Source organism: Pteropus medius, unplaced genomic scaffold (genome assembly GCF_902729225.1).
Source record: "Pteropus medius unplaced genomic scaffold, Ma_sr-lr_union100, whole genome shotgun sequence".
Classification (NCBI taxonomy): domain Eukaryota; kingdom Metazoa; phylum Chordata; class Mammalia; order Chiroptera; family Pteropodidae; genus Pteropus; species Pteropus medius.
The window spans coordinates 19,087,351-19,341,864 of record NW_024356249.1 but is presented as its reverse complement, the minus strand read 5'-3'; the positions used below and the strand labels follow the sequence as shown (position 1 = coordinate 19,341,864).

At 36.0% G+C, this 254,514-nt stretch overlaps 2 protein-coding genes, 4 long non-coding RNA genes and 1 pseudogene across 16 annotated transcripts; 5 read left to right on the top strand and 2 right to left on the bottom strand.

Annotated features, from left to right (window-relative positions):
- The first annotated feature begins 59,260 nt into the window (after window positions 1–59,260).
- On the top strand, window positions 59,261–108,926 carry LOC120601230 (uncharacterized). 2 transcript variants are annotated; one of them, XR_005652403.1, is made up of 4 exons: window positions 59,261–59,455; window positions 59,550–59,695; window positions 68,837–68,972; window positions 105,581–108,926. It is a non-coding gene; the product is annotated as an uncharacterized LOC120601230 (long non-coding RNA). The 2 variants fall into 2 exon arrangements; XR_005652402.1 differs by lacking the exon at window positions 105,581–108,926 and adding an exon at window positions 70,540–72,622 and having other exon boundaries at window positions 59,264–59,455.
- On the bottom strand, window positions 95,311–177,349 carry LOC120601229 (uncharacterized). 5 transcript variants are annotated; one of them, XR_005652399.1, is made up of 5 exons: window positions 176,703–177,349; window positions 166,956–167,058; window positions 161,958–162,023; window positions 160,711–160,766; window positions 156,017–156,240 (listed from the first exon to the last, which is right to left on the bottom strand). It is a non-coding gene; the product is annotated as an uncharacterized LOC120601229 (long non-coding RNA). The 5 variants fall into 5 exon arrangements; XR_005652397.1 differs by lacking the exons at window positions 156,017–156,240; window positions 160,711–160,766; window positions 161,958–162,023; window positions 166,956–167,058 and adding exons at window positions 95,311–96,899; window positions 98,348–98,503; window positions 131,589–131,669; XR_005652400.1 differs by lacking the exon at window positions 161,958–162,023.
- Window positions 177,350–177,454: 105 nt separating this feature from the next.
- Window positions 177,455–189,772, top strand: CAV2 (caveolin 2). 3 transcript variants are annotated; one of them, XM_039861010.1, is made up of 4 exons: window positions 177,455–177,700; window positions 177,967–178,154; window positions 182,484–182,649; window positions 188,694–189,772. In XM_039861010.1, the coding sequence occupies exons 1-3, from the start codon at window positions 177,551–177,553 to the stop codon at window positions 182,632–182,634; spliced, it is 489 nt and encodes a 162-aa protein (XP_039716944.1). In that variant the 5' UTR covers window positions 177,455–177,550; the 3' UTR covers window positions 182,635–182,649; window positions 188,694–189,772. The 3 variants fall into 3 exon arrangements, with proteins under 3 accessions (XP_039716944.1, XP_039716945.1, XP_039716946.1); XM_039861011.1 differs by having other exon boundaries at window positions 188,668–189,772; XM_039861012.1 differs by lacking the exon at window positions 188,694–189,772 and adding an exon at window positions 185,486–185,830.
- An 816-nt stretch (window positions 189,773–190,588) lies between these two features.
- Window positions 190,589–199,132, bottom strand: LOC120601231 (uncharacterized). Its single transcript, XR_005652404.1, has 2 exons — window positions 197,665–199,132; window positions 190,589–191,897 (listed from the first exon to the last, which is right to left on the bottom strand). It is a non-coding gene; the product is annotated as an uncharacterized LOC120601231 (long non-coding RNA).
- LOC120601285 (uncharacterized) lies at window positions 195,270–195,387 on the top strand (annotated as a pseudogene).
- A 132-nt stretch (window positions 199,133–199,264) lies between the features above and the next one.
- On the top strand, window positions 199,265–230,992 carry CAV1 (caveolin 1). Of its 4 annotated transcripts, XM_039861008.1 has the most exons (4): window positions 199,460–199,584; window positions 200,958–201,122; window positions 202,542–202,627; window positions 228,770–228,999. In XM_039861008.1, exons 1-4 carry the CDS (start codon window positions 199,555–199,557, stop codon window positions 228,786–228,788), a joined length of 300 nt encoding a protein of 99 aa, XP_039716942.1. In that variant the 5' UTR covers window positions 199,460–199,554; the 3' UTR covers window positions 228,789–228,999. The 4 variants fall into 4 exon arrangements, with proteins under 4 accessions (XP_039716939.1, XP_039716942.1, XP_039716940.1 ...); XM_039861005.1 differs by lacking the exon at window positions 202,542–202,627 and having other exon boundaries at window positions 199,265–199,584; window positions 228,770–230,992; XM_039861006.1 differs by lacking the exons at window positions 199,460–199,584; window positions 202,542–202,627 and adding an exon at window positions 200,190–200,281 and having other exon boundaries at window positions 228,770–230,992.
- LOC120601228 (uncharacterized) lies at window positions 209,852–217,210 on the top strand. The gene is made up of 2 exons (XR_005652396.1): window positions 209,852–215,015; window positions 216,919–217,210. It is a non-coding gene; the product is annotated as an uncharacterized LOC120601228 (long non-coding RNA).
- Window positions 230,993–254,514: the final 23,522 nt, after the last annotated feature.

Here is a 254,514-nt window from a genome sequence, read left to right as displayed (position 1 = left end):
TCTCTCTTCATTCAAACAAATGTAGTTGAATCAGACCAAAATTATAACTTTAGCTTAGGCTTAATCTTTAATTTCTAAATATAACATATAAAATTTTGCCACCTTTTGGCTAGACACTCTGCAAAACGATACCGATATAAATGACTGACAATTAAGTTAGAAGAAAAATTCAGGTATATTATATTAAATAATTGATACTCAGGTGGTATTAGGGATCAATAGGCACAACCTAGCTTCTTCGACGGTAATGGCAATGAAGTGTATTTTGTATATGTTCCCAAAAATTGATTGAAAATTATAGTATATTAGTTGAGATTTTAAGATTCCTCAAGAATACCAGTCAGTTATATGTTTTAACCTTCCTAAACTTCACGATCTACAGAGTTTGCATTTGTGTTCCATGGGCAACTTGAATTTCTGGTTTGGTTAAATTAATCATTACAGTGGAAACAATATTTGCTTTAAAAAGTACTTCTCCTTAACCTAAAACTCTAATTTCATTAGAAAACAGAGAACATTAATGCTAAAATACATTACACTAGCTAAGCTAAGAAAATGTCGAGTTTTTCAAACTTTGGAATAAAAAAATATACAGGCTCAAAATATTCTGCTGAAATAAATATTATCTTAATCTTGTGTATACAAGCAGTTTCAGCTTTTCCAATACAAATGCAAGATATTTTTGCATGAGCCTTGCCAGTTGTAAAATGCCAGAGATATCCTCCCATCATGCTGTGACACCACTCACACTAACTTGGAAAGACCTCAAGCACAATTTCTTTCCATTTCTTGGCACAATTGTTTGAATAATCAGAGTCATTCTTCCACTCTACTTAATTTAAATGCTAATTGAATTATATCAGAATGTAGAGCCACACTGCCTGGGTGTGATTCTGACTTCCCCCTTAAGGTTAACTATGACCTTGGACAAGGTGTTGAATCTTTGTCCCTTGTTTTCCCATCTATAAAATGGAACAATGACAGTACTTAGAGTTTTCGTCTCAATATGTGCAATATCAGTTAGCCAAAGTTATTCACTTGCCTAGATGAAAAGAGGGTCCAGCTTCCTTTGGGTTTCATTCCTAGTATCACCAAGAAGCTTGCAGAAGTGATTACTTTTATCCAAAGGGTAAATCCTACTAGTTCTTAACTACAGTTCCGACAGTATTTCTTATGAGAGGACTCTACCAGCACTCTTCATAAGCTAGTAATTTCAGAAATGAACGCCCTCTTGTGCTTGCTGTGACCACTGTCATTTATCATCACCCCAGGAAACTTCTAGAAGTGACTGTGACAGCTGCTCATGCTCTGTCTGTATTTGTTTAACAGTATAATGCCATGTCTTAGAAGAAGGGAATTCACTTTTAGCTTTACCCCTTTTCCTCAAGAACTGTGAAATATATAAGCTCATCAGTTCGGTTCAACAAATCCAAAAGCTAAGCATGCACTAATTTTAAATTATCAATAAACCATCTTGGGAAAATATCTTTATCCCAATACCATGTTCAGGAAAGTTGGCACAAAAGCAGTTAGAAGATGCAGAGGGAGTGTCACCTGAGGAGAAGCACATAGTGGGCCAGACAGAAGGTCGGTGCAAAAAAATTGCAAGAAGAAAACTGTGACCTAACATGGGTTGAGGAAAATTTCTCAAATCTTTTGTTTCCCCTCAAGAAGTAATGTGTCAGAGAGTTAATAAAAAATGAAGCTCAAGTAGACTAATACATGAATTCTGGATAATTCTAAACTCAAATATAGAAGGCAGTGAAGTGTTTCTACCACCATCTACCACTTCTTCAGGTCTTTTGTATCATGCTTAAAAAATGCATTAATGAAAATCAAAATAAAAGTTGGAAATATTTTCTGGTGGGTGATTTTCCTGGTATTGATGCACCATGAAACTATACTTTTTCTTCCAAAACTATGGATATTTTTTTATAGAAAATAATTTGTCTTTCTACCACAAATTGTCGGGAACCCTAGTGAGGAGAAATCACATCACAGTTAGAGAATGAGTTAAATGCTAATAACAGTCCTATGTGTGGCCACCCCCAGGACAATGTGTCAAGAGACGCTCAATGGATATGTTACAATATCCTGTCTGCTTTATCCCTAGGGCAGCTGTCAAGGCCAGTGGTGGCAGAGCCTCACTGAGGCTCATCAGAGAACAGCCCGAGGCCTGCTGTGGTCCACGCAGGCAAGGAGCCCACTGCCACTCTGCATGGACAGGATGCAGCAGCCAGTGAATCCCATTCACTTCCACAGCCAGTTCCCAAGTGCCCACTGCCCATTGTGAGCAAGGCCCAGTATTATTTTCCTGTGGCTGCTGTACAAATTATCACAGACTTGGCAGTTTAAAATAATGAATATTATTCTCTCGTGGTTCTGGAGGCCAGAGTCTGAAATCAAGGTGTCAGGACATAAATTACACACGAAAATATTTTCCAGCTCTCTAGACAATAACGATTGGTGATCAAAAAAGAATCCAAACCTACAAACATTGTTAATGTTTCCTTTAAAAATCTAATAGTGTGGCTATATTCACACAGTGGAATACAGTAGCAATAAGAAGAAATAACCTAACAACATAACATAACCTAATAGTATAACATAATAACATAAAACTCAACATATTACTGAGTGAAAAAAGCATAGCACAAAAGAATATATACTGTATGCTTCCATTTATGTAAATTACAAATTCATGTGTGGTGTTGGAAGGCAGGATAGTGGTGACCATGAGGAGGTTACAGACTAGAATGGGGTTCTGAGTTGCTGGTAATGTTTTATGTCTTGATCTGAGGGCTGATGACCCAGGTATAATCGGTTTGTGAAAATTCATTGAAACTTTACAGTAATATATCTGCTTTTCTATATGTATATTTTCTTCAATTGAATTTAATCAAAGCAGAATAAATTATAAAATAAATACCTCTCCTACTTTTCTTTCTGTTGTTTCCTACTAATTTTGTTGAAAATATTATGTGTTGGAACAGAATACCATACCAATGCTCTCAAGTAAAATAAAAACAATAAACTAACAGTTATATGCTTTTCTGTAAAAAGTGTCTATTTAAAAGTTAGGTGTTGTACATAATTTAAATTGATTGGGAATATGGAGAAGTAGAGCATGCTTTTTTGATCAAAAATGAAAAGTGCTGTCTCCTGAGTTTGGGGTAGATTGGAACACAGATTTTCTGGACTCTAAGACATTCATTTTCAACTACCCCATGTGTGACAGAGGCTTTTGGTATTCTCTCCATCCTCCAGCATCCCTTAGAGTTAACGTAGGGTCACATGACCAGTTATAATCAATGGATTAGGAGTGCGAATTGCACATGTCACTTTGAGGCCAAGCTGACTCTTCTACCTCCTTCCTAACACATGTTAGGAAACAAGATTTTATGTAAGAGTAACTAAGAACAGGGTGGAAGTAAATTTAAGGAAATCATCACATCATTTACATCAAACTTTAAGTGGAAAGTTTAGTACAAACAAGAGAATCATTGCTATATAATTATATGATTTAAAAAAAATTGTTTTTCAGTATCTTTTGCTACTTTCTTCAAAGTCCACAGCTTTGATCTTGCTAATATTTCTTGATTTTTTAAAAAAAAAATTTGTAAAATAATATAAAATAACATTCATCTGAAATCTCTTTGTCTAGGTCTCTTTCTATCTCTGTTTCTGTTTCTCACGCACACAAACACTTACACACACATACTCATCCTTTTTCTACATTTATTGTAATATGACAAAAAAAGGTATTATACCATCATGAGAAAATCTGACCAAAAAATCAAAATAAAATTTAGAACCAAATATTACTTATGGATTTTTAACTGATAACAACCAGCATCAGTATGATTCAATGATTAAAACTGCACTTTTGTTAGAATGGTTAAAAGAAATGTAACAGTGGGGAGAGAGAAGAAGGAAAAGGGAGGAAGGAAAGGGGGTGACCTGGGTTTAAGAAAGGCAGGAGTGTTAAAAATTTGAAAGTACAAGTGGTTAGGGAAAAAGAATATTTTTGAAGAAAGTTTTGTGACAGAAAAGAGCCCATTATGGAAGCACTGGGTTTGCAATTTAATGTCTATCCTTCAGTATACTTATTTATTAATTCAATTTATTTATCTAGCTTACAAAACTGCATGACTCTCTTCAGGCAAATGGCTAAAGCACAGGCAGAAAGCTAACTAAGAAACAGTCCAAGACTTTATACTGCCTGTTACCTTCTTGTACCAATTCTTTTTTAATAGAAGTGTGTAGGCCAGTAGTTTATTCAGAGGAAAACAGTCTTCACATTCCAGAAGCTCATGGGGAGGTCGTTGAAAAGAACAAGCCGTGCACACAGAAACACGCCCAGAAGACCCAGTCATTCCCTGGACTGGAACGTAAGATTTGCTTTGAAATAGCTGAGGTGATGTTGATCCCCCTGGAAAAAAAGTGAGAGTAAAACCCAACAAGGCCATTTATCTTGGCACCTAGGATAAGAGTAGGTTTGGTCAATAAGTTCATGGCCATAATTTTATCCAATGTAGTTGGCTCCTCCGAGGCTGGGATTTAAGACTCTACATCTAAGGAATCAGCAGATGAAGAAACCAATTGAAGAAGAAGAAAGAAAGAAAAGAAAAATTTTGAATATTAGAGGCAAACAGAAGACTCGGTTGCGTGCAAACAGAATGCCAGCAGTTGGCATGATATGTCGTAGTGAAAGTTAACCAGACTTGGAGATCAGAATCCTGGACTCTAGTTTGCACGTAGTGCAAGTCACTTTTATATCTAATCCTCATTTTTTTTTGATGAGGATTATCAAAATCTCATTGATTTTGAGCATATTTTTAAGAAATGAGCTATGAGACTTACTATTATCTAAGTCTATTATGTAACAGCAACTGAGAACAAGGTGGAAGTAAATTTAAGAAAATCGTCATTTATCATTCACATCAAATGCAATTTAAAAGGTTAGTACAAACAAAAGAATCATTGTTATATAATTATGTGATTTAAAATTTTTTTCTGGTATCTTTTGCTACTTTCTTCAGACTCCACTTAAGTGGTTGAGCTTTCCTAATATCTCTGTATAATGAATCTCCAGGTTTATTGCCTTATTGTCAGAGTTTATGGTCCTTACAATAATGTTTTAAAAGTTCTATGATTTGAGAGGTGGGATATTTATTCTCTATCTATAGGATACAGAATTTGATTAGTCTTTTAAACAAACATAATTCTCTTATTCGGACCGCATATAATATTATGTAATACCTCTTAATGTCTCTGTTTCAGTTGAAGCCCTAAAGGCTAAGAAAAATAGATTAGATGCTGAGTCCTTGCATCCTAAGGCAAGGAGCTTATGATATATGCAAGAGATAATAAAACTATTTCTTCCAGCATTAGTAGGTCTCTGGATTTACTGCAAAATAACATGCACAAAGTCTTTTCTCAGACAATGAATAATGTCCATTAAAAGGGTATTTAATTGCTGTACCCTGAAATCTTACAGCTCATATGTGAAAGGAACTTTATAGTGGTTTCCCCAAATTTTGCAAGAATTCTAAAAATTTACATGGCAGATCCAATAAGAAGGTATAAAGGTAGAAGGAACTTTTAAACTAATTTTAAAAAATTTTAATGAATCGTACCAGAGGAAAACTTGAAATACCTTCCTAAGATATCTGTTGAAAATGGTATTTCTAAATCGTTGGCATATGAAGAGGAGATGGAAGAATATGCAACCAAAATTTATAGGGAAATAGGTATGTCAGACAGTTAATAAAAATATTGTTATTTTTTAGTTTTGTGAGGTTTAGGGTGCTTATAAGCTTTTAAAATATTTTAATGATTTCTAATTTAAAATATTTTAATGATTTCTAATTTCTTTTAATCTTCTTAGTAAATATTCATGTTCACTTAATTCTGCATTTGTCCTTTAATATTTTTTTTTATTAACATCCCCACAGAACTGCATCAACTTTGGGTCCCACAAAAAGTGGATGATTCCCTGGTGATAACATACTTTTAGTGACTGAAGAGTGAAGTGTTGAAGAATTTAAAGAGAAGATTCATTTGTATCCCCTCACCCCAAGCCAAACAATCACAAGTTTGATGGAAAAAGAAGCTGGAGAAGTTGTTAAATAATTGTGTGTCCTCAAAATTGTCCCCAACCTTGCTTGCCCATCACCTCAGTCAGGTGATAAGGGTTCTGCATCTTCTCAAGGTGTTAGTTAACATGTCCTGTGGAGGAAATGGTGTCCGAGGCTTCCTTGGAAATTTCTAATGGCTGGAATTTTTGTCGTTGTTGTTGTTAGTAATGGGAAATTGGAGCATTGAGCACAAGCTATACTTTCCAAGGAAGGAGCAGGGCAAGGTGCCTGACAGGAGTCAAGTAGTTCCCTAGGAGAGTATATACTTGGGAAATTTTAAAAGGGTCCCCTAGTCAAGAGAACTGTCTGGAGATGCAAAGGGACTCCAACGGGGAGGCTGTGTGGGATGAACTCCCTGTCTGAAATGAAATTTAGAGTTCTGATTACTGTGTTAGACTGGCATTTAAAAGATTGAATTGTAAGTGTCCTTGTGACTGAGTGACCCACCTGAGATATCATTCAACAGTAGGGAAAGACTTAATTGAGCTTGCGCTTAAAGGACTATGGAAAAAGAATGAAGTTGCTTTGTATTTCACCATAAGTCCAACTTATTCAAGAAAATTTATATCTATTTAACTTTAACTTTCTTAACCAAGGACTTGGAAATTCATGTAACAGTCTACCTAGTTTTCTTTTCTTTAAAACTTGTTTTCCATTTTTAACAAAGTTTTAAAATTCTTTTCCCCCAGCTATACTGAAATATGATAGACTATTAGTTGCTCATATTTACATTATATGATTAATGACTTTTTTTCTCAGTTATAGTTGGCATACAATAATATATTAGTTTTGGTTGTACAGCATAGTGATTAGAGCTCAGGTGATCATCCCACTAAATTTATATCTCCATGACTATTTTGTAACTATCCATTTGTACTTCTTAATCCTTGGACCCTTTTTCACCATCCCCTCAACCCTCCTCCTATCTAGCAGGCCTCAAAATATTCTCTATCTATAAGCTTGTTTCCATTTTTGTTGTCGTTGTTGTTTCTTTTGTTCTTTAAATTTCACATGTATGTGAAATCATGTGGTATTTGTCTTTATCTAACTTCATTCAGTGCAATACCCTCTAGGACCAACAAAACAATATGTTTTTTCATCCCCTTCTTTTTAGTCTGAGTGTGTGTCTTTTAATCTGAAGTGAGTCAGATTAGGGAGCATATGTAAGAATTTTGTTTTCTTATTGAGCTACTCTATCCTTTGGTTGGAGCACTTAATTCTTTTCCATTCGAGGACTCATTGATAGATATGTAGTTATTACCAGTTTTTACTCGTGATCTTGATACATGTTTTTTCTTCTTAAAGAAGTCCTTCTAACATTTCCTATAATAGTGGCTTGATGATGATGAATTCCTTTAGCTCATTTTTGTCTGGGAAGCTCTTTATCTGTCATTCAACTCTAAATGATAATTTTCTGGATAAACTATTCTTGGTTATAGATCTTGGGTTTTCATCACTTTGAATATTTTGTGCCAAGCCCTTCTGTCCTGCAAAGTTTCTTTTGAGAAATTAGCTTCTGCCTTATGAGTGCTCCTTTGTAGGTAACTAACTGCTTTTCTCTTGCTGCTTTTAAGATTCTCTCTTCGTATTTAACCTTTGGCACTTTAATTACTATGTGTCTTGGTGTGGGCTTCTTTGGGTTCCTGGTTTTGGGGACTCTCTGAGCTTCCTGGGGTTTTATGTCTATTTTCTTCACCAAATTAGGGAAGTTTTCCATCATTATTTCTTCAAATAGCTCTTCAACTTCTTGTTTCCTTCAGGTACCCCTATAACATGAATATTTTTACATTTAATTGTGTACCAGAGGCTCCTTATTATTACTAGTCTTGGCTTCTTTTTTCTTGCCATTCTGATTGAGTGTCCTTGGCTTCCCCATCCTCTATATTGGTAGTTTGACCCTCTTCTTTACCCACTCTGTTGATTCTCTCTAATATACTCTTCATCTCGCATAATGTATTCTTCATTTCTGATTAGTTGTCTTTTATTATTTCTATTTCCATTTTTGTTTTTTTTATATCATTGTTAAAGTTCTCACTGAATTCATCAACACTTTCCCTAAGTTCCTTGAGCATCTTTAAAACCAGAGTTTGGAACTCTGCATCTGTTAGATTGCTTGACTCCATTTTTCTTGCATCTCTGTTCTGTCCTTTTATATGGTTTCTGCTTCTATGTCTTCCCATTTTGGCTGCCTTTCTGTATCTGTGTCTATGTACTAAGCAAAGCTCTAAAGTCTCCTGGTCCTATTAGTGTGGTTTTGTGTAGTAGGTGTCCAGTGGCACAGTCCTGAGAGGGGTTCGGCAACAGGCCAAGTGTAGCCCCAACCTGTGTCCCTCCAGGGCCACCTGTTAAGATTCAACAAGCAATCTACAGATGCTATACTTATAGTTCCTTCAGGCAGCCATGCCAGAAACTGAGGCCAGCTGCCAGTGTGGATCTTGGAGCTTGCTCAGCAAGTTGCACAGGACTTGCCAAGGACACACTCGGATGCGGCAAGTTGGGGGGAGGCAGAGTTTCAGGGAATCCTCTAGGCGGAGCAACCTCTGTTAATCAGTTTGATGACATCTCAGCTATGGCAGTGCCTGCATCCACACACTGTGAGAGGGGAGAGCTCAACAGAGGAACAATGTTTATCACCAGCACTTCTGCCTGGGAGAAAGCCTTGCTTTTGGCTCTCATTCTAACAAGTCAGCATTCCCCTCTAAGTCCCTGGTATCCAACATCCCCACCCCACCGGACCCCAGCAGCCAACCAGGTGGTCAGAGCAAGTGAATACATCACCACCAAAGTTTGGTCATAGATAGGGTCCTTTTAAGGAATGTCTATACCTGCCAGCTGCAGCTGCTGTAGCCTCTATCTCACTGGGCAACCTTGTGTCTTCACCCTCTCTTACTTTCCACCAGTGCAGGGTGATTTCTTATTTCTTTTCCTAGTTGTAGTGCTTCTGTTCATCTAGACCCCAGGCAATTCTGCTTGCTGTTTGCTCCATGTTTCTGTCACAATTTTGATGTGGTCACAAGAACAGATGAACAAAGCCACTATTACTTATGCTATTTTGTCCAAAACACCTCAATACATTTTTTAAAAATGTATTTCAAAACTATATTAAATAGCGTATAAAGTTTTGTTATCTTTTAGCAAATATGTCAATATAATAGCATCCCCTCTTTTATTTTTTTAAAGCATTTACCTAACTAAATTTAGCTTTCAAAAGAGAAGATATAGCCCCTTTAGGAATTTTTGAATTTTCTTTTTACCCTAAAAATGATTGTTAGGTATTTTTATAAACATTCCATGGTGTTTGAAAGAAATCTATATCCTCTGTTTAAAGAAAGTAAGTTTTCCATACATCTGTATTATTCATATCTATAACCAATAATAAAGGATTTTTCCAAAAAAAAGTACACATCAGGAAAGAGAAAGTACTCTCTTTATATTTGAAACCCATAGCAAATGCCAAGAAGAGTAGAATGAACCATGTGAAATCCTTTATGTTTAGCAGTGGAAGCAGTGCATCTGACTTTTTCCAGGTTTTATGAGTTCACCTGTGTACAAAAAAGGCAGAATTGTTCAGTATATGACTATAGATGCCTTCCCCAGAGCCCTTGCAACATCTTGGAACTTCACTCAGCCTACAATGTACTAGAAATGTTGGTCAGCAAGGCAGTCAAAGATTTGGGGGGAAGATCAGACATTGTTTCAGATATACTAGATAACTAGAAGTGAGAGTACAAAAAATGGCATTCTCAAGTTGGCAGGATTTATGTAAATTGAAAATATTTATACCCTTTAGGCCAGCAGTCACACTTACAAATCTATGAGAAAAACAGTTGTGTATGAGTATTAAAAAATATGGTATTGTGCACCTCAAATTTATTAAGTGGGTAGATCTCATGTTAAATGTTCTTACAAACAACAATCCCCCCAAAAACGACACAAGGAAATTCTGGAGGGTGTTGCAGATGTCTATTACCTTGATTGTGGTGATTGTATCACTGGTATTTGTATGTGTTTAAAGCCATCAAATTGTACACATTAAATATATGCAGTTCTTTGTATATCAATTATACCTCAATAAAACTGTTACAATTATTTTTTTAACCATTTAGGTCTAAATCCCTTTTTTGAGACTTCTGATACTTAAAAATTGAATTAATACCAGGTTGCAAAAAAAAAAAAAATCATGAATAGGAAGTTTTATAAAACATTGTTTTAAGAGAAAAAAATAGGCAATTATTCAAATATTAATTAATTGAGGCTTAATTAAATTATGATATATCTATACTGTGAAATACTATGCAATAATTATAAGTAAAATTTATGTGTTGACATGTGAGATTTATAATATACTAATTTTTTTAATGAAGGTGCAAAACAATATAAAAAGTCTGATCCCATTTGTAAAAATGTGTGTCATTTTGCATAAATGCCTAGAAAAGGCTTTGGATGGATATACCACAAACTGTTAATAATATTCTTTGGGAAGGCAAGTAGAGCTGGAAAGGGATGTTGAAAGAATGCTGAAGATATACTTCTCTACTGGTTAAGCTTTAGAATGAGAATATTTTTATGTATTAATTATATAAAAGATTATAATAAAAATATGGAGATCTTCCTTAATACAACTTGGAAGTTTGGGTTTTTATAACCCACAGAGCCAAAAAGTAAAATTGAAAGCAACATAGATTATAAAACTTTAAAATTTGCATTTTCATTTTATTAGTATCAAAAAATTATTCTTTCATTGCCACTAAAATTTTTTTTATTATTATTTATGCCTACAGCACCTGGTCTTCCTAGGTAGTCTCCCATCCAAATATTAACCAGGCCCAACCTTGCTTAGCTTCTGAGATCAGACATCGGGCTTATTCAGGGTGGCATAGCCGTAGACCGTGGACCATGGCTCCACTGGGGTGTGAACCCAGGACCTTCTGTGTGTAAACCAGATGTGCTAACCACTACATTATAGAACCACGTCCGCCACTAAAAATTTTACAGTAAAATCTCTTTATCGTTAATGAAGTTGCCAGATTATAAGTTTTATTGGCAAATGAAAAAGTCATCGGATTGACTTCCATAAATCAGCAAACATTTATTAAATATGGGCTGTACATCCATATTATATTAGTCACCAATATCGCCAAACATCTTAGAATTTCAAAATGTAGAATGAGGTGATGTCCTATCTGGGCTACTCATAGAGATTATAACAAATTAATCCATATAACTTTCAGTTACTCAGAGTGTGTTCTTTAATTGACTGCTTGAATAATAGCAGTTAACTGCTGTGGTATTTTCTAGTCTTTAGATTAATAATAAAATTACAATATTTATAAAAATATCACATCGAATAGACAATATTGTCACTGTTTCAAACATAAAGGACTGAGGGTACGAGACTTTAAGTATCGAAGACCATATTGTAAGTAAGTGTCGGAATCAGGATTTGATTCTGGGCCAAGTGGGACTGCATATTTCATCTCTTTCCACTCTATCACAGTACTCCCACCCCATTTATATGGCAATTTAGAAAGGCTTGCATGAAAATATAAGGAAGTACCCCCTGTTCATTTTTTAAGTTTAGAACTGAAATAGCAGGTCTCAGAAACTATTCAATTTACTTGTCCAAAACATTGCATTGCTCGTAAATGTTACAAATACAACATTACTATAAAATGGTCCATTACATGTATTTCAACTCATTTTTAAAGCAGTTTAGATTCAGTCTTTTTGGATCTTCTCCTGTTTCTTTAAAATATTTCAGAAATAGTTTATTCTTTCCTTAAACTTTCTGAAGTTTTTCCAGTTTAAGGTTTAGTTAACAAGTATTATTTTTAAGAGGCTAATCCTCCTGAGTATTTTAGATATTCTAGCTTTAATGTAAATTACTTTAACTAGATTGCTCCTACCGAGACTCAGTTCTCAAACAATGTACTGTGGATGGAGAGTAAAATTGGTGGGTAGGAATGAAGGAACGTGAAATGATGAACAGAGGTAATTTTAGAGTACAGACACTGTGGGAGAGAGCTGACACAGGAGTCCATCATCAGCTGTAGGTGGCTGGGGGACAGGGTATGTCAGGAGATAGGAAAGGAGTGGTGGTGGAAGTGGACTTACTTATAAATGTGGGGTTGATAATAACCATTGTTGATCATGCTGTTAGCAATAATGACCAGCATTTCTAGGGTGCTTAACCAAGAGCCAGGCTGTCATAAGCCCTTTATATATATTATCTCATTTACAGGTTATCTCATTTAATCCTCACAAAAACCTAATTATACAGATAATGTTTTTTATCTCCATTCTGCAAATGAGAAATTGGAGGCTCAAACGGACTGAGCAATTTGCCCAGTTTACACATTAGTAAGTAAACAGAGCCAGCTGGGATAAACAGAGCCAGCTGGAGTAAGTTTTAATACTTCTAAAATCAGATTTCATATACATTGGGGAAATTCTCCAAGTTAATTCTATGAAATATGTATTCATTTCAGTGTTAAAAAATATAAATAGAAACCTATAGTTAGAGTTCCATGGTTTAAATTTTATTTTCTCCAAAAACTCAGAGCACAAATGATCTGTGAAGGTCAGGGAAAATCTGACAATTGAAACCACATGATTCCTACTCAAATGCCTTCCTATTTCCTTATATTTCATATGAAAGCCTCTCTCTCTCTCTCTTTCTCTCTCTCTCTCTCTCTCTCTCTCTCTCTCTCTCCCCACTGTCTGTAGATTCTCCATTATGGTGTTATCATGACTCTTCTGCTTCCCTTGCTATTTTAGTTTTTATATTTACTTTCTGCTCAGTATGGCTTTGATTCCAGTCTGGACTCTTCAAGACCTTGCTATGAGCTCTTCACTCTTACCTGACACAGATGTGTCTCAATATCAAATGCTAAAATTGGATATTATGACTGGCTCAGTTTGAGTTCAGTTTTCTTATGCAGGTACAATTAGTTATTGTCATGGTCCATGTGATAATGGAGCTGCACGCTTTGGGAGATTGTAACTGAGGAGACTTTTTTTCCTAAGAAAATAATATGATTGAGGAAATAATTGACGTTTTTAGCACTATGCTTTGAAGCAGAAGATAGAAAAGACAAACTTTATTGGAGTTAGAGGTAGCCTTAAGAAAGTAGGAGCCACAACCTGTGAGAATAAGCCAAAAGAGCAAGGGACTATGGGTGTTAGGCAAGATACTGGAAAGAGAGAGAATATACCACAAGGTCACTTAAATATAGAATAAAACTCAAAGGAGGAATGCTTGGAGGCAAAAGAGTATGATGCTTTTCTTATTCTGGGACCAGAGCAAGAGCCATAGATAATGAAAATATAACATTACTTAGGGCCAGGTGGGAAATCTATACCAAGTGATAAATCTAGTCTGGTTTGGGGCAAAACTGAGAATTCTACAGGTTCTTAAAAGTTATTGACCCAAAATGGAACATTTTGTCTTTTTAAAGTCCCAGACCAACTCAGAAACATTCATGTGAGACTGGTGATGCCATTTCATCTTATTTGTTATTTTTTGGATGTGTCATTTGCTTTTTCTTTGTTTACTTCAGTTCATTGCTATAACTATCATTTTGAGCCTTCTAGATATTAAGGAATTTGTTAAGAAAAAAGAATAGGTCACTGTTTGCACACCACTAGACTGTCGGTAACTTGAGAGCGGGGGAATGTTATTTAACTCCATGTCCTTAGCAACCAGCACAAGGTTTGGCTTCTTGCAGTTGCTCAATAAATATTTGCTGAATGATTCAGACCTGGAGCAGACCACCCAGGACAGCCAGGTGTCTTGTTAGCAGTAGTAGACCAGATCAAGCACACAGGTGATTGGGCAATCAGAGAAAACAGTGAGAAAGTATTTCAGGATAAAATTCAACTGCAAATATGACTTCAGTATTTCTGAACATATAACAACAAGGCCCAAACTAGGACTAAATAGACAGACTACCATGCTAATAGAGTAAAATTGTTTACCCAAATACTACCAACAATAGCTCAAAACTCATTGGGCTTTGTGGTGCTTTAAACCTTTTTAGAAGTCTGGAAGTAGGACTGATGATGACACAGTGCATTCTTTCCTTTCAAGCAATTGACTCACGCACCCTCTATTATTCCCACTACTGAGCATCTAATAAGACTCCTTTAATGAGTGATAAATAATGGACTATTTTTCTGACACTCTTGCCAAGTAACAGAACCTTAGTATACTAAAGATATTGCATGGACCAACTAGAGACAAATGATGTTCTTGAATCCAATAAAATATACTATTTTGTAGAAAGCTTTTCCTCTAATTCATAGCAAGCATGAGACAAATATTGCCCTTTGATTTGTGCAAAAGCCAAAATGAATGGTAAAGCTAGATTTTTACTAGCTAACTAATCTCGTTGAAAATACATGAAAAGAATGTGGGCCAGGGAAGCAAGGAAAGCATGGCTAAGTCACTCAGTCTCAGTTCCCACATATTTTACTTTAACTTAAATTTATCTAATAGTTTCCTTAACATTAATTTAATAACCACCATTTCTCTCCATCTCTATGCTGACAAAAAAAATTGTCCACAAAAATATGAGAAGTGAGTACATATATTTTTTAAGCCTGATATTCATATGTACTTAATTTAAGCATAAAATTTAATTGAAATTCAAAGGTGTCTACTACCTGCATGTCTACTTGGAGATGTTGATTAAAGTCTTACTAGTAAGAGCACAGGTTTGGGAATATCTCTATAATGGTGATCTCTCATTACATGGAGTCAGTGATTTCAATTTACCAAAGTGCCAATTCTCATTCTGACAATGAATGTGACTTCTTGGGCATTTCACAATTATTCCTTTAAAAAGCCTCCATTTTTTCTAAATTACTTATATGACTCCTGTGTTATTCTTATCTCTTCTATGTCAGAGTTTGACCCTAACACGACTATCACAGCTGGACCAATGCCTGCCTCTGCCTGGTACGAACCGGTGGAATTTTGAATTCACGCTTTAGGAAAATTTTATTTTCTCCTCATATTAATTATGATGTCAGATTCAAAATATTTCCCAGCTCCAGGGTGAGATGTTTTATTTTTCCTACATTCCCTCTTCCTACTTGACTACTATGGAATTAAAATTACAAATGTTGTTAAATTCCTTGATATATGTTGGTTTAACATATCAGCATAAATCCTATCAAACTAACATTAACATGTAGTATCTACCAACATACTTGGATGATTTTAAAAATAATAATATACATAATTCTCACTAAATCTCTACTAGCTCTAAAGCAATAAATGTTATAAAGGATACATATAAAGCAGAATTTACTCTCATATTAATTTTTTTATAAGTTGATTAAATTTCAAAAATTGATAAAATTTAGCATCCTTTCCTCCTAGCTCATATCTATCTTTTGGTTTATAAAGATCTCAGTTTGAGACCACACTCTCGAATCTAAACCAGTATGTTTGATGAGAAAGTAAAAGAGTATATCTCTATTTTTTGCCTTAAAGTGATGTTTTTAATTCACCTAGTTACATCTATGATGCACCTGATTGAATCACGTGCCTAAATCTTAAATGCAAAGGAGACAGGAAAATAAAATTATGACTTCATAAAGTATAAAAAGGGCATTCAAAAACTATAGGTCAGCCACAAATATGAGGCATGTCCATTAACTATCCTTTGCTACCCAAGGTCAACACTTACCGCTCTTTATTTAAACTTCTAGAACACTACTTTCTTATCCATCATTACGCCACTATCATGTGAATAAAACACTCTCATTCTAGGTTAAATGAAGCAATTTAAATCTCATGAGTTACTGCATTTGATTCTAAGCTAAGATTCCTCAGAAATATTCATTTCCTCTCCAGTTTCATCATGATCCTGTCTTGATATTTTGTAAGCTATAGACTAAATGCTAAGGTTAGCTACTACCTATCCCCCACCCCCATATAAATTAGTAGGAAAATGGGAGTGTAGGTGGGGAAAATAGGGTAGTATGACAGGATGAGAAATCTGTATTGGAAACCCAAATATTATAATGCAGGCTTAATTTTTCTAGATTTCTATTTGTATTTCTTTATTCTATTTAGTATAATTTATTTTGAAAATATCAGCCTGTCTTAGTTTTTCTAAGTGGGAGTGATTGAAAGGGCTTTTGTGTGCTGGAACCAGAGTGGTAAAAAGTTGAGAGGTAATAGTGGTAGCAGCAATCAATGTACCAGGCTCCCAAGAGGGAGGAAAACCTAGGCAGAGAGTAAAAGGTTTACATTTGGATCCCTTTTGGAACCATTTTCTTTTCAAATCTTGGAAGGAATTGCTTTGTTTTAATTATGAAAGCCAACACCTATAAAAGGAGATAAATTTGATAAATGTTTGTCATAAATGATTCAGATATGTACAAAAGGTAAACTCAAAAGTCACCATGGAGCAATATGCATTAAAAAAGCACAAGATAAACTTTTAGTTGGGTTAGCATTATGTTCAAATTGGCTTTAACATGAAGATTTATTGATGTTTAAAACTTTACTGAAATAAAACCTGAATAAAAGAAAGGACATATATAATAAATGAACAACTCAACAGATTTTTGCAAAATGAACACAGATGAAACTAGCAACCTCTTACTCTATCCTCTTCGGAATTCATCCCACATATATATCCCAGATTTTTGCCAACACAAATTAATAAAGTACTTTTAAAATTATTTTTTATTGTTTCATTACATTGACATTCAATATTATATTAGTTTCAGGTGTACAGCATAGTGGTTAGACATGTATATAACTTAAGAAGTTATCACCCCTATAAGTCTAGTAGCCACCTGGCACCATACATAGTTGTTACAATATTATCCACTATATTCTTATGCTGTATTTTATATCCTGTAACTATTTTGTAACTGCTAATTTGTACTTAATTCCTTCACCTTTTTTCCCCAGCTCCCCAACACCCCTCCCATCTGGCAATTACTCAAATGTTCTCCTATCTCTGAGTTTGTTTCTATTTTGTTTATGTTTTTTTTTAGATTTAACATATAAGTGAAATCATATGGTATCTGTCTTTGTCTGACTTACCATAATATTCTCTAGATCCATACATGTTGTCATAAATAGTAAGATTTCATTATTTTTATAGCTGAGTAATATTCCATTGTATATATGTACCTCCTCTTCTTTTTCCGATGTCTATTGATGGATACTTAGGATGCTTCCAATCTTGGCTATTACTGCAATGAACATAGAGATATATATGTTCTTTTTTCAAATTAGTGTTTTGGATTTCTTGAATAAATACTTGGAATAATATTGCAATAATACTGCAATGAACATAGAGATATATATGTTCTTTTTTCAAATTAGTGTTTTGGATTTCTTGAATAAATACTTGGAAGTGAAATTTCTGAGTCATAGAATATTTCTATTTTTAATTTTTTGATGAACAACCAAACTGTTTTTTATAGTGGTTTCATCAATTTGCAATGTCACCAACAGTGCACAAGGTTACCTTTTCTTCGCATCCCTTGTCAACACTTGTCGTTTGTTGATTTATTGATGATAGTCATTCTGATAGGTATGAAGTGATATCTCACTATGATTTTAATCTGCAGTTTTCTGATTATTAGTGACACTGAGCATCTTCTCATATGTCTATTGGCCATTTGTATGTTCTTTTTGGAGAAATGTCTATTCAGGTCCTCTGCCTATTTTTTAATCAGATGTGTGTGTGGTTTTTATTTTTTTGGTGTTAAGTTGTATGAGTTCTTTATGTATTTTTGGATGTAACCTCTTATCAAATGTATCATTGTCGAATATCTTTTCCAATCCAGTGGGTCATCTTTTCATTTCATTAATGTTTTTGCTGTGCAAAACTTTTTAGTTTGATGTATTCCCATCTGGTTATTTTTCTTTTGTTTCCTTTGCTTGAAGAAATAAATCAGAAAAAAATATTACTAAGAGCAACGACAGAGAGTTTGCTGCCTATGTTTTCTTCTAGGAGTTCTATGGTTTAGGGACTTACATTTAAGTCTTTAATTCATTTTGAGTTTATTCTTGTATATGGTGTAAGGAAATGGTCTAGCTTCATTTCATTGCATATATTTATTCAATTTTTCCAACACCAATTATTGAAGAGATTGTCTTTACCCCATTGTATATTCTTGACTTCTTCATCATAGATTAATTGATCATGTAGGTATGGGTTCATTTCTGGCCTCTGTAATCTGTTTCATTGATTCATATGTATATTTTTATGCCAGCACCATTCTGTTTTGGTTACTTACAGCCTTATAGTATAGTTTGATATGGGGAATCATGATACCTCCAACTTTGTTCTTCTTTTCCAAGATTACTTTGGCTACTTGGGGTCTTTTATGGTTCCATGTAAATTTTAGGATTATTGGTTCTAGTTCCATGAAACATATCATCGGTATTTAGACAGGGATTGCATTGAATCTATAGATTGCTTTGGGTAGTATGGACATTTTAAGGATGTCAGTTCTTCCTATCCATGAGCACAGTATATGCTTCCATTATTTGTATCTTTTTCAATATCTTTCTTCAAGGTCTTATAATTTTTGACTACAAGTATTTCACCTTCTTAGTTAAATTTATTCTTAGGTATTTTTTGATGTGTTTATAAATGGGATTGTTTTCTTAATTTCTATTACTGATAATATGTTATTGGTACATAAAAATGTAACTAGTTTCTGAATATTAATTTTATATCTTGCTACTTTACTAAATTTATTTACCAGTTCTAACAGATTTTTTTGGTGGAATCTTTAGGGTTCTCTATACATAATATCATCTCATCTGTAAATTATGACAGTTCTATTTCTTCCTTTTCAATTTGCATGACTTTTCTTTCTTTTTCTTGTCTGATTACTGTGGCTAGGACTTCCAATTCATGTTGAATAGAAATGGTGAAAGTGGACATTGATATCTTGTTCCTGATCATAAGGAAAATATTTTTAGTCTTTCACCATTGAATGTGATGTTAGCTGTGAGTTTGTCCTATATGGCCTTTGTTCCCTCTATTCCCACTTTGCTGGGAGTTTTTATCATAAGTAGGTGCTGGATTTTGTCCCATGTTCATATGATTTTTATCCTTCATTTGTTTATGTGGTGTATAAGGTTAATTGATTTGCAGATATTGAACCAAACTTGCATCCCAGGAATAAATTCAATTTGATCATGGTATATAATCTTTTTAATGTGTTACTGAATTCTGTTCACTAATATTTTGTTGAGAATTTTTGCATGTATATTCACCAGTGATACCAGCCTATAAATTTTTTTTTTGTAATTTCTTTGTCTGGTTTTGAAATCAGAGTAATGGTGGCCTCATAAAATGAGTTGGGACCCTTCCCACCTCTTGAATTTTTTGGAATAGTTTGAGAAGAAGAGGAGTTAACTTTTCTCTGACTATTTGGTAAAATTTATTCATGAAGCCATCTGATCCTGGAATTTTATTTTTTGAGAATTTTTTAATCATTCAATTCAATTTCATTAATAGTTATTGGTCTGCTCAGATTTTCTGTTTCTTATTGAGTCTTGGAAGATTGTATGTTTCTAAGAATTTATTCATTTCTTCCAGGTTATTCAATTGGTTGGCATATAATTGTTCATAGTATTTTCTTGTAATCCTTTGTATTTCTGTGGTGTCAGTTGTCATTTCTCCTTTTTCATTTCTGGTTTATTTATTTGGGTCCTCCCTCTTTTTAATCAATCAATTTATTTATTTATTTATTTATGGATGATCTGGTTAAAGGTTAATCAATTTTTGTTTATCTTTTTACAGAACAAGTTCTTGGTTTTATCAATCTTTTGTACTTTTTTTTTTAACTCTAGCTTATTTTTGCTCTGATTTTTGTTATTTTCTCCCTTCTACTTACACTGGGTTTTGTTTTTCCATTTTTTTTTATGTGTATGGTTACATTGTTTATTTGAGATTTTTCTTATTTCTTGAGATAGGCCTGTATTGCTATAAATTTTCCTCTTAGAACTGCTTTCACTGAGTCCTATTAAATTTGGATCATTGTGTTTTCATTTTAATTTGTCTCAAGATATCTTTTAATTTGTCTCAAGATATCTTCTTGATTTCACTGTTGACTCATTCATTGTTTAGCAGCATTTTACTCAACCTCTATATGTTTGTGTATTTTTTAGTTTTTTTCTTCTAATTGATTTCTATTTTAACACTATTGTAGTCAGAGAAGATGATTGATATGGTTTCAGTCTCTTAAATTTATTGAGACTTGTTTTGTGGCCTAATGTGGTCTATCCAGAAAAAAATTTTATGTTCACTTGAATAGAATGTATATTCTGTTGCTTTAAGGTAAAATATTCTAAAAATATCCATTAAATACATCTGATTTTATGTGTCATTTAAGACTGTTGATTTTCTATCTGAGTGATCTACCCACTGATATTAATAAAGTGTTAAACTCCTCTATTATTATTGTACTACTATTGATTACTCCTTTCATGTACATCAACATTTGCTTTATACATTTAGGTGCTCCAACATTGAGTGTGCAAATGTTTATAATAGTTGTACCTTCTTTTTGGATTGATCTCTTTATCATATGAAATATCCTTCTTTTGTCTCTTGTTGTAGCCTTTGTTTTAAAGTCTATTTTGTCTGATATAAGTATTGCTACCCCAGCTTTTTTTTTTTTAGTTTCGATTTTCATGAAATATCTTTTTCCATTTCTTCATTTTCAGGCTCTGTGTGTCTTTCAATCTGAAATCAGTTTCTTATTGGCAACATATTTAAGAGTCTTGTTTTCTTTTCCATTTAGCCACCCTATATCTTTTGACTGGTATATTTAATCTATTTACATTTAAAGTAATTGTTGATCAGTATGTAGTTATTGCCATTTCATTATTAATATTTTTATCATTGTTTTTCTTCTTCCTCTTAAAGAATTCTCATTAAAGATTGTTGTAATATTGATTTGGTAGTGATATATTCCTTTAATTTTTTCTCGTATAGGAAGCTCCTTTTCTGCCCTTTGAATCTAAATGATGGTCTTGCTGGGTAGAATAATCTTGGTTGTAGGTTCTTGCTTTTCATCACTTTGAATATTTCGCGTAAATCTCTCCTGCCCTACAAAGTTTCTATTTAGAAATCAGCTGACAGTCGTATGAGAGCTCCCTTATAGATAACTAACTGCTTTTCTCTTGCTTCTTTTAGGATTCTCTTTTTGTCTTTAACCCTTAACATTTTAATTATGATGTATTCTTTTGTGAGTTCCTCTTTATGTTTCTCTTATTTGGAACTCTCTGCACTTCTTGGACTTGTATGTCTATTTCGTTCAGCAAATTAGGATAGATTTTTGTCATTATTTCTTCAAATAGGTTTTCTATTTCTTGCTCTCTCTCTTCTTCTGATATCTTTTTGATACAAATGTTGGTACACTTGATATTGTCCCAGAGGTCCTTCAACTATCCTCATTTTTCAGATTCTTTCTCTTTTTGCTGTTTGGATTGGATGCTTTCCAGTACCTTGTCTTCCAAATTACTGATTCAGTCCTCTGCTTCATCTAATCTGCTGTTGCTTCTATCTAATGTATTCTTCATTTCATTTACTGTATTCTTTATTTCTGACTAGTTATTTTTATGATTTCTATTTCTTTTGTAATTTCTCACTGAGTTCATCTTTTCTTCTCCTAAGTTCATCGAGCATCCTTATAACCAGTGTTTTGAACTCTGTATCTGGTAGATAGCTTGCTTCCACTTTTTTTTTAGTTTTTTTTTTCTTGAATTTTCTCCTCTTCTTTCATTTGGGACATGTTTCTTTGTCTCCTCATTTTGGATGCCTCCTCGTTTTTGTTTCTATGTGTTATGTATTAGATGTCCTGTGAGACTCACTGGTACGGTCTCCTTGTTTACCTAAGCCAGGTGCTCCAGGTAAGTCCTTGGTGTGGTTTGTGTTTTTCCTCCTCTTATAATTGAGCCTTGACTGTTGTTGGCACAACAGGGGGTGGGAGTGACCGTTAAGTTGTGATATCTGGCTGTGACTACTGCAGATGAGCTCTTGTGTGGGGGCTGACCTCATGGCTCAGGATTTGCTTTAGAGGGACTCTGGTGCCTGACAAGTCCATCCTTCATATGTGTCATTTGTGGAATAATTGGATGTTTCTCTGGTATGATCTGAAGCCAGCTACCAGGTATGTTGGATCTGGGGCCTTTTGTGTAGGTCTCTAGTGCAGGCCAAGTTCAGCAGCTTCCTGTGCCTGGCCTGGGGTCATTTGGTAGGAGGTACAAAGTGATCTGTAGTTCATAGCTTCCTGTGCTGGGCTTGAAGACACCTGGAGAGGCTATGCTGTGAACCAACACCTGCTGCCACTAATGTTTTGCTTGGGGCTGCTTTTCAAAAGGTACTGGACACACTGAGCCAACTGTAGGTTTTTTGGAGTTTGTGGATTTGGGGAAGATTTTAGAAAATTTTGCATTGTGGCAGAGTCTGGCCAATTATGAAGAAGAGCTTCTGAAAGAGGTTTGGACCTGTGCATGAGTTGGGTGGGGCAGAGTCTCAGGGAATCACCAGGATGGGGTGACGGTGTTAGCCAGGTCAATGGAGACTCAGAGCTGGTGCCCATTCATGCCTGCAATCTGGGTGGGGGGAAGCTGAACAAAGGGACAATGGCATCTGCCAGCACTTCTCTCCTAGAGAGAACTGCCCCTCCAGCCCTCTCCCTGAATCCAAACAATTCAGTTCTTTTCTATTTAGCCCTGGAGCTTTTCAAGCCACTGTCCCTTCACTGGAGCTTAAGAAGAGTGTTTGTGAGCAAGTTAGTCTGCGTCTGTGCCCTTTAAGAAGACACCTGCCTCTACAGCAGAACTTTGTCTTATTCTGGGTGGAATTCTCGCTGATTTTCACTGCCAGATATTGTGGGATCTCCTCTTCCTGCCACCAATGTTCTGGGCTGGGGAGTATGGTGTGGAGCTTGGATCCCTCCCTCCTCAGGGGGGAACTCCATAGCTAAGATATTCCTCCTGATTTTTAACTGCCCACATGGGTGTGAGATAAGCCCATTTTGCATCTTCACCCCTCCCATAAGTCTTCACATAGCTTCTATATCTTTAGTTATAGGACTTCTGTTCAGCTAATCTTCAGGTGGTGCTCAAGGTTGGTTTCCTGTAATTTAGTTGTAATTTTGATATGGTTGTAGGAGGAGGTGAGCACAGCATTTTCCTATTCCGCCATCTTGACCAGAAGTCTAATAAAGTATTTCTAATTATCTAGTATATAAAATTTTCCTCCCTGTTTTGTTTAAAAGTCGCCCCCTGGAACATACTGATATTTGACTGTAGTAATACTGACTAGAGTGGTATAGGCAGGCATGAGGAAAAGCAGTTTCTCTTTGCAAAGCTACTATCTTAGGCAAGATTGTTACAAATCTTCAAGCAAGCCAGGGAAAAGCTCATGACAGAGGTAAGAATTAAAATGGCTGCTTCTGCTTACAGAGGAGATTCTGTGGAACTTTGAGATTTATATACTCTCATAATCTGATTCTTCCCATTTAGCCCTATTTTAATCCATAAGTTTCCATCTTGCCCAAAGGATGCCCCAACTTTTACATGTGAACGGACTACACATTAAACTGAGTTTGTAATTTGGTGACTCTCAGGATAAAAATTGGAATATTATTTTCCAATATAATTATTCCATTACTGAAAGTGTTTAAAGATTGTTTTGTATGATTATAGAAATTATCTACTCTTGAATACATCGAGACAATTTTGGATGATGAACATGTTTAATTTCTATGAGTTCTCCAGTGCACTTAGAAACAACCAGTCTAAGCCACAGTTCTTGCATTTCTCATGCATATCTGACAATTTCAAAGTCTGCCATTCGAGGTAATCACTGGTGAAGAATTAAATTAACTGTTTTGCCACTGCTTGCCATAGATGGCAGAGCCCCATTATCTGGTGACAGTTTTATTCTGAGGGCCTTCTGACATAAGCAGGTCATATGATCTTGGATTTTCATTTTCTTTGGGATCTGGATGCCTGTGCCTTTTGGTCAGAGTACTAACTTGTGAATAGCAGAATCAACTTGGGCTACTTTAAATAATAAAGGAGTATATAAAAGGATATTGGGTCCTCATAGGATCTGTGAGAGTCAGAGACCCAGTTTAAGAAGCCACCAAATCTGGAATAATGTCTAAACATGCCACTTTGCCACATCTTGATTGCAACACTGTATACTTCACAAACACTGCAACTTTCCACAATGATGTTAGAGATTAAATGAGAGAACCTCACCATTGTTGCACATACACTATCAGAACCACCACTGCCATGCTCTTCAAGAAGGCGCTCCCTTGAGAACACCTAATCATTCACGTTTCAGGTCAAAGTCTCATGCAGCTGAATGAGTGGAAACCTTGTCATATACACGTGTCCTAGCTACAAGGAAGGCTAGAAGGCAACTATTTCACCACTATATCACCAACAAATCTGTGTAAAAGGGGTCAAATATGTAGTGACAGAAAGAAATCTAACTATGAGAAGTGAACACACAATGCAATATATATATATATATATATGCCTTACTGTTAAATTGTACAACTGAAACTTACTGAATTTCATTAACCAATATCATCAAAATAAACAAAAAAACAAATAATTTTTTTTTTTTTAAAAAGGCTGGAAAATGGCTTCTGACTCTGACACTTTATATTTTGATGAGAAATTCACCAACTATAAAAAGGTTATTTAATTAACAAATGCTGGGTGGTGTTTTGATCACTTCCTATTCCTCCTTTTGGTGAGGGAAGGATTTCTGCTCTATAGTTATGGGAATGCCTGAACACATACTACCTGACAGTGGACAGATGAGATCAACAGCAGTTTATTAATCACATATACTCACAACCTGAGGTCAAAGGACACTACATGCCATGCAAGGCCACAGGAGTTTGCACTCAGAAACAGAGTGAACAAGCCAGGACCATGGGAGGCAAGCTTTGTAGAATCAAGAAGGTGAGATTATCCTTCATTCTGACAGGAAGATGTGATTCAGTTGTTTAAATAACTCCATAGGCTAGCAAAGAACTGAAGCCTGCTACTCAAGTATAAGCAGGAAATGTGTCTGGCCCATGTGATAAGGAAGATGGATCTTATCTGTGAGAGCAGAGTGAGAAAGAGAACTTATAGTTAGGCCATTCAAGATCCTCCCTATTCTACCAGATGTCAAGATGACACATAATATTGAACCTTAATTTCAAGTCACATACTATAAGTGGCCATATATGTGACAAATGCCTACCACAATATATTAATTTCAAAATTGAACAAAATGTTGTTTAAAACAAATGTAGGGTTTTCAATGAGATTTGTTCAATTTATGTTAAAAAGGCTAAAGGAATTGTCATTTTCCTTCTTAGCCCAAGTGAAAATAGTACTCCGTTGAGATCTGCCTTGCAGTTGCTTTTCCTCCCTTTGGTCAAGCCATTTCCCACTCCTCTTATTTGTCTTGCCCTTCCCTCTGGCTTCTAGCTTTCTTGTAACTATTCTTTTAGTTCTTCCTCCTCTTTCTTGAAGGGTATCTATCTCCTTCCACTAGAGAACACTCCCACCTCTGTCCCCTAGGCAGCTTTTCATGCCTAGCCTCATGGTATTTCATGTGCCCTATTGTGACTGATCTTTAGTTAAATCCTAAAATTGATTACCCTTAGTCTAGAATCTGACTTTACTGCATGGCTTTACAGTGTCTATGGCCACGCTGACCTCTCAAATATTTACAATTACTTTTCTTTTGGAAGGGACAGCAAGGAGCAAAGTTCATAATGCTTTTTTGATGTTCCAGTTCTTCTCTGGTCAATTAATACTTATCCAAGTGGAGCCTATGTATTTTCGGTGCTGGTTCTCTCTCATACATCTGCTTATTTGATGTCATACATTAGTATAAACAAATAAATATCAAGGTATTTGACTTGTATTTAGTTTTGCTTTTCTCAGAAAAATAAATTCTATTTAATTTTCCTGACTGATACTTAGATATATCTCTTGCAACTCACATAATTTTGTTTTTTAAATCAACTGTTAGAGCTTTATCAAGATCTAAAAATGACTCTTCCCTTTCCTACCTGAATTCAGAACTAATTGAGGTATAGAGGTGGAGTCAGATCAGTGGCCCCATAAAAGATGTGTTCAAGAACTTGGCTTTAGTTTTGTAGCCATAATTGGCCTCCAACATATAGCCCCTGAATGAGAAAACTGGGCCCAGTGAGTCCAAGAAAGATCTGGAGAATTGTAGATCTTCCCCAGACCATCTCCCACAGGGCCAGAGCCTATCCTAAGTTGCTCATCCTTTGGGTAGTGTGACCAGAGCTGGGACTGACATGTTCAAAGACGTTTCTCTATATAAAAAACAGGAGAACCGGAAAAAAAGAGATTCCTCCATATTGGGATATGGAAAGAAACCTGATTTATGTTTATCTCTTTTTATAACACTAACTCCTATTCTCTTCATATTGGCCTTTGTGTTTCATTTTCATATAGAGGATGGTCTTTAAGTAACCACTGAAGTAATACTCTCCAACTTAATTGTTTAAAACATTTGTTGCCTCAAATTTCTCAAATTGAGGCTTCTTATTCTCTTCTTAAAGAAATATATTTTTTTTATTGTACCTGTTATCCAGTAAAAATAATTGGTATTTGTACAGCATGGCCATTAATAATGCCCATATTTTCATATTTATAGAGTATATCTTCCTAAACTGATATTATTAGTGACTTTGCTTCCAAAATAATTTCCTTTTAGGAAGATATCAGAACAGCACACATAATTGTCACTAAATTGTATTTGAAATAAGATCACTTGGGTACATAAGTAAAAAAAAAAATATATATATATATATATATATATATATATATATATATATATATATAACCAGCATAATTCTGCTAATGAAATAAGTTTCCCCAGGCAAGCAAAAGAACACTATAGATTGTTTAAAGATATCAAGACATAGGGCATAGATTTTAAGGATGCCAAACATAGGGCAGGAAGGAGTCCACTAGAATGTTTTGCTGCATTATAGTTTGTACCCCTATCTGGCCTTCTGAGGAACTCTCTCATACCTCTAATGAGAGAGAGAAAGACAGAGACAATCTTGTGACTAGTCTAATAGGTGTCCTTAAAGCAAACATGTGGACTTCTTCCAGCTAGTATCTTTTTAAACACCCATTGATTAACAGGCAAATAAGATGAGTGAATACATTATGAGAAGTAAATTCTTTTCTTCCACAAGATTCTTTAAGATTCATTGTCATCAGAACTGTCATTTCATTCAGAATTTTTGGGCTCGCCTCTCTCACTCATCTTTGAAATGGTTCCAACACCTCTTCTGTGTGGTTCAATGGCCTCATCTAAATTTGCCTTAAGCTGATTCGTTCATTCCCCAGCAGGAATATTTGATGTGCTGTTCTCCAAATAGCATCCATGGTGTGAAGCCATCTCCTACTGGCTCTTATCACACTAGGATTCAGAATGCTCATTTTGGAAAGACTGAAGGTCTTAATAAATGATAGAGAATTCAATAAAATGCACACAGAGAGTTTAAGAATTGTTTTTGTAAGTCCTAAAATCCATTTTGCTTATATTAAAATAGTTTTCTGCAGAGGGTAAAGAACCCTGCCAGAAACCAGAAGATTGTGTGACATTCAAGTCTGACCAGAGTAAGCAGCCAAATGGAGCACTCTCTGGTCCACAGATTTGCATTGTTCTGCTAACTTTCCTATGCCAAAAACATTCAGTTGCTCCCTTTCACCAGCCTCTAAGGTCATAAGACAGACAGTTCTTTCTTGATTACTCAAACAAATACACATCTGATTCAGAGGGGGAAAGGGAGCTGCCAATGGTCGTGGCTTAGGAAGGGCAAGGCTGCTTTCTCTTTATAAGCCAACCTGATGAATCACCACATCCATGACTAATTGTGGTGTAAAAATGTGCCCGATAATATAGGCTGTTTTTCAGAAAGGAAAATGCTAAAGGAGACACATAGAAATATGAAAGAAAACTAAGCACTTTTACATAAATATATAGACGGCCTAATAATCGTAATTGGCTTAATAAATATCTATATATAGTCTTTCAATCAAGTCCTAGAAAAATGTGGAGTTGGCATTGCTCTCAACATGACTTTCCTCATAAGAATTAACTTCATGACTCAAAAAATTTTCCAAAAGTTTTCTAAATCTTATAAGGCTAAGCATGGGCAGTGACTTCAATAAATTATAATGCTGAAGATTTTTATTCTATGGAAATGATAAAAACAGACTGACATATATATATATATATATATATATATATGTATATACATACATATATGATATAAATATACGTATAAACAAATATATGCACATATATATACGAATTATATACATGTAATATAGGTACATATATGTATGTAAATCCCCTGTTTTCTTTGTATAGGTACCAATGACATAGTAATAAAAAGAGGCATAGTTGTCCTCAATTGTATGGTCTGTTGGGAAAGAATTACATAAACAGAAAATTCTAATATAGTGAGAAAAGATTGATAATAGTTATGTGTGGGTTATTATGGAAACAAAAGAGGAAGTCTTGAGGGGTGGGGAGCTTATAGAGGAAAGTGAGAAATGGAGCTAATCTTAAAAGAACTTATAACAGTTAATCTTGTAAAGATGGAAAGAGGAATAGGCAATGAACAGAGGGAATTCCAGGTAGAGAAGATAGCATAAAACAAAAAAAGGCAACTAGGAAAGAAACAGCATGAGATGTATTAGGAATAAAACAGAATGACTCATGTAGAATAGAGGGAGGCAAACTAAGTTCCGAGGGCCAAGTTCAGTCTGCTTTTATATGTACCATGAGCTAAGAATGCTTTTTGCATTATTAATTTTAAAATCAAAACAAGAATATTATTTTATATATTTTGCTTGAAATAATGTGAAATTCAAATTTCATTACCCATAAATAATTTTTTATTAGAACAAAGTGATATCATTTAGGTAGTGTCTATAGCTGCATTTACTGTACAATGCAGAAATGAGTAGTTGTGACAGAGACTGAATGTGGTACTCTCCTTGCTTTGCAGTGCTATTTGGTGCACTATACATCGCAATGAAGCAGTTACAACTTGACAGTGTTTTGAATGCCATGCATATCACCATACTGCGACTTGTTACTTTATAGTTCTTATTACTAGTGCATACCTATCATGTTAAAAAAGAATAGAAAAGTGGACTTCAAATATGAGACCATACGTTTAAGGCACAGTGGAGTAAAGATTATTATGTTTTTGAGTTTGATGGCAAAGCATTGTGTTTTCTAATGCAACGACACTATAGCTGTGCTAATAGACTACAATATTTGTTGATGTTCTCATACTATGAAGTTGTCACAATATTCTCAATTCACAGGAATGTAACAGTCAGGACAATTATAAAATTTAGAATATTTTACCATAGCAGAAATTTTACACAAACAACATTTTAAAAATCAAGAATGAAACAGCAACCGAATTAAGCTTCTAAGTCATTCATTTGTTAGCAAAGCAAGGAAAGTCATTTCCAATGGTGAGTTAATCAAAACACATTTGATTACAGCAATTGAAAATCGTGTTCAGATAAAACAAACTTCTCTAAAACCATTAACCTTTCCACAAGAACAGCTGCTCAAAGAGTTGAAGACATCAGGGGTAACATCAATAGTCAATTGAAAGATCAAGCAAATAATTTCAAGTGGTTTTCCTTGGCTTAGATGACTCAAGAGTTAATAGTGAATTTAAGTGACTAAATAAGTAGCTTGTATGGACAGTCTGTATTGGAGCAAATACAGAGTGGAACATTTTCAAAGAAGTTGAGAAAACCCTAATTCAAAACAAACTGAAGCAGAACCTGCTAAGATGTGTTAAAACTGATAGTAACAAAAATATGTGTGAAGCAGAAACAGGCTTATTTGGACACAGCTATTAAATTTGTAAAACTATAAGGTGTTTATTCTTTGTAATATTCATCAGAAAGTACTTTTCAGAAAATAGTTAAATCTATCATGTGTCATCGATCCAATAGAATCAAGGATGAATAGCATTCACTTTCATGGACTTAATCATTATTTCTGTGAATTTTTTGTCAGAAATAGAAGCTGAAAAATCTGACTTGCCTTACCATATAGAAGTTCAATGGCTTAGCAATGGTAAAATTTTATTCAAATTTTTGGAGCTCAGGGTCAAGACTAGAATTTTATGAATGAAAAAGAACCACTCTCAGCCACTATTATTAAACAATGAATAGTTCTGGAAATTAGCTTTTGCTGCAGACTTGAATATGTGTCATAATTAATTAAATCTTAAATTACAAGGCAAATCAGTGCTTATATATAAAACTTACACTTCAGTAAAGTAATCTAAATAACAACTGTTATTTGAATTACAAGAAATCTCAAAATGCAGTCAAATTAAAAAAAAGAAATGAAATATCCAGTCATATGCAAATTTACAACAAATATATATTCTGACCTCAAACTATAGTTCTAGCAGTGTTTTTCAGACCTTAATGCAAATGAGAAGGAAATGTCATATTCCAAAATCTATTTAGCTATGCAATTAAATAGTTTCCATCTACTCTTCAGTTGGAAATGATTAATCTGTAAAGTAATGATATATTAGAAAAACAAATATGGAGAAGAATCTAACAGAATTCTATAAATGCTTTCAAAAAAATAACTATGTTTAATTAAAATTTTGTGGTCTCGCATACATATAAGTATTTGGCTTATATAACTATCTATATAAAAAGACATTTTCAAAGTGAAATACACAAAGTCTCATTACAGATCAATATTAACAGATGTACATTTGTGATGTTTTGATGATAAAGAACACTAACTTTGAACCATAATTTAAAATGTTTTATTTGCAGGGGCCCCCAACACCCAGGCCTTGGACCGGTACCAGTCCGTGTCCTGTTAGGAACTGGGCCGCACAGCAGGATGTGAGCGGCGGACAAGCAAGCAAATCTTCATCTGTTTTGCAATACTAGCATCACCACCTCAGCTCCACCTCAGATCATCAGGCATTAGATTCTCATAGGATCACCAGTCCTTGGTGCCATAAATGTTGGGGACCACTGATAGAAGAAAAAGAATGTCATTATTCTCATTAATGGACAGAGTATAAAATGCACTCAATTATTATCACTATATTTTAAATTTTGTCAATAAAAATGCTATGAAAATTTGTTTTCTCCCTTGTTACATATTTACCTATGTAATATCCTCGATATTGCCTGTTGGCCTACTAAACCTAAAATATTTTCTATCTTGCCTCTTTCAGAAATTTTTTGCTGATCATCTACGAAAAATTTTTTATTTACATAGAAAATAACCAAGAGATGGTAAAATTTTAAAGAAGGTGGCATATGAATAAGTGAACAGTTGCAGAATTCAAATGCATATCTGTCTGAACACATAGCTAATGCTTTATGTAATTTAAGCTTCATTGATTTACAGAAGAAAATATAGGCAATCATAACAATTAAAAATAAATTCATCTTATCCATGCCCCATACCACTTATTGGTATTAAGATTTTCAGCAATTCCTTTAATTTTTTTCTTTTCTATGCATAATCACACACTAATTCACTTCTACATTTTATAAATTTTCATACTAATGTATATATCTTTTACATAATAGATTTTAACATTATGCCTTAAATATTTTGTCATTAAATATTATTAAGTATTATATATAATTGTTGCATAGTAGTTTATCATATAAATATTCATAGGTATTTAACCAGTGCCAATGCTAATCATTTAGTATGTTTCTACTTTTTCCTATTATAAATATTATTTTGATTACTTAGTGCATAATTGTTTTTTGCTGATCTGGAATCCTAAAAGAATAATTACAGGACGACTTATCTGAATTTTTTAAGTCCTTTTTACTCATTACCAACTAACCCTTAGGAAAATTTGTGTTAGTTTAAAATTTTACTACCAGTATTTAACCACTTCCTCATTAGTAATAAGTGAACAATTGCAGAATTCAAATACATATCTATCGGACTTTTTATAAAAGTCTTGCTTAACTTGAGAGGCAAAAAACTTGGATTTTACTATTTTGATTTTTATTTCTTATATTCCTAATATTGTTAAGAAATTATTTTAACCATGTATTTTTTTTTTCTAAATTGACAATGAATGCCACTCACCATTGGGTTACTTATTTCTAAAGCTATAATTCTTGATATGTATTTTTAAATTTTTTTAGTTTAAAATTTAAAAAAATTTTATTAGTGTACTTTTGACCTTAAAACTTTTTAAAATTTCATGCATTTAAAGTTTTTGGCCTTTTCCTTCATGTATTTTCCCTGCTTATATCAAATATTTAAGAAAGAAATAATATCAATTCTATGCAAAGTTTTCCAGAAATTTTAAGAAAAGGGAACACTTCTCAACTCATCTGGGAGTCCTGCATTACACTAATCCAAACTACAGATAGTATAGAAAAGTTAAGTATATATCAATATTATACATAAACATAGATGCAAAAATCTTATAAAAATTTTAGCAAATCAAATTCAGTATGTAAAAAGCATAACGCTTCATAAATAAATGAGGTTTCTCACAGGAGTACAAGGCAGGTTTAACATTTGAAAATCAATCAATGAAATTTAGCATATGAAAAAACAAAACAATTATAAAATCATCTCAGTAGGTACAGAAAAAACAATTGACAAACAAAATTCACTGCTCATTAATCTAGGAAATAGAAAGGAAGTTCCTTAACCTAATAAGGTCATCTATTTAAAGAAAAACATAATTAACATTATACTTAGTGATGGAAGACTAAATCTTTTCCCCTAAGGTCAGAAACAAAGCAAAATGTCTACTCTTATCACTCTTGTTCAACACCATACTCAAATTTCTAGATTATTTACATAAAAAAAAAAATCCCCAAAGATCTATAAAGTGGCTATGAGAACTAATAAATGAATTAAGCAAGCTGGCAGAATATAAGGTCAATGTTCAAATGTATCAATCATATTTTTGTATTCTATTGATGAAAAATTAGAGATTAAAATTATAAAACAGCACTGTTTACACTTAAAACACTAAATATTGTGAAATTCTTAGACAAAACTAACAAAATATGTACAAAATCTATAGGATAAAAACTATAAAACACTGATGAAAGAAATAAAAGAAGATCAAAATAACTGGAGAAATATAATGTTTTCATAGATCAGAAGACTCAATATTATTAAGATGTTATCCCTGTGAGTTCTGGCCTGACTGGTCCTAGGTCTAGCTGTGATCCAGGCTCATGGCTAGAAATAGGACCCCAGATTTAGAATGTTACGTTAATGTAGTAGGGCGTTTCCGCCTAACTCATGTAAGCATGATTCAGCTTATTATATCACATACATGTGGCTGAATGCCACTATTGTACTCTGATATATGTAGAGCTCATGTGGTCCCCTAGAGCAGAAGCATATTCTCCGCAATAGAAGTGTGCTCCCCGCAATAGAAGTGTGCTCCCCACAATAGAAGTGTGCTCCCCGCAATAAGAGAGCACGCTCCCCACCATAAAGTTGGTGCCTGCCGTTTCATTCTCATGTCGGCCCCTTGTGCATTCTTCCAATTGAGTGTCACCACCGAAATTTTTCTTTCTTGATCAGCTTGGCGCTAACATTCCTCAAACTGAGGTTCAATGTAATTCTAATCAATATCCAGGCAGGGTTTTTTTAATTCTAAAATTATATGGAAGGGCAAAGGAACTAGAAAAGTCAAACAATTTTGAAAAAGAAGAACAAAGTCGGAGGACTTATATTTTCTAATTTCAAGATATATATATATATAACACAAGACAATGTGGTATTGGTGAGACGATAGATTTATAGGTCAATAGAACAGAATCAGAGTCCAGAATTAAACCTACACATATATGTTCAATTGATTTTCAAAAAAGATGCAAGAGCAATTCAATGCAGAAACAATTGGTGCTGAAACAATTTGATATTTATATGCAGAGAGTGCACATGGAGAGCAAGAGTGATAGCAAGAGAGAGGAAGAAAACAATAAAAAAGAAAGACAGAAAGAAAAAAGGAAGGAGAAGCCACACCTCACATACAAAAATAAACTCAAAATGGATCAATACCTAATGTGAAATCTAAAACTATAAAATTTCTAGAGATAAGCACAGGAGAAATTCTGTGTGACTTTGAGCTAGGCAAAAATTTCTTACCTATGACATCAAAACCATAACTTATAAAAGAAAAATTGATAATTTGGACTTCAATAAATTAAATTCTTCTACTTTTTGAAAGACAAACACCAAAGTGAGAGAAAGTGCTTATAAATCACATATCTGATAAGAACTTATACCAAGTATATATAAAGGACTCTCAAAACCTAATAATAAAAAAAAACTACCCAATACAAAATGGAAAATATTTTTGAATTGACACTTCACCAAAGAAGATATTCATATGGCAAATCATTGCATGAAAAGAGGCTAAACATCATCAGTTACAAGGAAAATGCAAATTAAACCATAATGCGATATTACTATATGCCTAGTATAATGGCTAAAATCAAAAGAACTGACAATTCCAAATACTGATGATCATATAGAGCAACCAAACTTTCATTCATTGCTGATGGGAATGCAGAACGATATGGCCACTTTGCAAAACAGTCTGATAGTTTCTTAGAAAGTTAAGTAAGCATTCACTTACAATACAATCTAGCAATTCCAATTCAAGGATAAAAGTTTTATTTACATAAAAATATGAATACAAAGGTTTATAACAGCTTTATTTGTAATTTCTCAAAACTGGAATAATACAAATGTCCTTCAACTGGTGACTGGGTAAACAAAGTGTGGTACATCCATACAATGGGATACTATTCAGGAGTTAAAAGGAATTAACTACTGATAAACCACACAGAGTCTCAGATACATTTTGCTTCATGACAAAAAGCCAGACTAAAAGGCTGCATACCGAATGATCCAATTTATATAATATTCTGAAAAAAGTAAAAGTATAGAGACATAAAACAAATCAGTAGTTGACATGAGCTGGATGTAGAGAAAGGCGTTGTCTCCAAAGAGACATGAGGAATATTGAGGATGATGGAGCTGTTATATATCTTTATTATGGTGATGGTTGCACAAAAAAAATATAAAACTGTAAAAATCCACAGTACTAAATACTAAAATGAGCAGATTTTATATTATGTAAAGTGTATCTTAATAAAAAATGGAGAATTTAAATAGCATCAATAAATAATAAAATAAATAATTATTTAATATATATGAATAATCTTATAATTACATCATAAAATTTAGTAGATTAAAATTTTATTATTTTGCATTTTAATTTGTTATAATATAACAAGCTATCTGGATCACCCTCTACTGAAATCAGCTAATAATCCTTAAAATATATATATTCTCAAAATTCATTAATGAATTGACAAGGTAAAAAGCACTGAGTGAAAGTAGGCATCCAGATGGGTAAGTAGAATCCTACAGCCTTTTTTCATTTTGACAGCAGTTGGTAATTAGGTTGAATTTGATTTAAAATGCTTCAGCTTCCTAGGGTGAAAGAAACAAAAACGAAAAGCCTAGAGCTGTTTATAAAAGCCACATTTGAAACCTAAAGATTCAGAAAATTTAGAAATAAAATGATTTTAAAAAATAATATACACTAAAAATCTAAGCAAAAGGAAGGTGGTAAGGTACTAGCATCACTCTAGATAGATTTAATAGCAAAAGCATGAAGCGATATTAAAACAGTCGCTAGATAATGTTAATAGATTCAACAACTCAAGAGAATATAACAGTTTTAAACCTATTTACACCTACCAATATAACATCAAAATATAGCAATTAAAACTTGAGAGAAAAATAGGAAAAAATAAAGCACAATAATAATGGAGGAGTTCAATACATTCTTCTCATAAATAAAGGAACAGCTGATGAAATAAAAATAATAATGATTTAAAAACATAATTAACAAAGGTTAATTGATTAACATATATAAGACACTACATCCAACAACTACAAATTATAAAAGCTTTTGAAACATACATAAAACATGTTGTAAAACTGACCATATTCTGGTCCAAACGTAGTCTCAACAAAGTTCAAGGAACTGAGGCATCCAAGGCATGCTCTCTGTCTAAAATAAAATTTTGCTAAAAATCAAAACAAAAAGATAACTATGCTTGGAAAAAAATCACCTTTCAATTACTCATGGGTCAAAGATAATATCATAAATAATATTTAGAACTAAAAGATAATGAAATACTACTCATTAACACTTATGCGACAAGATTAAATTAGCACATAAGTCTCAATTTCTATATTAAAAAAGAACAAAAGCTCATAATGAATGCTAAGCAACCATCTAAAAAGAAAGAAACTAAAATAAAACATAGAAAACAGCATAAATTATTTTTAAAGAATAGAGATAGATATATATAAGAATCAAAAGAGCCAAGTTATGATTCTTTGTGAAGATTAATAATATTGATAAACCTTTGATGAAGTTAATAAAGAAAAAAGGTAAAAGTAGTCAATATTAGAAATGAAAAAGGAAATGTGCAGATACTAAAAAGACAATAAGATATTAAGAACAACTTAATTGCAATAAATATGAAAATTTAAATAAAATTGACAAAGTTTTTAGACAAAGTATCTTAAAACTAACTGAAAAAGAAGTTTTCTAATATGTTTAGAAATATCTAATATGTTAACCTGAATTTTTCTGGAAGAGTTAAAGAAATTGCATCATTTTGCAAAATGTCTCCCAAAATGAAAACACCAAACAAAGATAGCTTCTCCACTGAATTCTAAACCAAACATTGAGGAAACAAATATTTGCAATGCTGCATAAATTTTTCAAAGAACATTAAAACAAGAAACATTCTAACTCTCTAACACCCTCTAACTTGAATCTAAGGACAACATGGGAAAGAAAATGATAGGCTAACTTACCCATGAACCTACACAAGAAAATCCTAAACCAAATATTAATCAAATGAATCCTGCAGTGTATTAAGGTTATTACATCATGACCAAATTGGTTTATCCCAACTGTGCAAAGTTAATTTATATCTGAGTATTAGTTTATTTAATTCACATCAACAGATTAACCATATAATTGTCTCAAATGCAGAAAATTCATTTGATAAAATTCATTTGATAAAATTCATCATGCATCATTATTAAACAAAACCTTTTAACAAAGGTTATTGGATGAAAAATCAATATAAAAAATTAACTGCATTTTTATATACTAGTACCAAACAGAAAACAAATTTAAAACAAATCACTGAAAATATAGAAAAGAAAATACCAAGGGATAAATCTAACAAAAGATTTACATAAAACTTTTTTTCATAGAAATTGCAAAAAACATAAAATAAAGAGATATGCCATATATATCATCTTAACAATATGGAAGACGACCTGTTAGAAGAGATTTTAAAAAGATGATTCATATTTCTTCAGTCTTATTTGGTTTGCTTTTTCAGAATTTGTTGCATAATGATATTTGAATTAGGTAGTTTAAGGTTTTTTTAAAAAAAATGTCAAACACACTTTTCCACAGGGTTCCATTTTTATGTTTACTTATCTCAACAAATTAACATATCTAAAAAAATGCTTAAGCCCCCCATGAGCCATAAGTATGCATTTATTCAAAGACTTCAAGGGTCAAATTTGCTATTATACTGTTTAACAACCAATTCTATTTTTGGAATTAAAAAATTAATTTTAATGTCCACATTAGATACTAAATTGTTTAGACAGGCTATCTACACCTCCTATATTCAACAGATAATGACCTCAGTATACCCTATACTTGGTCATATATTGATATTTTATAATTCTTACTTACATAAGATTTATGTTTTATTAAGAAGGAACAGAGTATTAGTTTTAGAAAAATATGTTATAGTTAACAAAATCCAAGAAAGGGAAGAATAATAATAATAGGGGAGAAAATCGCTAACAGCAATGGAGAGCATTTGACATGCAGGGCACTATGCTGTGAACTCTAGGTTCACTATCTCATTTACCCTCACAGCAATTGTATCTGGTGGTTGCCACTGTGTTCCTATTTTACAGACCAGTAAGTGGAATCCTTACAGAGAGTAACTTGCTGAAGGTTACTCAGCTGGTTAAACTTGGAATGTGAGATCATACTTTCAACATTGCACAGGACCTCTCAAGTTAGCATATGGATAGAGTTAAAAGACTGTACGCATATCTTCACATATGCAAAGAGGAGTTATGCTGAGTGTATTAGAAATCATAGGGCGAGTAATTAATTTATATTTCACCACTTTAAAAATTAAAGATTAAGAGATTAAATATTTCGGTGTAGCAAATTGCCCCTTATTGAAAGAATTGGGGGAAAGTTTGCTATTTAAGGAATAGAAATATATTATTTCTCTAAAGCTTGATTTTGGAGTCAGAATATACATTCTCTGTGCATTTGGAAAGAGGAGGCTAGAAACTCAAAAGTTTAAATACAACTTTATGAGGCAGACAGGATTCCTTTGGGACTTCATATTAAGCTATTTTCAGTAAGGAGTACAAATATTTTGTTCAAAATGCTAAGAAACGCTGTTAAAACATATCCTAATAGGGTCATGAATGGTCTGTTGAAACAAACAGAAACCAATTTGCCCCTCTGCCTATATTATTATTACATGAGTAATCAATATTTACTATTATTATTTTTTTCTTACTAAATAATAGCCTACTTTGGGTCAATAAAGGTAGATGTTGTGAAAAAATAATTTTGATAAAGAGTACATTTTTAATTTGGTGCAAAAATACTTTTTTGGTCTTAATTCATTAGGATGACAATTTGTTCTACGATTAGGTTTTCCTTACTGTTATTTAAAACTGGCTATTATCTTTTGTACTTCTTTACATTTCTTATAGTATATAATTCAGTGTTAAACTTAAATATTTGTGATTGATTGCCCTTTTTTATCTAATGAAAAAATTCCAGCGTTTGTAAAGTGAAATAATATTGCACTCTAACTACTTATGGGTAATCTCCTATACTGTGGGTTACTTAACTATCGAGTCTAAAGTTGGAGAGTGACATTTCTGCCTGTAGGAGGCATAGGACTAGACAGGCCAACTCTAAAACAAACAGTAGTTCTCTCCTTCCTCTCTTTTCTGTGGCTGCCCTTCCCCTGAGAGGTGGCCCTCCTCAGACCTTCAGGGGTATCTAATATTAGCTATCACAATTTGCTCAATAAATAGGCTCTAATATCAGTCATTTTTACCTTAATGAAAATTAAAACTCCTGTATACTATCTCCTTAAAGAATTTTTATTTTAAGCCCTGTTTATAACTTGACATAAGAAGTTATGTCAAGTTTGAACAACAGAGATATTAGTGGAGATAGAGGAGTAGCCTTGAAAAGTATATTATGCTTCCTAAATAACACAAATCTGTGCAGAGCTAGTCCCAAAATAAACTATAATACATTGTAAGGAATAATAAATGAATATAAGGTGCTTGAATAATAGAATCTTAGAACTAGGTGACACCTAAGAATTCATTGTTTTCTCTCCCACCCAAGGCAGTAATTTTCTCTATAAGAACACTAACAGATGGTCAACAATTTATATCACTATTTTGGCTTCTCTTAGAACAGCTAGATTTCAGAAACTTCTTGGCAAGCTGCTATTTAATTGCAGAAATGCATCTACTTAGAAACTCCAAAATAAACACATTTCCCAATGGAATCAGGTATGTCTTATAAAATCCTGGCTCATTCATAGAATGTGGTAGTATGAATTTCATGGCAAGTTAATTCTACCATGATGGCAGTGAGGTCCTTTGTGCCAGATTAAGAGGTACTGAATACAGTCAGAGATGGTTCAAAATAAGGACAGAGAACTATGGACTAAGAGATGTGTGTTCTAATTGTGGATATATCTTGGTGTCAAATTTCAGATAGTTAAGAAATAATGTTTCATAAGTCATTTTTGTTTCATAATTTTAAGTTATTGTACTCATTATACAAATAATCTGCCATTATACTTAGACACAATATCTAACAAGTGAAACTGGACCAAATGTATCTTTTAACTGAGAGACAATTGGGTGGAAAACCACTTCTTGAGTTTCAGGCACATTGGCAATATTAAGTACTGCTAAGATGCTAAAATTCAGCCAAAACGTTAGAAAAACAAAGTTAATGAGCACAAATTATTAGCGTGTGTGCATTTATGTGTGGTATAATGCACTTGTAATGTTTCTTAAAATGTAACAATTCTATAAACTTTTATTTTTTTACATACAGTAATTAGTAGATGATATTATTATTGAACACATAATGGAATTTGATAAAAGATCTTTCATTCATTTTGACAGATTGATAGATAACCTTAGTAATCTCTGTCTTGCTTAATACTTCTTGCTCTCTCTACTTTTGGATATTCTCATGACTCATTTAATGGAGAAAAGGTTACATTAATATTCAATAATGAACAACCAAGTATTTAAAATAATTTCTACTCTAATCTGAAAAGAAAACAGAAGACATTTTGAAATCTAATAGAAATGCCATATTTATGAAAATATGTGGTACTACCTGTAGGCAGAGATTAATTTCAAAAAAATGAGGCAATTATACTGCACCACACTCTATCAATACACACAGCATAGATTTCATGTTTTAAGATTTAATTTGCTTTGTGAATTTACTACATCAGGGAAATTTCCTCACGATCCTATTTCTAACTCAAAATACTTTTTTCTAGCCTTTCTTTTTCACTATGCCCCTAACTCCCTCTTCCCGACACCACCAGCAAAAACAAACAAACAAACAAAAAACAAAAAAACAAATTTAAAAAATGTTTTCTTTCACAAAGGTTTTTGTATTTCAAATGGTTTTTACAAAACTTTTGGAAAATTCAAGTACAAATTAATCAGAAACACATGGGAACGAATTTCCTTTGAGATGTACAATCAGGATAAAGGACTTGGCAAAGTATGATAGTTTAACAACAAAAAATAATCAAGAATATTCACTCTCACATGTCTTTAAATTTCTTCCCAATTTATTTATGTTTAAAAAGGAAGCATGTGCTAGAGGCTTGAGTTAGGAAAACTACCTAATGATCTGATCTAGCGTTATCATGCACTAGCATCTCATTCCCCACCGCCAGCTTAAAATTACTGTCTCAAACGAGATGATTTTGAGTGAAAAAGAGAGCCTGAAGTGAGACGTATGATTATTCTGCTTATATCCCACATCTATTCTGAGTCTCTGTTGGGCTCTGAAAACTCTTATAGTAGGAAAATGGTTTATTATACTTCCTCTCGTAACTTAAAGCAAAAAAAATTATCAGGCTTTTACTTTTATGATCTCAATTTTCAATCAGAAGTGTTGTAATCTGCGTGCTTATTATTTCTGAGAGACATGTTTACTACACATCAGACATGCTGTTGTGGACAAAACAGCCACCTTTCTTTCTCTCCCAGAGCTTGCACTCCAGTGGACGTTTCATGGGAATGGTATCTGTAGAAAGTGTTTGGGGAAGTATAACTTTGGAAGGAATAATGTGCTACCATGGCATAGGATAAGGACTTGGTGAATGCCCAAGGAAGGAAAAGATTTGCAGTGGTCTAGGTAGGAAGAAATGAGGATATACACCAGAAAAATGGAAGAAGAAATGGAGGACTAGAATCATACACGAGGTGGTTTAAATATAAAATCAGCAGGATTTGGTTGCTGCCTGACTGGAAATCAAAGATAAATTTCATGGGAGCAATAGTTTAGCTGATTAAAAGAAAATACAAGGGGGTTGGAAAAGAGAGTGAAGAGTTTAGGTTTGTATATTTGTTTTATATGCTGTGTAATAAATTCTTATGAACTTAGCAGTTTAAAAGCCTTTATTATCACACAGTTTCCATGGATCAGCAGTTTGAGCATGGCTTAGCTGTAAACTGCTCAGGAGCTCACGCACTGCAATAAAGGGGTCGACTGCGCTGCATTCTCATCTGGAGGCCTGACTGGGAAGATCCTCTTTTCTAAGCTCTTTCAATGTTTTGGGGAGAATGCATTTCTTTGTGGCTGAATGACTGAGGGTCCCAGTTTCTTACTGCTTGTTGGCCAGATGTTGCCTTCAGGTCTTAGAGTTCACATTATGGCCGTTTGCTTCTTCAAGGTCAATGGAAGAAGCTCTAGCTGCAGTCTTGCACAACATAATCTAATCAAAACAGTGCCACCGCATCACCTTTGCCATGTAATATAACCTAATCAGCGGAGTGAAATCCCATTGCTTTTGCCATATTTTATTAGTTAGGAGCAACCCCAGGTTCTACTGACATTTAAAAAGAGGATTATAGGAAAACAGAACTCATTGGGAGCTCCCTTACAGCATGTCTGCCACAGTTTGGATACGTTATATTTGAAGTATTAGAGGAAACTTCTGGGGAAAAGTCATCAGCAGTTATAAACTGGACAGTGTACATCTAGAAAGTTTTGTCTTTAGTAAACTTTTGATAGCAATTTGAATTAAACTACTACATCTTCATAGTACTCATTTATCCAGCTCGTGCTGGATAAATCTATAAAATCAAGAGGAGTAAACTGTACTATGACAATAAAAAATTGAAATATTTGTCAGATGGTGATGAAAATAACAGAGAGATATGTATAATGGCATCACTCAATGTTAGAAAGCATGGAGATGGATGTTTATTCCTTAAAGCCAAAGATAAAATAATTTAATTTTCTTATCTGAAAAGCTTCATAGCACATAAATTGGCAGCCTCTCAGCCAAATATCTCTTGGAAAAAGAATACCTCCCACTACACTCTAGCTTCCGAGCCAATTTTCATCTAACACACAGAAGTTAATTCTGGTCTGCTCTTAACAAAATCTTGACCTTTGAATAGTATTGGAAAATGAAGAGAGATTTAGAAACAGAGACAATATGCTAAAAATTAGTGTGGCATTACTGGCTACTCTTATCTCTAAGTGACCATATAATATGAGCATAGATCAACTATAGCTAGGGTTTATATGACCAAATCTGTCAACAAATGAATAACATCACTGTGCATAAAATTACAGCCTTACTCTCCCTGTATTTCACTCCTGGTGGCTTTGGCCAACAGCCATTCCATTTCCTAAAGGCAGAAAGTAGAACAAAAGATTATCATATGCCATATAGAAAAAAAAAAAACTCTGTAAAGAAGAATTTCCTTCTGCCCAAATTTTGAATTAGTTGCATTCCATAATCATGGTTATAAAAGAGCCACTTTATAACTGCATTTTAAAAACTGGGGTATAAAACCTCAAAAGTCACACTGTAACTTGAGGATATATTTGGGACATATATGAAAAAAGATTTTTATCTTTTATAACTGAAGAATCTTTAAAATGAGTAAAATAAGGTGAACACAATAACAATGAGAGATTAAGTAAAAGACATGAAGAAACACAATGGTTAATATGCTTATGAAAAAAATGCTCAAACTTATTTGGAATTAAAGACATATACATTAAAGCAATGAACTATTTTAATGTATCTAATAAAAAAATTAATATACCCAGGTGAGAGCACAAAAAATTAGTACTTTTAATTAGCTGAAGGTGGTATAAATTGGCAAAATTTTCTGGAAGACAATTTCAATATATATTGAAATTTCTAAAATGTAATAATTCTTTGTACCAGCAATTGCATTCCTAGGAATTAATCTTAAGAAGGAAAAATGGGACTTATCTTCAAGGATTTTTTATCACAGTTTTCTTATAATAGGAGAAATAGGGGAGGAAGGAATATTCAATAATAGGGGTTAGAAAAATGTTATGGTATAGTCACACCTTAAAATAACTTTAACCTGCATTAGACAATTTTAGCCCATTTTTCCACTCTGTGCCCCATTCTCTCATTGCAGAGTCACTTCCAGCTTCAAATCACTTACAGGTAAATGTGTGCCATATAACCCTTTGCACCAATCCGTTCCCCTGTATGCATTACTAATAAGATGTGAATGCATAAAGCTAGTCCAATCAAATTTGCTGTCTTAGAAGTTTACAACTAGAATTTAAAGCTCCTACTAAATCTGCACTTACTTAAATACAAGACCTGTGAACTCAAGTGCTGCGGAGAGGCTATTTACACAGAGAAGGAGAGCAAGCAGCCTCCAGAGAAGAATGAATTAGAGAAGCAGAGAAAATAGAAGGAAGAGGCATTGTGGGGTGGGAGCTAGGGACAAGGCCAAGATTCAAACCCCAGAGATCATGTATCCTTGACAGAACTACAGAGAGGGAGCTCATTTTTGGAGACCCTATCTTCTGTTTCTTAGGACTTCCTCCTCACCTTTTCCATGTTTTCATTTAGGTGTTGTGTATATTTGTTATGTAGGGTGTCCAGAGAATGACTTCCTCATAGCACTCTAATTTCCTTTTCTGAGGTTGACCAGCCTCCAGAATCCACCACAAACATTTGTTGTGTTGGTGACAGGTAATTCAGGTGCATGCAACTCACTATGGAAGCTGAAGGTGACAGATGTCACCTCTCCCCACCGCTGGTAAAAGCAGAGGGCAGATTCCCATCTAAGCTCAGCTCTGCCTGCCCTTTGAATCTTAAATAGTGGCATCCTATCCACACTGTCATGGTTTCCACATCTTGGTACTTTGCATCAGCCTAGGTTCCTGCTTACTCCTATACTGTCCTATACTGTCCCTCAGCCTCCCACTGGCTTTCTGGGATGCCCATAGCCTTCCAATATGTTTCCTTTGATTAAGTCAGCTAGACCCAGTTTTGTGGGTATATTTTAAAGTATATTCATATGTGCTTTTCTTTCACACATTTCCTTGTATATGATGCCCTCCCTACTTCAGCTAGTAAAACTTTGACAATTATCTTAGGAAGACTTAGAATTAAAATAGGAATGCAAGTGGAAAATGTGTCATGTTCAGCTTTTTATTCCAAAAATTAGATTTTTAAAAATTCCCAGGTATTCTTGAAACCGATGCTTTGTTTAAAGGGAGAAGGTTTTTCTAAATCTTCTAAACTCCAATTCCCATATAAGGATATAGGCCTAATGGACTTTGGTCCTAGGGTTTTATTAGCACTCCAGAGAGATGACACAGGAAGAAGAAGAAAGTCTTTTGCCATGAAAGGACAACACACATTTCAGAGGGAATGCAGTTAAGCTGATGAGATGCCTGGTTCCCTTGTCAGAACTAGAATGGCCACACTGCCGCCCCTGTGCCTCAGTCAAAGGGAGAGGGTAAGAAACTCAAAATGCCCATAGAGAGCTGCGATAGGTTAAATGAGAGGTCGATGCTCTTTTTCTCTGTCAACAAGCCAAATAGCTGTACGGCAGGGATTGCAGAGGGAAGCACTCAAGCATGTGGCCAAGAGGGTGTTCCAGTCCTCCCTCAGCCTATGCGTGGCATGCCAGAGACTCAGGAGCTCCTGTGTGGCCAGTGGAGAATGTAGAGATGCCACAAGGACCTAGAAGAGACTCTGGATTTGGAAAAGGAGAGCACATGTATTCTGATACAGGAGAAGAACACAAAATGAATCTAGAGTTCAATATTTAAAGAGAGAAAAAAAAAGTATCAGTGCCAATATGCCTCATGTCCTCAACTATCTTAAGTCATATGATCAAAGAGAAGAAAAGTTTAAGGAAAGTATCAAAATGTTTGTTAAGTTTATTGTGTAGCATATTCTGCAGAATGAAGAAAATGGGAATAAAAAGAGGGTAAAAATAAAAATTTGTAGTAAGCTAAATCACCATAGTTGCTGAAACTGACATGGGGACACTGGTAGAGATAACATAAACTCTAGGTAATGTGTCAGAGAAATGGTGATGCAAGGGAAACAGAGGGTGTATATAAAAATTATCTGCTGAAGGCGTGAAGCCGGTGGTTACTAGTGTTTGGCGACAATTCTCCATGAGTTTCTCAAATTTCTACATGTCTTGTGAGCATTGGCACTGACTGATTATTTTTTCAGGAATGTTTGTGTAGCGAACAGCCTTGGTAGATGGAGACAGATCTTCTGTTGGGTCACAGGGCACCTTTGTTTATTGTCTATTGTAATAAAGATCGTATCTAAGCTCCAGAGCAAAAGTCAGGCAGGTTCGCTTACTTCTCATTAAAAGATTCAAGTTTGCTAAGTCTGGAGTTTTTTAGTTGTGACAGAAAACCACTGCATGTGCAGCATCCACCTGGGCCTCTCCATATCACACCCATGGGAATTTCAGGCCAGGGAGAACCAATGTAAACATGAAGCTCATGGTGATTGCTGTGCCATAATAATATCCTTTATCTCTGAATCAGGAGTCTTGTGTCTTCTGCTAACATCATGGAACTGTGACAGGCTAACTTATTAACATGCCAGTAAATCCTCAGAGCCTTTACGGTTCCTGATAAACAGCTTTCTAGGTGAAAGGCACGTGCATTTCATTGTGAAAGAACTTGATCTGTAGCTATTCTACCAAGTAGGAGGTTTCATGCATCATCTGAGTAATACATATTGCTGAGAAAATAGCTACTATGAGAAGAAGAAAATAATAATACATTTCCCTAACCGCTCTTACCTTTTTAAAACAATGAATATAAAGGTCTATATTATTGATTATAAAAAAACTTGAACTCTCTGTTATCAACCTGATAAATAAACTATATTGCCTGGAATATCAGCCAAAGTTTTAGTTATACTAATTAAATTAGTTAAGGTAAATCTGTTGATGGGAAAAGTTTGATTTAGGACCCTGGGCCTAGCTCTTTTCAAAGGCTGTGTTTCATAGAATTCTATTAATAGGTAAACATATAGACCACCTCAACAGGACTTCAGTGTGATTTTATATGTTTGTTCTCTTGACACAGATGTGAAAACAATGTAATCCTAAGAATTTCTGATGATGGTGAGATATGCTATTTAATCAGACTTATTCTTCTAAGTTTGTAAAAGAATGTCATGTTTACATGTGACAAAGATAAAACAACATAATAAATAGAGTTAACAAGAATAAAACACTAGGAACTAGGCAATCTGACATTTTTCACAGTGTTTAAAAATAAATATAACTAAAACTTTGGAAATTAATGCCATTTTGATTTGCTTTAATTAAAAAAAACCCTGTTGTTACAATAATGATTTAATTTCTTCAAATATTTGTAAGTATAAAAAGTTTTCTGTAATTAATATAACAGAAAATATTGAGATTAGCAAGATTTCTTTTAATAAGTTATTTAAAAAGAGCTTATGAAAAATGGGCAAAATAATAGAATATCATTAACTATTGAAATAATTAAACCCCAGTATTTAAGTGGCTTAATACAATGGCATTTCATTTCTTGTTCATGTAACAGTCCAGTACATGTGTTCACAGTCTGATATTGGGGCCAGTTATACAGAGACCTGTTGATGACAGTACTGTCCTCTCCAACATAAGGCTTTAAAGATTACCATCACAATCCAATTAATAAAATAGAAAAGAGAGAAAATGAAGAACCTCACTGGCTGTTGAATTACAGATGTCTCTTCTTTTCACATTCTGTAGTGAAAATTAGTCACATGGCCTCTCCTAGTTGCCATGAAGTATGGGAGAGTTGGTTTTGGCTGAGCAGTCACAAGATAAAACTACTGCTGAAGGGGTAGCATTAATTCTGGTGCTATTAGCCATCTCTGCCATAAACATATACCCACCAGTAGAACTTTTATCTTTCTAAAAAATGATACTTGGAGATATAAATCAGGACAGAAGTAGACTGGAGACACCATATGAGTTATGTATGAGTTTGACTATTTGAAACCCACATTTTAAAATTATACCAATTCAGGAATAAAAAATAATCTGAAAGACTGTGGCATTCATACTGACATATTTAATATAGAAAATATTGGGTGATTTTTTTCTCCCCTTTCTTTATATTTTATACTCATCTGTCCTTTAATAAAAACACTTTCAGATTTCTCAAAATGATATTATTAATAGCACTCTAGACTTTTGAAAATAATAGGGAATCATGATGTTCTATTACAGCAACTATTGATTGCTCATTTTTTCGAAGACACTGAAATCGATGGATGAGCCTTATTATTTTCACTTGTATTTGATAAATGTGGATGCAATGAAAGCTATGTAATTCTTGATTATACATATCTCATCATGCCTATTAAACACCAGTGATATAAATTGCTTCTTGATTCAAACATTCATTTATGTCATTGAAATTAAAATAGTCAGTGAAGGCTGTAAGCTAAATCACATCTGAATTGTTTATGGCTAAAGGTACCCATGTAAGAAACATTTTACATTGTCTGAAATGCTAATTGTCAAGAAAAAGAGTGTACTTCAGTAACAATTTGACTAAGCATCCCCAATCCAAAGTAATTCCAAGATTCATTGCCAACACTCAAACAAGCAAATATATCTTTGAAAGTTTCCTAGATTGTTTCTCATGGGTGAGGGTTTTATGATTGGGGGTGAGTTGGCAGTATGGGGGGTGGGGAGGAAAAAGTACTGCCTTACTACAAACTGATAACAAGGTTGTTAAAATCACTCTTATCGATGACCTTTGCGCTTAATTTGTTTAGAAAAAAAAGAAAAACCATTTCTGTGAGTCACTGCATTTTGTGCTTTCTAGCTTGGCAGATCACCTTGTTCTAGCGGATAGAAACTGAGTCAATATGGAAAAAGCCAGAATTTGGAAAAGGCTCATCAAACGTTCATACTAATGCCAGATGAGCCAGAAAAAAATGACTATCTTGCAACTAGAGTTGCTAAAAAACTTTATGTTCAATTGAAGTCAAAGGTTCTGTGCTGTGAAATCAGAGCTTTATATCTCTAATAGAAAAACAAAAACAGAATACTACTTAAAACTCCTGATGAGATTTATGGTCTTCTAATAAGATTTTAATTTTAAGAGAATCAGGCAGTTTTATGGAAAAGTACCCGTGAGTGGCCTGGACTTTCCTACCTATGGCGTAATCACTTCTCTCCATAATGCATATATTAAACAAATTCAAATAGTATAAAAAGATAACTTACATTTCCTATTTTACACTCTCCTACCTTTCCCACTCCTTCCACCCCTCAGTCCCATCCCTATATTTGCATAGATATTAAGCATAGGTAGAAAAAGCTAATGCATGTGTGGGATGGGAGTACGGAGATTAATCATATACTGTTTTTAAAAACTCCATTACAAGCAATTTTTAATTTTAAGTCACAAGATGCTTCACAAGACATAGAGAAATACTCAGATTGGCACAGAAATTAAATGAAATGGTAGATTTTAAGGAACGCTCTTTTCTTTTTTTTCCTGTGATTTATTTCTCTTTACTTTCACAGTGTCCTTCAACAACTTTTTCTGCAGGACATGTTTTTAACTACTGTATTGTTCAATTGGAAAAAGAGTTCAGGGTGAGGAAAATTATGGCTGAGGCATTCACAAGGATTTCCTGTTTTTAGTGGCTTTTTTTTTTTTTCTCCTTGGTAATGTGTTTTTGACATTTTAAAAAGCTGCCAGTGTGTCTTAATGTTATTCAGTCTTCTCTGCCCCTTAAGAAACCATGTGGGGTGGAGGAAGGGAGACAGTTCCAGTGCTGGCTCTTTCCTTTTCTCAGTGACCTAAGACAAGCTTCTCAACCTTGTTCAGCTTTATCAGTAAATTGGTGATAGCAATGCCGGCCCTGAATTGTCACTGAAGAGTGGTGAGGCTCAAATAAAATGTAAGTTTTATATTTAAGGAATCAATATGTAATTAAGATCTTGAACGTTAAGTAGTAAATTATAGTTGATAGATAAATTCACCAATATCCAAAGGGAAAATAGAGAGCTCTCAACTCCATGGGAAATACGATCCACTGATAATTTGCTGACAAAATTATAATATAAAATAGCACTGTAAGCTTCAACTTCTTCAAGGTCAAAAAAAAAAAAAAGCATGAGGCATAGTAATCGTGAAGTGATTTGAGATCTGTTTGATTTTTGTGTGATTTGTATATGCTCCTCTGCAAATTTAGGAGGCAACTAAGTACAATGATGAGGTGTAAAATAAAAAAACAGAATGATCTACTATTACTACTATATTATTGTTATCATTACAAAACAATACATTGTTCAAGATAAACAGATGCATATTAAACATTTTAAGAGTTTATTTGAGCAAAATTGATTACAGTCAGAAAGCACCAAACTGGAAATGGTTCGGAGTAACCTGCAATAGAAGCCAGGGAATGACTTATATGAAGAAAGTGCGGAAACGAAAGGAATTATCGATAGGCTATAGCAGAAAGCCTAGTTGGCTGTTTGTGACTAGTTGTCTTTAGTGTTTTCATTTTGTCACCTCGAAGCATTTACAGGTTTGTATTTTGTTTGCTTATGTAGCCCACCTTGGCATTAGAGCCACCTCAGTCTAATGGCCTTCCTATTTAATTCATTTTACAACATACATATATAGAAGAGATTCATATTCAACTGGTATTAAAATGTACATTTCCCGTCCTAGCCTTGCAACTCATCTCATTTCCCAGAGTTTGCTTTCAGTTCTGATGTTTTCCTCTTTGTTCCCGGCTCTGACTGATATGTTCATACTTTCATTTTCTGATTATCAAGTTTAGGTAATATCTTGGCACTCTCGGCAGAAGGTATTTAGCATTGCTCCCCACTTCTTTCTCTTGAGTTTTGTTATACACATACACACACACGATCTTTTAACTCTCCCATAGTTTACTTCAATAACCGTTAAATAACATACTAAACTCTATTTCTTGTTTCAAATTTAAGTCCTGAATATTGTCTCAACACTACTCCCACCTTCATGTCTCCATCCCCTGCCCCTCTGTAGCATTCTCACTTTCATCAGCAAAGTTTTTAATAATCAGGACAGCTGCTTTGTTGCCTCCTTTAAGAATGGTGCTTCCTAGAGTTGGGCAGTGCACATCCATGTAGATAAATGAAGGAGCCTCGATCATATTTACATTTTTTTGTTATATGTCTATAATCAGTCTTTAAAGCCTTGTCTCTAGATGATTTATTGAAGCTGAAAAACAATAAGCAGCATTTACAATGTTATGATTCTAGCACTACCATTCACTAAAGATGTAAATAGTGGCTCTTTCTCTCCATATCCTTTTGAAGTCTTTAAATTTCTGCAATTTCACTATGATGAGTCCAGGTGGGTTTTTCTTTCTCATTCATTCAATTTAGAACTGTGGACTTTTTCAAATTGCAGATGTGGGTGCTAAAAAAAATTAATATTATATCTCCCATCTTCTAAGCTCTTCTAGCTGGGCTAATACTCAAATGAATAGAGATAGGTTAACAGGAGAAATCACCTTTTTAATACATGTACATAGAGAATTCACATAAGCATGAAAATTCCAAAGACAGTGAGGCAACATTGAGTATATATGACATTTTTGGACAAAAGCGAAAGGGAGAGAATTGGGTATTAGATTTCAGAAGTGAAAATGAGCAATTTACAGGTAGTGAGGGAGAGCAAAACATATATGTCAAGAAAATTCTTGATTCTGGGAAAACATGGCAGAGTGAGAGATGTCCTCAGATCTCTCCCCTTGAAACAACAATAAGCTGAACATCTAAAACTGAACAAAAAACACCCAAACTGCACACCAGCACATCTGAGCATGAGATCTGTGCATAAGAGCTACCATAGGTCAGAACCCCAGGTGTCAGGTGGTAAATTGAGACAAATAAAGAAGATGCCTTTCGCAGCCACTGGAGCTCCCTGCAGGAGGAGGGGGAGGGGTGAAAGTGCGGCGACTTCCCTGATCAGCCTTGCCTGGAAGTGCCGGGAGTTTTCTATGCAGCTGGCAGCAGAGCATAGTTATCAGGGCATAAAGCAGAGAAGCGGGTTGGGTCATCAGAGAAACAATAGTTGATTTTTACCGGCCCCAGTTGCAAAACTGAGGCTGGGCTGCAGCCTCCAATCCCCAACCCAGAGGCCCCTTCTTCCCATACTCTCCGAGACCCATCACCACGGAGCCCCAAGGGAATTTGACCAAAAGCTGCAGAGACTGAAGCTACCTCTCTCAGCCTCTGGAGTTTCCTGCAGGAAGAGGGGTAGGGAAGAAGGTGCAGCAACTTCCCTGAACAGCTCTGCCTGAAAGTGCCAGGACTGCTATGCAGCCAGCAACAGGGCCCAGTCATCAGGCAGAAAGCAGAGAAGCAGAATGGGATGGCAGAGAAACAATAGTTGATTTTTACCAGGCCCAGGTGCAAAACCAAGGCTGAGCCGCAGTCCCCAACCCCCAACCCAGAGGGCCCCTCCCCCCATACCCTCCGAGACCAATCACCACAAAGCCCCAGGGGAATCTAGGCAAACGCTACTGAAACTGTTGCTAATACTGACAGGGACTGAAACTGAGAGCAGCAAATGTGATTAAATATCTACAAGAAAATGAAGAAGACATTTAGGCTTTATATAAAGCAAGGATCGAAGAGGCTAAGATACCACTTACTGGAAAGCAAAAGAAAAGTGTCTTCTTTGCAGTAGGCTAAAGAGAGACCTTTATATAAGAAATCTTTCTGGAAAAACAACAGAATACACTTCCATTAATGCCCAAATGGAGAAATAGTCCATTAAACACCATGGACAACCAAGATGACAAGGCATCTCAGAAAGAAAGAGGAAAATCTCCAGGAAATAAGCTTACAGACATAGAAATATGCGACTTAAGTGACAGAGAATTCAGGATGGTACTTCTGAAAAAACTCAGTGAGTTCTGAAACGAGTCATATCAACAATTTCAGAAATTGCAAAAACAGCTAGAGCAGAACAAGGAGATTGAAACCCTCAAAAAGAACCAAATAGAACTTATGTAGATAAAAAACACACTGTAAAAGCTGAAAAATGAAATAGCAAATAGAGTGATCTGTGATATTGAAGACAGAAATCTAGAAATAAATCAGAAGAAAGAAGAGAGAAACTGAAGAATGAAAAATAATGAAAGAGAAATACAAGAACTAGCTCATACCATCAGGCGAGAAAACATAAGAACAATGCGCATTACTGAAGGCAAGGAAAAGCAGTAGAGATTAGAAAGCATTTTCAGACAAATAGCGAGATTTTCCCCAATCTAAGGAACGAGCTGGAACTTGGAATACAAGAAGTCAACAGAACACCCAATTATCTCAACCCAAAAAGGCCTTCACCAAGATGCATTGTATTAAAGTTATCAAAAATCAATGACAAAGAGAATTCTCAGGGCAGTCAGAGAGAAGCAAACAGTAACGTATAAAGGAAAACCCATTAGATTATCATCAGACTTCTCAGTGCAGACCTCACAAGCCAGAAAGGAATGGAATCAAATATTTAAACTATTAAGTGAAAGGAACTACCAGCCTAAATAATGTATCCAGCTAAGCTCTCCTTTAGATATGAAGAAAGACCTTTTCATATGTACAAAAATTGAGGGAATTCTCCACTACAAGACCTGCAATACAGAAAATTCTGAAAGGGGTCAGCTCATCTAAAACAAAATAACAACAATAAAAAAATGCATAATTAGGAGTAAAGTGAATATCAGGCAAATAGAAGCAGAGGAGTGCAATCCTTATGAAGAACAGGACATTATGAGCTTAAATAATAAGAAGAGAATTGCTATAGCAAGATAGTAATGAACGTTCAGCATAAATAGAAACAAATTGAGATAACAATGACTGAAAAGGGGATGATTCAAAGATCCAAATTTGCAAAGGGGAAAGGAAATAAAGCACACGCAGAAGAAAATGGATGATAGTATATATATATATATACATATACATAACTATGTTTTTCACATTTGTAATGGTAATCACATACCATACTTCAGAACTGAAGTATATAACATAGAACAAGAGCCAGAGGAAAAACTCACAAAAGCCAACCAAAAAAAAAAAAAAAAAACAGAAACGAGGAAGCAATGGAAACACTGAGCTACCAGAAAGCAAAAGATAAAATGGCTAAAAGAAGACCTCATATTTCAATAATCATCCTAAATGTAAATGGACTGAACTCACCAATAAAAAGGCACACAGTTGCAGGATGGATCAAAAAACAAAATCCAACAATATGGTGCCTCCAGGAGAAAGAAAGATACTGAGGGACATTTCATAATGATAAAGGGAATCATGCACCAGGAAGACATAACACTTATTAATATCTATGCTCCCAATCAGGGAGCCCCGAAATATGTAAAGCAATTACTAATAGAACTAAAGAGAGAAAAAGTCCAAAACACTATCGTACTTCGGGACCTAAATACCCCACTGTCAGATATGGACAGATCATCCAAATAGAAAATCAAAAAGGAAGTAACATCCTTAAATGACACATTAGAACAACTAGACATAATTGACATTTACAGAGCCTTTCATCCCAAAACAGCTGCTTATACATTTTTCTCTAGTGCACATGGAACATTCTCAAGAATTGACCACATACTGGGACACAGAAATAGCCTCAACAAATATAAGAGAGATAAAATTATATCAACCATATTCTCTGATCATAATGCTTTGAAACTAGAGATCAAATGCAAAAAGAAACCAGGAAGAACTACAAATACATGGAAATTAAACAACATGCTACTGAAAAATAACTGGGTTAGAGAAGAAATAAAAAGAGAGATCAAGAGATACATAGAAATGAATGATAATGATAGTACAACATTCCAAAACTTTTGGGACATGGCAAAAGAGATCATAAGAGAAAGTTCATATCATTACAGGCTTACCTCCAAAAACAAGAACAAGCCTAAATAAACAACCTAACTTTTCATCTTAAAAAACTAGAAAAGGAAGAACAAATGAAACCTAAAGTCAACAGAAGGAAATAAATAATCAAAATTAGAGCAAAAATAAATGAAATTGAAAACAAAAAAATAAATAAATAAGTAAAACCTACAAAGAGCTGGTTCTTTTAGAAGATTAATGAAATTGACAAACCCCTGGCTAGACTCTCTAAAGAAAAAAGAGAAAGGACACAAATAAACAAAATCAGGGATGAAAGAGGGGAAATTACGAGTGATATCGCAGAAATACAAAGAATCATACAAGAATACTGTGAAAAAGTATATAACACCAAATTTAAAAACCTAGAAGAAATGGACCAGTATTTAGAAAGATACAATCTTCCTAGACTGAATCAAGAAGAACTAGAAAATCTAAATAGACCGATCAGAAGCATAGAAATTGAAACAATCATCAAAAACCTACCAAAAAGTAAAAGTCTAGGACCAGATGGATTCACCAGTGAATTCTACCAAACATTCAAAGAAGATTTAATATCTATTCTTCTCAAACCCTTTCAAAAAATCAAAGAGGAGGCAATACTTCTCAACACATTTTATGAGGCCATTATTATTCTGATACCAAAACCTGGTAAAGATAACACAAAAAAATAAAACTACAGATCAATATCTCTCATGAACACAGATGCAAAAGTCCTAAATAAGATACTAGTGAACTGAATACAGCAACATATTAACAAGATTATACACCATGATCAAGTGGGCTTCATCGCAGAGGCACAGGGATGGTTCTACATACGCAAATCAATTAATGCAGTACACCATATAAACAAATTAAAAAATAAGAATCATATAATTATATCAATAGATGCAGAAAAAGCCTTCGACAAGATACACCATTATGATCAAAACACTTAACAAAATCGGTGTAGAAGAAAATTACCTTAACATAATAAAGGCCATCTGTGACAAACCCTCAGCCAACATTATACTTAATGGTGAAAACTAAAAACCTTCCCCCTAAGATCAGGAACAAGGCCAGGCTGTCCAGTATCGCCACTAAAATTCAATATAACATTGGAGGTCCTAGAGAGTGCAATCAGGTAAGAGAAAGATATGAAAGGCGTCCAAAAAGGAAACGAAGAAGTCAAACTGTCACTATTTGCGGATGACATGATTCTCTATATAGAAAACCCTAAAGACTCCACAAGAAACAATAAGCAAATACAGTAAAGTCTCTGGATACAAAATCAACGTTCAAAACTCCATAGTGTTCCTAAACTCTAATAATGAAGTATCAGAAAAAGAAGTGGAAAAAATAATTCCTTTTGCAATTGCAACAAAAAGAATAAAATACCTTGGAATAAATTTAACAAAAAACATGTGAAGGATCTATATTATGAAAACCACAAGACCCTATTAAAAGAAATCAAAGAAGATACAAAGAAATGGAAAGATATTTTGTGTTCTTGGATTGGAAGAATCATTATAGTTATAATGATCTTATTACCTGAAGCATGGTACAGATTTAATGCAATCCCCATCAAAATCTCATCAGCATTTTTTAAAGAAATTGAACAAAAAGTCATCAGATTTGCATGGAAGCACACAAGACCCCGAATTGCCAAAGCCATCCTGAGAAAAAAGAACGAGGCTGGAGGTATCACTCTGCCTGACTTCAAATTATAGTATAAAGTGACAATAATCAAAACAGTATGGTATTAGCAGCAAAATAGACACACGAACCAGTGGAACAGAATCAAGAGCCCAGAAGTAAACTCATACTTATATGGGCAAATAATTTTTGACAAAAAAGCCAAAAACATACAGTAGAGAAAGGAAAGCCTCTTTTATAAATGGTGCTGGCAAAATTGGAAGGTCACCTGCAAAAGAATGAATTTAGACTGTTGTCTATCAACATACATCAAAATTAACTCAAAATGGATTAAGGATCTGAATATAAGACCTGAAACAGTAAAATGCAGAGAAGAAAACATAGGAATGAAACTCAAGGACCTTGGATTTAATGAGGTTTTTATCAATTTGACCTCAAAGGCAAGGGAAGTAAAAGCAAAAATAAATGAATGGGACTACATCAAACTAAATAGCTTCTGCTCAGCAAACGAAATCGTCGACAAGGTAAAGACACAACCATCTGAATGGGAAAATATATTTGTAAGCAACACCTCCGATAAGGGCCTAATATCCAAAATATACAAAGAACTCAATAACAACAAAAATCAAATAATCCATTCACAAAATGGACAGAGGACTTGAACAGACACTTAGCCCTAGAGGACATACAAATGGCCAACAAATATATGAAAAGGTGCTCAACATCGCTAACTATTAGGGAAATGCAAATCAAAACCACAATGAGATATCATCTCACACCTGTTAGAATAGCTATAATCAACAGGACAAGTAATGACAAATGTTGGAGATGCAGAGAAAAACGAACCCTCATACACTGCTGGTGGGACTGCAAATTGGTACAGCCACTATGGAAAACAGTATGGAGGTTCCTCAAAAAACTAAAAATTGATCTAACATATGATCCAGCAATCACCACTACTGGGTTTTACCCCAAAGATTTGAAAACCCATATCCAAAAAGATATTTACACACCGATGTTCATAGCAGCATTATTCACGGTGACCAGGACATGGAAGCAACCAAAGTGTCCTATGGTAGATGACTGGATAAAGAAGTTGTGGTATATATATATATATATATATAAATAATATTCCATTATATATATATATAAATAAAATGGAATATTACTCAGCCATAAGAAGAGATGAAATACTGCTATTTGGTACATGGATGGACCTCGAGATAATCATGCTAAGCGAAATAAGGCAGACTGAAAAAGTAGAAAATCACATGATATCATTTATATGTGGGATATAAACCTAAAAGCAACAAATGAACAGGACAAACAGAGACTCAGGGACATGGACAATGGACTAGTGGTTACCAGAGGGTAGGGGGTGGGAGAGGAGTCAAGAGGTCAACAAGGTAAAGAGGGTCAATTATAGGGGGCAGGGGGAAGGTGAAGTGGGTAAAGGGGATCAAATATATGGTAGCTGAAGGAAACTGGACTTTAGGTGGTAATCACACAATAGAATATATAGATGTCAAATTATAATGTATACCTGAATATTATATGATTGTATTAACCAATGTTATCGCAATAAACTTAATAATAAAAAAAAAAAAACTTCTTGCTAGGCAACTCAGAAACAATGGACACAGAAGGTATCTAGCTAATAGTCTTGGAATCTTCCTAACTAATCCTAGGGTGAAGATTCTTAAGGTGTTTAAGACAAGGTTCACTTTCTAAGGCGGGTTTTTCTGTCCGAATATCTTGGGAAGGAAATAAGGGAGGGTTGAAGGTTCTTTCTGAGTCTTTCGTTTCTTAATGAACAGTTTAAAAACAATATCCCAAAAAGCAGCTTCAAGGTGACAAAATTTTGGTCCATTCAGACTTGTGTCTTTATTCAACTCTAGATAATTTTCTTATAATATATCTTTGATCATTTTTTTCTTCCATTTTCTCTATTCACTCTAGAGCTTCTAATAGGTGCTCACTATCCTAAACTGATTCTCATTATTTAACTTATATATCTTTTTTGCTCTATATTCTGAGATATTTAATTGACTTTATCTTCTACTATTTCCTTTTACTTTTTAAATTTCAGCAACTTTTTAAAATTTCCAAGAACTCTTGTTTGTTCCCTAAGTGCTCATCTTCTCTAGCAGCCTAAGATTATTTTATGGTTGCAACTTTTAGTCATATTTTTCTGTAGATACTAATTAATTTTTTTATTTACGTTTTCTGTTTCCTTTGAAATCATTTATTCTGTTTGTTCTTTGATTATCCTTTTTTTTTGCATTATTGATTTTCCTTAATGAGCATTGGTCTGTTGGCCATTCATATTGGCCAATAAAAGACTAACTTGATAAATCTATGTAGCTGGTATGTATTTATTCAGGAATTCTGTTTCTCCATGGTGTATATTAGTCTTCATTTTATGAAGGAATGAGGGAGAATGTGATGCAAGTTGTTTTCTCTATAACTCCACATTTTTGTCCTGTAGTGCCAAAACCCATATTAGAAGTTGTAAGACAGATTATTTCGTTTCTTTGAAGATCAGTTCTCAAATTTAGATAAAGTCTGAAGAAGGTGGGTTAAAAGCTTCAATTCATCTCACATCTGGTAAGACTTGCACTCAATTAGCTGTTCCATGGATAGTCCTTCAATTAATTACTCTCTTCCTAATTCTGTCGGGTAAAACAGCTGCTGAGAGATGATGGAAGCTCCAAAGAGAATTGTCAGAAGGGAAACAGCCCAAGGCCACCTTCTCTTTCCAATTTGTGGGCTGCTGCCAGCTTCATTCCAGTTTATCTAACAGAAAGTATTTAGCTGCTTCTGCTTTGGAATGTGTTCAAGCTTCCGAGTCTGTTCATAAGCACCCTTCCTTCTCAAATGATTTTCTCTTCTGGTTAATGGAACGGGAAACAGGGGAGAAGAGAGGTAAATGTACTTTCTCATAGATTCCATTTTAAACATTTTATCCCACTCTCTTTCTGTTAAAATTAAACGTATTATCTTTTTTTTTTCCCTCCAGAGTGACATAAAAGGATGACTATGATTTATCATCCAAAACAGGACACTTTGAGATTGACAGCAGGTTCTATTAATAATGATGTCTGGCTAACAGGAATGCTCCAGGACTGGTCTGGCTAAACCAGGATGCATGTTCACCCTTTATAGGTAAGCCTAACTAGGTGTAAGATCAGTTGCAAAAAGACTTATCTAAAGAGAAGAAAAGAAAATGAGACAAGAGAAGTGTGCCATTCTATGAAAAGACATAAAATGCTCACCTGTTTACTTTGGGTCTGGTGCAACCAGGGTATCTTACAGTTAAAGGAGTTACAATCATATAGAACAGCTTAGGCAATAAGTATCTTTTTTTTTTTTCTATCTCAATCGACAGCAGAAAATTTCTGGAATATTATGTTTCAAGACCAATAATAGCGTGTTAATTCAATGGGTTGGGGTTATTATTAGGGCAATAACTTTAAACTGGGGTTAATTTGCCTCCCCTTTACCTCTCTATGTCTCCCCGACACACACACACACACACACACACACAAGATATTTGTCAATGTCGAAGACATTTTTGGTTTTTGTTTGAAGATGTTGGTGGCAACTATGTGTAGAGGCCAGGGATATCACTACACATCCTAGAATGCATAAGATAGCCCCTAAAATACAAAGAGATTTTCAGGCCAAAATATTAATAGTGCTGAAGTCAAAAACCCTAGATTAGGGTTAGGAAACCTCTTGGACAGAGCTTACGGAAGAAGGCATTGAGCATGTCACTTGGGAATAACCAGTAACTAACTGTAGTATGTACTTGTTAGCTTTCTTTTCTCTGACATAGCTTCTTTCTGATATAGTGACACAGTGGTTAAGCCTCCAAATATGGAAACTGATGACAACTTCCTGGACTGACTGACCAGTGAAGAGATTTTTCCCAGACTTTTAAATGAGAACTCACACCAATAAAGCATGATACCCATATAAATTAATCACAATCCCTTCTGCTCCAGGCATTTTCAACACAAGGGTCACACATACAAACATTCATTCCATAATAATTAAATAATTTCTGAAAATATATGTACAACTTTGAGTCTTTAGTTTCTATAGAATTATGATTTCTGAGTAAACTGGTATATTAACTTTAATTTAAAATCCAACCACAAAATCTATAGTTAAAATGTCTGCTACAAAAGTGGAGTGATTTATGAGAATTTGGGGGAGGGTGTTTTTAAATAAAGAATTCATTCTTTTTAATTAGAATGAAGTGTTATCCATTCAAGCAGTTAGTTTTACCAAGTTATTGATAATTATTATAATATTTTAAATTTAGGATTCTTGATTTTCTATAAGTATTTTAATATTCTATGCAAAAGTTGTAAATGTTTGAGTATTTTTTTGTTTGTTCTTCATTTTTTGGCCTTTGTGGCAACTATTCATTCTGTACTGATTAAATATTTTAAAAGATTGAAAACTAGTTATAAAAGGAAGAACAATTATGAATTCTTTTACCATTTTGAACCATTTGGAAACTGAGTAGTGTCTTAGTCCAGTTAGAATACTACAGCAAAATACCACAGACTAGGTAGCTTATAAACTACAGAAATTTATTTCTTACCATTCTGGAAGCTGGAAGTCCAAGATAATGGTGCCAGTATAGTCAGGTGAGGGCCCTCTTCAGGGTTGCAGAATTCTCATTGTGTCCTCACATAGTGAAAGAGGCTAGAGATGTCTCTGGAGCTTCTTTTTGATAAGGCACTAATCTCATTTATGAGGGCCCAACCTTCATGATTTAAGCACTTCCCAAAGGCCCCACATTCACTACCATCATCTTTGGGGGTTAAGATTCCAATGTGTGAATTTAGGGGGGATACAAACATTTAAACCATAGCAATTAGGTTCTCAACTACCAACACAGAAGCAAAGAAAGGGTACAGAGTATTGATGTGTACAAATGGCAGGAAAACAAGGTGCGGGTTTCAGATGAGAGCAGAAGTAAGGAGGTAATTAGAAAGCGAGAAGGGCAGTTCTGAGAGTGCTCATGAAAGAGAGACACTCATTTCCACGGTTTCTGCAAGGTTTAATGGCAGAAACCATAGAAGAAGGAAATATGTATTATGTTACTAATTATTTAAGTAATAAAAACCTTCAAATTTCTAAGTTCTGTTTATTTTAATAAATTTTGATGGTGATCTTCCTATGCTTCAAATAAAAACGCGTTATAATTTAACCTTCCTTGATAACAGTGGTCCATAATTTTATCTATCTTCTCTTGTGCTATGCTATAACGCAGAGCACAATTCTGTACTTACTTTCCATTTTTAGGCCTTTCCCTCACTATCAAGTTGTCAGTTCTCAAATCTGTCTGCTGCTGCCAAAATTCTTGCCTCCAGATTTGCTTCTAATCTTTTTTGGGCTTAGAAAACAGATAACTGAGCTGGCTAAGAGTTATATGTAAGATACATTAGATTTAAGGCAGCAAATTTTAGAACAAGGGCCTAGACTTAGCTTCTAAGCTTCCCAGCAGCCATTCTGCTGTGTGGCAGCCTCTCCTCTCTTACACCCATGCTCAGGGCTACACTGAAGTTGTGCAAATTCTGACTCTTCAATAAATGAGTGAGAAGCCATAGTCCTCCTCAGGTTCATTGTTTCATTTCTCTAGACAGCTACAACTTGGATTTCTTTTTTTTCCTTTTGAAGATGGGAAGGTGGGGATAAGTCACTTCCACCATTCACTCTAAACAAGAGAAGACTTGCAATTGACTTAGCTTCTCCCCAGACAGTCCTGTGACCAATCACCATTTTTCTTGCCTTCCTTCCCCACCACATGTAAACATCTACTCTTACAGAATAGGAAGAAAATAAATAACTAAAGATAACAGCAATTTAGAAATTGAAATAATATTTTAGTTTTTATTTTAATTAGTTTAATTGATCAGAAAATAAAAGAGGAAGTTCTGCGAGTAGGTCAAATTATGCTGGCTGCCATGACTTATTAGGCAAGTGTCTTTGTTATAGAAATAATTGTTAAAAGGCATAGTTTGTGATACAGTTTGAAAAAGGACAAATTACTTATAGAAGAAAAAGTATATAAAAGTTACCTTTTTCCTAGCTCTATGTTAGACAGATATATTGTGATATTTCTAATAGAGGGCACATGATATGTGTATAATGGGGTTATGAGTTCAATAGTCATATTATTTAAAGTTGTTCAGTTTGAATTCCTCTGGTTGGATCTCCAGTGACTTTGGATGTGTTTTCTTTCTCACCAAATCTATTTAAGCACAAGTCCTGTCAACTGTTCCTTTTCAAATTCTCTCAATCTATCCCTTCTTCTTCACTGCACTGTGATTAACTTGGATCAAACCCTCATCGTTTCTCACTTGGACTATGAAAATATATATCACCAGAATGACCTGGGTAACAGGAATATCTGATCATTAAAATTCTTTAATGTGTCCACACTTTAAGAAAATTCCAAATTTTTAACAAAAATGTAATGCTATTTCTGATTTAGTCTCTGCCAGCCTCACCAGAGTCACTTTTTGTCCTCCACCCCTCTACCCCATGTACCATACATTCCTGTAACACAGAACTATTAGCCACTTCTTCATTGCCCCCACACTCTCTTGCCTTTATACCCATTGTTTGTCTTCCCCTTTTCTCCACCCAATCTTGAAACAGTATATCTTCCACTTGTCCAAAGAGACTCAAAGTTGCCTCCCCCAGGACACCTTTCCTAACACTATATCTTCTCATCCCAGACTGCCACACTCCATCTAGGATGGCTTAGGTGTTCAACTGCATTTTCCCATAACACCTTGGATAGAGTTCTTACCAGATAGTGTGCTTTTCTTGTTTACTTCTCCATTCTCCCAAGAAGAAAGCTTTCCGAGGGTCAGGATTATATATTAATATAATCATAAAGAGATGAAGAAAAAGCCTTCGACAAGATACAGCATTCATTTATGATCAAAACATTTAACAAAATTGGTATAGAAGGAAAGTACCTTAACGTAATAAAAGCCATATATGACAAACTCTCAGCCAACATTATCCTTAATGGTGGAAAACTAAAAACCTTCCCTCTAAGATCAGGAACAAGGCAAGGCTGTCCAATATTACCACTGCTATTCAATATAACGTTGGAGGTCCTAGCAAGTGCAATAAGGCAAGAGTAAGATATAAAAAGCATCCTTCTAAGAGAAATGAAGAAGTCAAACTGTCACTATTTGTAGATGACATGATTCTCTATATAGAAAACTCTAAAGACTCCACAAAAACACTACTAGAAACAATAAGCAAATACAGTAAAGTTTCTAGACACAAAATCAATGTTCAAAAATTCATAGCGTGCTATACTCTAATAATGAAGTATCAAAAAAAGAAGTGGAAAAAATAATTTCTTTTGCAATTGCAACAAAAAGAATAAAATACCTAGGAATAAATCTAACAAAACATGTGAAGGACCTATATAATGAAAACTATAAGATTCTATTAAAAGAAATAGAAGGAGATACAAAGAAATGGAAAGATATTCCATGTTCTTGGATTGAAAGAATCAACATAGTTATAATGATCTTATTACCTGAAGCATGGTACAGATTTAATGCAATCCCCATCAAAATCTCATCAGCATTTTTAAAAGAAATTGAACAAAAAAATCATCAGATTTGCATGGAAGCACAAAAGACCCCAAATTGCCAAAGCCATCCTGAGAAAAAAGAATGAGGCTGCAGGTATCACTCTGTCTGACTTCAAATTATACTACAAAGCTACAATAATCAAAATGCCATGGTGTTGGCAAGAAAAAAATGTAGACCAGCGGAACAAAATTGAGAGTCCAGAAGTAAATCCATGTTTATATGAGCAAATAATTTTTGACTAAAAAGCCAAAAACACACAGTGGAGAAAGGAAAGCCTCTTCAATAAATGATGCCGGGAAAACTGAAAGGCCACCTGCAGAAGAATGAAATTAGACTGTTTTCTATAAACACACACCAAAATTAACTCAAAATGGATTAAGACCTGAAACAATAAAATGCATAGAAGAAAACATAGGAATGAAACTCAAGGACCTTGGACTTAATGAAGATTTTATGAATTTGACCTCAAAGGTAAGGGAAGTAAAAGCAAAATAAATGAATGGGACTACATCAAACTAAAAAGCTCCTGCTCAGCAAAAGACATCGTCAACAAGGTAAAGACACAACCATCTGAATGGGAAAATATATTTGCAAGCTATGCCTCCGATAAGGGCCTAATATCCAAAATATACAAAGAACTCATACAACTCAATAATAAAAAAAAAAGAATCCAATTAAAAAATTGGCAGAGAACCTGAACAGACCCTTCTCCCAAGAAGACATACAAATGGCCAACAAATATATGAAAAGGTGCTCAACATCGCTAACTATTAGGGAAATGCAAATCAAAACCACAATGAGATACCATCTCACACCTGTTAAAATAGCTGTTATCAACAGGACAAGTAATAACAAATGCTGGAGAGGATGCGGAGAAAAAGGAACTCTCATACACTGCTGGTGGGACTGCAAATTGGTACAGCCACTATGGAAAACGGTATGAGGGTTCCTCAAAAAACTAAGAATTGATCTATCTTATAATCCAGCAATCTCTCTACTGGGTTTTACCCCAAATACTTGAAAACTCATATCTGAAAAGATATTTGCGCACCAATGTTCACAGCAGCATTATTCACGGTGGCCAGGACATGGAAGCAACCAAAGTGTCCTACAATAGATGACTGGATAAAGAAGCTGTGGTACATATATACAATGGATATTACTCAGCCATAAGAAGAGATGAAATACTGCCATTTGGGACAACATGGATGGACCTCGAGATAATTATGCTAAGTGAAATAAATCAGACAGAAAAAGTTGGAAATCACATGATATCACTTATACGTGGGATATAAACCTAAAAGCAACAAACGAACAGTATGAACAGAGACTCATGGACATGGACAATAGATTAGTGGTTACTAAAGGGTAGGGTTTAGGAAGGAGGGAGGTAGATAAGATAAAAGGGATCTAATATTTGGTGACAGAAATATATCTATGGGAGGTGAACACACAATGGTATATATATATATACACACACACACACACACACACACACGTATATATATGTATATATATGTAATATATATATATATATATATATATAAGGCATATATATATATATATATGCCTTACTGTTAAATTGTACACCTGAAACTTACTGGATTTCGTTAACCAAATTCACCACAAAAATAAATTAAAATTAATTAATTAATTAATTAAATTAAAAATAATAATATAGTCATAAAGACTTTTCAGTTAGTCATGAACCACGTATATCATAGTGGTCACATAAGATTAAAATGAAGCTGAAAAAGTCCTATCACCTAGTGACAGCTACCGTTGGTAATGTCGTAGTGCAGTGCTAACATGTTTGTGATGCTGCTGGTGTAAACAAACCTACCAGTTGTATAAAAGTATAGCACATAGAATTGTGTACATTACATAATATTTGATAATGATAATAAATGACTATGACACTGGTTTATGTATATTTACTGTTTAGATATGTTTAGATACACAAATACCGTTGAGTTACAATTGCCTACAGTATTCAGAACAGTAATGTACTTACAAATTTTTAGCCTAGGAGCAATAGGCTATACCTATAGCCTATGTGTGTAGTAGGCTATACCATCTAGGTTTGTGTGAGTACACTATGATGTTCACACAATGATGAAATTGCCTAACAATGCATTTTTTAAAATGTATCCCCATTGTTAAGTGACACTTGACTATACTTGTATCTTTAGTAGCAGCTCATTGTAAAGTATATAACTAAAAAAATGTTGTTGAAAGAAAAAAGAATAAGGGAGGGAGAGAAGGAAGAAAGAGAAGATGGGAGGGACAGAGGAAGGAAAGGAAAAAGAAAATAATGAGAAGCTCTTTTTCAAAATTAAGCTGGACAACAAGAAATTCTGGGGGAAAAAAAAAATACTGAGTAAAACCTCCACCTTAATGCCCTGAATTTAAAATGCTGTTCAGGGGCCACGCTGAAAGTTTTCTGCTCAGAAGTTTGCTCCCTGGGAATCACATGATGACAAGAATTCATATCTTGAGGCAGTAAATTCAAAAATTCTTAAAAGAAAAGCCATATTATTCTCCTGAAAGTTGGGGAAGCCCACAATAGATCTTACATTCAACAATTATGATTCTGCTTCACAAGCATACGTGACAGTTTCATTGGATAATAGATGTATACATCTCATCAGTGATGGTCAAATTTTTGTAATTTATATTTTCAGTACTAAACTAGCAAAATATAATGCTGAATTGTACCATCTATGTACTGTATAACTTAAGGGACTACTTTAATGACGTGTAGCAGAATAGTGTTATAGAAGGAGTTCACAGTGAAATCTTTAATGAGTTCTCTTTGGGCCATTTGATTTGGGATTAAATCTGACACATTCAAAGTTCCTAGACAAGATTATAGAGTTTATAGTAAGGACACAGCTTTTTAAGTGCTGTGCCTGTCGATCCAGCATGGCTATCTTGCCAAAATGGTCACTAGGGTCTGCTGCGCAGGAAAGTGTACTCCACAGTAGGTACGGATACACCAACCACTGTGCAGTCTGCAAGGGTGGCATCTCTGCTCCTTGTCAGGCAGAGCTGATATCTTGCTAGAAGAAGAGTAAGCCATTTGCATCACCCTTAGAGGAAGCTTAAGAACTAGCTTCACAATTCCTAATTCTCACCATTGGACACATGACGGCTGTTTTAAGAAGGGATCCTCACATCCAGAGGGGCCCAGACAAGATGCTCTAGGATAATAAAGTGTCAGTGCTACACTGGTCTGTGCTGTAAAACAAAAAGGAAATTGAGTCTGGTTATGTTGGATCAAAAATTGGTAAAGATGTCTTCTACAATATTACTTCTCTAGACCCTTCGCCAAACAGGTCAACATTACTAGGCCTTCCTAGGTTAACTGGGAAGAATAGTTTCTTCTCAGAGAAGGCAATTAGGGTAGGAAATGTGAAAGCACAAGAATCTCTTCACGTTCTATACAAAAATCAATGCCTAGTGTGTTCACAAGATTAGAGTGGCTTGACTTTCGGATGTTGTTAGCAAATGTCTGAAGGTAGTCTCGGAGGCACTGTCAGGAAAGACATTGTCTTTCCCTTAAGAATCAATAATTGAGCGAATTTACTTGAACGTTTGAAATAACCCCTTGGTTTCACTGTCATATTGAAGAACTCCAGAAGCTACTCCCAAGAAATTGTCCAAATAGTCATCACAACTGGTGGTTCTAAACCCTACGGCAAACCTTGGCAACTACAAGGATGCTACAAAGAGTACTCTGAAAGAGCATCTCTTCATACTGCCTGCCATAAGTCAGCTCCTCCTTGCTGTTCTGGAGGCAAACTTGACTCAGGCCAAGTTATTAACCTTGTAATTGAATGCTGATTTCAGAGTTACCAATGAAAAAACTGAAACAATTATCCAAGTGGCACTCTGAATTGTCATTGATTCAGAATTTACTATTCAATTTTTAATTTTCCTTGTTATTCGAGACCTTGTTTTCAAAGTATCTAAGAATAGGGCTGCATTTTGAAGATATATTAATTATGGGATCAAAAATATTGCAGAAAAAAGCATTGACTCCCATATTTAATGAAATCAGTTGCAGGAATGGGGAAAAATTAAAAATGTAAAATAAAAAATTTTAATGTCTCTTTCTAAAGTTACCGATATTACTAGTATTCACCCCACCTAAGACAACATGAGTATAATCTTCAGTTCCTTTATGACTAAGGCCAAGCAAGAATTTTAAGCTATTTAACAGCTTTTGAATTTCCACCATGTTTTCAGTTATGAGGTTAATAACTTTTCCACCTATAAGATTAACGTTTTCTGTGGCCCTGACCTCAGGAAGAATAAGTCTGGCATCGAGAAAGCACAGCAGCCCGTGATGCCTGGTGTCTGGGTCATACCCCCAACCAATGAAATCAGAAATCTCTGGTGGTGGCCAGGGAGAGGTGCGGCCACTGAAATGTCTCTAAAAGTTTCCCAGGTGGTTCTAGTGTGCAGCCAGGGTTGTGAGTCACCGTGGTAGATGAACAGCTCTGTGATAAACACAGCGATGGAAGGAAACAACGCATAATCTATTCCTTGCACTTAAAGAATTTGCCTGAGGGGACTAATACAACTCTGTAGGTAGTGGATATCTTTTGGATGGCCTACCTACTCGTTTCCACCTTCCCTGAAACTTCTCTTTCTACAGGCTGCCATCGGAGTGGACTTAGGCAGCTGTTTGTACCAAATCCCTGCTCCTGACAACCACACTGATTAAATGGAGGACCGGACATGCAGCACAAGATGAGATGACCAAATCTCTGGAAGTTTGGAATTAAGACCCTGTAAGTCTAATTTGGTTATTTGGGGGGTAGTTGAGCTGAAAGAAAGCAGAAATGATAAAGCAGAGAAATTTGGCAGAAGAAAATGAGAAGAATGAGAAAGCAACTATTCCTAGAAAAGGGACAAAGGGATCCTATATGGCCCTGAGAGTTGAAGAGAGAGCTGACCAGGCTTCTGACAGGTTCTAGCTCATACCCCATGAGGCCCATTTCCTGGACTATGTAGGTTTACAATACATTCTCCTTATTTTGACCTAGTTAAGTAGGTCTCTGATCCTTACAATAAAAAAATGTTCCTTTCTCCTCTTCGAATTCTGGATCTTAGTTCAAGTCCCACGGGGTTTGTGAACTCTCACCTATCCTTACCTTGTTTCATGGAAACAGTAAGGGCAATAAGAGCTCAGATAAATGGGAAACCAAAGGGTGCCAGAGTTGTCTGGGAGGCCTCACAGATCAGCCGGAAGCAAACGGAACCTAGAAGATGGAGACAAGGGAACTCTCTCCAGATGAGGGAAAGAGCAATCACAAGGCACACATGCAGGAGTGTAACTAAAGGAGACTGGTGTCGATGTGGAAGAACAGGAATTACTGGAAAATTAATTTATCTTAGTTGGGATGAATCAGATTGAAGGCCCACAATATTAATTCAATGGTCTTCTACTCCTCGGTTTCCCCTGCAGGAAATAAGTCTTAATTTTCAGTGCATTTAATAAATGCTTTTAAAACTCTTAAATACATTTCATTCTGCCTCACTACTCTAAGTGAAAATGCACTAATAATAACAAACAAAATAAAAGCAATGCATTGACAGAAACAGACAATTGCTTGCCAGTTTCTGTCAAAATAGTTTGTTTTGTATACAACAATGGAAGTGTATGGTCTGTTGCATACTTTGGCAGAAATTGGTAATTTCAAGGATGCTTAACTTCTATTATCAAAGTAGTTCTTTTCTTTTTTTAATATGTTTAACTTAGTTGCATCTTTACATATATGACTAGTATAATGGTCATACTTTATGACCATTATTGGTGACAGGAAAAAGAATATTAATTCTAGTATTAACTAGAATTAAAAACCATTTTGGATAATATGTATTAAATGCTGTGAATTTTGCAGTGGTATTTAACATCAACTGGAAGTAATGAGAATAGGGTTTTAAGTATTAAGAAGTCTTTTCAATTCAAGTACTTTCCCATCAGTTATATAGACCTGGAGTCAAAGTGTGAAGCTACACGCACAGCCAGCAATCAGCCAACATGCACCAGAGCACCAGCCCTGGCCTAAGCTGTGCCAAAGTCCCCGAGAGTGACTCTGCCCCACTCAGTTCCAGTGACTTCACTGCAGTATTTACATTCAGTATCTTCTACATACACAAACCCAGTCCTTAAGTTAGAGATAGCCCGAATCGGATTGGCTCTTGGAGGTCAGGCAACATTTTGCTAATGAGGAAACTCAGGAGGCAATTTATTGGGATTAAGAGGAATGCTCAATTTCCTTAACATTTTTTTTCCAGTTAATATCTCCGTTGTGTAACTGAAATGACTAAAAATCTGACGTTCTTTTCCTTTAGAACGCAGGCAAAAGCTGCATGTGCAAAACCAGCCTGCTCCATACGTCAAGCAGTGTTTGTATATATCTCAGTGTATCCAAGCAAGGCCTTTTAAACTTTCCGTCCTGTGGACGGAGCTGTACTTTCCTGAATGGCAGCCAGGAAAAAACTTGGAGATTTGGCAGGAAGACTGTGGGAAGCCCGGTGCAACACCAGGCTGAGATGTGGAGCAGAGGCTCTCTACAAAGGCAGAAGAGCACAACACCCCCCTTTGTTTAGCTCTGCATAGAGTACAAATGGAGACCCCAGATTGCAATCAGGCCCTATTGTGTAAACTTGGGGTTTCCATGCCATACTGCATTTTTGGCACCAAGTGCCTTATTATTTTTTAGCTGGAAAACTAATTAGCATTCTTTTTATATCTGGGTGTTAATAGTTAGGACTCAGAGCGATTTTTTGGCCACAAGCCCACATGGCTGTAGTCTCTTGGGCAATGCCTGACAAATTAAGATAAAACCATTACTTCATGTTTTCCTACAAAAAGAAAACAAAAACTGTTTCCTGCTCTTATTAATTGGATGAAGTCAATTTCCACATGTAACAAATAAAAAGGTAAGCATAATCAGGGTTTCAACCCAGGGCTCTTATCTCTCCACAAGCTGGTTCCTCTGCAGGAATGTGCGGGGGCAAGGACTGTGATGTTCTGACTAAGCTTTCCTTCTCTTGGGAAATATCCTTACGGTCAACAGAGGCCTCTGTCCACTGGATGGGCTTTGACCACCACAACGTCACACTTTGGCCTCGGTGGCATTTTTGCTTTACAAGTTTGAGCAATGTGATTTACCTGGAGAAGAGAATTGTCAGGGGGATTCCAGTCCTGACAAGCGAATTAGTCATAACAATCAAGAGGGCACTGCCCAGTTGGAAAGAAATAAACAGAGCCAAATATTTCTCTATCCTGAAAGCAGAGTAAAGTGAAGTTCACACTCTAGGAATGTAGTTTGCGATGAGAGGAAGCCATATCTGGGCTACTGTCTCAGAATCTCTGAGTGTGTAGAGAAGAAGAGGCAAGGAGGCTGAAACTGTTGTGGGAGGTGCCCATTCTATAAAGCACTCCCTCATGAAAACAAGCCTTGCCATGGAGACCAAACTTAATGCCACAAGTCAGAGGAATGTGGCCCCAGCAAGCAGATCACAGCTTGGGAAAATCCCCAGTATGATGCAAAATATTTAGAAGGGAAGTGGTAAAACAAACAGAAAGGAAACACAGCAATCCAACAGCAGTTTAAAGACAAAAATATGTTGGCACAAAAAATAGTTTGGGTGTAGTTACCACAGCGTTCTTGTGTTGCTGGTACCGAATGTACATCTCGTTGCTAGAAATGGCCTAAGGGGTCTGCTGCTCTCCTTCAAGACTTTCTTTGTAAATAGTGGGTGGTGGCATTATTTTAAAAACCTCCATTCAAAAGGCTCCTTTAAAGAATTTGTACAGAACATTTTCTTTGCAACAAAATCTATTCTGGAGCTATATTATTTAACAAAGGTCTGTGTTCTGAGTCATACGGAAATTTATTATCCAATATTTTTCTTATTGCTACATTTGCTATCAAAAGCAGAAAATGATCATCTGTAATAATGTAAAGGAGTGCCTAGAAAATGCTTAGTCTTGCACAGGAAAAGGGGTATGAAAATTAAGGCACTAGATACCACAAGTCACCCATTTCCCTACATACATAATTTGACAGAACAGGTTCAGTTTTCTCCAATTGTCCAGGTTTATTACTAATAGGGCACCTTTCATTCACAGAAGTGATTTGGATAATAAATAATTTAGTGACCCTCCTCCTGCACAGAGACCAAGGGTCTTTTGCTTATTCCCATGTCCTCCCATGGGACACCAGGCTGATACTTGCCAAGCTCAGAACCTGAAAGCAATATTAAAAAGGGAGAGAACAGAAGAGTTTGCTGCCATCTTACATAGCATACTCAAAAATATGGCTTCACCTAAATGAAGCTAGAGAGACAATGAACAAAATCAACTCACTAGTGCTAAGGAGAGGAGAGCAACAGTCCATCCCTAGAGATGCCCGGAGGCAGCCTCAGGAGTACCACTAGATTATATACCAAAGTCTAAACAAGTGTTTCTTTGTCAAATCCTGGAAGGCAGGTGTTCGTTTTAAAAGTAGACGTGCATGCTGGATCTTTTTGTACCTTGAAGCCTAGAATACATTTGCTTAGGTGTTCCGAATCAGAAAGTGTGCAGCCATTTCATAGCAACACCAGCTACATCGCAGGGCTGTAGCTATTTGAATCAAAATGGAAATGCTTTCATCTCTCTTACATCTAAGTTTAACTATGGCCTGAGCCCAAAAGGTGGACTAATTTTGGCAACTTCCCCTGTACACTTTTATCTAAAGATAAAAGGAACACTTGGAAGCATAAACAGAAGGTGTATTTTTGTAGGCCCAACAGCCACCACATTAAACAAACAAGAATACAGAAGCTTGTGCTGAATATTAGGTGTGATTTCATCAGCTCTACTCTGTTCCCTCATTCACTGGCAGCCTGTAGGATGATTTCCTTTCATTCTAAACATATAAAGATAATATAACATAAAATAAATTAAAAAGGAAAAAACAGTTCCAGAACAGTGACTTTCATTATCATGTGAAACTTAAAAAATTGAAAACTGTTTTTAACTTATGAAGTTATTACACTATCCTTGAATGCAGGAGTCCATGGTTCTTGTGCATGCTCAGCAAATATCTGGATGACAGGAGATGTTGGAGCAGTCGTCCTAATCTCCTGTGTCTCAGGGAGCTGGGATTTTAATCAGGAATTTATGGCTTGCTAAACTCAGTTAGGATGTAACACAGGTCCCCATGGGAAGCCAGCTTGGCGTTCCCAAAAGGAATCATGGCTTGCCAATGACCTTTGCACTATGCAAATTCTTTAGTGAGGACCAAATAAAAGCAACTCAAGAGTTCAGAGGGGTTTAACGTAGATTGTTTGAACTCATAGTCAGAGCTACAGTCCTTTCCAGTATAGGCCAACGGACAGTGGCATTCCAAAAGTGTAGAGGTGATCCTTTTACAGAGACACACATCTGAGGACTCAGAGACAGTTTAGCTGCATACAAATCTGATATGCTCTGAACACAGGTATGGAAAGCATTATTGCTAAAGCAGTGTACCCTATAAGAACAAAAATCACCAAATTGGAAGGAGAGATTTCTGGCCTTTCCTCGCCAATATCTAAGTAAACAAGTGAGATTCTTGAAGGGCTCTTAAGACATACAAGACCTGACTAATAGAATATGACATGGCTTAAACATATCACCTTGGCTGACTATCCCCTTGTAGTGATTTGACCAATGGAGATAAACCAACCAGTCCAGTGCTAGGCAGAGTTGATGGAATGTAATACAGAAGAATTTATGAATTAAAAAGCCCTAATGTAGAAACACATTTGTGGGTCATCAGATGGCATCACAGTATTCTTTTGTTTGCTGAAAAATACTTATTAATTTTTATTCTTTGAATGAAATTATCTTTTTTGTTTTGTTTTGTTTTGTTTTTACATTGGTGGCTTAGTTGGGGAAGTTGTATCACCTTATTTGGATTTTCGGTGGTAAAGTGTTTGCAGGGTTTTGGATGAAGGGATGTGACTCAAGCATGAGAAACATGAAATTTCCATTGACATTTCCTGGCCATCTCAGAAATCAGGATTCCACATAAAGCTTGGGAGGTGCATTAGATCATATCTAAAACCCATTCCAACAATGCAATTTTGCATAACAAGGACCTAAACATTTTTAAAGAATTTCCTCTTATGTCCATACAACGCCCGCAAGGAAAAAAAGTTGGGAGCAAAGCCCGAAATCAAGAGAAAATGTAAGTACAGAGAGGTCCAAACTACGTTAGTGATAGACATGTGACTTTTACACCATCCTCGAAGCAGTTTTCTGTTATGTGAAGAAGAGCTTGAGCCACCTTGCCTGGCCTTCCCTGAATACTCTTCTCTTTGATTTTTTTAAAAAAACTTTTGGTTAAACAAGAAACACACGAATATGATCACACAATAAAATAGTTAATCCACAAAAATATGTAATAAAAATATAGACAAAATTTTTATTACATATATGCATCATATTTACTTTTTTACATATGATTCTACTATGCTATGACAACATTTTTTTGCTTGGGTCTTAAAGAACTTTCTAAAATAATATATACAGATCTTTTTCTTTCTTTATAATAATGAATGTTCTCTAAATTTATTTATTCTTCTCTTTGTTGATGATATTCAGTTTATTTTTGTTATTTGCTATTATAAAAGAGAATATTCTTTTTAATGTGTTTTACTGGCTACGAGTGAGTATTTCTGTGGGACAGAGTCCTAGAAGTAGATTACAAAGTCAAAGATTAGGCTTCCTTTAAATTTTTAGTAAATATTGCCAATTTTGTATGTGTTGTTCTTATGTATTTTCTGGATACCCTTTGTCCACCTTCTATTTAATTCCCTGTGTTTTGCTTATTCAAATGTAGGCGCTCTTGTCTATTGTGAATCTTTTAAATATGTTGTAAATATTTCCTCTAGTCTGTAGCTTATAATTTAAATTTGTTTTTATTGTTGTCTCACAGAAGGTTTTTCTTTATGTCATCAAATTTATAAATATCTTCTTCTATGATTTATGAGTTTTGTGTATTGCTTAGGAAAGTTTTGCCCATCACAGGGTTATACTTTTTTAAATCATTTTCTTCAAATACTTCCATAATTTGTTTTAACATTTATTCTCTTTACTGTCTCCAAAATGCATTTTTGCTCATCATATGAATTTAGAAGTTTAATTTTTTCCCCTAAAGGATAACCAATTGTTATAGTGCGATTTACTGAGACACCTTGACCACTTTTACTGATTGGAGATGACATTCTTACTATAACTGCATTCCTGAATATTTGTGGGTATTCATTCTATTTTTCTTATTAATATATTTGCCTGTTCCTGTACCAAAATACACTATTTAAATTGCTTTATATTATGTTCTGCTTATTAGTAGGTCAAATCCCATCATTATTTTTTTTTAAAAAATTAACATGCTAAGAATTACTGTTCTTTCTTCCTGTGAATTTGAGAACAAGCTAGTCAGCATCTTTCCAACATTGAGTCTTCCCACTGAGAAATATAGAATAGTGCTTTATTTATGTAGATTTTAAAATACCTCTTTAAAAAAAGTCTTGCACATCTCTTATTTATTCTGTTATTATAAATGAGATCCTTTTTATCATTATATTTTCTGATTATTGCTAATGTTAAAAAGTTATTAATTTTTGTATATTGACTTTTATATCATCACTTTTCTATACTCGTAAAGTACTCTCTTAAATTCTAACAGTTTTTTCTAATGATCATCTGATTTTCTTAGTAGAAAACCTTTCTATATATTTCTCAAATTAGTTGTTGGGATTTTAATAAAACTTCAAACTCAAGTTTGTTTTTTCTGCTTAAATATTTTTCCCCAGCTTTATTGAAGTATAATGGACAATTAGTTGCTTGTATTTACATTATACAATTCAATGAGTTTTAAAAATTTTAGTTGGCATACAATAATATATCAGTTTCAGTTGTACAGCATAGTGATTAGAGACCTATATAACTCACAAAGTGATCATCCCACTAAATCTAGTATCCCTCTTCCCCCTTACATATTTATTACAACGTTGTTAACTATTTTCCTTCTGCTACACTTTATATCTCCATGTCTATTTTGTAACTATCTATTTTTACTCTTAATCCCATTGCCCTTTTTTGCCGTTCCCCCAACCCACCTCCCATCTAGTATTCTCTGTGTCTATGAGTTTATTTCTGTTGTTGTTTATTTTGTTCCACATGTACATGAAATCATATGATATTTGTCTTTCTCTATCTGACTTATTTCCTTCAGCTTAATACCCTTTAGGTCCATCAAGGCAATATCTTTTTCCATCCCCTTCCTTTTAGTCTGTGTGTGTTTTTTAATCTGAAGTGAGTTTCTTGTAGGCAGCACATGTAGGAGTCTTCTTTTCTTATCCATTCAGCCATCCTATCCTTTGGTTGGAGCACTTAATTCTTTTCCATTTGAGGTACTTGTTGATAGAAATGTAGTTATTACCATTTTTTATTCACGTTTTTGATATGTTTTATTTTTTTCCTTTTCTTTTCTTAAAGAAATCCCTCCAACATTCCCTGTAATACTGGCTTGGTGTTGATAAGTTCCTTCAGCTTATTTTTGTCTGGGAAGCTATTTATCTGATAATAGCTTTCCTAGATAAAGTATTCTTGTTTGTAGATCCTGGATTTTCATCACTTTGAATATTTTGTGCCAAGCCCTTTTGTCTTGCATAGTTTCTTTTGAGAAATCAGCTGCCAGTCTTATGGGTGCTTCTTTGTAGGTAACTAACTGCTTTTCTCTTGCTGCTTTTAGGATTCTCTCTTTGTATTTAATCTTTGGCATTTTAATTATGATGTGTCTTGGTGTGGGCCTCTTTGGGTTCATATTTTTGGAAACTCTGAGCTTCCTGGGGTTGTATGTCTATTTCCTCACCAGATAAGAGAAGTTTTCCATCATTATTTCTTCAAATAGCTCTTCAACTTCTTTTTCTTCCAGTATGATAAGAATTTTTTTATACTTAATTGTATCCCATAGGCTACTTAAATTATTATTATAGTCTTGGCTTCTTTTATCTTACAGTTCTGATTGAGTGTCTTTGGATTTCCCACCCTCTATATCAGTAGTTTGATCCTCTTCTTTATTCACTCTGTTGATTCTATCTAATATACTCTTCATCTCAAATAATCTGTTCCTCATTTCTAACTGGTTGTCTTTTACAATTTCCATTTTCAATTTTATGTTTTTTATCTCTTTGTTAAAGTCCTCACCAAGTTTATCTACACTTCCCCTAAGTTCATTGAGCATCTTTATAACCAGTGTTTTGAACTCTGCATCTGTTAGATTGCTTGACTCCATTATTCCTGGATCTCTGTTCTGTTCTTTCATATGGTTTCTGCTTCTCATATGGTTCTCTCATATGGTTTCTTCTCATTTTGGCTGCCTTTCTGTGTCTGTTTCTATATACTAAGCAAAGCTCGTAAGTCTCCCGGTCTTATTAGCATGGCTTTATGTAGTAGGTGTCCAGTGGCACAGTCCTGAGAGAGATTCAGCTGCAGGCCAAGTTTAGCCCTAGCCTGTGCCCCTCTGGAACCACATGTTAAGATTCAGCAAGCAATCCACAGATGCTATGCTTATAGTTGCCTCAAGAGGCCATGCCAGAAACCACAGTCAGCTGTCACCAGAGTGAGTCTTAGCACTGCTTAGCAAGGAGCACTGAACTTGCTGAAGAAACTATTGGATGTGGCTTGGGTAGGGTCACAAGTTGGGGGAGGTGGAGTTTCAGGGAATCCTCTGGGCAGAGTGATCTCTGTTATCCAGTTCCCTGATTTCTCCACTATGGTGCGCTGAGTCTGCACGCTGGGAGGGGTTAGAGCTCAACAGAGGAACAATGGATACTGATAGCATCGCCTCTCGCCCTCTCTCCAGCAACTCTGTGTGCCCCTGTAAGTCCCTGATGCCTCCCAAGCAGCCAACTGGGAGCTAGTGCTCAAAGCCAGCAGGTCCATCACTGCGAAAGTCCGCTGGTGGACACAGCCTCTTTAAGAGGCATCTGCAGCTGTGACTGCCACAAGCCAGTCCCACTCAGCCACTAGAGACCAGGCAGCCTCACGTCTTCACACTGTCCTACCTTCTACAGTTGCAGGGTGACTTATTTCTCTCCCTAGTTATAGTGCTTCTATTCATCTAGAACCCAGGTGACTTTCCTTGCTGCTTGCTCTGTGTTTCTGTCACAACTTTGATTTGGTCACAAGAGGGATGAACAAGGACTTTATCATCTACGCCATTTTTTTTCCCAAGCTCAAACTCAAGTTTTTTTTAAGATCAACAAATCAACAGTTATCCTTTGATAGTGTAATAGATGGAAAGTCTGTAACTCCCTCCAAATTCATATACTGAAACCCTAACTGAATGGTGTTTAGAGATTGGGGTCTTTCGACAGTAATTAAGGTTAGAGGTTATCATGAGGTGGGGCCCTCATGATAGGATTTGTGGTCTTATAAGAAGAGGAAGAGAAAATATTTTCTCTCTTTCCTAGTGTATAAACTAAGGAAAGGCCATGTGAGGGCATAGTAAGAAGATAGCTGTTGACAAGCCAAGAAGAGAACTATTGTCAGAACGCCACCATGCTGGCACCTTGATCTTTGACTTCCAGCTTCCAGAACTGTGAGAAATAAATTTCTGTTGTTTAAGCCAGTGAGTCTATAGTATTTTCTATGGCAGCCCAAGCTGACTAAGACAGAGAGTTCACATTGTGCTGGGTATAGTGGGGATATTACTGTGACCCCAATGAGAAAACATGTAATTTGTGTTTGGGAATTGAAACTTTTAGGTTCAATACTTTGACATGATAGTTTGCTTGTTTGTTTTGGATATTTTGGTATAAGTATCATATTATTTACTAGTAGGTTTATCCTACTCTTCCCACACATACATGAAAAGATTCTCAAGTTTAATAGCTATTTTTAACATTTAATGCTTGTCAACAGACCACCAGGGAAACTTACAATCAAGAATATATAAATTATAAAGGAAGGCATCCCAAAAACTAAATACATAAGGACAAGAGGAAATCACTTTTGGCTTCACTGCCACACAGCCCATTTCTACCAGTCAGCCTGGGTTTCCCGTAGAATAACCCCCTCTGGGTCAGGGCTGTCCTTCGGCACGTGGAAACGCGGCAGCGGACTTCCTTTGAGCAGCCCAGCCCTTCAGTTTGCAAGGCCACATTTCCTGCAGGAAGAAATTCCTGAGGCCAGAATCCTTGCTAACTTCCCTTTACAAAACTGGCTTCTTCATATAGGGGTGTGCCTTCTCTGGTTCTGCAGGTCTAAGAAGATATGTAACAACTTGGGGGTGATCTCCCTCCATTTTCTTTCTTACAAGCTAAGGGCTCAATTCCTTCAATTTAATTCGTATATAGGGGATCTGTTTTGTTTTATAAAGATAGGAGAGACTTATGGATGATAAGATATTACATTCTATCTTTATCTATCTGGATTGGTGGATTGGTTTGCTCCCTTAACTATCCCTGACTGACTGATTCTGGCTTCCCAGAGTACTGTTTCAAGGAGAGGTCTGAGGCTATCTCTGGCCATGACCAGTGAGTAATGTCTGCCATAAACATGGTAGGGAAAGTGGTGGGATGCCTGGCAAACATTTCCTATCTTTGAAAATAATTGATGTTTTGTTGCTGAGCTTAGTTATATAACCTCGAAAGTTTTGTTTATTTGTAGCTATCATATATATAAAAGGAAAATTATTGTTTTATTTTTTAACTTGGATCAGCAAAGAGGCCTAAACAGCTAAGTGCTATTAAATCTAGAAAGCATTAGTGCTAAACATTAATATATAAATATATATCCTAAAAAATGTTTAAGCCAAAATATTACATTCCATAAACATACTATTACATAATAGTGATTTTCCTTATTATTATTAATAGTAGTAATGTGATAGTGTTACTAATAATTATAACTTTCAAAATCCAGCTTGATATAATATTAGGTGGTATCTAAGATTGTCAGTAAGTATGAGCCAGATATTTTCAGATAAAAATAGAGTACTTTATTTTTACAACTCAAACATGCCAGGAGGCTAAGGCCTGAGGAAATAACATGAATGTTGTTGGTTTCTACCAAAGATGAGTTTTATGTTTTGTGTAATTGAGTGAGTGGCACAACCTGAGAGTTAGACTTTGCAAATATTTGAGAAACATTCAAGAATATAGTGATGTGCAGTTCTGTGGTTTGGGATATTATATCATAAGAATTCAAATCACTATTTTTCTATATCCACATATTTCTAATATTTTGCTTTTTTTACATGCAAGAAATCATTCCTTCTAACCTCTCAGTACTGTAACTCAACTTGTCTATTACATTAGAAATATCATTTAAGCAGAGAGAGAAGGGGGAATTCACTTGGAAAATTAGCTAACAATCATCCTACTTAGCCGTTTCCACAAACCATTAAGATACATCTTAACATATTCCCCACAGAAGTTCACACTGAAATTTGGGCTAAAAAATAAATATTTATATTGATACTATGCTTTTATTAATTTTCCATTTTTTTTAAAGCTTTTTGAAAATTTGTTTCCATGAAATTTAGTACAACTTCTCTCTAGTGACAATATCCCTATGGTTGTCTCCTACAAAATACTTAACAACATGACCTTTGTAAATAAGTGGGTAAAAAATGAGCTTTTAGACTTTGTGACTTGCTTACCACTGGCCAACATCTCATGGAGGTTCACACCTCTAAGGACTTAACTCACTGACCCTAAAGAGAGATTTCTGCTCAGATTGATAAATGGATTTTAAATTTTATTAGAAATTTTTTTCCATAATCTAGTCAAACAATGTTTAAAGAAGGTTGAAAGTCTTGTCATATCGCATTAGAATAATTATACCTACCTTCTCTTACTATGTCTCTGAAGTATACCAATATTCGGAAATATTTTAAAAAGTGTTGACGTTCATATAGTGATACGATATCATGAAGGCACAATTTTACTACTTATTCTTTGGAGACAATGCCTTTGTAATTGACTAGAGAACCACTGCTTCTTTTTACTTATATTACATTTTGATCACTAAAACATTTAACAAAAACATATTATAGGATTTAAAGACTTTAAACTTAAAGAAATTCCTTGATTTCATTTTATTATCATTTTTTAAATTACCAATAGTCTAAAATACAATAGTCCCCCCTTATCCATGGGGGTATGTTCCAAGACACCCAGTAGATTTCTGAAATAGCACCAAGATATACTATATTTTTTCCTATATATACAAATCTATGATAAAGTTTAATTTATAAATTAGGAAAAGTAAGAGATTAACAATAATATTAATAATAAAACAGAACAATTACAACAATAGACTGTAATAAAAGTTATGTGCATATGATCTCCTCTCAAAATATCTTATTGTACTGTACTCACCTTTTCACTTAAAGGAAGTACTTTATGGCTTCTCATTGGCCTGCATCATTACTTGCATGCTTTGGGGCATCATTAAGTAAAATAAAGGTTACTTGAACACAAGCACTGTGATACTTTGTCAGTGACAACCAAGATGGTTACTATATGACTAATACGTAGGGAGCGTATACAGCATGGATATGCCTGACAAAGGGATGATTCACTTCTGGGTGAGACAGAGCTGGATGGTGGAGTTTTCATCACACTAAACAGAATGGTCTGCAATTTAAAACTTATTGTTTATTTCTGGAATCTCTCCTTTAATATTTTGGATCACAGTTGACCGTGGGTAACTGAAACCACAGAAAGAGAAAGCACAGATAAGTGTATGTGGTGGTAGTGGGGTGAGAGTCTGCTGTAATCTGCTGCAAAAGGAATGGTATGTGTAGGAATCCCATGACAGTTCCACATTTATACATGAGACACTGAAAACCAGGTAGACATATATCTGAGCATTTCTGCATCACTGCAGTGTAGCATGCTGGTTAAGTTTATGGCATTGCCCTCCAGGCCCCAGTCTTGACAATGATGTGAGCCAGTACAAGTTACCTAAACACTTCTGTTCTGAGTATCCTCATATATAGAATGAGAATATTAATAGTGCCTGCTCAGAAAGTGTTGTGATAGTCAAATGAATAAATACATGTAAAGCACTTTTAAGCACAAAATAAGCTTCATTTAAGAATTGGAAAAAATGATGCCAGGTGTTTTGAAGAATGAGCAATTGTATTTAAATGAATTAACAATAAAGCAATGAGATCTATTTTCTGAAACTGGAAAAGACATAACCAGGGGTGTAGTGCTGAATATTCCCAGTCTTTCGATTCATCTGGTCTTTGTGTAGTAATTTCTTGAATGATGCATTAGACCCTGACACAGATTTCAGTGCCTCTTCTTTTCTCATTAGAGTTTGCTAAGGGTCACAGGCTGGATGACAAATAGACTGCTACCAAAGAACTTTTTTTAAAACTACTGTAATCATTTCTCAAAACAGGTATTAGAAGTATGAGCTTTATAATTTTTTATCATATATAATGGTTTCTTTTGATATACAATGTATTCTCTGGTTATCCTTAGATCATAGATTGAGTCTGTCAGAAAGCGGGGCACTTTGCAAAAATTGTGAAGAATTGAGATGATCATGTGTCATTTGTATTAAATCGTATCATTTATGAAACATCAGCTATTATTGTTTTATTTACAATTGCATATTTAATCAAATATGAGGCAACATAATTCAGTTTAAAGGCCAAGAACCAATACTATTAGATCCATACATAGTCACACCCTACAGTACAAGATAGTACCATAGAATTTTAAAGACAAATGAATATGACAACTATAGATTGAATAAAGAATATGACATAAAGAATATGAATAAAGAATATGTCATAAAGAATATGACAACTGTAGATTATATAGAATGTATATAATCTAACCTCCTAGGTTTTACATTTGAGTAATGTAATATAGTGAGGGTAAGCTATGAAGTTAGAGAATTCCAATAGAAAACCAGGCCCCTAAACTTTTGGTTCAGTTTTTTTTTTTTCCACTTAATTTATTCCAAACCACTTCCCTATTACAAGGTTCAACATTTTTTCTTCTGAATTAATATTGCTTGGTGATTAAATTGAATGATATGTTTCATTTTTTAGATGGTAGGTAGAAATATTAGGTCACCTTTGATTAAGTGCTAAATATCTTTCTTGGCTCATTGCCTCTATATATTTTCAAATGATTTATTGTACAGAGATTCTCAAAGATTCCTGTCAGCCACTATGCAAAGTGAAAAGGGACTTGGCTGCAGTTACAGATGCCATTAGTAACAATGTTAAAGTTTTCCCCCATAATAATTTAGCAGAATGGAAACAGAAGTGTAGATTTTTATTTTTGCCTGTAACTTGTCCTTTTGCATTGTTACTTAAAACCACATTGTTATCTTCTTTCCTAGAAAGAGATCCAACAGATCATATCTTTGCCGTTGGCACTTCTTGGAGTTAAGCATTTGAAAATACCATATTGAACTTCAGTACTGTCAATTCTAACCTGAGCTTTAAATACCACAGCACTGCAGGCATATGATATACATTTATAAGGAAGAAAGTGGTTTCTATATTTATCTTGCTGATGTGATGTTTATGGATAAGTAAAATGCACTTGGTGTCTCACATTTTGTCCAAGGAACTGCCTTGTAGGACAGGGATATTTGGTGCTTGATTGAGGATGTTCCTTGAAGATAATCCAAAGTGCACTGGCATTTTATTAAATCCTGCAAATAACATGATATTCTGCTTCAATGTAGTGACATAGCAAAAGTCAGGCTGCTTTTCTAGTAACTTCTATTGACGTTGAAAAGCTTAAAAATATCTCTCACTGATGCCAGAGTACTAATGAAGAGTTTGAGCATTGGCAAGAGTTGTATTACGTCTGGTTAGTTAAGGTATCACATTAATATTTACCTTTTATTTTAAGAACCAGGAGGACTGGGGTTGAGCAGCCCTCTCTATTTCATTACCTGGTCAACTGCCTTTCCTATCGTTTCAAAAATCCCCTCTTCCCTGCAGCCTTCCCAAACTCCTCCAGGCAATTAATACTTCCCTTCTCTCTGAACCAAAACAATGTTGAATGGCACTTTAACATTTGTCACACTTTTGTCACTATTGTTTAACATCTGTGCTCATTGAAGTGCAGTAACTGGGTCTTAGTCATCTTTGTATCTGTAGTGTCCCCTATACAAGGAATCATCAAGATCTGCCTTGAACTGCTGGTCCACCAGCTTTGTCACATTCCTTCAAGTTAATTTTAAAAAATTAATATGGGAGTTGCAATAGTGAATAAAAGTAAATATTAAGTAAAGGTGCAGTAGCAGTCCACATCCCTACAACCCAAGCATGTAAGCAACATGAACTACACGTGTACACTGAATTAGGTTCACAGTTCCTCATCCAAAACCTTGGGGAATAGGTGTATTTCAAAATGCAGGATTTGTAATAAATATTAGAATATGACAACTGTAAATATCACATTATTAATATCCTCACCATCATCTGGGGCGGCATCCCTAAATAAAACACATTAATATTTCTGTTGCATAAAATGAAGAGTAATAAATAAAGAAGAAGAAATGGCCTCATCAATTCAGATTCAGTTTTGCCACTAAATGAGTTTACCACAAACTTTGGAATTTTTTTTTGGTTTTCACAGTTTTTAGAATTTTGAATTGTAAATAAGGGATTATGAACATGTATAAAAAAATCTATTTAGTGCTTTAAGTCTGATTCTTTGAATGCACTCCAAACTGAATTTGGAATAAGATATTTTTTCTTATAAAAATACAGTAACAGAATAAAATACTCTTCATGTCTGTCATTTGAATTTTAGTCTATTTCCAAAAATCTTTATTCCTATTAAAAAAAAAGTCAATTAATCTTCATTTGTTTATCTTGTCAGTAAATTATATTAGTTGGAAGGACAAAAATTAGCAAAAAAGAAAAAAAAACCATTATTGAAAAGCTTGCGTACCATGATCTTATTAGATGAAATACCAGAGTAATAAGAGGGTTTTCTCACTGTAGTCATTTAGAAAATTTTAATTAACTCATAAGGTAAAAGTATTAACAGAGGTTATATATATATTACATATTATGACCTGATACTTAATACTTAAAGAGAATTTTTAGAGTGAACCTATGCTTTAAAATGCAGATTTTATCATCCAGGTTGTCAGGAAAATAGATCAGGAGACAGTTGCCATTGAAAAGATAGTTTTTTAAACTCACAGTCCCCAAGAGAAAAGGGGCATGCCACACTGTGATGGGCCAGACGGGAAGCACCAGGCTTGGTCAGGCAGAGGGAGCAAGGAGAGATATGGACCAGAGCCTTCACTGAAGAATTAGAATTGATCCTTTTGAATAATTTCAGTGGGCTCTAGAGTGTCCCTCTTGTCTGGTATCTGGCCTTGAAGTGATTAGGGCAGGTGGTCAGTGACCCAGAGCATGAGAGCACAGTAAAGGAGGTGGTTGGGGTATGGACTTTGGACTGGTTGGTTTGGGTATGAAAAGCACACTGGAAGGCGGCCATTTCCGTTTCCAGGAATTAGCTAGCCCTTGAAGGGATAGTCTCTTCAGAGTCAGCGAAAACCTACGATGTCAAAGCATCAAATACCAAAAAATACAAAAAGTGGTTATTATAACCTACAAATTTACCAAATTATACATATTTAAACCAATAATGAAATCTAAGAATTATTTCTTTACTCTCTTTATTAGCTTAATTTTTTTTAATCTTCTCTTATTTCACTGAAAGAACAAAAATATTCAAATTATCACTAAAAAAAGTAATAAAACTTTTTTTTGCTTTTACTTTAAAAGTTGAATTATGCTCAGAGTGTGATGGGTTTGGTATATAGTGCATCCTCAAGGAATATAATCCTTTTCTCTCTCCACACTTCCTCTCCTTCCCCCTCCCCTTTTTTTTTCATGTACTTACTGAGTATTTACTTAGAACCCTCTGTGTATGATGCTAGACACCAAGGATACACTTTTTAATCTTCATGGAGAGGACTAGCTAACAAGAGCTGCAGATATTTAATAAATAACCATACATGGGATTAACTATTTGGCATCCTTAGGGGCCAGAAGAAGATATTGCAAGGAGGCATATGCCCTCTGTAGTCTGAATTCAAGAGCCCATCATGTAAACACTTTTCAATATCATTTGATACAGTTGAATTACTTATTTTAATGTAAACTTTGGACTTGAAGTCTTCTGAAGTTGGCAAGAAATAGGAATTACTTTTAAAAACTTTATGTGATGTATTAAAAATATACAATATAGAGATTTATAAACAAGATAGAAAGTAGACTTCTGAACTATGGGTTTTCATTATGTCCTTAAGACTGCTTCATTCTATTGTATTTATATATGCCCAGAGTCTTTGCTAGGAAACTCCAGGTAATACAAAACTATAAAGCTTGAGTACTTCAATGATTTTGTACTTTTCTGAGTGATTTGTTTATTTTTAAGCTTTTATTCAATAAGACATTAACTGGTATTTTGAACAGATTCAACTATTTCTGAATGCAATCATTTCCAAACCTAATGCTGAGTGAGACATTATAAAACTATGAACAAAATAATGCTATCCTTGGCTACTGTGAATGCAAGGTTAACAACTAAGAGCTGCCCTTCAGGCACAAAATAGATGTAGCAGAGATAGCTTTCTGACTCTGTGGTAAGAAAGGTCACAGCTGTCTTTGGCCTCATGCCTGCAGACAAAGGAAGGCTTCCTTTGTCCTCGACCTCAGCCTTCACATTCTCAGTGTGTCATAGCTCATGACCAAGGATAGGAAGCAAACAGCAGCACCTCTATTGCCTTCCTCCCTCCCCACTCCCTCTGCCTTGCCTTCCTTCCTTCATTACTATAATGTGTTAAGGCCATGTTATCTCTGTTGCTGAGTGGTAAAAATAATTATTTTTGTAAATACTATAAAATCCTAGGTCTAGGAGAGAGCTTAAAAGGATATCTAACATTCTTTTATTCACATATAATAAAAATTATACGCAGGTGTGTGTAGTTCAGAACAGCAACTTATATGGTAAAGTTTTTACAATAATAGTGTTCATTCTATATAAATTATCAATTCATCATGAGTGCCTCCATAGACTTGTCATAATGCTTTCCAAACAAAGACTTTCTATGAAACATTATCCCAGTTACATTGAGGACTACTGTTTAACCAATCTATCTTCATTCATCTTTCGTAGATAACCTTTTTGTTTTTTATCAATTCAGTTTCTGAATAGACATTCACAGCACTTTGTTCTTTAATATCATGTTCACTATTAAAAGACTTGTTGCACATCATTGCAACAATAAAATTTAATAGAATATTTTTTGTAATGTTAGCGTTTTCTCTGAGGTATTTTGGCATATGTCTTCTAAATATGACAAAATTTCCAATAAAGATGTATCTCCCTGATTATCTGAGATTGCTGGCTAGACTGAGAGACTAGAGTTCAATATTTTTATTTTCATTTTCTAATAACCGGTTCTTTATGTTTCTTACTAAAGCAGTTGTATGTGTTTGTGCCTTTGTGTTCTAGCATAGATGCCTTTTCATGGCTTAGAACAATGAAAACACTATCAATTTTCAGTTCTGGCAACTATGTTGAACTCTAAATCAGGTTGAAATCTATCTTCACTTAAGATTTCTTTATATTAGAGCACTAGTGCTGTTTTAAAATCCATATTAAATGATACGTTTACCAGTGCCTGGCCCTTAAGATCAGTCATGGTGGGATTTAAGTTTCAGGGAATCCTTGAACCGACCCCCCTCTTTATACTAAAAGCAGTTTGTGTAGGTTCAGTGTGTCTCACGGTGTGATCTGTGAACCACCTGAATCAGAACCCACTGCAGTATTTATTAGAGATACTTAGCTGGTGGCCATAGTGAGATGAATCGTGTTTCCCCAAAATCCATGTCCACCTGGAACCTCAGAATGTGACCATTTTTGGAAATAGGGTCTTTACAGATGTAATTAGTTAAGATGAGGTCATATTGGATTAAGATGGGCTCTAAAGCCAATGTCTGGTGTTTTTATCGGAAGAGGAGATACAGCTACCATCCAAGGAATGCCAAGGATTGCCAGGAGCCACCAGAAGCTGGCAAGAGGCAAGGAAGGGTTCTGCCACAGAGCCTGAAGAGGGAGCATGGCCCTGATGACATTTTGATTTCAGACTTACAGTATTCAGACTGTAAGAGAACAAATTTCTGTTATTTTAAGCCACCAGTATGTGATAGTTTGTTGTGGCAGCCCTAGGAAAGTTAAACAGTAGCCTTACCTGAAACAGACTGAAATCTGAAGGTATAGCTTAGAGCTCCACATTACTGAAAAGCCCCATAGCTGTTTCTGTTGTTCATGTAAGTGCTTACTAGACTGTGGATATCATAAAAGTAAAGATGGCATCTGTGATGGGTAATTTTTCATGTTAAGTTGACTGGGCCACAGAGTGCTAAGATATTTGGTAGGATGTTGTGGGTCCCAGATCTGGCTGTGATCCAGGCTTGGGGTTAGGGACTGGACTCCAAATTTAAAATGTTACATTAATGTAGTAGGGCACCTGTGCCTAACTTATGTAAGTATGACTCAGCTTATTGTATTACGCATGTGTGGCAGAATGCCACTATTGTTCTCTGACATATATAAAGCCCATGCAGTCCTCTAGCGCAGAAGCGCGTATTCCTGGCAATAAAGTTGGTGCCTGCCGTTTCATCCTCATGTTGGCTCTTTGTGCATTCTTTCAACTGGGCATCTCACCACCAAAACCTTCCTTTAATCACCTCAGCACTGACAGATGTCATTGTAGCTCTTTCTGTATTTTTGGATGAGATTAATATCCAAATTTGTGGACTGAGTAATGCAGATTGCCCTCTCTGATGTGGGTGAGTCTCATTCAATCAGCTGAAGATCTGATTAGAACAAAAGGCTAAACTTCACCTGAGTAGAAGAGAAATCTTCTTGCCTGACAACCTTTGAACTGGGACACTGGTTTTTCTTCTGCCGTTGGACTTGCAATGAAACATTGACTCTTCCTGGGTCTCCAGACTGCTGACTCACCCTGCAGATCTTGGGACTTGAAAGCCTTCATAATTGCATGAGCCCATTCCTTATAATCAGTTATGTATTTTACATAATACACACACATATATTTATACATATATATGTGTCTACATATGCATATATATATATATATACATATATAATATATGCTTATATACACATATCCTATTGGTTCTGTTTCTCTAAAGAAACTTAAGTGAAACAGTATTCTAACATGCCGTTATCCTGGAGTAGATGTTTTTCCATTCAATGGGCTTGATTCCCACAGAAACCGTTCTTGCCACAGTTACTAACAACCAGAAAGTGGCCAGGTCCAATAATCTTTTCAGACTTGATCTCTTATTTGACCTACCTGTTGAGTATTCCCTCTTGGAATGCCCCTCTTGGCTCTGTGATTCCACACCCACCATGCTCATCACATCTCTGGCTGTTGTTCTCTGCCTTCTTGACAATCTCTTCCTTCCCTACCCATCTTTTCATGTAGTGGTCCTTGGTGTCTAACTTAAACCCTTTCCATAAACCTCCTAACAACTTTCCCTAGGAAGTTTATTCCTGTACCTTTGCTTTGAATACTTCTCTATGCTGACAATTCCTGAATCTTTATCTAATTGTAATTTAGAAGTATCAAAGGATCCTCATCTTGGCCATCTTAATACTCATGGGGCTGTGGTGGGCCTTATTGGCCTAAGAAGCACTATTTCCATGTTAATTTTGAGATCTATAGATTCCGAAAAACTTCTAGGGAAAAACAGCCTTTATGGACATGTCATTAAGCAAACTGAGTTTTTATTTTTAATTTCTACTTTCTATTACAGCAAAATCTGTAATGCAATTCATCCCGTTCAATGAAATAATAATAAAAGTCATAGGATTTTGAAATCTGTTACTAACATTTTAAAACTGTATACTAAGCTCCAGTATGCTTATAAATAGGTACTTTGAGACAACTCAGGAAATACAACCATTTCAGATTTATTTAATTGGCTTTCAGACTTTCTCATGTAAATAAGCCAGCATGCAATTAGTCAATGGCAAGTTTTCACAATAGTTTAATTGGCAATGTGAAGGCATCAGCGTAAAGCTCATTACAACAAGAGCTACAGCTGTCTGCTTTTCTGACTTGTTATTCATCATCTTACCTATCATAGATTCTTTTAAGTCACACTTCTTTTCACATTTGCTAACTTAATGAGCCCAAGAAAATGAAAAAGAAATGAAGTTTCAAAAATCCCTTCTGAAGGTTCTTTGAGATTCAGAGTTACATTTCATAGAGCCAGGACTCTGAGTAATCTAAAATAAGAGCTGGCAACAGAGGCTTGCCAGCTGTTACACATTTACCAGCCCAGCTACATTTTCCCCGCTCTGAGCCGAATCGTTATAAAGAGCTAATCTTAACCTTATTTGGATTAAAATTTATACCATTCACACAACAGGATTTCTTTTAAAATTTTGCATGTTCATTTTCTTCATTGGATATTTATATTAAATCCAGATATCTCTTCTGTCCTATCATATATAGGGACTATTAGAAAAAAAATAAAGTTTGATCTATTTGCTTGTCAGAAAGATGAAATAAAATTTAATCAATCTTTGTGACCAAAAAAAAAAAAACCAACCTATAAATCAGGAGTTATGGCAAATTGTACTTTTTTATGTCATTTATTGTTTCTTTAAAAAAATGTAAAATATCAAAAGTGTGTCGGGGTCCCCAAGAGACCACTCCATGTTTGAGGAGTCTCTAGAAGGATTCACAGAATTCAGCACATAGTTGTGCTCACAGCTAAGACTTAAAATAGCAATGTAGTAAAAATATAGAGATGATCATAATGGAGAAAGGCACAGGCAGAGTCTGGAGGAATCCATGTACAGGCTTCCTTATGCTCACCTCTTCCTATGAGAGTTCCTAAAGAGAATACTCTTCCCCAATAAAGAAAACACAGCGACATGTGTGCTGTTCCTACTCAAGGGAGCCCACTTGAGACTCAGCATCCAAGGTTTGTACTGAGGGCTGGGCATGTAGGCACCCTCTGCTTAGCATGTACCAGACCAACAGAAGAAAAGTAGGTTTTCAGCATCAACTACATTATGTTGCAGTCTGGGCACAGTGAACTGTCCTTATCAGTTGGGAAATGGTGGGTAAATTCCCAAGACTCAAATTCTCAGACATTAGCCAAGGGCTAGTCTTGCAAGCAGGACTTTCTTATGGCTACATTAACCCTTTTCTTCACAAAAGGACATTTGGCATTCTTCTAATTTATGAAAGACATCATTTAAATTCAGAGAATAAGGAAAATATTTCTAAATGGATTTTTAAACAATTAAAGAATTTTGGGAAAATCTGGATGATGAGCATATCAGATTTAAATACAAAGTAAAAGAGAAGATCCTAGCACAAAGAAGCATTTTTTCTTCTTATTGAAAAACACTCTTTGAAAAAATTATGAGCTCTTGGAGATAACTGAGTAAATTCAGCAGTATTTTCTAAATTTTCTTCTGGAATGCTATGGGTTGATGCCTTTCCTCCACTGCCCACTGTAAAATTAGATCATTTATAAATGGAATATCTCGTTATTTTGGGTCATCTGTTAACTTAAATTTGAAAGCAGGGACTGAAATATTCTTATTCTATTGTGTTTCATGTTTAATTATCTTAGGCAATGCCAAAATTCAGCAAAATGCTGCTTTGAGAATGAGCTTGACATTTTCATATAAGTCACAAAATATTTAAATAGTTTACTATTCCAAAGGCAATTTAGGTGTCATGAAAAATTACTTAGGTTTAGTAATATTTTAAAAATAATGAGATGTGTGAACTTGAATAGCTACAAGTGGTCTTAAGGCCATAGCCAATGTTATTAAAATAGAATAGGGAGTTTTTTTGTTGTTGTATTTTAGGGCCTTATAAATGAAAAAGCATCCACAATCTGAAACCTCAAGAGTGTCAGAACAATACGCTAATATATTTCAAAGCTCTTGTGAAAATGTGCAGAGATTTATTTAATTGTGCCCAGCATTATCCTCCCTGTTTTGATAAGCTAGAAACCAGATTTGCTGTCCCAGAGGACAATGCTGAACCAAAGGCCCTCATGGCACAAGGACACACAGTCTTTCCCTTGAAATAAGATGCCACTATATTAAAGAGAAATGAATAAACCCTGGAAGATGGAGTATTTACCACAAAGAGACTGTGTAAAGCCTAAGTAAGATCATTTTAAGCTAGAGGAGACTAAGGTAATGTCAATCGGCAAGTTTAAATCTCCTCCTCTCCATCCACTCCCCATCTAATTAGTCAGAGGGGACAGGGGCTCGAGGGCAACATTACCTCAGTCACAGAAGATTAGAAATTACAATTCCTTTTGTGTTTCTGACTTTTATTGCATGTGTAGTTGCCCCTATGACACCATCAATGAATAAATCAATCCATACTATCATATGGCATTACCCATATAAGAGGTGACTTGGTTATAAATCAACCCCTGCACTGTGGAGGCTGTGTTCTTGTGACTTTTGATTTAGGGTCATTCTTCAAGTTTCTAAATATGTTTGATATGTTTCTCCTAATTGGTAGTCACAGCTTCTTGGGAAGACTGAACACTGAGATCTTTTCCTAATACCAATGGAGCTTGTGTATTAAGTCAGCCCATCTAATTTGAGACAATCCATCTAGCCAATTTTCTTGATGTGGTACCACTTAACACGTAACTGTATGTATACAGATCATTTCCTCCAGGTCATATAGCACAGTATTTATTATATAGGAAAAGCTTAACAAAAATTTAGTCTCTATTTCTCTACTGCCAAAACAGGTTGATAATACTTTTACATGATTTTTGTAAAGAATAAATCTAATTTTAAAAAAATCAAAATGCCTAAAAGTATTGGCGTAAAGCAGGGACTCAATACATGAGATTTCCCTTCCTCCTTATCTTTGGTGGCTCCCCCAACCAACAACAGGTCAGTAAATCTTTAGAAACTCTAGTCAATAACCCCAAGAGGCTCATTTTCTCTAGGTTAAAAGGCCCTGTGTCCTTTAAAAATTCCTCAGAAGAGTCAAAGAAAGCTTTCTTAAAGATGAACAGACATTTCAATTTCATAAATTTCATAAATATGTTAAAGGATAAGAGTTTGAGATATTAGGTTCTTCACTCCTTGGTATCAGTACCCTGTTTCACCAATAATACTGCCACCCTGAGCCTCCCCACACCTGCACCCCAACACACTCTTCCTGTGACCATCGCCCTATGACACAAGTGGCACACATTGGCTTGAGGATGATTAACACAGCTGAATGCAGAATCAGAGGAGATTCTTGGCTTTAGCTTCAAACGAGTTATTGTAATTCATAGCAGGGTCATCATTGTGAAAGCCAAGGATTCTAGTTCAGAAGATCTGAGTATTTTGAAACTCAAAAGACAAATCTAGATAGGTGACTAAGTTTAACATAAATTGCAGATCCTTTAACAAATAGACTGAAAAGAGAAAAATATGAAAAGCTGCATAACCCAACCCTTGCAAACAAGACAAAGGTGGCTTGGGATGGAGGGAAGACAGCTTAGAAACCTCCAAACTCCTGAGACAGGGCCAGATACTCTGCAGCCTGAGGCTGAGGACGATAGGTTATGTATGGGGGATGATTTCCAATAATCCAGTAAGACATGTTCGAGGCTGTCAAAGAGGAGGGTTAAAGACCAAGGACATAATAAATGCTTTAGAAATGCCATGTGCTCCAGGATGAGTGACAGCCATCAGCTAGAAATGACCAAGATAGGTCTGGCAGTGAGGACCTGAGACAGAAAAGCACAACCTCACCCTGGTTCTCAGCAGCTCAAGTGAGCCTGTGACAGTTTTCTGAGCTCCCTGGGGGAGGTTAGAAGAAGCTGTGAGCAAACTATTGATTGCAAGTGAGCCTGATAATTAATGGGAGAATAAAGGCAGAAGGTAGCAGGGAAGAAATAGACCTACATCGATCTGGTGCTGGGGTCCATAGGACTGTGAGATCTCAGGGAATACAGTAGAAATAGACCAACAACAAAATCAGATAATTTCCATCTCAGCCCATGTCAGCACATGTCAGAAAACAGCTAAAGCCCAAATGTCCCCTCTCCACAGAAGCCCCGTTACCTTGTGTGTGCCTGTATCCCCAGAAGAGGATCACGAACTCTTTGTTAACCAAGTTAAAGACCTGAAATGAAAGAACTCACCATGTGGACCAAATTTACATATTTACTTGAAAATTACTGCTTTTCACCATCAGAGGTCAAGGAGACTTACACAGGGAGTACATTCTATTTATAAAAAATAAATTTTTATAGAAGCAAGCTGTGACCTGTGAAAATACATGCGTCTTCTAGTCTGAACAAGACAGTGATAGCAAATGTATTTGTGAAAGACAGCTGCAATTGATTAGCACAACTGATGACACTTCTGTCTTCTATGCTCATTCCTAAGACCATTAGCTTCTTAACTCTCGGCAAGTATAAACTGCTGCCTCTAAGGTCACTGATACCTTTCTTTCACCCCTGGTGACCGTGGACATCTGCTTCTCTCTGAAGCACTCAGCCTTTTAGCTCAGTTCCAACCCTGCACTTCACATATTTTCCATGATATTCCACTGACTACTCTTGTCCCCTTGACTACTCTCAGAATGGTGTCTTATCCTCCTTCCACTTGTTTACTTCAAGCGATTCTCAAAATATTCCCATCACATTTTTCTATCTTTGATACATTACTTACCCTCTGCCATTAGTATCACCACAAGCAATGTTTTCTCCACAAGCAGCCTCAAACTCTTCCAAGGCGAATGTGTGAATTTCCATTTGCCCCAATCTGCATTGGAATTCCCTTAGATCTTTGCCTATAACTTTCTTACAGCACTTATTATAATTTTTTATTGTTATATGTATTATTCACTTATTTTATCATCTATGCTAGAGCCTACATTTATATATTATAAAGTAAACATCTAATTTATCTCCCTGTTTCTCTCATCTCCCAAATCTTCCCCAGGATATAACCAGATACACCATTTAGTACATGTCAGTCATTTAAGATTTATTGAGTAAATCAATTTATTGGGAATTCAAGAGCAATTGTGGAATTAGTTGTATTGGTAATATCTATGAAAGAAGTATGAAACCACATATTCAAGGATTCTGATTTATCTAGCATACCACAGTGGTTAACCTCAGTCTCTAGAGCCAGAGTGGGTTTGAATTTCAGCTCCTCCTTAAAAGCTATGTGAGTGTAGGTAAATTACTTATTCTCACAATGCTTTAGCTTTCTCATCTGTTAAATGGGAATAATAATGTCTACTTCATGGGATTGTTTAGACAATGTTAAGTGCCTGAAAGCACTTAAAGAGTGTCTGGCACATAGTCACACTAACATAGGTACACTATAAATATTTTGCAAATTAATAAAAGTACCCATTCCCTAAATATTCCCCTTTCACAAGCAACTCAATTTTGAACTTACCTGAAATGAATCTCTGAAAGTTTGCTTTCAAGATATTAAAAAGGTATTAAAATTGGAAGTAATTAAACTTGTATTGCCTTTAAAGCCCTGAAATAAGGTTAAATTGTCAAGGAAAAAATGGCTCGACATACAGATAAGAGATGTCAAATATTTATGTCACTATCCCACTTCCTTTGCCATATCAGACATTACTCATTAATCATAGCATTGCTTCCTACTAAGTCCAGATGTGGCCTTAGACTTGTTCTTAACACAATAGTCCTGGATAATCTCTATTAGTTATCCTAAGGACAAAACTAAATTGTGACTGGTCTGCTGCTTTCTTTAGCGTGAGGAGGGCAAAGGCAAACACCAATTTGTTAAGTTATCATAAGTAATTATATTTTTAACTAGAATACTGTATTTAAGGTATTTAAGTGTGATTGACTTTCAACTCTTCTCTATGAAATTATTGTGACTTCTGTTTCTTTCCACCTAAAGTCTGAGGCAATCTACTCTGTTCATTCACTCCTAGAAAAGAAGGTATGTGGTATGCAGAATTCTGAGATGATCTCCAAGATTCCTGACTCCTTATGTACATGCCCTATACAATTCCCTCCCCTGGAGTGTGGGTGAGATTTGTGACTATAAGTGTCACTACTGAGATTAGGTAAGGTTATAAGACAAAGATGAAGAGATTTCACAGATAATTTTTTAAGAAAAACTCAAGAACAAGTATAACTGTTATTATGAATAATAACATTAGCAAATTGGTAAAATCAATCAAGCAAAATGAATTCTGAATTCTATATAAATCCATAGATATGCAATCCTTGTTGCTGTCTTGGGATGGCTGTCTAACTCCAGTGTCGGCAGCTTCTCATCCTGGAGAAGTCTTTGATGTATGTAGATAAGGGTAGATGTGTCTATTCGTAGGTCTCTTCCAATGAGGTTGGAGAGTGTCTTTTATTTTATGTCCTTTTTAATGAACAAAATCTCCAGGTGGCAGTCAATGATCTTTAAAGTCTTTGTCACCTGGAAGTTCACTGTGAAAGCAGTTACCAACTTAGCATTTTCTTGAGGTGACTCTATCAAACCTTGGCAACAGTGTAGGATGTCTCCTTCCGATAATGTCAGATCATAAGTTCCTTCATTTAAGTCCAGCACTGTGATACATGAAGAAATGCAGAAATCAGAAAAATGAGGAGCCAGGGAACGGAGACAAACCAAGCAGCCATCTGGGGTTTTCCATACTCTGACTATACATTTAATTTATAACCATTGTTTACTCATACATTATGCCCTACAAATTTTCATTTGTTTTACAATGTTTCCCGAGGCCCTTTTGAAATATCACAGAGTTGTTCTTACATATATTGAGATTTTAATCCTTAAAACCTTGATGTCTAATGAAAACTAAAAGTAATCAATTAGCATTTTTTATCTTGGACATTTTATACCCTCTAGAAACATTTTTCAAAGACATAAAAGTCAATTATTAACACGGATTTTTTTTTAAACTCAGGCAATATATAGATATGTCTGTTTTGCTTAAACCGACAAATATGCTAAATCTTATTTACTAAAAACTAATTTAGATCACATGAACTTGAAAAACATTTGAGTTAGTTTCTATATCTTTTAGAATTTTATGATACCCAATTCTTACAAGTACTTGCATTTAAATTAATTTTAACAATACCATTTGAAGGTAGAAAATTATCTCATATTTACATCATACAACATATGTAAACATACACAGGCAGACACAAATGGAGAATAGTTGGATCCAAATTTTGTTTTTATATCTGTCCTTGACGAGTCAAGTTCCAAATGATCTTCCCCCTTTAAAATAAGGGCAGCTGCTTTTAATGCCTCAAAGAATTGGGTTAATACCTAAACATCACCATAAATCGATCTATTTACTTAAATTTTCTTTTTGAAGCTTCCAGAGACCAATTAAATGTTTTCTATTCTTTCTGCCTAATTTTATAGCTGGCTTTTTCTAATTGTGCACACAAAAGATTAATTTAGAAGTATCAAAGGATCCTCATCTTGGCCATCTTAATACTCATGGGGCTGTGGTGGGCCTTATTGGCCTAAGAAGCACTATTTCCATGTTAATTTTGAGATCTATAGATTCTGTAAAACTTCTAGGGAAAATCAGCCTTTATGGACATGTCTCCAGGTGTGTTAAATGTGATGAAGATCCCCATAGGACTGCTCTATACCCAGAAGGAAATTCCTCCTCCGTTATACCCACAAAGAATACCCAAACAAGTGTCAACAAGAGCTTAAGAGACTCTGCCAGAACCGCAACACTTTCTAAGGCATGTGCCCCTTTCTTGGGCCCCTTTCTGAGGGTGAACCCATTCCAGGGTGCCCTGCCCTATCTTTTCTCTAAAGAGAATTCAGTCTCTCATTTAACCATCAGAGACTTTCAGTAAGCAATCCAATTAAAAGGCCAGAGTTAAAAGCGGCAACCCATTTTTGTTTTCCTTTCCCTGGGTTATCTCAACACTTATCTACCTTGAAGATTTTTTAAGGACAGCTCAAATAAAGTCAAGGCCTCCTACTTAAAGCCAGGAGGCCCCGAAGGCTGAGAGAAACTCACCCAGGTTCATCCAATGCAGAGTGGGGAGCCAGAAGGCAAGATGGACTTGTGCTGGTACTAAGCATCAGGTGCAGGTCTGCAGGGTGGTCCTGGGTGGGCTTCTTTGGAATCCTGCAGACTATTCCAAGTAAATGTTGATGTAAGAAGAGCACAAACCTGTAGAGAATTTTTATAAGAGTTTCTTTGAGCCAAATTGACAACATGTGCCAGGGAGCAAGATCTCAAATTCTCCTGCAGATGTTATTAAAGTCCCTAATCAACTGAATTTTAAGTTCATCTTCATGGGTGGGCCTGACCTAATCATATGAGCATTTAAAAAATGAAGAAGTTAGAGACTCGAAACAGTAGCAGATGCTCTCATGTCGGCCTTGAAAGAGAAAACTGCCATGTTGTAGATAGGACCACCTGGCAGAGATTGATAGACAGCCTCTGAGCTAAGGGCTTCAGTCTTAAAGGAACTGAATTCTGCCAATCAGTCAGCTTAGAAGAGGACAGTGAACCCCAGGTGAAATGCAGCACCAGCCAACACCTTCATTGCAAGTTCATGTGACCCCGAGAAGAGAATCCGCCTAAGCTACACTGGACTCTTAACCCATGGAAACTGTAAGATAATAAACTTGTGTTGCTTTTAGCCACTAAGCTTGTGGTAATTTGTTATGCAGCAGTGGAAAACTAATACAGTGCCTTAAACACTGTTCCTTTGTATAAATTATGGGCTTTGGTTCAGTCTATGTAAATGTTTACATTTACTTAACTTTAATAAATAGTCTAGATCATAGCAAATCACCTTTCCTAAATGAAATTTTCATATTTTACCATGGCAGAAAGAACAATATAGAAATTCTTTTAAATGATTTCGGCTCCCTAAAAAATTGAGCTGTTTGTCTCTTGATGCGATCTCAAAAATCCCAAATATAAATTGACTTTGACTCCTGCCAAATTGTCCACTCTTAAAAATTTAACTGTTAATCCTATAATTTTGTCTAATGGAAAAAGAAAAGTGAGACACTCCAAAAGACTTCGTTTGAAAAAAAAAGAAAGAAAGTTCTCTCCCTCAGCTAGAATGATTTAAAGTTAAATCTCTGAGAATTAGCACCACTCACTTCACCAATCTGGTTTAGGCCAGATTGCCGTCCTTCATTCTCCTCTAGCATTCTGATCCTGACAGGATTTTTAAAAATGTGTTCTAATTCTCATGAGATTTTCTCTTGGGGTCAATTTCTCATAACATCCTAAGTAAAGATTTTAGGTCAATTCTTTCATAGAAACATAGACCATGCTTAGAATTATAGGGACACAATCATAGGTTTGACTCAAGAAATAACCCTATCTCATTCATGGATCTCATCTCTGAAGTATCTGTTTTAACATTTCTGTCCTCAGGGGGACTCACTGCTCCCATGTCATTCAATCTCTTCCAGTTTTAGATGGGAATTATGCATGTTACTAAAAATTATTCCTTTAAAAGTTCCTAGTCTAACTAAAAAGAATTCCATATTCAGTGATTAATTATAATGTTGGCAAAAATATAGGGCATAGAAACTCATTTTCTTATCTATTTCCACAAGAAAAAAATATTCAGCTTTTTTGACCATTGCTTTCATTTCTGTTTTCCCACGTGGCATCATTCTCAGACCTTGTGTTAGCCATTCCCATGCCCACAACAGGGCAAAAATAGGAATACTGTGAGCTAATAAGTAATCTAGTAACACAGCAAGCTGCTAGTATAATAATAGGCTAATTAAATAATTTCCCAAGGATCAAACCAATAGATGATGAATCTATCTAGGGTAGGTATTAACTAAAATTTCTAAGTTCTGTGATAAAAGCACCTACATAAATGAAAACAGGGGCCACTGAAGGCTACTTTCGTACACCAGGCAACCTAACTTTTTAAAGGACAGTTCAAAGTGAGAGAGGCAAGAGCACATCTGTCACATCCTTTTGGCAATCATTCCTATAAATAATATCTGTTTAACATCTGTTATGCTCAGGGGAATATACTTGGTACCTTATGGAATGCAAGCACTTATATACTACATTGGAGACAAAGTGTGATTATAGAAATAGTTTAATAAAGATGAAATTGATGTATCAACCCAATACAAGACAGCATTATGAAAGAGGTCACTGTGCAGTACATGATTATTTCATTCATTCCACCAATGTTTATTGGATGTCCATGATCTCCTTCTCTGAAGGGGTTTTAAAATGTTCAAGGTAGTCCTAGTCCTCTAGTTCTCCAAGTGACAGTGGTGTGGTTCTGGTCATCAGCATTCAGTGTTGAGTGTTCTTTCCATGAAACTCATTAGCAATGACTGTATATTATTTTGTATAATGTTCATTTGAGTGTGTGTTACCTTTCACCCTGCTATAAGGCTAGCCCTATTTTTCTTTTTAGCCGTTTCATTCCTACCATTTGTGAGAACATAGATACTTTTGATTGGCTAGTTTTATTGTCATCAACTGAGGTACACATACACCTTATGTTCAGTTAAGAGCATAGCCACTATTTATTGAATGCCAAGCACTTAACACTTATCACCTTTATTTCTTATTACAACCTCGAAAGGTGAATATCACGATTCCCATTTTACAGGTGATGAAAAAGAGGTTCAGAAAGATAAATGACTTACTCAAGTTTAGAAAGGAGCACTAAATTTGGAACCAGATAATCCGAATTATAACCTTGTGAGTTGTGTAATTATGAGTGAATGACTTACTTTCTCTATATCTTCATTTCTTCTTATGTAAAGGAATGAATTACTTACTTTCTCTGTTTCTCAATTTTTTTTTATGAAAAGAGAGGTAAAAAGTACCTATCTCTTTGTGTTGTTGTGTGAATAAAATGAGATAATAGACATGAAATTGTAAAACATCATCATCCGAATGTAAGTGTTGCTGCTGTAACTTCTACATAACTAACACATTAGAATTTTTTAATAGTGTAAGTTGTGCATTATTTCAAACAACAATATTAAAAATATCTCTGTAGCAACTCGTTAACCTGTTTAATGATATGTTAATGCTTTAGCTCAATTTACTTCTATGGCTCAAAAGAATAAAAATGGTGTCATTTTAGAATATTCTGTTAGTTGCAAAATAAGAATTGATCTGTCCCTGGAAACAAACAAACAAAAGCAATTCACATCAAAATCCAGAATACTTTTTTGTATATCTCCTTGCTTGTGCCTCAAAGATATAATGGAACTAGGATAGATCCATTAAAGGATGTTAAACTTTAACAAACACACATTCAGTGCTCACTACATGCTAAACATTAAGGTAGGCGTTAAGGAAACTGAGGTAAATAAGGCAGAGTCCCCAACATCAGCTAGGTCCTGCCTAAAAATAAGCTGCTCATTTTGAAGAATGGATACTCTACTGCTAAGTCTCAATATACAGTAAGAATAAGAAAATCAGAAAGTCGCCTTACGGCTTCCATATCATAAGATATGTATTATATCATAAGATAAGTATTATTAGTCTACTTTATGTAACGAACCCAAACTTATAGAATCTATTTCTCTGATTGGTATTTTTTGAAAAATAAACATCAGCATAAGGAGATTTTAGACAACTCATAAATAATAAACAAGAATTAGGCTGTAAAACATGTTAACGTATATCACTTAGCTTTTGAGAGTAATGTCGTGAAGTCTATTCAGGCCCTTCTACAAGTCCCAGTTCTACTGTTAGTGACAAAGCACTGTCTTGACCAAAGCAAAAGAATAATGATGATTCTTTTAATTGCATATTATCTTTAGTTATAAGTGATATTAGGAGGCTTAGCTAAGTTATTTCTCTCCATTTCAAAATCAAAGAGAAGTAAAAAGAATCCAAAAGCTTTCAATATTAAATGGTCTCCAAAAATACCTCAGGAAATAAGGCAATAGTTTAAGAAGTCAAATGATCAGTGGTGTAATTGCCTATGCTTACACCTGGAGGTACAGTAGGCTGAACAAGCTGGAAGAAGAGGGTGGAGTTTAACAATGGTATATTCTATCAAACAAAAACAGATTTGTCAAGAAGAGATTATTTGCATTATCGATTTGAACTTCTAAACTGCTATTTCTTTAGATGTGTATTTTGCTCAGATTTTGGACAGTGTTATGCCCTGTGGTCAACATGCTAACCATTGCACAACTCCAGGGGTCACCATTTACATACAGAGACAATAATGTAAATGTCACTCCTTGAAGTTACATTACATAGTAGACCTATTCTATGTGTAAGAGGATGGGAGAGGAGTGAGATGGGAAAGTGTTATAAGGAAGGCCAGAATGGTGTTTGAGAGGAGGTAGCAGACAAGCACCATCCAGCATCCTTGACTTGAGCACGTAATCTGGAACTATACCAGGTATCTACATATAGCCCCAAGTTCCTATGGGAGGTATATGTAGATACCTGGTATAGTTTTCAAACGTATACCCCCAAATACAATACTTATTATTTTGTGTCACTTTCCATGGCGTTATGTTAGCATCATTATAAAAATCATTTAAAATTAAAAGACTTCATCTTAACGTTTTAATTTCTTAGATTTAAATTAATTCGAAAATACATACCCCTAAAGTGCGGAACATCTATAGAACATATTCAAAATGTTCTCCAGATGCATACTGAAATTCTTCCTTACATGCTTTTCTGCTTATTTTGAAACAATTTTAGAAAGGTTTTTTAGCTTTAAAGAAATCTATCATGCTGGTATCACACCACATTTGTTATATTAGATCACACATTTATATTTCTAGAAACTCCAAAAGTTAAATCAAATACATCTTACCTAAACAAGTCAAACACTGTCATTTCCATCTTGACCAGGACATATACCTGTTTAGTTCAACACACACACACACACACACACACACACACACACACATACCACACACATGCACAATGTGAGTTTTGAATTCTATAAAGTAATATGCTTTTTCATGGTATAAATTGAAGTGAAGAATGTTCAGCTAATGACAAGCAAATAAAATAACACATCTATCACACATTTTTATGGTTTTTCAAAAAAGTGTTCTTTTCCAAATAGACTCTATTCTCACACATAATCAATATGAATGGCATCTAGTATATTCATTCAGAAAGCATGACATTCATTGGTCAAGAAAAGTTTATTTCTTGAAATAAAACTGGTGACTAAAAATAAGAGTAAGTATATTTAAATTAATAATGCTAGTAAAACTTTAATTATAAATAGTTTTAATAGCTATTATTTTTAAACATCTACTATTATTGCTATACTTGACACTTTATCATACATTATTGCTCATTTATATTTTGACATTAAAATAATGTCAGTTAGCTCATGGCGATTCAAAAAAATTTCAAGGTATTGTATCTGAGACTCAAACCCAAATTATTTAAATCCAAAGCTCTCAAATCTATATGTTGCTGTCTATATAGAAAGAGCTAAAAATGTTTTGTTTAAAAACATGGAAATAAATAAGACTTTTTTTTGTTGTTGTTTACTTTTTTACACTTGCCTGGAATATACTTTTTAATCCCAGTTTACCTGGATTTAGGAGGCCACTCCAGCCCTTATTAATTTTAAATAGAATTTTATGATAAGGAGCATTTGAGATAAAACTTCACAAGATGCCAAGTTCAATGTAAATGCTTTTGAACAATCAAACCATGCTACTGTCAACCTTTGGGTAAGGAAGACACACCAAAATCATCTTTTAGCTGTCCTTCAATTTTTCTCTAAGCCTTATCGCTAGTTAATATTTCTTAAAAAGAAAATTATTTAAATTATGGGAGTCTTTTCATTATATTTTAGGATCATAGGTCACTGGAAACAACAGGTAAAATCAGAGATTATTGTTAATGTACTTGTTATCTACAAGCCAATTCACTCCCTGAATCTCTGACTCACCATCTTACACACACATACACACATACATGCACACATTCATTTAACCTTTGTAGGGTTCAGTTTTGCCATCTGGAAAATGAGAGCAATAGTTTTGGTTTAACATATCAAAAGTAATTTTTAATATAACTGAGAAAATGTCATACTTATGTCAAGTTTTAAGTGAAGGAAAGACAAGCTGATAGTATCTTTCATTATAGCAAGCATTTATTCAACAAATATTTAAGAAGCATCTTTTAGATATAAAGCTCCTTGAAGGTAAGAAAATGAGATAGAAAGAGTGAGGATAAAGGTGAAGCAAAAGAAGACCCAGAGTCATAGTTTTTCTAAGTGTAAGACGCTAAACTCGTAAATTACTCCAAATAAAAATAAATAAATAAATCAAACACAATCTAAAACACATTACAATCACTGATTTTTAATTAAAAAGACAATCCATTAATTATATTTTTGTAATTGGTGTGATGATATAATTTTATATACACTTTGCAAAGCGACAAGATCTAAAACCTTGGCAAGATAAACATTCTGACCAAAACAATCATTTTACTCAGTGTGTTTCAGATTCTTTCAGTTGCTGGGATATGAGAGGGAAAGAAATAGTCCCAACACTTTTGTCCCTGCCCCTTCTTTCCTCTTCTTCCCAACAAGGTTAATCAGAATCGCGCAGATCACGTAGGTTGAAAAAGGTCCTTATCACTGCCTGATGATCACTGTTCCAGCTGGGACAATGAGGGTTCATCCAAAAGTACTGCTTCCTCTCGCCTATTGACAGGAAACCCTGCCTATGACGGAGCTGCACAAGTCTTGATCAGTGCCTGGCGGTGCAGCAGCTGGAGACTTAAGAAGAAAAACAATTTCTAAACATGATATTTGTGCAATAAAGAATCAGGTGATGGAGATGAGAGGGTTAATTGAGGATTTTAAAAAGTACTCACATTTTCATAATCTTCCCCAAGCTGTATAGAGAATTTTGATATTAACCAAAGAACTCACATAAAATGTTCATAAATTTTCTGTCTGAAACAGCTTGGAACTTAGAAATGTAGCATGTAAAGAGCTCCATAATAGAATGATACATATATTGAAATAGAGTAGCTCTTCCAAAGGATCTTCTAAAAATAGGTTTTAAATGCTTGAATTCTTATGCTCAATTTTAGAAAAGTATATGGATCCCATTCTGAAAATTGTTCTTAAAAATGTGTACCAAACTATCTTAAAAACATTACCGGGAAGACTTAAAATGAAAAGCACCAGCAATTGAAGAACTGAATCTTATTTTCATGTATTACTTTTTAGCTAAATTGCTTGAAAAGAATGCACTAATTATGAGACTTGTTTTTTAGACCCCTGATTGGAGACATCAGAGAAAGAAAATGAACCACATCTTTGATGTGTTTGAATTGAGAAGCTGGTGAGAGAACATGGATGGAAATGTCTACCGGGTAGTTGGGAATTTGGATCCCAATTTCAAGAAGCAGGTCAAGGCTACTGAGCAGGAAAAATACCAAGTGAGAGGAAAGATGAGAAGGTTGAAAACAAAGCCTCAAAAAATGCCTGCATTTAGAGAACAAAGAGAAAAAATAAATAATTTTACTGAATGTCTATCTATATAAAAAGGAAAAACAAACAAATACAATAAACTTAGAGGTAGAGAAGTGATCAAGACTCATATGCTAAAGAGAGGTCGAAAAAAAAAACTCTGAGCGGGTCATCAAAATTGGCAAACTGACAGTTTTGACATTTGAGAAAACCATTTCAGTAGACTGTTGAGAGCAGAAATTAGATTGCCAGAAGAACCAGATTGCAGTGAGTATGTGGTAAGGCAATGAAGGAAATATGAACAGATAATTCTTTCAAAAAATGATGGGGAAAATGAAGAGACAGAACCTCGAGAAGGGAGAAAGCTGAGGAACAGCTTCTCACTTTTGAAAAAGGAAAGCTCGAGTGGTGGGAGTTTTAACAGAGATGAGAAGAGATAAGGATACTTTATCCTTGAGGAAACAAATGAAAAAACTATTAAAAAAATTAAAATTCTGAAGAACTGAAAATTAATGTCAGGCAGTTATTTAGCACACTCAAGTGTGCCACAGCGGTCAGCATTTTGGAATTCCCAGCCTTTCTGCAACAGCCGTGGGCTTAAGCCTATGATTCAGGCAGTTTGCTGTTTGTTTGTTTTTCCTTTGGTGGGAAAGTCTGAACATCCTGTGGTAAACCAAAGGCATCCCTGCCCTCTCATGCTCTCTCTTCCCTCCAGCACCCCACACCCTCACCCCACCTCTCCTTTTTTATATCTCAAACTGAGTTTGTCTTGGCAATTCTAACCTAGCAAATTAAGATTATTAAAACAAGCTAGGAAAATATCTCTGGCAAGCAAGGTGGGATTCATTCTATTGGAAACAGCAGCCAAATTTAAAAAGAGAGGGACAAGGAAAGTTTCAGAGGGAATGGAGATAAAACTTGATTACTGAGAGCCTACCTGGTGGTCCAGTTTCTTGGGTCAAGAAGTTGGCCCAAACTTGCAGAGCTGGCTGAAGCACAGAACGCAGTAGAGACAATCAGCTAAATCACTGGAGGAGATAATGCTTCCCAGGTTTAGGCCAAAAACCCTACTGACATTAATACCTCTTACTCAAAAGAAAAAAAAGAAGTAAAATCTAAACATGGAGTTAGGTGAGATTAGATGCGTGTGGGGAATAATGCACTTTCTCAGAAATAACACACACACGTTGGGAATTCCATGTCCATGTACATTATCTTCTTTCAGCTATAAGACCTTTCCCTGCCGTCCCTTCCTACTGAAATCTTCCCCAGCCTTAAAACCCAATCGCTATTTCCTCCATCAAATTCTGCAAAATTCACACACTAGAACCCTTTCCTAATTTGATGGCTGGCATGCGATGTCAGGCATCGTGCAGTGATGCTGGGATATTCTTCCTTGGCACCACCCCTCCCTGCTCCAGTCATTCTTTGACCTATACCTTGCTTTGTATTTTTTAGCTGTGTAACACTTTTTCACAAACTGATATTATATTTATCCATTTATTTGTTTATTGTATGTCTCTTCCTATCACAATATAATATTCATGAACAACTGGGACTTTATTTCATTCACAAATACAGTCCCAGAACTTAGACTACTACCCAACACATAGTAGGTGCTAGGCATATATTCACTGAAATATTCAGTTAACAACTAATCAGTCCTTTAATTCTTATAGCAATTTTTGAAATAAAAATTACTTTGCACATTTTTTAGATTAAAAATTAACATGAGGAAATCAAGGATAACAGAAAACTAATGTGATATAAATAATCCAAGTCCTTCTGCTGGCAAAGCCCTATTGTTTCCATTTAACATCACCTACAGCCTTTATCACACACTGCCTTGTATGCTTACTTATGTCCTTACCTGCCATACCCATAGACCGTCATCTCCCTAGGGGCAGACTTTATTCTTCCTATTTCCTATCTTACAATTTGACTTGAAGATATTGGCTTTTCCCCAAATGTTTGTTGAGTTAAAATTGAATTTTTTCATTTCAGCTCTAGGCAATAACTAGATTTGGGACTCATTTACACTTAAAATCTTCACTCACAGAAGGGGTACGTAGTTTTCTATGGTAAAACCAAAATAGGTGACATTTTTCTCTCAGCTAAATGACTGTAATGCAGAACAAAGAGACAATAATGTATCTATAAACAAGTGAACCTGCTGGCTGGACACAAGAGAACATTTCAGGAGGAGGAAACAGTAAGAGCATCCGCATAAAGACAGGAAGGCTTGAAGATCAGGGAATAGACCCATTTGGCTGGAAACACTGACAGCTACTAATGTAGCAATAGATGCCAGATGCTTCTATATTCACCAGAACAAGTGAGTTCTAAACTCTGGGTTCTCAAGGCCACAGTTTATGAACTGGTTCCTGTATATACTAGACTCCTATTGCTGCTGTAACAAGTTACCACAAACTTAGTGGCTTGATACAACACAGATTTACTATATTACAGTTTTGGAGGTCAGAAGTTCAAAACAGGTTTATAAAGGCTAAAATTAAAGTACCAACAAGGCTGTGTGTCTTCTGAAATTCTATGAGAAAATCCTTTTGTTATCTTTTCCAGCCTCTAGAAGCCAACTGCATTCCTTGGCTAGTGACCCCTTCCAATCTTCAAATCCCCTTCCATATTCAAGCAACGATCACTCCAATCTCTGCTTCCATCCTCACAGCTCTTTCCCTTACTCTGAATCTCCTTCCTCCTGCTCTTATTTGTAAGGAGCCTCATAATTACATTTGGCCTACCCAGGTAATCTAGGACAATCACCCTATCTCAAGATTTTTAACTTTCATTTGTATTCATTTAAATCACATCTGCAGTCAAATGCTCTCTCCCTGAGCTATACATGCACATTTGTTAGGATGTCTATCATCAAAAAGTCAAGAGTTAACCAATGCTGGTAAAGATGTAAAGAAAATGGTACCCTTGTACACTGTTGGTGAAAATGTAAACTGGCACAGCTACTATGGAAATCAGTAAGAAATTTTCTCAAGAAAATAAAAGTAGAACTACCATGTGATCCAGCAATCCCACTTCTAGGGATATGTCCAAAGGAAATAAAATTACTATCTCAAAGAGATTCATACTGCTATGTTCATTGCATCATTATTCACAATAGCCAAGGTATGGAAATAACTTAAGTGCCTATCCATGTGTGAATGTATAAAGAAAAGGTGATATGTTTGTTACCTTTCCTTTATATCTATAAAATGGATTGTTATTTAACTTTAAAAAAGAGAATACTGCCATTTGCGACAACATTGGTAAACCTGGAGGCCATTATGTAAGCGAAATAAGCCAAAGAAACACAAATATTTCATATCACTTATATGTGGAATTGGAATCTTAAAAAAAAAAAAGTCAAACTCATAGAACAGGGAGTAGTATGGTGGTTGTCAAGGGCTGGGGCATGGGGGAAATAGACTGAAGCTGGTTAAAAGGTACAAACTTTTAGTTATAAGGAGAATAAGGTCTGAGGTCTAATGTAATAGTGACTATGGTTGGTAATATTGTATCGTATAATTTAAATTTCCTAAGAGAGTAAAACTTAAGTGTCCTTACCAAAAAAGGCCAAAGGAATAGGAATAGGAATAGAATAGATGAAATAATGATGGGAAGGAAGGAAGGAAGGAAGGAAGGAAGGAAGGAAGGAAGGAAGGAAGAAAGAAAGAAAGAAAGAAAGAAGAGAAGAGAAAATATGTGATGTGATGAATGTGTTAATTAACTTGGTGGCTGGAATCCTCTCACAACGTATATATAAAATCATCATATTGTACATTTTAAATATATTATGATTTTATTTATCAATTTTGCCTCAATAAAGCTGAAAAAAAAATAAAATAAATTACATCTGTAAATTTTTGTGGTACAGGGTGACATAGTCACAAATTCCAGGGATTAGGATGTGAACATGTTTGGGTGTGCCATTATTTTACCTTTCACACCATTTAACTAACCCTTATCAGTTTTCACTTGACCAATTATTCAGCTTGAAAAAATACTGCACCTAACCCTGTGGAATAGCCTCCTGCTTATACTCTTCCATCGAAAAGAAAGAAGGACCCAAAAGGTACTATCCTGAGAAATAATGACACTGCATGTCTAACAAGTAAAACTTAGTAAGTATGATGTTCTTTTTTCCCTTTGCCCCAGATGCATCATTTCTATGATATAGAATGAAAAGGGTTTTAGAAATTCTAGAACTCAACCAGTTTGACAATAGCTGTCTGAGGGCTTTAAAACTTTATATCGATAGTGCTGTTTAGAAAAGTTTGCAAATATTATTAAATATTATTAAACAGATCTATTACTACTTAGTAATAGATCTAATGACAACTGTAAGAAAAATGTTACATAGCCCACATCACAAAATTTCAGCTGCTCCAAAAATATTATACAATTTTCACTTTTACCCTTAGAAGAATGACTTGAACACTACAGAAAGTGAAAAGAAATTATTTTAAATAAAAAATAAATTTTGTTTTTGGAGAGCAAATTTTGCTTCGGGATAATGAATCTGGAAGTTTTCTCTCCTTGAATGTTGATAATAGTTTTCTTCAATCTTTTCAAATTTCTCAGTAGAAAGTGGAAAATCTCTGATCCACACCATCTGTTTGTCTCATTCATTGGTGCATTCCAATCTCTGTAACAGAAGGGTCATGATAACCTGCCAATAAAATTCCTGAGATTGTCAAGACACAGAATACTGGCAAAAAAGATCAAGATTTTTCATGGTTAAATTCCTCATACACACCCTCTCTCAGAGCACCATTAGCTTCAGTAACAGAAATCAGGTAGAACTGGAAAATGCCACACAGAGAGAGCTTTCAACAATTTATTCCATAAGCAGGCAAATTGTTGGTTTGGAATCCCTGACTCATTCACTGTGGGATAGAAGTGTGAACTTCCATTTGCATTCATTTAAATGGCAATTAGCTGGTGACAGGTCACATCCAACTTACTACATTCCATAAAGAACGGAAATCCAGGGATGCCAGAGAACTCTGTCCATGCTGCATTTATAGTGATCACTTTTTGTACTGAAATGAGACAGGATCACAAGAAAATTTTGAGTTCCACACCCATCATGACTGTTAAGAAGCTCTTCTTTCTAAAACAAGAGAACTTATGTAGGACCATTTTCTGAGTAACTAATGTTCCAGAGGCTACTTTAAGTACTTTATATATGTCATTCAGTTAATTCTCTGAATTACTCTACGAATTCTATGCTACTATCTGACCTACTTCTCAGATGGAGAAATTGAAGCATAGAGGTTAAGTAATTTTCCCATTGTCAGATGTTTAGTAAGCTTGGAGCCAGGATACAAACTCAGTTAGTTTGTCTGGGATGTCTGCAAGCTCGACCACTCGGCTTTGCAACATTTATACCACAAAGCTGCTCTTCCTTTATGAAGGAACCACTCTTGACACATCATTGGGTGGATTTTCCAAGGGGTAGTATAATGGATTTGAACTGATTTGTCCACCCATACTCAACCAGTCTCAAGGAATAATTTTGCAAGATGGCTGGCGGAATCTGAGTGGAGTCATTGATTGCAAACCAGAATAAATTTATTGGCTCATTTGTAGAGGAATCTGAAACTTAGATGCATTAATGTGATGCTTTAATGAAATAAACTAGTAAGCCATAGACATTGTTACAAATAATTTATATGATTGCCTGAAGCCATATTCTGCAAAGGACATGAATAGTTAATTAAAAACAGAAATGTTCTCTATGGTATTCAAGATGAAATACCATATATTTTAGTTATATTTATATTTATATTTTCTTTTAGTTATATTTTCTTTTTTTTGTTGTTTTTTCTGGAGCCATTAAATTTCCAATGTTGCTAAATTCCCAAAATTTAAATGCCTGAAAAATAGTTCCATAGTTTTTTGTGAAGTCACCTAAAGATTAGAAGAAAGTTCTTCAAGTTGCCACAAATGTTGAGCTCTCCTAGATAATGTGATTTCCCACAAAAAAATCATGGACAGTTCTCTCAAATCAATGAATTGATTCTCTAAATAAACAATTTTGGTTAAAAATAATAATGCACTGCTTCTTTTAAAAGTACTGGTAGCTTCTATTAGATAAGAAAAAAAGAACTACTGAATTAATGTTTGTTGCATAATCGACTATTCTTTTTTCTTACTAGAGAGTGAAGCATTGACTCCCCAGTTAACTATTACTTAAAAAAAAAACCTCTTTGCCACTTATTTTTGGAGTTTACCTTACACTTGGGAAGATGCAAACAAAGAAGTTTACATTGAAGAGCATGGAACTCCTCTCATCCTTTCCAAAGATGTGAACAATGACGTACCTATGGAAATAGACCACTAAGGCTGTAACAATCACCTGAGGGCTGTGTGCTTCATAGTTCCTGTATGTGGTGACTTTCTCTTGAGGCTCATGGGGACTCTGGTATCTAGAGAAACTTTGCATTTGGCTTTGTAGTAAATTAGAGACCAAATAAGTCAAAGTTATGATTCCTTTGAAAAACAGTTGTAGGAACTACAGAAACGATAGGAAGAACATAGTTTGTCAAATACAATGGAGACTTTTTCCAAATGATATAGCTATACTTAGGGGAAGGATTAGAGGTAGAAGTGACAAAAAGAAATGAATCCATTTCTCTTTTGTTTCTATTTAGTACCGTGCTAGTGGTGTTTTAAGATAAGGAATATAAATCAGTTGCAAGAGACAAAACTGAAAAAAAAGACAACAGCAACAACAAAAAAAAGATGGTAAGTACGAATGGAATAAATGTACTGTTACCAGCAGGTTTGTGGGTGTAGGATAAAAAATGAGGGAAAAATGAGAGCTTTTAAGATTGAACTATTATACAAGCGTTATTATTATGGATTAATTATAATAGAAAAAATTGAACACAGAAGTTCAATAACAGGGAATCAGTCATGGTTGGGTTGCCTCATTGAACAATTGTTTGACCATATAATTGTGCTTCATATGCAGGATACAGTGGAAACGCAAATTCAAAATACAATGCAAAATGCAATAGACATGCAAAAATACAACGCAAATTCCCCATGGAATTGTGCAACACCAGAGCCCTGGAACTACCGAAGTAAATAGTGGTATATCCAACTACTGTACAACCAATGAAGTGATATCAGAATAGACTAATGACATCAAAAAATCTCACCCAAGGTTACAAAGCAAATATACTGCAATTAAATTCATGTAAAAAATACACAGAAAAAGAAGAGACTACACTGAAATATTTTTTGCATTTGTCTCTAGATGGTATGAGTGATTATAATTCTTTTGGTAATATAATTATGCACTGTTTTAATTATCTTCTTTATAAATTTTCATATTTTCCATTTTTGTCCACAGAACAGATATTACTTTTATGATTAACAAAAAGCAACCTCTTTTACATTATAGCAGAAAAGTATCTATAGGTGATACTAAATAACTGAGCATGGTGTGTTCTAATACACTTTATTTATAAAACAGGCAGCTAGGCTACAGGCAGTCTGGTTACTTGGCTTAGACTAATCAAGATTCATAAATCCTGAGGCAGGGAAGGGGTCAGAAGCAACTGACGAACTGACATGTAAGCAAAACTGGGATTCCAATAACAAGGAAGAAGGGTAGTGGAGTGGAGATAAAGGAGAAGCTCATTATTAGTTATACAAACAGTAAAGACTGTTGTTCATTTTTAAAAAAATCATTGCATAACATTTCTCTTCCAAAAACCTATATCATTTTGTTACTCGATGAAGTACCAGAATAGATATTTTTAAATCCTGTATACATTCTACTTAGATTGTAACCAAACATCTATTTCTCTATTTCTTGCTATTTTCTTTGTTGTTCTATATGTCTAGCCATCCATTGCTGGCTAAAAGCCTCATTTTTGTTACCGGTGGCCTGAAAACCTTCACTTTATTAATCATCTAAGATTTATTAGTTCATGTTTGCCTCCTCTGTTTATTCTAACAAATGTCTTAAGTTAGTATTATTCTATAATTATATTAATAATTAGTAAGCTCATAATTTTAGATCTTTATGAGGGTACAGGGAATTGGTTTATAGAGAAAATTATTCAAAGCAAAATTGTTTATACTTTGGCTATAATGAAGGTTGGTCCTCCCTATACAAAGAACAACCAAGAATTTGCTCTCCTCTTCTAACTTTTTCCTCTGTCCACATGGCAAGCCCACATACTATGAAATTAAATTCTTTCTTAGCCATAGATGGCTATCATCACATGGGAAATGACACTATCACAGCGAGGCTATATTCCAAACAACCTGGCTTTTTCAAGTCGAGGGCAGTCTTGGGTGCTAGGCATATTTAGTTAAGTGAGAAGACTTAGCTCAGCACTTTTTTTTATTATTGTGGAAAGATGCAAGTGGGCAATTTAAAGTTAGAAAGTTAATCATCCAAAAGCAAGTTTAGTAATATGAGGCAACTTCTTTGTACATCAGTTTACCAGTTCTCCTTGGCATTAGTAGAAGCTCACAAAATAGGGTTTACTTTTTTCAAAGAAAAATAATGAAGAACAATTAAGAAGAACAATAAAGAAAAATTATGAAGAACAATTCTTTATTGAGTAAAACTCTCCCATTGACCTCCAGTGGGGTTTCTCAATCACTTCGTCTGCCCTTTCTAATCATCAGTCCCTACATCACACCAAACACAGAAAAGACTTGAACCTGGGTTTTTCCGACCCAAGTTTGGTGTTGATTTTTAGGATATTGTAGAGATTGTGTCCCAGCCATCTAGACATGGCTAAAGGAAGAATCGTGCACACACAAAAAAAGCCATTTTCAATTTGCAAATGACCCTTTATCCTACAAATAGAGATATGTGAAGTATCATGCCCTTAACTTTGTCTCATAAGTTGCTTGTGAAATTGCTGGCTCTTAGTTTTCTCCTACCTTGCAAAAACTTTACTGTCTGCATACTTTTATTAGTGAAATACGACCCATGAAGAGCAAATTCCCCCAGGAAACAATAGCAGTTAAGATTTAAGATTGCCTGAATCTGAGGTCAGCCACAGAGAGCACTTCACTATTATAAATGAGAGGCCAACAGCCCAGTGCAAATCTTTTAAAAGGCAGTTTCTGAAACCAGAAACTGCAAAGAATTCAACATAAGGGAAATGATAAACTATGAGCAAGCAACCCGCGAAAGGAATACTGATTGAAGTGGATTTTCAAACTTATTCAGCTACATTACTAGGAAGCACTATATTTTTTCATGACCCTGGCTCGGTACCACATATAATCATGAGCTCTATTTATTACTTTTTCTTATGAATTGAGGAGCAAACTGAAATAGCACCTAGGAGAGCTAAATGTACTAAAAACGAAAAGGCAAAGGCGGTATGTCACAGTTTCTTTTTCAAGGCAGCTGTTTCATTTCATGTATATAATTTCTTTTCATCTTTATTTCAAATACCAAAAGTAGACTGATAAAGTTTCTAAGACTAAAGACTAAAAACACAATTACCAAATATTTATTCATCCACCTCATCCGTATTCTTTTGATGGTGATTGTTCTTGCAAAGAAAAGAGAAACACAGTAAAACATAATAATAAATTTTGAAGTAATTATGACAGTGCAAAGGCAAGAATTTTAAATGCCTCCTAGAAGTGATTTCTCCTCCAAGGCAGAGTCTAAGTGGGCTCCAGGTGGCTCACACACAGGTTAGACCTGCACTTTGTGAAGGCAGTACTATTTTTACTATTTTGCCTCAGATAACTTGGAATCTTAGATTATTCATTTTTATACAGGCCACGTCATGCCTATAAGACTCTTCTGCAGAGAGATCCACCACATATATACCCAGGTCAATAAAAATGAGCCCTGAAAATAAGCCAGCATTCAGTGTTTATTTAATAACTCTAATGAGCCCACATTTGTCTCATGATACCTAACTACACATTTTGGTAGAACCCAGGACGCAAAAGCTAAAATGAACATGTTAAGTCCAAGTAATTCTATTTGTATTAGCAAAGACTTGTTATTCAACACCTTAGACTTGAATGGGTCATAAAACTAATGGTGAGAGTATGCAGACATGCACACATTCTGGATTAGGAAAAGCAGCCTTTGGAGGATGAAGCACTCTGCAGGCAGGTGGAAGTGAGTGAGTAAGGAACAGTGCTTTAGAAGGAACATATCCAAGGGCAAATGTTATCCTCTATATGATCTTTGCCGTGGATCGGTTCTATTCAAAGAATCATGTGAATTTCGATGCATCCCAAAAATAAAATATTCAGACTAAAATTTCTTAAACAATAAGAAATTTATTTTCTCACATGAAAAACAGTCAGTAAGTAGACTGTTCAAATTAGCCAGCTCAAGAATTAGATGGTGTTACCAAGCATCTCTCCTCATTTCCATTCTCTCTTCAGGGTATTGCCAAGTACGAAATGGCTGCAGCAACTCCACAGATTCTTACTGTTTTTATCAGTTTAGTAGATGTTATTAAATAAATGTTTCTCCATTTGCTTTATGCTCTTAGGACAATTTCCAGAGACTTTAAATAATTGTTCATTTTTTCTTATAATGTTTTTTCTTATAATGAAATCTCATCTAAATTAATTGGTTTGAGTTAACTGAGTGAAGAAATGACAAAACCCCTATTTGAATCTATATCAGTCAGATTACACAGTGTGAAATCTTTCTACCTGCTATGCTCTCTTTACAAAACACATGTGGCTTTAGAAGGAAAAAGAAAAAAAAGGAAATCTTCAGAAAGTAAGAATTATGAGATCACCGAGATGATATATCATTTCACAAGTTTTGCTCTGACAGCTTTCAATAACTAAAGGGCTATCAGAAGGCATGATGACCACATGAATAATAACATTTGTGCCAAAAGCACTATTTAAAATAAATACTTTTCACTCAATACGAGAACATCTTTTCATTGCATTCAATGTTAAAAACTCTTTTATAACTGCTACTATTTGGATATAATTTATTTTAAAGTGTATTCACAATTATAAGTTGTAAAGAGTACAGAGACTGTTACATGTTCACCAAAATCTATTTCCTCTATTGCTGGAGTACATTTCCCAGCCTCCCATAGTGTTGGGTAGCCACAGACTGTGTCTAGCCAGTGAAACATGAGCAAAAGTGGTCTATGCCACCTGCAGATTCAGCATAAAGGCATCTTCCACGTGACCTCCATATTCGTGTTTTCATGCAGATCAGCTAAGGGCAGAGAATCTTCTTCGGAGGATGTGTAGTCCTCGGGATATAGAGGAATTACGAGGTGGAAGAGGTTTGAGTCTTTGAATAACTATACAGATGTGCACTCACCAAGGACATTCATTTTGGAATTCATGTAAGCAAGAAATATGTTTTTCTATATGTTGAGTCATAAAATTCTGGGGGTTTCTTTTTTATGACACCTAGCGCTATTGTTACTTACTCTAAAAAAAAGCATAAGCAATGCTAAGGGGAATCTGTAGCTAAGTCTTTGAGCAAATGTTCTAATTATTTAATTAAAACATTTTCAGAAGTAGAATTTTGGAGTCAAAGAGTACAAAAAAACGTTGTTTTTTTTTAAACTGCTTTTGAGAAAATTAGAATATCATTTAAAAGAACTACCAGCAAATCAATGAGAATTTCTTAAATAATTCACTTAATTACAATTCAACAGCATTTTCTAACAAAGGCAGATAACTTTTGTAAGGAATTTGCTAGGATCTTGAGTTGGGTCTTCTACTAATTATTTATATGTTGTAAAATAAATCTATGCAACATACCTATTTTTCAATTTATTTCAAGGATCAAATGTCAAAGAATAGTGTATGTTTTAAATGTTATAAAATATATGACAATACAAATACAAATTAGATATGAATCTAATTTCATATATGTGAAATCAATAACTGTAGTAAAAAATTTTATTCTGCCCTAAAAATATCATCCACTGAGAGCTTGCCTATATGAACTTTAGATTTTCACTTTGCTGTACTATCATAGCAGAGTTAGCTATTTAACGCTACAGATGTTTCCTTCTTGTAGCTTTTATTGGCTCAAAACGCATGCAAGCTTTAGTTGAAACAAAGGTGAGAGAGTGAAATTTAAATGGGAAAGTAGTAGCATATGCACTAGAAGAGAAAAGGAGATAAATGTATCAGCTGTTTGTTTTGTCTTCCTTTGAAGACTGCAGTGTCTCTACTCCTGGTTTGACACTTGGAAACTAGAAACTTTCCAACCGTGTTGAATAGAACTTGTCTCCCCTTGGGAGCAGCAGCAAGCCATGGTAGACCACAGGAACCAATGAAAATACCTCATCCTATTTACACTGGATCACATCTCACCATTTCTGACAGATGGGACCTTTGGAGAAGAATATTAATGACCATTGGGAGATGACACTAGTCATTTAGGGAAACACTCAATAATTAAGCAAGTGATATTTTACACAGATACTCCCTAGATTTATAAAATGCTAAGATGCCAAAAAAAGCTTTTTCTGGGGCTTTGATTATTTTTTCATGTTAGAATAATAAAGCTTAATTTCGTAGGACTTCCAGATGTTGTAAAATAGTCTACTAATACCATGCCAGAGTTCTTTTCTTTAACCTATTATTTTTTTTTCTATAAATTCTAGAATTATATAACTTAGATGTTATCTGGTTTTAAAATATATATTTTCTTCTCACCAATCAAATGAGTTAGTATCTTACAAGGGATCATGAAAGATGCCTAGCCTAGGGTCAAGAGGTCCTGGATGACATCTTCAAAGGGGCCTCCAAAGACCCTCACAGTTGATGGCAGTCACTGCATAGCCATAGCGCGAGAAGGCATCCCTTGGACAGAGGCACAATGTGGGGCTGGAAGCCTCGTTCACCACATCGGTGGGCTAAGGAGAAGAGGGCTAACAAAAACTTGCAAAGAAAACTAACTCTACGCTTCCTGAAGTGAATAAGTCCTGTTTTATCTTAATTTTTTTTCTCCTCAAATCTTATGACTAGAAACTAAAACACTGAAGTACAAGACTAAGATTATTCTGACTAAAACAAGAAGATAGGAGATCATGTATAGTTGTATATTTTATTCAAACTCCTTGCCCATGATACTATAATTGCCAAACTCCTTTTAAAACGAGTCACAGTGTTTCTCAATATAACTGATGACTGAAGGGATTCCTTCTGGCTATGTTAGGAGCCCCATATTTTCTCTGATAAATTAATATATCAAACATTTGTTCTCCTATCAGAGACGAATCACTAGAACAAACAGTAAACATGTTCCTCCAAACAGAGGTTTTTCTGGTATATGAGACTCTTCCAGTCGTCTCTAAAGAAGAAGTGCTGCCCAGGATTACCCCTGCACACACCAGGAGGGAGCCCCAGAAATGCTGTGCCTGTAGCAGTATGACATGTGTCAAAAATACTAAAGGCACAGAGTGCATTCACTTTGCTGTTTTGAATACAGATAACCCACACCACACAATGTTAAATGAAAAAGTCGAACTTTATCCGGGAAAATGAGTTATTTTAAATAATGTAAAGACAAAGTACTTAATTCACCATGAATTCTATTGAAGGAAGTTATTTAAGAACACATGATAAAGAGCTAAAATATAAATTTATGGTTAAATATAACAGTGGAAAACATATGAAATGCTAGGTTATTTAATGTAGTATAATTTTCATGAAATTAAAAATTCTCTACATAATGCTAGTGACAATGCTACATTCATACCTGTATTTTAAAGAAAGAGGCATATTTAAAGAAATGTTTGATGATCATTGAAATGCTTTTGGGAGAATTAAGCTATAAATAAAGATTAAGAAAATGTATAATTTGGCAGGATAGCAATTAACCAGGAAATAGAAAAAGAGCATAAATTCCATTAAAATGAAGAGTCACATAAGGTGGGCCATTGAGGGATGTTAACAAGAAATGATGATTGGAATGTATGAAAAGGAAAATTGAAGATAAACACAAGAAAAGTTTACGGATAGTCACACCTTTTCAGTCTCTGGGGAGTCCATGGAAAATTCATCAGTTAGGTCATATTAAACTGCACTATTCAGAATATTCACCAAGCTTTGTATTTCCACTTTTCAAGGGTACACATTCGGAAAATATGTGTGCTGCCTCCAACAACAGAGTTCTTCAGGTTTGAGTTCATTATACTTTATAGACAACTCCTTAATCAATAGCCAGGAAGAACTAGGAAAGATGACAAGATGACAGGTAACCAAGTGGAAACAAGAAGTATTCAACTCTAACCCCCAATATCAGTGGATATATTAATCCACTTAATTTTCTCAGAAAAAGGTGTCGATGGTTAATAAATGATTTGTCAATAATCCCCAAATACCACTGCAGCTATAATTTCCATGACAGGAAGTCAAAACACATACCTGTAATTCTCTCAGTTCTCCAAAGTGTATGGATGGGTTAGGTAGTTTCGAATTTTCATAATTAATAGAGGAAATCTTATCTCCAATTCCAATCATACGAACTCGTATCTTGACAAGTGAAGTGACATTTCCTTCATAATTAAGAAAGTTCACCTTAAATCTAAGTTAAATAAATTATACTATATATTCTATATTACTATCATTAGATACCATCTTATTTCAGCACAAATAATATGTTAGGTTACAATTTAATATTAATGTTACTAATTATTAATGGTTTGATACCTTACTAGCTCTGCTGGTTCTATGGTAACAGTGGTCTCTGTCACAGATTTCATGGTTTTTATTAAGCAACACTTCAGAAGGATGTTGCAAAATTTTTCTACCCCTGCTAAGGCTATGTGTGGATTTTGTGGAGGACAGGTGTATCCAGTGAGTGCTATTTTTCATTCAAATTTATTCTCCCTTTGAAGGCTGAACTAGTAGTCCAGACATTTTCCATTAACATTTGCAAGGTCTCTTGATAATTTATGGATATTACTCATTGGATGGACCTTCCACAGATGTCTCCATGAGTACCTACATATCCAATGTTGTTCAGGTCACTTGTACATATTTCTTCCACATGACCAGTTACTTTTATTGCTAGTAGAATCTGAGTGACTAGAAGAGTAACTGAATCCAAAATAACGTTTCCACACTTTCCTCTCTCTTCTGTGCAAACATCCCCTATTTTGCCACCCAAAATGATTATTCTGCATAAATTTGCTCAACTTTCTTTATGAATCACCCATTACGTTTAAGCCACTCTGAAGTTCACTTAAGCCATGCCAAGCCTTTCCCTTTACTACTGCTTTTGCGGCAAGCTTGGAGTCCCTATCTCAAAGTGAGTTTTGCATAACAAGTCTCACCCCACTGAGGAGTCAGAGTGCATAATGTGGAAGCATAGCACAAAATTTGCTTCTCTGGAGGGTGTTTAAGGATGCGTTTATCTACCAGAAAGAGTAAAACTTGTTAACGAGTTTAAACAGATGTGAAGTTATTTTTATTAGATAATAAGTTTAAAGGCTGATAGCATGGGTTCGGTGGCTCGGTGATGTGATCGCTGCTGTTTGATTCATTTACTCTTTTCTTCCTGGTCACAAGAGAGCTGTCATAGCAATAGGTAACAAGTCCTCATTTGAACAGAAGGAACAGAGGGATGAGGGGAGATTCCAGATGTCTGTTTATCTCTCATTAGCCACATGGCCACCGTCAGTTCTAAGGGAATTTGGGAGAGCAAGCATTTCACTTTTTCAGACTCTATAACTGGGGTTGGAAAGGAAGAAAAAGTTGAAATTAAGTGCTGGGCAAGCCAACTAGCAGTGTCTGCCACAGAAGGGATCCCAGGCTTAAATGTATCCATTTATTTATTTATTCATTCATTCATTCATTCGAAATATCCAGGAAGCAAATCACACCTGTCGAGTAACACCTGAATTCTAGTATTGCTGTCCACTTATAATTTAGGAAGTTCTTCCTTGCTTCATAGAATTTGAGCATGTTGTGTTACTTTCGGGGACCTATAGTTGTACCTTTAGATGCCCAGCCATCTGCTTGGTATGATCCAGCTATTATAAAGGTTATATACTCTACACTCAGATTATATTCTCTATGCTCAAATTCAAATGCTAAATTTCAGATAAGGAAACTGAATTTAAAAAATATTCCTTCTTAAATCATCATGCTCATTCTTTCATTTTATTTTGTTCAACATACACAATACAGCTATCCTAATCACATCCCAGACTCGTTTTTTTTTCCTTTTACAAATTCAGAAGGCGCCTGCAAGTCTGAATGTCCAGTTAAATTTTCTATTTGTCCTTGATTCTTCCTCTTGCCACAATTATTTCTCTAATTCCGGCTTTACCCACCCAGTCTTTGATTTTTCTCACAGAAGCCTTTGCTTTTCTAGTTATTCATCTCTCTCTTAAAGCTTCCTTCCATGGATGCTGTGTAATCTTTCTCAAGACCACACAATGTGCCTTTTTGTATGATGATGGTGGACAGATGTGATTTTTCCAATGGGTTCTATTTTGCTTCCTTATTTATGTATTCTTCAGACTTCAGACTTTAGTCTGGAACAAAATAAATCAGGACATTCATTTCTCCTAATTTATATTGAAATGATTTGTTAATTATACAGAGTTCTTAAATCCCTTTATTTAAAATCATAGAATATACTAGGCAAAGTTAAAAGGCACAAGTTTGTCATTAAAAAAAAAAGGAGTTTTGTTTTTTTTTTAAAAAAGCAAGACTGCAGTACTGTTTAACAATAGCTTAATTTTCACAGGACACTTTTCATAATATTTATGCAAAATGAGCTCAAGTAAAAGTTCCACAACCAATGCATAAAAAATTTTCAATTATATTTTTTTTCTTGAAATGGCTATTTTATGTTAACAGAGAATATTCAATCAAAAGAGAGTTTAGTAGTTACCAGCATTATTTTGTTTTACGGATGAGGATATGGGAGCTGCAGAAGCTGAATAACCTAGCCAAGAGTTTATGGTTTATGAATGGCAAAACCAAGATTGTAAACCAGGTTCTTGAAGTCCAAGACAGGGCTCTTTTACAATCACTTACATTTCAAAGGCTCACCTCTATGAAAGGCCATCACAAATACCCCGGGGCCTGGTGGGTCGTGTGGAAAAGGCCCAGACAGCAGAAGTGGTTGCTTGGCAGGGCCATGTTAAGTACTAAGGACCCGGTGATGGGAAAGGGATGCTATAGCTGGTATGGTGGGGCACTGGCACCTTTATTCTCCACATTCACTGAGCCAGACTGGGACAAGTGTGGCAGGAAAAAGGCTGCACATCCAAAAGAAAGAAGGGATCACTTCCAAAGATTGATCTCTCAAGTGTTTGTTACCTGGGAGAGGTTAGTTGTAGTTAACACATCATTTCCCTCAATTTATTGCTTTAAACATGTCGATCAATTGACTGTCAGGTAATTTTAATTAAAAAGTGTGGTGAGGTGGAATGGGGGAAAGGAAACCATTATTCTTGTAGCAACTTCAGCTGAAAACCATTTTCAGAGAACTGTACCAGCAGCACAGCTAATGGCCCTCTTAGAAGCATGCTTACTCTGAATGAGAATCCTTTTTCAACTTAGTCTGCTTCTTAGTGTTTCTATATTCTTATTCATTCATCCATTTAGTCATCAAATTTAGGAACTACCTATACTATATGCCAAACAACTTAATCATTGTCAATATTTACAATAAAAAAATGGTTTTTGTTTCATATGATGAAGGCTTAGAAAATCATGAAAGCCTTCTTTTAAAATGTTTGTGTTTACAAACTGAAATTCATTCTGCCATTTTGAAATAAGATACTGTGTTTGTGTTCAGAGCAAACAATTCCAATGTCTCATATGAGAAAAGCAATTCACTTTCTCTTCTTGAATATTAAATCAACAAAGAAAACACCCCTAAAAGAGCAGTTGGCCATGAAAGAATGGGGTATATTCAGAGTATACCAGTTCAGAGAGCACGCACTTACTTGAACCATGTATCATGTTATACAAAACCTACTCCCAATTAAGTACAGCACAGATAAATTGCAGAGTTAAAACAGTGGCATTAACAAATACAGTTTTTAAAACTTCAGAGCAATTTCCTCCCCATCTTGGATATAGATATTTTATGCAGAGGACTTGATTTTTCCTCCCAATCTCACTCCTGGTGCTCGGTAAAATAGATTAAAGAGAAAGAGATTTTGTTAGCATAATATACATGCAAAAGAACAAATGAACTATGTTAAATATGTGTCTCCATGTGTAATAGTCATCCTCCTAGTAGCACCAATGCCTGAATTACTCCACTCTGCTCTCAGCCTGGGGCCCTGCTCTATCTTGAAGGAATAGAATCATATTCTGCAGCTCCTGCAGATCCTTGGAATGGACTTTAGGACTACATGATCCTCATGGTGACACATGGACAAGAAACAGATCTTTCTCTTGTAAATATTACTGCCTTGTAGCATAACTTGGAACTGTTATTTTATTTTTATTTTATATTCCACCCTACCAAACAATGAAGAGTTGCAGTGGAGAATAAAGCTATGTCTTACTATATATCTATATCTCTCTATATATACATAGATATATGTAGTTTCGTGTATAATTAGCTTACATACAAATTAACTGAACAATTACATTGTACATGCAATGGCAAATGCATTTAATACTTATTTTTGTTATTGTTTCGCCTTCTAGTGTGTCTTCAGTAAACATTGTTAATAAGCCACAAGTCATGTGAGGCTGGAAAAAAGTATGTTTTACACAGTCCCCAACGGACTCACTGCCCAATCTATCCCCCTTCCTCTCCCAAACCACTTCTAAGCTCAATACAAAAGGATTGCTTGATATATAATTCCTAGAGATTTGTACAGACGGCCACTAGAAAGACAATCATTGAATATCCATTTTTTAAAAATATCCATTAAAAAGAAACTTCCTCTAAATCAGATGCTACTGACAAGTTCATAGAAAAGACATTACCAAAGGAGAAAATTTTTTAAAATAACATATTTTACCCAGTGCCTGAAATATTGTAAGTACTCACGAAAAGGAAAAAACTCCTGTGTTCAGGTGATGGGACTAACATGAACTGCTTGCATTTGACTACGACACAGGCAGACAAGAAAAGAAGACAAACACTGCTACCTAAATAGTTCTCCAAAGAGTGATCCAGAGAGGTTTCATAAAATTTTCCAAATTAAAATCTTAAACCAAGATAAATTTAATATTAAAAATATAAATATGAAATTGCGAGGAAGAATTGAAAAATCTAATAATAATACCCTATCATTGGGAAAGATTTGAATAACTGTCTAAACATATTTCACTGCATATTAGAAGTAAAGGTGCCAGGCATTTCCTATATTTGGTCATTATCATCCCATTGCAGAAAAGTTAGCCATCTTTTGGCATATGTGCCGCATTAGTCTAATCATTGGTTATTAACAAATGTTTTAATGTTCAAAACATAAGAAATGTTGCTATGCCAAAGAAATCAGGGTGTAGACAAAAGAAATGTAAGTAACGCAGCCTCACATTTAAAAGTTTTCACAAGAAACTATTTCATGAAGAAAACACTTATATTAATATAGGAAGTTTATTTCAACTTAAGAGTATGTGGGTAGTAGATCAAACAACGCAAGATAGCTGAGCACAGGAAGTGTAGAGGAACAACTCCAATGCGAAAGGAATTGCCTGTGAATTTGGCTGCAACAGTCTATTTTCTTTAAGATTTTAATTGATTTTCTATTGAGTTGTTGAGTGTTGAGACAAGGAAGAGACAAGAACTAAACACTTTATGAATCCCCTTCTTTCTTCACCTATCACATCTATTCTCAAAATACCACCTTCTGCCTACCCTCCCCCTGCAAAAGTTCTCTTCAGTTTAAAATAGTTCCTTAGAATGGAACTAGATGGTATTATACTAAGTAAAATACGGCAGACAAAGAGAGATAAATACCATATGATCTCACTTATATGTGGAACCTAAAGAAAATAAACAAAGTAGAAACAGACTCATAGATACAGAGAACAAACTGATGGTTGCCGTATGGGAGGGAGATTGAGGGCTGGGTAAGAAAGGTGAAAGGATTAAGTACAAATTGGTAGTTACAAAATAGTCATGGGGATGTAAAGCAAAGCACAGAGAATACAGTCAATAATATTATCATAACTGTGTATAATTTCTGGACTAATCAGGGGTAATCATTTCATAAATTATATAAATGTCTAACCACTATACTGTGAACCTGAAACTAGTATACAAAATAATATTGAATGTCAACTGTAATTGAAAAATAAAAATAATTTAAAATTTATTAATAAAATAAAATAGTTCCTTAGAGGCATATATAATAATTTTTCAAATGTCTATTACTTAGATTACTTATTTATTTACACAAATGTTAGCTAGTCTCTTCATTATTTCTCTCATCATGAATTCTTTATATATTTATTTCTCTGGTTTTATATCAGTGGTATATATTTTTCTAAATAAAGGAAATGTTCCGAAGTACAATTTTATAGTTATCTCTGATGACTTCCTTTTTTGTCCCCTACTCTGTCAGGCTTCTCAGTTTTAGGTTTCCCCATAGTCAGTGGGATATTCTCAAGTAATCTGCATAATAACTAACGTTTGGTGTGTTATATTTGGCACTATGCTAAGTGTTTTTTCTGTATTATCTTATTTGGTCCTTAACACAACTCTGTAGTGAGATATGAACTAGTATTATCCTCATTTTTAAGATGAGGAAACTGCAGCTGAGAGAAATTAATTCACTTGCCAAAGATGAATCATATTGCTGAGATTTTGAGCTTGGAAAAACTAACTCTAAAACCCAGACTCTTAACCAGTTCAATATACCAGCAATCTTTTAAGAAAAGATTGAACCTCTTAAATTGCCTTTTGAAAAATTAAAAGAAAGAGAAAATAAGAGCAGAGGACACATTCTCTCATCCTGCTACCTTACAACCCAGGTGGAAAAGACCAGTACTTAAAACTGTATTTAAAAATGACTAATGTACCAGCATCCATGCACTTTTCTTAAATTCATTGTAATACCTGAGAGAATCTTTTACTTTAAAAAGTTACTGTTAAAGACTGTTGTTATGCTTTCTTGCCTCCATGTACTAATAAATACAGTCTACTCCCTCTAGAATGGTCTTCTGCCCACTATTCACCTAATTTACTTAACCTCCATCATTATGTCCAACAGGAAGTCTTCCTTAAATCTCTAAGTCAGGTGAAGTTGTCCTCCGTAGTAGTTCCATATTTCTATGGGCATATTTCTATGACAACACCAGCAGATTGTTTCTAATTATCTGTTTATAATTCCACACCTCTTCTCAAATATGAGCTCTTGGGCACAGAAGTGTTTCTAACTCATTATCGAATCCATGGTGCACAGAGCCAAGCTTAGTGCATAGGAGACACTCAAGAAATCTAGATTGAATGAACAGAAATGTCAAGGTCTCAGAGATTTGGGAAAAGAGAACATGCTGTAAAGTTCTGGGGTATATTGGATCATTAATATAATGCCAATAGAGCAGGCGCCTGCAAATCTGCTATTAGATGTATTTTGATGCAGTATGTAGATGTTCTAAATTTAAAGTCTACACCAGATTAGAAAAGATTGCCTGTCCCCACTGAAGGTGTTTTTTAGTCATTATATCTTGTTTATATGATATAATCTCACTAAATAGATTCAGCTTTCAAGAGAAGTCAGCACCATCACAAAGTTATTACACAGCAAAGCTTCTATGGGATTCTCCCACAATCTTGTTGGTAGCACCTGGCTCCTCAAGGAATAGAAAGTTAAGTCTTGGATAGTTCCTTAAGGACTTTTGAACTTCATTAGAAAATTATGTGATAAATATATCAAGGGCTCCTGGAATAAATCTATTATAATACTTCACAAAGACAAAAATACCTTTTAAATAAATAATCAATTGTTTTGGAGATCCTTGACAAAAACAGAAATGCCTCTTCAGAATGGCTTTCACCTTCTAAGAATGCATCCACATATGAAGTAGGACAAGGATGTATGACTCAGAAATTCCACTCACTGAAATTCAAAGATTTTTTTTCTAGCTGAACTTAAAACCAATGTCACCACAGCCTTAATGGACCCTGTGTAACTGTGAGTTATGTGACCTCAGGAGTGTAATCATAAAGAGAAATTTAGAATAGCATTTCAGGAGATAACTGACACTCTGTTAGAAAGTGAATAAATATGAATGGGGCATAGAATTGGAAAAATGGCATCACTATATACATGAAATTGCTACCAAAGAGTTTGAAATTTTCACTAATATTTATTCCTGTCTCTCTCTCTCTCTCTCTCTCTCTCTCACACACACACACACACACCCCCACACACACAAAACTAAGTTATATGCCCCTTCAGTCTACTTCGCTGAAAAAAAGAGACCATGCGATTTAGATTCAATTCAATTCAGCTAAAGAAATAGTTACTATACTTATCAAGTGTAAGGTAATTATCTAGGATACTATAATGAACAAGATAGATTCTATCCCATGGTGAAAAATAGTGTGTGAAGAATTAATTTAGAACAAGGATAAAATGGAAAGTAGTCCTAAATTTATGTACTCCTTAGATTACATTTTTACCTGATATTAATATTGGCACATTTTCTTTTGCTAGCCATTGACTGATACATATTTCAATTCTCATATTATATTTTATTTATTTTTTTGAACTCTTGTTAATTTCTTGAAACCTCTGTTCTTGATTTACTGATATGCTATCTCTTGAATGTCTTTGAGGATGGTAATATTTTTAAGTTTTCTGTTTTCTCCATTAGTTCTATTTCCTCAGTTTGATTTTTCTCAAATATCTGGTGATTCTTGGTGTGTTTGAGAATTCCCTTTTTGCTTCTTTGTGGTTTCAAGCATTCATTACAGGATTTTACAGATGATGATTATGGAAGAGTGGCCTATGCTATAGAGCAGAGCACAGAAGCTAGCGGGACATCTTCTGAGTTTGGAGGCTTCCTGCTGCTCCTAGGATGTCTCTGCCTTCCCTGATCTCTGCCCCTACTCCGCTCCTGCCCCTGCCCATGTCCCAGCCTCTGCCCCTGCCTCTACATTTCCCTCTGCCTCTCTCTCTCTCATCAGTGCTAACACATATATGCTCACTACCCTTCATAGGTGGGAAAAACATAACTTAAAAAAAAACCTCTCATATTTCAACAGGAACATGGGAAAGAGATAACTGGCTCAGCTATGCCAAATACAGTTTTATAAATATGCACCTTAAAATGCCTGAATTTAATCTGATCCTAACAACATTCTTGACATGAATTTCACAAAACCTTGCTTTCCAGAGTCAACTATTCTGAACACACACACACACACACACACACACACACACACACAACCTGCCATCTTGTTCTCTGCTGATTATCCTTCTATGTGTATGTACATTTTTCAGACACAGTGGTACACAAAATTCTTGGTATTGTAAAAATATAACTCTTTTCTTAACAAATCTATTATCCATCATGAACTCTCATATCTACATATCAAAAAGTCTCAATACAGTCAACTTTAATTTTCTCAGTCCAATCCAGTGATTTCTTTTAATCAATCTCATTTTTTATTCATTCACCTTTAAGGTGCTCCTGTTTTATTCCTAATCAATATTCCTAGAGTCAAGAAGGTGCATGGTAGTTAGAGAACTGCCTCCTATGGTAGTGGTAATGTTACTACTTGGGTGATGTGAAATCTGGCATCACCCCAGTGGCATGCCAGAGGGTTGGGGAGGTCCTCAGTTCTTCCTTACCAATTCCACAAAGAATTACAGATCGATGAGATTTAGAAAAAGTAAGATTTACTGAAGGTATATTTTAGAAGGAGAGGGGTCGTGCTAAGGAAGCCTGCAGCCCCATGAAATTTGGAAGATAAAAAGTTAAAAGAAATAAAAGAGATAGAGTACACCCCAAGGGAGGAAAGGGTTTTCAGAGAAAGGAGCTGTAACAATGTAGAAGTGGGAAGGTCTGTTTATATTTGGGCCGTGATGGGAGGTCCTAGATAATCTATATGTGAGGTTACCTTGACTGACAGTTGACTGCTATTCAAAACTTTGCCTACTATACACGTGCTTACTGAGAATTCAGTATGTTATAATTAAATTCATGAACTTCCGGGCATAGTCATGATATTACGATGATGGTATAATGAGGCTGAGGTTGTGAACAGGGTAAGGTAGTACTTTCTGCACATGCATTTGTGGCTGGTTTAGCCAGCAGCTTTTATGGCCTTAGGATTTGAGGTAATTTATAACCCTAAAAGGAAGATGTTCCTGGGAGATCCTTAAGGATGGTCTTCAAGGGAAGTTTCTGTGGTTACTTAACTCCTGTCACTCATGCCTGCCTAACTATTTAACAGTAAGAACAGGGACTCTGTCTCTCAGTCTCCCTTTCTCTTCATCCTATGATGAGATTTTTTTCTAATGATGTAACTTGATTCATGTGGAATTGGACAGCATGTATGGAGCATATGGTATACTCAGAAGATAAATGACAATGCCTGAGTCACCTGGCATTTTAGCACTGCCAGTCCCTTGTATTCATTGCTGGTATGGTCCACTCATATCTGTTTACTACTTTCCTAGTCCCCAAATGTTTTGGTTAACCCGCCACTTCTCTCAATATATCATTTCACTGTTCCCAGGAGAGTGCCCTAGTAGATTGTGGCATATTTATGAGGCTGCCACTTTTCAGTTGAAAAGTGGGGTATGAGACCACTTAACCTCATATTCCTACTTAAAGTTAATTGTATCATGTCCTCCCCATGCCACCCCTCCCCACATCTCATACACATCAGACTCCTAATATGGAGAAGAAGCGGAACGTATGGTCCCTACAACACTTCTAACTTATTATTTTTAAAACTCTTCACCTCCAATGATGTTTTTTTTATCTGGTATCAAGAGCAGAAGACACACTTATTCTCCTTGCTTGTGGACCTACCTCAAATCTTTTTAGTCATAAACCAAGATGTCTCTTGACTATAAAAGCTTAAAATATGGCTTAGAATACAGACTGTAGAAGCTCTATGTTCCCATCCATGGGCTCTTCCTTCCCTGAGCAGGCGGAGCTTCCCTTCCTCAATGCCCAGTAGGGAAAATGTGACAGTTCGACAGGGAAAACAAGAAAGCTAACATTATATAGCGTCTGAATCTTTATCTCGCCAACGAATTAATACTTCCTCTGTCATCTTGTCACATATTTCTTGTCTCTGCAATGAAACTGTCTGGGATTGTCCCAAATGTGCCTTTATCCTGAGTCTGAATAAGGCTGGAAGCATAAACTTCAATCTGCATGGTGTGCCATACTGTCTTCGCATCAGGACAGCAGACCTAGTACTTTTAGTGGGCTGAGATGGTCTGTGATTAAGCTGGCTGAAGAAATGTTATTTTTTTTCTATCTTCCTGGAAGGACCTTTTTTTTTCTTAAATATCTTTTATTTATTTTTCCAGCTTTATTGAGGAAAAATTGGCAAACATAATAGTATGTATGCGCACAATGTGATGATTTGATATACATATACATTGTGAACTGATTACCAGGATCAAGATAAGTTACACATCCATCACCTCACATAGCTAACTCTTTCTGTGTGTGTGTGTGTGCTGAGATCCTTAATCCAATTCTTAGAAATACAAATGCAGTCTAAAGCCTTTTACTCTGTGACACTTGGCAGTGACAGATTAAGACAATCATTCCTATAACACTCTGTTTTTCATTTCCTTAATGCTTCAAGACTACATTCCTCAAGGTTTAGCAGAGAATGGGTGGGGGGAGGCGGGAAGAGAGAGACTTTAAAAGCTTACTTACATCCCAGTCTTCTAACATTCAGGATGAAGAGTAGGAAAGATGTCCCACAAACACAAACTCCACAGTCACTGTATTCCAAATCTATTTATAGAGAAATAAGAGTAAATTCTAACGTCATCAAAATTCATACTGCCTTGCTTAGACTCCCTGCTGATGGTCAAAGGAGTATAATCTTTGTGAAATGACTATTCAGTATTAACCTCCTTTGGATTATTTTAAAACCTCAATTTCTCCAAAAGCATAGTTTGCATTGTCATAATTTTATTTGATGTAATAATTATTTGGTAAGGACAGCATTTTTTTTTTTTGCTTTGGTGGAATATATTCATCCTCCAGGCAAAGAACCAATAATTGTAAAGAAGGAAGAATCCAAAATCTCTTTGTAAGAAAACCATTTTCAACAAAGTACTGCTTGAATTTGAAAAGGAAGTTCAAGTTCAAATCTACTTCTAAAATTATTAGAAGAAAGATGAATACTTTCATTATATACTGGAAAATGATTGAAGCAATTCTGAAATGTCACCTAACAATTTTACACTGATACTCATAATGAATTATTTTTTATAATGGGGAATGACATAAACTTTTAATGCTTTGTGCATATTTAAAATAAGAATATTTGTAAATAAAAGCAGCATGTCTTGATAATTAAGAATTAGGAGTTGTGCTCAGAAAGCTTGTTCTTCAAAGGAACTTTTTAAAATATCACTTAAGTGCCCACAATTTTTCTTTCATGAAATATGTTTTTCAGATTTATATGTCATCAGAGGACTTTGAAGTAATTCACTAAAGCTTCTATAAAATGGTATAATCTGAAGCCCAAGTAAGAATCTTAATTCAAAATAAAAGTACTTTATTTTTTAACTGGAAATTTTGCAGTGAGTAATCTGCAGGTAGAAATGTGAAAAATTAAAACTTTGTTACATTCAACAATATGAGAGGCATAAAATTTATCTGGGAGAAAAAGGGGAAAATGCCAACTATTTTAGTATTGAATTGCCATCATCATAAATAGCATGTTAGAAGGATATCAGAAAAATACTGCTACACCATTAACTTCTGGCAAAGGCAGTTCTTACTTCAATACATCGTGGAAGATCACCAAAGCCAAAATAAACACCAAACTGTCCAAAAAACACCTGGATTAAAAAAAAAAAGTCCCTGTGGCATATTTTGGAACTAAATACCAATTCAGTGCCTGACCCAGAGAAAGTATTCAGTAAATATTTTTTAGAAATATTGAGAGAAAATGACCACTGGTCAGCGTTTTGGTCAGATTAATGCATTGATAAATTGATTAATGACAACTCAGTGTTACAAAAATTGACATTATCTTTTGTTTCACAAGAAAGATTTGTAAAAAAGTTACAACGTGATGGATTAACTGTAATAATAGAGTCACATCAAGTTTTATGGGAATATAATAAAGTTAAGTAACTCCACCTAAAGAATTTGCAGAAGTAGTTAAAGAGTAAGTAATACTTGAGCTGATTCTTGAAGCATGAGTGAAATTTAGGTAGGTGAGAAAGATCAGGAAAGATGTCCCAGAAAAACAGGCCTGCATGCACAAAGGCATGGCATCAAAAAAATCTCAAAAGCACAGTGAGAAGTTCAGTAGGATAGGTTTAAGGGTGAAGAGTAAGAAAGTAGCACATTATATGGCTGAAAGGTCAGATCCAAACTATCTTGCGAAAGCTTTTTTAAGCTGTTCTAAGGACATTGACTATTTTCCTAAAGGTCTTAGAAAGCCATTGAAGTTATTTAAACAGAAATGGGTATAATGAAATTTGGGTTTTATAAAATTTTCTCTGCTGGCAGGATGTAAGATGGTTCAGTCAGGGAAGGAAAATTAAATTAGGAGAAAGTCTCTCAGGAAACAAATCCTGAGAATTCACAGAGAATTCAAATAACAAGTATTGACAAGTACATACCACTCTATCCCTCAATAAATACAGAACTCATTAAATAAATGAATAGATGAATGCATGCCTGTTGGAGTTAGCTTTGAGAACAGTTTTAAACACGGCATATACCATTTTAGTGAAACAGAGAACTGAGATTGCAGTAGGCTGATTAGCAGACATTCTGTGATACATTCTATCCTTATACTTTTCAGAGAGATTTTCAATCACATTTAGTTGCATATTGACTCACAGTGAAATAAAAAAAAAATCTAAAGTAGTAAGTAATACTGCAAATTGTACTATAATATATTATACTGTTTTTATTAAGTATTGCTAAGAACACTTAAGTGAGTTAAATAATTATCAGTTCTATTTTAAAACTGTTTTCTCCTTCATAACTAAAATTTTCCAATTTCTTAGTAGTTTGATTATTTCACTTTATAAAAATTATTTAGAGATAAATGCTATTTCTCCTAAAGAGTTCCAATAAGACATAGTTTTAAAAGATATCTTGAAGAGGTCGTTAGAATTCGATTTAGAAGTTTATAGGTCAAAGCTAAATGAAACTCTAGCCAACTTTGTGATGTCAACATATCTCTGAGGGCCTGCAACCTCAAAATGAGGGATGTAGTGAGCATTGGAGCTCTCTGCTCACCATCTACTCCTCCATCTCTTGGTAACAACCACCTTTGGCTTGCTTGTTCACATGTCCCATGAGGAACACATGTGCTTCAAAGAAAGCTGACTCCACGATTGTAGCTAGAGGCGAGTTCAGGCATACATGATCTGCACAAGCCCATCACTGGCTATTAGTACTGGATGGTATGTGACCTAATACCTTTCTTTGAGGCCTGAGAAGGTATTTGCAGGGGCTTCTGTGATAGAAGCTTTCTCTTCTGGAGACAATGTCTCTTCCTCTGCATAATGGCACTTAGAACAACCAAAGTCAGCTCTCTACCAGTTCTTTCATCTAGTTAAGAATGAGGCTAATATCTTGAGAAAGACAGAGCTGTGAGAATCACAGAGAAACAAACCAGAACCCTCATAAGCTATCCCAGTGTTTGACCTATCTCTGATCATTTTGGTTACATGAGCCAATAAAATTTTTACACAATTTAAAAAATTTTGAAATGGGTTTTCTGTTACTTATAGCCAAAAGCATCCCCATAGGTAGAAGTGGCTAACATAGAAAATGACTAAAGACATCATAAAGGAGCAGTTAATATGGGAATTAAGCAAAGGAATTTTGGAACCATACTGCCTGGGCTGACTCCCAGCTCTGCACTCCTTAGCTCTATGATCTTAGGAAGTCATGTAGACTTGCTGTGCCTCAGTTTCATCATCTGTAAAGTGGAGATAATAATAATGTCTACCTTGCAGTGTCATAACAATGATTTAATCAAAATGAGTTTTATATGTAAAATGCTTACAACAGCGCCTAGCACATTGTCAGTGCTGCTGTAAGAAGTAGCCTTTGTAAAGGTCCTTCCAGTCCTGAAGAATATATGATTCAGTTATGAGTTTTATCTAAAGCATAGGTCCCCAACCTCCAGGCCACAGACCAGTACCAATCTGTGGCCTGTTAGGTTGCGGGCCACACAGCAAGAGGTGAGCGGCAGGCAAGTGAGTGAAGCTTCATCTATATTTGCAGCCGCTCCCCAGCACTAGCATCACCACCTCAGCTCCACCTCATATCACCAGGCATTGGATTTGCATAGGAACACTGGTTCCTGGTGCCAAAAAGTTTGGGACCGCTGACCTAAAGCATATGGTATAGTATTTTCACTTACAAATTTCAGTGCAAAGTTCACAGCCAGATTAATCCTTAAGGTTGAGCATGGATTGCCAGTAAATCCAGGACTGAACCTAGAACTTCTGAACTATTCAATCATTCAGCAAATATTATGTTTCTCTATTATGAAAGATGTTGGATGTATAGTTACATTCATTTAACAACTGCGGTGGACCAGATACTGTTCTAATCTCTTGGGTTATAGTAGTAAATAAAACAGAGCCAGTCACTACCTTTATGACATTTCCATTGGAGTGGCCATCTGAGCTCCATAAGTTTTGTCCACTGTCCTTAATTTATTTGTATCTTGGGAGTACAGTTGGAGCCCCACACCAGAAGAAAAATTTAAGCTGCAGGACACTATGATAAGTGTTACTGTTACTGCACAGTGAAATTTACGTTATCATGGGAGCAAGAAAACAAGGGATGGTTAGAGAAAAAAAGATGTGCTTCCAGGATGAAATGGAATTTGTCAGGCATACTGGTATAGACGGAGATCATAAAGGCTCTCAATGAACAGAAAAAGGACTGTAACCCATGTAGAGGAAGAGATGTGACACGTAATGACTCAGAAAACATAAGGTGCCTCACTATGGCCCTACCTAAGGGCAAAGTCAGAGGGGCTGGTGGAGCTCAGAACCCAGAGGGCCATGTAAGCAATGCTAACAAGTTTAAACCTGTGATAATAGGAGCTATAAAAGAGATTTGTCAAATAAGTGTTGGTCTAGAAGGTAGGCAAGGAAATCCGAGAGCATTGGGTGCCTCCTGAGAAATAAGAGTGGATAAAGAGATGAAAGAAGTGTTAAAGAGGATGAAATGTATCCCAAAGCAACTTTCCCTCACTAATTTTCTTTTGAACTGATTCTGGAAATATTTGATTCATTTCTTATAGAGTTTTGAAAAATAATAAAGAGTAAAACATTGAACTGCATAATGCCAGAATTTATTGATGCACTTTGATCCCAAAACCATGACGCCTTATTAAAGTTAGCTAAAATGTTCATTAATTTTTTTGAGATTAAACAATACTTATGTGGCTATTGCAAATAATGCTTAGAGTTGTAAGAAATTACATTAGCTTCATATCCAGATAAACATCAAGTGCTGTTTATACATGAATCATGTCATCTCAGAGCTGGAAGAACTTGTAGGTCATCTACTCCAACATCCAGATCAATTCATAAAGCCATCCTCTACAACATTAAATTTCTTTTAAAAAGCCTTTGTATTTACACCTTCAATGAATATTTGTAGAGTATCAACAATGTGCAAGACACTGCATCAGGTGTGGATGTTGGAGATATGGGGGTTATCCAAACATACAGTCTCTTTCTTGAAACTTAATTTTAAAAAATGATTAATAGCTTGGCAGGAAGCAATTTAAATTGATATTTCTCTTCCCATCACTGCCCTTCTCCTCCCCCTCAACACCAGTCTGCTGACCAGTGTCAAAGATGTCCACTGGCCCTCTGGGAATAGCACGAATTCTATTCATAGTCTGATCTACTCTTCAAGCCCTCAGCCAATACCAAACGTGCACCCCTTATCTCTCTCTGACTCTGCCTTATGAATTACAAAAATCCACTGCACCTACCAGAAATAGTAATAATGATTAAAAGCTCCCTACTCATAAATTCAAATGCCTAGTTGTTTTAATTACACTAACTTACACTTACAAATACTTCCTTCTATGGCGACGTCCATTAAAACCAAGGTCAATCTTGCTATACACTTCTCAGTACTCACACAGGTTCGGTTCCCGCCATTGGGAGTTCAACCAGTCTCTTTCTTGCTTACTCCTAGTTTATTTCCTTTCACTGCTACTAGTGCTGTAGAGGGTCTGACATGTCTAAAACATACACCTGAGCTTTTCTGAAATATTAGAATAAAGGACAATAGCTTGTAACAATTTTGTAAATTATTAAGATTTTTGTAGTATCTCATTTTTGTTCTTAATTTCTCCTACAACTAATAGTATTATAGCAAAATTCTAGTTTACTTTTGGTAAGTATAGACTTCCATTTTATAGACAGAGCTAATCATTCATAGAAAAAATAAACATCAAAAGAACTATGTGTAAATAAATAGAGGTTTGTGTAATCACAAATAGTGCTACTTTTTATATGCTTGTGACTGATTTTTGTTTTGAATATATCCAAGTCTGAATAGTCTAATATGGAAGCCACTTGTCATACATAGCTATACCAATTTTAATTAATTAAAATTAAATAAAGATTCAGATCCTCAGTCACAATAGCTACATTATAGGTGGTCAGTAGCCAGTATCCACGTATGGCTAGAGTATTGGGTAGCATGCACAGAATGCCTTCATCATCACAGAAAGTTCTTCTGGATAACACTGATCTAATGACGCTAAGAATGGTGAAATATATTTGTTAGAAAGAATGATGTTCTAAAGACCAGGCTAAAGTCCTTTAGGTTGTTAAATCCTACCTTCCTTGTCTCATGGGTAAAACAGAATAGATAAATACTTCATTTTCTTGTTCTTTCTTTACCACACAAATAATAAATATTCATTATTGAAAAAGTTAAAATGCAGAGAAGTAAATCATAAATCACCCTTAATTAGAAATTCATTTCTAATGATGTAGAAATTTATTTCTAGAGTGATTTATTCTTCTAATTTTCTAAGGTATTTTTTTCTTTGACTCTTTCAATAGGTAATAAATTGACCTTCTGTGAGCCTCACAAAAATCAACTACAATTTTACATATGAAGGTGCTTATTCATCAAATAATCATTAAAATTTTCTTTGAATTAAAAAAAAATAATCGAACAATCATAAACACAGGTTCTCCACCCACAGAGAGAAATGTAACACTTTAATGAAGAGTAACTAATTTCAACAATTAGGAAACCAGGGAATTCCATCCTTTTACAAAAATATTTTCACACTCTCTTTGAAGAGCCAAGTGGGAAAACGTTAAGGAAACAAGGCCTTCCTGTTTCTTCCACATGTGGATAGTTACCCAGCTGCATCTCCAAAATAAGAATGGCTGGAAAATTCTTTCAAAGAGCTCCTTGCAGCTGAATATCGAAGGAAATTTGCATGTTTCTAAAACTATTGTTTTTGTGGTTAATGATGGAATTGTGAGGGTTCTTCTGTTTTTGCCTCTAAATACAAATAAATATTGTTCAGTGATTTCAACCTACAGGATCTCCCTGCAGATTTTTCTTCTTTTATGTGATAGCTGTATCATAAACAAAGAACGTTTTGATGGGGATAAGTTCACTTCATTTATTTGAGGCCAAAAGTCACTGTAAAATTTTTGTTCTACTTGTATTTCTAAGAGATTTTAATTAATTTAATTTGTGAGATTTAATTAATTACTCTTTATTAATATCTTTTTGATATTAATTTATTTTTCTTTCATTTTTCTAATATTCACATCTAAGAAAAGGTATGTCACAATAATAAATGTCATGTTTTCCTTTGCTGAGCAAAATATATTTCACAGATGTTACTCTTTTATTTTAAATATAGATCTAAAGGAGCTTTAGGACATCAGTTCATTCTGTTTCCAAAGAGGGCTGACGAAGTCTGAGTTAGCGACACCACAAAGACACATTTTATGGGGACACAGTATGTGAGATCTAAAAACAGGGAAAGAAAGTGGTTGTATGCTCTGGCTTCAGCATTGTGACCTCCATGCTTCCTTTCCTGGAGGGGTCACTACCTTAGATAAGTAAACATTTACTCCCATGTTAAATTTAAGAGTTCAAAACCATTGAGACATTTTTTTACATAACGTTACAAGAGAGGATAATAGCAGAGGAGCAATCAATGAAATCGATACATGCTAATAAAAAAGATAAAACTTTCTAAATCAAAGTAAATAAATTTAGCCAAGAAATTCTTTCATGTAAAATAAAGAAGTTTATAACATGCAAATGCATATTTGTTATGAGATATTAAATTTTAAATCATCTTTAAATAGAAAAAAAATAGAAACAAAAAATTGTATTGTTAAGAATATAAATAGGCCTGGAGAGAGATGTGGGTCAAAATTAGATGTTCTGTGGTAGGGAAGTTGGGAATTTGAAAAGAAATTTGGTATCCGATAGAGGTAAAAGAGAAAGAGGAGGATAAATATTTTTCCACAAACACTCCTAGATCAGGAATTTATGTGACTAAGGCATGAAACATAACTGAGATGTTTTATATGAGTCTAAAAAAATGTGACTAATTTCTGTGTAATTCTTTTGTGCTATACTTCTGTTCATGAAAGTAAAACAATGTTGTCTCCAGGTTTTAATATTTGGAAAGTTTCCCACAGGGAATATCAAAAATAAATATTCTTCCACTTCTCTTATTCTTTCACAATTAAATCCTGGCTTTCCTCTCCTGTAAAATGGAGAGACTAATAGAATCTATGACAAAAAAGTTGTTATTATGATTAAATGACATATACAGATAAAGTGCTGAGCAAAGTGCCTAGAATACAGTTAAGTCCCCGATAAATGGAAGCCATTCAACCCATCATTGTCTTTAAGACTACAGAGATACCTCACAGGAACGAAGTGATCCGCAAGGTTGGTCAGACCTGAAAGGAAAAATAGCCAATGTGACAAAAGAAGGTAAACGTCGGTGCCCATCAAGGAATGATTCTAGTTGGCAATAGATTCTATACCTGTGGGTTTCAGATGACCAACTGAACAAACACAATTCCCAGTAAATATACTTGCCTGCTTTACAGGGCAGCACTCTGATGAATAATGTTAATCCAATAGAACTGTCTCTGATAGAAAATATTCTGCTCTTCTGTGTTCAATACGGAAGTTTCTAGCCATAGTGGCTGTTATATAATTGGAATGTGGATAATATAAGTGAAGAACTAAACTTTTACTTTACTGTATTTTAAATTTAAGTAGCCACATGTCGTACGGCTACCATTTTAGACAGCACATCCATAGAGAGATACAAATGAACAGCATACTAATGTAGAATATTTAAAACAAACTTCTCCTTTCATCATTCTATATTACTCTAAAAATAAACCTTAAAAGGTGAGTTCAAGTACCTTGCATCACCCTTAAATTATAGCATACTACAACCCAGCATGGATATATGTAAATGTTTAAAACAGCCAACCCTAAATCTTAGCATAGCTACACTTCCTAGATCTATAGCAACAGACTAATCCTGAAGGATTTACTCGGTACTTATTAAGGAGATAAACTGAACACATAGAACACACTATTTACTTGTTGAGATACAATGCCATTGACAGAAGCAAATGAGTTACTCTGGCTCTATGTGTCGTAACAAACTGAGGGCTCTCTTCTAGTAATGGCTGAGGAGCTCCCATTGGATCAATCGTCCTGCAAATAACAACTCTACACTCTGGACAAAATACAAAACACAACTACCTGATAATACTGGAGAACAAGCCAAAAGAGGCAGAATCTTGATGTGGGGGAGAATTTGCACAAAGAAGTGATCAGCACTGGGTGAGTTCTCCAGTTTTACAGCTTTTGTCTAACAGCAAGATTTAGTTTGGCTCAGCACTGGGAATCTGGAACTCTGATAGAATCCAACAGTCTTTCTGGTATAAAGAATGAGAGAACAGAGGTCAGGTGACCACAGCAGCTGCTAAGTGAGCAATAAATCCTGAAAAAGAGAGAGCAAAACAGGGACAACTCCAAATCCTGTGCATAAACTCTACCCAAATTTCTGGCTGCACCCTGCACTGTACATGCATAGGGCAGACTGCAAGCAGCCCAGTTATGGCTAAAAGAGCTAAATAGGTACTTTAGCTGTTACTCAATAAAGGGGCAACAGAAATGGAAATGTGACTCTAGCCAAATTTGTTACTTGTTAAAACCAAAAAATGAACACTCTTCTAAAGAATATAAAAGAATCCCAGAGTCTCTAGAGCAGATCATTCGTAGAGTCCAAGATGCAATCCAAAACTCTTAGATATATAAAGAAACAGAAAAACATGACCCATACTCAAGAAAAAATGACTTCAATGGACAGTTAGCAATACTTGCAGTTAGCGAGCAAGTATTTTAAAGCAGGTATTATAACTATGCTCAATAAAAGAAAATATGCTCATGGTGAATGAACAAATTTAATAAATGTCAGCAGGGAAATAGAAACTATAAAAAAGTACCAAATAGGAATTCTAGAAAGGAATACTACATATCTAAAATAACACTTCACTGGATCAGCTTATGAGCAGATTAGAGATGACAGATGCACTTTAATATTTATTTAATATTTTAAAATTACAGAGGTCAGTGAACTTTAATATAAAATAATAGAAATTACCTAATCTGAAGAAAAAGAGAAAAAAATAGAAAGAGTAAGTCAAGTGTCCAGGATCACCCAGTCAGTAAGAGGTTGAGCCAGTACTGGCACCCAGGGCCTGTTTTCCAAGCCAGGCCCCTTCACCACTAAGCTACATGACCTCTCTTTTTTTGAAGCTAGTTTTATCTTCAATCCAGGACAAAGCAGTCTGCTCTGCTGGTACATCAAGATGTGCCCTGAGCCTCACAAGTGGTAATGAAATATTCAAAAAGATTTTACTGTTAGGACAATAAGAAAACAGTGAGACATAAATTTGACATAGTTAAAAAATGAATCATGCAGACATTGCCTTGATTGTAGGCAACTATTTCAAGCTAGATGAATTTTGGGAAACAAAATTCTTGAAACTTTAGATTGTGTATACATTGTAGTTAAGTTGAGCTCTTGGTTTTAATTTATGAATGTATTTTATTTAGAATCACAATTATTTTCACAATACAGCAATAACAAAACTGTCACTCTGAATAAACAGGAATATATGTTTATATTGTATAGTAACTTGTTCCAAGAAGCTATGAAAACTATAAACCAAGCTTTACAGAAGACAGAGACAAGAGGAAGGCATGTTATTATCTTATCCTACAGTGCAAATGAAGATATCAAAATGGGCAATTGCTTGCCAGGCATATTATAAACTGAATTGGGGGAGACTAAATAAAGAATCAAGATATCATGCCAATACTTTAAAAGAAAACAGTTTTGTTTTCAATATTTTTAAGAAGATCAGAGTAAAAAAGACCACTAAAATCAAGGGTCAGTTTTTATATGCTTCATTAATTTTCCAAAGCATGTGTTTGGCTTTCCAATTTGCTATCTCAGAGTGTTTTGGATTAGAACACTTTTCTTACTTAATTTAAAGCAATAATGAAATGATAAACTTCAGACGTAAAAAGACAATATGTGTAAACTGTAGTTCCAAAAGTGCATTACTAGAAATATGAAAGTCTAGCTAGATTATTGCTGGCACAACACTTTTCTGTTTTGCATGTGTCAGGAAAATAAAAATACAAGTCAGAAGGAGCTTCCAGTGAAAGGGTGACTGAGCACATTTGTTTATCCTTTCCTTCTCTAGGTCTTATTAAAAGTAAAGAAACGAAGAAGGCATGAAACTACAAGAACACAAAAGCAAAGAGAACCAGAGATGGACCATCAGCAAATAAGAGTTTCCAATGAATTTTCAGAAGACAAAATATAAAATGAAATGGGATCATGAGTGAAGTCAGCCAGGAAAAAAGTCACAGCCCAGACTATATTGATTTTCAACTTTAAAATCAACCTATACATACATCAGGAAGGTATTAATTATGGGTACAGAATTCAATGCAAATGCTTTTAAACTTGACATGTCTAAGTGAAAGTATAAACGATGTAGTTTGGAAGATGAAGAATCTAGAGATATTGCTTATAATCATTAGATAACACAAATAACCGATAGAAATCTCAAAATAGTGCTATTACAAAACCAGAAAGTGGAGGTGGTGGTGGCGGTGGCGGCGGCAAAAGGGCGGAGAAGGCAACCTGGCTGAATTTGCATCTATCAGGAAGTCAATAAACAATGTCTCTGTGGAGAATGAAGAAATAGTGACATAGGATATATAGCACATAGATATATGAAATTAACTAGCAAAGAATTTTAAGATGGACACACTTAAAAGAGAAAAAAATTTTGCCTCTAGGAAATAGAATTATGTGTAGGAAAAGACGAGACAAGGGGCTGATGCTTTTAATTAGAAACACTTCTACACATTATTTGTAGACACGGCATGTATTATGTTTATAAGAATTTTAAATATATGTTTGAAAAGACTATAAGGTTTTGAATATCTCTATGTGATCGGTGTATCAATTTAAGCCTGGTAAGCAAGGTGGGAAAGTAAGGAAAATCCATCAAAAATTCAGAACCTTCAAAGGCTGCGTTAGGGAATATAAAAGCTCCTATTTAGGACCAAGTGTTATGACATAGTAATGTCTGGTTCTATTCTGGCCAACAAAGCCTGGCAGTTTGTCAGCTGTTATCCTGTTAGAAGGTCTGGAATAGAAGAAAGAATTAATTGCGTTTTTCATAAAAGACTTGCTGACAAGGCTCCAGTGGCAATTCCATTTCACAGTCTTTCCCTTCTTTGGGCAATACAGATGATGGGCTACCACATGGCCTCTAAAATTCTTTCCTTTAATCTTCCAGGTACAAATTTTTACAGTGTAAGAATGCTCTGGACAATTCTGTGATTTGATGAAGTAGTATCCTTGGACATGTTTAGAACTGTAGCAGCAAAATAACTTGACTTTCCAGAACATGGCAGCTTCATGATATAGCAGCTACTAATTTAAGAGAAAATATTTTTTGTGGGTCCAAAAAGTTAGAAAAATTCCAATAATTCACAGTTACTTGGTCAATTATTGCTAATTTGAATTAATCAGGAAAATACACACATTAGCACAAATCTCTGCATCGTTCAGTTTTTGTCCCCTCCCCCCCCCCACCCCCAGGAAAATGATAATCCCTAAGGCAACAGAACTGTCAGTAGTCTATCAGGATTCTGGACAGCACTCTGGGTCTAAAAACGGTTCTTTTATTCTATATTAGGAAGTTATTATTATTGCGGAACAGAATGTAAATGTTTTCAGGCAAATACATAAATGATATAATTTAGAAGATATAGTTCTCCTAAATGTACCCTCTGATTCCCAAATCCTTGACCTTTGTGAATGGCTGCTGTTAGTTTGTGTGTGACACATACAAATGAAGCCCATGTGACTGAGTTAATAAATTACTGTAACTATTGGCTATAGGTTAATTTAGAAACTAACACAGCAATGTAAACATATTCTAGCAAAAGTAGAATACATCTATACCCATTCAATTCTTAATTCATCTTTCCATAGGAATAATTTAGGATAATCTTCACTCTCCTCATGTTCCTATGGTGAGCAGCTTCTCTGCAGAGGTAATTGGTCCAAAAAGCCTGCATACTCTTCTATGCCAAGAGTCTCTAGATAGGCTCTATCTTCTTCCAGATTAGCCTTGCCTGCTATCTGCCTTTTGGACATTTTATTGGCAGTTTCAGTTTTTGCTAATGTTAAGCTTTAAAATCTAACAGCAAATTTGTAATTATATATTCATCTATTACTTTGGAGCTCATTCTATTTGGTGTTCATGCCAAATCCAACTTCCATAGACACCTGCACGTAAGTATCACCAAATTTGCAGGAACTCCCATCACCACTCCTCACTCTTCGATTCTGCCTTCCTGCTTGTCACTAGGGATAAGCACTCATGACTCCAGTTAAAGCCGATCAGTTCTTCTGTTTGTGCAGTAGACATATCTACTCCCCTTTGCTCAAGAGCATCGTTTCAGCAACTTTTGCCCCTCTCTCCTATGTCATCAATCTTTATTTATTTATTAGCATACACATGGGTTACTATTGTTCTCATTTTTAAAAGTCATGTTCTTAATCCCTCTTCCTTCTTTAGCTGCCACTCCATTTCTCTTATCCTTTAAATTAAATTTTCTCAAGAGTTGCTAAACTTACTATCTCCAATTCCTCTACTCCCGTTCTCCCTTAAATCCACTCCAGGAAGGTTTTCATCATGCCTCCAAAACATGGAGGACACCAATGAGCTCTGCCTACCAACACAATGGTCAGTTCTCAGTTCTCATCTTACTGGAAATGTCAGTAGCATTTATCATAGTCCATCACTCTCTTTTCTCCTTGATACCCTTTCTTCACTTGAATTGTAGTGCACCCAAGTATCTTGGCTTTCCTCCTACCTCACTTGTCACTATCCTTTGCTCTTATGTCTTCATTTCCCACATCTATCAACATTGGAGCATCCCAGAGTTCAATTCTCCTTTTTCTCTCCTCTATCTGTTTAATCCCTGATAACTTCACAATCTCCAGGACTTAAATACTATACACATGGCCAACCACTCTTAAATTCATATCACAAGCACGGACCTGTCACCTGAATGCCTGCTCTTATATCAAAGTTAATTTTTTTCACTCCCTTGCGTTTAGGTAATGTCATATCACTAGCTTTAGTCAATGGGCCGTGAAAGGAAGTGATTGGTATTACTGGGATAATATATTAGGAGCCAAAGCATGACTCTCTAGTCTTTCTCTCCCTTGTTTCATGACTCTGGAAGCCGCGTATTTCCAATGCAGTTAAAATATGACAGTGCTTCCATCAGCTTTTGTCCCTGAGTCTATGTGTGAAGCAGAGCCTTTACTTATCCATGTTTTATGTGCAACATGAGTGAGAAGTAACCCTTTGATGTGTTAAGCCACTGATATGTTGAGACTTAGTTTTAACTACAGCATAATTTACACTTATCCTAGCCAAAAGGCCAAGAAGCACTCTCTACAGTATAATTTAGATTATCTTAAATAAGATGTCTAATAGACACCTCAATCTTAACCAAAACTGAATTGTTTTATGTTCCTCCCTAAAACTTACTCCACTTGCAGTTTTGCTATGTGAATAGATGTCGAATCCATCATTTCAGTTGTTCAGGTCAAATTATTGGAGAAACTCTGACTCCACTTCCTCTCACATCCCACATTCAATCTGTTAGAAGATGCTATTGGCTCTGCCTTCAAAACATACCTACAATACAAACACTTTACCTCACGTCCAGTGCTAGCATCTTAGTCTGTTGGTTAATATTATCTCTCTCAGATGACTCCCATAAGCCTCCTAATGGTCTCCTTTCTTCTACTCTTGCCCTCTATAATACAGTCTCAAGACAATAGTCACAATGGTCCTTTAAAAGTCTAATTCAAATCGTATCATTCCTCATTAAATCCTTCCAAGTCTGGTCATCTCCCTCTAGAATCAAAGCAAAATCTTTACCATGGCCTACAAGACTTTACGTGATCAGTCTGTATCCTGGTCCTCCTTATCTCTCTGATTTTTGTTGCTTTGCCCCTCACTCCTTTCTAGCCACAGTGGCCTCCTTGCTTTTCTGCCAACTCACAGAACATACCTTAGTGCTTTTGACCTTGTGAATCCCTCGATCTGGAATTATTTCCTGAAGGCTGACTCCCTTGTATGTTTTGAGACTTTCTTCAGATGCCACCTTCTCAAAGCCTACCCTGACAATTCTATTTTAAACTGCAATGAGCCCACCCATCTTCCTGGGAACTTTCTGCCTTTACCCTGCACTATTTTTTTCTACATGTTTCCCATCTTTTAATTTGCCAAATGATTTATTTATTTAGCACAGTTTGTTTATTTACTTGTTAGGTGTCTCCTTACTCATTTGTGTCTCTTCTGTTGTATAACATAAATGCCTAGAAAAATGTATGTCCCATAATAGGAGCTAAATAAATATTTACTAGATTAACTAAGGTGGGTAAGGCAGACATAGTTTTACATTTCCCAGATAAAAATGCAGACTCAGAGACCATGTAGATACTTGCCCAAAAACATTTAGTTAACAAATGTATCCAAAAAAAGATATGAAAGTACAATTTCCCAAATATCGCAATGGTATAAATGTCTATGTTCTCTAAATTTACAAGATAGTTTAAATCTTGTAATTTCATCCTGATATTGGATATGAACCTACGAATTTGCTTGTTTATACATGGATTAACATGCCAGAGTGACATGTGCTAGGGGTTCCATTTCACTCACTTTAACAATTGAATTTATCAGAGGATTTTGATGTAGACTGACAATAGTTTTAACACAAATCTAGTATAGTGATGTGCCTCAAAAATGGTGTATTTATTTCTGTTACCATAATACAAATTGCTTATTTTCAGGAAAACTACAATTGGCTCATGATCTAACTTTCTATTCATCAAAGTTTCCACAAAGGATGGAAATAATAAACAAGTTGGTATTAGTCATTAGTGATCTGTGCTCATAAACCACATGTGAAGATCATGCATCTGTTAGGATTTTGCTTTTATGATGTCTTTCTTATATCCAAGATTAAAGAAAAAGCAAATGAATATTTTAAATATGTTGGCCACATGCAAAATATATTTGAAATTGCTCATTAAAATTTTCTCCACCCATATGAAAAAAACTTGATTTAATTTCCTTCATATAGTTATTGTTAGACAAAATAAATAAGAAAAAAAAACCAGAATATTTTCTTTCAAAAAAGTAAACCAATTTAGCAAACAATAAAAAATAATACTATACCAAAATCAAGTACCTTAAGTCTAAGAAGATAGAAAAACCAAAAGCTGTATTGATTTTATTGGCAAGACATAAGTATTATCCCATTAAAGGTCAGTAAAAATTACTTAAATATTTGATCCATGAGACTCTGGATTTGGGGAGACACAGAATAACATTCTAGAGTTTCCAAAGTTGGCTTTCTACAATGTTCATGTTTGTAATAGCTCCATGTCTGCACTCTTCTACTTTTAGTCTTGGTATGAACTTGATTTATATTTATTAAGTTGCATCTTTGAGCCAGACTCTGCACAAGACATTATTATGTCTTTGCCTCAAAAACTTCAACTTTTTGTGGAAACAGATATAGAAAAAAATAATCACAAAGCAAGGCAGTGTTAGCTTAAAAAGGTTGTCAGAGCCCAAAAGAATGGATTGTTTCTGACCTAGGAACCAGGGTAAGGAATTAGGAATGAAGAGACATTTGAAATAATAATTTTTTAATTTAAATCATTAACATTTCATCAAATGTAGCCTAGTTTTCTATATGAATATGATTAAGACTTATTTTCCATTAGGGTCATGGGACTTTTTGCTTCACACAAACGAAAATACATTTAGAGCCAAATAAATGTTAATATCTTGACAATTTTTTTAAAATCCTGGCCTACACAACATTGGGAGTAAGATAATTCCCATCATCTTTACTATGCTAAACTACATGTAAAACTCTTAGTTGTGATACAGTGAGGGCCATGTTGACTAAGATTATTGCACAAAAGTTGTATTGATTTTTCACTTTACTAAGTTATGTGGAATTCATTTTCAGCTCAAACCTGTTTTGTACATTTCTGTAATAAGGAAAAGATCTTGAAGAATTTGGGAATTGTACTAAAGATTTCGTGTTTTATTCTAAAGGCAAAAAAAAAAAAAGAGACCTTAAATAATTTTAAGCAAAAAAGCAAACTTGCATTTCAGAAAGATCAATCTAGTGACAGTGTGGACAGGTTGACTGTGGGAAAGAAGCCAGTTAGAGGATGATGTTGGTGATCTAGGAGAGAAATGTTGAGCATCTGAAGACAATGACAGAGAATGCAGAAGAGGAAGTATATTTGAGGGATTTTTAAGATATAGAATTGGCAAAATAGGATCATCAATCAAAAATAGAAAATGAAAGAAAGGGAGAACCACATTTTCTGATTTGGGTAATAAAATGTATGGAATTGTCAATAACAGATAGATAATACTGGAGAAGGAGAAGATTGGGTCTAAGTAAAAGGAGAGAAACATTTAACTTAAGGTATTTGTGTAACAATGCATATGAAAATACCTCAGATCAGATATGAAATTTAGTATGTTAACAATAAGTTATCAGTTAATACATCTAAAGACATCCTAGAACAAGAGTACAGGGAACATGTTGAGGTATTTAAAGTGAAGATTTAATTCTTAATGTAAATTTTGATCAAATACATTGATGGAGAGTGTGGATTTTCTGCAACTGGTAATAGGACAGATAAAATCAGTTAGGAGGCAAGAGTACGGGGTGGGGGAGCATAGAATCCACAGTAGAAGCTATTAGTTTAAACAAAATGAATAATCTGGTACAGATCGGCAATTGGATTGGGCAAAATAAGATAAAGTATATCACAATAAATAAACCGTGAAATCTCAATCTCCAAATTAACAGAATAACATCCTTCTTGAATAAAGATGCAAGAATTTTCAACAAATATGAGCCAATAAGATACAACAAAATAAAGATAGTACATTATGACCAAGTGAGGTTTATCCCAGGAATGCAAGGTTGATTCAAAATTCGAAGGTCAATTAATGTAAGTAAACACAATAACAGAATAAAGAAAAAAACATAATATTATTTCAGTGATGAAGAAAAATTATTTGATAAAAATTAAACACCATTTATGATAAAGACTTTTAGCAAAATAGGCATAGAAGGCAACTTCCTCAATTTAATAAAGGGCATCTAAGGAAAACCCACAACTAACATTATAGTTAATAGTGAAATATTGAACAATTCCCTCTAAGATCAAGAACAAGGCAAAGATGTCTACTCTTCCCACTTCTACTTAATAGTTCTGGAAGTACTATAAGGCAGGGAAAACAAAGATATACAGATTATAAAGAAGGGACTAGAAATGTTGCTATTTACAAATGTTGTGCTTGAATGCATAAAATATTCTACGGAATCAATGAAACAACAACCAGAAGTAATGATAAGTTTATGAAAGTCTCAGAATCCAAGGTTAATTAACAGAAATAAATTATATTCTTATATACTCAAAACAGATCATTGGAAAATTAAGATTTAAAATTTACCAGGTATAAAATCATCAAAAACATAAAACACTTGGGAATAAATTTAACAAAAGGTATGTTGGATCTTTGAAAATACAAAACACTACTGAGAAAATTTAAAGACCTAAATAAATAGATAGGTATATCATGTGGCTTGATTGGAAGACTCCATATTATTAAAATGCCCGTTTTCCATAAATTGATCTATAGACTCAACACAATTACATTCAAGAATCCCAGAGGCTTTTGTAGAAATTGACAAGATGATTGTAACACACACACACACACACACACACACACACACACACACAAATGCTAGACTCTATGATACGCATATTTGTTGTATATATATGTACAAGAAATGTAGAATAGCCAAAACAATTTTGTAAAGGAACAAAGTTGGAGGACTTACATAACTTGATTTCAAGACTTAATACTACATTGAGAGAGTGAAGTGTGAGGATATACTACAGATCAAAGGAACAGAAAAGTGTTCAGAAAGAGACCACACATGGAATGGGCAAATATTATTTAATAAAGTCACCAAGATAATTCAATATGAAAGGAAATTCTTCTCAACAAATATTGCTAAAACAATTACATATGTACATGGAAAAATATGAGCCTTGATTTCACACCATACACAATAATTAACTTGAAATGGATCATGGACTTAACATGAAAGCTAAGAGAAAATAAATAAGAATATATTCAGAGTACATTTGTAGTAAACAAAGATTTTTTTAGGAAGGATACCAAAGACATGAACCATAAGAGAAAATTGATAAATTGGATAAAATTAGAAACTTCTACTCTCTGAATAGCATCATTAAGAAAATGAAATGACAAGCCATAGGAGAAAATGCAGTACACATATCTGACAAGGAAGTTGTGTCAAGACTTTACAAAGAACTTTAAAATGTTAATAATTAGAAGACAAAACACACACACACACTTTAAAAAATGACAAGTCCTGAGCAGATACTTCATCAAAAAATAGTATAAATTATTAATAAGGACATTAGAAGATATTCAAAACCATTAGTTATGAACACAAATTAAAACCACAATGAGATATCACCACTCACCCACTGGAACAGCTATTGTTAAAAAGACATAATGCCAAGTGTTGACAAGTATGTGGAGCAACTGGAACTTTGTGCAGTGTTTTTGGAAGTATTAAATGATACAAATAAACAGTTTTACATTTTCATGTAAAGTCAAACATCTATTTACCATATGACCTATTATTCCTTCCTCTATTTATACAAGAAAAATGAAAACATATATCCACAAAAGGATTTATACATGAATGTTCATAGAAATTTTATTCATAACAATCAAATACTGGAAATAAGCCAGGTTTCTCTCAATAAGTGAATGGATAAACAAATTATGGTATATTCATAAAGTGAAATACTTCTGAGACATTATACATTTTCTGGAACACTTCTGTAAATTCAGCTTTATTTAATAAAAATCATTTCCACTAGAGTGGGAACAATAAAGTACGCTGTCCTTCAATTGATTTAAAAGCAGTTTCCATGTTGGTGATTAACAATTATTTGACATTCTTTTTATTTACTTAAATTTGACCCCAGAGTTTTGCTCTAATGTGGTAGTCTTTCAAATACCTTGCTAAACAACAATCAAAGAATCAGGTAGCATGGTATATGACAGTACTCTCACGTTGCTATTTTAAATATTTTAAATAGCTCTTGATTTTTATTACAATCAGGAACACTGTGGAGATTTCTAGATTTATGCATTCTTTCTACTTATGTAACACCGAAGGTTTTCCTCATGTTCTCTTCCTCAATATTTAACAAAACTTTATATGTCCAAAAATTTTAGACAATAATGATGTTTTAGTGATTATTTCAGAGATAGAGAAATGCACAATTCAAATATTACTTGTTAAACATATATCTTTTCCCATGCTCTTTATCAGCACCTAGTACTTCTCTCAAACTCAATCCTTGACCTTCCCCAATCACCTGTCCTCCCTCTCTTCCCTTTAATTTCTCCAATTAGCCACATTCCATCTTCATGCTCTTTTTCTTCAATAATTTTCTCCCTCAGCCTTCCTAATGCAGAACTATTTTACTCCCACTCACCCTCAATCCTGAATTTGAACATCCCACCCTCTACCTAATAATACACATTATCTGGGTCTTTCACTAATCTATACCCTAGATTTGAAATGGTTTCCCTACTTATAAAGAACATGTAGAAAATGTTGGAGCATAAAGCTATCATTTCCTTCTTTTCTTCCTTCCTTCCTCCCTTTCTTCCTTCCTATACTCCTTCCCTTCTTCCTTCCTTTTTCCCTTCAATAAGTAATATAATACAAAAGGAATCAAAGATGTACTGTATGCCTTCACAGGAGATGAGGCATGCCTATATGTCTAAAGAATTCTAAAATAATTTGTATATAAAGGACATCTAAAAGAGGGGGGAATATACTTATTAGGGTCTGGTTCCCATTGTGCTATGAAAAATAATAACTTGTTGAGAACTTGTGTTTTACTGGACAATTTTTTTATAAATATATTGACTGAGAATGAGTCTTTGATAAGCAAATCAATTGTACAATTCAAACAGCTTACAATCATAAAGCAATGCCTATACTCAGGCTTTATAAACCTCAGGTCAAAGTAACAAATAATTCCAGTTTACAAAAGAAGTGCCTATGGACACTAAATAATGAATTCTAAAAGCATTCTTATAGTTTATGACATTATTGCCTATAAAAAAGCTAAAGCAAATAAAACATAATAAATTATAAAATAGATACTAAAGGTAGAGAAAACACTAAGTATGGGTTAGATATATTTTCTTGGAATAGATGAATTCTAAGAAAGTACTCAGAAAGAATTGTATTAATGTGGTAGGGCTGCCAGAATAAAATATCACAGTCTAGGTAGCTTAAAAGGAAATTTATTTTTTCACAGTTCTGAAGGCTAGAAAACAAAGATCAAGGTCCTTGCAGGGTTGATCTTTCCTGAGGCCTCTCTCCTTGGCTGGTAGATGGCCTCACCTGAACTTTTCTCCATGCACGTGCATTCCTGGTGTCTCTTCCTCTTCATATAAAGACACCAGTCTTATTGGATTAGGGCCCCGCCCTGATGACTTCGCTTAACCTTAATCATCTCTTTCAAGTTTCTATCTCCAAATACAATCACATTGAGGGTTAGAGCTTTAACATACACATTTTGGAGGAACACAATTCAGTCCATAACACAAGTGATGGATATAAAGATTTAGGTTAAAATAACATAGATGAATGCATTTTATTAAGTATAATAAAATATTTTTTATTAAGAAAGAGAAACACAGTGTAGTACTCTAACAGTATGGCAACTTTTCTTCATTATCTGAATTTGCTGAGAGTCAAAAGGATATTCGAGCTGAAAGAGTAATATGAACAAAGGCACAGATATAAGAACAGGATAAAAGAGCATGAGGAAGGCAAGAAACCCCTATCTAGGGAGATACAAGAGCAGAATGGACAAGGACAGAGTAACAAGATGCAGGAAGAAAGGGTTATATTATAAAATTTAATAACAATTAAAAGCAGAATTTTCAGCTTAAAAATCAAGGCTTTGCCTTTCACTAGTTTTGTAATTTTATCTTCTTTGGCCTCAGATACTGGGAAAAGTAATTTCTAGGTATTTACCATTCTGAGATTTTATTACTTAGTTATTCAACTGGATCTGTTTCTAAAATGAGCAAGAAGGACAATGCCAAATTAATTCAAGGATGCTTTTACTTCAAACCAGAAATAAGCACTAATAGAATGTACAAAATTAAGGATACAAATTAGTGAATGGACGCAATTACTCTCTTGCCATAGTTACATATTTTTGTACTTTCCTGTAGTAAATAAGCTTAAAGCAGGCCTGGCCAAGTACACCACAGAACTCTTCAAAATGTTTCCACTCTTCAGGCAAATAGAAGTAAATTATTTTCCTTTCTGTTTTATTGATGGCATATTTTAATCAACTTTATTGAGGTATAATTTATATATGTAAAATGCACCCATTTAAAATACACATTTCACTGAGTTTTGACAAACGTATTTACAATATAAATACTGTCGTCAATATATAGTGTATGTTCATTGCCTCTGAAAGTCCTTGTGTCCCAAATTATGAACCCTGGCCACCTCCCACCTCCCAGCATTTTATTCTCAGGTAACCATTGATTTTTATTCTGTCACTTTACATTAGTGTCCTTTCTTTAGGTTCATAGAAATGAAATCGCATAGTGTGTATTCTTTGGATTTGGTTCCTTTAACCCAACATAATATTTTTTTGAGATTCATCTATGTTGTTACATGTACCAGTACTTTTATTCCTTTTTTTGATGAGTAGTATTCCATTTATAAATATACCATCATTTGTTTATTCATCACCTTTTGATGGACACCTGGGTTATTTTCAGGCTATTATGAGTAAAGGTGCTGTGAACATTCATGTACAAGTCTATGTGCATTTCGCTTTCCATTTTTCTTGGGTAAAAATCCAAGAGTGGAATTTCTAAATCATGTTGTAAGTGTATGTTTAACTTTATAAGAATCTCTAAAACTATTTTCCAAAATGATTTTACCATTTATATCACCCAAATCAATGTATGAAACTTTCAGTTGTTCTATATACTGGCCAGCACTTGGTATAGTCAATCTTTTTAAATTTAGACAATCTAGTACGCGTGTGGTAGTGTTTCATAATGGTTTTAATTTGCATTTCCCTAATAACTAATGATGTTGAGCATATGTTCATGTGTTTATTGGTCATTTGTATCTTCTTTTGCTTCTCCCTCCTCTCCTTTGTGCTATTGTAGTTATACGTTTTACTTCTACATATGTTATACTCAAAATATACATTGTATCATTTTTGTTTAAGCAATTAAATACTTTTAAAAGATACTAAATATCAAGGGGAAAACCTTTGTATTTGAGCATATATTTAGCTTTACTATACTGCTCTTCTTTTCTCTGTATTGATCTATATTTCCAGCTGGTATCATTTCCTCGCCACTTGAAGAACTTCCTTTAACATTTATTGCGATTCAGGTCTGCTGGTAACAAATTTTTTAAATTTTTTTCTGAAAAATGTCTTTATCTGGCTTTATTTTGAGGAGCAATGCTGCTGTTTCTAGACTTTTAGATTGAAAGCTTTTTTTGTTTAGTACTTTGAAAATGTCATTCTACTGTCCTCTGGTTTATAAAATTACAAGAAATCTCCTGTAATTTGTCTTTGTTTCTCTGTATATCATGTCTTTTTTCTTTAGCTGTTTTTAAAATATTCTTTTTCAGTAGTTTTTAGGTATTTGATTATGGTAAACCTTGTTATATCTGTGTTAGCATGTGTGTGTTCATCCTGCTTTGGGTCTCGTGCTTTTAGGAACTGTGGGCTTATAATTTTCATCAAATTTGGAAAATTTGGAGCTATCATTTCTTTATTTTCATATATTGTATTTTGTATTCCTAATTTCATTTGATTCTTTTTAATAGTTTATGTTTTTCCCCTTGCTATATTCCATGTTTTTAACCTCTTTGTTAATTCTAACAACATTGTTATTTCTGTGCTTTTCCTATTGACTAATTTGTTCCTTGGTAATTAGTCCCATTTTCCTTCTTCTTGGCTTGTTTATTAACTTTTTTATTGAATGCTGAATATTGTGAATTTTATGTTGTTAGTTGCTTAGATGTTGTTTTCTTCCTTTACAGAGTTAAATAAGTTGCAGATCAGTTTTATCATCTTTGAGGTCTATTTATATATCTTGTTAGGGTGGATCTAAAACAGCTTCCACTTCAATGTTAGTTTACTTTTGCTTCTAATGCAGGACTCCTGGGCTCTCCATCAAATTTCCCAGATGATCATCAAGAGCTCTCCATTCTGGATGGTCAGAGCTCAAGTGTCTTCATCCCTTTATGAGCTCTGGTCATTCTTGGTCCATCTTTGTGAAGCTTTCTTCTATTTATGGGCAGCCTAGTTCTTAATGGAGCTTTTATCTTATAAAGTACCCTCCTTTCCAAAACTCTACCTGATAACCTCCAAACTTGTCTCAGCCTCCCCAAACTCTGATTTCCATCTTCTCAAGTCAGCGATACTTCCAGGATCTGTTTGGGTTTCCCCTTCTGTGCCCACAGTTGGAAATTGATTCTGAGTAAAAAGCCAAGAAGATCATAGAGTTTATAAGTTATTTCTTTTCTCACAAGGATCGCAGTCCTGTGCTGCTTGTTCTCCAGCCACTAAAAACAATTATTTCACTCTTTTGTTCAGTTGTCTAGTTGTTTACTATGGGAGGTTAGAGCTGGTTTTAGACATTTGGTTATTTAATATAGCCTTGGTACAGAATTTTTCCTCGGTGGGACCATATTGTGAGTATAGACTCAGACTAAGTGGAGTTTATTATATTATATTACCTGAAGCAATATGTTGTAATTACAACTTGAAAATTTTAACACAGACATTTACTATCATGTTATAACCGGTTGTAGACAGTCGCCTCTGCTAAACACTAAGTTTTAAATTCCCATACATTATAGACAACAAATATAACCATTAAAGACTAATTTAATTAATTTAAGTCTTTTTATAATAAACATATTCTTCCAAAGAAAGTCATAATTTTAGGTTATATGCACATACACACATGTGTGTTATTTTATCACAAATGAATTATAACTTTGTTTCGCCAGTGTATATATATACCTATCCAAATTATGATGGCTCCATTAAGAATGTTAACCTATTCAAAAGTGTTCTCTGATTACTTCTAATACTCCCAAATAGAGGCTACCAATATTTTCATTTGACCAGTCTTCATTATCTATAGTCATCTGGCAGCATCTAACATCCTCTCTCCCTCTATTTCATTGAACCTTACTGAAGGAGTTTAAAATTGCTTCTACTGATGATGCATACCAATCCAAAATCTGTCCCACCTGCTGATTCCTGAAGTTCTTAAAGCTGTTAAACTTTGGGATGCCAGAGCAGGACTGAATTTCACAAAAAGTCAAGGAGAATGGGTCCCAAAGTAGTTCCAATATATCCAAAATTTTAGAAACTCTTTTATGAAACAGTTTGTCCAACTTTGAGCTTTTCCTTACTGATCCCAAGGGCCTAATTCTAGTCCAAAGAGCCAGGCTAGGAAGATATGTCATGACACCCTTCCATCGTCCTGCTTTCCTCATGACCTATGACCTCTTCCTTCAACCAAACTCAGCACTTGGATGCAAAGCAGACACACTGAGGTGTGTGTGTTTTGACTTTTGATTGAGGAGTTGAAGGGATATATGAATGCTTTATATTTCAGAAATATCTGCATCCCAATCCAGACAGTGAAAAAATATTCTTTTAGAGCATTAAATACTCATTGAAACTTCAGAGGCTATCAAATGTATACATTTCAGAATGTATACATTTTCTCCTTTAAATACCTTTAACATTGTCAAAATCACAAGGATTCTAAAATATTTAAAAATAATTACCATTTTAAGAAACTCAGAGTAAGCAATTTAGATGTTCAATAAAATGTAATTTTAATACAAATGATTATAATAGGTTACAGATTGCACAAGTTAGAAGACAACAAAAATGTGGCCGATACATCAGAGAAAATAACTTGTGGAGAACCACATAACAAATTCTATACTGCTAATAATTAAAGTTGATACATACTAAAATATACCATGTAAAATATGGAAAAGAACTTCTAACATCTGTTTTGCAAAGTATTTACACTGCTTACAGAAAATTTATAATCCATAAGAATTTTTTAAAAGATTAATTAAATTAATTTAAAAGTCATTTATAATAAATGTATTATTCCAAAGAAATACATACACATACACACATATATAAACTTATACATAATGTTAATGTGATATTACTATTAGCCACGATTTGGTAAATAGAAACTCCCCAAAAAAGTTATAGTCATTTTTTCACCCACAGACTTAAGTAAATCAAGAAAATGAGAATTTATAATAATATATTTTGTCATAAAAAAAAATGTGAGCTCAGTACATTCATACTAAAAAACAAAATAATTTAATAAGATCAGTTTACAACAAGAAAGGATATTAAACAATTAATCTAAGATCACTGAAGAATTGAGAGGACAAGAATACAAGTAGGAATTTCTCTGTTCTGGGGCATGATTAGATGACTTTGCCTTGTAAAATCATTTATCACAACTCTAGAGTAGATAAATGTCACAATCGGAAGTGCGTGATCAAACTTGCATTTTCAAATAGCTTCAAGATACTCTTTTTTTGAAGGAGGGGGTAAGCTTATATGTCAAGAAACTACATAAGATCGTTATTAATTTTCAGAAAAAGTAATTGATTAAGTACAAGCAAACGCTAATAGGGCTTTAAAAAATAGAAAGAAAAGACAAAACAGTTCCCTTAACTTTTGAGGGCTTTCTTCATCTAGCCTCCACTTAACTCTTTTCTCATTCTACTAGGATAGATTTGTAATCTTTCCTCTTTTTAATTCTATTTGATGCCCTTTCTCCAGATTCTGATACAGCACATTCCATTCAACCATTTTAAAATGCACAATCATTTTGCCACACTAAAAAGAGTCTGAAGATTCAAATTCTATATAATTAAGTGTATTCTGTACCTCATTTTTCAGTTAACTTCAATCAGCAGAAAGCATACAACTCCTCCAAATCACTCCCTATTTCACTTATTTTAACCCCAGAAGACTGGCTTCTCCTTAAGTCATGCTTCCAAATTACTATTCTTCCTTACTAATCCACTGTTTCTCTACCCCAGTTCTCATGATCATCTAGCTGGATTAAACCAGGTGGGTCTCGTCTCATTGACAATATAACTTGGAATACTGCCTAAAGAACAAATAAATTCATCATATTGTCATTGACCCTGTTTCAATGATATAGTGAAATATTTCTTTACTTATTTCTTTTTAAATTATCTATTTGTAAATGTAACACTAGAATAAATAGTGTCAAAAGTTTAATCTAACAGAATTATACAAGTTCTGAAACAAACAACTTAAATATAGTTTTGAAATATATAGTTTTGATACTATGACTTAAGACTGAAGAACTATAGATATAGGAACTGTTTTAAACACTTTGGAGTAAAACTTATTCTTAAGTTAAAATTCAGCAAAATTAATTAATAATCAATATTTAGAAATGCATATATGTAAATGTGTACATATGTACTTATATACATATACATACATACATACAACATATACTTATATAATTTTCTTAACTATGCTTCTAATGCCTGGAAATACGGAGAGGAAGAATTCATTATGAGAAAGGAAAATGTTACTATTGCATGATAAAGCAGAGTTCCCAGAGAATGAAACAAAAGTTCATTTCCTTTCTATCAGTCCCCTTATCAGTTCATACTACATCTGCGTTAAAAGTTCCTATTGTCCCTGTAACTTCCGCAGGGTCCTGGCTCTCAGACAAGGAATATGTGTTATGTTGTACGGAGAACAGCTTTAAGACCTCCAGACCCCTTGACTTAGTCAGCTTGGGCCACCACAACAAAATACCATAGACTGGGTAGCTTAAACAACAGACATTCACTTTCCTACACTTTGGAGGCTCGGAAGTCCAAGAACAGGGTTCCAGCATGGTCAGGTTCTTGATGGGGGCCCTCTTCCTGGATTACAGATGGCTGCCTTCTCTTTGTATCCTCCCATAACACAAAGAGGAAACACTTGTACCTCTTTTTCTTCTTATAAGGGCACTGATCTTGTCAAGGGGGCTCCACCTTCATGACTTCATCTAAACTCAACTCCTAATACCATCTTATTGGATGTTAGGACTTCAACATATAAATGGGCAGGGGGCGGGGGTGCACTCAAACATAATTTCATAACGATTCTTAATTCCTTTAGAAACGTAGGAGCAATTCGGCTATCATATACAAGTTTCTCTTACACTGACAACCTCTAACAGCTCTAGTGTATTGTTATTCTCACCATGCTGGATATCCTCCAAGTGCTCTTTAAGTACACTCTCTATCCTTCCTACCCTGCTCTTTTCACCAGAGAGCTGGCTTTATGCACTGCATCTAGGGTGGCCCTGCCCTCTGTCCTCTAGCTGGTTTTGACCAGTGCGTAACACCTGCTGAAGATTAATGCATGGTAGGAGAATGAATCTGGGGTTTAAATCCTCAAAAATCACCAATAGCTGTATTCATCTTCCAAAGGCTACACCGATAGCTGACTTCTGGATCTGGTTACCAGCCCTTCCCCTGTCCTTCAAGCCTGTATTTGGCAGTGGCCTCCATCGTTGTTGGGGTTCCCCCTACCCCCATCTCATATCCTTGGAAATAGTCTCTCACTACATTCTTCTTAATGATCGCACCCACTTCCTCCCATGACCCTAACTCCACAGCAATTCCTCGTCTTTTTTCTCCATCTTGACAAAGATCTCCTTGTATTAGCTTAATTTTTCATGGACCTAGACCTCATTTGGAGCAGAGCAAGTGCCAAAACACAAGAAAGGGTCAAAGGCAGGAAAATCCCATTTTGCCACATGCAAGAATGAGTTGTGTGAGTGATAAATCCAGTCAAACAATAAACAGAGATCTATATATGGATAGACATTGTCAAAAGTTAAAAACTTACCATATTTGGCTTGAAAAGATGAAAATTTTACCTTCAGTTAAAGCTTTGCCTCTCTCCTGCCAAATCAAACATTGCAATATACTTACCAACTTGCAATACTCTTATGTTTAAATGTAACCACTTTTCTGAAATTTGACCTGCTATAATTTAGACATAACTAAATTTTTCTTTTAACTTGAAAATACTTTAAAATGCTCTTTACATTTTGACCAAAACACCATAAGAAAGGATGAAAATCACTCAGAGGGCAAAGATCAAGGGTCATCTAAGAAGGTCTTGTAAAGCAGGCTTGGTTCACATCTCACTGGAATCACTGAAGAGCTTCTTCTGAGATGACTTCCAGAAGCAGAAGCTGGACAGATGCTATTCTATTCATTTTCCCATCCCATCCCCGACATAAGATTTTCATATTAAATCAGGACAAGAATTAATATAATAGACTGCATCAGAGAAGAAAATAAGTTACAAAAATGAAGCTTGTGCTGTTGGAAAGTACCCTATCTTGAACCATAGCAATTTCTTGACTTTATTATTATTTTTTGCTCAATACTCCTAAAAAAGTTCGGGGAAAGTATGTACCACTCATGAATTTCTAGGTTGACATATAAAATATCTTCTTAACCATAGTTTCTATAGCTGTAAAGAATGTAATTTCTAAAATATTATAAGTACTAACATTCCTGTTTTAAATACAACAAATGGACTATAAATTTCACATCAATTTGATGCCAGCATCATCTATTTTATTAATATATGAGCAAATATATGACAAACTTTACTTGTCAGAATTTTGCCTTGGACCTTTTCCTTCTTGAAATAATAATTACATGTAACTTCCTCTACAGTATCTACAAAATATAATTTTAAAGTAATGTAATTTTTATGCGCAAAAGTACTTTTGATCACCTTATCATGCTTTTTGCTACAAAAACATGTCTATAAATGAAAACTTATTTTTATTGCCAGTAATCTTAAACATCTAAGAATTATGTTTTCTTCTAGAGTGAGGTGTTGTTACAATTATTAGTACTACATAATAATAAATAATAATTTATATTAAAAGCATTAGTAGTAAATAATTGATCAAAACAATATAATTATTTCACAAATTTTCGTGAGTAATCACTAAACAAAAAAAAATGTATTGGAAATGTTTATCTTAATGAGAAGGATTAGAGGAAAGGCTATGGCCCCTTGATTGAAGAAGACTTTGTTGACACCAGTATTTTGAAATTGTCTTTACTCACTCTCTCTTCCCTGGAGGTTTTTACAGCACAGAGTCAAGCAGCATGATGATTGACAGGTCTGCATTTCTTTGGTATAAAATGAAAAAGCAGCAATTTTGAAAGGGGAGGTGGAAAAGAAAAAGGACAGATGAGTTATCAATCAAATTAATTTTGGTAGAGGATATGTGGAACTTGAACAAATGAAAACCAATACCCTTAAAACTACTTTTGCTCACATACTCCTTGGTAAGCCTCTGAATATCCCCAGTATAACCATGGATGTGATTCTATTTGTCCTAGTGAGAAAGAAGAGAAAAACTCCCCACTTGACTCTATGATACCCTGTGCAACAGCCCCTCTCCACAAGGAATCATCCCAAACCCCCACTGTAGAGATATTTTATATAATCATCACGCTCTGTTAAGCTCTGAATTTTGAAAAATTAACTTGGCAAAATTCCAATTACTCAATACTTAATGAAGTTCATTCTTTATGGATATTGGTTCAGTTATTTTCTTTTTAACTTTAAGACTTAATTTAAACCAGCCTAGCAAAAATGAGCAATCAACTGAACTAGTCAATAAAATTCTTAGTGAGCCCAAACTACATGCTCAACTTTGTATTAGGTCCTAAAAGTTCTCAAAATAAACAAGAGGCATAGACTTTGTCCTCCAAGATTTGTAGTTTTCCTGGAGGAAATAATACGGCCCCCAGAAAAGATGTAACTAATAAGACAGTATATTATAATTTAATAAAATGTTAGTCAATACAATCTAATGCTATATAATAAATACACTATAACTTAACTGCTACATGACAAATCCAGAGGAAATACATAATTATGGAATATGAATGAAGAACTTTCACAGTGGAGAAAATATTTTGGGATAAAATTATTCAAATTTGTATTTTAGAAATCCAATATTGCCCCTGAAGGGTATATATATTGGTTAATATTCTGGACAAAAATGAAGCCTATGATTAGCTGTCATAAAAAAATGCAAATTAATGAATGCTATGCTCTAAATGTTTGTGTCCCCTGAAAATTCATAGATTGAAATCTTAATGCCCAATATGATATCAAGTAGGGCTTTGGGAGATGCTTAGGCCATGGGTGCTCCACCCTCACGAATGTGATTAGTTCTTATAAAAGTGACCCCCACAGAGCTCCCTAACCCCTTCCAAACAAAGCAAAACAAGAACAAAGCAAAAACACAGCTGTCTATGATCCAGGAAGACCTCATGTTGGAGCCATGATTCTGGACTTTTCAGCCTCTAGAAATGTGAAAAATAAATGTTTCATAAGCCACCCAATCTCTGGCATTTTGCAATAGCAGCCAAAAAGGAGTAAGACAATGAGCACTTACAATCCACAAAGATGACTGTATTCAAAAAGATAAATAATAAGTGATAATGAGGAAAAACTGGAAGACTCATACACTGCTGAAGGGAATGTAAAATGGTGCATCCACTTCAAAAAAGTTTGGCAGCTCCTCAAAAGACCAAACATAGACTTAGAATATGACCCAGCAATTCCACTCCTAGGTATATATGCAAGAGAAATGAAAACACATCTCTGCAAAAACCTATACACAAATGTTTATAGCAGCATTATTTATTATAACCAAAAAGTGGAAATAACCCAAATGTCCACCAACTGATAAATAGATAACATTATTTAAAAGGAGTATTATTCAACAATAAAAAGGAATAAAGTACTGATTGGTTTATGATGCAATATGGATAACCTTGGAAATATTATGCTAAGTAAAAGATACCAGTAACAACAACAAGAAAAAAAATCACAGATTGTATGAATTCATTTATATGAAATACCCAAAACAGGCAAATCTACAGAGACAGAAAGTAGACCAATGGTTGCCTGGGGCTGGGGAGATAAAGGGGTTGGGGGATAATAGCTAATGTGTAAAGAGTTTTTTGTGGGAGTGATGAAAATGATCTAAAATTGATTGTGGTAATGGTTGCACAATTCTGTGACTATACCAAAAACACTGAATTATAAACTTTAAATTTGTAAATTGTACAGTATGTGAATTATAGCTCAATAAAGCTGTTACTTTAAAAAAAACTAAAAATATGTCTAAATTTTTTCCATATGGATTCCATCTTCCATTTAATCTATTCTTCCAAATCATGCCACGTATATGTATTTCTTTCTACTCTTTTAGTCCAGTGTTTTCTGAGGTACTTCAGAGCTATTTGGGCTGAATCTGTAGCCATGTGGGTGGCTCTTTCCCTCACTGTGCTCAGGATCAGCCCACCCGCTTGGAGAGGCATGAGCTACTTCCATTGACTCAGAACACTGTCCACCTGTTTCCCCTTCTGTATTGTTGAAAAACTAGCAGTCTGATTATTAAGCTTCAAAGTTTTTAAGACTAATTATAAATTTCTCCTGCTATCAATTGAAGAAGGCACTGGAGAATAATCCTAAACAATAGCTGGCTCATGATTTACTTTTCATTTGCCTTTGAAATAATGTGCTTTTTATCACAGATTAAAATTATTAATTCCATCTTGGATCTAATACCAGCATTCCCAGAGTATAATTGCTTTTATGGAAAAGAAAGTTTAAGGAAAACTATCTGAGGTGTATCTAGCATTCAGGGAAAAGCAACTGCAGGACTGACCATTTGTTTTAGAATAAACATAAATGTGTAATACACATGCAGATAATGAAAAGATTGTGATTTTATCTTTTAGCTTCTAGAATCATAATCAACACCTTGGGTGTGTCAAAAAATATAAAAAGCAAAGCATATCATACAAGGAAATGCACCTTAAATAATTTATTAAAAGGTTCTTTTTGAATCAGTGTATTATCTCAAGCCTGGGACCAGAATTAATTAATTCCCCATCCATTCACCTGAAAAAGTCAGGGAGAACCTGACACATTGGAAAAAGTCCTAGACCAAGACTCAAGAGACTTGGGTTTATGTCCTGAAACTAACATTTAATAACCATGGAAATTTTGTCAAATCCATGAACTTCTCTGAGCCTCAGTTTCTTTGTCTCTAATTTGGGTATAATAACAATTGCTCAAAAAAAAAAAAACCCAATTGCCAAAGCCATCCTGAGAAAAAAGAACAAGGCTGGAGGCATCACCCTGCCCGACGTCAAATCATATTACAAAGCGACAGTAATAAAAACAGCATGGTATTGGCAGCAAAACAGACACCCGGACCAGTGGAATGGAATCGAGAGTCCAGAAGTAAATTCATATATATATGGGCAAATAATTTTTGACAAAAAAGCCAAAAACACATAGTGGAGAAAGGAAAGTCTCTTCAATAAATGATGTGGGAAAAACTGGAAAGCCACCTGCAAAAGAATGAAACTAGACTGTTGTCTATCACCACACACTAAAATTAACTCAAAATGGATTAAGGACCTGAATACAAGACCTGAAACAATAAAATGCATAGAAGAAATCATAGAAATGAAACTCAAGGACCTTGGACTAAAAGAGGATTTTATGAATTTTACCTCAAAGGCAAGAGAAGTAAAAGCAAAAATAAATGAATGGGACTACATCAAACTAAAAGGCTTCTGCTCAGCAAAAGAAACTGTCAACAAGGTAAAGAGACAACCATCCGAATGGGATAATATATTTGCAAGCAATGCTTCCAATAAGGGCCTAATATCCAAAATGTATAAAGAACTCATATGGCTCAATAACGACAAAAAAATAAACAATCCAATCAAAAAATGGGCAGAAGATCTGAGCAGACACTTCTCCCCAAAGGACATACAAATGGCCGACAAACATGAAAGTATGCTCAACATCACTAGCTATTAGAGAAATGCAAATCAAAACTACAATGAGATACCATTTCACACCTGTTAGGATAGCTATAATCAACAGGGCAAGTAATAAATGTTGGAGAGGATACGGAGAAAAAGGAACCCTCATGCACTGCTGGTGGGACTGCAAATTGGTACAGCCACTATGGAAAACAGTATGGAGGTTCCTCAAAAACTAAGAATTGATCTACCATATGATCCAGCAATCCTTCTACTGGATATTTACCCCAAAGACAAAAAATCATATCTATAAAGATATTTGCACACCAATGTTCATAGCAGCATTATTCACCAGGACATGGAAGCAACCAAAGTGTCTTACAATAGTTGATTGGCTAAAGAAGCTTTGGTACATATATACAATGGAATATTATTCAGCCATAAGAAGAGATGAAATATAGCCATTTGTAACAACATGGATAGAAGTTGAGATAATCATGCTAAGTGAAATAAGCCAGACAGAAAAAGTTGAAAATCACATGGTATCACTTATATGTGAGATATAAACCTAAAAGCAACAAAGGAACAGGACAAACAGAGACTCATGGACATGGACTATAGACTAGTGGTTACCAGTGGTTAGGGGATAAGGGAGGAGCGGGGAGGTAGATGGGTAAAGGGGGTCAAATATAGGGGGGGTAGGGGGAGGGCGAAATGGATAAAAGGGATCAAATATATGGTAGCTGAAGGAAACTGGACTTTGGGTGTTAAACACACAATAGAATATACAGATGTTAAATTATAATGTACACCTGAAAATTATATAATTGTATTAACCAATGTTACTTTAATAAACTTAATTTAAAAATAATAAGAAGAATTGCTCTGCCTAAGTAAAAAGATACTTTTTAGTAGCAAAAATATTGAGGAAAAAAGTGTGAAGGAAAATATAAAAGATGTATACAATATTAAGAATTATGAGTTGGATAAGAGAACCAGACTTTATTCAGTATGAGGTCATCCCCCCTTCCTTCGGTTACCTTCTTATTTCCAAGCATCGATCCCCTGAGGAGAGTAAAATGTATTGAGTGTCTTTCTGGTAATGGCAGAGCTAAACACTTTCTCTGGTATTTTGTTTCATTCTTATGTCATTACTATTTTACAATGAACTCAAGGATAAGAAACGTTGAGTAACAGCTAGTGATTTTTAGAATAGGAAAACTTAAATTTAAACTCATGGTTTTTTCTACTACATACTTTTTTGAGGGTGGGTGATTCTTCTTTTCTCCTTTCCTCCTTTCCTGACCAACTCCCATCCCTTCAAGGCAACCAGATTAGTGTCCTCCATCTTTACTTAGCCCTGGAAGTGAGGAAAGATAGTCTGAGGATTATTGTCAAGCTTTGATGGCAACAGATCTTAATTTTCTCAGAACAGTCTCTGTCTCTGCTGATTGTCTTGATGTAATAACAACAGTAGCCTCTTTTCACTCTCAGAAATATTTTGGTCTGGACTTGCGATGCTAACACTGGCCTTATACCATGAAAGTTAAACAGAGTCATCAAGAAATTAGATCAGTATTTCTCAACAGCCATCACTAGACATTAAATTGAAAATTTGTAAGTGTGCTGCAGATTTATATATTTTTAAAAAGTGTATGCAGCTAAGCTAAAATGGAACATATATGTCTGGGGAAGATAAAAGCCAGGTGAGTAATTATACTGAAAAGACAGCAAAGACAAAAGAAATATAGAAGTCACGGATACATAAATGAAGAATTGTGATATTGGTTATGTCCATATGTTCAGAGAAAAATAGTCTACTCACTTATAATAATATATTTTAAAAGACGATTTGTAAAAGCTAGGTGTCTCCTCTAACACTTGATATTATTTCTTCCCAGGAAGCAAGTAGAGTGAATAAGAATGCATTTCCCACTCTCCAAAGAGACATTTTAATTAGGCTGATTGTTCTGGCCCCTGTGTATTTCTGTGAGAGGATGTTCTCCAGTGACCTGTGCCTTGGAAAGAATATTAGTCTCAAACCAATATTCAATTATGCTTTTCATCTACCTCCTGATTCTAGGAGGGATCGTTCACCTTTCACTCTTGACATTGCCAACCTTAATATATTCTTCTATTCCTATTGAATTATCTAATTTTTAAAATTGTTTTTTGCTATTTAAAATCAAGTTGAAAATGTACAGCTGAAACTTACTAGATTTCGTTAACCAAAGTCACCATAAAAACATTAATTCATTAATTTTAAAAATAATAATTAAAAATTAAGTTAAAATACATACATACATACATATCAAATCAAATTGTGTATGTACATGATGAGGATGTGGAGCAACTGGAATTCTCATTCAGTGCTGGTGGGAGTGTAAATTACTATAATGACTTTATGAAATTGGAAATATCTACTATAATTGAACATACATTTACCCTTTAACTCAGTGAATCTTCTCCTAGATATAAAACCAACAGGAACTTGTCAGTAGCTGCACCAAAAGACATATTCAGAAATGTCCCTAGCAACATTATTCACAGTAGCCCCTAACAGGAAACAACCCACATATCCATCTACGTTCGCATGGATAAATTGTGGTGAAACACCACAGTAATGAAATGAGATGAAATGAAAATGAAAGAACGACTCCATTATACAATATGGATATATCTCATAGTCATGCTTAATGAAACAAATTGGACTCAAAAGAATATTATATATGATCTCCTTTATGTAAAATTTAAAACAGGCATGTCTAATGCGTCATGTTAAAGTACAGTTATTTGTGTGAAGGAGATGAGGATGGTGATGAACATGGGATAAGACCGACTTCTGAGGTCTGGTGATGTTCCATTTTTTGATCTAGGTGGAGGTTATAGGGCATCTTTTCCTTCTAATAACTCACTGAGCTATATATCTATTATTTGGTCGCTTTGATATACATAAATTATACTTTAACAAGAATATTCATCAAGTTGTGTGTTTCTTTTTTCCTTTTCCACAATAAGTCTAGTTAACATCCAACATCAGACATAGTTACAAGCTTTTTTTCTTGTGATGAGAACTTTTAAGACCTACTCTTAACAACTTTCAAATACATAATACAGTATTAACTATCATCACCATGCTATACGTTACATCTCCAGGACATATTTGTTTTAATCGGAAGTTTAACCCCCTTCACCAACTTCACCTACCCACCCCACCCTACTGCTATCTCTGGCAACCACCAATCTGTTCTCTGTATCTATGAGTTTGGTTTCTTTTTTTAGATTCCATGTCTAAGCGAGATCTTTGTCTGATTCATTTCACTTAGCATACTAGCCTCAAGGTCCATTCATGTTGTCACAAGTGGTAGAATTTTGGTCTTTTTTATGGCTGAATAATATTCCATTATATATACATGTTATACATATTATATACACACACACACACACACACACACATATGTTACATCTTTATCCATTCGTCTCTTGATGGGCACTTAAGTTGTGTTTCCATGTCTTGGCTATAGCAAATAATGCTTCAGTGAACACAGGGATATCTTTTCAAGTTAGTGTTTTTGTTTCCTTCAGATAAATACCTAGAAGTGGAATTGCTGTATTATATTGTAGTTCTAAATGAACAGACTTTTGGCAATAGTTATAGATTAACAGATCGTTTGAAGAAAGCAATTTTGGGGAGAAGAGTAGAAGCCGAATCAAACATGGAACCTATTGAGATGATTCAGGTAAGATATAAACTTAGACCAGGAGAAGAAGTGAAAATAAAAGGAGAAAGCATTAGTTTTGGAGGTAGAACTAACAGCCTTGTGGGGAAGAAGACAATGAGGGAAGTGAAGGAATTAAAACTGACTCCTAAGTTCTGAGTTCAACCAACTGTGTGATGAGAATGATCAGAGGGTCAGATCTGGGGGTAGAAATCAAAAGCTAAGTTTTTTAAGACACATGAAGTTTGAGATGTCATATTTGTCAGCAGGACACATGAATTTGAAGCTTGGAAACAGGCACAGCTAGAGCTATAAATTTAGAAATTATCAACACATGGATAGTATTTATAGTCATTAAAGTGGAATGATTCATGACTCAGTTCTCAACCCTGTTTTGATCAACCTTTTATCAGTGACTACTGATAAAGGTCTGAGCAAAATCACAGATTAACAGGGTCAAAAGTAAGAAAAAGCATGATACCATTTAATAGGAATAATGTCATCCTCTTAGGTTCCAATAACCTATTACTTCATATTAGCAGTGTGATTTAACCAAAATACAAATGAGTACAAAAGATTTTACTAGCCAGTGGGATTAATTGAATAAGCACTAAGATAAATCAGCCAAAAAAAAAAAAATCAGTCTACAAATCAATACAAAGAAGGTAATGTAGTATTCTTGCTCCTTGCGCCACTCAGCCCCCAGACCAAGTGTTATACTTTAAATGCAATTTTTTCAGTGATGTTTCAGAGAAAAAGAAAATTACAAGAAGCATTTGGAAATAGTGACACACAAAGAACAACTGAAGGAAATGAATCTGTTTAACTAGAAAAGGGACTTAGTAGGGGCAAGGTCGGTGTTTAAAAACTGCTTTCAAATACTTTGATGGCTGACCTTTCACACTTAAAACACTGAAATCAGAAGATGATTAATGTAATGTGTGGAGAGGAAGGCAGGGGGTGGGATTAGGGGGTGGGGCAGAAGAAGGAAAAGGAGGAGAGGGTGAGGGACGGCGAGAAAGAGAGAGAAGAAAGGAGGAAATTTCAGATAGATAATCCTGGCACAAATAATGACGAACTTTATAACAACAATATAACTGTATTTGGGTTGCTTTATAAAGTAATTGCCATTGCTGAATATTCCAATAGAGCGATAGAGCTTGTGTGCTCACTTATGAAGATCTATTGGTAGGTGATCACTGATCTGGAACTTCTGAAATTCCTCCCAACTCTGAGACATTGTTAGTGAGCAGGATTGTGACTGAGAAAAACAGGGTTTGGGAAAGAAAGGGAGCAAGAAAGCAAGGAAGAGAGAGAAAGGAAGAGGAGGAAAGGGGAATGAAAGGGAAACAGTTCTTTCATGGAAACAGTTTCTCTGGCAGTAAAAAAACAACCAAGAAAACACTGAAGAAACTAAGGGAAAAATAAGATCCATGGCAAGAGTATGAGCTCCTAAAGTAAGTTATAATATGCTAAAATATCTGCCTACACCTAAAAGGAACTTAACTGCATTTTAATCTTTTCCTAAAAGACAGTCCAACTCTGATAGACAATTGGTATCCCATAGTTATAAATAATTTAAACCTAACAGTCGTTCATTTGTCACCTCTCATTTCTTCTATTATGCTACTTTTTTAATGAAAAAGACCTGCAATACATACACAGTGAAAGTAGATAGGCTTTTCCAAAATGATAAAATAATAACTCTATTTTTTTGGCCTAAACATTTAGCTATTTGTGCTCTACTCCTTCAGAAAATACTTCTCTTTCATAGTAAGAGTCTTCAGAACCGAGTAATTTGAGTAGCATGCCCTTTACAGCAACATTCTGTGAATTCTACTATTTCCAAATAAAGTAGTATGCAGTTTTTCAGGACCACAGTGTTTTACTAAATTTATTTTCAGTGACTTGTTTATCCAAGAGCTTCCAATGAACACAATACTTTTTAGAAAGAAAGGGAAAAAAAAGCATGCTTGTTAGTAAAATGTGAATGTATATAGAGCGATAATAAGTGAAAGCAGAATTTTATATTCATTCACTGTTAAAGGGGACATCGTCACTATCTATTTGATAAATAATTGTTATCATTTCTCAAAAATGAGATGGTAACATAAATACAGATGTTATAGGAAACAGTATATATTTCAATGAAAAGTGTGTTGTTTCTCTCCATGTTAGCATGATGAGAATATTTTGAATGCCCTGAAGGATCCCTTTTTTTTTAAGAAAATGCAAACATCTACTAAAATTGGTTTTGAAATAATACAATTTGTTTGCTAATTGTATTATTGTATTTGCTAATTGTAGAGAATTATCTTATTCAGATACACAAGAATGCCAAGTCCTACTTATAATGTATTTAATAGAATAAACTTGTTAATATCTACTTTTAGATCTAATCCTCTCGCTGTTCTAAACAGGGAATCTAAAATTTGATAAGCAGTTGAGAGAAAGTGAGGGCCAACGTGGGCTTCAGTGGCTCAGAAAGAGTGGATACAGACACCTAAGTAGTCTAATTTATTGTATGCCTTTATGTAGTGTAGAAATCTGCCTTACAGTTTCATGTAGCCACAGAACAGAAATAGACAAACATTCTTTTAGCAAATTCTCTGGAAACAAAATTCTTCCAAGATATTTATTGATAGGAAAATATAATCTAAAAATTCTTCTGCCCAGCCCCTTGGCAGCATCCCAGTCTTCCATCTGCTCTGTGCAGCTGGACTCTTTTTGCTCTTGATTCCCAGGTTATTCTCTCAAGCATTAAAAGTCACCTAATAGACACTGAAACCATAATTTACAAGAACAAGGTGGAAAACAGTCTGTGTTTTTGTCTTTATTCTCCTATTGGAAATATGCAATAAGATAAAAATTTGTAAAAACTAAAATTTAAAAAAAAAACCTTCCTAACATTTCTTTTCTCTTGACTAATGAAATTAGCTATGTTATTTTTTTAAAATTGGCATTTACTCTAAATGAAAGTAGACTAATAGTTGTAAAAAGAATTACTAGAAAAAACGAAGGCTTCAAATTGAGCTATGATAACTTTTTTGTCCAAAATAAAACTCTAAATCAAGAAAACAACCTCCAGATCTGTTGTTTTAGTAACTAGTAATCTTACTGTGAATATTTCCGTTGGTATTTGGAAAACATGAGACTTTGGCAGCTTTGCAGAAATGCGTTTTCATTTGAATATAGAGGGAGTTATACTTATTAAGAATTTAATTTCAAAATTAGTGCTCACCATAAGTTAATTAGTGCCTATTTCATGTTTGGGAAAGATAAACTATCAAAGTTCTATGGAGATGTTTCATTTATATATACAGTATTCCAGAAATTAATGAGATACTCAAAAGATTAAACAGGAACATCCTTTACTTATGGAAAACAGGATAAAATAAATCTAAAATTACTTGTCATACATTGTTCTGAATGAGAATGGAATGACCTATCTTATCAGCTCTAATTGTGAATATAGACTTTTCAAGAGTATACCTTCCTCCCCATCTATTTCTAAGATCCGAGTAGTCCCAAACAGTTAATTCTGAAAATTCTTGAGTATGAAAAGAGGTGTTTGGCCAGAGGAGGTGCTATTTAAAATACTCAGGACATTAAGCTGATACCAACTACAAAAAGCTACTATGCCTTAATATTAAACCAAAAATTCCCTGGTTCACTGGTACAAGGCTAATTTTACCCAGAATGTAGCCAAAAAGAAAAGTGATAGGTAAGAAAAAAAAATGAACAAGCTTTCATTAAAGGCTATAAAACTCTCTGGCACAATTCCACAAAAGTTGATTATTGAATAACTTTAATAACAGACTTTAAAAAATCTGTTTCTTTTAAAAATCCGATCTTTTTTGGGGGGTGGAAGGGGGGTCCTGTGCATTGGGGAGGGGATAATTGCAAGGACATGAGAGAAGGGAAAGAAGATGAAAAGATACATTGACAAAGAAGGAGTAGGAGATTAGGAGTTCTGCAAGGCATAGTTCATGCAAAGCCCACTATCCGCAGAGAATGGCTCCTATAGGACTACAGGTCTTTCTAGATTTCTCAAGCTTTGTCCTTGCTGACAGCAAGCAAGTCTGGGAAAGGATGTTTAAAGTACATGGTAAGCAACAGCCTGGCTATTCCACTAACAAGCCTGTGGACTCCTCAGGTCACCTAAAACTTGCAAAAGCTATTCAGTGGCCGAAGAGTGTCAAAAATTACTAAATTTTACAGTCCTGAGATGGAATCAAGAAGTCCCAAATCTCTGTTTGTCCAGCTATAATTATTCAAACAGTCCTTCCTTTGTTAGGAAAGCGCAGGAGACTGGAAGGTAGCCAGGGCCTAGCAGTTGCTTCTTGATACTCTCTTACTGAGATATACGTATCTCTCAAATAATACTAACATTGTATTGAAAACTTGCTATTAATTGGTGGTAACTAGTTCTTCTGAAAATATTACATGGCAAACAAATATCCTTAAACTTAATTTCAAAAATCCCTGGAGTTTCTGACAAATTGGTATTATAATTCTGAGATTTCAGCATGTGTTTATAAATGGACAGCTGGAGCTTAAATTTCCCCATTCACATAAAGAATTATTTTGACAATGTCTTATGCAATGGTTCTCAGCCCAGAAAAGGGGGAAAAGGCAATTTTGGTCCCCAGGGAACATTTGGCAATGTCTGGAAACATTTTTGGTTGTCATGACTGGGGAGTGCTATTGGCATCTAGTGGAGGAGAAGCCAGGGATGCTGCTAAACATCTTGCAATGCATAAGACAGCCCCCACAACAAAGAAGGATCTTGTCCAAAATATCAATAGTGTCGAGGCTGAGAAACTCTGGTCTAATCTCAATGCTTTAAATAATGGTGAAATCAAGAGTCATTATTATGTTCATTAATAACCAGTTTGCGCAAAGGCAATTTGAAAAACAGACCCTTTGTAAAATGTAGTTCCCTATGAAACTACATAGGGAAAAGAAATGATGCATTTATCATTTCTAAAAAAAGGGGGAAAAGATATTTTTATTCCTAAAAGCATTCACATAATATTTTCAATGAACCAGAAAAGTAACCCTCTTTTTTAGACACTAAGCTGAGAATATTAAGGAACAAAATAGTTATAAACTATCCTACTCACAAATACTAATCTATTATCAAGTTGTTGTTCTTCAAATATATGGATATGCCATTTGAAAACTAGCCCTCTTGTCAGAAGCTATGATAACAGCCAGAAGATAAATACACTAGTATAGATTTATTATGAAATTTTTTTAGTTCCTTTGATCATTGGGCAATGTTTTAAAAAATTAAAGAAGGCTTACTGGAGAGTAAGCCTGTGGTCTGGGAGATACTAGAGTGTGCTCAGCCATTTAGCTCCAACTAACCTCCTCTCTTCTCCCTTCCTGGAAGATCTTCCCTCCAGTTAGAGCAGTGGTTCCCAACCTTTTGGCATCGGGGACTGGTACGCCTATCAGAACCTAATGCCTGATGATCTGAGCTGGAGCTGAAGCAGTGATGCCAGTGCTGGGAAGCGGCTGCAAATACAGATGAAGCTTCACTAGCTCACCTGCCGCTCACCTCCTGCTGTGCGGCCTGGTTCCTAACAGGCCATGGACTGGTACCCATCTATGACCCAGAGGTTGGGGACCCCTGAATTAGTGGACACAGTATGCCATTTGCTATGATAATCACTGTTTTAAACTCCTTGCAAACAATAGTAGTTAAGATTTTCCGAACATTTACTAATAGGAGAAGAAAAATCATTTTGATACCTCCTCTCAAAAACTGTATGTACTAAAATGATGAAATGGACAAGAATTTCATCAAAATAAGAACCTCACACAGACCCAACCTACTGGAAGTGGGGCAGGGTGCTCAATAAAAAATTTATAAATGAATGAATTCATGCATGCATCCTACTCTTAAGTCGTATGCTACATAGAACAAACCTAGATGGGTTTCTTTTAACTTAGGTTTTAGAGACATTTTTTCATGGATAGCTATCATATTACAAATAAATCTTTAAGCTGTCTCATTAAGACCATGTTAATTTCACCTATCTTGGCCTCCTACCCCCACTGCCTGATGGTGGGGGGTGGGCAATTACTTGTAAAAACTATTGCAAATATGTTACTAACCCCATTGGAAATAGAAATATGCTCAGGCAAAAACAAAAACAAACAAACAAAAAAAAAACAGGAAAGAAGTCCTAATGCTAGATTTTCCATCAGCACTACAGGAATGACTTTCTTCTTTGAATGAAATATCTTAAAATCTGGAGTTATAATTTTAAGAAAAACAAATTTTTAGTTAGCCGTAAACTCACTTATTTTCCATGTCCTGGTAATCGATATTACAGATTTCCTTAAGGATTAAGGTCTTCTATTCACTTTGATATAAACAGTTGTTGGGCAAAAACTCCAGAAGAGTTCTAACTTTCAGAGTCAGCCTGTCCAGGTGAATGGAGGAGGTAGAGAAGGACAGAAAAAACAATAAGCAGAATGTCTAAGTCATCACTTTGGAATTAATTGAACATAAAATTGGGAGAGAAAAGTAAGAAAGAAGAAATAAGAAAGAAGGGAAAGGGCAAGATGGGCCATCTCTAGATAAGGAGGGGCATGAGATCTAAGTGCGACACTATACAGTGTTCCAACACTGTCATCCATATGCAGTAGTAGCAGTAGGTAAGTTTTGCTTAATTAGAAATACTGAGTTTGGGGTCCAAAATACTTGTCCAATTCAGACCCTGCTCTTTTTTTGTAATTGTTATTGTTTCAAAAATAGCCTTTTTTTCCTTCAGAAGAGGTAATTCTTCAAATCGAGTTCACAAAAGGGGGTTTGATGTGTGCAGCTAGTTACAACTGCACTGTATTCAGCACCACCTAACTGCGTTCCTACCATGTCTTAGGCTATGATCAAGCTACAGGCCCTCCTCAAGTCTAAGACCCATTATTTAGCTTTTGGCAAGTTTCCACTAAGTCCTTTTCCTCCCCCAATACACATCTAACTCCAACAGCCCTTACACCCTTTATGAACATGCAAACCACTCCCTTCTAAAAGCTTTTGAGTGAGTAGTGAGCAAGCTGGTTCATCTATTGCAGTGTGGCTTTATGCTGAGAGTTTGTTTACATGGTTCCTGAAAGGCCGTGGCAGATGTGAGTGCACCTTAGAAGATATCAGAAGTCTTTGAATAGGGTCTGATTCAAAGGAAATTCGAGTTATAATTTAGAAGAAAAAGAATCAGACCTCCCTTCCTAGTCTGAAGGCACAAACTCCTACAACAGGGGACTCACTTACCTAACTCCATATCCTCACCGCGCTTCCACACACTGCGCAGTGTTATAGCTGAATCGCTGATAAACCGCTGAGTGCCCTGGCACTTGCGGAGTCGCCTGGCAGTCAGGTGTGTCATAGCTCCTTATCTCACAGGGCAGCAGAAACAACGCAGATTAGAAGCATACTGTGTGTTAGGGACCATGTGACAGTTTTACACGAATTAACTCTTAATTCTCATGCGATAGCTCTGTGAAGGAGGTACCATTGCTCCCATTTTATAAGGTGGAAACTGAGGTTCCCCGATGGTCTGTAGCACACACCGTAAACCGTAGGGCCAAGAGGAGAAGACAGACCCTCTGATTCTATACCCCTGGCTCTTAACCACCAACCTGCCTCCTTCCAGTAAGTCCATCATCCCTGGGACAACCTGTCAGCTCTTAAGCAGCACAGTTCTAGGCGTCTAGCGATGTGACCCAGGCCTCTGTGGGGCGAATACTGGTCCTCGTCCCCGTGACACGCTTCGCCCGGCTAGCAGGCCCGGGCTGTGCCTAGTTGGGACGATTTCCTGGGCTCTTGGCCAGGGGGGCTGGCGGGGACCCGGCCCGGCGGCGGAGCGCGCGGGACCGGAGCCACCTCGCGGGCTGCGTCCGGCCCCCGCCTCCGTGGCCGGGCCGCGGGGAGGAGCTCGGGTCGCGCCAGGGCCAGGAGCAGGAGCAGGGAGCGGAAAGCGGCCGCCGCCGGAGCAGCGCGGGGCGAGGCGAGGCGAGGCGAGGCGGGGCGGGGCTGGGCGCGGCGGGAAGGAGAGGCCCAGCCGGCTGGGAGCCGCGCCGCGCCAGCCGGGCTGCAGCCGCCGCGCACCGAGGGCTGCTATGGGGCTGGAGACTGAGAAGGCGGACGTCCAGCTCTTCATGGACGACGACTCCTACAGCCGCCACAGCGGCGTAGACTACGCCGACCCCGAGAAGTTCGCGGATTCTGGCCAGGATCGGGATCCGAACAGACTCAACTCGCATCTCAAGGTGAAGCCTGGGGTGGGTTGTAACCTGAGCCTGAGGCTGGTCCAAGCCCCCGCCACGGCCTGGGCATGCGGGTGTCCCCTCTACCCCTGTCCTAACCCCTCACCCTCACCACTGGGTCAGCCCCCGCGGGGTCCGTGACCTGGAATCTACCAGCCGCTGGCTGCCTGCGTAGCCAGGAATTCTTAGCCAAATTCCTGTGCGCCTACCGTGACCCTAACAGAAGATAGGGCATCCCAGCAAGTCCTTTCTTGTTGCTTCTCCCGCAGGTGGGCTTCGAAGATGTGATCGCGGAGCCCTTGTCTGCGCACTCCTTTGACAAAGTGTGGATCTGCAGCCATGCCCTCTTTGAAGTCAGCAAATATGTGATTTACAAGTTCTTGACAGTGTTCCTGGCTATCCCCCTGGCCTTTGCTGCAGGAATTCTCTTTGCCACCCTCAGCTGTCTGCACATCTGGTGAGAACGGGCATAACGGGGTGGACAAGCTTTCTAAAATATAAGAATGTTCTTTGCCACCTGCCCTCTGTCCTCCCCTCTCCCAAGTGTGCTTGCAGGGGAAGGAATTCACATCAGCTCCAGATACAGTGATAATAACGGAAGACCTTGAAAGGCAGTGTGCTTTCTCTAGATTCATAGGTTGAGTTAGGAGTTTAAATAGAAGAAGGAATGTCCCTCTGTCCTCGGATGTGATTTTCCTTTGAATGCTAAGGCCCAGCTAACTGGAGTCCAAGCTTCCTGCCACAGGCTGCTCTCTCATGGGGCTGTGTTATGACTTGTGCCTGTGGTTTTGGGCAGGGCTCTTATTTATAACATCACCTTTTATTCAGTCACCACCTGTGCTTGGGGTAAAACAAAAGTAACCTCTGAGCAGAATGCCAGTGGCAATATCACTGGACAGGGATGTCAGACCTGTTAAGCAGTGCTATAGAGGAATGGCCAGGATGAGACCAGAGGAGATTCAAGGTGCTGCAGTTAAGATGAGCACCCCCCCCACCCCAACCACAAAGGAATGAAAACTCAAACTGCAAGATAGTGAAATGAGAAGGCCTCCAAGTTAACTTTTTTTCTATGAGAAACAAATGGGAGTGGCATCTAGTTAAAGAGAAAATAAATACAGAAACACTGATCAGATGTTTTGAGTAACAAACACAAAATGCATCACATATCTTTGGAGAACAGTTAAAAGCATTGTAAAATTTTTAAAGGAAAATGTATTTTACCAAGAAGTTTGGTTGTTTTACAGGATATCCACTTGAGGAAGAACATTCAGATTATCTCTAGTATGGCAACAGTTGCCGAGCTTGTGCTTTAGGGCCTTCCTGGTGAAATGTATAACTCCAGATGCCTCCGTGCCTTTCCCAATCACTTTATATGGTATTTGCTATACCCTAACACAGACCATTGTTAAAAGTTATAAAGTTATTCTCATTCCCCTTTATCATCTGAATCAATTTCGTTAGTCAGTTAGCTAGCTGTTTAGTGCAACCAAGGAAATTTATTGAATAGTTTGTGTGGGGCACTGGGCCCAGGATGAATAAGAGGATCTGCCTTCAGCTTCCTCCCAGTATATCAGGGCACCTGGCTAGGTAGAAGTGGGTACTGAAGAAACTCACTTAAATCTGTCAAAGAGGAGGGAGACATGGGGAAGGTTTGTAGAGTGAAGAGTCTTAAAAGGCTTTTAAAGAATAAATAAAAATTCACCAAATAAGTAAAGGATAAACAATGAATACCAATTCTTTTGATCATTAAAGGTTATAAACAACTAAACTATGTTGAAAGTGCCAAAAGACTGACAAGAAATGAAAATCTTTGCCTTTATACATCAGCAGATCCACAAAAGCCAGATGTATACAGGTAGCTCATATTTTGACATTTAGCACATAGATTTTTAAAGATGCCTAAGTAGCCTATAAAATTTTGGATTCCTAATTTTCTAAACCTCTATGTCATTTTCTCACTTTCGAAAATATGAAAAACTGAGTAACCACAAAGCATATTAAGAAGTGTTGGCTATGAAGGTATTTGGAAATATAGAGTGCCGTGTTTACAGTCAACAAAGCTAGGTTTTTCTAAAGCACTTGTGGAAGAATTGAAAACAAAAGCATTCTCATTTTCTAAATGGTGGAAAGATATAAGTAAAATTACAATTAACCAAATGATGCTTCTTTCCACCTGGCTCTCCTGAGAATGATAGGCGTTTTTATGTAGTGCTTCCAATGGTGAATCATCAAACCACTTCTTTTTCAGCCACATAAAATGTATTATTTAACTTTAGCTTGTTTTTCAAATTACATTCATGTACGACATTAATATTTAACCATCATACATTTGTCATCAAGCAGCCGTGATTGCAAGTAGAGGAGTAACTGCAAATAAAATGCTTAAAAGTTAGTTTATACCTTGATTAAACAGATTTATCATTAATAGACTACATTCCTGTGACATGGTAAGAATGGATCAAGGAGAGGCTTTATAGGAGAACAAACCTGTTTCTCTTTATTTTCTGTCCTTTTTCTTTTTTTTTTCTTTCCTTTTTTTCTTTTTTGATAAAAGGTGGGAGTTTATTGTTTTACCAGGAAGTTTGTGACCAAAAACTGAAAATATGAAGTAGTGGGTTTTCCAACCACATCACATCATCACAAACTGATCCAATTTCAGATTCTTTAAACAAAACAACAACAACACAACAACAACATCGACAAATACCCAGAACTCAGTCTGGTGATGTTGTACCTACGTCATTAGGATCCAAGTCTCCTGAGACAGCCTCCAGTTGGTAACTGCAGGTTATTGGTCATAAGTAAATCATATCAAAGAAATGTGGCTGGAGCACCCTTACACCTTATTTTTGCTGGGATGCAATTCAAACGCGTGGTCCCACTGATGAGAATGCAATAGTAGCAGCTTCATTTCCCAGAAGCAAACTGCTATAACAATGCAATCTGCATGACGCTATAGTTAATACAAAGCTAAATAAAAGTCTTTGTCCTAAGGGCTTTATTATTCAATAGAGAAACATATAATCTTATAAATTATCAGACTAGATCAATTCAAATTGCCTGGAGTTTCAGAAAGGGAGCTATTTGGGATGTTGAGGACGTGATTTCATTATCAGAGGATCATTGGGTCCTCTGATCCGTAGTGAGAAAACAACTTAACAACTTAAAGAAAATAAAATTAAATGAGCGCACCACATCCTATGAACAAACTGAAGTTCTTGAATGTGGGCTCTAGCACTCTGCTGAACTGGAAAATCTACTTTTGTCCTGAGTTTAATTCCCTCTTAGGACATGGGCACCTAACAAGTTATGGGGATAGAAAATTCCTTAGCCTAAGGAAGAAAAGAAAGTGAAATATTTTCTGAATGAAGTGGATTTGGTTAAGAAGCTTTCTGATCTAAACTTAAGTCTTATAGTTTGTGAATTTGAGATTATTTTGTTATAATTGTTTTCATTATGTATTCTGACTTCGAAATAGTTCTATTTATTATTCATTATAATGACAGGATTATATAGACATCTCAAGGGTGCATACGTGTTAATACTGATAGCCAATCTGTAAGATTTCCTGTTCTTACTTTAATTTGTAGTGATTTACCCAAAGCCACAGATAAAATGAGAAATGTAATGGAATAAGAGGTCAAAAGTTGCCATCATTCAGGTTTCTATTCACCTATTTAGCTCTGAAACACCTAGTAATTAATTCTCTTTAAAGATTGCTTCAAGTCTTTAGCGCTTGGAACAAAACACAAGTTAAGACAATATGAATAATTCAGTATTCTAAAAATGACCCAGTCAGACAGTTCTCTTATCTTTCCTTTACTTTAGGCTAAGTACTACAGACTTTTATTTAAAATTACATTTTAATAGCAAATCAAGAAAATCAACCTTATTTCCTTGTACCTATCCAGGTAATAGTAAAAATTCCATTGAGGCTATCAGCAATGCCTGAGAATTTATGGACATTTCTGTGCTTAAAGAGCACCACTGCAACAGAAAACATTACTCAGAGGATTATACAGAAAACCAGCCTGAGGAATATGAGAATATGTAGTTATGTTAAGAAAAGGCATATGGAAAAAATAATTTCAGAAAAGTCTAGTTTTTCCTGCCTAAGAGTTCTGATATCATTGCAGGGCTCTTTTAACTATACCACACAGCCTTTTTCAGTGTATATAATTACTATGGAAAATAAAAATAAACGATAACAGAATGATAAATTCACTTCAGCTCCAACATTTACCAAGGGTCAAGGATGGCCTCACTTAAAGAACTTCTAGTAGAAAAGACAGAACCATTAGGCTTAATTTATGATACTTTTTGGTAAATTTGAGCATTATGAAGTTTTGTTTCAGTACTTTAGAAACACAAAGAAAAGAAGTGTCCAACCCTGCCTGGCCCAGGGGAGAGGGAAGCAGAATGAGGTGAAAGGAAAGGCTCAGGAAATACAACCACAGGGAAGTATGAAGAGTTTAGCAGATTAATGTTTAGGGGCAGAGATCCGGTGGATAAATTCACTATTTTATTTATTTTTTTGTTTTACTGATTCAGATAGCACCAATGGAAAGATTATTGTTTCTCATCTACATGCCTGTTTGTTTCTTTAAGCAATATGTCTTCTGTGTATCTCGTCATTATGTAGGTCATTTTTATTTATTTGTTTCAAATGTTCAACCAAATTTAGATGAATTAGGCCATTATTATATCTTTTCACACATATGCAAGAGTCAGTGGCCTTATTTGGTAACACCGATAATCCTTATACATCTGTCTTCCTCCATTCCAGGATTATAATGCCTTTTGTCAAGACCTGCCTAATGGTCCTGCCTTCAGTGCAGACGATATGGAAGAGTGTGACAGATGTTCTCATTGCCCCATTGTCCACGAGTGTAGGACGCATCTTCTCCTCTGTCAGCTTGCAACTGAGCCATGACTGAACACTTGGACACCAGGTCTGGAGATTCGGATACTGTAATACTTCTTTGTTGTTATAACATAAAAACACTACTGTTCTGTTCATTCCCCAACTGTTCTAATTAAGAAAACTGTTAAGATGGGAAACCACAGTTAGAAATGTTTATTGGCAAATCTTTCCAAATAATGCTTTTCTCATTAATAATCAAGGATTTCATGTCTAACTTTATAATGAGAATATTGCAGTAGGTTGGCAACACTTAATTTTAAAGGCAGACAGTTTTTGCTTTAGTATAAAAATATACATTTTATCATGATGAATTTATTATGATCAAGGGACATTTCTCACAAATAATATAATGGTTTTATCTACAACTGTCATAAAAATAGAGCATTTCTTTCTTTTTTTTTTTTTTTTTTTTTTTTTTTTTTACCTCTGGAAGTAATATTTTTTAAATTGCCTTGGCAGGTAAAGTCATGGACATACTTAGCAGAAATAAGATATACAAATATCCTAGAGATTGCAATAATGAAACTGTACAGTGGTGATAGGGGCTATCAAATATAGTAAAATAAATGTGAAAATAGATTCAAGCAAATGGGTTCCTTTAAATAAGATATTGTTAACCTATGGGCCTATTTAACAAGATGTTTTATTTTACTGTATATTTTGCACTTAATATTAAATGTTGCTCTAATTAGATGGCTTTAAAGCACTTTTATTATATTTATGATCTTATTGAGCTAATATATAGAATGAGTAAATGTATGTTTCACCAGGAACTTCATTGGTGAGATTGCACTGTCTTGATTATGTAAGCATATATATCTTCTCTGGGGATAGAATGTAAAAGAGCAATATACTAGGCTTTTCTTTCTAACTTTTCCAAGAAAAACGCTGAAATGTTTTATAACTAATGTTTATCTGGGTGTGATCATAAAATAATCTGTATCTAATTCTTATTTCATCTAGCCAGAAATTCAACATGTATGCTGCATTCCTGTTAATGTTTCACTTTACCTTCAAGTAGTATTGGTGCAATTTAATAATATTTTACAATAAAGGCTATTTCTGACACATAAGTACAATTTTAACTACAGTGATTCATGTAGATTTACAAGAAAGTTGTCAACTTGTTGGGCCCATGCTACTGATTTATATATAAATTAAACACTAACAGCTACAAACTTTTAATACGTTGTCTAATATGGGTTTTGTTACACAGTATAAAATTATTATCATTTTTGAACTTTAGAATCCTATTTCAATGTTTTCAGTCGCTGTTGTCTTAAAAATCTCATTATTCCAAAATGATAGGCATATACAAAAGTTGCCTATGTTGTGAGTGGTTCCTATAATTTACACAACTTAAAAGTGTATAAATGGTCAAATTTCAGAATTACTCTCAGAACCTGAATTAACATTCCTTTGAATATCTTCATGGATGACAAATATTCTCTCAATGAAGATTAATTTTATTTTTCCAAATTGCCAGGACTAGTAAATATAAAGGATGATCAAACTGGAATACTATTGGGGACCAGAGCAAATGAATAAATTATGAAACTCATTTTTTTTTTAAGGTAGCCTCAAAAGAGACTTTTTAAAACTATCTTAGGCCATTACAGCATCTTTAGGAAAAGGCCTCATAATTATTACCTTAAAGCATTACCACTCATTTGACTGCTTAGATTTTAATATGTTAGTTAAAAAGGTCAATCAGTCTCATGACTTTATAATTGCAGCTTGTATTTAAAGCGTTTTTTTTAAAAAAACATTTGGAAATGTCGAATGGCCAAAGTATTTGATTAATAAAATATCTATTTAAATAAATCATGAGCTTCTGTCTTTTCAAATAACTACTGGCAAGTTTTAAAGTCAAAATATATACACAAAGTCATATAACAAAACCTATTAACTTTTAACAAGTGACATATGATTTCCTGATTTCCGAAAAGCATTGAATACTTTCAAAATGAATTTTTATTGAGATTTGCCATTAACTGTTTCAAATACTGAAATTTTGTACCAAGCGGATCCAGGTTTCATATGCAAACATGTCTGTTCTTTTAGCCGGTGTCGGGGAAAGGTAGGTAACAAGACTTTCCCAATATCCGTAATAAACTTTCTAAAAACTCATAAAATGTATTTATTGCTTTTATTACATTAAATATAGAACTGATCAATAAAGAACCTTATTAAGTTAATTTTACCTTATTAATAACTCATAACAGATAGAAAAATACATGAGTTAGTGTTTATTCAGGAATATATTTCTGAAAAAATTATGAGATTGATAATTTAATTCTGTTTTCCCAGCACTTAAAGGGGTTCCCTTTAAATTTTTCTATCATTTGATGAATAGTATGGAATAACTTGTTCACAAACCCATCATATTTGATCTTCTTCATGAAATAAAGTATCTTGCTAATCCTAAATAAACTGATATTTCTGTTTTTAATTTTTTAAGTAAGAAAGTAAAACAATATAAATCACATGTACTTGAATACTGGTACCATGAAGCCTGACTAGGTTCCAAAATTATTTTTGGAAAGTGAGTATATAAAGAGTAGTTGCTGATATTGGCATAGATTTTCTTGTCAGTTAATCTGGAAAACTGACCAACTTCTAATAACAAAGCAGGTGTTGCCTTTTTAAAATACTCTTTATAGTTTCCACAAACTTTTAAAAGTCTCTCTTTTCAATAGTTATGCACATCCCATGAATTTATTTAGAGGCTTTTCTTGGGAAACTGTTGGCACACAGTGCAACATTCATATGATGTATTATTGAATCATACACTTTAAACCTATTTGATTTTATTAACCAGTGTCACTCCCAAAATTTTAATTTTAAAAAAATCTCAAAAAAAAAAGACAAAGAAGAAGAAGAGCCCTACCCTCCAGGTCAAGCATTTGGATACCAGTCCCAGCACTTTTATTACTGAGGTCTATCACCTCCTGCAAATGGTTTAATCTCGGAGGTCTCAATTCTCTTATCTTCAATGAAAAGATTGGACTAAAGTATCTCTTGGGAGCATTCTAACTCATTGTTTTCTGTGACTTCAGTAGGGTGGAAACTTGGCTATGTATATATGCAAACCAATCTATCTGTTCAGTCCAGAAATTTTTAAAACTCATAAATTTTCTATCAATTAGAGGGCTGGTGTGCTTTAAATACAATAATTAATACATTTGCTTTCACTCTTCAGTTGATTATGAGACTGTGTATGTGGCTTTGGTTCTTTGTGACAGGGATTTCTACATTTATAACAATTCTAAGCCTTTATTATTGTGACATTTTTCATCAAAATAATACATTACTCTGTATTTTAAATTAATTAAAATTAATTTTATTTGAAGATTTTTCTACCAAAATCAATGCTATACCACCATAATCATTGCTGTCTTCATTTTTGGCCTGGCTAGTTACCACAATCTCTCAACTGGCCTCACCCCTAAGCTTCAGTATGATCGTCTCCAATCCATCTTCCTCTGCAAAAAGAAAAAAAAAAGTGCTCACATCAAGACTCTCATGTCATTCTCCTGCTTAAAACTATCAATTGTATGTGTGATTGCCCTTAGAATAAAATCCAGACACTTGAGTAATGTATTGAAGGCCTTCACTATCAACCCATTGCCATCTTTGGCAACTTCTTCCTGCAGCCCTCATTGAGGTGCCCATGCTGCTCCTGGGTGCCTGGCTCTCTCCCATCCTCATGCCAGAATCACTCTTCTCCTCATGGCCTGTCTAATCCCTCTTGTTTCTAAAACTCTTCCACATCAAGTACCTCTTCTGTGTCTTCACATAAAATCTTGTACAAATCTCTATTATGATTTACCATACAGTAAAATTAACCCCGTTAACGAATCCTACTAGACTGAAAGTTAGGTCTCAAAACGTGACTTCATTCTTGTTTCCTGGAATTCTAAGATGGTACCAAGCACACAATGAGTTCCATCAATATTTTTGGAATGAATGACTATGTGAATAAACAATTGAAAACTTGGGGTGATTTCTGAGCCACAGTAAGAAACACATTTGACTTCATAATTTTCTTCATTTGTAAGAGCGGTTTGAAATGTACTGATTCTAATAAGATTTTTCTTCGCACCAGTTTCTCACTCAAGGATCATTAAGTTAGTAAAACTAAAACAAACGTAAGCATTGCAGGTGTATTTTCATCTTTTGGGATATTGCCGGTTCTTATTCTCAATTCTCTTAATTTTATTTCACATCTTCAGTGGTAGGAAACACTAACACTCAGAAACTGATTTGGAAACATACTTTCTGGCAGTTTAGAATGTTGCTCTTTCTTTTATTATGCTATTTCCTATTTCAAAATTTATAATACTGAAACATTATTTTTATAGCATTTTACAGTTTAGAAAACACAGTCCCATATATTGTCTCATTTGAATCCAGGACAAATTAAATGGCATAGTGGTGAAATCTTATAAATAATCAGCTTGCAACTTTGTTATTTTAGAATGTTTCTCTAAGATAACAATGGCCCAAAGAATTTTTACAAGATTGCACATTACTTTAAGAAACTTTAAAAGAATAAAAAAAGTCGGTAGTGCTGTAATGAAAAATTACCACTGCTACATCAGGATTTGGTATATTTTCTTCCTTCAAGGTATATATGTATGTAGGGAGGACAAGGGAAGAAACTGAAGAAGGATGGAGCAGAGGCTAAGGATATACTAGATAATCAGAAATAAAAATAATTTGGGCTTCCATAATTTAATCATCCCAATTTTCCCTCCCTGATCACCTTCGAATTACCAAATGAGCAAAAGAAGGCATCTGTTGTGTTTTTAAATCATTTTATACTCACTCTTCAGCTTCTTTCTTCGAACTGCATCTGAAATGCCACCATTGGAATCTTATACCTAGATGATTGTTTAAGTGAAAGATACCCTTTAGGTGGGGTAACGTTTCAATCTGTTAGCAGTCAGTCGTTACTTCAGTATGAATGGATGTTCTAAAAGGAGATACTGAAAACTACATGAAAGACCCAAACATGAGGGCCTTGAGCAGAGACTGTATGAGAGCACCATACACCGATTAAAAGACAGCCACCAAACAGAAAATCAGGACAGAAAAGGGAAAACAGAAGTCTCCAATGACACAATCCTCACCTTTCACAGTTTTGCTGTTGGACTCCTAGTAAAGGGGCAATGGAAATAGAACAGGGATGGAGGGATTTGAAGTCAGCTAAAGACTTTTCAATAAAGGAAAGTTGTCTATGTTTTAGTGAATGAAAAGGGCCCTGGGAGAGGTGTGAGGGCTCTGCGAGAACCATGTCCCCTGAAGAGAATTGCAGAAGAGCAAAAGTTAAAATGAAAACTGAACTACAACTTGTAACCATCTGTCTCTCTATGCTGTTGACTGCTGCAACATATCTGTAGCAAAGAAAGGAGACCATGCAGCAGTCAGAGAAATCAGAGGACACCACTTCAACAATTATCCGAAAATAGGACAGAGACACCTATCTGCCTGCACTAGGACGTGTTAGGTCACTCAGCTTAGCTGCATGCCTGGAGAAGTCATTTTGCCATTATAGGAAAAGGTAGGGGTGGAGAATTATGAAAAAGGAAGAGACATGATTCAAAGTGAGAAATGGCACGTAACCCAGGGTAAATATCTCTCCAGACATAAATGGATCAGGAGGAGATCAGAGCAATAGGTCATCTCTGGAGCATTCTCTTCTTTCCCTGTCTCTGAGTAGCTTGTCATCAAGCACCTGCCAGTAACAAAAGGGGTAAGAAGGGCAGTAAGCAGGTCCTGCTTCTCTAGCTGAATGGCACAGCAGTTCCAGCCAACTGCTGGCTCAGCTAACTGGGGCAGTGAAACAAGGAATCATTTGGAAAGTTGCAGGGATAAACGCACCATTACCCAGTGGGTCAAGTGACAAGGATTAACATGCTTCTTTTCCTGGGAAGGAAATGGGTTGGAATCTTGATCTCTGGTACAAACAATAACATTTATGTTCGAGCATTTATTATCTGCTGGGTATTTATTTAATCTGCACAATAACCCTATGATGTAGGTTCTCTTATTATCCCCATTTTTCAGATGAGAGAACTGATGCCCTGCAGTTGAAGAATTTTCCCAAGATCACACTGGAAGTCAGGATTTGAGCCAAGAGAATCTGACACCAGATTTCAAGCTCTTAATCCCTATAGAGATTATCAACTATTTCTAGAATGTGTGCATGGTTGTTCTTTCTTTTTTATTCATCATTCAGTCATGTCACCTTTCATACTCTGAGAAGCATCTTTTTTTCCATTTCTCCCATCAGTGGAGTAAATTCCAAATCCTCAATGGTTAGAGCTCCCCTCATGTTGGTATCTGGGCTCCCTGTACCCTCCTCACCTGCCCCCTTTCTAATCCTCGAGCCTCTCCCAGCCCAGTATCCTGCTTTCCTTGGCACACTCTTTTCTTTTCTGTATGATCTGTGCTCTAGGCTCTAAACTCCAGCTAATGTCAAAAAGGTGGTTTTTTTTAAATGTCATTATTCTCATGTTTTGTAAATTTCATAAAATTTAACTACTTTTAACAAACTTTCTTAATATGTATAAAAAACACAATGATGATATTTCTCAATACTAGACACCTTGACACAAAATATTAATAATTCAGTAATAATTTCTATTTAAACAAAGCATATATTTTTCTAGATAAGGGCCATATTTTATATTTTTATGTAGTTAGAATTCTTGTTAGTTTGTACATCTTTAAATATGCGATGCAATCTTATTGTCAGTTATTTTATTTTGGAAATCCCAAGGAAAAACCGTATGCAAATTTAATTTCCTCCTATAGAATAATTTGCTCATGATAAATTTCCAAAGCAGAAAAACTGGATTTATGTATCCAATCATATTAATGGCTTGGTTATATATTATCATACTGCTTTCAATAGTTTTTTACAATTTATAATTGCAATAGCAGTGTATGTGTGATAGCTTCTCTACACATTATCAGCATTTGTATGTATATATTTATATGAGTAAGAAGTTATATATATACAAAAATGTCTCCATATACATATGTAATTTTTACTAAGGTACTAGATGGTATTACAGAACATTATAGGATTCCATTTTACACGTATAAAATTTTAATAAATATTTTTCTATAGTGATAATGAGTATTGTGATCCCCATGCTCATTTTTTTCTCTAATTTTTCATTCACGTCTAATATACTAATGCTGCCTCTCCTTTGCAATAATGGTCATGCTGGACCCTTATCATAGGGTACGAACTTTGCATTTCTCATCATTGGCAATGGCCACTGCAGATGCAGCCACTCTTCTTTTCCTTTCCTCTTTCTTCTCCTCCCTGCTCTAATCCAGGCTAGTTAATTGAATATTTTAGATGTCTTTGAAGGGCGAAGGTTTACAACGTTTTACTATGACACAAAGAAAAATTAATTGGATCACACAATAATCTTGTTTTCTTTAGAATTTTGTCTTAAATGATCTAACAAAGTTTAACATTCTTTCTGATTGAAACTTTGTAAACTACAATGTGCCAAAATAAAGAAATCACCAGATGAAAATGTCTGTAATGACAAATTTTTTTACTTACATATTTTCTCACAAAAAGACAACAGTAAACTAGTTAATATAAAAATAAGGAGCAATATTAAAAATAAGAATACATGACACTGAAATGCATAAAAAGAAGCATAAGATTCAAACAAATCTTCCTCTACAGTTTACATATGACCTGGCTGAGAAATCACAGGAATAGCACACATTATTTAGGGTTAGATAATATAAACAAGATGAAAATCTCTACAAAGTATCTAGCATATTTAATCAATTTCATGGGCTCCATGTGCAGGGTCCATGCAGGGAGTGGAATGATTGGAGAAATGGACATGATCAAAGTATTAGGAAAAAAAAATAACAGCAAAAAAAATTTGTTATTATGTAGAAGAAAAAAAAGGGCAATCAACTGAATTATTTATATATATTTTATTAGACAAGAGGAAGATTTTCTGATGATTAAATATTTGAAAATAGACTTTTATAAAAAGAACCAGAGTTGTCAATATTGCTTGTTCTAAAAGTGGGTAAATAGCCATCTGAAACATGAAAATATTGTACGAAGACGATTTTATTAAAACTACTTTTTTCTGAGAGAGAGAAAACCTAAGTGGAGTTGTCTAAAGTGATAATTTTATTAGAGTAAGCACACACAACAAAATCGTGATCATAAATATATCTGAACAAGGGACATGGTAAAAAAAAATATTTGTAAAATATTTTTCCTGGAAGAACTTTGAGAATGATGAGCATTGATCTATTTGGGACAGATCAGAGGCAGGCAGGTTCTACCCTGCATGATAGACTAGGGATTCATTTAAAGCTTTTATGATTCTTAGAGTTGAAGCAATATTCAGAACTGGAAAGGAAAATCGCTCACATTTCTAAAATGTGCAATGAAGTTTTCTCAGCATGAAGGGCTTCATGGCACAGGATAGGTTCCGGCCACTTCAAAGCAGTCCCTAAGGAACTACTCTGTCGTCTTATAAATTTAATACTCCAGTGCTGCCTCAACTCTTGCCACAGGCCAATACATTTTGGGTGTGGCTAATATGAGAGTTTAATATAGCTCAAGCTCTTCCGTAATCAAAAAAAATAAAAAAATTACTTGGCTGCTCCCCAGTTCGTAATTCTTGATTTCACATTCCAAGAAGCCTTCGGTTTATAGAAATGAAAAGAACTGCCAGTTCCCTGCTAGCAACTTGGCTAACTTAGCTTGTAAGGGTTCCCCCTTAAACGATGCTTCCTTCAATTTGCTTACAAATATTTCTTCAATAGCATGTTACTTCCTCTTGTGGAGGAATTGGGATTCCCTGCAAGTCATCCAAGCTGCAGTTTTATTGCTCTTCCCAGATGTAAAGGGCTCTTTTATGCATGAATTTGTCTGAGTTTTTCTTCATTCATGGTTCTTATATAGGGCAGTGGTATTTGTGGGCATAGCTTCTGTCTTTTAAAATACCTTCAGAAAATGTGTATTTTCAAGTTTCCCCTAGATCACTACTTCTCAGAGTTTAATATACATATGAACAACCTGGGGATCTTGTCAAAATGCAGATCTGGATTCAGTAAATCTGAAACTGGGCCTGAGATCCTGGTTTCTAATGAGCTCCCAGGTCATGCTGACGTTGATGTTGATGCTGTGGGTCCCTGCACCACACTTCGAGTAGCAAGGCTCTAGAAATTATCTTGAGAAAGACGTGGAGAGAGATGAAGATGAAGTAGCTGCAGACAGAGAAAAGAAGAAGTGACAGAGAAATCACTTTTTGGCTCCATAAAAAATTTATAATTCCACACACATACCCGCTTTAAAACACATTCACATTCCTTCCTAAGTAAGCTGAATTGATTGAAGGCAAAGCCAGTAGTGCAAAATTAAAGCCCATCCTCTGGTATGTACAAAAGCTGATGTTGCAATCACAAATTTTCTCTGGAATTAGTGAAAAAACAAACTCATCAACTGATTACGAGAAAGTAAAGGTCTCTATAAAAACAAGATGACTTAATGACCAGTCAATAACATATATACTTTTTAAAGGATGAAATACTTTATGATTAAGCATCATTGCCTTGAAGGTAGTGGTTGTAGAGATAAATTTCCCACAGGTAAAAGCAACTCCTGGTAAATAGTTTATTTACTAGGGAAAGGGCCAAAAGGAAAGAGAGTTTCCTTTGTTAAATAATGGAGCTCTGACCTAAAGCCAGATGGGTTGGTATAAAACAAAGGGCTTTTGTAGAGGACTCCTTCCAAATATTTACAATAACTTAAGAAAAATGTACAATTTTTAAATATAATTTCACGGTAATATCCAGAGGCTAATATCGTTTTTATCTTTATTATTTCATTATAGTTAAAATAGAATGTTGAAATTAATGACTTGTTAAAATAATATACGTGATGTTTCTACTATGCTGCTTAAACATTCTAATGGTATACTATAAAATGGTAAATATCTTATATCATATCGTACCACATTATAGTTCATTATCCTATTAAATTTTTTGAGAGTCACACTTTAAATAAGATTTATGGAATCTCTATATTTCTAAAGGGTGGTCACAATTTTGTTTCACTTGAATAGGATATTTAGTCATTGCTCATATATCTAAATACTCTACTTCTCTCAACCAGATGTAATATAGTAATCTGGTTCACAACATGACCCCAAATTTTCTGAAAATTCCTATGGCCAAGCCTTATATTAAATATTTTCAGGTTTGTATTAGATAGGACATAATTGTTACTTTTATTACTGATATAAATCTACCTAGATGAAAGTAATGTGCTAAATATATATTTACCTCTTGCTTCATGCTTTCTGAATACATTAACCCATCGAATATGTTAATGTTTAGACTAAGACTTCCTCTCTTTAAAGAATGCTAAAATAATTATTTTGTTAGCAGTTACTAAAATAGTCAAGGTAGGTAGATAACCCATTTTCATGGCAGTTGGTTTGATTTCTTATATGTCATCATGATGAGATGATAAATTACCTGGAATTTTGCATGGACTTAAAGCACAATTTAAAAAGAAGTCAATGCAATTATTGTTTGCTTATCGTTCAGTATTTTTTCAAAGTTTGGATTTACTTGTATGCTAACAAATCATATTGTGTTATGATTGTGTTTTTAATGTAATTTGTGAAAAATACTGAAAAATTTACAGATAAAATAAAAATCAAGTCTGTAAATTTTGAGTACTTTTAGAGATAAAATTTTGCTACATTTTCAAAGAATCACAAATTTCATCAGATTGAGTTCTAAATCCAAAACAATAATAATGACGATGACAATAAGATGATGTAAGACGATGGTCTAATTTTTTGAAAGTACGTTAAATTGTCAACTACCTGAAAATCACATTCTGTTTTAAGACAAGAGAATGTATCTTGTAACCTGTCTGGGCCCTCTGCCAAGCATTATAATTGAGAATCCTTATATAGAAGTTTGCATTTAATTTAAGATTAAGGAATTTTTTTGGAAAGATTTTTAATGCTATATAAAGTTTTCTGAGAATGAAATAAAAGATGTCAAAGGGTATATCTCAAGTATTATATTAAAACATCGAAAATTGAAAGCCAAAAACCAGCCTTTACTGACTAATTCATTTGATGTAGATTTGAGCTCTTTACACTTTGAAGTATTCACACCCTTGCCAGGACTTCAACATTAATGAATTTACTTCTCCAACCTTTGACTTTGGGCTGGGTCACATCATTTGCTTTGGCCAACAGAAAGAGGCAGAAGTGTTGATGCGCCACTTACAAATCTAGGCTGCTACTTCTTAGATCATGAGACGAATCTGCCCCAGCTAGGGTGCTGGGCCATGGAGAATGAGAGACGTATGCAGCAGAGCCAGCATAGACCTGCAGTGAGAAGCAGAGCTACCCCAACCACCTCAGCCAAGATCAGCCAAGCCCCAGCCTACCCAACCCACAGATCTGTGAGAATAAATGGTTATTGTTTAGAGCCACTGAGTTTTATAGTAGTTTATTCATGCCAGATTAATGTAGCAATAATTGATACACCCTAAAATTCAGTTTTAAAATTTGTGTTGAATATATGATGGGAAAAAAGATTGTTCACATCATCTTTCTTTTTTAATTAGCTGTTGTGACATCACTCAGACACGGCCATAAAGCTTCATCTGTACTAATTTAGGATTTACAATACCTTTACCAATTTTAGGTAGGACACCAAAAAAACTGTACTTTTCTACACAGGATTTGCTACCAAAAAGTTTTCCCAAGAAAATTAAAAAACCAGTCAGATTGATTTGATCTTAGTAACAAAAGATTTGATAAGATAATTGTAAAGTAAACTGACATAGTGATAGCTAAAGGCCAGACATATTATTCCACAATCGATATTTTGAGTTAATTAGAAGGATAAAAGTCCTAATGCAAGGCTATCAATAAAATATAACTATTGGCAGAAATTCTAAAATTATATATTTGGAATTTAAGTTTAAGGATTTGCTCTAGTTCAGAAATGCCAGATACATATTAAGACATGTTATTGGCAAAATCTTAGTAGGATTGTGTTTAAGGGAAAGAGAAAAACTGGTAAATGATGATATTTCAGAAATGTTTTCACTAATGTTCTTTTCTGGATGCCCCTGGAGCCTTCCCCTGCTCCACCCATCCCCATGTCTAGGGAAAGTTTATTACATCAGAAAAGCAAAGATAAGAATTTTTTTATTATTATTATTCCAAAAGCCTTAGTCCTGGGGGAATTCAGGGCATAAGAAAAAAAAAAAACGTTGTTGGGTGACGGATGTGCAAGGCTTCCTGCTCAAGGAAGAGGAAATTGGGAAATAAGCAAAAGTAATTTTTGACACATGTGTCCCTAGTACAGGTCCAGGTAAGTTAGGAGGATCTAAGAGCAGAGAGACGTGTGCTGCTTGCTTTTAAGTAAGGTCCACGGAAGTAGCAGCCTCCTGGAGTTTCTCTGCACAGTGGCACAGCATTTGCTCTGTCTCTGCACCTCACTCATCATGGGAGGCTCCATGATGCTGTGTCCTGCCTGCCCACTCAGATTCATCAGACTTGCACAGAGCGCCAAGAGAAGAACAGAAGTAGCAAAAAGTGTCTCATCTATGGCCATGCTACCCTGAAGTGCCTGATCTCTTCTGATCTCGGAAGCGAAGCAGGGTCAGGCCTGGTTAGTACCTGGATGGGAGACCACCTTGGAATATCAGGTGCTGTAGGCATTAAAAAAAATTAAAAAGGGCCTCTAGGCTTGAGGTCATGTGGAATGAGAATGAGCATGAAGGGCATTGTAGCAGTGTCTTAAATGGACCAATGACTGAGGACAGATAGAAATATATACCTATCAGCAGATTCGAGATGTGCAGCTAAGGAAGAGCCTCTCCATAGACCCACCCTGAGATTCCTTGGCAATTCATAAGCCTCTGGAATGTAGCTGCAACCACAACAAAATGGAAAAAAACTAGGAATTGACTGAGAGGAAGATTCTGCTACCTGAAGCAACAGGGATTTATAAAAGAAATTAAGTTCAGTTACAGAAAGAGAAAGTTATATCTCACAAGGGACTTCAATAGTATTTGCAATGTTTTCTACTTTTAAAAAAATCTGAAATGAATAAAGAAAAATGATATTATTTGATCAGACTTGATGGTGTTCATTATACTGTTTGCTGTATCATGAATGGCGAACTATTTTACAATAAAAATACTTTAAACTAAAATACATTTATTCCACCCTTGAATCTGTGGACTAAAATTTATACCCTTAATCCCATATATGTTAGAGCTAGGTATCAGTGCTTTACATGTATCACCTCCTTAAATGTTCACTGCACATCTATTGGATAGATGTTAAATAACGTTTTTCATTTGCAAATTTAAAAAATGAAGCTAATTTGAAGAAACACCATGAAAACAATACTTTCTCATCCACCTTGGTCAGAAAGATTTTTAAAATATAGAAATAGTTATTTTCTTTTTTAAGAAAATATATTTTTAAAATTATTTAAAATACTCAAATGGAAAGGCTCAAACTGAGGAAGATTCCAGCAGGGACTTCAAGCCAGAACAGAAAGAAGAAGGGATCAGGCGAAGAGGCAAGCTTTCTTCTGGAAAGCAGTATCTTTCCATGTATAAAATGGAAAATATGGAAGAAGTATAGCAGGTATGGGAAGAAGGCCTGAATGGAATTTAGTGAATGGGGGTGAATGGTGGAAGGTGTGTGAGATGGTGATGGTGATAATCAGGGTAAATATACAGCTGAACACACAGATTGTACAATTATTGACATTTGTGTCCTTGCATATAAATAGTCGCTCTCTGAAGTGCACCCCCTCCCCGCTCGCCCTTTTCTCCTAAGGGCCCTCACCCTCCCATTGAGCCAGCAACTAGCCAGCAAGACTCTAAGGTGCAGCTTCAGAGCTGTGACCAAAGTCTGGAATGACTGCTGGGTGGCTCTTTCATACTGGTTATTGATTTTTTTATATCACACCTAGTAATAACCTTAGATATGATCCAAGCTATAATCCCTTTTCTGAACTACTCAACAAAGGCACATTTGGCTAGTCTCAGGCTTCGAGTGTTGGGAAATGTTGGAAAGATGCCTGCTTCTTAAAATCTTAATTATCATTGTAAGTGATTGAACCTTAGATTCCTAATCCTAAAGTGTTAATTAGATGGAGCCACCTGAGATATGAAGAGGGCCTGGGGTGGTGGGAATGGGAAGAGGAACCTGTGCCATGGGGTAAGGGGTCCTTGAGAAGGGGATGAGAGAACACAAAAGGCAAATAGCTTCACAATCTTGCTATGAGCAGGCCCTCCCTAGATCACTTAGGAATCCCATGTCTCACAAGTGGTTAACAGGTGCTACAGTTGTTTATCAGCTTTACAATGTTTCATTATATCTACAAAATTCCTAAAGAATAAACTATTTTCATGCATTTCAACTTCAGTTTTCGCATCTAAGATGGCTGGTTTGCACGATCTGTGTCCCTTTTAGCTCTGTATTTTTAGTAACATATAATACATGAGCTGGCTGACCTTTAACACTGCTTCTCAGAAAAAAAAAAAGAGCAAATGAGTCGCCATTTACCCATTTTTTTTTTTTTTTAGTAAATGATTTGGAGAAAGTTATTAACTTGCCTCTAAGCCTAAAGTTATCTGTGTGGATATCGAAGAAAAAATATTTTGTTTCCTTACATCAACTATTCAATTCTTATACTATGCTAACAATGTTCTTCATTTTCTCTTCATTTCTCACAAAGTTTGAGCCAATTCTCAGCCATTATAACCAGAATAAGATCTGTTTCTCTTTGGTGCCAGCTTCTTGTCAAGGCAGGTTAAAAGGTTTGTGGTTTTTCTTCTCATTAGGAATTCATTTTGTCATTGACAATGCTTCACTGATCATTATGATTTCGTGTGCTGCTGTTGATTCGACTTGGACATGGACTTCCCAGCCAGGTTGCTTTGCCTCCTTTGAGAGCTAGTTAAGCATTCACTCACAGGTCTCCTCAGAAAGTCCTTTCCTTGCTGGAATGCAGGACATGCTTTCTCACTGTTCCTGTTGACTTTTTTCACCGTCAAGATTACTCATCACAGCTGAAGACTGAATAACAATAGATGGGAAACGGTTTCTACATTTTTCCATAGAACACAGCCCCAACCACTTTGCAGCCAACTCTTTGGAAGGGTTAGAGGAACAACAATCTTTTAGTAAGTATTAGAGGTAAACTGGGCACTACACAACACACTGAACCCGACACCACCCTTTTCTAGAATATTAGGTTTGTTAACACAAAATTTGTTCAAATATTTTAGAAACGAAGTTTGGCAGAAGTAAATTAAGAAAAGCCAAACTTTGGAAGATCTTTAGTATTATAATGATGATTAACCAGCATAATTAAAGTCATGTCGACATGTGACATTTTTCCCTGCCATGTAATTGAAACTGATCTTTTTTTTCAAAAAGTATATTGCCTTTTTGCTATAAAGAAAAGGTGGTCTTTTGCATTTCTCCATTATAATTCCATGTCTTCTCTAAAATTAGGTAATAAGCTCTAAGGATTCCATCCTCTATTTCCTCTTTACCTCCTCCTTTTGTGCCCTCCCCAGATTCCCTTTTCTGGGAAATACTGCCAGTATTTTTAATGTAACACGTGCTCCTTTAAATATATTTCCAGCTTTTTTCTTTTGTGTCATAATTTGACTTTTGATTGAATATGGAAACTTAGGTTAAAAAAATTCTTTTTATTTTTGGATTAATAAGTCAAGAATTTCCTGACTTATATAGTCCCAAAGTAAAAATGACCGATTATTGTTTAATTCATCTCATGCTACTTTACAGTAAGTTAAAGAGAGAAGCCCCAAATTCAGGAACAGATAAAAAAAAACATTTTAAACACTAACGATTTTTAAAAATTCTAATCAATTAGAAAAGTCAAGTCTCCCCTAGCTCACAGCCACGTACATTAAAAGAAATTATCTCTGGTAAACTTGCAGCTTAATGAAATACTTCTACAATTGTATATATTTTGTGTATTTTGTAACTATGACATGACCTGTTGGCATGAATTTCTTTTGTTTCAGAAAAGATCAGTGATAAAATTATAGCAAAATATCATATTTTCATTTATTTCAAATCATTTCAGAAGCAGTCAGGAAACATTAAATTCTGCATGCCGACTTTCTCCAAGTTTCCATCCACACCGCCTAAATGTAAACCGATGTCACCAAAAGCACATCACACAGGCACCCTCACAGATTCCTTCCTTGTGTTTAGATGTGAAATGCACCTAAAGGCTCCGAGCCATTTTTTTTTTTAATCCCTTTCTCTGTGAAACTGAGAGAGAGTTGTGTCTTAGGCAGCGATAGAAGGTGGGCGACGGAAGAAACGTCTTAGAACAGAGTAGAATTCTTTCTGAAGCTCGGGTCGCTATATTGGGCATCTCTGCTAGCAAATCAGCTTCCTCCACTCCCCACCCCTATTGAGATGATGCACCGCAAAAACATTCGCTCTCCTCAGGACGCCTCTCAGTGGTTTGTAGGTGAGGAAATGTCGCCTAGGGTTCAAAATATCTGCCCAGCGCGGGTGAAGCGCTTTCTCACTGTCTTTGCTCCCTGCGGGCACTCCCAGCCAGCCCTCTGCTGCCAGAACCTTGGGGATGTGCCTAGACCCGGCACAGCGCAAGTCCCGGCCAACCCAGAGCAGAACAAACCCTTGGCCGGCGGCCAGGAGGCTCCCTCCCAGCCACCGCCCCCGCCCCCCCGCAATCCCCCGCCAGCGCCTCCCCCCCCCTCACCCCCCACCCCGCCATACACAAGATCTTCCTTCCTCAGTTCCCTTAAATCACAGGCCAGGGAAATCTCAGAGCCTTCATCCAGCCACCGGCCAGCATGTCTGGGGGCAAATACGTAGACTCCGAGGTAGGCTTGGGTGGGTGCGCGCCGGGCCCCGGGGCTCCCAAGGAGTGTCTGCTTCTGCTGTCTCCCACTCCAAATACTCCGACTGCTTTCCTTGCCCCAGCCCGCTCTCGACTTCGGAGCACTCCTCTTGCGCTGGCACTGCTGCGGAATGGGCCTGGGCGGGGAGGTGAAGAGGAGGCAGGAATGTTCTGTGTTTTTCTTTTGGGAGGGGGCCTGGGGGTGAGGGCTAAGCTAGAGGGACACGGAAAAGGGAGTCCGAGTTCTGAAGCTGGGTCTTCGTGACGCGTTTTTTGGTGGGTCTCAGGTGCTGCCTTACTGCAGGACACCCCAAGGTGCGGCCCCTGCCTGCTGGGAGGCGGGGAGCTGGATCTCAGGGTGGTAGGTCATTCACCCGCAGTCCTGAGGACGGTCCCAGTGACTCCCCGCCAGGCGCCTGCCCCCGCGGGCCCCGACGATGGCGCGCGCGGTGTTTGCACTTTCCAAAGCTCTTAGGCCACCTCAAGAACTCTTCCCACATCTCGGCGCCTGACAAGGGTGTTTAGAGAGGGACGGACTTCCCTTCCCCCAACTATCACCACCCTTTCTAACCACCCTCCCACTCGGGTGTGGAGACCTCGTTATCCCAAACGCAGCTGCCGTCCGGCCACGGGTGCTCAGCCTGGGAGTGACCTGAGGGTGGATCCGGGGAGTTGCGCAGGTGAGATAACGTTCTAGGGAGTTTAGGGGATCTTAAACAAGGCTCCGCCCAGAGACGGGGCATGCTGTACTGTAACCACCACGGCAGGCGGTCGTGCCGTGGAGGGCAGAGGGAGGGTGGGAGACGCGGGCAGGTGCCAGGGAGACGCGGCCAGGAAGCAACGAAATAGGGACACTCCATGAATCAAGGGAGTTCAAACTGAATCTTAAGGATGAAGCTGGAAAGATTATGGAGAGAGAGGGAATGGGGTCCGGGGCGCAAAAATGGAGCAGGTGAAGCTCTCCAGTGAGGGAGAGGGACTGGAAAGAAGTCAGAGGTCCGGTCCCCCTCTGCTGGGGTCTCTGCGGGGTACCGCGGGCAGGGCGTGCGCTGGGCGGGGGCCGGGGCGGCAGGCGCGGCGGGGTTTGCCCTGACCCCTGGCGGCGGGCGGGGGAGGCAGGCGCTCCCTGCCTGGTACGGAGGGGTGTGGTGTCCTCTCCTCCATTCTCTTAAAAAGCTTGCGGCGCCAAGGAGTTTACTGAGCGCAGAGCCACTGCTGCAGAAGTGGTTAGTTCAATTTTGAGCCTCAAGGTTTGCTCCACCGCCAGGCTGACTTCTGATCACTTGTTTTTCTTTTTGAAAATTTCTTTCCACTGCCGGTGCCACTCTCCCTCTCCTGGCCGTCCGCCCTCTGCAGGGACATCTCTACACTGTTCCCATCCGGGAACAGGGCAACATCTACAAGCCCAACAACAAGGCCATGGCAGACGAAATGAACGAGAAGCAAGTGTACGACGTGCACACCAAGGAGATCGACTTGGTCAACCGCGACCCCAAGCATCTCAACGATGACGTGGTCAAGGTAAGTTGAGACCGCCAGCGAGGAAGGGACGTCTCCTGCCTGAGGGGACGCTGTCAGGCCTGGGACAGTTCTCCTCTGGCAAGCATCCTGTGCATCCATCTCTACCTTTGCTACACACATACCATTTTCTGGGCTTGATGTATTGGTGCTCCCGCGGTTGTCAGAAATGTCTCATCTCTCCTCCCCCCTCCTGCTGGTTAGTTCAGCTGGAATTTATCTGGTTTTGTAAGAGTTCATATAACTGCACTCTTCTCCTGGTAAATGAACCTCCTGATCTCAGCAACGGACATACCCGCACTCCTTAGAAGGGTTAGACGGTTACGCTACAAGTCTCCCTCTCTTCATTCCCAGGTTGAAAGTCCAGGGAAGAAGGGTGGTGCTCACTGCACATAGAATTAAAGCAGTAAGGTCATTTTGTAAGGTTTTGTGCCAAAGGCGAAAGACGTGATACAGAGTTGGCAGGTCCCCTCAGCTAAAATTAAGTACCTTGAAGTGATTTTCTTAAAAATAATAAAATGGGAAGAAATGCTTCTGATCAAAGACAAAGATTATACAAATGCATATACAGATATTTACTCATTGTGATTGATATGTACATATATATGGTATTTTAACTGAAAAAAACATGGCACTTATGCACAGTTAAGCAAATTTACAAAATCAAAAATAACGTGCCCCTCCTGATTTCTCCCAAAGATACTTCTAATTAGGTGTGGAAAGTTGCTTCTTTAGTGACTATCTGCGTCAGCCTTCCCTGAGCTAATGGGACATTTGGGTTGGAGTTCTTCTTTATACTTTCCGGATGTGCTTGGTGATATTAAAATCAGGTTAATTGAACCAGTTATTGGCCAAACTTAGATTTGACTCTGCGGTCAGTTTTCTATTTCATTATGTTATTCAACTTTGACCATTTTAGCAAATCAAGTCAGAGGAATTTATTGTCTGAACCCATCTGGATTGTGAAGTCATGGGCCTGAGCCATCCTTGGCAAAGGGTTTTCTTTGAGGGGCCAGGAGAGCCAATGAAAGTCCCAGCCTGGAAGATAGACTGTGAAGACCCAGTTCTATCCAACCCCGGAGCAGCCAATGGGGTGCATGAGCAATTTCCACCCACCAGGCCTCCTATCCATGGATGGGAGGAGCTATAGTTCAGAGACTGTGTACATTTATGAATAATATATTTCAAAAAAGGGAACAATTTAATCTGTAACTGGAAGGAAAATGTAACTGTCAGCATTGACTCTCTTGGCTCACTGGTGGAGGAAAAAGGAAAATTGGAGCATTAGCAGGAATATTTAAAAGCAACAGCAATAATAAAAGTACCTTATAAACTGAAAATTAGAATTGCTAAAAGCTATTTACTAAAAATATTACCTTAACAGGGGTAAGGGCATTTTTGCTTTTTTCCCTTCTCATGTAGCTTTGGACAAGGAGAGATGCCAGGAAAAGAGGCAGATTTCAGAAAGGGCTGGCTTCACTGGAACCTCCCTGTTGTTCCATCGCAGGGTGAGTGGGGTTCCTGGAGCAAGCAAACCTCCCACATGAGTCAGAGAGGCCAGCAGTGTGGATGTGGGTCTCCACACATAGCATGACTAAATTGAGAAAGAAAGTCCCGCTGGGAAAAGATACTTCAACGCAGATGGAAAAAAAGACATAACAGGCTTAGAGGAAATAGCAGTTTACAAAATAGTATTTCAAAGAGCAAGTGTGAGGATCCTCATATTAAAGAAATTAAAAGGAAGAGTTAGAGCAAGTTTCTGCTGGCCTAGAGAAAGCAAACCCTGCCTACTTGCTCATAGAACTGTGAGCAAAACAAGACAGTCAAACAGAAAAATCTACCTTGAGAAGAATTTGGTAGGCCACGGTACTTATGTGCCCTGACTAAGGGGGACTTCAGAATGCCCTACAGAGGGAGACCCAAGGAGTGCTGTCTGCCAGTCGGGCTGGGAAAGGGGGCCTACGGCCTCCAGAGATTCTTAGTTCATAAATTTTTTCTTTGAGTCTAAGCACAAACATCATGACTGAAACAAGGATGATCCTCTCCATGTTACCATGACGGTAAATAATAAATTTTTCCTATATTTTATTTTGACAACATAGACTTCTTAAAATAATAAAGGCATCCAAAGCTTCGTTATTAATGCGTGGTAGTTTAAAACTGCACGTGATCATAAACAGTGATCAACTGAATCTACTATCGAAGGTACCAAATCAGGTACAGAAAGTTCTGTTCTAAAGGCAAGCAGCTCTGTAAAAAGGGCTTTATCCGATTCTGTAGTCACTAGCCACCGTGGCTATTTACATTTAAATTTCAAGTAATTTAAGTTAAATACAATTAAAAATTCAGTTCTTCAGTCATACTAGCCACATTTCGAGTCCTCAGCACATGAAGCTAGTGGCTTCTGTGTTTGGACAGCATAGAAATAAAACATTTCCATGACAGTCATGGAAGTCACTATTGGACAGAACCAGTCGAGAGTGTTCCCTGCATTTTAAAAAGCTTCCTATATCAAGTTTAGAAAAACAACTCTAGATGGAGAAGAAATTAAACCCTGATGACAGTGTGAGGTACAGCATAGTACTCTCTCAGTCTCATTAAACAGCTATTTGGGGAAGAAAAGAAAACTCAGAAACTAGGTGTGTCATGAATTTATATTTCAAGAAGGTGGAATATTATTATCTATTCTACTGGTGATAAAGAGATGAATTAGTCTATACCATTTAGTTCCATTACATTGGTTTCTTACCTTACTAAAGGTTTGCTGCATCATATTGTGAGATAACTGTGCAGACATTTATGTAAAAGATTGTAGGCTATGAATGCTTTTCAAAATTTCCTCTAATTAAAGTGATCACAACTTCAGACCCTTCATTCTCCCTCTAAAATTTCTATATCTTCTTCTTGTGTTCACATTTTCATTCATGTTTATTATATACTTATTTAGAATTTTTAAATAAATAACATGGCTTCAAATGTATGGTTCTGATATCATATTAGCCATTGATGCATTCATTTATTAAAGTCTTATCATAAGCTAAACTAAACACTGTGCTACATACTACAAAGGATAATTTCTAACGTAAGTTCTAGCAATCACAAAGATTAGCGTTAATGAATGAGACAAGATGCATACAGGTAAAAAGTTTTTAAAAACACACACACAGTATCACAACAGTAAGTCACTGCCAAATGGTAACTAATGGATTCTTTTTTACTTTGACTGCCAGGAAACATATAACTAGATTTTAAGTTTCATTAACCCATGTTACTTATTCTCTCTCACATATGATTTTAAATTTTCACTTTCTTTTTCAGTTGGGATGCTGTTTTATGTGGTCTCTATTTTAAGCCCTCTCATTCCTTATTTTGGAAATAGACCAAATATATACTAAATCAAATATATAATAAATCAAAAGTAAGTAGTATTAAATATTGCATAATAAAAAGGTTTATAAAAAGTGTTATTAATTATCTTAATCTTGGTAATCTTTCTACAATGTAGATGTATATCAAATGATTATTGTACACTTTAAGTATATATAATTATATTTGTCAATCCTCAATAAAGTTTTTTTTTTTAAGTGAATGGTATTGATATTAAGTGTTAGGGAGGGTAGGGCATTAGAGTGAGAGAAGGAAGGATGCATTAGAGATAGTTTAACACAGAAGAGCATGAAGGAGATGCAATCTGAGTTGAGTCATAAAGGATAGATGAAATGCAAATAGCTGAGAAAGGCACAGGGCATTCATTCTAAATGAGCAAAGCACGGAAATGGAAATGTCTCACTCAGGGCATGAGCCTGAAAAGTTTAGTAGCCTATTTGGATTGGATTTAGAGTTCATGTGGCAGCGTGGTAGGTCATAAAGATGGAAAGACTCATCAGGTCAGATGGCAGAGTCCTGAATCCAGTACTCATGATAAATTTTTACTTTATTATGTCAGCAGTAAAAAAACAGGAAGACTTCAAGCATGAGGATAGTATGATGAAGGTCAGCTTTTTGGAAGATGAGTGGGTAAGGTATAGGATGTAATAACACATAGCCAGTCTGGATGAGCAGAGAATAGTTATGATGTAATTGCATGGTGGTCCAGATATGGAATGTGAAGGACAGTATATAATGGCATTGGGGATAAAACTACATAAAAGCACAAAATGACAGAATTTTAGAATTAGAAGGGAACATAATGGTTATACCAGGCTAAGCTCCAATTTCCCTTTTTTAACATTAAGAGAAATTTAACAGCTGACAAAGTTTAAAATTTTATCCCTGTTTTCACATGGTTACTTTCCAAAACAGATATTTTGAAATGTATCACAATAGAAGAATAGACAAGATTATGTGATTCTCATGAAATATTGTCATGAGAGGAGAAATTAGTTGAGATGATTCTGAGGTTAGCTCTAAGACAAATAAAGACATCAGATAGGAGCTCTTGGGTAGAAAGTAAAAAATGCATTTGTAACTTTCTTTTCTAAAGCTTGAACGTAATGATTCTTAAATATACACGAACTTTTTTTTTATCATTCAAGAAAAGGCATACACATTGTAATCAGATCTGTTTTGGTTTTAAAATAATGGACTCTGTGATCCCTTTGAACTAGAAAGCATTCTAGAGAGCTTAACGATTAATATCAATATAATAGTAATTTTTAATTGTATATTTATTTGATATACCTATAATCAAAGCATAACATCTAAAAGATCAGATTATCTCAAAACACTCAGCACCATGGTAATGTTCTCTTCTGTTGGGGCTGGTATCAGGTTTGCTTGTCCGTTTGTTCGTTTAGGAGATAGCATCACAAGATGGTGATTGATATTCTGCCACATATGGCATGGATTCAGAATCCTCAGCTTGTAAAGGAGTATTATGGTCATCTTCAGTGGGAAATTATTCTCACATCACTGAGCAAAGAATGATACTAAAATGATGGATATTATTTATTCTTAAGCATCTGAAACAATTTCGAGTTCAGCTAACAATGCTATACAGTTTAAATGCTTATTGAAAGTCTTTTTACTTCTCTACCTGTTCATCGTGCTCAAAAACATTAAAGAATTAGCTCAATTTTGGTTCTAACTGAATAAAATATTATATTGTTTATTAAATATGAAGACAAGAAACACCAAATACCCTTGAATTATGAAAAAGTTCACGATGCGGATAATTCTTCCAATTAACAACAATGATGGCTACATTTTAAAGGGGGTTAAAGTAAGAACAGCTGCAATAGTAAGCAGCATCTGGAAAGTCCAGTAATTTCTAAAACCACCTGCTTATGTGTTTTACCCACTCAAGTCCATAATATAACGGACACTTTCATATTCCAAATGAAACCGCTTTTCATTTGCCCTAGTTTCAACATAGGTCCTCTGTGATGAAATGCCTAGAGAGAGCTGGTCGCTAGGAGAACAGGGCTGCAGGCACTGACCTGTGGGGCTGTGGGCCCTTTCATGATTCAACTGACTGGGTTTGCAGTAAAGAAAGGGCGGAGCTGCTATTTTCTTGCAAAAATGGTTTGTGCCAAGAAACACACTTTTTTCTCCCACATGCTGGACTATATATATATAATCTTCATTACGGTACACAAAGGCCCTGGAGAATAAGATTTGCATACCGTCCTTTTTTAAAAAAGATGTTCCTTAAAAAGAAGCCCTCAGCCTCTAGAATGTCCCTAACACATAAGTGCCCAGAGGCACTTGATAGCGTAGAAAAGAGTATTGTGCCACGATAAGAAAAGATATTTTCACAACTTTTGCAACTTTTTCTCTAAAACTTGAATGTAATGATTCTTAAATATGCCTACACAAAATTTTTTTTTCTTTATCAGTCAGGAAAAGGCATGCTCATAGTAATCAGATCAATTTGGGTTTCAAAATAAGAACCTAATGCTTTTGTGGTCTCTTTCGACTAGAAAGTGTCTATTCCTGTTAGTGTGGGACTGGACACAAGGAAGGCGTGGGGAAGGATGTCAACAGATTTCTCTTCCTCAGTAGTCCCTGAGAGTTCTGCTTATAAATAGGGAGCAAACTTGTTTGGGTAACAAAAGTTAATAAACACCCACCGTAAGAATATTTGGGGCAAACTATTTTATGTTTTTACGCAATTTCTCTAACTGTAATTAAAAGAATGAGAGTCATTCTCATATAATAGCATTCCCTTCCAAAGCTATTCACCTTACGATAAATGATTATTATACATCTACTATTACGTGCCAGGGGCTACAATAAAGACGAAGATAGGAGCACTGCCCACACAGAGTTATGGCTATCTCCTTGCCTCTCTTCATACAGGTTTCTTTGAAAACTTTTACTGAAATTCCTTTAGTATTGTCTGTTAAAACTTATAAACTTCAGGGCTTAGTTCAAAAAAAAGTCTCATCTCTAATGCTTTGAATTGTTCCTGAGCCAGTAAATAAGGCTTGGGCAAAATGAGAAACATATTTTTAAAATAATTCGCCCTGTTTTGGTCCTATAAAAAGTTGTAATAAAATTATAGACAATATTTTTCGGTTCTCTAATAGTCTTTCTTCCCATATTGGTGCTCAATTTCTAATCTTCCTATTGAAAATTTGGAAATTTCAGCCCTTTTGAAACCTCATAGCCTCTTTACAAATCCAAGAGGGCTTTCAAATCCAGCTGGACATCGGAATCACCAGAGGAATTTTTTTAAATGCAGATGCCAGGGCCCATTACATATCTACTAAATTAGCATATCTAGGAATGGGCCCTAAGGATCTATGATTTTCAAAGCTCCCTTGATGATGACCTTTGTGAAGTCAGGTTTAGAAGTAATTGCACCCAAGTTTGGCTTAAAGATATATACCCTGGATGGTGTATATAGTTCCACCCTACAATGACAGATGAATCACGTTGTATAGTTCCAGATGTTCATCCTGCCAGAAGAATACTTGAGGATCCAGCTAGTTTAAACCATGCCAGGGAATTTGGAAACACTATAGAGGTTTCCCAAACCAGCCCTGCTCACTGGCCCTCTATCCTTTGAGGCCACTTTGGGTTATAGCCAACTGTAGGCTCAGAACCTCATATGTCCTAGTTGTCCCATACAGACCAGTTAATACTGACCAGCCCTGAGTAATCATTAACAGTGCCCCCTTTCATGCTCAGAAGTGTCCCAGATGGAAAGAAAAATTATATGGTCACGAATGAATTGACAATTACCTGTCACTGATTCTTGTACCTGAAATGCACTGGAAATCCCTATTCTTAGTTGAAAGGGCAAAATTTCCAAATTGCAGACATGTCATGCTTTTCTTTCCTCTCCACTCTCTGATGTTACCTCTCTCCTGCCCTTCATCATCACTGCCATCAGGCTGCACTGTCATTTGGAGGAGGAGCCTTTAGCAGCCAAACTACTGTACCCTCAGGCCTTAGTTTCTCTCCTTGCATCACAGGGTTAATAAAACAGACATTCTTCTATTGCATATTTTGTCAGCTACTCAATCAATGAGTAAAATGTTTAAAATAGTTTAAACTATTTTTCAGGAAACATAAATGGCATGCTTTCACATGAATCATTGTTTAGGGTGGGAGAATTGTTTTTAATTTTGTCTTAAAGGAAATCTGCATGATCCATGTACTATGTGACTACCAAGGGAATTAGCGGGTACAACGGATTTACACCTGCACAGAATGCATATTTCCTGCCTCTTGTGGGAATGATGTTGCTGTTTTAGATGTAAAATACATCTTGTTTTCTTTACTGAAACTTGAGAAAATGTCTCTTGTTGGTCATTATTTGATGGCAAGGGAAGTACATATTGCTAAGTACACAGCCAAGCTTCCCCTGAGCCACTCTCAGCTGTTTAGGTAATAAAGAGCAAGGCACAATGCATTTGGATAGTGTGTATATGTGCTTAATCTCATAGCAATTTAAAAGTAAAAAATTTTTAAAGTGTATTCAATATACAAACTTTTCCTGAGCCCAGCAGGAACATTACAGTACAAATGGACATTGATAGATTCTGTATAAAAAGGTAAATTCTATCTAGCTATTGCACTGGGTCATATCATGTATGTTACAGGTATCAAACACATTTTCTCATTTACGACGATTAACTGGAAAAGATGCCTATTTCTGGACTATTTTCTCAAGTAGTGAGAAAGTAAGATTGGGAGGAAAAGAAGCAAAAAATTGCAAGGCTCCTTCTCTCTGCCCTGCCACTCACTCTGTGCCGGACCGAGCTTTGCACATCCCAACTTCAGGATCCCTGCATCCGTTGCTTTACACAGTGCTGCCATGTCTGGTGATGCACTCAGGTTCAGGCATTGACTATTAACTCAATGCTTCTGCCCCCAAGGGGTTTAGAGTTTAATGGGGAAGCCCATATGTAACGAATCTGAGTGAGGTCATGTAACTAAGGGACGGGCCACAACTGGGCACAAAGCAGAGAATTCTCAGCAGTCTCCAAAGCCAAACATGTGTTCACCAGACACTAGAGACAGTAAAAGGGATCCAGTTAGAGCAGCAGTCCCCAACTTTTTTGGCACCAGGGACCGGTGCTCCTATGCGAATCTACTGCCTGATGATCTGAGGTGGAGCTGAGGCAGTGATGCTAAGTGCTGGGGAGAGGCTGCAAATACAGTTGAAGCTTTGCTTGCTTGCCTGCTGCTCACCTCCTGCTGTGTAGCCTGGTTCCTAACAGGCCACAGACCAGTGCACTCGGCCCAGGGGCAGGGCGGGGAGGGAGGAGGGGGAAGGGCGGGGGCGGGGCTGGGGACACCTGTAGTAGAGGGAACAGCTGGAGCAAAGGCCCAGAGACCTGAGAGTAACTGGCATTCTCTGGAGACCAGTGGCAGGTCAGCGTGGCCAGAATAAAGGACATAAGCAGGAGCCATTTATCATCAGTGTTTTTGTGCCCAGCCAAGGCATTTGTTCCCTTGTGGACCACAGTGACCCACCTAGGCAATTTTAGGCCACAAATTGACCTGATGACATATGGCCTATATTAATAGAAAGGCATAACTTCAGTGCAATGGATGAAACCAAGGGGTGCTAAATGTACAGGTAGGGGAGAAACAGGAGAGGGTCTGTTTCCTCCACCACTTCCTACAGGCTAGCTCAGTGGTACAGATTACTTACTCCTCCAATGGCCCTTTGAAGAGGGTGCTATTATTATTACCCACCATCATATTCATTTTGCAGATAAAGAAACTCAGGCTTAGCCATTTGCTCAGGATTACATAGGTAGGAGGTGGTAAGGTCAGAGTTAGAACCCAGATAGTGAGGACCCAGGGCCCAGGTTCTTAAGTACGTGCTCCAGTGCCTCTCTGTAATAATTGGCCATGACCCAAGCAGACAGTGATGTCACTATTGTGCCGAAAAGATGAATGTATTTCAACAGCAGGTGGGCATCGTTTGGCAAGAGGAATTCCAGAAGTCTATTTTCAGAATGATGAGCCTATAGTTCTAAGATCGGATTCTAGGTCCTGGCAGTGGGTTGGAGAAAGGAGAGAAGGACCAATGTAAAGATGAAGGTAAAACCCCAGACCTTAGGAAGTGTGCAGTCTGGGTGAGTTCTGAACAAGGCAGGGATGGTCAAGTCCCAAAGACCAAAAGTGAGGTACGAAGTGGGGGCGTGGTCTCAGTGATTAGAAGTAGAATACACTCTCAGAACCAGACAAGCTTCAATGCTGGTTTGCGTTGAATCTCCTGAGTCTTTAAAGCACTCTGTCTGCCCAGGATGGCCACAGCGCCATGGGGTGCAGCTGGTCCTGCCTGAATGTGCAGGAGAGGTAGGATGTCAGAGAAAGAAGCAAGGCCTCATAGGAACTTTGCATTTACAGCTTTTTTAAAGGCTTTTGGTTTGCCTGTTGGTTTTCTACAGACTTTTGTGCCATTACAGCAGTACACTGTAAAAATAGGAAACAATTGAGAAAAATCTTAGTCTTATGCTAGTGGAAGGAATGCCTATTCAATCCTGAAAGTGGTTTCTCTGAGACTTCCTCCCTAGTAATTACGTATTTGTTCTCAAAAACAAATGCCAGAAGTAAGGAACAGACTTAATAGTGCATTTTACAAGGCACCATTAATCTCTCAGAAGAACAATTAAATCATGGCTCACTGCTTGCCTATACTTTCTGTACATTCGCAATAATAAATATAGCTGGAAATGGGCATATCAGAATATGTCAAGGAAATAGAATTGCATTCATTGGCTTTCATCGCCAATTATTCTGGTTAGGCCAACAGAGCTCTCTTCCTCACCTGCTCCTGAACACCAGGCTTTTTAGTAGGGAAAAAAAATGATTTGTCCAGAACAGTTCATAACTACCAGTTCACTCAACTGTTTTTGGTAAGCCAGTCTGCTACTCTAGTTATAAAAGTAGGAATTAGAGTCATTTTCAGACAATGTGCTCCCCAGAAAGGCCATTCAACAACTATTTAGGAAGCACTGACTCCATACCAGGCAAGGAGAATGCCACGAGCCCTGCTGCATAACTGACAGCCGCGGCCACCTGCCAAGGCTCGCCTCAGGTTATCTGGGCTTCTGTCACCTTTCCTTGACCGCCTTTATCAGAAATGGTCTTCTCTCCTCTTGGCTTCTACCACATTTTGTTTTTATTTCTATTTTAGCCTGTATCAAAGCCTTCTGAGTATTCTGCTTCTCTTTCCCCATTTCTCTTCTCACTTCACGCCTGAATCCCTGAAAGCCATCCACTGCCCACCCCAGGGCCCCGACTGAGTCTGTAGTCAGGAAATGGACGCCAAATGGAATCTGCTGAAAAAAATCTGAACTCTTATGTAAGTAACCGAAGGTCTCCTGTGAGCAAAAAAACGGTGTCTTCCTTTGCCCCTTTTCTCTATAAAAGCCACATTTAAAATCTTGTAAGAAAAAAAAAAATCAAAATAATTAATAAAGAAATCCAAAACATTCACTCTGTTTACTAAGATAAAGAGATAACATCTTCTATTATGTGTACACATTAAGATTTTTGTTTTAATTTCCAGTTTGAGGACGACACACATAATGTGTCTCCCAAGGCTTTCAGTAAGCAGGCTGTGGCATCTCGGGGCCTAAAGGATAAGGCTAACCTCCTAGGTATCAAGGGGCCAGGGCAGGCCGCATGAGAAGTCCCCAGTAAGACCCCACCCCACCCCAACCCCTTCCCCTGCCGTGTGCCCCTAGGCAATGGCAAATGGCAGAGGAATGACTAGGTCAGGAGACAGTCAGAGGGAAAAATCCAAAACTTTCCACGCCTCTTCTTTCTTTTTGGCTTTACGACGTCTAGATGTTAAGTACACGGAGCTCTGGAGCTCTGAGGTTTTACTCACTGGGAGGTGGTGACCATTAATCCACTTTTCCAACTGCAGAGATGTTTCTTTGTACCTCAGAGGTGGTCTCCCATAGATCTCAGATGTCTCCTCAAGAAAAATAAAACAAAACAGGCAAATACTTAAGTGTGTCTCGAAGGGGTTAGACATCACTCATTTTATTATTGATATCTGTGCCAAGTGAATTATTAGCTCCCTTTTCAGATGTGTTTCTTTTTCTCATCTCCTGTGATAGGAGGTGGATTTATTGTAATATGTACAAACGTTAAGATTTGTCACTTTGACCCCCAATTGTTTCCTTATCAACAAGCTAAATATAGGAAATCAGGATCATTATTCAGTTAAGAATAGGTAGGAGCAGGAAGTAGCCAAAAGAAAAGGGTGATGATGTGTAATGTGAATTTTAGGTGTGATTGGTATCTGACATACAGCCAGGAACGCAGTCCTTGCACAGTTATATTTTATCAATGACTAGAATGAATAAGTTAAGAGGACTCTCAACTTACAAATGACGCCAATTACAATGACCTTGTTAGCATCTGTGATAAAAATAACATCAAAGTGATTTTGACAAATTACAAATAGCCCATAAAAATAAGATAAAGACCAATACAAAGTAAGATATGTTTTACAAGCAGAAACAAAATGTAGAAATAGTAGGAAAACAAATAGGTAAATATGTAAAAAATAAGAAAATATCAGGAGAAGGTTGTCATTTCCATGGGAGCTTGTGATGTGGAAAACCAAAATGTTTGGTGAGCATAATGGATATGGAATCCCTTGTAATAATTCCACACCCTCCAAGGGACCAAGTTCTCCAGAGTGAAAATCATTACTGTAAACTTGCTCTTAAATGCACCCACCACACTCCATACCCCCTAGGAATATAAGGTACCCAAACTAAGTCTGCCAATTGTTCCTAAATATTAAACATCTCAATAATTTAATAATATTTTAAAGGAAGCATACGAATGGAATCGAAAAGAGAAATGTCATAAACAAGATTCTCTACTTTATTTGTTAGTGATTAGACTTATTAAGAATGAATTCCTGGTTAGATCTTATGAGGGAGGTAAAGATGCTGGAAAGATCCTAGGGAAGAGCTAAAGGAAGGAGAAAAGGGAAGAAAGAGACCCCTCAGGTGTGGCTGGGAAGAGACCGTTTTGGCTGGATGATTTGTTAGAAGAGATGGAAGGCAACATGGAATGACAACTGCCTTTGGTTTTACCTGGTTATTATGAGACGTGCAAGAAAAATACTGCTAAGACACAATCACCATCCAGACAAGGAAAAAGGAGGAAAAGGTGTACGCTTAGTAGTTTTTTTGTTTTTTTTTCTTTTAAGTGTTAATTTACATGGGAGAAGAAATATCAAGTAATGAATGAGTAGTTAATTTTAGGAAGGTGTCACAAGGGGTTATTTTATAATAGTTGTGTGTTAAATTCCTTACTTGCCTGTGTAACTTCTCCAATCCTTCTACCACTACAATTACAATTTAGTGTATGACAACATTGACGCACAGCCTCATAATTAAGCATAGGTGTACGTATGAACACTCTTCTCTATTCCAGCAGGATACCTAGTTTGTCTGGGGGCAAAGAGAAGTTGCTGTGGCAACTTAACAGTGGTTGAGAATGCGAGTGGTAAACATCTGAAAGTAGAACACTGCAAAATGCATGCATTGTATGTACCAAAAGGTCAGTATGAAACATTATCTTTTTGGCAAGCCTGCCCATCCACTCCCTCCTACGCGTTGCATATTCACACAATTTTGCAGCTTGTATAAACCCCTATTGTGATTTAAACTCATGAGAGAGTGTGGTTTCTGTAAAGGGTGGCTGTTTGGTTACTTTAGACCAGTGGTTCTGTACCCTGGCTGCAAATCATCTGGGGAATGTTTAAAAATACTGTTGTGCACACCCCATTCCTAGAAATTTTGATTGAATTGGTCTATGATGGGGCCCAAGCCTGTGTATTATTATTTTTCTTTTTTCAAAGCTCCCCAGGCAATGGTAATGTACAGCAGGAATTGAGTCTCATTTAGACTCTCAGAATTTCTTAATAATAAAACTGTACCATGATAAAACTTTTAGGACCATAAGGGTACAGTGAGAAAATTAATGCTTCTCTATGTCCTCATTTGGGAGAGTCCTTAGCATGTTATTGAAAAATGATATTTGTCACTCGAATTCCTATTACAAAAATACTTTCTGGAACTCTACTGTAGCAACTGTATTGGACTTCGTATGTAGGTATAAATCACATGTCACTTAGGTAATCTAATCTTGTCGTTTTCCCCTTTCCTTTTCTCACCCTTTTTATTCCCCAAGAGGAAAATCAACTGGTGTCAGAATGTCATTTCCATCCCCTTTTTTCTACCTGGGTTCATGGCTCAGACATACTAGGAATGGAACTGACAACATGCATTATTTTTTCCAAATGGTACAGCAAAATTCCTGTGTTGCCAGTGGCCACAAGAAGCTTCACTGGACCTAGGAACAGGCAGGCATCCTTCATTTATCCAGTGCCTGGCAGAGAGGAGAGGCCCCCAAGTCACTGAGAAGTGCTTTCTGATGCCAGTCACTCAGAACAGAGTAAGTCTCCTGGACACTGATACTGAGTCTTATTTGGGCCTTGGAAAAGTCACTTGTACCATCTAGACAGCAGTTTCTCCATCTAGAGCAAACAAGAACTTGAAATTAAAGATCTCTAAGTCACTTTTATTTCTAAAATCTTTGATTTTGATTGACTAGTATTCATAAAAGAATGGAAGCCTATAAAAGATCTTCCTAGACTTTACCAATTGTCATTCTCACTCTTAATATTCAGGCTGTGGGACTTAAATCATCTTTGAAATACCAAACTATCAACAGATGGCATGCTGACTGCAAATATACCTCAAATAAACATTTAGTGCTGAAGATCAAGAGCTGGAGTTCATTTTCCCTTCTCATCTGGGCTCAGAACTCTGTGGTCTTCCCTTTTACTGCCATTGCCTCCAAATTGGCTGTTTGTGTTCCGAGATGGATCAGAAAATCAGTTCCAAAGTTGGTTACAAGCTTTCAGTAATTTTTTTTTATAACCAACCAATTCCTTAGTTCATATAACAGAGAAGTGCATAATTACTTGCAACTTTAGTTAGCCCAATGGTCTTAAAGAGGTCTAGCTAAAAAGAAAATGCTTAGACTTTCTGAGTGCTGACAGTTGTCAAATTCACCTAGTTCATGTGGCCACATTTCTGAAGTTCTTTTAACAGGCCATCTGTGAGCAATAGGATCAGATGACTAAGAACTAAAGGGCAGAAGCACTATTAATTTGAATCAGATTTTCCCATTACCCAGCTATAAAGAGTTTGTGTTTCTCTGACCCTTATAAAGTTTAGCAGTGAGGGACCTGTATGGTTTTAATCCCATCACTTAGCACCCCAGCTGTATCATTCTGAGGGTAAACATAAAGTTATTTGAATTCCAGACCACCTGAACATTCTTAGGGAACTCATCAGCTCCCTAAACAAAGCTATGTCAAAATTTGTAGTTTTAACCGGAATTTCATGGTCAGCGGAAACGGAATTATCAGTCTTCCCTGTCACTTTTTGTTCACTCTTTTACCAATATTACTGTGACTGGGTTAGAAGAAATGATTGCAATCAATGAATGCAATTAGTAACCCTTCAGCTGGATAATAACACATTCAGAACTTTCTTAAAGGAGATATTATCAGGTTGGTGCTCTTTTAAATAGAAGAAATATCTTAGCAAATGATAGCATTCATTCATTCATTCATTCATTCATTCAACAAATATTAATTGAATACCTTCCAAGAAGCATAGAGTCTAGTAGCAGAAAACACACACACACACACACACACACACACACGCATACCATTAAATGCGTGTGATAGGGCGGATAGAAAAAACATCCAGGTGAGAAGAAGGGTGGGGACCAGAAAGAAGTCTTTGAAGAAAGAACATTTAGGTTAAGATATTATGAATAACTGAGAGTTAGTCAAGTGAAGAGCGATGGAGGACGTGTTCCAAGCAAAACCAGCCGTGAGTAGGAAGGCCTCAAAGCAGGAAAGGCCTTGAGCCTTTGTCCTAGGAAAAATTATTCAAGATTCCAGTCTAAATTTAAGAGGTTAGTGACCTGGTGAGGTGTAAGAAAGTAACTCCCTCTATTATCTTAAAAATAAAGGAGTACACCGTGGAAGGACACCGCACCTCCTCGGTTATGATTACTAAGTGAACCTCAGCAGCCAGAGGCACTGTCCCCTTTCCAAATCACACAGAGCCAGCTTATCAGTCCTGTCCCAGATATGTTTTCTCATTTCATTTATTCCATCTTCAAAAAGTAGTTGCTTCATAAATACTGAACGAATGAATGAATGAACTTACAAGGCCACAGTACTACAAATAAAAACTTCTTGCAATATAGTAAGCAAGCATTCTAGGCTATAAATATTTCTAAATTTCATGTCCTATCTCATTGTATTATATTTGAGTTTCTATAACAGCAGTTTTCAACCGAGGATAACTTCCCCTCTCCCTAAGGAACGCTCGGCAATGTCTGGACATAATTTAGAAGGTGCTGCTGGCATCTGGTGAGTAGAGAAACGGGATGCTACAGTGCACAGGACAGTACCCCCACAGTGACCCTAACAACAAAATGCCAATAGTGCCCAGATGAGGAACCCTGTGGTAGGGGTGGGGGCCGTGTCTTGAGAGACACATAATGGGCAATGATTATCCTTGCTTAGACCTTACAAGAACCCTGGTGTAGATCCTTTTCCTCACTTGCCAAGCAACGTTCAAACCTGCAGAGATTTATTTCATTCATTTTCTATCTGTTTAATAAACAGAGTCAAAGCACTGGAAGGAAAAATATTCTAGCAGTGAGGTAAGATGAAAGCTATTAGTAACCCTAGTGCGACTTAACTGAATGGTAGGAAACAACTTCTGCCATCAGGAAGTGAACTTGGGAAACTGAAAAGAAGTTAACAGTGTTTAAAAGTGTTGGTTTAAACAAATGTCTGTGTGGACCAATGGATAGCCTGCAAATGGTGAAGACGTTTTGTTTCTTGTGTCTTTGAAAGAATGGAAAAAGCTTTTATTTTCTTGAGTGCAGTAATCATTCATATTTGTCCCATGACACACCTAGAAGTTTAAAGAATAACAAACTCCCAACTGTAAACACAGAATTTTGTGAGCGAGTAAGGCCTCTCGATGAATCTTTATAATTGTATATTTGGATAAAATAAGGTTTCCATGCATTAAACACTGCAGAACTTTTCTATTTGGGAAGAGAACTCTCAACACTTGGAAAGGCTGTAGTTATTTTTCCTCAAGGATGGCAACATAAGTGCCCCCAAACACTGCTCCTCCCTGTTCAAGTTCAATGCTCCTGTTGCTAGCCCTTGTGTGGCCTATTTTTACACTTTTCACTATTTCATATCACTTATTTGATATCACTCAACGTCAAGAAGTGCTACCAAATTGATACCAGAAGCCTGAAGATCTGAAAAAAGTATCAAAAGATATGCAGCCTGCTTTGTACTGAGCCATCTTCATCTAGGTGCTTTTTGTAATAATGAAAATGTGATGCCATGTGGACAGGAGAGATGGTTCCAGGTTCTTAAAGAAGGCTCATGGCCAGCTAGTCTCACGTACACCAAATGTGCTTTTATGTTCCCATCCAAGAGCCCCATAAGAAAATGTGGGCAGCCTACTCAAGGAGGTGTGAAAATGCTCTGGAACCCTGCTATCATTTCATTCATCAGGATAGTTTCTAGCGATTTCAAAGGGATGTATACATATTCATTTCCTAGGACTGCGTTAAAAAGGTTCACAAACCAAGTGGCTTAAAGTGATAGAAATTTATAGTCTCACAGTTCTGGAGGCTAGAAATTCAAAATCGATGTGTCAGCAGGGCCATGCTTCCTCGGAAGCCTGCAGGGGAACCCTTCCTCGTCTCTACCTCGTTCCTGGGGCTCTGCAGTAATCTTTGGCATGCCTTGGCTTGCAGTGGCACAACTCTAGTCACACGGCCCTCCCCCTTTGTGCCTTCACATTTCCATCTTCTCGTAAAGACTCCTGACACATTGGATAAGGGGCCAACCTTGCTCCAGTATGACCTCATCCTAATCACATCTGTAAGACCAGTTCCAGAAAAGGTCACATTCTAAGATGCAGGGGATTAGGCCTTCAATATATCTTTTGAAGGGAGATTCAATTCAATGCATAACAGGAGGTAAACTAGGAATGTATATCTTTACTGTCAAAATAGGAAAATTTAGCTTAAATTTTCGAAGTATAAAACAAACCCTAGGATAATTGATACTCTTTTCTAAGAAGAACAAAAGAAGGAGAAACCTGTTGGTTACCTTCAAATGAAAGAAAAGAAAAAATAAAGCAAAAAAGAATTAATCCAAAGTAAAGAGAGTTCCATCAAGTTGGTGTTAGTGCCACTTTCTGGCATATCCAGGTGCTCAGTCAGCTGAGGCATCTTCTCCCCAGGGCATACTTGGTCACTGTGTGCCTCATGTTTGTAATAAACTCCTGAAGGCTGACGCACTTGCTAGAGATGAGCTAATCCTGCTAGCTCGCTTAATGGCAAAATGCAAAAAAAGCAGCGACCTGAATGGTTTCAAGAATGCCAAGAGCTTCTCCTTTTCCAAAACATCTCCTCTGTCCTCCTGACACTGTTACTGAAATCTCTGACATTTTCTCACTGTTCTATGAGATAAGTATTATTATACCTGCATTTTACAGATTGGAAACAAAGGCACAGAGAAGTTCAGTGGCATATGTGGGATAATACAGCAAAGCTGGGATTCAAACCCAGTCACCAACCAGGTCACCATATTGCTTTCAACCAGGTCACTATATTGCTTTCCAAAAGTAGAGGGCAAAACAGTAACTAACTTATTATCATGCCCATCAGGTCCTCTCATCCAGCAGAGAATGATACTTATGGCAGCTTTTGTTTCTCAAAGTGCCCTCCCCAGACCACTTGCATCAAAATGGGGGGAGAAGGTACAGATACCTGGATGCTACCCTCAGAACATGATACAGAACCTCAGGAATCTTCATTTTAACAAACATCCCCAGGAAATTCTTCAGTTTATTAATGTTTGAGAACCACTGGCCCTAAAGGAATGGAATAAGGAAAAGTAACAGTTTTATGATAAACCAGGAAAAGCCAGGGAGAGATGAGAAAGCAATGGAGACCCCGGTCAGTCAAATGACCCAGGGTTCCTGGCCAGAGAGAAGCTCGGTTGCCGGAGAGTGAGAATAACATTGAAAGTAGTCTGACAGCGGAAGAAGGCCAGCTGCATCCTCTTACTTGTATCACACACCCTTTCCTGATGGAAATGGTTATTTGCTGTCAGGGGAAGCATTATCTACTAGTTTGGATGGAAAGTTTGGGTGCAGGCAAGGGAGAGCAACCAGTGCATGTGGATTCAGAAATCCCTATGTGACTGTTTGAGCAGGTTTGAATAAACAGAATGGACTTTGGTGTGGAGTTAAAGAGGGTGGTGTGATGGCAGGAGAAACTGAATGAAGAACTGAGAGACTTAAATCCTGGTTTGGTCCAATCGCTGATTATAATCTTCCAGAAGCTCAGTCTCCTAGTCTATAAAATGGAGGAAATAACATCTGCCTTGTAGGTCTTCATATACAGGATGTAATGTGACCCCTTAAGGTATATAGTGCCCATAATATAAATTATTGCTATTCCAAGTCCTCTGTGAAAAGTCTGCCTCAGAATCTATCTGCCCCCTCAACACCTGAATCCATTAATGATGCATAAAAAACAATTGGCAAAGATGCTCTGCCTTGCTCTGTGCATCCACCTGCACTCCTACCAAGAAAGAAAATAGTCACCTAAATTCATTCTAAAGTACAAATTACTTGTAGGCCTCCTTTCCTGCAGTGGGGACATACATACACACGTGCATGCATGTGTGCACGCACACACACACAATGAGAAAAGTGTCGACTAGAGGCACCAAAGAACAAATTTACTCTCTTGACCCTACCCTTTCCCGCTGGGGCACTTTGCCGCTGGTCCCCTGCAGGACAGGGCCAGGCTGCTCCTCTGCTTCCACCCCTGCTTCCTCTTGGAGGCTCCTCCTCCTCATTCTCCAGTGTGTGCCCCCTGCTCTGGGGCCAGGTCTACACAACTGTAGTTATTCAGATCATTGGGGCTAAACCTAACCAAGCAAAACATGCTTTAATCAGTATTTTCTAAGTCATTTTTCCTTAAAGGTGAAGACTTCTGATTTGAATATCTCCTTCTGTGGGCTCTCTGCATTGCTGAAATCACCTCAATGATAACCAACCCTCCACTTCATTTTGGTCAGAATGGTCATGGTATTATAGAGTTATGGTGAATAAGAAGATCATTTTAAACAAAATGAGATAAGAAAAAATTAATTAATTAAAATATACTTGTGATACTAGGCAAAGAATTCATAGAAGATAATATGATGATTAGTGAAATGTTATATATGCCTACATCCTTTCAGTGGATACTTATAGCTCCTTTAAAGTATTATTCATATTGAAGAAATAATTTTTGCTAATTAATGTGTGCCTAGTACTACTAGGTATTGTGGAGGATACCAAGATGGGTGCAAGAAGCACAGACCTGCCCTAAACTCTGGTTTGGTCCTGTCATTTATTAGTTAAGTGACTTTTCCTTAGTGAGAAAATAGAAGATTTTCCATTCCTATTACGAAGATAACCTAGAACTTCACGACTTTGTGAAAAGAAAGAGATGAGTGAAATAGGGCCCTATAAATGTAAAATATTATTATTCTGAGGCCTCCATATTGTCTGGAAAGCAACAAGAGGGAGATCAGTCCAAAGGGACAGGCTCAAAGGTTCTATCTGGAGGCCCAGGCCAGGAACTGCAGATCCCCTGCATACACCCCCACCCCCCACACACACCCCAACCCTCTTGCTCACAGAGGTAGGTAAATATCCATTTTTTACCCCCTCCAGATTAAAACCCTGATTAACAGTGTCCCCCTTCCTTCCTCCCCAAGGGACAATCCTATGTCTTGCGCATGGTAAGTTGCCTAGTACCTACCACTTCGAGGCAGCCCAAACATGTCAGTATCTCCACCCTAGTTTACATGTTTCCTAGGGCTGCGTGTGGATCCTCTGGGAATCTAAGTAATTGCAGACATTACAACACAATCCAGGTCACTTCTTTTCTGTCAGGGCTGTAACAACACTGCAGCCTTTTCCCCTATTGGTGCCAGTTTGGCCCAGTAAACACGTGGGTATTTGCCCTTGCCCTTGACAAAACACATGGGCATTAGAGCAAAGTTTCTGTGTTCTGGTAACATTTCACTGTGCTAGTTCTCTACACTCATACACTCACACACAACATTTAATCCATTGACTTCAAAGGCCGCTCAACATGTTGGGAAGATGAGTGAGAACAGTGAAGGGAATTTGAAATTAGTCTAAACCCTCTTTCTGTCCCACTGGGTTTGGTGCATACATTAGGATTTTAGAAGTGCATATTTCATTTCTTAAAACTTGCATTTGTTTAAACTGGGTTTAGAATCATGAAAATAAATCAGGATTTCTATTGCCAGTTTCTGTGTTTTTCATAATAAACAATACTCATTCACCCTTGTCCAGTAATACATATTTATAGGCTTAAATTAGGAAAAGCTTTGCAAAGAGATTTCCATTCATTATCCACCAACTTCCAGATGTCATCCAGCACATGAGGCGCTCCCAGAAAGAAGCAGGAAGTGAAACAGGGCTTCAAGGCATGGAGGGGAAAGAGAGGCATAGACAAAAAGGAGCTGTCATTAAATCCAAATGGGGCATGGCATCCCCTGGTCTTTTGCTTGAGAAAAAAAAGAGAAATCTTGTTTAAACTACAGATTCCCCAAGCCCCACCTCAGAGAGTCTGATCTGAATCTGAAATGGAGCCTGTGCATCTGCATTCTAGCAAGCACTCCATGCCCACTCCCACAGTTGAATTCGTTGTCACACTGCCCCTACAGAGAACCCCTGAGAACTGAGGACCCCTGTGTTAGTGCATTATAATCAAGAGTCCAGATTCAGTGACGGGTTTTTTAGATGGAGCTGGGTCTTAGTCTTTGCTGCATATCTCGTTATAAAACCAAGTTGCTTTACATATATGAGCCGATTGTACTATCAATACCCTAAAACTTTTCTAAAGTTTTATTTAACATGAATTGTAGAAAGTTGAATAGGTTGTATTTTCTTCTCAAACATTTCTGGACTTTGCCTAGAATCAAATAACTGGGTATTTATATACACATTTCTATAAACATGGAAACTGAATTAACTAGTAGAAGAGAACAATAAAATAGAAAATAAGAAATGATAATCAAAATGAAGGTGGTTGTTTTGTAATTGTATTAGTTTCCTATAGCTGCATAAAGAATTAACCCGAAATTTCGTGGCTTGAAAGAACAAACATTTATCATCTTACAGTGTGTCAGGAATTCAGGTATGACTTAGCTGAGTGGTTCTGACTCAGGGCCTCTCAGAAGCTGCAATCCAGCTGTCAGTACTGGAGACATCTCAAGGGCTAACTGGGAGAGACCCACTTACAAGCTCACACACATGGCCAATGGCAAGTTTCAGTTCTTCCCAGACTGTTGGACAGAGGACCTCAGTTTCTCATGGTTGTTGGCCAGAGTCCTCCTTCAGTTTCTCCACAAGACAACTCACAACGTGGCAGCTGGCTTCCAGTAAAGCAAGTAAGAAGAGAGCCAAAAAAGGAAGCAAGATGGATGGTCTTTTATAACCTGATCTTGGTTGGAAGTAACGCCGCATCACTTTTGTCATGTTTTATTTAAAAGCAAATCACTAAGTCCAGCCCACACTCAAGGGGAGAGCATTAAACAGGGCAGGTATACCAGCAAGTAGGGGAGGGGAGAATCATGGGGAGCCATCATAGGTGTTATCTACATAGAATACATTCATGCGTTTCTTTCATGATCAATTTATAATCCTATTTATTTTTTTTATTTTTCTATTTTTTGCTAAAATTAAATGTTAATGTAAAGCAAATATTTTCTGATACGGGTTAGGCAGCATATTCTGGAATAAAATCCAATAGTATTGGGAAGTTACATTGAAGTTAGACATTGAACTCAGGTTTCTAAATAAGGAAATATACACCTACTATGTCAACCAACAGGAAAGTGTTTAGTTACTTTATCGCTTAGGAATGTTTTCTGCTACAGGTAACTAAAAATCTGAATAGCTGCGGCTTAAAAATAAGGATATATATGTCACATAAGTAAAGTCTAGAGATGGACAGCTACTAGCATTGTTTTTACAGCCTGATAATGGCAAAAGCAGCATCTTCTATTTTCTTGGCCTTTTAATTATGCATGTCATTTCATGGTCACAAGATGACTTCTCTACATTAAGGCTACATATCATATCCTAAGTAGGATGAAAGGGGAAAAGGACAGCATCATATATCTCTGTCTTTTTTTATAAGGAAGATAAAGCTTTCCTTAAAGCCACGTCCAGTAGATTTCCACTTAGATCTCATTGGTCAGACGGAGTCATGTGTCTACCATAAACCAATCACTCATCAAGTAGACTAACATTACCACAGCAATCTAAACAAACCATAATTTATCTCTGAGATCAAAGAATTATTACTATTATCTGGATAATGAAGATTCTGCAGGCAGAGATGTAGGACTGTGGATATTGAGCAGGCAACACATGAGTTTGCTATAAACATCTGTGTTGTTATTTATGTGTTCTATGTATCTAATACAAGCACAATTTCCACTTACGAATCTAAAAAGATATTTTCCCACAGAAACAGAATATGCAAGCATCATTGCTTATAAAATCTTAAATGTACTTGAAGTTTCCTTCTTAAAAATTTCTTATTCAGAAATAGAAAGTCCAGATTTTGAGACAAAAAATGACCCCGTATTTTTTTAATCCTGTGTACATATAAAATGTTTTTAAAATATCGCCATAAGATATATTTAATAAGATGTAATCTTCTGAGATTTACTGCATTAGCCCAGTATTATCAAAACGAAAGACAGATTGCCTTTCCTGACATCTGCTAGATTTTTGTTGACTTATGTTTCCGAAACTGTAGCCTCATAAGTCAATGTTGCACAAAGGTATTTAATGTCATTTATAACAATCTAGTAATATAAACTGTTGACTCCTTTTAAAGCATCTATTAAGACACAGAAAAATCACTGAAGCACATTTATGCCTTTGATCTTGAGGTCTGCATAATGGTTCTTGTCATAAGGACAACTTGTTCTGTAAATTACAGAACAGAAAATCAGTTCTTGGAGCAGCAGCTCAATCTCACCTACATCTCTTGTTTCTGTTTATTTTTGTTTTTAAAGCAAATCTCTAATTCCTGTTCTGCTCCAAATCTAAATGAGTAGGTAAAGTTCTGCTCCAGTCAAAGCCTGCCCTCCTGTGAGGGATAAGAAGAGTGAATCCCTGAGGAAATGGAATTCCAGAGTGGTAGTTTTGATGAGGGCTGAATCAAACTGATGATGCATGGGGATAATGAGTACAATGGGGATTGTCAAAGAGAGATATCAACATTTATTGAACAGTAGACCTGCAAGACCTCTTGAGAGCAAGATACTATTCAAGTTCAGACACAAGCCTAGCTGCCTTTTGCATTGGCTATGGAATGCAGCAGCCAGAATGAAGATGTGTGGTGGTAGCAGAAGAGGTAGTGGAAGAGGCGAGAATGGCTCCTAAGCCTAAATTCCAATCCTGCAACTGCCATTAAATGGGAAGATATTCTTGACTCAGTCATCTGACAGCTGTGGCCATCAATTTCTCTATCTCCAGTGGGGCTTCATTTCCTTGAGGATCCTTTTAGCTTTAAATATCTACGAATATGCCGAAGCAACTGTGTTTTGATTGATGTAGAATTTTGAGTTGCCCTTCAATGGAATGACTGATGACTAGCAGAACTTCTTTGGATTCAGTACATTATGAATATATGTCAAAAGGTGCAATGAGGATATTTTATTTAACAATTTCCTCCAGTTTTCTTCACCCTGGATAGATTTACGGAAATGTCTGTGTTCATGCTGTGAAAAGGACATTTCTCCTAACGTCACACAGAGATACTGTTCAAGTCAATGTCTTAGAAGACAATGAGAGGCTTACAGGAGGCCTAGAGTTATGAACAGGCTAGGTGGAGGGATGTGGGGAGAGAGATGTAAGGGAAAATTTCCTAGGGAAATAGTGTGGAGCACAGGGCTGGACATAGGCCTGGGAATCAGGAAGTTAGAGTTCTAATTTCAGATTTTCTACTGATTCACTTGGGACCTTGAGAATGTCTGGCCCATTTAAATTGTTCTGTGCCTCAGTTTCCTTATCTGTCAGTTAGAGTGAGAGTTTTGGGCTGGGTGCCCAGACTTGAGAGAACACTCTGTGCAGGGCCATGAAAATACAACCAGCCCCTAAAATGGAAAGCATCCTCGTTACTAAGTGTCCTAACTTAAAATGGAACTGTTAACAAGAGTAATTTTCTTAATAATCAAAATGTGAATGTTTTAGAAAGCGCATCTATCTGGGTGAAAATTAAGCAAGTAAGACTACTATAAAGGCTTGTCACCCTGGGAATACATAAGTAAAAATAGATCAAATTTAAAGTAGGACAAATTCCAGCTTTGCTTCTTAGCATTTGTATAACCTTGAGTGATTTCTTAACCTACCACATTACCCTCAGCTGCAAAATGGGAGTAATGGGATTTATCTCAGAGGGTTGTGGTAGATGATTACAAATGGAAGTTAGTTCTTTTGGTGAGGTTGAATTCACAGCCACTATATACTTTGCAGCTGGTAGTTCCTCTTATTACAATTGTCTATTAAAAATTTTAGTCACTCAGAGCAAGAAATTTTTTAATGCTTCTACCTACTGAGCATTTACTGTATTGCAGTGTTCTATCTCCATGCTAAGGACTTTACATACATTATTTCATGTACTCTTCACCAAAATCTATTACTATTCCTGTTGTAGAAATGGAAGTAGGGAGAAACTAAGCTTTATTTCTGGCTCCATTGTGTTTCCTTAACCCTCCCTTGTTTTCTTCTTCTCAGCTGTACTTTTAGTATTTGTTAGGCCTCCTTAAATTTTCAAAACTAGAGCAACAACTAACTGATTGAATATACTAAGGACAAATCATGCTCACTGGCAGTTTCTGGAAAGCACTGAAAAATCAGCTACCCTGAAATTTTCTAAGCAACTAAAGCTTAAGAATTTTATACACATTCATTGATTAAAATCCTTTATATTTAAGTTTATAAAAATAAAGTTATCAATAAATCTTACACACATGCATATATTCATAGATATTCACTAATAGCCAATTGTGTATATGATGTACATGACCTCATAACACTGTCCTCAAACACCATGCTATAGGAATTTCTAATTATCAGTAAGGTCAAATTCAGCAAACTCTTTTTTGTTAATGTGCCTTTTAATTGTGAAATATTATAACTGCCTTAGAGAAAATTTTTAAAGTATTTCTTAAAGCAATGTGATATTGAATAGTCTGTATCTTTCAGACAAGATTTGAAATTTGAATCCACCTCTTATCTACCTGGACAATTTATTAACATTTTGAACCTCACATTTTTTTCTATAAGATGAGAATAATATATTACCAAGTTACTGTGAGTTAAATGAGAACAGTGTATGATCATAATAGCCAGTCAACAAATATCAGTAACTATCTCTTCCCTTGGAAAAGTTTCTCAAGGCAGATATGTTTAAAGTCCATTCTGTAAAAAAGTAGGAATCTCCTGATCTAGTAAAGTGCTTCCCAACTTCCTTTGAAGATAGACTCTTTATTCTCAAATGAAAGTAATGGACCCTCTCCCATTGTACACTCAAAACATAGGTACCTATTTCAAAGCATTCATGGGCCACCATTGCCGATCCTTTGACTCAAATTAAGAATGCCTGCTCTAGTGTATTAATTTTGACTTCACCAAAGCTCCTGAGAATTAATTGTTTCACCAAATCCTCTTACAGAACAAAATCATCTTTAAAAAATAAAATTGTTTGAGTATATTAGATTTGAATGAAGAAAAATAGCTTTGGGAAAATGCAGTGTTAGAACAAAACCCCATAATAGACAAGTAAATTGCACAGAAACTTCATTAAAGAATTGATCTGACTTGCCATATATTTCGTACAACCTTTTAAAACACACAAGTTAATGTTTATTTCTGAATCTAGATCTAAAGGAGCAAAGAAAAAATTAGAAGGACAATAAATCTATCTAATTCATTTACATAATTGTGGACATACCATTTTTACATATTACATTATTAGGACATTGAACACTAGATCAAGAAACAGAATGTCCTAGAAAATAAACTTTAACTATTGGTAAGCATCATATACTTTTTCCAAGAGTTTTATTGTGTTGAATCCAAGGTGGCTCTTTAGCAATGAGAGGCTCCATGGATTCACCCAAGTTTTCATTCCCTAATCCTGAGCTGGGCTGTATCACGGCTTGCAGGCATCAACTTATTTGGATTTCAAACTACATTAGATCCCTTCGTATATCTGCCAATGCCAAGCAGCTGAGCTGGCTCTGTCCCACTCTTCTGGGAGTAATTTTTTTATCTTATGTTTTGTCTATACAAATCCTTCCAGGGGGATGAAATCTCCTGAGAATTAGTCATTTAGGTGAATGTGTACTGTGGGAAAACATGCTACTGGGAAAGGGGCCAAGTTTGCATTCTGGCCCCACCTTCATTGTATGTTTGACTTTAGCAAGTCACCTTCGCCTCTCTGAACCACCGTATCTTCTTTTGCAAGATGACAGCCTACTCACTGCATCATCCGTCCTTGTTCCTGGGGCCTTGCTCACACCATTTCCAAGGTCCCTTCTTCCTTCCTTTCCAAATCATACCCCATTTTTCAAGCCCTGCTTAAGACCCTAAAATATCCTGTGCGGACTTCTTCAGTTCTCTCAGCTCACAATGTTCTAATTTATCTAAAGGCAGGAATTTTATCATATCCATTTGGTTTCTCCTAGAGTAGTACTTTTCAACCTTTCACAGGGTAAAGAAACACATGGAGAACATGTTAAAAGTTCCCCCTGGATTCCACCCCCCAGAGACGCAATAACGTGGGGCCTAAATATCTGCTTTTCCAATAAGTTCCAAGGGATGCTGATGTTGCTGGGTGCCTTCGAGCATCTCACACAGAACCTGTACATAAAAGCTAATATGTATTTATGGATGCTCAGTAGTGGTTTTTTTTTTTTCTTTTCTTCTATTTGAAGCTCATATTCTGTCACTTATTCCTTTTAGATTGATTTTGAAGATGTGATTGCAGAACCAGAAGGGACACACAGTTTCGACGGCATCTGGAAGGCCAGCTTCACCACCTTCACTGTGACGAAATATTGGTTTTATCGCCTGCTGTCTGCCCTCTTTGGCATCCCAATGGCACTCATCTGGGGCATTTACTTCGCCATTGTTTCTTTCCTGCATATCTGGGTAGTTGTACCGTACATTAAGAGTTTCCTGATTGAGATTCAGTGCATCAGCCGTGTCTATTCCATCTGCATCCACACCTTCTGTGACCCACTCTTTGAGGCTACTGGCAAAATATTCAGCAATATCCGTATCAACATGCAGAAAGAAATATAAATGACATTTTAAAGATAGAAGTATATCTGATTCTTTTTTTTCTCCTTTTAATTTTCTCGGTGCCAATTTCAAGTTTTAAGTTGCTAGTACAGCAACAATATATAAGTGAATTTTCTTGGTTCAGAAAAAAAGAAATCATTCTCTCAGTTTTCAGAGCTATTATTTATCTCTTCTGAGCTATTTCATCTTTTTTTTTTTTTGGTGGTCTAAATTTTTTAAACTCATTTAAAATGTTTTCCTTACATTTTTATTTGCATGTGGATCATTGTTTTATTGCCTGAGATATGACTCTATTGTTAAAAGATAATTTGAGAGAAATATGAAGAACTAAGGAAGAAAAACAAGAACCAACAACTTCAAATGCCTATTCTAAAATGATCATTTTATGATAAGGGAAGAATTCCAGGCTTAATTGTACAGGTATGTGGGCTGGTTTTAAGCAAACTCTTCCCTTACCATCTGAAGTGTTAGTGGATTGCTGCCATCCACTTTAATGATACAGTGGGATCTAGTGATCTTTATCAAATTAGAAAACATACTCTGCCTTCACATGATCCAACTAATGCCTTACCCTTCTTGAAATTTTAACCTGAGATACTTTCTGTGCCAGAATATTTCTTATATAGATAATGAGACCTCAAGTGCCTTCCTGTTCTTCACAGTTTCTTTTTCGAATAGGGTCCAACTGGTCAGCTTTCATGAGATCAGCAACCTTCCTAGAGACCAAAATTAGAAAATACATTACCGAGTTCTTCATGCTTGTTTTTGACTGTGAGATAGAGTCGGATGAAGTTCCTGTCTGCACTTGATCATGCAACATCTTTATCCATATGGAGTATGATCCACATCAGCCCCATGAAATGAAGTAAGGTGAATAAATGGGGCTGAGCCCTCTCTGGGCTGGCAGGAGTGGAAGCCAACTTTCCCTGCCTCTCATCAGCTGAATGAGGTCAGCATGTCTATTCAACTTCGTTTATTTTCAAGAATAATCACGCTTTCCTGACTCCAAACTAATCCATCATTGGGGTGGTTTAGTGGCTGAACATTGTGTTCCCTTTTCAGCTGATCAGTGGGCCTCAGGGGAAGGGCTCATAAAATGGAGGCCATTGTGTGAGACTGTCAGAGTTGTTGCAAATGTGACCCCTTTAAAGTAAAGCACTTGCAAACGTCTGTTATGCTGCGACACATGGCCCCTCCCCCTGCCAGGAGCTTTGGACCTAATCCAAGCATCATTTTGCTCAGAGAGAAGATGGGGGATGAGGCAGTAATAAAAGATTGAGTAGTTTTGCTGGAATAAATTAGAATTCTTCCGAACTCAAACTGAGGAATGTAAGTTACCTGTAAACCTGAGTCATACAGAAAGCTGCCTGGTACATCTAAAAGCTTTTTATTCCTCCTGCTCATATTAAGATTCTGTCCTTGGGGAATTTATTTTTAACCTTCAGTTGTGCTTTTACTTTTAGTTTCATACACCTGTTAGATGGACTCTGCTTGATTTTTTTTTTTGTCCCTTTCAGTTTTCCTGACATTTTAATTACCAACATCTTACATATTTTGATTTTTTGCATTTAAAACAGACACTGGCATGAACATAGTTTTACTTTTAAACTGTGTACATAACTGAAAATGTACTATACTGCATACTTTTTTAAGTGTAAAGATATTTTTATCTTTATATAAGGAAACTCACTTGGGAAATTGCTTTGTGATTCAGTCTGTAAACTGCCTATCCCAAGACATGTCTGTTCTACTTAGATGCAGATTGAGTGTTGGTCCAAAAGATTGCTGAAATTTATATGCTTACTGATATATTTTACACTTTTTTATCCTGCATGTCTGTAAAGTTATAAATCTACACAATAAAAATGTTTAACAGTTCAACAATTGGCTTTATTATTTTTCACCAAAATTGATGTGTATGTGTCAGTGCCTGTGTGCACGTGTGTGTATATGTATAAAGGTTAGTGTGCATGTATATAGTGTGTATACACATTTGTATGGTGTTTGTGGGGGGGTTGGTCTTCCACTTTTCAGCTATTACAAAGTCATGTAGGTAGAATATTTCTTCTAAGGCCACCATCACCCATGAGTTTCTTTAGATAAAAATTATAATTAATAAGAAAGATTTGTTTAGCCATTTACCCAATGCTTTATTATATGTCATCTGATTTGAGCTCCTAACAACTTTGCTTGATGGGTATTAGTATTTCTCCTTTAGTAAATGATACATTCAGGGAATAATGCCTTGAGTTTTGCCATGTCTTAACCAGAATTTTTTAAAAGGCACACTTCAGAAACCATTTATTTGGGGGCCTTGAATAAGTTTATGATCAGAGCTTCTGTATTAGGGTTCTCCAGAGAAAGAGAACCAATAGGAAATATATATATATCATATATGAATGTGTAAGGAATAATATGTGTTTAAAGAGATATTATAAGAAATTGGTTTGCCCAATTTTTGGAGACTAACAAGTCTGAAGATCTGCAGGGTGAATCAACAAGCTGGAGAGAAACACCCAGAATAATGTTTGACCAAATATCTGGGAATCCTAGTCAAGCTGACACACAAAATTAACCATTGTAGTTTCCAAACAAAATTTGGCAGGGGGATCTTCTTCTAATCTCCTTCACCCCGAAATGCCTTCCATGCAGTTTAGAGAGCCCCTCTCTTTGCTGGGCTCTCAACCAAGCACTGAGGATGCTAATTTAGTAAACCAGTCTGGTATTTGTGTTGACCCAACAAATCCATGTCTAGTAAGCGGTATGGAGATGTGCTTTTGACCATGGCAGCATGTGAGATTCTGGCCAAAGTTATGCCCTCAGTTCAAGCGGAATCAGTGAAGTGACTTTAAAGGTTTTATTATTTGAGTTTCTAAATGAATACTGATTAACCAAATCGAGATTTTATTTATTTATATTTTGGTTCAGCCACATACATGAAACAGTTCCATTTTTGTTTGCACAAATAATTACATGGTTTCAGACACCTTTTACTCCATATTGGGAATAAACAGCTTTGCACTTTACACACTTTGTAAATGTTAGCTACATAATAATATACACCAACCTAGTGGAATGGGACTCTATCTGAATAGCTGACTCATACCTTCTCTGATGCAAGTGATGATACTCTTAATGTAACACAAAAGAGTAAAAGGCATTCATATGAAAAATATTGGTTAGTAATGAGGTAATAAAAATAAATGCATTGAAATACTATTTTTGTCTAAGTTTACAGTAATCAAAAATTAAAATAATATCTAAATTGGTGAGAGTACAAAGAAGCAAGCACACTCATCATTGCTTCTGCAAGTGTAACTGGTGCAAGCCTTCTAGAGGACAATTAATATACATATGATTGATCCAACAATTTCACTTACTAAACAAAAATAACAGGAATACCAAGGTTCATCATCATGGATATTCATTATTTGATCATTAATAGTAGAAAATATTGGAAACAAAATAAATATTCAGAAATAGGGAATTGGTTAAATTATGGTATATATATTTAATAGGCTACTATTAGCTTTTAAATATTTTTATGTATTAGAATAATGACATGGAAATATGATCCTAATATAATGTTAACTTTAAAATTTAAAAATTATACATAAAATATGCTGCTACTTTTTTGTTAAAAAAAAATGTTGGAGTGATTCAAATAAGTGCATCATTTCTTAGCGTCCATCAGGCACTTTATAGGATTATGTCATTTATACAAGATTTCAAAATGGTATTAATGTCCTCATTTTACAAATAAGATTTAATTTTAGTGAGTCACCAGTTACGCACAACTAATAAGCATCGGAGTGCTTGTTTAATCCAGGTGTATCCAATACCAAAGCACTGCTCCTTTTTCTCTATCCTCCTGCTCTGCATGGTTTCTGAGCCCTAAGCTTTCCTCCTCTTCATAAGTCTTCCTGTTCCTACTGGCTTGCAGAATCATTTCACACACCCTTAAATGCATAATAAGCAAGTAATGTGAGCAGAGTTGGAGTAAACTTTAGCAATAGTTATGTCATAGCAGTTAAAACTTATTATAACCTCTGGGTGCCAAGCATTATTCTATACACTTTAATATATTTTGTTCACTTAATCTTCCCAATAATCCTATGTGGATGTACTCTCATTATTACCTCACTGTACAGATTAGGAAATTTAGGTACAGAGAAGTCAAATAACTTGTCCAAGGTCCCATAGCCAGTAATAGACATGGAGTCTGGCTCCAGAGTCTAGGAGCTGAACCGTGGCACCAAACCACAGAGTTCCTGATAATGCCAGAAACCAGGAAGCAAGTTGTGCCTCTACCAAGAACAAGTAATGGTCAATAATATGGGATTAAAATGCAAATTAAAATGCAAATTAAAACATTTTCACCTAAATATAAAATTAAATTGTTCTCATAGATTTACACAAATCTTTGATTTAAAGATTTAAATATAAGGTTTTACAACATAAAAAGTGTTTTATAGTAGTGTATATTCAATCACAGTATAGCTTAATGACTTCCAAGACCATAAAATGACTGACAAGTTGATGTACAGACTCCAAGACAGAGGTTTCAGTGGTGGAAAGAAACACTTAAAATTGTGAAATAAGTCATAATATTTATATTTATTTGTACAAAAACTCAACAATGTAATAAAACCAGATTAGATATAGAGAACTGATAAAAAAAAAAAAACATTTTACCATTGAGATTCAAAACCCTTCTATTTTATTTCTCTAGGAATCTATTTTTTTACTTGATTTTTATATGCATTCTCAAATCTGACGATTACTTGAGCAATAATGAATTTCTCTAGGTGTTTTTCATCACCCATCTTACTGGAGCCATCGATGCAAACTCTCTTCTCTTTCTACAATGCAAACAAATCTACATAGATTCGTTCCTATCTTCTCTTTCCCTACTACCAAAATGAGGAAAGATTCCCTACTCCTATCAAAAGCCATTCCTTCCATATGTGTTCTGAATCTCATTCCTTTTTATTTTTCCAAGATCTTTACTCCTTGGTTATATCCTCTTATTCCTTTCCATCAGTCTCTACCTGGATTGTTCTTATCAGAATACAAACATCATGTTTATCTATCTCATTTAAAAAAAATAAAACTCTCTCTCTTGAGCTCAGAACATCCTCTAACCATCAGCTATTTTTCTTTTACAGTCAAACATCTCAAAAGAATTACCTACAGACATTAAACACTATCAGATTACCCTAGCTATAATTGTATTTTAGGTCAAATAGGTTTTTAAAATAATTTACTTCAGGTGCCCAGACATAGGCATAGGCACAGTCATAGGTCAATGTCATCATTAGTCTATGTGTGACTCTCTTTTATTTGATTTTATTTATTTTCTTATTTAGTTATCATTGATTAGCACTTGTGAATTGATCACCTAATCAAAGAACTAGAACAGTACTAAAAACTCATAATTACACATTTTATCCTTCTCTCTGCCATTTACTTGTTCCCCTCTACCCCTATGAGGTAACCATTCTCTCAAATTTTCTATTTATTATTTTCTTGAATTCTTAAAAAATTTGTTTAGATATAAACAATCTCTCAAACTGAAAATTACTTAGTTTTAGCTATTTTTATGTTTTCCTTTTTAAAAAGAGTATTATGTGGAATGGAATATTATAATTGATTTTTTTCACTTAACATTATTTAACATTCATCCACATTATTTAATATAGTCTAGTTCATTCATTTTTCACAGCTATATATTAATTCATTGTTTGAACATACTACTATTTATCCAGCTGTCTCTTGATAGGCCCTTGGGATGCCAATGGTCTGCTATAATCACACCTGCGCATTTCTCCTGAGGGAGTTCATGGGCCTAGATTTCTCGAGGGGTTATCATTAAGACTAAATTGTTTGGTCTTGACCATGACATATTCTCAATTTTCCTCAGTAATGACAAATGGCTTTTTAAAGTAATAATAGCAATTTGCATTCTCACTAGCATTTGGAACTGTCACGTTTCTTAAATTTTGTTAATCGAATAGGTATAAATTATTATCATATTTTAGTCTTGATTTATAACTTTCTTATTACCAATGAGGTTGAGTATCTTTTTAATATGTTTACTGATCATGTGTGTTTCCTCTTTTGCAAAATAACTTCCCATGTCATTTAGCAATTTTTTCTTAGGATTGTTTATCTTCTATCATTTATTCATAGGATTCTGTCGATTCCATCTCTATTATATATCTTGGTTTTGAACTCTTGCTTCATCTCCACTGTCACTACCTTACTATGAGCAATCATTATTTAAATCCCGGTCTTAGCTAGTCTTTCCGTTTACACTCTTGCCAACCTCATTCTGACACATTTGGCCATTTTGCATCACAGCAACACAAATCCTCACACACATAAGTACGTAAACATACACAGTTCAAAACCCTCCAGTAAATTCTCATTGTATTCAGTATAAAATTTAAGCCCTTCACCAAGGACTACAAAGTCTTACATCACGCCTCCCCCACCTTTCTCTCCATCTTAGCTCATACCACCACTTCCTCACTATCTGTGCTCCAGACATACTGATCTTCTTTCAGTCCCAAGAACACGTTAAGCCCTATCTGCTCACAGGACTTTGCATAGACATTTCCTCTGACCGAAATGTTCTTACACCTTCCTCTCTGCTACTACCTCTTTCTCATCCTGTAGCCTCTATGTCACTCCTCAGAGAGGTCATCCATGTCTTCCCCATCTGAAGCAAGTCCTCCCTTCTGAATCTCTACTTTATCCTCTTTCCTATTTCCTTCACAGCACATATCATATTGAATAATTATTTTGTCATTTACAATTTATGTTTATCTCCCTTAGTATAAAATCCATGAAACTGAGATTTTACCATAACATCATAATGCTCAATTAGTATTTGTTCAATAAATAGATGGATGGATAAATGGGTAGATGGTCAAGCTATCCTGGAAACTATGAAGGCACCGGGTGCCAAATTTCTGCTTTACCACTAATAGTGTCATGAAGAAAATCACCTAACTTGTTCTGAAATAAATTTCAGCATTATCCACAACATATTTGCCATTTTTTTCTTCTCTCATTTCACTTTATATTTTAATGATTTCATTCCACCATCAAAATTTTCTCTACTGTACCCATTTAAATATTTTTATGTGTAAAAAACATGAGGTTCCACAATGAAAGATTTAACAAGGACTACCATGGGCATTTGATATATATTTTTCTTCTTGAAAAATAGCAAACACGTGTTGATACAGTTATTAAAGAAAAAAATTATTTTCCAGCAGCTGCTAATTTCATCATTTCCACTATGTGATGAGTCACTCAAACTTTCACAGAGCTAGAAAGTTACACGGAAGGAAGAATCATTTTTTTTTTTTTTTTACTGTGATAAAGTGGGAAGAGTTAGACGTGGGCAAGTGAATAAAATAAACTGGAATGAGGATTTTATGCTGTAGAAAGTTGAGTCATTTATATGTCAAAGGGAAAAAGACTATATACCTATCTAGTACTTTAACAGGACAACTGAAAAAAAAAAACCATGAAAACTGGCATAAAGAGTGGGATATTTGCAACAGGAAAAAGGCAGTCATTTTTATAAAAGCAACAGCTGCCAGTCTGAGCCACTCTATGAATGGGCAACAAACTAACTCCTCTTCTTTGTTTTTATTAATATGTTGCCAACTATTAATGAAATAATAACTATCCCAGGCATTAGTCAAAGTCCTTTTCAAAAGGCTGTTTTTTAAATCCTTCATGACATTGCACAGCCTCTTGGAAAAGGTGAGATTTAGTTACCTGCCAACTCTAAAACAGAAAGTTCTGTCAACTGCATAACACAAGCGAGTGCTCTGTGAAAGACACAGCACAAAGTTCACATTGATTGATAGAATTTGACTTGACACTGACTTCATTTTCACTATGATTTTGTTCTTTGCTTCATTGCCTTTTATGTTGCTCTCAAAATAAAAATAGCTTTATATACTGAGCACATATCATATGCCAAGCAGTGTGCTAAGCATCTTACAAATAATACTGCTAACAATAGCACTATGGCTTATGTGTAATTATCTAGATTGAGTGAACACCATTGCTCTGTTTTTGAGATCCGAAAATAGAAATTCAGAGGGGTTAAGTAACTTACTTAAGGTTACCCAGCAAGTTTAACACCCATGACCATTAACTCCAAAACTCACTACGTTCTTGAGAGAAACAGTAAATGTAGAACACCATTTGGCAGTATTACAATAGCATTGTGTGTCAGCAAGGAGAAAAAAAACAATAAATGGTAAAAAGCCATGCAGGTAATGTATGCCCTAGTCCAAGGTTCTGTTCATATAGCTGATCACTTTATTCCTTCAACAGACACTTATGGAGCAACTATTTGATGTAATAGGAAATAAAAAAGATAAGTAAAACAAAGGCAGGTAAGACAAAGGCCTTTGCCTTCATGGAAGCTCAGTGAAGCATCAATGAAGTAACTCTAAGATAGAGTTAATATTTTGCTATTTTTCTGCTGAGAAAATAGCTTTTTGTAAAATAAAATTATTAACAATAAATTTTATAGTTTGATAGAGCAGTTTTAAAACTGTACCCTATAGAATCCAAAAGTATTGATTAGCTCCTTAAGGGAACAGTGGTGGGCTGGGGGAAGAGATGAGAGGAATAGCATCTACCACTTTCTTTCAAACAGAGAAGCCCATTTTAATTTCTTTTCATATTAATTTTTGGCATAATATTTTGTTTGACTAAATAGTTCTATCACTAAGAAAATTGGAAAATCATTGATTGAATTGGCAAAATAAATATATATTTTATACCAACTTCATTCTTAAATGAAATATTAGTGCTTGCTTTTGTGCTTGTCACTCAAATATGTTCTAATAATGGTTTTTGAAGATGCAAGCTCAACTGAGGAGATGACCAAACTCAGAAAATATCTATCAAAACCATGGATAAATACCAATTAAAATATATCATAGTTTTACAAACTCACACTCTGATTCTAACAGAAATGAGTAATGATTTGAGTGGGATGAGTAGGAAAAAATTAATAGTGTCATTTCTACTCATGAGGAGGAAATAATTTAACTGAGGTTTTGAGCATTAGGAAAAATATTCGGGATGATGTCAAATATTGCTCAGGCAACTTACAAATAGAACATCAGCCTTCAGTATCTGCATTGGGCTAGAACAATTTCTTTAGATCTCACTTCACCTTCAACTTTAAACAGTAACAAATGCAAATAATAAGCCATCCTGTAGGGCAAAAAACAACAACAACAATTTTGAGTTTAGAAGAAGGGACCTACAATTAAATCCTCAACCAACCTCAGAACAATCTGTGTGACCTTGGATAAGTCCCCTAACTGACTACATTCTCTTAAACCAGCAACCATAATGCCTCTTACCTCATTAGATGGTAGTTCAAATGGAAATGTGAAAATGTCTAAAACAGAGCCAGACATCATGGGAACTATAAAGTTACAAACAGACTCCACCACCCTATCTTATTCTTTGTAGTGGCTCTGCATCACTTACCTGCTTTTCTTAACACATCCAGGCCATTCATAGAGCATATTTCTTTTTGTGCTCATCAATATGGACTGAGTAAAAATGTCCAAAATCTATCTGGCCTTTTACTCCAAAGATCCATCATTGTTTCGTTTCCTTTTCAGCATCTCACAGACTCACAGGGGACATCTGATTAGCTCAGACTAGATTATAGATTGGCTCAGACTAGATTGGCTCAGACTAGATTATATATTGGCTCCTCTGCATTTGTGGTCCTTCCTAGTCCAATAATGGCAGCTATGGCAGCAGAGTACCCTGGTTTGAAAGATTACTCATTCAAGGGGAAAGCTAATTATTAATAGAGATATACCATGTCTAGTATTTCAATCTAAATGTCTACAAAACTTTAAGCTTCCAAATTCTTCCACATCTATGTCATCCTATATTTTTATGAATTAGGGATGGAGGGGTGCTCATAACCCCATTTTACAGATGGGAATAATAAAACACCAAGGAAAAATGACTTACCTAGGGTCGCTTAATGAGTGGCTAGTGGAGCAAATGATAAACCCAGATTATCTGGGAGCTTAGGCGGTCTCATCTCTCTTTAACATTTTAGCAAAGATTTCAAAACATACAGCAAGTGCAACTAATGCTGCATCAGTATTGAGTGTAGAGGCAGAAGCGCAGGCACAGATTGAAGAAGGAACTATCCAAGGTCACTAAAGTGAGGGAATGAACCAGATTGGAATAAAAGTCTTTCTTGACAATATTGTACTTTCACTCTTGGGCAACTTCCTTTCTGTAGAGTAACATGAATGTCAGTCAGGAAAGGACCTGAGGATTAAATTCTTAGCACCGACCTTAGATGTCAATGAAAACTTTTTCCCGCAGAATTTAGCCAATGAATAGCTGTTTCTGTAATGCAAGTCTCAGAAAACAGCTAATATTCAGCCACTACCAGCAAGTTAAAGGAGGAGTTATCTTACTGTAAAGAGCAAAACTATTTCATTATTAGTACAATTTAAATGAGATATGATAAAGAAAAAAAAAGAGAGATACAAAAGAGCTGTTGCCAGAAGTTTTAACAAAAAGTCACCACTAGCCATTCTTAGAACTGTGAGATTGTTATTAAACATAAATTTCTCCTGCACCTGGCTCATGGAGGAGGAGGGGTTGAGAGGGAGCTTCTCTCCGCTTGAAGCAAAGAGAATTGTCTTTGGCATGAGTGAGGTCCAATTGCCTGTCTTATGAATAATGTTGCCAAGAGAATTTGGGATTGTCATAGTTCCCACCCTATAGTCCAGGCCTATTTTCAAAATAGAACAAAGGGAGCCAGTGCTTTAAGAATGCAAATGCAAGATTATAATAATTGCTTACTACCCAATACAGTTATTAAAGTATTTCCTGTGTCATTCAATAAATAAGGCATGTATATGGATAGAGATGATAGAAGAAATGGACATAATTATCTTTTGTTCTTGTCATTTTCCCAAGTAGAGAAAGTAGCTCTGGTCCTCAAGGACTTGAGGCATTTTATTCATATCTCCACTGAACTATATAAGCTACTAGGAGGTAGAGACCAACTTTTACCCATCAGTATGTTCACTAAGTTTATCATAGGGACGGACACAACACTAAACTGATATCCACTACACTAAACTGATATTCTATTATAGAATTTACCATGATGTATTCTAAGTTTTACGACAGGCATACAATAATTATAAGTTCTTAAAATTGAGAGACCAAGTGTCATCCCTTTATGTCTTTATAATTATGAAGCAATGCTATCCAGTAGAACTTTCTGCAATTATAGAAATGCTCTATTTCTGTTCTAATAAATGGAAAACTTTTAAAGAAACTTTCTTCCTTTAAGAATCTATATCTGTTTTGTCCAGTAGTAGCCACTAGCCACATGTGGCTATTGAGCATTTAAAATGTGGCTAGTGTGACTATGAACTGAATTTTTAAACTATATCTAATTTTATTTAATTTAAATTTAAATCACAGCTTATGGTCCATGGCTACTATGTTGGCCAGAGCAGCACTGGAGTCTAGGGTGATGCTTGGCACACAGTAATTGTTATTTGGATTTTTCTGAATGAATGAATGACTGCACATACCTAATCGTTCTGTAAACCCACATCCTTCCAAACAGCTCACAGCTACAGAGTGCTGGGAGCATTCAATACCTATTCACTTACTTGGCTCAGTCGGGGTTAAGTATGTGATCTAAAGGAAGAGAAAATTTGGTCATTCACTGGATATTGTTAGGAAAGTCTTTTGTGGATAATTTGAAGGATGCACTTCAAAGTAACTTATTTGCTTAAGAATAAGTCATCTATAAATATATTTTCACTCCCAGTCTTACAGTTTAGGGCAGAGTGGTAAAGTAGGAGAACAATCCTCTTGGATTCGAGTCCCACTCAACTGTCTGCTTGCTAGTAGACTTTGGAGCTCAATTAACATGAAAAGCACTTGACTTTTCTTAGCTACAAAATGGGGAAATCTTATCTACCATACTTCCTTTCCAAGATATAGTCAACAGCAAATGATATTACAGGAATGAAAATATATAATGCTAAGCATATATATTTCATTATTACAGTGTTACTCATTTTGAATTAAACAATATTTTTAATTAAACAATGATTACCATAGTAATAATGCTTGTTATTTGCAAATAATCGAATACGTATTTTCTTGCACAGAAAAGGTATATGTGTGCTCCTTCCCCCCCAAAAAAATTCATGTTACTTTCTTCCACTTTAAGTTGATTTCCATTTTTTCCTCTGCCACTTCATATCTCATTAGGTCACATCCTGCTTGTTGGGTAGTTTCAGGTGAGAATTCTGCAGCTATTCCTCTCACCCATCTATCAACATTGTTGAATGTGACTGTCAGCACAACAGGGTTACATTATAGATCTGTGTTTGTAGGAAAAAGACTAGCATTGGCATTTTATTTTCCAAGACAATCCTTCAAGGAGATTTCATGTTGTGCTTCTAAAAGCACTTTGAACAGTTATTATATGGGGTCCTCTCAGAAATGAAAAGAAAAAGCAAGACCAGAAGGCTACATGGAAAGTGTCCTCCAAGCCTGGGGGGACAGCAGAAATGTGTGGGCTCTAAAAGCACTGCGAGCCTCTGCCCTGATGCCTTACAGTGCCCTAACATGTGACAGGACCTCAGAAAGGGACAGCCACCTAGGGTTCTTAAGGAGGCTGGACCCCGAGCAAAAAAACATAAAGGGGTCACTCAAGGCAGATGCATTGGTGTCTTGGTGAAGAATTCCACTGGACTTCTGGTCAGAAGTCAGGCCACAGGGTCATATGTTGAGCTGTGGAACAAAGCCTGCATGAAGCTCTTGTCCAAAAAGGCCCCTGTGAAAGGAGTAGGTGATGGGGCTCTCTCTAGAGCCTTATTTCCTATTGTTCATACAAGGACAGTGGTGTCTGTACAATATTTCTTGCTATTCCACATAACTTGATCACCACTCATTTCACCAATGAAAAATTATTATAAAATCCCTTATGCTAACTAGCACATCTTCTTGTGCTCATTGGAGATAAAGTTATAATAGGATTGCTGGTTATGGTTTTTCGATGTTAGTTGAGTATTCCTGGAGTGTGAATTCCTTGGTCCAGTATTTCAGAAGTTAACTACCCATGGTTAAGGTATTCTCTAAACACACACACACACACACACCTCTGTTCATGTTCAAGAATTATGAAATAATTTACAGAGAATATAACAGTACTGAGCTCCCTTCAGAAGAGTTCTCCCCTAAATGACTGAGAGGTTTGAGCTCTCGCTTCTTCTCAGAAGTAAGGCTTAATTGGAATTTTAGTTATTTCCCTGTATTTCCTTTATTGTCTTTCCTCCAATTCTGCCATACAAATAAGCCTCTGGTGAACCCACAGAGCTGGCTATAGATAACCATACACATATGAGATCATAGTGAGCACACAACTTGTTCACACCTGTTTCTGTTTTTCCTACCAGACAAAGTGGTAGAGTCATTCTTAAAAGCAAGTGAAAACTCAGTAGTGCTGTTCTAAACCTTCAGGAGCCTTCCAATTTCAGTTATCTATTTGTTCCATTTGACCCCCACAGTGTTTGTTCTCACTGGAATGGGGATACCTGGAATAATCCCTACATGGAGAATACTGGTACCACGATGTGTTGATTTTTTTTTTTTTGTCTTCTAGAAACAGAGGATGTTAAAAAATTGGGGGTTTTAACACAAAATTTGCTAGATAGCTATCCTGAGGGACAATGAATAACTTTGCAAATCCAATACATTTCTTAATCTTTTCTTAAACTTTCTTCCTTTAAGAATCTTATTTTGCCGGTCTCCATTTTGAAATGTGTGTCTCTTTCAACTACTGTTTCTCAAACTGCAATTGCTTATCTATTAAAGAATTATAGAATTATAAAATTGATTTAGTAAGTAATGGCTTTAATTTTTAAGTGAAAATGTAACCAAATAGAATAGGATGGAATGGGATGGAATAAAATAGAAATATCATGGTCGAACACAGAATAGAACACAAATAGCCCAGGCTAATAGGATGATAAGACTTGTTTCACTTTTATGAGTGTGCGTAGCAAGTTGCAATGTAGAGCATACCTCTTACTGAGGATAATACCAAAAAATCTCTTAAGCCATTTCCATAATTTATGTGTAGATAAATTCTCTTTGGGTCTCAAATAACGTAAAAGAAATTTCTAATGGGAACTTGCCATATGTCTATAGAGATTAGCTAGGCAGGAAGGTTGGGAGTAAATTCCATTGTGATCCCAAAATAAATGCTTGAGGAAACATTATTTTTAAAGTGTCAGATGACTCCCTCATACAGCCCAGGCTATTTTCTGGAAAAGTAGAGTCCTAGTTTGCATTCTCCCAGAAGCAGACTCTGACACTGGGATTCACATGCAAACAGTTTATTTAGAAGAGCAGAGAACATCAGTTGAGAACTAAGAAAGTGATACAGGAAACAGAAGGAAGCTATGAGTAGCTGTGGAGTCAGCTATCATGGTCAGCTTATGGGCGAGAGAACTCGGGGAAAAGGTGCACAAGACGTACCATAAAATTATTCCACCCAAGGGGCAAGAGAGCAAGCATTTTATCCAGTCCCAAAGTTGGTTGAGAACTGGATAAATGACCTGAATCTGCTTATCTCAGCTCAGTGAATCCAAGTGACCATGAAACTTTAGCAAATCTCCCCTCCCTCTTCATGGTGGAGGTGGAGGGTGGTGGAGGTGGCAGGTCCTAATTCCCTGGCACTTCCAGCCTGCCCTGATCCTGGGAAGTGAGGAAGAGAAATTTCCATTCCCCTCACCTCCAAAAAAAGCCCTCAGACCACTAAGGTGCAAATACTGAAAGGTCCCAGGCTTATGGGTAGAGTGCTGCTGATAACATCTGCTCAGGTGGCCCCATCCTACAGAAACTCAACTGAAAGGCCATGGTCTCCTCTCCATGCTTGTCCACTCACACATACATTGGAGACAATGCTAGTTCTGAGCTGAGCACCCTGGTGTAACTAAGTGTGGAAAGTAGTATGAGTAACGTCAGGTATAGTTTTGGCTCTTATGTTTGGAAGCATGTGCAAGATAGGTAAAACCTTTTGGATTGCCCTAAAATTTCTACCATTTTGTGATGAGAAGAACAAAGCCTGCATGAACCTAAGAGAAAAGCCCTAATTTTGGCAGATTTTAAGTCACTTAAGCTAGTTTCTCTGGCTCTGAAACATCAGCTACACAATCCAACTTTGCCTGCTTTTACAGGCAAAGTCCCTGCAAGATTTAGTACACAGGCTGAAATTTTGGGCCATGACCTCCTGTGTGGTTTCTGAAGTAGCCCACTCTTCTGGCCTCAGTGTCCCCAGCCAGCTAGAGGGAAGGGGGTGGTCAAATGCAGTCCTCAGCCCCTTAGACTATCCTTCTCATTTATGCCCCAGGACTGGTGTCCATGTTGTATCTGTCCTGCTCCCTACGCTCCTGCCACCATGAAGGGGGAGGGGAGATTTGCTAAAGTTTCATGGTCACTTGGATTCGCTGAGCTGAGATAGGCAGATCCAAGTCATTCTTAAATCCTGTATTAAGAAATGCCCCACCTGAGGGAGGCATTAGGTATAGAGTGATTCCAGAAGGCTATCAAGGAGACTGGTAATTTCATACTTTTTCATCAATCATACAACTGCAGAGTCACCTGGGTCTTCCAGACTCTGCCAAGTTGCCTGGCAAGATAAATGAATGAATTTACCAAGTTGCATTTAGATCCATAGTGAAATAAATTTTGGAGATTCAACCACAATGTCTACTAGATTTAAGGAAAAAGAAAAATGGGTGTATGTAACTCTGCGATCCTCAACCCCAATCAACTGAAGAAATTCAAGTCATTTACTCAGCTCCAGAGTTCATTCCACCAAGTTTGGCAGTGCACTAGAGACCCCTCTCCACCAGGTGGTATGGTCTAGAATTTTACTTTCCATATCATGTCCCAAAAATTTGTCCCAGACCCTGAGCCCCTTCCCAGGGCTCAAGCTACACCTTCTCCTAATTTATTGTATTGGCCAAGAAATCATGACTGAGTTTCCACCATGGGTTTCCTGAGATCACTTTGGCTTCTTTTGGGATTGAACCTTGTTAGGATCCAGAACCCTGACTATTTCTTTCAAGCCTTCTCTTCCCATCCTCTATTCTCCGTGCTTTTGTCACTGGCCTCTTCAAACTTAATAGACTCTCTTAGAAGCAGATACAATTCATCATCTGACTTCGAGGTTCCCCATTGCTTGAAGACCCACCAGGTCTGCCTGACACCAGCCACACTGAGCAGTGGACCTTGGCGACTGTGGCAGGGACTAAACGCACAGTTAGGTTACATTTCCTACTCTTTCTTGCATGGACATGTGACTCAGATATGGCACTGGAATTGGGGCAGAAATTATGTGCTCTATTTATAGTCCTGAGCCTTAATAACCTCCCACATGTTCCTCCACGTGTTGGCTAGATGTCTAGACCAAGGGTGTCTATGAAAATCATGTGTTAAAATGGCAAAGCATCTCTCAGCTTGGATCATCCAAAGACTGTAGAGGAAAGTGTCATGCCCCACCCCACTCTCCAGCACTAATGGGCATTTATATGAGTAAAAGCTGAACTACTAATATTTAAGGGTTTATCTGTTATAGCAGCTGCACTTACATTAACCAATGCAGTCACCCGTGACAAAGGTTAGGCTTGCAGCCAAGTTTTTTACCTCAGCTGTCTGCAGCTTGCTCCCCTCTCCCTCACAGTTGTGGAGTTTCCAGCATTTTTTACTGCCTAAGAAGGCCGTCTTAAACATATAGGTGTATAGATGAGTGAGAGACACTGTCAAGCAGCGGTTTCTCAAGGGAAAAACTTTGAGTTTTCCATGTTTTGTAATCAGAATTTTGTGTGGTCATGCAGTGAGTCAGAGGCAAAGCAGAGAGTCTTGTTCTCCTTCTGCTGGGTCACCTCTCCTCCTGCAAAATGGGGTCTGGACTCTACATTTAGGAAAGTAGGGGATCAATCACAAGAAGGGTCATGAAATCAGGATCCTATCTTCTGACAGACCATTGAGGAGACTTTAAGCTCACCAGTCTCAGACAAGTAAGAAAGTTTAAAATGAACTGGACAGTCCCTTTCCAGTCTAAATATAGTACTGTTCACTCCCCCTGCCAAGTGACTTATCTCATCAGTATTTTCATGCTATTAAAAATGCACATTCCCATTGTTTAACCTATAAACTACATTGTCCAACTCATTTGTACAAAGAAGCAAATTGAAAAGTTCTACACTATGGTGTTGTCACACTTAGCAACTAAGTGCTGCCACCCAAATGCATAGCAAATTAGTTTAAAAACTGTGGGGGGTGGGGGAGGGAACATGCCCTGACAGGGTGTCTTGAGGCTTCCAACTCTGTGCCTGGTTACCGCGGCCAGCTTCTTTCCTCCAAAATAGAGTTCATGCAGCTCCCGCAGTTTCTGTGTCCTAAGGGGATTTAGGAACGCTTGATCTGTTTTACCCTGAGGAGAAAGATTCAGAGCAGTGCAAAAGGCACAAGGCAAAGAAAGGGGGAGGAGGTTCATGACATGTAGCAGGCCTCTGTCTACAGAGAAACGGCTGGGCCTGGGAGTGCCTTGCTGGGCCTATATTTAGTTCATCCAGTGACATCTTTGCGCCTCAGCGCCATCTCTCACGCTAGCAAAGGTCTGTGAGACCAAATGTTTTTCTCATTGTAGCAAGGCTCTGACTCACTAGTTTAAAAAAAAAAAAAAATATGAGAACAATAAGACCCAAGGGGACAAGAGAGTTCCAAAAAAATAATAATAAAAGAAACAGTCAAGCATTCCTGTAGGCTGAATAAAAATATGATGGCCCTGGAAAACTTTTCCAGGAGGCCTCCAATAAGCTTTTTTTTTTTTTTTGCTAAAACACAAATCCAAATTGCACCAAACACTAGTTTATAATTTCCAATGAGTTCTGAAAAACACTAGCCTATTTTTATAATGAGTGTTTGCAAAACTAAAATGTTAGCGCCGACTACAGACTAGCACTGTGTCTCACTGCCAAAAGCTTTGGCTGGGCCGACCCCAAACTGCAGAAGTGCTACATTCAAGCCAAGTGGTGGCTTGTTTGGTTTGGTTTTGACCCCCAAAAAAGGTTAGAGACAAGTTGGATATTTTTCAACTGATTCTCTTCTAAATCTGTAAAGGAAAACAAGCTTTTTCTGGGCCAGATAGTAAACATTTTAGGCTTTGCAGGACATATGGTCTTTGTCACAACTAGTCAACTTTGTCTTTCCAAGCATTGGCTGTGTTCCAATAAAACTGCATTTATTAGAAAAATAGGCTGTCGGCTGGATCTGGCCTATGGCCATAATTTGCTGACCCCTGACTTAGTGGTCAGAGCCAGTGTTGATGAGGCCAGGCTCGCAAACACTACCCAGGGCTTCACCCTGTCCTATAACCAGAGATGTCCCCACACCCCAACCCAGCAGTCTGTTTCAAAAAAGCCTCTCTTGGCCAAGGAACATGAAGCAAGACAGGGTGAATCTATCCCTGTGTTTCTATCAATACCACAGGATAATTAACTTGAACTCTATTTAGGAAACAGAAAGTTACTGGAAATCTAAAAATTTCTGCATATTCTTTTAAGATTGAACCTGAAGGGAGAAAAAAGTTTCTGGAAACTTCTGCATCCACTAGCAGAAATTGGACTCTTAGTTAACTTATCTGATGTTAAGCCTTTGTGAGACCTGGCTTTCGTGTTTATAGATGATGTTCTGGGGCATTGCATAAAATTTGGTTTCCAGAAAGTGCTCACACCCAAAGCTGTACGCCTAGTGTTTGTGGTGTTGGGGGCCTTGTGAACTCAATTATTTCTTGCCTAAGCATCAGTACTAATGGATGGTTGAGTGGTACACCCAAAGTGTGGATGTTTTTGCTTCCATAGTATCTGGTTGAGGTTCTTTAGGAAAATAACAAAAGGAATTAGCTACCTGATAATGGTATTCGAACTTATAAATGATACATTTAGACATGTATACTTAATACCTTTTTCCCAAGGAAATGATAAACTCTTACTATCCCAAGTAATATCTCAAAATCTCAGACCTGGTTCTGCCTCTTTTCATAGGGCAAAAAGCATGGAGTTGGAAAAGAAAGAAGAGTTGTTTTTTCTAAGTCAGGATAACTCTTTTAAGGCAGTAATTCTGGAAAAGACCAAGATCTGAATTTGATCCAGCCCAGTTGTGAAGGGAGGGTACAGACTTGGGCACAGTCTCATATTCAAGTAGGACATGAGAAGATGTCAAGAGACCATAAACGAGCCAGTGGCATTTGTCCTGACCACTCATGCTTAAATCTATCTGATCCACCTATTGTCAGTAGCCAATAGAAGAAAGCAACAGCATGCAGCTGTGTTCATGGCGATAACCTAAGTACCTTTGCTCATTGCTCCATCCTTGCTCTTAGTTCAAATTCCCCAGCTCTGCCCATCTTCTGAACCTGCAACTTCATGGAAGGTGGAATCAAGTAGCTATTAGAAAACTGGGTTTAATAGAGTTTTTCTAAACCCTGAGTGGGACTTCTAGTCAAGATGGTGGAGTAGGGAAATGTGTTTGCCTCCTCCAATGACCACATCAAAATTATAACTAAATTATAGAACAATTACCCTTGAGAATCACCTAAAGACTAGCTGAACAGAACTCCTATAGTGAAAGATATATAGAAGAAGCCACATTGAGCCTGGTAGGAGGGTCAGACATAGAAAGGGCTGGGCCCACATATACACGTGGTAGATAAGAATTGGGAGAGATATCTGGGCAGTAGAGTTCCGACCTGAAGTAAGGGATCCAGACCCACTGGGTTCCCCAGCCCAGTGCATCAGTGCCAAGAAGAGGAGTCCCCACAACATCTGGCTGTGAAAATCAGCAGGTCTCAGTCTAGGCGAGACAGAGGGCTGCTGTAGACCCAGGTGTCCTCATTTGCTCACAGACACTCACCTTAAGCTCCAGAGAACAGAAAGCAGCTTAAAAGGTGCCAGGGATATATAAGAATAAACTGAATTTTCTGACTTCAGGACAAGGGCTGGAGGAACATCTCTTTCCAGGACCAAAGTGCCGGCAGGTGCCATTGCTCCTTTGTTCAATTCTCTCCCCACACAGCCTGCAGGTGCAGGCAGTTGCCAAGTTTAAGTCTCCATTAACCTGACTAACACCACTCTCATCCGACTTCAGTGACTCCTTGAGACCACAACCCACTCAAATCATGTACTCAGCCTGAACCTCTTCCGGAGGCTAATCTACACACAAGTGGCCAGCCTGAGCCCACACTGTGGACTTTACTAAAATCTCTAAAAGGTCCACAAACCCCAAACAAACAGCAGCTGGCCTTGGCATGCCCTGTACCTCTTGCTAAACAGCCCCATGGCAGCCAGTCTTGTTTCACATCAGAACCACTCCCAGGTGCCTCTAAGCCCAGCATAGGCTGCTACCAACCACAAACCACTTTGTACCTGCTACTGGGTGGCATCAAGCCAAACACAGGTAGTGGCTGACCTTGTCCTGAACCAGAGTCCCTCCCAAGAGACTCCAACCAATACACCTCATGGCCAGGTTCAGACCACACCAGAGCACCATCCACTTAGCTCTACAAATAACACATCCAAAGGGTGGACTCAGCAGGCACCAGAATTCTGGTAAAGCAAATCCTGCTCTGTGGAGTCAGCCCCTACACAACAGCTTGCCCTCTGTAGTCACAGCCAGTCCTCATGGCCAGTAAGTCTGAGGGTCAATTCCACCCACTGATGTGCCAACAGCAATCAAGACTCAGCTACAACAGACAAGCACACACAACCAACACAAGGGACACAACTGGAGCACCTGACTCAAGTGAAAAGGGAGAGTGTGTCACTAGGCCCCATAGGATATCTATTACATAAAGCCACTCTGCCAAGAATGGGAGATATAGAAGAACTATATAATACATAGAAACAAACACAAAATGGGAGACAAAGAAACATGTCCCAAATGAAAGAACAGGGCAAAACTCCAGAAAAAGAACTAAATAAAATGGAAGCAAGCAATCTACTGGATATAAAATTCAAAACATTGGTTACAAGAATGCTCAATGAACTTTAGGGAAAGAGTAGATGAACTCAGTGAGAACTTTAACAAAGAGATAAAAAAAAAAACCATAAAAAAAGAGAGAGAAAACATTTAATAATAAACAGTCAGAAATAAAGAATACAATAACTGCAATGAAGAATACATTAGATGACATCAATAACAGATTAAATGAAACACAGGATTGAATCAGCAATTTGGAAGACAAAGTAGAGAAAAACACCTAATCAAACAGCAAAAAAAAAAAAAGGATTTTAAAATTGAGGTTAGCTTTTCCACCCTGGCTGTTTGAGGATTGGCTATCAACATAAACAATACAATAATTGTTCAGACCAGGAAGCTCATGATCAACAGACTAGTTTAGCAGAAGAAAAAAAAAATGGTCATCAATATCCTACACCCTGGGAAGGCTGTAGTACCTAAGACAGAAATTTGGTGAAAACTAGCCGAAATGTACAAGGCCACACCAGATGTCCTCTTTGTATATGGATTCAGAATTCATTTTGGTGGTGGCAAGAAAAGTGGCTTTGGCATGACTTGTGATTCCTTGGTTTATGCAAAGAAAAATGAACTCAAATATAGACTTATGAGACATGGCCCATATGAAAAAACAACCTCAGAAAACAGCAGAGAGAAAGCAAGAACAGAATGAAGAAAGTCAGGGGGACCGCAAAGACCAATGTTGGTGATAGCAAAAAGTGAGCTAGAGACTGGACAATAGAAGTAAAGAATTTTCAGTGACTTTATCTGTGATGATGCTACAGATTTTTCATGCAAAAATTAATAAACCAAGAACTTTTTTAAAAAATGAAGGTAATTTAAGGGACCTCTGGGACAACATGAAAAGTAACAACATTTGCATAATAGGGGTACCAGAAGGAGAGAAGAGAGAGCGAAGAATTAAAAACCTATTTAAAGAAATAATGACAAAAATTTCCTAACGTGGTGAATAAAATAGACATAGGAGCCCAAGAAGCACAGTCCCAAATAAGAAGAACTCAAAGAGGCCCACACCAAGACATATTATAATTAAAATGTCAAAGTTTACAGACAAAGAGAGAATCCTAAAAGCAACAGGAGAAAGACTAGTTACCTACAAGAGAGCTCTCATAAGATTTATCAACAGAAACTTTGCAGGACAGGAAGGATTGCCACAAAATATTTAAAGTGATGGAAACCAAGGACCTGCAACCAAGATTACTCTACCCAGCAAAGCTATCATTTAGAATCGAAGGAGAGATAAAGAGCTTTCCAGACAAGAAAAAGTTGAAGGAGTTCATCACTGTCAAACCAGTATCACAAGAAATGTTAAAGGGACTTTTTTAAGAAAAAGAAAAACAAAAATATGAATAAGAAAATACTGCAAAGAAAAAAATATTCTCACTGACAAAGGTAAATACATAATAAAAGCAGTAGATCAACTGACACTAAAGCTAGTACAAAGGTTAAAAGGCAAAAGTAAGATCATGTGTAATTACAACAGTAAACTAAAGGGTACACACAAAAACACACACATGGAAGAAGTAAAAAATGAGAAACATATAAATGTGGAAGGGATGAGTAAAAATGATAGTGATTCTAGAATGTTTTCAAACTTAAGCAAGTATCAACTTAGAATATACTGCTATAAACATAGTTTGGTATATATGAAGTACATGATAACCACAAACTAAAAATCTACAGGAGATATATAAAAACTAAAGAGAAAGGAATCCAAACATAATACTTTAGAAAGTTATCAACATATAAGAGAAGAGAGCAAAAGAATAAAAAAGAAATAGAAACTACAAAAACAATCAGAAAACAGTTATTAAAATGACAATGATTATATATCTATCAATATTTACTTTAAATGTACATGGATTAAAGGTAGTACATACATACAATGAAATGTTACTTGGTCGTAGAAAAGAATGAAATCTTACCATTTTTAATAACACAGATGAACCTAGAAACGAACATAGAAACCGAGTACAGATGGTTACCAGATGGGAGAGGGGTTGGGAGTTGGGTGGAAAAGGTGAAGGGATTAAGAAGTACAAATTGGAAGTTACAAAATAGTCATGGAAATGTAAAGTATAGTTTAGGGAATATAGTCAGTAATATTGTAATAACTATATATGGTGTCAGGTGGGTGTAAGACTTATGGGAGTACCATTTTGTAAATTATATAAATGTCTAACCACTGTTCTGTACACCTGAAACTAATATAATATTTAATGTCAACAGTAATTGAAAATTAATAAATAAATAGAAAAACAAACCCTGGATGCACATTAAAATCACCCCAGACCATTGAATGAAGATTTTTAGATGTGAAACTAGCTTATCAGTCTATTTTAAAGCTCCCTGGGCAACTGGTTAAAATCAGATGGCCTGGATTCAGAGTCCAGCAGAACCAATTATCCAATCTCTGTAAGTCTCCATTTCATCATCTATAAAATGGTGCTAGTCATAGTGTATAATTTATAAAGTTGTAAGGATTAAATGGGTTAATTTGTAAAAAATCTCAGCACAATTTTTTCCATTTTAATATATTTTTTATTTTTTGATTATAGTTGGTATACAATATTATATTAGTTTCAGATGTACAACATAGCAATTAGACATTTATATAACTTACGAAGTGATCACACTGATAAATCTAGTATCCATCTGACACCATGCATAGTTATTACAATACTTTTGACTATATTCTTTATGCTATACTTTAAATCCCCATGACTACATTGTAAGTACTAATTTGTACTTAATTCCTTCACCTTTTTTATCTAACCCCCTGATACTCCTCTCATCTGGCAACCATCTGTTTCTTCTCTGTATCTGTGAGTCTGTTTCTCTTTTGTTTGTTTGTATATTTTGTTCTTTAGATTCCAGATATAAGTGAAATTATACGGTATTTACCTTTCTCTGGCTGACATATTTCACTTAGCACAATACCCTCTAGGTCTATCTATGTTTTGCAAATGGTAAGATTTCAATTTTTTATGGCTAATATTCTATTGTATGCATGCACCACCTTTTTTTTTTTATCCTTTCATCCATTTATGGGCACTTAGGTTGCTTCCATGTCTTGGCTATTGCAAATAATGCTGCAATGAACATATGGATACACATTTCCCTTCAAAGTAGTATTTGGGGTTTCTTTGGATAAATACCCAGAAGTGGGATCACTGGGTCCTTCCTTATCTCTTGTTATAGCCTTTGTTTTAAAGTCTATTTTGTCTGACATAGGTATTGCTACCCTAGCTTTTTTTTTTTCATTTCAAGTTTTATGAAATATCTTTTCCCATCCCTTTACTCCGAGTCTGTGTATATCTTTCAATCTAAAGTGAATCTCTTGTAGGAAGCACATGTGGGGGGTCTTGTTTCCTTACCCATTTGGGCACCCTATGTCTTTTGATTGGAGCATTTAATTCTTTTTCATTTGAAGTACTTGTTAATAGATATGTAGTTATTGCCATTTTATTATTTATTTTCTTCTCTCCTCCTCCTCCTCTTTCTCCTCCTCCTCCTCCTCCCCCACTACATCTTCAAGAAATCTCTCTAAAATTTCTTTTAATACTGGATTGTGCAGATGAACTCCTCTAGCTTTTTCATATCTGGGAAGCTCTTTGTCCGTCAATTCTAAATGATAGCTTTGCTGGACAGAGTAATCTTGGTTGTAGGTCCTTGCTTTTCATCCTTTGAATATTTTGTGTCAATCCCTTCTGGCCTGTAAAATTTCTGTTGAGAAATCAGCTAACAGTCTTATGGGAACTCCCTTGTAGGTAACTAATTGCTTTTCTTTTGCAGTTTTTAAGATTCTCTCTTTGTTTTTAACCTTTGGTATTTTAATTATGATATGTCTTGGTGTGGGCCTCTTTGGGTTCACCTTTTATATTTTCTACATCTTTGCTGAAGTTCTCACTGAGATCACGGAACATCTTTATAATCAGTAATTTGAACTTTGTCTCTCATAGATTGCTTATCTACATTTTATTTAGTTCTTTTTCTGGAGGTTTGTTCTGTTTTATCATTTGGGACATGTTTTTTGTCTTCTCAATTTGACTGCCTCCCTGTGTTTGTTTCTATATATTAGGTAGGGTTGCTATCTCTCCTGGTCTCAGTAGAGTAGCCTTATGTAGTAGGCATCAGAGGTGCAGTCTCTCTGTTCACCTAAGCCCCCAGTGCTAGTCTTGGAGCTGCTTAGCAAGACAGGCCATTTGTATGGAAAAGCCACTGGAAGTTGCTTG

Bases quoted from the DNA above. Each gene is read 5' to 3' on its own strand.
- CAV2 (XM_039861010.1), top strand. From the start codon at position 177,551: ATGGGGCTGGAGACTGAGAAGGCGGACGTCCAGCTCTTCATGGACGAC. The intron at 177,701-177,966 runs GTGAAGCCTGGG...CTTCTCCCGCAG, and splicing joins GACTCAACTCGCATCTCAAG to GTGGGCTTCGAAGATGTGAT. The intron at 178,155-182,483 runs GTGAGAACGGGC...CCTCCATTCCAG, and splicing joins CTCAGCTGTCTGCACATCTG to GATTATAATGCCTTTTGTCA.
- CAV1 (XM_039861005.1), top strand. From the start codon at position 199,555: ATGTCTGGGGGCAAATACGTAGACTCCGAG. The intron at 199,585-200,957 runs GTAGGCTTGGGT...CGCCCTCTGCAG, and splicing joins GCAAATACGTAGACTCCGAG to GGACATCTCTACACTGTTCC. The intron at 201,123-228,769 runs GTAAGTTGAGAC...TATTCCTTTTAG, and splicing joins TCAACGATGACGTGGTCAAG to ATTGATTTTGAAGATGTGAT.